Here is a 225,984-nt window from a genome sequence, read left to right on the forward strand (position 1 = left end):
ATGATGGAAAAATCACAGTTTGTGCCAGTATTGGTGCAGCATTGTACACTTCAGCACTGAAAAAAGCACAGTTCAGCTCAACAATATAGGCCCATAGGGCTTACAGCAGGTAAACTAGTCCCATGTCTGTAATCATCTTCGGAGGTGCTTTATGAATACCGTACTGGAATGCATTGTAAAGGATGTGGGAACAACCCAGACAGAGGACTGAAGGAGCCAGACCAGATTATAAACAATTTCATCTGCTCTCCACTTTCCATGCATGGGCCTACTTATATTTCAGCTTTTGTTCTGCTGCCTGTGCTGTGCCATGTTGTCTGTGCTATACAGAATGAGCTTAATGGGTAGCAAGAAACACAAAGATGGACTATAGTACTACTACCCTGGGGCATTTTGCTAGATGGGGAGGTAGAGTAGAATACTGAAACAAACGTTTTTCAACAGCTGCCAGACTCCAAGCCAACATCCGCTCAACCATATGGCGGGGTTGGACTAAACTAGAGATGCTGTTGCCTTTGTTCTTTTTGTCCAGTCTTTTTGATCTGAAAAGGTTTGAGCTCCCTGGACAGGTATAATGAATTCAAGCAATGCTGCAAATAGGGCCTAGGCAGACTGCATAATCACAAAATCCTCAGTGTTAATATAACTACTTAAACCCTATATACTGTACATAGTTGACCGGAGGCTCCCAGGGGTCTATACTAGGCCCCCTCCTTTTTCCCTCTACACTAAATTTCTTCAACAAAAATAGCCGATCTACAAGCTCACAATGGGCCATGTGTCGCAGCGCGTCACATGTCGCAATGCGAAACATTCTGAGCTTGTAGATCTGCTATTTTTGCTGAATGCTCGCCCCAAAATAGAAAGGCTTGGGTTCATGTGGTTAACTCTGACAGTGTAAAAATGTAACCAAATGGACGGGCCATTTGGTTACATTTGTATACTGGAGTTAAAATAGATAAATTAACCAGAGGATTTTACTGTGCAGGTATTGACTTGGCTGAAAAAAGAGTGTTCTCTGTGTGTGTGTGTGTGTGTGTGTGTGTGTGTGTGTGTGTGTGTGTGTGTGTGTGTGCGTGCGTGCGTGCGTGTGTGCGCGTGTGCGTGTGTGCGGATGTAAATAGCTTCTAGTTAAATGTTTACATGATATCATGTTCAATTGATTGAATTCTTGTACATGTACAGTATAATAATAAGTAAAATAAAGTGTGAGGGCGTGTCTTGTGTGTGCCTGTTTGATAATACTTGATAACATTGTAAACAAAACATGCTGACCCCAAAGTTGCTGTGAAGCCTGTTCTGTTCACACATGCCTTTGAGACCATCTGTGTGTGCAGCACAGAGGCCTTAGTTTGCAGCTCTATTTCAGAAACAGAGCAGTTGGTGGTCTTCAGAGTTGCAGACATGGTGGATTTGGCTGCCAATGACTGCCCATCCAAGCCGTCTGAGGAGCTTCACTGACCCCATGACGTCTAGCAGTAGACTGCTGAGAAAACACTGAAGACCCACTGCATAACCTTGCCTCACACAGAAGAGGTGGGGAGACAGAAGTGGTGTCCATTAATTGCCACACTGAATTATAATCAGAATAATTGAGATTATGTAGGCTGTGTGAAGCCATTTTATTCAATGTTATCAATAAGGTTATGTAAGTCTTTATATGTTTAATAATACTGGTTGTTTAAAAAAGCAGGTTGACAATGTCTTTGCTGCTTTAAAACATGTGTTTTATGAATAAAAAGTTGAAAAACGAGGTAAAATTGAATTAAAGCCAACTAAAAAAAACTGCATTTGCCAGAAAACACTTTGGCCTCGTGAGGGCGCTATAGACCTTTGAGTCCAGTTTATAGCCACAGTGCACTGTGTGGTCAGACCCCGGGGGACTCGAGGCGAATACAATTAATCCAGTTTATGTGTTGTGTAGTTTAATCTAGTGTAAATGCGCCGGGCTTGGATAATTTCGTACTTATTTCAGAGAGGTTAAAATATTTGATAAATTTGACCTTAGAGATTATTGTTATAAAAATAAAAAAAACATATAAGGAATGTAAAATTGGTATCGTAATTGTTTGTGGTTAATTAACGTGACCACAAAGAGACAAAGCAGTAACACAAAAGGCCTACATGTATTGTACATCCTTGGAGTCCTGTCCTTTCACACATAGGCGCGCAGGACGTATGGGAAAGGGGGGGGGGGTAGTTTAGTGTTGCCATGTCCGCTTATTATAAGCTATATTGGGCTTCTTTTTCTGTAAAGTTGCTTGTAAATATTGTTAGTTGCCGCCGTGGTTTTTTGGTAGTGTAGTTGCTTATTTGGGCTTGTTTCTGACTGTTGTTTAAACGAGTGGTTCTTAAACATTTTCATGGCAAGGACCCCCAAATTAATATATATTTGTCTGCGGACACCCCCGGACCCCCCCCCCCCCCCATCTGAAAATATTTTGTGCCAGCCTGCCAGCAGTGCCAGGGATTTGTGTTAAATTAACACAATTTTTTTTTTAGAAACATTAACACTGTTAATGTTTCTAAAATGTTCCAAAATTACCTTTTTCCCATTTTTTTTTTGGGGGGGTGGCATATCAACAAGCTCACGGTCACGACTATTTTCAAATAGCCGTAGCCTAATCGCTTATTTTGAGCTTGTTTTCATAGACCACCAGGTTGCTTATTTATCTCCCAAAATCTGGCAACACTGGTGTAGTTCCCAGCCTTGTGTGTGAGTTGATGGGCGTGCACGGCGCATGCATGGGGGGCAGTGGTGTAAAGTAACTGAGTACATTTACTCAAGTTAAGTACTGTACTTAAGGTACAATTTTGAGCTATTTTTTACTTTAAAAGTATTTCCAATTTTCAGTACTTTTACTTCTACTCCACTACATCTCAGAGGCAAATATTATACATTTACTACAATTATTTCAAAACTTTAGTTACCAGTTACTTTGTAGATTTTGATGGCCCTCAAAATTGATGGCCCATTTGAAATTAGTGGAGCTCACAAATGGGTCGCGATGCAACTTGTGAGCTTGTAGCTCTGCTAATTTCAATATATTTGCATACATTTCATACAAACTTATGAAATGTGACATTCTGCATAATGAGTACATTCTACTTTTGGTACTTTAAGTACATTTTTTTTTGTACTTTTACTCAAGATTTTTTTTAAATTCCGGACTCTAACTTGTAACAGAGTATTTCTACATTGCAGTATTGATACTTTTACTTAAGTAAAAAATGTGAGTACTTTTTCAACCACTGGTGGTTGGTTCCCGAGCCTTGTGTGTTTTGGGCCGGCGCTCCCTTCGCCTCCAATCCAGATGACCTCATGAAGTTTAGTCAGGAGAAGGAGAAGGAGGAGGAGCCCCGCATCGTCCAGCACCTTGGCTTCATCAAGGGATTCATGTGGAGATAAGCGTCAGGGAAAGTTTTAGTAACTTGGATATCCATGACATTTATCAGGTAAGAAGACGTTTACTTATATTCATTATTCACAATTGTATCGACATACACGTAGCCTCTGTCGTCTCTTATCTTCTTTTGGTCTCGTCCGCCCGGGTTCACGGTGTGTAAAAGTAGAGGAAACTCGTTAAAGAATCTCGCCGACATGCAGCGGTTCCCAAACTTTTAGCTCAAGAGCCAAAGGAGGTTTGCCAGGGTACCCAAACTAGTGAAAATGGCAGATCTACAAGCTTGTGATCTTGTAGATGGACTATTTTCACTACTTCCTAAATATTTGTTTTCTAATTGTAATTTCTTAGATGTTTTATTTATTTATTCATGACATTCATTGGAAAAATCATTGATTTATTTTTAAATTCATGAATAAATAAAACATGTTTTGACATTTACTCGTGGCCCATAAAAATGTGTCCGCGACCCACAAATGGTTCCTGACCCACTGTTTGGGAAACGGTGGTCTACAGAGAAGGGAGGAATGTTGAGACATGTCTATCGAGGAAGCGAAAATGACTGTCTGACAGCAGCATGACTGTTACTATTATGAACGTATGTCTGTATTGTAACGTAGGACTATTATTATAGCGAGTAGCGTCATCATCAGTTATACAAACTTGTCAACTTCCAGAAACTTTGCCCCAGTTGCTGTTAATTTAGCTCTGAGAGTGTACATTACAACTGTAACCAAAATGGGATTTACATTTGTACACTCTTGAGCAGGGGTCTTAAACGTTTTTCAGGCCAAGGACCCCCTAGTTGAGCGAGAGAGATGATGAAGCAGGGAGCCCCTCTATATTGTATAGAACTTGCTCTGCTCCTTTTCCCTCTACACCAGACCTCTTTGCCAAAAATAGCCGATCTTGTGAGCTTGTAGATCTGCTTTTTTTTTACTAAAGTTCTCCTCAGAAAAGGGATGCTAGCTAGGGTTCAAGTGGTTCATGTAAAAAAAAATTAAAGATCATATCACACAATGATTTGGAGCCCCCCCTGTAGTGACCCCCTGTGTGTAAGTTACACAGTAACATCATTAAGTGGCAATGTATCCATTTTTTTCTTGAGAGTTAAAAATGGATACATTGCCACTTCATGATGTTACTGTGTAGCTTATACAACAAGGAATGTGTTTCTTTTGTGATAAGCCACCATGCAGCCAAATAGTTGTTATAAAAGTTGTGGGAAGACTAGAGTAGACTGCATTGGTCTTCAAAATGTCCTTCTTCATTGGCCTCATAATAAATGTCTGCTTCCAGACTGCCAATCATCTGGGAGGCAGGGTGCTATACTGTATTGGGGGAGTCATGGTAGTGAAATGTTATCTCTGTATAAACATCCCATTATTGAATAGTCTACATGTGTTTGCTGCTTCCTTTTGAAGCATTCAAAACAATGAATAGGCTTCACTCAAGAACTTTGATGACAAATTCTGCTCCCACTGACCGTGGGGTAACATCCTGCTCCAGGAAGAAAAGTTTATTACACTTATAAACGATACAGTCTTTTTGAAGCCTAAACTAGGCTGTATTTTCAGATTAGATGTGGTGGTTTTGAAATCAGGCTGGGCCCTGGGTCCAGCCTAACCTACTATAATCATGTGCGCCCACAGGATTTAGTCATTGAAGTTTGACCAATGTTTACATAAGATGCTTTAATGCTACTTTCAGTTTTTGGTGTGTTTTTGCCGAAATTAACCTTTGGAAGCTGAACAGAGTTATATGGGGAGAAAAAGGGTAGGCTACATCATTATTTTTCTTTTGAGAAATGCTCATGATGCTGAAATGTGAATGCTGAAGATTTATGTCTGATCATCACAGGCAATTGAAATTATTGACCCAGTCAGTGGCATTCCTTGGCAGTGTTGTGACGGCTACATTAAAAGCCTCCCTACCCCTGGAAGTCTTACCTTCAAAGAAACTGTCACAAAGCGATGCAAAGCTCCCCCAATAGCTTGTCTGAGTCAGGAGGATACTGGCTGTCTTCATATTATGTTCACCTATGCTGTGTTTATATATTTGCAACCCGCTCTCAGCTTCAGATGGAACCTATTTTGCTGTGCAGACAAACATGAGTTTTTGGATGCTAGCAACATTCCTAACAAATATATACTGCTTATGGTACCATTATCCCGGATTAATGTGCTTATATGCCAAAGCATATGCCTACTTATACTTGTGTATCAGCTGCAATGATGTAAGTTGACATTGCTGAGCACTCATCCATTGAAGTGACATTGCAGGCATTCACCCGCAATGGTTCCCAGCCTTTTTTTTGTTGCCAGTTGGCCAGTAACAGGTGCTGCTGACTTGAGAGTCATATTGTTATGGCTGAAGAGAGAGTCTCATCGGAGCCAATGACCTGACAGACAGCCCTCACACAGTGTTGGTGATAGGTATGCTGTACATCTGATAGGGGATACTACTACTACTGTCACTCAAGGAAGACAGTAGCATGGAAGAGAGGTTAAAAAGATAAGTGTGTAGTTGAGTTTAGTATTGTCATCAGCATACATTGATGTAAATCAGGCTTTCATTTTGAAGGTACTAGTATTGTTTTCAAAGTACTGTGGTTGTGTGAAGACATCATGCCCTGATGGTGGTAACATAAGCTGACCATTTTGCAGAGGATCTTTTGGCTACCTGAAGATTACCAACCTCTGTTACTTGGAAGTAGAGAATTGGTGATGTCCAGCATAATACTCAACAATGCTGTTGGAAAAGGAGACCAAATGTATAATAAGTGGTTTTCCTGCATCATTGCTGAGCCATTTTTATGTCATCGTTGTCAGAGTGGTTTTAGGGCACTGTTGTGAAACGGTTTAATAACAGAAGCAGAAGTAATTGGCCCCCAGCTCTTGGAACTGGAAAAAAGCAATGACTTGTTATGCACTGTTATGACACACACACACACACACACACACACACACACACACACACACACACACACACACACACACACACACACACACACACACACACGCACACGCACACACAACTGCTGAAATAATAATCACAATAACCTGACATGGCATCAGTTGAAATAAAGGGAATATTTTAACCTTATCTGCTCTAGATTGTTACACTAACACGAGAGTGCTTATATCAGGAGAGAGGACATATTTGGAGCTCCCAAAACTCCAAAATGACTAGATGCTGCTCACCATGCCATACAATCATGTACTTTGCTTCTTAGCAGTGGGTGTTTTTGTTGCCAGATCATACACATTAACCAGTGTCTAGCCTGTTGGCTATGTGGCATTGTGTAATTGCATTAGCTCCGTTTTCTCAAGGGATCAAGACAGTCTCTGTATCAAAATACTTGCCTTACCATTTAATTGCCCTGGTTCCCCCCCAGGCCATCTATTAAAATGTAACAGAATGACAGCCATGCATATTGAGTTGCGTTTGTATTTGGGTGTGGATTTGAGCTACGTTTCGCATATGTGAGGAGCTTGAGCACAGACTGCAAAGTACAAACAAAGCTGCTATACCTGCTATACCCTGTGAAATGTAGAGCGGACCTTATTAGCTTCAATGAGAAAATAGAGTTTAGCAGCACTGCACTGCAGTTATTTTGACCTGCCAAAGATGTTTTATGATTACACAGTTTAATTAACCTATTCTCAGCCCAATGAGGCATTCCGCTGAACTGACACAGCAATACTTTATTCATGAAAGCCATTCCATTTAAAAACGGCAGTTTTTGCAACAATGTGTATACGTGTTTGAAGTGTGTGTGCTATGTTGCTTGCCCTTGTTTATGCATTTGACACATGTGTTTTAGAAATACCTTTTTCATAGCAGCTGCCGTTGATTAACATTTTGTGTTGGGCCTTTTGAGAGCCCCAGAGAGCTGCAGAGCTCTCGCTGGGTTATGACTATGCAATAGAAGGACTTTTCAACTCCCAGGGCCTCTGGTCTGGTCCATGAGAGAATGTCACTTTTTGGAACTGTCCCCGAGGTGATGACTAAAACTTGCACATGTGGAGGCTGGGCTCAAATGAAAAAAAGAAATAGAAACGCTAGCAGGATACACTTTAAAATTCTGAACGTTCATTTAACTTTGATGTACTCTTATGGGTCCATTTTTGCTCTGAGTTAAAGTGACACTCAGGATTTTGCAGTGTGTGCACTCATCCTCATTAGTTCTCATTGCAGCCACATTTTCTTCTTAGGTTGTCGATTAGACATATCTAAACAACATATCTATCTAAACAGGTTGTTTGTACTTTTTGTTAGCCTAGCCTTATTGTCGCTGCTGTCAAAACACTTTCTGTGAATGAATCCCATGTCTATAATGCAGTGGTTCCTAAACGTTTTGGGCTCAGGGCACTCCTATACATTATTATCTTCATCCTCAGCACCCCAAAATTGCATTGTTAGATTTCAGTCCAGCACCTTATATTTATGGAATAATTGACTACTTTGGCATTTAGCATCACAGTCTTATAGACTCTACTATACCTTTTTGTATAATTATAATGACTATTATTGTTGTTATTATTATAAGATGATGATGGTGACCACAACATTGACAAGCGTCACACTCCGAATGACAGGATCAAAGTTTATTTTATTTCTCCAATATGCCTTAACTTAAAGGAGAATTCCGGTCATTTTAAGTGTTATGTTTGATGTGTGTCAAATCACTTACCAACGTAGAAATGAAAATCGCGTAACTCCACAGAGCCCCCTATCGACCCCCACCGTTAGCATTATAGGAGGATATAGGATAGCCCAAATTCGCCTATTTTAACCAATGCAAAGTCTGTTTTTTTGCTTCTAGTACTCATTGTTGAGTCCCATGATAATGTAACAGGCGCTAAAACTCCCGACAAGCTAACGGCTAATAACAGAACGAGCTAATGCTGGTTGCTGGTTTCTCTCCCGACCTGGCAACCTGGGGCTGCCATGCAGAGAGATAAGCAGCCCCAGCGTTAGCTCGTTTGTTATTAGCCGTTAGCTTGTCGGGAGTTTTAGCGTCTGTTACATTATCATGGGACTCAACAATGAGTACTAGAAGCAAAAAAACAGACTTTGCATTGGTTAAAATAGGCGAATTTGGGCTATCCTATATCCTCCTATAATGCCAACGGTGGGGGTTGATAGGGGGCTCTGTGGAGTAACGCGATTTTCATTTATACGTTGGTAAGTGATTTGACACACATCAAACATAACACTTAAAATGACCGGATTTCTCCTTTAAGTTACAAACGTTTTGTCACTGAGGAAGGCTGGAAAGCCAAAATGTTTGTCAACAGACTGGGTAATTACACTAACTGGTATCCTTTTTGCAGGTTAGCTGATCACTTAGCTGTCTTGTGCATGTGCCTGTCCTATGAGTTTTCCATTGGCTGAAACTAAGCCAAACTAAGTACTGATCAAGTCTCCAGTGTTTGATAATGAGAGCTAGGCCAATAATAAACCTGTACCCTGGTGTTGAGTGGTGGTGAGGCCTTATCTGTAAACTGTCTGGACTGAACACCTGTGGAATGTTTACCGGCTAGAACCCCGGAGTGATTTACTGGTTATGCACATCTGCTTTGAAAAAAGTCAACGGGTTCAAGACCTCATGTTGCCGGAGTCCTATGATTTTATGACTTCACTTTTTTCTGTCTGTCTGTTTTCTCTTGTTAAGATACTCATTCAAAGACCCTGCCTTCTGACCTACAAATCCCAGTGTAAGAAAAACTGTTAGCAAGAACTTCCTGTAGACTTTGAACCATGCCTGTTAATGTTTTACCTCTAGTCAAATAGTAGGCTACTGGGCTGCAAAACATTGACTATTATTTTGTGTCCGAAATATGTGCAACAACATATTTAAAGATTCTATTACTTTATTTGTCACATACTCACTCATATGTGGATGAGCAGTATGCTATTATTATGCTATAGTATGTCCATGTTAATTATTCAAATATAGATTATGATTAACAGAATACTTGGCATAAGACATCAAAAACATTCAGTAAGCAGTAGGAGCAAATGATTGGACTACTCCCAATGAGTTGTTGTAGCTAACCTGTTGTCAAGGAGTCAGCCTGATGACGTCATAAATGAGAGGATGTAATTGTTGTCTCTAGTCTGGTAAAGGAGGATTATAAGACTCCTTAATTATCAAGGAAAGAAAATAATGTATTAATAGACTCAGACAAGTTGAGATGGAAAGAGGCTGGGGCTCCAGAGAATTTATAAGGCAGACCTACTGTGTATTTAAACTCATAACCTCACTTGATAATGGTGTTTTTCTCTGGAGCTAAATATATCAACACATGAGCTTGTGTCGCATGTTGATTTAATAGGTGTGAAATAGGCATGTGAGGTGTTTAATGGGTGAAGGATGAGCAATGTCTTGTCTGATTCCGACTTTCTCAGGGATAGACACTCATGTCAGTCACTTTCCACAGCCTCAGGTACAACTGTAAATTCAGAGTAATGGTTGTCTCTCTCAAACATGCCTCGACATTGAAAAGCTCTCGGGTAACCCTGGTGGAGTAAAAGACAATGTTGCTCACATCAGAACTGCTGAGCCAGCAACAGTGTTTAGCCTAATTTACATTTAATTTTCACTTGAAAATCAGTTATTTAAGTTGTATATATTACACGTTGCTCTTTTGGTGGCTAAAATAAAATCACGGCTAAGCTCCAGATTAAGTATGACATCTTTTTAAGAAATTGGGGCCCTGTAATAGGTTATTTTAATTTTCTGATACGAGAATGTGTATTTTTTTCCCTCTTCTTTTCCCCTTGCTTTTGATTGTAATGAGGGTGGTGTTAGGTTACTTTTACGTACAAACATATTTGCCAGTTAGTTCTTTCAGTTTGGTTATATTTGTGTATTTGCTGATCAAGCTGGCATTGTATATTTTATTGATGCAGAAAGACAAATGCATGTTTATGTAAAAAAAAGCTAAAGTAATTTAGAAATGAGGCTAAAGGCTGGAGTGATGTATCACTGTCAATATCGGTATGTTCTATGTATGTTGTCTTCATCATGGTTTGAGAAGGTAGACCTGTCTTTTGAATAGCAGTCATTCTCCCATGGTCACTCACTGTACTCACTGATTAGCAGCTCAGACTTATTATCCATTTAATTTCAAGCTGAGCCATGTGAATATTCAGCCTCAATCAGAAACTAGGTTACTTTGCCCCAAGTTAAGACTTTGAATCTACCTGGGATTGAATGACCTCATTTTGCCTCCAGGGTAAAGGTGAATAAGCACACAGGTCTAATATGTGAGAATGGCAACCTGTTTACCTAATCGTGGGCTGATCTGAGCTGATGTGAATACTGCTCACAGTTTTTTGTGTTGTAGATGCGCCCAAACTATGTGGATGAGCAATTAGTGGTGTTTATAATAGAGTTTATGATGAACCAATGCCACATCAGTCACCTGATTTTAATGAATACAGAATGGCATTAACACTCTCCCAGGATTAGGTGCCTGTGTCCACCCACATTAAGAATTAATTATGCAATCATGGCACTTTAATGTAGTTTGGGAAAAGAATGTCAGCCAAATGGAATATTCTAATTAAAGAAACTGGCCTGACGGGTAAAGCAGAATTTTGGCACGAAGAGGTGAATGCCATTGAACTGTAGAAATCCAGAGATATGTGTAATCTAACAGACTACTCACTTTCAATGGTCTGATGCGCACAGTTAGCTATAGTATTATAACAGAAAAGTAAAACATTGGCCTTACTACTGGAGGCTGGGAGAAAATCATTAAACACAAGAATTCAGCCTTTTTGCACAGTTAAACATTAGGGTCCGTGTCTAATATGGACGGTGGCTCAGAGTATAAAGATTGACTGGTCATAAAACAGTCTATTCATTGCCACTTCCTTTACATTTGTGAGCAACATGCGTGTTTACAATGGCTGAGACAGAGACTGTGCTGCCTGTAACTCCATACCTGCTCCTCCACTTCCTTCAAGGCTACAGCCGTGTTGTTCGCTAAATTCCCATTGTTTCATTGAGCTCTTAAATTCACAGTCATGGGCAGGCCTCTCTTATGAATGGACCACAAAAGAATGGATGTTATTAACCTGTCAAAGGTTCATGGGAGAAATCTTTTTCATCTTTGCCATCTCTTCAAATTAGAACTCATCAGGCATTCTTTGTGTGATTCTGGCTATGCTTATTAAACCAACTTGAAGGTCGGGCCCTGGCGTGAATCTCGATGTCGCTATGACAACAGTGTAGAAATTTGAGAGCAATCATTCATGCAGAATCGGTTGGTCGCCAGGGCTGTTACTAGGCAAGAGAGACAAGAAAGTAAGCGGGGGGGTGTGTGTAAGCGCTTCCCAGCTATTGCGGACAAGTGGGGAAGTCAGACGACGCTGAAGGTTGCTGTCCCTATTGTCTGCCATTCGACGGAGGACAAAGCAGCTTCTAAGTCTCCCAACCGCCAATGTGTGTATGTTTGTGTGTGAAACTCTTCACCGCCAGAGGCAATCAGGAAAAACAATCCCATTTCCGTTCTATATATAGTCAGGGTTCTCAGATGACGGCTGTATAGCTACATGGCCCCATTAACCACATGTCACATCCTGCATTGTGCAGGTGAGGCTCTTTTTTCTCTTCTCAATCTCAACCTGTATGTATTTGAACTCCATCAACTCATGGAAGACCCGTTGATAACCTGAGCAGCACCCCCCCCACCCCGTGTGATATCCAATTTCTCTCAGCTGAAAGAGCACTTTCACTTCTGGGTCACAGGTCATACTATCATAGACTGGGATAATCTCCTTTTTATTGTTACAGCAGAGGTAACGGTCATCATGGTTCTAAAGGTGAACACAGGTGACACAGGCCAAGTTGAACAACAAGGGGATGTGTCTGTCTTTGCCTATTGTGACCCATTTGTTCTATTGTGGTCTTTGGAACGCATCCCATTTCTTGAGTTCTTTTCTCTATTTTGAAGCATGAAGAGAGTGTGACCTGTTGCTCTTCTCCTCTGTGGAGGGAACACAATACTCTGCTGTTTCTCTGGGACTTATGCCTGCTTTGGGGCATCTCGCACAGAGCAAACGTGAATATTGAGTGTCTGCTCTCTCAGTCTATTCAACCAGTGTGTCCACAAAGCACTGTCAGCTTCACTGGGACTTTGGCTGCTCTGTTCCAATATGGAGAGGCCCCTCCTAAGGGGGACCTTGCATTGAAGCGAATACCCAAACTCAACTTAAATGCCATGGAATGGACATGATCTGGATCTTGATGCCTCTCCTGCCACATGCAATGCAGGCCATAACTTATCTCTGAAGAGATTTTCTTGCAAAGGTCACTATTATAAGCCCCTCCACGGCTTATCGCTGTTTGATGTTGATTTTGCTCCTTTCTTCTGGTAAGAGCCACACGTTGATTTCATTAGCCTAACTTCTTAGGATCAGATGTCCAGGGGGAGCTCGGAGGGTAAGGAATAGCCCCTGCTGCATGCCTCTCTCATCCACCTCCAACAGAAGTAGCCTGAAGCTCAGCCAGGATGCATCCAAATAGTTTGCCCATATGTGTTCTTCAAATATTTCAACCCTGCGTAAATAAAAGGCTTGATTGGGGAAACTCCAACTAAAATGTTAAGCCTGCACGGCAGGTGTGTGTGTGTGTGTGTGTGTGTGTGTGTGTGTGTGTGTGCATGTCTCTCTTTGACACGGTCTCAGGGTCTGTGATGAATGCCAATGTGGTACATTTTGCTCTTAAGTGTGCCGGCACAATACCATACAAAGGAATGTGTGGGCCACTGATTGTAAACACGTGCTGTTCGCTTTCCTAACAGAATAAGGCTGTTTGGTAGGAGTCGGACAAATAATTGATAAGACATTATTTAAAAATATTTTTAACTAACTACAGTAGACTAATTTTCAGCTACATTTAGATTGTTGGCATCAATACTTCTAACAGCATCACTCTTTTCTATGTGGTGCTTTAGGAAGATTGGATACAAGAGGAATAAGAGATATCAGTGTCTAGACTCAAGGTCCCAAATTACATGAAAGTTGAAACTTTAAAATGATCTTTAGAGTCAAGCTTGGCTGTCATCAATCATGACACCAATGCCTTCTTCCACTGTAATAGTGAAGTCGTATTATTATTGAAAATGGATAGGGATAAAAGAACTGAATTTCATTCAGATGTAGACCCTGGGCATACTCTAGAGATTGTGTGTGTGTGTGTGTGTGTGTGTGTGTGTGTGTGTGTGTGTGTGTGTGTGTGTGTGTGTGTGTGTGTGTGTGTGTGTGTGTGTGTGTGTGTGTGTGTGTGTGTGTGTGTGTGTGTGTGTGTGTGTGTGTGTGTGTGTGTGTGTGTGTGTGTGTGTGTGTGTGTGTGTGTGTGTGTGCGTGCGTGCGTGCGTGTGAGTGTGTGAGGGCAGGAATTTGTCATGTTGGCTTTTGGAATAATGGGTAAGGCGTTTCTCATTTCCTATGGGTTAACGCGGGCTGTGTTTATTGTTGCTGTGGTGATGAGCAGCCAGCTCCCACACAGCAGGCTAACTGGCCACACCATTACGTCTGACCAGGCCAATGCGCTACACTGGGTGGTTTTAGAAGACACTGTAGGATCCTCCTGTATGGCTAATAAGTTCATCCATTAAGATCGGGAACGCATCTGTGTCATTTTAAGATTTCTTTGGCTATTCAAAAATAGCAGATATACAAGCTCATAGCGTGGCACAGAGTTGAGCTTGTAGATCTGCTATTTTTTGAAAAATCGTGGAAAATGTGTGCAAATCTTTTAATATATATGTTTTAAAACGAATATTTTTAACTCCGGTCTGTTCTTCTGGGGGGTCCTGGAACAACATGTTTTGAGATGGGGGTCCACGGTCAAATACATATCATTTCCTTGACATGGAAAAGTTGGAGCACCACTGACTTGGCAACATACTGTTAGGATTTAGAAAACATTTTTAGATTATGTATTTGGCTGCGGACTCCCATCTCAAAATGTTTTATTCCACGAACCCCCAGAAGCAAAGATTTGAGTTACAAATGTTCAAAATATATATATTAAAAGATTTGCAAATCTACAAGCTCATAGCGTGGCACTCTGTGCCACGCTATGAGCTTGTAGATATGCTATTTTTGAATAGCCAAAGAAATCTAAAAATGATTCAATGCGTTCCTGGATTGAATGGGTTAATAGGCTACTTTGTTGAATGACCATGTCGTACGACAAAAACAATATATTTTCAACTGTAACTAGAAAGTATTGACGAGAATCACATTATAAATGAGCCTAAATGATAAATTAGTCTTAAGGACTGATGATGATTCCTGAGGAGGATTTACTCATGGCACATGATGACTGTTTGTCCTCATATGGTGTTTAGAACTAGTGTTTGCCCGATGATAAGTGTTATGCATCCTTCTTGTTATCTCTGAGCAGACCTAAACAAAACAAAAAAGAATCAAGTGAAAGTTGGTTTTGGAAATGCATTATTGAATATTATATGGACAATCTTCATTTACTGTCTATGGGAATGTTGTAACTCTCTCAATAGCTCTGGTTTCTACATGGCTTTATAGACTAATTGTTATCGCAGATTTACTTGTGATAGTTACACACACACACACACACACACACACACACACACACACACACACACACACACACACACACACCATTGTTTTACAATGTGGTCATAAGCAAGCTTAAAAGCTCTGAAACCAATTTTACAAACATACATTAAAAATACTCGACCCAAAGGACAATAGTTGTCATCACTGCCATATAGTACAAAAAGTAAAATGTATTTAAATTTGATCGTTAAAACATTTTGCAGATGCTTGCCTCATTTTTAGAATATAAATACTTAATCCCAGAGGGGAAATAAAAGAAAACTACAGCTGCTCTCATCAGCAAAGCATAACACATAGGACAGTAAGTAAAGTATAAGGTCTTGCACCGCCCCCACTGAGGCAGTTCATAATGCAGAATGATAGCTGTCAGGGCATCAAGGACTGCTATCAGAGAGGGATAGTAGCATTTTTGGGCAAACAGTCTTCTCACTGGAATAGCCTTCCTATTGAATTAAGGGACGGCACTAATTACCTAGTTTCTGTTACCACCGTGCTCAGACTCTTCTGGTGCGTTGTCCTCTTAAAACATCAACAAACATGGCAAGCAAAGGGTCGCACTCAAAATGACATGGTAAATGTTTTCTTTCATTTCTCCATATGCCTTAAGTAACATGACAAACGTTTCGGCTATCCAGCCTTCGTCACCGCACTGACGAATTGCGGGCCTTTGCTTGCCATTGTTCACTAATTACGTAACCATTAAAGTAAACATAAGCTTAAGAGATGCCTTTAAAGCAAACTAAACTTGCAATCATGAGTATTAATCACACCACCTCATCTCTGACACTGCCTTTACATACTCTCATTGTTACTTTTACAATTCACTAAAGGTAAGTAAATAAATCTTGCATAAAAAAGGCCTAATAATCGTGACTCGGCTCATTTTTTCATCATGTGGAGCTGATTCAAGGAGTGCTGTCGTCTATTGTTTTATTCTGAAGGAGCTATGTATGAATGTGTTCATAAGACAGAGAGTTGAAAGTGGATCCGTCAGCTAGAAATGTGATCCTTGGCTGGTATAATGGCCAGAGCTGTGCAGAGGAAGTGGTTTCTGTGCACCACTGCAGAGACGCATGGAAAGAGGGATGGGCCTGAGTTTGAAACAGTGCGACTGTACAAAGTGCTGAGCCGCATCAGGATGACTGTAGTCTATTGTGTTGAATACGCTCTGACCATAGCTCTAATCTGCTCTTTTGTGCTGTCATTAGCAGTCGTCTTCCTGTCTTGTGAAAGGGGGATTGAAATGCCACAGTGTTTACAATTGATGTTGTACATTGCAGAGGAGAGGACATGCCACGGGACAGAGTGGAATGCACTGTAAAGGAATGAGCGTGCTCTTTCCATTTGTCTGTCGATAGTCTTGGCTAGATTTAGGCTAAGTGTAATTCATTCTCTTAACCACTTTCAACCTGGTGTCCCCATTTTGTCCATGTAGGCGCAGACTTGCAAAAAAATAGCACATTACATGTTGTGAGCTTGTAGATCAGGCCCTATCATCTATGTGACTATTTAGAGAACCCTTTTAAATGAAATGAATTGAGCAGATGGTTGAGTTATCCTCGTGGCATGACACGGGAGAACCTTTTGTTGAGAAATTGCTTTGAGTACAGTAGTCTTGGTTATATTTACTCAAGCAAGCTCGCGATCTTGAGTCTACCTTCTCTTCCTCACCATCACAGGCTGGGTATCTGAGCTATAGATTCAATTGAATTAATTCAGGTCATGATTTATCATAGCCTTAAATTTTAATCATCGCCTGAGTTCAGCTCGGTAGAAGTGAGGTACTCTAAACTACTGGACTATTTTACCTTGGAATGGAGTCTGTGCCGCCGTGAGTCTCCTCACGTATATACATCATACATCATTCTTCTTAACGTCTGATTTCTGTGTTCAAGGCTATGTCGAAGGTGCACATATTCATCAGGGACATTCTTCACTTTTACTCCGGACCTACTACACCTGTAGTCTTTCAGTTGCTGCTTCACCGTGTTTCATATAAGAACACCAAGGACGTATCGATAGCCTCTCCCCCAGCCCCAGCAGTGAAGTCTAAATATTAAACTCGACTGTTGGTGCCAGAGGACTGTGTGGTTTTACGAGTGTTGTTAATGGGCACTGGCCTTCTTAACCGGAAGCCTGGTTTCTGGGGCCCAGGCCCCAGTGCATTGCTGTGTTTTGTTTGTGTGATGGGACTCCCTTATTTGGTCTTATCCATTCCCTCAGTTTCTATTATTGTGGTGCATTGCAACAACCTATTAGTGAGTTGAGGTGGTCTGAAATGGAAAAGTTCCAGGCAGGGTGCCTGGTGGCCCAGTCAGTTAGCGCACGGACCACAATGCTCCTTGTGAGTTGAGAGAACCTGAGTTTGAATTGAACTTGCATCATGTCTTGCATGTTAACCTGTCTCTGACCTCAGTTTGTCTTTATTCTGTACTATAAAGCAAACATTTACAAAACATATATATTTTTTCTATTATTACATTTTTATAGATTTTTCACATGGAGTCAAGTATGCATTTCAAGCAGTACAAAATAAACACCAGACAAAACATATTAAAAAAAACTGGTTCCAGACAATTCATTGTCTAGTACTATTTCTCTCTTACTTGAGGTGATGGCTCTGTTAGCCGAGTGGCTTTCATACTTAGTGTGACATAACATTACTAAGTAAACAGACGCAGGCAGGCAAAATTTGGCTTGCCTTTTAGAGTTTCACTTCACTGTTTAAGGTGTGTTGACCCTGAGGGTTCTGCCAGTGTAATGCCAGCTTTATAAGAAACTGAAAGAAGTGGTCAAAAATGTCCCAAGTTCAGCCTGTGGCATTAATTAGATGTGGAATTCAGGGAATCCGACAGAGTGTTTTCCTGCATAACAAGATAGCAGAACTTGTCGTTCTGTTTAAATATTGGCGCATTCTTTCCACGCCGCCCCTCCGCTGATGACCTGCAGGATTGGGAGCGCTGTGGGAAAACTCCCAGCCGGGTGCCAGGAGGGAAGAATGAAATGCAGGGGACATGTTGTCATCGACATGCAACCTTTCTGGGGATTCGGCCTGTCTCTGTCGTGTCCCTTTGAGGAGAAAATGACTGCTGTCTACTTATTTCTTTTCTTTTCCTTTCTTTTTTTCAGAGGGAGTTAGGGATAGGCCACTGTTATATTCGTATGAGCAGAAAAGCCGTGTCTGACTGAGTAACCTCCATGGTTGAACCCTGAGTGATGGTTTGATGGTTTCTCACTGTCTCTGCCTGGCTGTGAGTGATTGAAAATGTCTGTGTTTCTTGCAGGGGGGCTGGCGAGAGGATTCCAGGAATCTCACCATGTTCAAGGCTGTGCTGAAGAAGAACAGAGACGGAGGGAAGGGGAGCAAGAAGGAAGCAGGTATGTGAGAGAGGAGGAGAAAAACAAGTTCACTTTGGGGGCGCTGGGAAACAAAAAAAACACACATCACTCCTGGCCTAGACGCACAATACCTCACAGTGACACACAATGTTCTCAAATCCTTTCCTTTGTGTTTGTGTACATGAAAGCAAATAATGGGCTGCATGTTTATAATTTCTTTCTGACCTTTTTATATGTTCCACTAAGAACCTCTTGTGGACCCAGTCCTTTGTCAAGATAATGTGATGCGCGAAGTGAGTTGAAGTAAGCTAACGCTAGCTATAGCGAGACCTGGGATGAAAACGTACAAACTCTGCAACATCTGTCACGTTCACTTGGTAAACATGCCATCACCTAAGCCAACATTTGCGGCAAGAGGCCTGAACATATATGGTCAATAAACCTGTGTCAATGTCACTGTGCTTGACAAGTTTTCTCTTGGTGAGCAGTTTGTTTAGAGCCCAGAGTATTAAACTACACTAAATACACATGCACACAAAGTATAATGGGGTAATGCTGGTAACCACACCCTGGGGATAAAGTAAATATGACGTTTTAAGTTTTTCACCCTGTAAACAAGAAGAAGATGATGACAAACTAGATGGAATGGCACGTGCTAAGGAGAATAAATAGAAAAGAAAGGACACTAAATATTTTTTTTATAGGTCACTCAGTACCATCTTATCCCTTCATCTTTTTTCCTGAATGCATTCAGAAGCCGTATTAGTATCTAGCAGTGCAGAACCATCAACCTGACATCACAGAAGTTTGTTTTGGCCGTTTATAGCGGGCCCTCGGTAGGATTTTCCACCGTGACTTGATGTGAGTCATCCCCACCAGAAGATTGCTGACTTCTCTCCTTTGCATACAATGGCTTCCTCTGATAATCCGCCGTCCCATAAAAGACGGGATGATCTGTGCTAATTCTACGTCCACCGGCCTAAACTTGCCTTCCCACCTCAGGACTACTGGTAGCAGCAGGTAATCTGCTCTCAATCGGTGATCAGTACAGTTGTTGAACGTCTCACAGATCTGCTCTTGCCAGCTTTGTCCAGGGGCTGTTTCACAGAAAACTCCCTATTTTTTTTCTTTCCTTTTTTAAGATACCATTTCAATCAGGCCATGACTTGTTCACTCAGCAGTAGACAGGGTAGGTGCAAATAAAATTCAGAGGGAAAGAGGTCTGGCTTGCCTAGACATTGGGGAATCTGCAGTGCTAGCTTATCTCCCCCAACACACACACACACACACACACACACACACACACACACACACACACACACACACACACACACACACACACACACACACACACACACACACACACACACACACACACACACACACACACACACACACACACACACACACACACACACACACACACACACACACACACACACACACTACTGCTCTGGCTTTATGACAAGCCTCTGCTGACAGACCAGTAGCTCTGATCTCTATGAGGAATTTAACATCTTCTTTGACTTGTGATGTAATATTGAAATGAATCATAGATCAGCGGTCCCCTCACCCCTGACCACACACACACACACACACACACACACACACACACACACACACACACACACACACACACACACACACACACACACACACACACACACACACACACACACACACACACTAGGGGTGTGCCGATACACTAATTTCACGAAACGATACGATACGATATTTGGCTCACAACTTCGATACGATTTCGATACGATACGATACGCACTTTTTTTATTATGAAAATATATGGAGGAGAAAAAAAGAAAATGCAAACAAATAATTCTGTTTTTGCATTATTCAGACATGCAAACTTGTACTTTTTCAGCTACAATAGCCGTTTTGAATCCAAATAGTATGACACCTGACCCGAAAAAAAAAACATGTTGTCACTCTTTTCACTTCGGGGCCGTTTGCATGCCTGATTATTATGATTGTAAAAAAAAAAAAAAAAAAAAAAAAAAAAAAAAAATTCAAAAACGATATTTTTTTTCCCCAAAACTATACATATCGTCGCGAAAACGTATCGCGATATATCGCGGGACGATATATCGGCACACCCCTACCACACACACTAATATAACTCCAGCATATCTGTGTTGCTTTTGCAAAGCTGCCAGTGGGTATTGCAAGTTGGCTCTGCGTATTGTTCTCCATTGAGCTGTTGAAACCTGTCTAGCATGAATCACTCTGAGATCACACAGCATCACCGTGTAGTACGTTAGTCACCACCACATACTGTATGCTAGACAAACGTACACATGCAGGGTTTGCTGTGGGGTATGGCGGGGGGAATCCATACCCCTGCTTTTTATATTCCCCCGGTCATTCATTTTTTATCACCGGTGGGGATATGTTTTATCCAGTCTGTCTGATATGTTTGATAATATCACAATTTAACAATTTAATTACAAATATATGTTAACCACATTAACCCTGGCATCGCTATTTATGGATAAATCTATTGATTTTCCCCAAATTTCCTCTCTCTCTCTCTCTCCCCCCCCCCCCCCCCCCCAAGCTTACAATGCATAGCGTTACGACATATTGTGGCTATTTTAGCTATTTGTTGTACGACAAATTATAGGATACGTGGTTAAGAAAATGTATCCCCCTCTGTTTCTTTTTACAAATCCAACCCTGTACACATGACATGAGTCTCTCAGGAGGTTCGGCAAGCACCAGGGCTGTACATCAGGGAGTTTATGGTGGGCCACAACTCCTTGTTCCCAGCCCCTCACCCAGTTGGATCCCATCCATCAAGCCCAAGCAGGTCTTTCTCCCTTTCTCATGCTGGGACAATAAAACCCGGCCACTCCTCTCCGTCATTCAGGGAACTTTTGACAGATAAAATGCTCTAGAGATGGGTCGGCCATCGTCGGTGGTTGGTGACTATTGTTCCTAGAGAGTTGACAGGGGATTTGTATCTTTTATTCTCAGATGTGTAGATTTATTTGAGGGGGCAGAATTAACACATTTATTAGCCTACATTACATGTAGGCTAATAAATGAGTAACCTCTGGTCAACTGGTCAGCGATGAATCTTAAAAGGTATGAGTTCCATATCAAGGTCCAGGATTGTGTTAGATTGAGGTTGTTGTTGTTTAAAGTATTTGCCAAGTTAATTTGCACATACTCTGTAACTGGAATGTGTCCTCTGCCGTGAACCTATCCTAAGTATTAATTAACCACTTAAGCCCTGTTAAAACAAAATAGAGTAAATAGCTGATCTACAACCTCGCATCATAATGCGTGATGAGCTACTTCCACACACCCGCAGCTGCAGAGGAAGTGCTAAGTAGCCTATCATACCACCGTGAAATTTGTTGGCTGCTGTTTAATATTTCCTGGTTGTCCATTAAGAGGATTACTTGTTTGTAAACCCAGGTCTCTCCCAGGACCCAAAACGAGGTTAGTAACAGGAGAGACCTGCTGGGGAAAGGCCATGTTAATGAAACTGGGTACATCATAGTTAATGCTCCCTGAGAAAAGATGTGACCATATTGCACATAAAATATTCACTGCACCTTCTGTTGGTCCTGAATAAAGATTTCATTACACTCCCAAATGGTTTTGGATAGAAATGGGTGTTTAAATCAGCAATCTAGTTTGGCGTATTCTAGCTGTCCACTTCGTTTGATGCTATTCTCCTCCTGACATGCTGAAATTGAGGTAATGCGTTAAGATAAAGGTTTTATTTAGTCGATAACGCATCACTGTTATGCGTTTGAAATTATAAACAGCAGGGCGATAAGGCAATAATCTCCAGATGTCAGTGGTGGGTATTACTCGTTACTCTTTTCAACAGATTTAATCTTAGCATCGATTTATTAGATTTTTTTTTAATTCATCATTGGCAGATCCATGCATGCTTGCATTTATTTGCTAATTTAACTGTTTGTCAGTTATGCTTGTGTTTATGTGGGTCAGGGAGTACCAAACTCTTCAGGCATTCCCTGCTTCGAGAGAGAGAGAGAGAAAGAGCGCATAAAAGTCTAATTCATACAGATTTCCAAGCTAACAGGCCGATGCGACATTGGTTATTTTAGTCGAGCAACACCGCCGTGCAATGAAGTATAAATTACGCTTAAGGGATCAAGTCCTCATAAAATCTACTCGGCAATATGTAATGGAAATTGGTTAGAGGAAAGACCTTGATAATGGTATAATTGCATGATATCTCAGCATATGTTGCTCATAACATGGTGGCTATGAGCTGGAGGCAACTTTAAAGGAGACGGGGAAACTTGGCCCTCATGCCAGATACCACCACAGTCATTAGCTTGCCCCTGAGATCCCCACATCACCAAGACCCACAAACACACACCATTTGCTAATTTAGTCTTTCTCCATTCTCTGCCCCTAATTCCTCCTCCTCCACTCTGACTGTCTCCTCCTAGTCCAAATCTGTAAGGAATCTGTTTGGAAATGGCCCTTTTAATCCTTTTTAAGTACACTTTTTCTTTTTTAATAGCCCAGCATTCCGGAAGTGGGATACTAGTTTGCTTGAGACCTGCTGGCTTTGATGTGAACACTCTTAGAAAGGTCACATTGCCAGCAGGCTTCACTGATATTAATGGATTTGAGGCTCAAGGCACAGGGAGCTCAGAGGATTATATATAGTAAAAAAAAGAAAAGAAAAATAATAAACTAGTGTGGTGTAATTGGTATTCTCTTTGAGGATACGGCTTCCTCTGGTTTTATTGAGCGTTTCACCTATTAGCTCTTGTTAATTCTCAGCAATGTCTTGCTTGGAGCTCGCTTGCAAACATTTGAGACAGCAGACTGCTTTCATTACGTAGCAGGTCTGTCTTTGTATACTGTAGTTTATTTAGACTTGAGCTCCTTTTGAGGACACAACAAAGATCTGAGACAAAGTGCCCTTAAAATGTAAAGCACGTAAGAGTTCAGGGTAAGGTTTTACAGCCAGGATTTTTATATTTCATTTTAAAACATGTTGATATTTCACCTTTGCTACTGCTACCAAATATATTTTTCTCAATCATGGCATCCTTATCCTTTTGACAGCATGTGAAATACTGGCCCTCCCCTGCCTTTGTCATCAGTCACAGAAAAGAGGCCTTAGCTGCATCTTGGGATATATGTTAACGCATATATTTCCAAGGCCTGGCTCTGATGTATTGGAGATTTTTATGCATTTTATGAGTTGGAAATGGAGGGAGGCTAAACTATAGGCTTTATCTTGTCTCTCTGGTAGACTTGAAACAGATGACATGAGTCTAATGTTTTTTCTCGAAATTTAGCACTCTGTCTTTGGGGAGAGCTTCCCTTTGCCTTCCTTCCTCTTACTGCTATAGTTTTCTTCCCTTGCTGAATGGCCCTGGCAGCCTTCCTGTGATGTCTCTGTATCTAGCTGCGGCACCTACTTTTTCGGAGAAAAGTTTTTTACCTTTCACTCAGTGCAGCAGATGTCCTGGGAGCATCGCCAGCTTCTTAAAGCAGCAATGTCCTTGTGAAAACATCACACACAGGGCACAGGCGACTTGTGTGGCTGAGTGAGCTGTGTGGGCTGGCCGACACCTCCCGAAGCATTCTGACTCTTGCTAGCTACTCTGTTGGCCAGGCAGTCTGAGGCAGCTGCCAGACAAAGTTGTCCGTCTTTGTGGGCGACCCAGTGTTAATCACACTGACGTGGATTGCTTCTTAGGCGCTTAAGAGGCCAACAACAGCTTCAGCTGTTCACCCACCCTCCCGATCCCAAACAACCTCCACACACGCACAGTCGCACGTGCACACACACACACACACACACACACACACACACACACACACACACACACACACACACACACACACACACACACACACACACACACACACACACACACACACACACACACACACACACACACACACACACCACTGCTGCCAGTTGGCAGGGCTTCTCAGAACTTGTTTGGAGGTATGGAGACAGAAGCCATGCACCTGGTCAGACGGGAAGCATCAGTACTGTCGCTAGCCTGTCAACACTACGGGGGATCAGCTACACCATCCTGCTTTAAATACACAACGCATAACAATGAAGCCATTATGATAATACTTGGCCCAACGTGCAGTGACGACATTCATATTTCACATTTGCCACGAGTGTCTGTGACAAAGGAAGGAGGCGTAATCATTCCAGTATGAGAGGGACAAAAAGGAAGATGTCATCTTCCCACTGACAGGTTTAAATTATGTGGATGACTGGAGCTCATCTGATAACACTCGGGCCTGTGCACATGCAACCGCCCAGCCAGTGGCTTCCTCTGAAGTTACTGTGATCTCATCAAATACAGCATAGCATCCAAATGAAGAGTGAACACACAGCCACATTGCCCTTTCCATCAAATATCTTCCACAGCGGGGAATGGCTTTGCTCTTTGGACCAAAATCCCATCAATATAAACCACATTTAATTGAGAAACGGCTGAAGATAAGTAAACTCAGACAAGAATGCAGTGCTTTATTGTGTGTACTGCCCTGTAGAATTTTAATTCTCTAATCTTGAGTTTGATAAAAGATGCCCTCATTTTGTTTCAGAAAGTGCAAGACGAAAAGAATATTAACAACTTAGTGTGCATGTGTGTGTGTCAGAGAGAGGGAGAGTGAGAGTGAGAGCGAGGGAGAGAGTGTAAGACTGTTAAGGCCTACACTGTTGTCTCAGCTGTCCCAGGACGGCTGGTACATGCTGTCTCAACAATTTCTAAGTTTCTGGGTGTTGTGATATGAAACCTTGATTTGGTTCCAAGGATCAGACAACAGGTCATCGATTCAACGTTTCTTTTTGTACTGAAGATTGTCAAGTCACCGCCTGTCGTCAGGCTGGCCTGGGACTTTTGTTCTTCCTCTTGAACCTACCTGTGGATTATATCTGGGACAGTGACTTTGGACTTTTTGCTCTTCCTCATGGACCTACCTGTGGATTATACCAGTGTCATTTACCTTATGTGGATTATGTGGTCGACACACGCTGACAATCTGCACCTCAATCCCATGTACAACGTGCTGTTTTTGTATATTTCTCACACCTTAACTAACCAATCGTCCATAGCATATCATGTACAGTATATATCTGCTGCTATGCTCGCGCACCTTTTATGTCTTACCTCAGGTACTTGCCGCACCTTACAGTATGTCTTATCTCAGGTACATATTTACTACTATGTGTAAATATGTAGATAAATAGTTTGTATTGATCTCTCTCTCTCCCTCTTCCCCTTGCCCCCTTCTTCCCTTTCTCTTTTATGGAAATAACAAAAACGATGGAGCTTTCAGCTTGCACAAAAAACGAATTTCACCCACTGTTTTACACCTGTAAACCTGTGATGTGACAATAAAGTTGATTCTGATTCTGAAAAGCAGCAATAATTAAAACCAAGGATTGCAAAAAGCTCCCGGCAGGCGGCAGCTATCGTGGATGCCATCTTGAAAATGATGCCTTTCCAGCAGTTAGATTTTTCAAAAGTTTAGTACGCTTTTTAGCGTGCCCAATAGTAACAGAATCCATTAAAAAATATGTTCTATCAATTATTTAGGGTTTCAACCATACCGATCAAATATTGGAGTTATTGCAAACAGACCACTAGGGGGCCAGCCCAACTCGTTTGCGATGGTTTTTGGAAACCTTATGCGCATTCCTAACTCCATACCAAAAATCTGAAACTTGTCACCAAGAGCCAAATCTTTACGAGTTCCGTCCCAGCTTATATCTGCAGGGGTTTAACATGAGGATTTTTTACTGTTAGAGAAGACTTTCCTCAATAAACAGAAACAGCAGATGGTTTCACTATTGTTTGTCCAAACAAACCCCCCAAAATACTAATACATACATACACTGTTGATACGGTTCGTTATCCAAGCAAAAATGGGAAAAACAAAAGAAGAAGAAAAGGAGATGAAGATAGAGGAGCATTTGTTCCTTTAAAAAAAATAAGTTCTATTAAAGTCTTATCTCAAACGTGCCGGCAACTTTATGGGATTTCTGCTTTCTGACATTTATTGCAGCGGAAACACAAACGTGTCATCTTCGTCGCCCAGTGGGATTAATTCAACCACTTCTCATGGGCATAAATGAAAATCTTTGATCTTTGCTGAGCATTTGTTCAATATGTATATCCCATGCTGATTTTGAGGAAAGCACCATAATTGAACCAAACCACCCAGCAGGTTTGCTTTTCCCCTGAAAGTAAAGCGCTCCTCCCAACTCCTCAAACCCACAAGTCTTCTTCATGTGTGTTGACACTCTGGAGGTTCAGCAGGACGGCATTCCCTCCTGATTAGTTAATGAAGTGCCTGACGTTACTGATGTATGACATGAGTTTCTCTGAGGCATTTTATTTCAAGGATGAAGCATCGAGGTAGAGTGGCGGTGCCGATTACATTGATTGATTGATTGAAATTTTTATTAGGCAAAAAGAATGTAAAACAACACAGTTACATTTATAATGCTTTTGACTAAAAGGTCCGGCCAAAAAAGTCCTTGCGGGCTTGTTTCCATTGGGGTCCTTGAATTAATTTCATAGACATATATAGTAGCAACCAAACAGTTCAAAAAACAACATAAGAATACAGAGGGGAAAAAAATATATACCATTATGTACAAAAAAGGTCATGGGAAAATAAAGAAATATATACAAAACAAAGCATGATCAAAGTAAAAAAAAAAAAAAAAAGTGTGTACAAAAAAGGGGGGGGGGGGGTCGTCTGTCTACAGGGAAACTGGTACTAGCTCCTCTTTAGGCCTCCAGAAAGATGAGTTTTTAGGGCTGTTTTGAATGAGCCCAGCGAACTGCATTTTTTGAGGGATGGGGTTAGACTATTCCATTCCTTGGTGGCAGTGCTATAGAAGGAGAATTTGCCCATGTTTGTTTTATGGGTGGGTGTTACCAGATTGTTGTTTACGCTCCCTCTAGTTTTGTGACTGTGGGTGTCACTAACTTTTTCAAGGTACTTATACAGATATGCAGGTATAGGGGGCATTTCGGGCAAATCTGCATTTACAATTTTGAAGACCAGTCCCATTTTAAAGTATAACCCTGTCTTCCACCCTGAGCCAGCCTAGGCTGGCAAAGTGAGTGGGAGAGAGGTGGGTCATGGGCCCCAGTCCGAGAAGTAGTCGAATCAGTTTGTTTTGGGAGGTTTGAAGCTTAGTCTTCAGTGACACTGAGGTGTTGGAGTACCAAGAGGAGCTAGCATAGTCAAAAAGGGGCTGAATCAGGGCCCCTGAGAGGGTCCTGAGTGCCTGAGGGTTGACAAAAGAGGAAACTCTGCCCATAAATCTGGTTCTCTGGTTTACTCCTTTGAACACCTTTGTTGCCATGCTTTCACCTGTCAGGTGTTTGTCAAGAATACATCCCAAATAGGTAATCTCTTCTTTGCTAGTGATGATTGTGTCATCGACTTTGACCTTGAAGTCATTTACCTTCATTTTACTGAGGGAATGTTTGGTCCCAAATAGGATGGATTCGGTTTTCCCAAGGTGTAGTGACAGTTTGTTATCGGTAAGCCAGGTACAGATTTTTGAGAGTTCAGAGCTGAGAGCTTCCTCGACTTGCAACTTGTCCTCTCCCGAAATCAGGAGTGCCGAGTCATCAGCGAACAGGAACAGTTTGCAGTTACAGGCAGCATTCATGTCGTTAATGTATAGAAGAAACAGTAACGGCCCTAGAATGCTGCCTTGAGGAACCCCGCAGCTCACCGGGAGGGATGAGGACATGTGTTTGATTTTGAGGTATAACCTGAGGGATGAGGACATGTGTTTTGATTTTGAGGTATAACCTGAGGTATAACCTGATTTTCAGACACAGGGATGGATCTCGGATGGTGGTCTGTCTGAAGCTGTTACCTCAACATCATATCGTGATGATGTTGTATTGTGTTGATAATGTAATTTGTTTTCTTCATAACATTTTGAAAAAAGCAGATTGCAAGCTCAAAACTCCCCACATCGTTTTTTTCACTATTGTTAAACAATTTTGGAAGTATAAAAGAGAACATAAGTGATTAAAACCAGAAAAGACCAAAATTAGCCCTAATTGACCCATTGTCGGCATTCTGATTGGTCCTGATCGGTCAGACTGCACCTGATGTTCCTTTTTACTGACACCAAGTTTGAAATAAGAATTGAATACACAGAATATCAATACGAAGCAACTGAAAAACACGTTATTTCAATGGTAGTGGATGGAGAGAAAGGATATGTGTCCAACCAAGAAACGGCAACCAATGGGTTTGAAGAGGGGCACATCCCTGTGTGTGACTTGACAAAGGGTCAATTGAGAGGCTGTTGGACATCTTTCACAGTCTGCCCACAGGTACCATTCTAATGCTGTCAATGTCAGCGCAGTTTCTTTTCTGCGAACAGCTGTGTACCAGCCTACTCTCTAACCACCTCCACCACAGCCATTTTAAGAAGCATTCCCTCCTTCTCCGCGGCTTGTGAGGAAAGTTTGGGGAAAGCTCCTCCACAGTGCCCTCCCATGTTAGGAGGAGGTTACAGGGAACATTTTCATGTGTTAGTCAAATGTGTTTTTGGCTTGGGTTAGCGTTAGTTTAGTTATTATTAGTCTGTAGCCCCGGTTGAAACGGGTTTTGTGATATATTACAGACTAGACTTTTTTTGTATTTCTGATATTTGGGGTATTTGTTACTTATAGAAGTTAATTTTCACCACTGTATAACAATAAAAACACCTGACATAATATCAGAATTCAGAGTTATTTTCGCACAATTTTACACTGGGCGGCCATTAGCTGAGTTAGTGAGCCTAGGCCCTGGTTGTCGCAGGTTTGATTCCAGGCCAGGCCAGCAATGTGTCGATGTGTGTCCCTGAGCAAGACTCTTCACCCCTAATTGCTCACTACTGCTAGCGATTATAGGATGGGTAAATGCAGAGGACGAATTTCACGTATGTGCATATATATACACATATATATTTATATACTGTGACAAAAAACACCCCAAGGAGTGGGAACTAAATTATTATTATTATTAATTATAATTCAGAAGGGAAAGAAAACTTGCATATCAATAATCTTAAATTTTATTCAGTGGCAAAAATGGGCTTCCATAGTTATTAATGCCTGCTGTCTTGACGAATACCTGCACCATAGTAGCTCGATGTCTGGTAACAGTAGGGGAGGAGAACGAGGCCAGGTATGTTGGTGAAAGAGCATGCTTACTGTAGGTTCCCATAAAACCCTCATTCCTGGGATGGAAGAGGAGGAATTTGTAAACAAACCCAAGGTAAACTGTTCATTAATGTGGAAGTCACATAACTCAGAGAGCCACAGGATGTCTAGACCACAGACAACATACATGAACCACACACACACACACACACACACACACACACACACACACACACACACACACACACACACACACACACACACACACACACACGTACGTGCACGCACCTTGTGTACTGCACATGCACACATGTAGCCATGCATTGTCCTTTTGCACAATCTGTATATTTTGAAATTTGTTAACCATAATAAGTAGTTCTCAAGCCGTAACCACAGGCTTCTTTGACATTAGTTGAAGTATAAAAAAGAAAACTATAAATAAAAATGAAATGAACTCATCAAACTCAGATAGCCTTTTGGTTGGTCAATTTGAGCTAATAATTCAAATTATGTTGCTAGGAGTAGAAAGATTTTCAAACTCAATTCCTCTTAAACCCAAGCAGATTTAGGTCTATGTCATTGTTATTGCTACCCCCCCATTATGTCATTTTAAATGAAAAGAGGAAAATATTTTTCTGATGTTTTCGAAAGTATCCGTGGGTGGGTAGTTTGCTTGGTTGTTTATGTAGATTTTCAAGTCCAGACAGTGTCAGGGTTTAAAATGGTGGAAATAAAGAATGCACCTGATTCACAAAGGGGACCATTGAGTGCAGCTCAAGTCCTACACCAGTATCAAAGCACTTTGCAGCCAGAAGGCAACGATTAGCGGGGCGTAGCTCAAACCACATCTCTTGCAAACACCCGTACATAGACACCCACGCATATACACACAGCGCACACACGCTTACACAAACACATGAGCGCGCGCCCTCAAACCTCAGGTGCGTCCATATGAGACGCACCCTGTCTCTCCCCTCTCATCTGTTGAAAAGCAAAATATGGGCTCTTTTGGAAAGCAGTGAACCTGGTCAGCCAGTCTTGCTGTTTGTTAAAGCTCTAAAAACAACAACCCTTAGGCCAGAGCTCCGTTTCCCTTCACATCACATGGCCAAGGTTTCTGTAAGGAAAGACATTGAAGCTAACATAGTTTTGTTAATATATTTTAGCACTATTGAATTGACCCTTAGTTGGCACACTGACTGCCACCATGTGATTTTAAAAGTGTTATTTCTGCACAACTCATCTAGAGAGCTGGTTTTATATCACATAAGGTGATGTTGAGGTCATGCATGCTAGCAAATTCCTTGGATTCCCTTATTAAGAAGTTATGAGTATGTAAAATACAGTTTACAGTTCACCCGTTCCATATGGTTGTAATAGTACAGTACATTTATTTTCTGTGGCTGATTGAGAAATATTTTCGTATTTAATTACCATTGCCTGTAGGGATTTTGTTGTTGTTTCAATATCCATCATCATGAGATTGCCAAAACCAAAGATCTGTTCTACAATGAAATTTGTCACAAGAAGAATAATTTGATTCTCTAAATGTCCTTTTTAATGGTAAGTAAACGGAAACCTTATAATTTCTTCAGCTGACTGGGAGAAATGGGTCAAATGAGAGTAGAAGGACTGTCATTATTACCATTTCAGACTCCATAGGGGAGCTAAGCGAACTGTTGCCGGGTCAGATCCGACACTGTGCTTCCTGAACAGTGGCTCCTGGCAGGGAAGAATCTGGAGCAGTACCTCAGATGGTTCCCAAAGGCCTGCGATCTGCCAGAGAACCGGCTGGTGAACCATTCTTCACACTCTACCCCCCCACCAAAGCTGTTCATGACCTTGGAAGTGCTAGTGAAGGCATGGAAAATAAAATCCAAACAAATACATCACTACTGGCTGGGAACACACAGAGTGATGTCATCTGAAACAGAACTGGCAGCGTGGTTGGAGCGTTATCTGTCCCCCCGCCCCCCACCTCCGCAATCCCTCAGCCAGCCATGGGGCTGATGAATTCTTTTGATACTTCAAAGAGAAGTGAAAAGGACAGTCTATCAGTTAACAACCCTGGGTGTTTTTGGATGGCTTTTAAAAAGCGATAGTGGCTGTTATGGCAGTTCATTGGTGGAAGAGGTCAGCGGGCCACAGCCTTTTCTAATTACACCATGACCTTCCTGGGCAGGATGCATTCCTTCCGTCTGATTTCCATTTGGTTTTATACCTGTAATGTACTCCATGCACCTCTGCAGTGTCTGCAACTAATAGTTCCGTGCTCTGCCTGTGATCAGATTCACTGTTTCAAGGTTGACTTACGATTCTGTACATGTTTCTGTGACCCACGAGCCGCCTGGGTCCCAATGAACTTTTCTGGGTAGGCATTTTTTAGCGGCTGTGGTTGGTGGATTTCTTACTTAATCATCCAGGCACCCGCCCTAGATGTCACAGTGTTTGACTATTTAAAAAGCATGTGTGGGTGTTTATGGGGGAACCTCTGCTCACAGGCTTTGGCCTTGGGGCCCCTGCTCTCTCCACTTCCCTGGTTTGCTCATCCTTGCTCTGCTCCACGGCTCTGAAAGGCACACAGCATCTACAGATGAATGCCCTGCCATCCCTGGCTCAGTACGGCTTGAGACTGGGTGAACTAATGACCTCGGCTCCTTTGTGCCTGGCCTCAAAGGAAGAGGGGATAATGCTTTCTGCAAGGAGGAGCAACCCGCCTGCATGCTCCCTCTTCAAATTCACTTCTTCCTCACCCAAATGATGGCATTTCATACTATGTTTTATTTGATGGCCCTACTGATAGTTGTACACATCCCAGCTCTGCTGACATGAAGTATAAGGAAGCCAAGAGTGGTTGGGGCAGCATGGATGAATCCTCCATTAATCTCAAATCAATCAACATTGGTACACACACTGACCAATAACAATAAATCCCTTAGTGCCATTTAAGCCTAAAGTAACAACTGGAGCGACTTGGATTCATGCTGAAAGTCACAAGGGGTTTAATCATAACACAGATTTTCAAACATGACACAAAAGAACAAGATTTGCCCTGGCCGTTGTTGTTTGCTTATGGGATTAGGCTCTGTAGAAAGACTCGGATGGACGGCCTTTTTGCCACAACCTCTTCCATTTAACATCACTGAAAAGGCTGTCGGGCAATACTTCCAGTTGTCCAGCGGCTAGTGATGTTCTCATGACCTCACCTGGCCCCAGAAGAAGCTCTGCCTAATGGTCTGTACTAATGGCTAATCTAAATCTGTTGTTAAACCTATCTCCATGGCAACCCAAGACCACAGACCGCACTGCGTTGGGAGGTTTCACGCATGGAAAGCAACTCTCTCTTTTGGCTTGGAGCTTTCTATATGCATATGGTGAGCCACAGGAAGTTGCCAGTTTGGAAGCATGGGCGCCTTCTGAAGACGTTCCAAGGTTGACGGGGCAAGACCAGAACATGGGCGGTTGGAGAAGTCACGCCCGGTGCGACTCTCTTGTCCGCTCCTCAGGGAAGCTGAGTTGTGAACCCTGCCACCTCCAAGGCACACTGGCCTCAGGAGCACTGCTCACAGTCATGATTGATCACAGTATGGAAAACTGCTCAGGGTCATCCATCATCTATGTGTCCTCGGCTTGAACTGTACCAGCAGTGTCCATGGCAGGGAAGGTTGTACGAAAAAAAAACGATACTGTCTGGGATGGCAGTAGAGGACATTCATGCAGTGTGCCACAAGTAAACCCCATGCAAGCGATTTCATTGTTTTTCTAGCTATTTCTCTATAGCTCGCCATGGAAACTGCGTAATTGCACTTTTGATTCTAAACCATGATGGGGTGTAGTTCAGTTTAAGAATGTTAATGAAGCTCCCACCCTGGCACTCACACACATGCTAACTGGGCTAAAGATGTGTGCCCTCCCTTCTGGCCAATCAGTGTGTTGAGATACTCTTCTTTTAAGAGGGACCCTGTTTTTAATACAGAACTTTGCCATAATAGCCCTTCTTTAACTGGCCTCTCTGGCCTTTCTTGTGTCTAGTAGCCTACACATTAGAGTGTTTAGAGCATGGACTGTTTTGGTCAGGTTGTACAGTACTTCAGCTGAGGAGCTTCAAGCACACAGCATCTGACTCCACTGTCACCAATCAGTGGGCTCCGATTAGGATTAACTGTGTGAATGGTAATGAATGGGAGGTGAGAGGGTTGTGTTCCCCTTAGCGTGGGAGCGAATTGGTGTACCTCACTTGACCAGAGTCTGATACTGAAGAGGCCTGTGGAGAGGCATTCAGACTGGGAACATTAACACAATAGTGCCTGTATGAATATCAATAACATATTTTTGTTCCAGAAGTGGATCCACTGTAACACCAAAGCTTTCATTAAAGTACATTTTAGGCCTCATGATATGACATTTAATTAAATTAAACTCAGTTTGATCATAGTGGCAAATCACAACAAGTCATCTCAAGATATTTTACATATAGAGCAGAGACCCAACGTGTTACCCCCTGAGAGCAAGCATTTGGCGACAGTGACACCTGTGGCGATGGACAGGTACTTTACCCTTATGCCAATATGTACATTTGTAACTTCATGCCGTAACTAGGAAATCGCATATCTTTTGTCTTACAATCTGATTTAGCCTGTTATGGTTGAGATGTGGTAATACACCCTCTATCCTTCTGCCATTTCCTTTACTTCTGGTACAGTGAATGCATGATCACCTTAAGAACAATACATCTTATCAGCCATATCTTTGCATTGTCCTGCTGTCAATGTTTCTTCCTAAAGCCCAGGTGTTTTTTGAGTGATTGACTGAATACTTGTCAAAAAGCTCTGCTAAAAGGATCACACAAAAATCCCTGGGGGGATTGTACTCAATTCATCAATAAGATATACAATACATAATAATACATTACATATCAGTAACAACATCAATAGGAAGGATATTTTTACAGAAAAAAGAGGGATGGGGGGTGGAGGGCAGAGGATACCACTCCTATTAGGCTCTTTCCGTGGAGCTCGCTGAGGGAGTGTGTTGGTAAGGGGATAGAATTCTAAGTCCAATTGCACTTTGAGGACAGCCATGTTTAGGTCCGTTTTTAAGTTTGGATAAGGAATCGAGATCTTGAATGGTTGATGGTAGGGCATTCCACATTTTGGTGGCAGCATAGTACAATGCATTTTCCCCCATGTTTGAGCTGAATCTAGGGGTAACAACTGGTCAGGCGAGCTCCCTCTGGTGTTATGCCCATGTGCATCTCTCACTCAAGAGAAGTAGTCAGACGGGTACATGAGGACTTGCTGAGTTTATTTTTGGACCTTAAAAGAATGGATGGGTAGGTATAATGCAGGTATAATGACAGTTTGTTATCGGAAAGCCAAGTGCAGAATATTGCTGCAGCTCAATGCTCAGTGGGACTGCGGTGTCTTGAACACGCACAATTATACAGTACTGCAGCACTCCATTTTCATGATCGGTGGTGTTTCAGAGCACACCTGTGCTCCTTTGTGTAGGCTCTCCTTAGGTAGGGCAGATGCCTCATCAGTATTCACACATCTCCTCACATGGAAATGATGGTTTAATTAGCTTGCGTGGTATCAGGTGGCATATCACATCGTTCCCCATATCTGTATCCCCAATGCCCTTTTGTAATGCCTCCCTGTTAGGAAGCAGCCTGAAATAAAACATGTGGTAGAGCTATTGCTTTGCTCAGATATTTTTCCCATACCCACTTAAATTGGCCATTTATGAAGAGGAATGGGAAATGTCAGCTTCCCTGCCCAGTGCTACCCTCCTCCCTGAGCCCTTCTCCCAGAGACACACACACAAACCCCTCCCAATCTGTCTCCCTTCCCCTGGGGCCAGTGGTAAAGACATTCCAGGGCTCGGACCGCTGCGAAGCATTGCATTCGAGAAAAAAAGAAAGAAAAAAAGAACTGAGGCAGAGACAGAAGAAGGGAAGCCAGAGAGACGGAGAGAAATGGAAAGGAGAAGAAGAGAAAGAATATGGGAGCCAGTGTGAGATCAGACAGCTAGACAAGAGACTGAGAGAAAGAAACGTTAGTATGGGAATGCATGAGTTTTGGACACAGATGATTCTGCAGTCTTGCCATGCATGCATGCAGCAGCAGCTTAACTTTACGTTAAGCAGCTAATTTGCTCTCATTAGCCAGCGTGTATATATTTAAGCTGAGGCTTTCAGAGCTTCAGGAACCATCCTTGTTCTTCCTGACAAGTAAAAACTAAATGCCTGCCAGACTAGTGGTGGTTTTCTCTCCACAAGGACTACCAGCAGAGATGAGGGGGGGGGGGGGGGGGGGGGGCTGTTGTTCCAGCAAGGAAATTCTTCAAACATTTCATGGAATGTGATGTGTGATGAGCTTGTAACATTTCAGCTTTGAGAGTCTGTCCAGCCTTTTTTGTCATTTTTAATATACAGGAGAATGTAATAAAATAATGTAAGAAATATGAGGGCTTGTGTCAAAGAGGACAAAATATTGAACTGTGATCAAGGTTCAAGGTTGTGCTTTATTGTTACATCTTGTGTACAGGTACATAAGAGTAAAACTTATTTTGGTTTGGCTTCCTTCAGACTTTGCAGCATAGATAATATGCTGCATTGATAATAATAGAATAATGATAGAAATCGTAAAAAGATTTAAAGAAAGGAGAGTGCAAAAAAGAGAATAAAATAGAGCAACATCAAATGTACATGTGCATATAGTCTTGGTATATTGTATACACCACCCAAAAAAAAATCCCAGTAGCTGCCACCTAACTTTGTGCAAACAACTTCACAGTATATTCTATATACAGCAGTGATACAGTGATTGCATCTTTTTTTGGTCTGTCTTGACTCTTCAGCCGTGGCAAGAAATGAAGCCAGGTGGAAATTGATCTCACTGCACTGGCTCTTGATGTTATCACATTTATCTTTTATGAAGAAGACTCATACCGCAGCTGGCATGTTCTGCGGATTGTAACGCATGGAATTTCCCTCATATTATTTTAGTTACTTTAGTCTTTTTATGTCTTAAGTCTGACAGTATTTTATTTTGACTGTTCCTATGGCTACTGCTGATGAACCAAAGTGACCTCCATGGGCAAAACACTGATGACCCTAGCAGGAACCTTGCATTGGCTATTAGTCAGCGCTGAAGACGCGTTTGAACAATAATAATCAGCCTCATCTTAATTATTTCAAAGTCAAATAGCATTAGTATTTTATTGATAATGAAGACCCTCCCCCACTCTGTACTTGCTGTCTGGCTCTCTCTCTGCTCTCTCTGTGGGCTGCCTGTGTGTTAACCATGACAGCTTTTGTCAGGCTGTCACCCAAGTCTCGGAAGTACACAGGGAATTCACACTGGCACTCAGTCTAGCAGGAGAATTCCCCCTTTGGTGGATTGCTCTGTGGTCATGCAGCTTTGTGTGTTGACTAAAAGAATCTGCATTAATTATAGCCTTTCTTCACTCTCTCTGTGGTTCATCAAATTAACTAGAGAGAAGCTAATAGAGGGTGGTTGCTTACACACACACACACACACACACACACACACACACACACACACACACACACACACACACACACACACACACACACACACACACACACACACACACACACACACCTTGTCAGAAACTGAAAGGTGCACTCAAATATAAACATAATTATGTATGTGCACTGTACATACAGTACATACATACGTTTATATTTGAGTGCATCTTTCAGTGTGTGTATAGATATAGATAGATATATAGATAGATGTATGTGTATATATATATATAGATAGATATATAGATAGGTGTATGTGTGTGTGTGTGTGTGTGTGTGTGTGTATATTGAAGTCACAGAAAAACTCCTCTAAGCTCAGCTGATGCCCACATGGCTGGGTTCTATAGTTTTCAACTTTTGTGGCAAGTGCAGTAGCACAGTTTGAATACTAAGTGCCCCTTTGTTTGGCATAAGCTCATCCTACGTTGCTCAAGGACAAGGTTACATCCACTGGTGGAACGCTCGTGCTTCTTGTGGACCATAGAGGAAACTCTGCACTCGCTGGCAGTGGGGGTGGAGGGTTCTTTTTATTTTTTTACATTCTCTCACACAGAGTGACAGATCACATTCCACTGCTCAGATTTACTTGAGAGGCAGGCGACACAATCCAGAATTACACCGAGAAAAGCCATTTCGAAGCATTCAGCTGTGCTACCATCTCCTCACATACTAGCAGGGGCAAAATGGGACTCATAAACCATGCATGAAAAAATAAATGTGCTTAAATTCACTGTGGTTGACTTTTATTTGGAGAGGCTGGTCACTTTGCCAAATAGACCGAATAAAGGCCTTGAAGAACCAAAGTTTACATGTTGCTATATTCAAAAAGCAAGGAATTATGTATTTCATCATAATACTATTCATTTATTTATTTATTTGTTTGTTCATGTAAAGTCTCTTGCATTGAGATACCCCTCCTCAAATATTCTTATATTGTCCCTTGAAATACTTAAAGTAATACTTTGAATAAGTAGAGTGTTTAACTTAAAGCTCAAAGTCAAATGTTCCATCTCCATACTGTTACTGGCAGGGCTTGGAAAACGGGACATGGTGTTTGACTTAAGGATTTCAGTATGACTCAAACTGGCCTAGTCAGATAATCAATTTCCAATTTAATATTTATTTAGCTTAATCAATGTCTCAAAAATAATATTCAGCATTTTTATGGGCAGGGCATGTACTCGTGGGCCCTGGCCATTCTCTTTGATGAGGAAGAAAGAGCATGCAAGAGACTGTAATCATTTTTACATCATCTTGGGGCAGTGCTGTATAATTAGAAAGGGTTGATTTCCTTGACCACAGCAGGGGCTGAAATTGCAGGCCTTGCCCCAATCGGGAGTTTAGGAAAGCAACTGAAATAGCGCTGGCGAGTTTCCATCCTTGTGTCCCTCTGTGTTATATAGCATGGGTCAGATGGTAGTGCAGTTACTGTAAATGCTAACTTGTACTTCACAGAACAGCCTTTTCAGTAGATTCTGCATCGTTTTTGTCAGTTGATACTTGATACAACAAAGTATACATTTGCCCATAGTAACGCACTGCATCCTGTTCAGCTGTGCTTGGATGACCAGCTTTTATGTGGTGCATCTTGTTTTCAGAAGCATCACCCCTAATTACAACTTTGTCATAATCTCTTTAGCATGTATTATGGTCAAAAACTGTATCGGCCACGAGCTGGCATGGACACGGCACAAGAGCACTCCGAAGGCAGCTTTTATGATCTGATACTGGGTGTAGCCAATGGTATTTTGTTTTATGGGTTAAAGATATGGTGACAATGAGGATATATTGACACAGACAAAAAGTGTTTCTCTCTAATACCTGATTGCTCTATAATGGGCATGGTTGTCCATTTTGATGATGATTTCACTAGTGCTGTGATTCGTAAAAGGATAGTTTATTTCCTCTTTGCAACACAGAGAAAGCATAGCTGTGCAACACACAGCTGCTGCAAAGCTAAAGCAAGGATTCCTATTGAAACTGCTCAATATTAATTAAGTTAAGAGCCTCTGTTAACTTCAGAATACTATTTCTAACTACTAAAACTACTAAACTTGCTGTACTTCATCTGTTGTCAAAACAAAATCAAAGAAAGGTGACAGCAATTATGTTACCTCAGTTCACTGTTTACTTGTGGTTCACTTCACATACATTACTTTGACTTAATGGAGAGTAAGTCCTTTACCACATTAGTGGATGGAAAATATGCCTCTTTGGCAGGAGTAATTTAAACATCTTTGGCTAAGTAACTTGAAAGTCCAATAAGCACTATAACTCAATACCCTCCAAAGGAAGTAAGACTATAGTATAAGATTTCTGACCGGAAGATGATCCGATTATGTTAAACTTTTGGAAGCATAGAGAATTCCCATACATCTTTCGCATTAACTGCCTTTAGACTGCATCTGTTTTTGTCTTTATCTTTCTGAAATATTAAATTGGTGTTGTCAATTGATATTCCCTCATAAGTTGTTGAATTCTTAGTTTGTGAATTCCATCCAATATAACACAATATTCTGTTGTGCTGGACCTGCTGAATGTGGATACAGATCTCTTGCCAAAAGGTTACAGGTTCCACAGGTCATGGCCTTGGCTGAGTGACTGGCGGACCACTTCACAAGGTAGAAACCAATTGGGGGTATGCAGAGAGGTGCCGTTGTGACCTTGCCGCTTCCTGCCTCTGGCGTTCTTCTTTGTTTTGGAGCTCCTTTTAAAACACAGGACAGCTTTGTGTCCCCTGTGGCGAAGCAGAGACTGGACGAAAACATCTCTCTCTGTTTCTGATTAGCCCCGTGGCCAGCAGCACTCGGTTCCCCTGAGGAGAGGAGCAGAGCAGTAATAGTAGCCTACCACTTGCACTCCTGTCTTTTTTGCGATTGGTTCAAATCTCCAGCTGCAGACAGGCGTCGTTGCTAATCTGAACAAGTCTCCCCAACGAGAGACCCGTACAAGCATGGTCCTGAAAGCAGAACCAAAGCTAATTGTCATTACTGTGGTTTGCCACAGCTGCGATTATGATCTCGCTGGGCCTGGTGACGCAGAGGCTGTATTATTAGAGGTTGATAATTCATACATTTTAATTTGTGGCCATGATGAGTGGACAACTTTAATGCCACAGAATAGATTACCTCGCTCTGTGCTGGCTCCATGACTGGAATAGTCTTTCCATGCAGGATTGGCTCTCGGTGATGCGGGACCTGTGTTTTTTCCATCTAGAGCTAGGGTTCTGCGGAGCGACCTAGCAGCCAGGTGAAATCATTTGCAGGTCTCGGGCCAGGTCATCTAGAGAGCTCAGGGGAACTCTTACTAGGGGAAAAAAGGCCTGGAATGTGCAGACCATCAAACAAAGGAAGAGTGGACTTGATAGGACACAGAGAAGGAATGTAGGCATTATCCAGACCGAGGCTTGAACCTGATAGCCAGAGCAAAGAAATAATAGTCTTTCTGTCAAGACTGATAATTTGAGAGTACAGTGTGCATAGGAGAAACATTGCACAAATCTATCGGCTTGAATGTCAGACTGGATTAGATTCCACACCAGCACAACCAGCTCAGCAGGTTCCTGTGTTTTGAAATTCTTTGACGCTGCTGTACAGTTGCAAACTATAGCAGACTTTTCCATGGGAAATAGGAAACAGTGTTTACCCTTATTTTGCTATAGATTGGAAGCAGTGTAAAAATGTACTCTCCTGAACCTATCATCAGGTTTCATGTTTTATAGGTTACTGCTGTGAGCTTTTCTGATGGCTTATCGGGCCACTGCGCTCGTAGGAGAAGTGAGAGTGCACATTCCCATAGGTTAGGTTATCCGTTTTAAGCCGTAGCCTTGTGAGCACGTTGCTAGCAGGTTGTTGGAGAGATAAAGTTGGGTCTTTTTCCCTTGGCATCTCTAGTTTCACCACTTAGAACTCCAACCTAGAATATTTTATGACAAATTAGTTTAACCACTAACAACACAATAATGTGCTGCTCAGACTTTTTGCTCTTATAGTTAATAATTTTTTTGTTGTCTAAATGGTATTAGGAAAAAACACTTGGGTCATGTTTGGTGAATCAGTCTTTACAGTTTGGATGAGGGCCGCATGCCAGTGTGCAGAATGAGTCACAAAAATGTTATCTAAGCTCAAGTGGTCAATGATAGTGCTTTTATTTACTGTGCTAACTGTGTGTCCTTCCCCATGTGCCCCTGTGGCATGAGAGAAACTCACTGGCCCATGACCTTAGGTTTAAATACACACCATTTGACTGTACATTCTCATGAGTCTGTCTCCCCCCTCCCCCCCCACACACACACACACACACACACACACACACACACACACACACACACACACACACACACACACACACACACACACACACACACACACACACACACACACACACACACACACACACACACACACACACACACCACGTTCGACTCATTGAAAACAGGTATGTGTGTTTTCAATGTGTCGTGGTTAACATGGAATTTGAAATTGAATGGGCTTATATGTGGAAGAGGATGTGTCTGATCCAAATGAATATCAAATATCTAAATATTGTATCAAGCGACTTGTACACAAAAGCCAGAGTAGAAGTTAAAATTACCCCAGAAGTCTTTGAAAGTGAAATACCCCTTTAAGGAAAGCATAGTGAATTCCCATACCCACATAACATTTTCTCTTAGCTGGGTTTATCTCAGTGAAGCACAAAGAAGTAACAAGGAGTATATTTTTGAACATTTAATAATGAGTTCTATATAATCCAGTCTTAACTTTTCATTTTGGAGTCTTCATTTTCACAAGCCCTACAATGTCAGTGAAAAGTTGATTTGATATAATTGTAAGTGATATCACATCCTAAAAGTTCTCCTATTTCTCTTAAGCAGGTGAAGTCCACAGCCACTGTACCCAGAGGAAAGGCCCACCTGAAGGAATCCCTCAGCCCCATGAGCCTGGCAGTGTTCACCCTTTTGCCCAAGATGATGTGTTCAGGCTGAGTCTGGCGAAGGGGGTGTCCATGTCCCTGCCCTCCTCACCTCTCCTGCCACGACAGTCCTACATGATGCCCTTACGTGCTAGCAAAAGATCACCAGGTACCAGTCTTACGTCTTCCACCTTTCAATAACAAACTATACAATAGGTCATTCTCACGCAGAGAGTGGACGCAGTGTTTCTCAAGCGCCATCTCAAAAACTGTGAGTGAATGTGGCAACAGATGAGGCAGAGCAAGTGAAAAAGATTTGATATCCTTCATGACGTTTTGAATGATGACACCCACGTTCACTTTCTGATTGGGTTTAATCAGTCAAACAACGTGGCCTTCCCTGATTTGTTACATCCCTATCATATGACCCAGAGAAAACCAAGTTTGTATTTCCAGTGGTTAATTCAGCATGGATATTAAATTACAGGTGTTACTGACCTTGTTGTCTATGCTAGCAGTTGTTCTTCAGTACATGTTATAATGCTACTACTGCCTATATGTGCAGGAGGAAAACGTATTATGATGTCCACATGTGGAAGGAGCAACAACAAAAATGAGGCTAGTCCATCACCAGAAAGGGGAAACATTCTTTGAATGTTCAAGCGTTTGACTACAAGTTGCACTGATGTTGTGTGTGTTTGTTTTAAAATGAAAACACATTAGTGTGGATGTAGCCTCAGACTCCCTATCAACTGTTTTATATTTAACAAAACCCTCAAGTGAGAGATCCCAAGGTGCATTCTCTACAGCATAATTCAACAAACTCTTTAAGCTCTCAGAATGCAGAATGGATTTTCTATTCCACACCATAGACCCTGGATCTGCCATCAAGCTTAGAGTGCTGTTAGCACTTTGAGAACTACCGCTTTTTCAACACTAATCCCATAGTTACCGGGACTGTATCGGTCTCTGTGGACTTCCTGTTAAAGTGAAGTTTCCTGTCTACCTTCGGGTGCTATTGTGTCAGTTTTGAACATCTGACAGCATTCCACGATTGACAATCCCCTCTTAGCCCTAAAACACTGCCGCTTTCAGCCTATCGTTCTCAGACACATGTCAAACTGCTCTGGTTAGTTATCAGCCTTGGAAAATACAAAAGATACAGAGCTAGACAAAATAGAGTGAGAGACAAAATATAGAGTGACAATAAAGGACAGCGAGACCATCCTGTTTCCCTACAGATGGAATACTACATGTAAACACCATGTTCCAGGGGTTTTGTTTGTGTCTTATTTGATCAGCTTCCGTGAGGATGGTGGTCCGTACGACGGGTCCACTTTATTGGCTCCTAATGGGCTTGTGTTTACACTGTATCTAATTATCAGTCCTCCCTGGCTGCTTCTCTTCGCCATGTTGAGAATGTCGCTCATCAGCAGCTGTGGGGTGCTCCATCTTCAAAGCAAGAGGGCACGGTTGTATCTAGACTTGTTTCAACCTGAGCCTTTTGTATTCTGAATCTGAAGACTTAGCAAAGAGGGTAGAAATCTTTTAAGTGGTCACTCGGCTCCCTCTCACATCTGGGAGTCATCTGGGGGCTATCTTGCCTTTGTTTAGAGTGGCAGAGGCTTTGATCTGTCCTTTAGTGTAAGATGTGTTGAAGTGTAGGTTTAGGTCTTACACAGTGAAGCATCTGGTATGGTTTGGGATGTAGGCCTACTTACACTGTCCAAGTTCATGTTCATGTTATTTTGAGGTCCAACTTGAATTTGAGTTTATTTTGAATGAGGTTGCTAATGGAGAAGAAACCTGTTTCAATATTCAGCTACAGATTGGCATAAGGACATTTCCCCTATGTTTTCATTGGGGAAGTCTTAATTTTAATGCACTCCAAATAACTTTTAAAATCTAATGGACCTTGCAGGGTGAAATTGCAAAAGCAGCGCTGTGCAATATTTTGTTTGAAAGGTACAGTCTGTAATCGTAAATATGCTTACTCTGTACTTTATGGGGCTTAAAAGAAAATCAAAGGAAAAAGCTACACTATTTATAAAGTATAAAAGAAAACTGTCAAGTAGACAAATGTCGGATCCATATCTCAATGCCATTTGAGTTCACCTGCACAGTCAAGTTAAAAATATATTCACATACACATTCATCATTGTTATTTGCAATGACTGTTTAGAACATATCAAAGTGAACATTGATGAAATGCACATTTACTTTGATTGATTGATTGATTGATTGAATACGTTATTAACAGTTTGCAAAAAAAAGCACTAAAAGTACAGTTCTATACAAGGTCTGCTAAAAGGATTAAACCCAAGAAAGTACTGTGGCTTGTTTCCATTGGGGTCCATGTGTATTCAATTCATCGAAAACAGTGACAGTGACAGGGAGGGAAAGAGAATTGTGTATAGAGAGCGGGACTAAGTGAGGAGGAAAGAGTGTGTGAAGGTGAAAAGGCCCCTGGAGAGAAAAGAAGGAACACTCATTAAAGGCACATTCCCATGAGGGTGCACTCAGGCAGAGAAGAGGGGGAAAAATAGACTTGACAAGATAGGATGTCGGACGTACAGGGCAGGAAGGGGAGTCGAGGCTGGGGGGGTCGACTGTAGGCACTGTTCCACTGTCCTCACAGGTGAGTGTGAAAACCCGCAGGGAGAGAGATCACACCTCCGGTTAATAAACACATACTCCAGGAAATGTCTCAGCTCTCTGACGAAAACAACCTGGGTTGCAGTGCTGTATTTTGTCTCGCTCAGCCTTGCTGAAACCATAGAAGCAAGCAGACGTCACACTCCCCTTTACTGTAAAACGCATCACACCATGTGTGTTTGTGTGTTCATGCGCAGTTGCGCACACACATGCGCTTTTATCTTTCACCCTGGAATAAATGGTGTGACACAGCATCTTGTCACTGTTATCATTACTGTTTGGTTTGAAAGCGTATGCTTGATCCAAGCAGCTTAAATGCATCTAGACTCTACAGTCCTGTAGTGTAGAGAAAGGTCCCAGGGGATGACCACCACTTTGGACAACTAATACTACCAAACACCTTCTGGTGATTGGTTCATTTCTACTCACCAACCTATCTATCCTTATTACCCTCCTCCCCAGCCACCCCAGCACGGTCACACTGACAGGATGTGGTTTTCCGCGACTGTGAACGCATTTTGTGGCCCGGCCTTATTTCCTGACAGATTGGATAATGTACGGCGTTGTGGAAGGCCCCCCGACTTAATGGGTGTTCTTTTCATGAAAACTTCACAGGGGACAACAGAGAAACATTGAGTTAATTAGGAGCGTGACGGATGCCCAAGCCACACAGGCTTCGACGCTGTTGGCTGCCACAACTTTGATCAGCTAAGCCCAGAGCTTAACCATCAAACACAGCCCCCTGACATGTGTTGAACAGGACCCAGCCTTTACTGTTGAACACTTTAGGGGTCCACAAAAGGCCCAAAAAAGGAGGGGAGGATACTAGAGGAATGCTGTCTATAATTGTCCAAGATAACTCGCTCCATAGCATAGGTCAGGGGGTCAGTGTAGCTTGTCCAGGTTTGGAACCTCAATTATTGGTGGGGGAAACATCAGACTGGTCCCAAGTTGAGCTTTATGGAGCACCCTTCTCTGTGTCATTGGGATACAATGCTTCTGCTCCCCACATCTGTACTTCCAGCGTTGGTCTCTTGGGCAACTCCACAGTGACCCCCTCTGGTCATGATAGGTCACTGTGCTACCCAGTGGGATTAATAGCATCTGTCCTCCTCAAGGTCGCACTGCTATAAGCTCTGTGGTGTGCTTTTGTAATGACGGCTCCCCCGAGGCTGTTTGGTGATTGAACCACATTCAGAAAAGCCCATTTCCCCTTTACCATATTCATATTTACAATCACCCCGCCTGTCTATGAGATGAGACCCGTAACAGTGCTGCCTTCAGTTCTGTGCTCCATAAGTGTCTATGAATTTCCACTAAGTGAATGGACATGGGTGGATGCAGTGTTAACCACTTAAACCCTGTATACTTCGTTGTATCTTAAATAGCTAAAATAGCTGCTTTTCAAGGCTTGAAAAGCTTGTAGGTATGCTATTTTTGGCAAATATTTGCCTATTTTTGACAAATATTTAAACATTTAAACAATGTTAATTTTTTTGCTGAATGTTCTATTTTTGCCGAATGTTCACCTATTATGACATTCCCAGAATAGTGACACTATTATTTATATGTGGTTAATACATCCACCACTTGTGTGACCATTCTCAAGTCACGTGGGCAACCATTAGCCCCATATCCCTCCCTGTCTGCCTTCAAGGGAGCATAAAACGGCAGTTCATATAATATTTATTGCTACCATGGGCTGCTTGTCATTTTAATTGGTGTATATATGCCATGAGGCTTGGGGAAGATCAGGTCTCTGGTAGACCATTTCACGTGGAAATAATTTCAACTTTCATACTCTGATGGGGGGGGGGGGTTGGATAGAGGCTTCAGCTTCCTTTGGTTCAAAGACTGTTATATTTATCTATCACTCGAGCAGATGTGCACATCAGTGAAAGAGAACACAGTTCAGTGCTTTGGAATGATATCTCTGTCAGAGGATTTGGAAATGCCCCCCAAACTTCCTGTTGGCCATCCAGGCATGGAGGTGACCCTGCTGTTAATGCTATTAGACTGGATGCAATCCTGCTGTGGTGAAACACAGTGCGGATGCTTCCACTTAGTAAGTCATTCTCAACCTCAAGGAAATTCAGTGAACCTCCCCCGCCACCCCCCGCCAACTACACAGTCCTTGGCTAGCCGGAGCCAGCTGTGTTTGGAAGTTGGATCGGGTGGAATAATTTTTTGCTCACAATGGGTTGACACATAGATCTCCTTGTTGCTTATCTCTTCCTTATCTCTACTTTGTGGCTGGTGTCGCTGAGGAGCTCCACGGTTCAGTCAAAAGTTCCTTGGCTGGCATCCATGAGTGATGATGAACTACCTCCATTATCGGCCAGGATGAAGGGCCACCACATAGATGTCAGCTTGGCCTCCCCCAGAAACACCTCACATAGAAGGACTCTTAAGAGAGGTCACGAGGAAGATAGAAATGGAGAAAATCCATTTCTCTCTTGTATAACAAATAGCCCTATGGTCATTGGACACGTCCTTTTTGATCATTAAATGCATCAAGAAAAAAACATCTTGAGCCGTTCATGTTGATCACTGACCTTTTCCCATTTGATATGTCAGAGAGACACTTTTTCTAGAGCAAAATATCTTAGGCAATAATTGGATTTTTAATACAATAGCAGTGCCTGACGGGTTATTGATTTGGCGGAGCTAAGGGAATTCATGAATACCAAATATTGGCAATGTTTCTCTGAGCAAAGCTTGAAGACAGATATTAACACAATAGGCAGTGTGATAAAGATCCATATTCACATCAATGTAGAATCGTAGGAAAGTCATGTCACGGTTGATAGATCTTGATGAAGTACTAATGGTTTCACAACAGCTATGTATGTTTTTCAGCACACCTAATAATTAAAGTGCAGTCATTCATTAATGTAAATGTGATTTCCAAGGACAGTTTATACTTTAACTGAAGCAACCTCTTATATAAGACAGAGACTTATCACAGGAGTGATTGTGATAGGAATCTTTTCATCACTCTGGCTGTGACTCATTTCCATGCTCATTTCTCTAAGTAATAATATTACCTTTAATATGTCCCCGCTGAATAGTTTTTAATCTCCCTTTCAAATCACAGGTTTGGTCATTTAAAAGACAATGACAATCAGAGATTCATTAATTATGTTCCCATACATGCAAAGATGTAATTGTCATGAAACTGCCAGACAGATCTACGAAACACCTCACTGTTTAAACAAGAGAGAGTTGAGTCTCTCTTCAACCCCAGTGGCGTCACATTTTGATGTGCGTTCTGCCGCTCTCCCAAAGTCCCCTCTGGGGTATTGGCAGCAGAACCGCAACTCCCTGGTGGATATTGATGCCTCTCTGCAGTGCTGAGCTTTAAAAGGCCTTGTGATGCTGCAGAGGACCCATTTTAAAGGAGCCCTGATGGAGGTGCAGTGAAAAGTTCTATTCAATTCTTCACTTCAGTACACTCTGTGCATTGGCTTCTTAACACGTGCAATCCCCTTTCTCATCCTCTGTGAATCCCCAACTGGCCCTCCGCCTCAGTGACTATAGCTAACCGAAACGTTTGTTTTATTCTTAACCCAGTGCTCCCAGTAGAATCGGGACGCTATCGAGGTGGATTGTTAATTCTCTGGTGTTGTAGGAAGTGGAGCATCTACTGTAGCTTAATGTTAAGATGTTTGAGCTTGGGCTCATCTTTAGAAAATGCATGACCATGCTCTTATTAGAGATCAGTGAATAATTTATAGCTGCACATACAGAAGAACAGCATGTGTGAAACTACACACGGCTATCAAGCATGTAGTGTTGAAAGGATAATGAATCTCTCACAGTGGTACATTTCGGAAATTGCATGAGAAAACGGGATAATAAAGCGCAGTCTATGAATAGGCAATGAAATATAAATTTGCATTCATATGGTTAAGTTTACTCTCTGTCATGCCAATGTATGAGGCAACAATTAAGTATAATTAATACCATGTCTCAACTATTTTAGACATGTAATTAATAAAAGATGCATTTGTTTAAAAAGATGAGGTTTAGCTCATAATGAGAAGACAGGGTACTTTCATATTCCCCAAGAGACAGCCAGTGAATTACGTGTAACTGAAATTGTTACGTTGCACTCGATTCCGTTTCAGCATTCTTTTATGCCTGAATATATTACATTTCACTTTATAGATGTGGAATGACATTTGGGTGCATAAAGGAGGGTATTGTCAGAGGGCTTTCACTGTTGTTACTGCACAGAGGACACTCTGTCCCATTGACGAGTTGAAATGTGAAGAAGTCAAGAGTCCACGTGGAAGAATGTTGTAAGAACTCCTTGATCATCTCCCCGTACATGAACAATCCTCCTTCTTTCCCCAACATCTGTGTGATTGACATCAGCTGGACGTCATTAGCGGTTGTCCACAGGTATACAGCGTTTTGGTATTTGTGCACATGCGTGTGTGTGTGTGTGTGTGTGTGTGTCTGTCTGCTGGTTGACAGCTCAGTGGTCATGGCCTCCTGAGTATTGAACTGGCCAATATGCAGGGTGTCCTCAGCAGTCACATCTCGTCGACCTGCTTCTCCCCAGAGACCCTCTTCTCTCTCTCTCTCTCTCTCTCTGTCTCTCTGACTCTCTCTCTCTCTCTGTTCCCCATCACTCATGTCACTGTCTCACCTTTACCCGAGCCTTCTGAGCCTGGTGTACTTTCTTTTCTTTTCTTTTCTTTTCTAGCTAAATAAAAACCCTTTACTGTTTACTTGGACTTGTTTACTTTATAAGAACCCATGCTGAAATAATGCAGACAGATCAGTGGAATAGTAGAAACATTTCAGTTGGTATATCACAAGAATGGAGTGTGTCCTGCTGCCCATTGGATGAATAGAAACCTGGCTTATTTGTCCTCTGTTGTCAGTGACATAGTTTTGTTGTTTTTTCCAGCCCTCTTGTCTCGGTCTGTGCGTATTTCTCTCTCTCTCTTTCTCTTTCTCACTCTTTCTCTTTCTCTTTCTTTTCAATTAATGATAATTTTCAATCAGTATGCCAGCTTTTCCTAGCTTTGAGGAGCTCAAAGTTGCTTTTGGGAAGACGTCATGTTGTGATAATCCTTATTTGTCCTCTCTGTGTGGGGTATGTATAAAGAAAATACAATAAAAAAGCAGGGGCCTCGTGCATTTTAATTTGCTGTGATGGGCTCCTAGAGTCAATGTGATCTCTCTCCTGGCAATGTGACTACTAAACTGATAGTTGGGGGAACATCTGTCATGAAAAAAGAAGTTGTCTGAAAGAGAGAACGGGGTTGGGGGGGTCCATGATATATTGATGTGAGATTGTTGTTCATTCCAGAACAACATTTCTTTCCTCCTTCCCTCACCGTTCTTCAAGAGTCTTGGCTGAACTCAGGGAACCAATAAGGTGGAATGAGCGACTACTGAGCCCACTGCGCACACCAGCCAAGGTCTTTAATTGTAGGCAGAAGACATGATACGCACACAGAATGGATTTTATGTTCTTGATTATGCAGCCTGAAGTCTGAGAAAATGACGCGAGCATGTGCAACCTCTGCTCCCCTCCCTTTATCCGTCAGGTTTGTGACACAGTTGACACCCCTCGCTGCGCTGCAGGCTTTTTCATGCCTATTAAAGATTGTAATTTGGTGCTCGGGTGGTGCAGTGGTGCCTGCCCACCACCTCGGAGGTTGTGGGTTCAAATCCACCGTGGTGCATCCGGCTTCGTCGAGCGTCTATACAACACAATTGGCCCGTGTTCGAGGGAGGGAAGCTGGTGGGTGCCCGTGGGGAGTTTTCTTGTGGCCCTGCGGAACACATTCCATATTCCAATTTCTTTTTTAAATGTAGGTAGTCTATTTTGGTACTTTTGTGTGGCACTCTCATACAACAAAGTATAAAATAGGGTTTTAATTCTTTAAAACAAAAAACATAGAAAGATGAAATATGGAGATACAAGGTTTCTGCCCGACAGAGATGAATTTCTCACTCTGCAGGTCCGTACAGTAACCTGATACAGGGATTGGAGTAAACATCATGAAAGCCTGTTAAATTTACCAATCAAGGCTCAGACTTCAGTGCCACTTGAAAGACCTACAGTATTGATTCCAAACACTATCAGCCCTTAGAAACTCACGTTATTCCTAAGATAAACCTTTATTGATCCCCAGAGGGAAATTCAGGTAAATCTCTCCCTGATAACCAGCCATGTGTTTGTTATTGTATGTGTGTGTCCTGTGTGAATTCCTTTTTAGTGCCTTGTGTAAACCGAATCTGAACTTGAGCATATGGCTTAGATTACTCACACCACACGCCCTCTTGTTTTCAGATGAAGTACTTGCAGTCAAGTGAACATATTTGTCACTGTGCAATTGTTATGAGATGTTTACCTGGACTTAAGTGTGTCTTGCACACAGCCCTCTCTGTTCTCTGTAGTTGCACTATAATGGGGTCTGTATGACTCCTGGCTAATAGGTTGTGCCTGACTATCCGCAGATGAATGGAGGTTTTCAGCGCAAACTTATCTGTCCGTGTCTGCCAGACTACAGGCTGATTCGGCCGACTGGCTGGAGGCTGGGCTGGGTCCTCTAGTGCACGGACACCCATTCCTCCGCGGACAGACCGGGTTTAGAGTGGTCTTAAGATTCACTTGATAGGGATTCAGCTCTTGGACAAGGGTGTCGTTTTGTGTGTGTGTGTCTGCATTTCTTTTTTTACACTTAAGCACTTTCTAGTCTGGCACCCTATCCCCTTTCAATCCCTCTGATGGACTACTTTGCTCTTTGAAGCCATTTTTTGATCGTTGCATCTCACAGGTTTGCTCCAGGCTAGATAAGAAGAATTAGCTTTTAGAAGCACATATAGAAAGGTGGCATATGTGTGCAGGGGGACTTATATCAGGCTCATAAGAGAAACCAGCTTATGTGTGATCATCACATGTTTGTCATGGCATCATCAGGTCATGGAGAGCCACACCCATCACTATGCATTTCAACACCAATATCCATAGATGGCAGTGTGCATCAAGCTGAGCTTGACTCTCATGCCTGGCCTGTTGTGATGACACTTCCAGATCACTGGCTTTAACATGGCTGCTTTAAACAACACAGCTAACACCCGCCAAAACACCGCCACTCCACCCCCACTCCACCCCCAACCCCGTTCACTCTTCCACCCCTGTATCCTAATGGTATCTCGGGCCAAGATCACAGCTGTTGGGCTGAGGGATTGCTCCATCTCTGATTCGCTCCTCATGTGTGAGTGTGGAGCGGGGCTAGGGGCGGTTTGGTGCTGTGCTGTTATAGGATGTGGTAATGGGAAATGGCTATCTGTCCTCTCCCATCTAATCTTTATGTTATGGCTGGGGTTACACATTCAGCCATCTGATTACAGGAGACTGGAGGAGGAGACTTGGATTGGGTTACAGTAGGTCAGGGCCAGAGCAGAACAGAACAGAGGGGGGAGAGGCTCTGCTATCTGGACTTATGGAACTCGAGTCTTTATTCAACCTCCTATTTTTAGATTATTTTCCACTGTTTTGTATTGTTTCTTTGCCTTTTCAGAATGTGTTTTATTTATATTTTATGCCCGGAAACCATTAGGCTATCCCTCTGCTTTTGGGATAGGTTTGTAGAGGTTTTCCATCATTCTAAGAAAATGCTGTATTTACTATTTATCTATTTACTGTATTATCTAACTCATTTGGAATGCAGTTAAAAGTGCTCGCTTCAAAAATGTTATTGTGTCAGAGAGAGAATAGAGTATATTTTTGGAGTGGCGTGAATTAAGGTTTTGCTTTCAACACACTCCCAAAGAAAAGAAAGTGCAGTGAGCTATAGCATTCGTTGTAAAGCTTCAGGATCATTCTAATCCTGCAGTGCACTAGCCTTCGCTAACTGGCTGAAGAGAAATTCAGCCTCCAGAGGAGTCATCTCCTGTCCCAGATACATCACCTGACTCACTCTTGGACCTCAATTCATCCACAGCTCCTCTTCTCCTGGCAGCAGGAGGAGGATACACTTACAAGGCACCGCAATGCAAAGATTACAAAAGCTCTCTCTGTATTCACACACACACACACACACACACACACACACACACACACACACACACACACACACACACACACACACACACAGACGAACCCATGCACGCATGCATGCACACAGACATTTAAAGTTCGCTAAGAGGCTAATTGCTGTGGTTTCCTGCTGCAGTTTACATTCCCCAAGCTGGTTAGCAGTATTTTTTACTATGAGCCTCCATGCAGTCAGATGATTCTCTGGGCTATCAGACAAAGCAGAGCTGCTATCGGCACAGGGAGCTGCCTGGGAGTGTGTGTGTATTATGTGTGCATGCGTGCGCCACGGAGTGCCGCCAAAGCCTGTCCCACTAGGACGCTGCCGCTTCTCATCTCCAATCCCATCTGGAACACGTTAATCCAGCGAGAACTCTCTCTCTTTCTTTTTCTCTGCTCTCTCTCTCTTTCCCTCTCTCTCTCTCTCTCATTCTCGCTCACTTGTTCACACACTCTCTTGCTGTCTCTGTCTCTCTCATTCCCTCTGTATCTGTGGCTGGCACTGGCAGGACCCATAAGGAAGCCCAAGTATGTGGAGAGTCCTCGAGTTCCTTCCGATGCCATCGTCTCAGCGTTGAGGAAGGTTGCTGATAACAAGGATTCTTCCCATAATGGTGAGTTGGTTTACAGTACTTGTGTGTGTGTGTGTGTGTGTGTGTGTGTGTGTGTGTGTGTGAACTATGTCTTGTACGCTGGAATGCAACACTTCACCATCCTCCTGTGATCTGCTTCCACAGCTGCGTGCATATTTGTATGCGTTATAGAATGTGAGCTTTTGTATTTATGGGGTCAGGTGTAGGTGTGTGTTGTTACACAGAGTGTGCAGCCACAGTGTGAGTGGTCTATGCAAGTATCTTATGCCTATTGGAGTCGTGTTCAAGCATGCATGTCTGTCACGCAAACACTATTCTCCCTGTTTATGCTTAAGTGCATGTTTTGATTGAAGAGGAAACACTTTTCCAGAGCGTGAGATTGTATTGTCAGAACTGAGTGCTAGCTCGGTTTGCTCGGGAAATAGGATATGAGATGGAGAGAGGTTGAGCAGATTCCTTTAAAACAACACTTACTTTATTCATTCTGTGTGTGTGTGTGTGTGTGTGTGTGTGTGTGTGTGTGTGTGTGTGTGTGTGTGTGTGTGTGTGTGTGTGTGTGTGTGTGTGTGTGTGTGTGTGTGTGTGTGTGTGTGTGTGTGTGTGTGTGTGTGTGTGTGTGTGTGTGTGTGTATGAGCCAGTTGTCTTCATTGTTATTGTAGCCTATTCGCTCCCGTGTCGAGTCCCATGTGTTTGTGTGTGTAGGGGTAATGTTCCACTAAGTGCTCTGTTTTGATTTTCAGCAGAACAGGGCGGGGTTGAATTCCTCCCATAGGCTTAACTGAAGTTGTGGGTTGCGTTATCTTTAGCAAAACGGCAACTCGGCGAGAGGTGCCCCCTCATTGTATACACGGCTCATATAGCAGCCAGAGGTATCTCAGTGGTTTCAATCACGGCTGACTGTTACATACCAGAGCAGGAGGGCGCGTCCGACACTGAGCTGGCACAGAGCGGCGTCAAGGCTTAGAAGGGGGCTACCGGCGGAGAGCGGGCGCCAGCAAAACACTGCCCTGTGCCAGCCGGCGTCCTGACACTGCCACTGATAGCGAGCTGCGGCTATTATGAGCTAGCTCTCACACTAGCAAGCAAGGGGGCTGAATTCAGACAGGCTAACACTGGGTCGGCTCTGGCTTGTCAGGTTGCTCTGCATACACTGGGTTTCTGGACAGGATTATATCAACCCCCACACACCCCCGGTTGGAATTTGTCATGAAGAGCTAAAGATGGTTTCAGAAGAACGCATTACAAATCAAAATCTTTTGGAACGTGGGGAGAATGTGGGGACTGGGGTCAGTTCTGGGTGCAATGACATCAAGCAAGTCCTAAAATAAACCTTCCACAGTTTCAGCCCAAACCCTCTCTGACCCTCCTCTCTGTCTACATTTTCATCATACCTCACTACTCTGTCCACCACTTCCACCCCCCCCAGTTAGCCTCTCCCAGCAGGTCTCATGACCCCTGTGAAACATGTTTACACACACGCACAAGCCCACACGCACATTCACTTCATACACTGCGCCTTCATATGCATATCTGCCCGCATTATCCCCAGACACACATCGTATATCTGACGTGTGTTTACAGAAGAGCCCTCTCCACCACGGTTATTTTAACCCTGCCTGTTCCACGGAGTCTCCTCTAGGATTTCATCCTAGTCTAAAATTATGTCCCAGCTGATCGAGCAGACACACACATCTCATAAGCATTTGACAGAGCTAGTTGGGGGTAGCCTACACACATCACTTTGGAACAGCCCGCCCCAGACCCAGGGTAGCAAAGCCATCCGTATGCCTCGGTGCCAAGCACGCAGAGTACTGGAAATACAATTTACATTATGTTATTTTTATGATCTTGGAAATAGAGTCCTATAGCCAAGAACCTTTTTGATGATGCCATCAAGGGAACATCTCTGGATCCGCCGACTGTGGGGGCGAGCTTGACTGGGGGGATTCGGGGCCAGAAGCCATGGGTAATTTTAGGGCAGGTTTCCCAGTTCCAAATTGTTAGTGCTGAAATGAACGTCGGTCTCTAATTACAATTGCAACAATTTACAATTTAGGCATTTAGCAGATGCTCTTATCCAGAGAGACTTAGAGCTAGCAGCTAGTAATTGAGCAGCTAGGTGACGTCACAGATTAAAGCCTTGTTTTTCCGATTTCTTACGTGAGATTTGTGCATTAATATACTTTAGGTCATGCTCTGACAGAGTGATCACACATAGTATATGCCCGAAATAACCAATGCGAGTTCTGTTTTACGATTATTACGATAATACAACTTTATGAATATAGAATATTTCAGTTGGCCAAAAACAGTCGTGGCACACTTTTACGTGGCCTCATCATCATTTAATTAGCTTTAACAGTACTAAATCAGTACTCTGAATGCTATCTTGCCTCTTCTGGCCAGCTTTCTCCTCCACCACCCCTCGGTAAGAGCCGTTACGCTGGTGAAGTGTTCACTGCTGAGAAATAACGCTGGCGTGAGGCATTAGCCAACTTATTTCACTAATGGCATCAAATCACGTTTAATTAGGCGCTGCGTGAAAGAAAAAAAAAGCCTAAATGAAAGCTAATTGTTACAGCACAGCTGTCAGTAGTGTAAGACCCATGCATTTCGCTGGGTGTGGACCTTTTTAAACCTTAACACATACTTTAAATGCGCTCTCTCTCTCTCACTCTCTCTCAGAATCAGAATGAACTTTATTGTCACATCACAGTCTACTGGTGCAAAAAGTGGGTGGAATCAGTTTTTGTGCAAGCTCCCTCGTTTTTGTTACTTTCAGAGAAATAAAAGAAGAGGGGAGCAGGAGGACAAGGGAAAAATTAAATAAATCTAAAATATCTACATATACAGTACACATACTACACATACACATACTGTAGCATAGACCATCTCTCTCTCTCTCTCTCTCTCTCTCTCTCTCTCTCTCTCTCTCTCTCTCTCTCTCTCTCATATATATACTAGTACATTTATTACATACTGGAGCTGCATGCTAGCTACTTAAGATTTTTATGTAGGAGCATGTAGGTGTAATGGGTAAAAGACCCTTACATCAACAGGGCTCGTCAGTATGAATGAGGTGTCATGGGTCTCATGGTGACTACAAGGGTGTGTGTCCATTCCAGCATTCTTTTAGCAACAATGAGTGCCTTGGTGTTGCCCTCCCACTTGACCAAAAGAAAAATCCCCAGCACAGACGGGAGAGACGATTGTGACATTGGAGTGTGCACAACAAGGTCAGTGTCAGCATGGAATGTCGACACAACACCGGAATGCCACCAGGAATCTGAGTCCGAATACCGTATCCATTTGAAGCTCGCTGCATGAGAACCGGGTGACATTTAGGCCCCTGGCCACGTCAATTCTGAGGAGGGGTCCTGAAGAAGCGTCTTGTTCCATGCCTCTCCAAGGCCCTGCAAGGCAGGTTTCACGTCATTCACCACCGCGATAGATAGATAGAGCGAGAGATTGAGAGTGTTAACAATCTTGAGTGCAGCCAACAAGGCTTTTTGTTTGAGTGATGTCTGTCTGTACAGTTTACACACCTCAAAGTGTCTAAATCCCTCATTGTCAGTCCAAACATGGTCTCATGCTGTGTACTGCTTTTGTGCTTCATTTGACGGTCCCCAAACACATGGTTAGGGGCCCATTGTGGATGTCTAAATGTATTCAGTTGTTTCCCGTTAGCATTTTGGGTTGGGCCGTCAGCTTTCTAATGCTCTCTATTACTGAACACTCATGATGGGCTTGAGACTAAGAAAAGAAATGTGTTGGTGTGTTGGGGCCCAGAGCATCTCACTTTGCTCTGTCTTTGAAGAAGGATACAGTTTCCTGCATGCCAGCGGTTTGCATGTGTGTGCTTGCGTGTGTGTATGTATGCAGTGCATACTGTACATATATGTGTGTTAGTGCGGGAGCGTGTTTACGACAGACAGACAGCGTGGTCCAAGTTGTCTCAGCTGTGGTCGGTCTCTAAACTCTGTTTCTGTCAATCAGAGGGGAACCGTGGGTCTCTGTTCTCTTGCCGTCATATTGTTCTGTTCCCCCCTATGACACAGATCCAGTGTGCACTTCTTATCATAATGGTTTTCACATTGAAGCACTGGCTATTGTCGATTCAAATAGCTACAATCATGAAATTGATATTGGGTAATGTTTAGATACATACTGTAGCTAAAATACAAGCTGTCTAAACATTTTGCTATGAGCTAGGGTACTAGAAAGCATATACAGTACAATTCATTCTTCTCTATATATGACAATTGTCAACACATTTTTGGAGATACCTTGTCATTCATTACTAGAGACATGTGCATTCTGTAATGCTGAGAATTACATTGTTTCCTTTATTGTGGAAGGTGAGTGTGATTTTATTTGTGAGCTACCTAACAAAGTTACTAATTTAACGCTAGCTGATGTCTGCAGCTGTGAGAGGTGTGACATTTTTGTTTACATCTCTTAACATGACAGTTGTACTGTATTCCTATGAGGCCAAAATGTAACTCAGCTATTATTAGTGCACTCTCAGAATGCCTGATGAAGGTCTATGTGACTGAAACATTGTGTGAATAAGTGAATTAAAGTTAATTTAGTTAATTTTCAGGATATTGTTCCTTTTTGTAGATGTACTTCATTGTGTACTGTACCTAAACATAGTTGGGTTAGATGCACACCACATTCTTTCAAAGAGCCAGGCTTATATTATCAAAGTGTGTGTGGACATCTGTATGCGATTGGAGTGTTTTGTGTTAATTTAACCTCATCCATGACCCAGTTCTCATTTCCTGAGAGGCACATCTTCTCATTAGACAGAAGTAAGTGATCAGAATCAGGATTTCATGGCCACAGATCGGGCTCTGGAAAAAACACGGCCTTGACTGGAGCACTTTGCAACTGTTAAAGAGAGAATATATGACATTACTGGCTAAAATATGACATAACTGAGATCTGAAACTTTTAATTGGCCACAGCTACACCAAGACTAAGCAGTCATGAGTGAGATAAATGCAGGCTACAGTATCTCCATTAGCTTGTTTCAGTTTGCACACAGTAAAATACCACAAAACACTAGTCAAGCTGATATGCAAAGGAAACATTTGCACATCCACTTTGTTCAGATGCAGGTGCGTTGCACAGTGACAACTGAAGCAATCATGAAAAAAGTATTTCATGAACAAAAATCCTGCACACTGCTCTTGCTCAGCAGCATCAGTTTTTATTCAAATTGACAGATGTTTTGGTTCCTCTGGACCTTCATCAAGAGTGTCTTACTGTTTAGCAGATTGAAATATCCATTCTGTTCTCAGAAACTTAATTATTAACATATTCAATAAGCAGAGCATATTTGTCACCCAACAAACACTGCACCCACTGGGGTTGAAGGCACAAAGCAGCTTTAAAAAGAAGCAGCATTTTACTCTGATAATCAGGACTCGACACAATAGTGTAATCAAGCCCCACTGTAGAAAAAACGTGACTGCATGCAGGCAGCCTTCATTCACTGTCTGCTTTCCAAAAAGACAGAGATAGACAGGCTTTAATTATTGTTAGCTGTGGCAGTGTGATAGTTGAATCCCCAATGCATGGGATCTTGAGCCCCTTTGTTGCTGTCCTCTTTTAATCAACAGCAACAAGGCTGCCTCTTTGTGCACTTGTTTGTCTATCCTCTTGTTAAAAGGATGAGGCTTCATCAATCTATGCTGCTCATCTGCTGGGATCTTTACAACACGACTGCTGTGTCCCTGTCACAGGGCTGAACGACTCCATGAAGCATCTTTAGCTCTGCCAATTGCTCTAGCCATTCCGGAATTGCCATCTGTGGCAGCCGTAACAGCAACAATAATCATTACGTAGCAATTCCAGATATCAATCAAATGATGGCCGCCCTTTATTTTGCTCACAGGCTGTTGTTTCTATGACATGTGAATGTACTGCGTTCTGCCCACCTCCTACCTCCGCCTCCTTTTAGGTCTCCCTCCTGACAGTATTTAACTACCCAGCCTCTCGGCCGGTCTCACCCTCTCAATCTGTAAGACAACTCTTGTCTAGGTCTGTCCAGTAAAATAGTCTCTAGATGTTCCAGCTGTGGAATGTGTAATAAAAGCGCTCTGCGTGTTTCAGGGAGGCACGTCACCCCCGCACTCCTGAACTATTTCTTGATGGGATGGCTCTTCAAGCATTCATTAGACGCGCTCCAGCGTCGGGGTAATGGAAGTCCAGCTGCTAATGAGCACTGGCTGCATCATTTTCTCGGCATGGAAAGGGAGCAGACTGCTCCACAGGGCCAGCCTGCTCGCAACGCTGCTCTTGTCCTCCTCTCCCTACCTTCTTTCTTCTCCTCCTGTTTCTCCTCTTCCTGTTCCCCGCTTCCATTCCTCCGTCCGTTTCGCACCTGCTCGTAAACTTCCTGACGTTGTAGCTAATGATGTTTTTGTTTTGTTTATTAACTCCATTGCCTTCCACTATTATTAGAATAGCAAAGTGGTTCCAGCTCCAGTTACGTTCTATGTTTCCATATCTCCAGGCTAGTGTGAGATGTAGAGAACTAATCGGGTATGTAACAGCAGTGGGAACTAATTCTCCGTCTGGGATGTTCTACTTGAGATGTCCTGTAGCAAATTCTGGTTAATATTGTCTCCCAACCAGATACAGATCCTGTATACTGTACCACATAATACATTGTTCTTTCAAGTGTTTATTTTTTTGCTTGTATATCTGCCATTTTCACTATTTAAGTCAATTTTTTTAAATAATATATATTTTCATCACAATTATGATCTCAATATCAAGGTATTTGGTTAAAATATTGTGATATTTTGTCCACATCGCCCAGTCCTAATTGATGAGTGGCTACTTGGTCTCTCTCTCCATGACAGTAAACTATTCTGCTGATTGATAGGCTCATTTGTACAAGATATGAGTCTTTTCAACAAATGCAAATTGGTTAGGCAAAAGCCTACCGAATATGAGCTGAATTGTATAGACCCTTTGCTTACCAACACAACAAAATGGACAGGGCACCTTTTTAGACTGTGGGGGAGAATCTGTTTTTTGTGATTGATCCATAGATCACAAACGGCCAGGGAGTAACAATCTTGAAAAGGTTCACAGAGGTAGCCCTGTCCTTTGGTAGCTAGTGGTAGAATCTCACCTATCAGGTATGTTGTTTACAGGCTTTGCACTCTGCTTTGTAAGAACACCCAGGTACGAATCAACACCTATTTTACAGTATAGTTTAGTGTCACACAATTCGGATTCATTCAGAATTCATTGGTGGGTCCAGTAAGGTCAGCCATACCTCCACTTCTGTTAGTAATTTTATAGGACAGTTAAAGCACTTGTCTGGGGCCCGGCTTTTGGAGCTCATAACAGATTTCCACCCGGTGTCTTTATTTGCCAACTCCATCAGGCCTTTATCCCTTGGTAACTCTGTCTGCACCCAGCTGCCTGTACGAGAAACGTGAGAAACATTCCACCTCATACTGAGATTGTCAGCAGAGGCATAAACCTGACATTTAAAAAGGCATGGAGCAAGCATCTTTTTAAGTCTTTAAGGTGTTGAACCCCCAGGAAAATGATGAGGTGGACTGAACAAACAAAGAGTAGGCCATTCCTTTTAAAGAAATTCTCTCTGTATTGCAAGTCATGTTGATCTTATGGGTAGGGTGTTTTTCAACCTAATTTAGTATGACAGAGTATGCATACAGATGATTTCTGGATATGGTTCATTATTGTTATGGAATGTGGATGAGACTGCACACAGAAATTCATGACATTGAATAACAATTACACAATGAGCAAAAACTAAAATGTTCTCCGTTGGTTTTATTTCTGGCTCAGTAATGAGGGGGAGTGTCACTCTCTCCCGACTCCCGTGTCACTCTGATTAACTTTGATTAGTTGTCATAGAATTGATATAAGGACAGCGCACTTCATACTTAATGTGCATATTTGTTGTCATTACAGGTGCTTTACGGCTAATAAATGATACCAGCTGTCAGGCTGGCCTGGCAGCTGCATCATTATAACAGCCAGTGCTCGACACAGTGCGCCGACCCCAATTTCTTTCGGCACACAGAATATGTCATCCGCCCCAACTAACTGAACTCACACTTGTTTGCGAATGATAACAAGTTCCCATTTCCATTAGCAAAGGTCAATTAGCAGTTTGCATATGAACACAGTCCATGTCAAAATGTAATCTAAGCTTATTTCCTATTTGTGTCAAGAATGCTAAATTGACTTTACTGCTCAATTTATCAAAGTGGTTTATGAAATTATCTGAAATTAGCAGAGCAAGTGATGATGATTTGTTTTTGTCAATATTGTCAAGATTACAAGAGGATTGTGTCTGTGAGCTGGACATTGTTGTTATTACTGCAACATGCACCTGTACGGTAAAATCTAGAGTGTTATTTAATCTCTGCAAGTGTAAAAACTGATCGGTACACTTTAAGAGTTGAATTAGCACTGGATTACCTGGATGTACCTACCTAGTGTCTCTGCTCTGCTATCTACAGTATGGCGTATTAGCCTACAGTACCTACTGATAGAGTGTCAGGCTCTAATGTCTCCTCTTCCTGTTTACCAGTGATACTGTATACCTGTAAATCACATTAGAAAATTATATAGGCCTATTTGTACTTCTGGACACTAAACAGTAGTAATAGTTATTTTTCATATTACTCACTCAATGTCTCGGGCCCTCAGTCTGAGCAACAGTCGAGTAGTTTAACAGTGTGCGGGTGTACGCGTGTAGTTCACGTATCTCAAGAACCGCCCGACCAACCAACTTACTTCAAACTTAGCGCACGCGTTGCTTACAACCCAAGGGAGTGCAGTGCCCGGCATCGAGTCTGTTGGATAGGTGGTTGTTCAGAACCGCCGATCCAACTGATATGCCCATATGTGCGCATATGCTGATGACATCAGGGATCTCCATATGGCTTAAAGGGGATACTGGCAGATAGACAGACAGATACAGAAATGTCTATTTATGGGCGTAAAAGGGACACAGACAGACAGACAGATGGGTACAACAGGTATTGCATGACCGTGTGGTTCATGCATTCCAAACTTGCATCGTTCCAAATGCATAATTTTATGTATGCATACTGTTTATTTTCCACACTGACATATGAATGAATAACACCGTTCACTAATATTGTGTATTTGGAATTTTTATGTGACAGCTGTGACTGTTCCACCTCTGGCCTGTGGACAGCCCAGAGGCTTGGCTGGCTTTAATCACACACTCACACACACACACACACACACACACGCACACACACACACACACACACACACACACACACACACACACACACACACACACACACACACACACACACACACACACACACACACACACACACACACACACACAGTAGAGATAGAGAGACAGACCAGTGTCCTCACGCCCATTATTGTCCCCAATGAGGGCAGTGGTGGAGACGAACAATGAGTGGACTTGTCAGTTCAGCATTCCTCTGTGTGCGTGTGCGTGTGCGTGCGTGCGTGCGTATGTACATCTATGTGTGTTTGCTGTGCGTGCGTATGTACATCTGCTTGTTTGTGTGTATGAGTAACCTGCAGCGCCCCGGGTGAAAGAGCCAGTGAGCATTAGCACGGAGTGAGAGCAGACCCAATCTCTCGAGACCGTGGGGTAAGCCAGCAGGACCTGGCCGGCACTCAGTCCACCGTCACCTTATCTCAGGAGACAGGCAGACCAGTCCCAGTCAGGAGGAGCCCCACTGCTGATAACATTGTGAATCACCATACTGTAAGCAACCCTCTTTCATGACCATCGTATTCACGACTACAGAAAGGGCCGCATAAGACTACTGATAAAACCACTCATTGAATCCTATCTCAGGGATTCATGTGTCAGCTAGGCTAGGCTGAACCTCCCGGCCGGACTCGGAATACCTTTTGCCCTGCGGATGATGAGGTCATCGATGAGGGATGAGATACAGCAATGTGACTGTGTGACCGAGCACAGTGTCCCTGTCTAATGTGTTTGTGTGGCTGAAATTGAACAAACATCTGTGACAGAGGAGAGGCCTTTTACTGTAACCCAGGAATACAGTTCTTCCTCCATCGACTGTCTCTAGGATGGTTGTTTAATAGGCTTCTTACTGAATTCTACCAGTGATTTATACCAGCCAGAGGGCTCCATTCCCTTAAGTGTACCATGCAGCTGTTTTAAAAGTGGAGGTCATCTAATAAAAGGTCCTTGGTGACATTCATCTCCCTACTTTATTAGAAGAGAGACACAACACGCAATAGGAGACGTGCTCTGTTCAAAATCTGTAAGGACAGTGTTCGATTTGTAAAAACAAAAACAGGGACAAGCCCTATACTTATAGACAAATAGCGAAAATAAATAATCTACAAGCTCACAATGCGTCACATCACGACGCATTGCAAGCTTGTAGAGCTTCTATTTTCGAAAATAGCATAACTATTATTATTATTTTTTATTAAAATATATATATATATGATATTGTCAAACATCAGTCAACATTTCCCAAAAGGAAATGTTTTTGAAGGTATGTTTTAATGTTTTTAATTCAGTCTGACCAGATGAAGGGATAAAACGTATCCCCACTGATTGACCAGAGGGGAATATCAAACACAGAGGCATGGATCCACCCCACCCCCCTCAGTAAATCGAACCCTGTGTAAGGAAGGACAGGTGTAAAGCTAACAAGTTCCATAAATGTTTATTTTTGTTTTCAATGAGAATGACAATAATATACATAAGAATCCAGTGTCTTGTTTTCTGGGACATGGTAATAATGCTACCATTGTACATGCCATGCCATTATGTGCAATTGGGGTTAAAGGGATGATCTTTTTGTTCTGACTGTAGGACAAGATGACCTTGTAACGCTAAGTAATTGTCTGCGGGACTATGTTTTTCACCCTGTCCGTCCGTCCGTCCATCCCTCCGTGTGTCCGTTCGTTAGTTACGTAGTTATTTTTATTTTGGTCATGATTTTTTAAAACAAAACAGTTGAACATACAGTACAACCTTTTATTAAACAAAACAGTTGAACATACAGTACAACTTAGTCAACAACATGACTATTTGGCCGAAAAGGTATGGGCCGAAGCTTATTTTGCCCACCTTTATTATCTTTTTTTTTTTTTTTATCGTAGTAGCATAGAGAAAACGTAAGTGCAAACAAAAGAAAATGAACTAACACGAAGCTTCAAATATTACATTTCAGAACAGATGAAACAAAAAGAAACAACATTTTGGTTTACATTAGTTTTTCAGACGTAAACAATTTGTATACAGTATACCTTTTACTAATTATATTATAATAACAATATTTTCTATCACTAGTAGCATTTTTGCCATCACTATTTCGAATTATCATTACTGTTTTATTAACTTAATTTATAAAAAAAATAATACTATCCGTCCGTCTGTGAACAGCTTATCTCCGGCACCGTTTACCCGATCGACGTGAAACAGTGCACACACACTCCCTGGATGCCAGAGCAGAACCTCTGCCCCAAAGATTTCCCAGGAGGCCGATCTTTGCAAAACACATTTTGCTATATTACTCCTACAGATTTTGTCGCTTTTCACGCATATGACCTTTAATCACATTGTTGTTTTTTGAAACACATACTGTATACTGGTCAGTTAAAATAGAATTTCCACTGGCCAGGCTGGGTAGGAAGCCCTTCAACAATGTGCAATTGTGCTTTAGCAACTGACTGTGTGTGTGGGTTTGTGGGTGTGTCTGTGGACAGTACAGCTAATCTTGAACACTGCTGAACCTCCACCCCAAAATTGGCCTCATGGTGGCGCTATAACAGTCTGCTTGTCGATCGGCTATTTAAGAGATTTGGTGTAGAGGAGTATAGAACTCTGGGGAACTCCGGTCAACTTAGTTTTGGGTTTAACTGGTTAAGGTGGTTGTTTATAAATATTATTCAATAATGATAATAATAATAATTATATATTTTTTGTATTACGCACTTTACATTTGAAACAAATCTCAAAGTGCTTGGATGTATTCAATTCATAACTATACTGCCATAGCAAACCAGAGACACAAGATTATCTGGTGTTGATTCACACATTCAGATGTTGTTTCCATCGAAGGCGGTTTAAATTGTCAATCACCATCTCTTGGAAAAACAAACAAATTATTATATCTTTGGCAGATGTACCGTAGGCTTAGACAATTGTCCAATTAACACCGATTGATTCAGCCTTGCCTTAATGAATACAGATAATAGCATAATGAAAATGTATGAAGGCCCCCCCCAAAAAAAAATCCCTCCTCGTTTATGGACACATGCTTATTATTTTCCCCTTTTTCATATCTGAAGTATTTTAATAAGGCTTCTAGTATTTTGCACCTGCACATATTTTGCAGGCAGGTAAGGTCAGCAATTATGCCTAAACCCTTCCCCCTGAAAGTTCTATAGGATGGGTTAAGTAACTCCCTGAGTAACTGCTCATATGTGTGCGTGCGTGTGTGGATACATTCTTGTTTGTATGTGTGCTTGAGTGCACAGTATGTGTATTTGTATCCACACACGGAGCTTATCTATCTCAAGCCTTTTATTTATCTATAGTTGTGCATTTATCTTGGAGATCCTTGGCTGTCTTGCTGGAGATGGCTCCATCCCCAGCACAGAGCTACTGATTGCCCCTCAGAGCCAGGTGGGTTTAAGTGGTTTAGAGAGGACCCAGTGATGGAGTGACCCTGTCAGGACCTAGTAATAAAGACCAGTTTGATGGATCTAATCAGCTGTCCCTCCAAACCATCTCTCTGTTGGGCAGGTGACCGTGATGGGGGGGGGGGGGTTCTGTACATCATTTTACAGAACACACCAGGTAGGCCAATGGGAGTTTCAATCTTTGATAACTATAATACTTCCTTTTAACACCAGGAATCAATTGCTCAGTCAACCTTCCTTGGATGTAGGAATGTTATAAAAACATGTTCCATGATTCTAGACATAGACGACATATACTACATCATTTGCGAAATTCACGAGTATAATTGAGGTCCCCATCAGTTATCAAATCCTGTTTTCCCCCTATTTGATAGTCTACTTAAGTAAAAATGTTAACGATTGGGGTCATTTCATATGTGAGGATATAGTGATTCATTATGTTTTGAGCCGATGTCTTTATCACTGGCATGGATTAACTTTCCATCCTAAGCAGCAGTTTCCTTCTTTTCTTTTTTATTTACCATCACCAGTTTTGAGAAGCCTGTAGAACTTTCCAGTGTTTACTATAGCTTATCTAAATGACTTTTTGCCACACTTTTATTTGTAATCAGATAGACTAAGCCAGCTTCTAACATAAACAGCTTATTCTTAAAAGCTCTCGAAAATAAACAAAACTGTTGGAATTCTGATGTTGCTGATGTTGGTGGACACACTCATTGGGTCTACATGTATATGAAAACAAATGATTGCTTTATCTATGCAGTGCATAGCCCAGAATGGTGATTGTTAAATGTTGGCTGGGGCGATGAAAAGGCACCTGTTTAACTGCTCATGTGGAGTTTAACAGCTCATTGGATGTTAACAGCTCATGTGGATGTTAACACATTCACTGCAAGGTATTATTTAATTAATTATTTTGCTGCTGCCAGCGTTTTTCACCTTGTTTTTACGATCTGTGGAGCGCTGCAGAAGCCACTACGTGCATGCTGATGTAAATAAAAAGTGTCCGGAGGGTGGGGGAGGGTCTAATCTATCCACTGGAAAAACATTTTTTACCGCGATCGGCCATTTTGTCCCGGTCGGCAGTTGAATAACAGCCGTTTTCACAAAAAAAAGAGAAAAACGTTTTTCTAAAACTCATAAAGAAGGAGCGGACGGGAGTGTCATTTTTGGGATGATGTCACATCTGTCCATTTCTTCTGTCAGGGTCCTATTAGATCATTCCTAAGTTGCGTTAGAGCGCCCTCTTGTGGAATTTTCAAAAAAAGAGTGAGATCTACGTCAATGGCGGTCAACGGTTGGATTTGAAATGACGGAGATCTCCGTCAATGGCAGGGAATGTGTTAATAGCTCATGTGGATATTAAAGACAGAACTGGTCTCTGTTGATACGCTGGCTATTGGCAGCTTGTCTCAGAGGAGGAACCTCAACTACTGTAAGAATAGCCTCAAGGCCATTTTATGCATAGTTCTCCAAGGCTAATAACTACAGCCAGGATGGCAAGGACTAGGATTTCTGACTTGAGTGCAGGGTTATTATAGTTAAACTTGCAGTTCACACGTCCAAACTTGGTCAGAAATATAATGTTTGATCAATATGTCAAGTATTGTTCTCACCCCAAAAAATAATCATAATGTAGTTTTATAGCATCTCAAACTTGGCTCTGTCTTTGCCCTCATTTAGAATTGCAAGATCCATTAATTATGCCAGTATGCCACTAGGGGTGTGCCAAAATATCGAGATTAATTTGCCATTTATATATAAATAATCGATACACTGCCAGTAAATATTGTAGTACAAGTATTTTTAACTTGAAGGGTGCATACATTTGAATCCTCCACTCCTTTTAGAGGTCTTCACAGGTCCAAAATGATGGACCCGAACCCTAATGGACCCAGGAAATTTGTTCTGTGATCCAGTTGGATCCGACCTATATTTTTTTAAATGATGGATCCAAACTCTAATGGACCAGTAAAATCGTTAATGAGCTCAAATTGGTTCAAAGATAATACAGAACCAACTTGGTGCATGTATGAGAGGAGGGTGATCAGAGAGACCCGGGATCCAAGTTACTATAGGGACCCGACAAACCCAATTATTATAACTCAGCATGCAGATCAACGTTTTCCCCCTTTATTTCGTATATGGTATAATCTGATCCTAGGTCAGCCTAATCATCACGCAAGTTACACAGCACTTTGTGTGTTTCTCTCCTGAGCAATGCTGATCTTCTCTGACCACTCGGGTGTTACACATAATGATAAACAGAGTAGATCCGGGGCTTTTGATAACAGAATGGGACCCGACCCAGACCCAATACCATAATGAAACATCTGAACCGGTCTCAGGTATTGTCTCGGCTCGGGTCTTAAGTTTGGATGGACACATGAAGACCCCTACCTCCTTAGGGTCTATTGGTACCCTCATACATTTCATGTCTGTTGGGGCGGGGGAGCTGAAGATTGGTTCTTCTGTCAGCCACCAAACAGCATGACACTCTGATCATGACAATATATCAAGTATGCATATAATTATAAGGGTTGGAAGATGAATGCAAGTTGTGCACACCAGCTGTCTTATGAGTTGAATGACTAAACGTGGCCTGAGGCTCATAATTCCTGTGGATTCTATACTTCATTCATCCTCTTTAACCAGGCACCGTGGTCTTGTGAATGGAGGTGGGGACAGGCGGCATACAGTAGATCACTATTTAATGTGCAAATAGGACAGTAGGTCTTCGGAGAGGAGTGATGCCAGGCATACAACGGCATGGTGAAAGAACTGAAGAGAATATTTGTTGGCAAAAATGTAGTTGTAAGTGGTCTCTTGGTTAATTCTTTGAGGGAGTGGTGATTGAGAATAATGATGTATATAATCATCACCACCATACCTCCATCAACTCTGCTCCCGATCTGGCCCTATGGCCAGATATATCTTTCCTTTCCTATAAGTGTCATAGCCTATTGTGCCTGGTTGGAGAACCCCTTCAGGGAACAGCTAGCATTCCTTTGAAATTCACAGAAACTAACTACAGAGTAAGTGTTAAGGCTCCCAAAGGCGAACATACTGTAAGCCAATGTAATGTTGATGTCAGAGAGGTCCATGCTGCAATCCGTCTTAAATACACACCTTAGCATAGCCTTCGGCATCCAATCAAATCCAACACAGATTCAGGCTGCACCCATACATAAGTAGCTGGTTCTCAATTTAAATGTGCTTTTTGCATACAGCTGCACGCTGCCATCCCGAGTTATGAATTTTGTCTGTGTGTGTGTGTGTGTGTGTGTGTACGTGTGCGTGCGTGTGCGTGCGCACGTGCAGGCCTGTACGTTTGCGAGGTGGCTTAGTTTGGACCTCATTAGGGCTTGGCAGTACATTATGCCGCTGGACTGGTTTGTGTTTAATCAGATGGACTGCCAGCATTATTAATAACTGTGGAATAGAGAGAGTAAAGGATAGATGAGGGAAAGAGGAGTGCTGACAGAGAGCTACAGTATATAATAACTTATTGTATCCCAGACCTCTGCCCCCCCCCCTCTCTCTCTCTCTTGCTCTCTCTCGCTCTCTCTCTCTCCCTCTCTCTCTCACATATCCCCCTCTCTCTCTCATCCCTCGTTCTGTCTTGCTCCCTACACCCCTCCCCTTTGAATCTCTATATCCTGAGGGGATGTTGCCTCCCCCCAACTACACACACACTCCTTCACAATTGGGGTACACACTAACCCTCCTCAATTCCACCACTGTTGCAGACGCATCACTGCACAATGGTCCGAATGTAAGCTTGTCAAATGGGTAGCGTGGAGAAATAAACTGTATGCGGCTTCTTCGAAACTCTGCTGGCAGATGAGGCATTACAAATGTTATAAAAATACATAACAAAGTGGGCTTTGCCTTGTGGGTGACTCTCCAACCTTGAAAGCTGGGTCTAAACAAGCATCCAGGCTTCAGAGAGGATACAACAGATCGTCTGGTCTGGGCTGTAACGTCAGAAGTCCTCTCCTCTCCATCTCATTGATATTCAGAGGCTCTGTGAGTGAGAGATGTAAACAACCTCAAAGATCACCACACTAGACGTGTTGCACAAGTCTCTCTCTATCTCTCTCTCTATCTCTTTCTCTTTCTCTTTCTCTCTCTCTCTCACACACTAACACAGACTTTTTGGGTTCTTAATGAGGTTGGCTGCTGGACATAATACTATACACTTGCACTCAGACATTTGCGCACGAATGTGCACACACACGCACACGGACGTGCGCACACACACAGACACAAGCTTTAGCCCATGGCCCCCTTATCTTGTTTTCTCCCTCTAGTCTCTACGTCTCTGCCCCCCTCTAACACACACACACACACACACACACACACACACACACACACACACACACACACACACACACACACACACACACACACACACACACACACACACACACACACTCTCTCTCTCTCTCCGTCTTGTTCTCAATCTCTCTCACTCTCTCTCTCTCACCCTCTCAAGGTCTGCACAGCACCAGCAGTTGGCGAGTGCAGCATATCGTAGCAGAGAAGGGAAGGAAAGGGAAGGGCATGCAGAGTGGCCCCTGCGCAGGGCGTACGGTACGGTGGAATACAGGGGGGAATCGGTCTGCTCACGTTGAGTCGTTTCTCTCTACAGAGCTGCAAGCGGACAAACAGCCAAGCCCCTCCTCTCCCGCCACTCAGGAACTGATGACAAGGCTGGGCTTCTTACTGGGAGAAGGGATCCCGGGTACGGCTCGCATACCTATGGACGACAAGAATGAAAAGAAGGTATTTGATTTTTTTTTCTCTACCCCTCCCTCTCTGCCTCCCTCCCTCCCTCATTCCCCCATCCTCTCTTCGCACCACCAAACCCACAGCAGCTGCTGTCGCTACTGCAGCACGCGGATAGATACATAGATAGATAGATAGATAGATAGATGGACAAGGACAGAGAAGGGAGGGCATGAGAGGAGGGAGTTGAGAGAGTGTGGGAGAAAAAGAAGTGATGCGTTTTTGTTGCTTTTTTTTCATCATCCATAGCTTGACTCCAAACGAGGGGTAACTCTATCTCGCACTGCTGTTCCTGTCTAGATAAAGTGAACGAGGGGATGTTTGAAAACCATCCTGACTGTTGCATGGTTTGTATTCAGCGCCAGGTCTCCAGTATGACATGTAGCCACCCCCCCCCCCCCCCCCACCTCAGTAACTTGAGTGCTGTTCCTGGAGCTCTTGAATGTAACAAGAGTGTCGGAGCCCCCAGGTCCAGAAATAGTTATGTCAGAACTGAGCCTTCGTTTGTTTGCCTGTGCTAATTAATCTGGGGCTGTGTTGAGAGCAGAGCACAGCCAAGCTCACTTCGATTCCCTCATTCATCGTGTGTGCTTTGGACACATTTTGACACACAGCTGGTAATTTGAGGAACTCTTAAGAGGCTTACACAGTATTCTGTGAGTCGCGGTCATTAGGTGGGATGTCAAATGAGAACATGAATGGGAGCATGGTGGGCTGCATGATGTTAGTTAACTCTTATGGGTCTGTTTGTACACTCTTACAGTTAAATTGCCACCCAAGATTTTGCAGTGTAGCCCTCATGTTGGGTCTTCAGTACTCGCACGACGAAGAGTCATCTGCCAACGATTTCACTCATTCCTCCTCCATACTGCTGTTTTACAACACAGACGTAGTCTATTGCAGTTATTTAAACGCTAGAGTAAATTATTAAATGTCATTAAGATGTAATGCTATCAGCCTGGTATGTCAGGCTTCCATCTCCTGTCGTTTCTGAAACCGTTAGCGTCGCAGCCTAACACACTTTTCCTCCAAAGTGTAGCAACACGTGGGGGAGATGAAGAGTAAGAGTTGATTGGAAATGTTAGGCATAATTAGACTTTGGTGTCCACTAGCGTGGAGCTGTTTGCAAGTGTTGGTTCTCTATAGGGGCCGAGCCAAGTTCTCTAGCTATAATAGGATAGATAACCGCATACGTCCAGGAAGCACTCAACCTATTTACTGCCTGGCATCAGTGTACTGACGGGGGCAGGGGGTAAACTCACTTTAGTTTGTTTTTTTTATGGTTGTCATCTAGCTTAAAGGAAGATGCTGCCATTGTATGGCCGTCAGGAAAGCATGGTAATGCAACAAAGGTACAGAGAATATCTATTGTGCTTGGTACGGAGTTGAGAGTTTTCCTTGCCAGACTGTCTATAGTCTTGTTGTGGCCCTTCCAGATGTGAGTTTACAGTTTCGAAAGCCTTGCTTTAAACTACCCAGTGTATGCCTTTCAACTTGTGTGTCATGCTCACATGTGAAAGGCTAGTTTTATTTGTGAAGGAATTTGCATTGCTTTCACATGGTATGAGTCAGTTGTTTTGGGATAAAACAAGGCAAGTGGATTCAAATAATATTTTACGGCTCTCCTCCCAAATAAGGTGAAAAAATGCTGTTTGGACCGCATAGCAAAAGAATGTGCATACGAATGCCAGTTGTTGCTGAATGGGAGGACGATTTCTGATTTGGTTGAATTTGCACAACACGTTTCTAGTTGATGGTGGATGTAATTGATTATGGATGTCGTTGATTATCACTGAAAACTCTTCCTGTGACCCCAAACCCCACCGTCCCATCCAGTGCTCTGTGACCAGCCAGGGTATCAGTCCCTGCTCCACCCTAACCAGCAGCACGGCATCCCCCAGCACCGACAGCCCATGTTCCACACTGAACAGCACCACCAGCCGCCCCCCTCTCAGCCGTTCCAGTCCCTGTGGGACCATTACGAGCCCTAGCTCCACGCTTGAGAGCAAGGACAGTGGGATCATAGGTGAGTGAGTGATTGAGTGAGTGAAAAACACAACCCAAACCCCCCATTCCCCCTTTTGTAACCATCACATGTTTCTCAATTCACATAGGAACAGGCCTTCGTCCACATTTCTAATTTCCCATCTTGCAGTGTCTCATCACCAGTCTCAGAAACACTTCTCGTTTACGTCACGACTTTGCCAAAACAATCATGCCAGCGTCACATCGGCAGGTTCACAAGTTCACAGTTCGACTTCTTTGTGGGTGTTGAAAAGCATTCTGTGTCAGATGGTATTCATCCACAACAGCATGTCAGTGATGGTTCGCATTGAGCTGTTTCTGCTATCAGAGCGCACTGGGGTGACAGTTACAGTGGTACAAGGTTGTACTGTATCTCGAGTAATGGGCCAGTGAGATGGCTGGGGATTTACACAAGCTGACAGGAAGATGACTTAGCCTATTACTGCATTAATCCCTAGGCGATTCCTCCTCACAAAGCTTCCGATGACTGTGAACATTTTTTGAAATTCATTGTGACAATGGATTTTTAATGTTTTCTGTTGGGGATTCAATAGAGATTTGTAGCATGTTGTCGCTACCCAGGGTACCCAATTAGTCTCTTTTTGTCGGTTTCAGCTGCGTTACTCTGGACATTGGTTGATTTAAAAAATAAAAAAGTAGGGCAGGAAGTAGCTATTAACCTTTTCGTTTTCCCTGGGCAGTGTAACTAGGCCATCACAGTTTGTCCATGCTCATTCAGGTTAAATCGTTTGATGGCAAAAGAGAAATTGGGGGAAAGTTTGTGAAAATTGCTAATTATTTCACATAAATATTGAAGGCTTTAGTCCGGGTTTAGTCTGTGTGTGCAAAAGCCAGACCCGGCTCAACAATTTGCATTTCCCATAACGTGAATGCGATGCACTTGACATAGTTGATAACCATGACTCATATTCAGAGCCCCCAGAGCAGTATCATAGCTAGCTGCTCAATAATTTATGTAAGCCTTGATATAGTACCTGCCTGAGTAATTCATTGATGTCGCGCCATGCCCAGTGCCACCCTGGTTGAGACATACAGTCGTGTCGCTCTTGTCCCAGTCCAACAGCCCCCCCCCATGGGAAACAAGGGCCTATAGAACACTCCAGGTTGAGAGATGGGAGAGAGAATCTTCAAAAGTGCATAAAATTGGCCTGCATACACTTAACTTGGAACCACTCCTGGGTGGGAAGGCATAGCCTAAGAGCTGAAAACTTACAGTACATTTGCTTTCCAGGTGTGTTACCTCATAACCTGCCTGGAGGATGACCCTAATAGGCCTATAAAGAAGGTCACATTCAGATAGTCCTACTTGTGTTCAGGCACATCATAAGGGAGGTCAAATGAAATGTAGCCTGTACCCTGACCAGTGACACCAAGACGGTGTCCATCAAAGTGGTGGTTCAGTTTATGCTCCCAGCATTGGACTTAGTCTGAGTGTCATGAATGACTAAATATTTGCACTGGCAAACATCAGGGGGTAGGTTGCTGGGCCTTGGATGTTTTTTTTAAATGTTCGTATTAATGATGATGCAATGCACTGCAGCATTGTGAAATCCAGATCAGCATTGGTATACAATACGTGATGCAAGCCCAGACAGCCAGTCGGTCTCAGTCCTCTCTCTGGCTGTACTGATCTGACTCTGCATCCAGCACCCTGCCAGTGTGTGGCTTTGGACCTCTGCTCAGCTTTTAGCGTTGGCATGGCCAGGGTGGCCCGAGGACAGTATTAAGGGATTTGCTTTCATGTTAGCCAAAAAAACAATTGGAGGTCAGTTTTCCTCACTAGTCCTTCCTCTCCGACTCTACTCTTGGTTTTCTGGGATACATAGAACGTTTTATTTCGCAATACAGCATCCAAACACAAAGTGGTTACAATGAGCATATGCTTTATTCTATACTATACTGTATCCTCCAGTTGAAACGACCAGAAAAGAATGGGGTAATAAAAGATCGGACGAGGCTAGACTATGGAAATGAATGCCATACATCTATAGGTTACAAACGTAACCCCGGTTATTTAAGTATTACGAGCGAGATGTCTCGCTTATGGGAGTAATATGAAAAATAACTACCCCATCATAGCTGCCTAGTTCTCATTAGTGCAAGTTAAATGTAGCGAGTATGTATGAGATCAGTTGGCAGAAAGTGTTGATAAGGTCAGTGAGGGAAGAAAGGCAGTTTTGCGGCATTGGAACTTAAAGGCTCTCTGTTCATTATCAGCTCAGAAGCACTGCTTCTCATTCTAGAGATGAAGACAGAGAAATGGTCATAACAGAAATGACTCATCTTTGTCCGTCTCCCTCCCTCACTCGTTTCATTCATTATTTTCTCTCTTTTGTTCAATCTGCCCTCCCTCCTTCTTGGTTTCCGCTTACATTTGCAGCAACCATCACCAGTTCCTCTGAGAATGACGACCGCAGCGGCTCCAGCCTGGAATGGAGTAAGGATGGCAGTCTGAGGGGCAGTGGGCACCATGGCCTGGCAACCAGTGCGCGGGCCGACACCTGCTCTCCTGTGGCAGAGGAAGACTCCAGCGGTGCCGGTGTCCCGGCGGCTGATACCCCGTCCAGGACAGAGCAGCAGCCGAGCACATCAGCTGCAGCATCAGCAGGCGCAGCTGCATCACCGCAACCTCCGAGCCACCCGCCCGAGGGCCCCGTTCAATACCCCCCGCACACCACCTCGTCCCTTATGATGCCTCGGCCCAACTCCGTTGCAGGTAAGAGCTCTTTATGCTTGTCGATTCTGCAAAACAAATGGAGATGGAGAAGGTTAGCTTGGTCGAAGGCCTCTCTCCTGAGGACCTTCTCCCTCATGTAATATGATCTTAAGTTCCGTTTTCATAGACCAGCAAAACTTTTTTGCACTCTCCGCAAATTTGACTGTGATCCATTTTGAGCCCACCTGGCCTGTGGTTGGGCCTCAAAAAAGAATCGCTGCTCTGTTACGATTATGGCCCGTGACGGAGTCTGACAAGAAGTGTGTCCTCTCATTTCCCGGCTGAGCAAGTGAGAGAGGAAGATGGAGTGGTAGAGATCACGGGCAGACACATCCGTGACGTGCCAATTCAGCGAACTCGTTGAAGCTCACAGCACAGGCGGGAGAGTGGATGGAGAGTGAGCAGTAGATGGGGGGGGGTGGGGAGGTTAAATGAGAAAAGAGTTTTGTTATCGAGGGGCGAGGCTGCCGCCTTTTCCAAGGAGGAGTAGGGCGACGGTGGAGGAGGAGGGATTAGGCAGCTGTTGTGTGTTGTGGCTTGGCACTGTCACGTAAGACAAGAGGACAAGCCGCTGTCTGGCCAATCCGTTATGCATTCCTCTCCAGGAGCAGGGCCTGTTATGGCTCAGCTCGCTGTATCCACACAGCTGTCACATTGTTTGGTAGCCATCCTGAATGGGCTATATGCTTTTAGCACGAAGCTCCTGTTATATTTTTCATCCTGTGTTACCTGAAGTCTGGCTGGATAGCAACAAATGTCATTTAGTGCAAGCACGTTGGTCCCTATGAATCTCATTTTCTTGGCTTTGTTCTTGGTGAAATAAGTATTCATTTGCAGGTCTGTTGCCTCTAGATATTTGGATGCAATGTTTGCCAAAAATCTCACAGAACGTTTCTGTGAATGAGCCTGTAGCCCAGACATAACCACTGACATTTTCTTTTAGCCTGCTTTCAGCCTAATACTTGAAAATGGCAGGTAAATATGCCATTGTTTGCAGTGCACAAACCTGTCCACAGTGCATTTCACACACTGTTTACCTCTGGTGCACAAAACATTAATCTTTACAACCTGCTGATGAATCTACAGCTGTATTGTAAACCCTAAAGAAGTGCACACACTGCATTATGCTGAAGACTCCTGCTGGATTATTGAAAGTTAACTACCTGATTATTCCAATAGTCCATACCCTTTTTACATTCCCTCATTATTTTTTGCACTGACATGAGCTCTGGCAGTATGGAGCGAGACTGCCTCGTAAAGCTAACAGCCCAGGAAGTCTTTGACCGTGTTTAGTCGTGCATGTATGTGCGTTTATGTGTGCCTCTGTCTGAACCCAGTGTGTGCGGTATTCCATTCCATGTGTATACGGTCCAGGAGTTTATGGGCTGATGTCATAGCTCCACAGCGATGCCCTCTGGGGTCTGCAGGATTCACACCTCAGATTTTATGCTGGACAAAGTCGCCCCAGGAGAGGACAACAAGGACATGGAAAGACAACTTCATTTATGGCTCAGGCCAATATATGATCCTGTCACACCATGGGGCCAGGGACAGTGACTTCATAGTGGGGTGGGTGGTGTTGCATACAGCCGTGTGCATCCCAGCTCTCTGACCTTGGAATTTTATTCAATTCAATTCAGTTAGAAGCAAACAATTTAACCTTGAAGCAATTACTAGCATTACATTGCATTAAATTTACATAAATAAATGAGACAGATAAAGACGGCATGGGACAAAGTCAGGTACAAAGTACCTCAATAAGTAATTACTGCAGTCAATAAATGCAGGGTGTCCATTATTGGAATTTCCTTAATGGAAGTATTTATACCATCTCGTTCATGTTTAACTTTTCGTGCAATGCGGCATATTCGAGCACCAGATGAATGGGTTTTATTCCATCTGTAGAGGTAGGCAATTTTAAGCCACTTTTAAGTTTTTCCATAGTCATGAGGATCGGGGTGATTGATGCACAGATGTGTTGCCATGGACACACCTCCGTCTCCAGCCACACGCTGTCCCCTTTGCCCCAGCAAGTGCCTAATTACAGCCAGCCAAAGTCACACTGAGCCCTGAACTAGCTTCCATAGGAGGGACCGTGGCTTCTGTCATCATGTGATTGGCCCTCTCTCCTGTCCCTGTCACACGCTAATCAGTCAGAGCACAGCACAGGATCTCAGGCCCTCTGAATGTGCTAGACAGACGGAGGGAGATGGAGACAAAGTGTGTGAGAGAGAGAGAGACTATGTCGGAACGAGAGACAGGCAACTAGTATGGCAGAGTGTGGTACAGAGTAGTCTCGCTTAGCCAGACGATCGGAGATCTCCACCGACCAATATGTCTGGGGAAATCTAAATTCATTGTAGGGGCTAGAACAGCGGAGAAAACGGGTACAACAAACCTATGCCCACTGCTTTAACCAATCCTGATACGGACAACCTTAAAGCCTTAATATTGGTTCTACAATGCAGTTATTTTTTTATTGTTTCCACCCAGTTTTGAGCCCCTACATTGAATTTAGATGTCCCAGATGTATCTGTAGGCGGAGGTCTCTGATCGCTATGCAAGACTATGTACAGAGAGTCGGAGGGCCGGTGGTGAAGTTGGAGAGAGAGGGGACATATAATGAATATCTGCAGATGTCTAAACCTTCTAGCACCCATTGACACTTATTGTCCAACATGGTAAACCACATCTACCACTAAGTAGAATACGCTATTATGACTATGTTTGCTAACATCTAACTACAATTAACTGTAATAGATTTAGTGATAGTGGTATAAGGGGAGTGTCACATAAAGCTGCAGAGAGCGGAGGTACGGAAAAGGCCCCGTGTGGATTTTGTGCATCTGTCTATTGCCAATCAGCGACCGTATCTACGGTCCTATAGTATGTCTGCTATGCATTAGGAATGTCCACACATTGCTCAGAAGTGTCATTTGCACTGCCATAGCGATCACACACAGTGACTAGCTTGTCATCAGGCTGCTATGAGAACTCAAGCAGCGCTCCTTGGAGCCTGCATCTACTGTGGCTGCTTGCACAAATGTTAACATACACCACCTGTCTCACAGGACAGATCTGAATTCAAAGTCAGTCTCTCTCTCTCTCTCACTGTCCCCGTCTCTCTCTCTCTCTCTCTCTCTCTCTCTCTCTCTCTCTCTCTCTCTCTCTCTCTCTCTCTCTCTCTCTGTCTCTGTCTCTGTCTCTGCCTCTCCCTCTCTCTGTCTCTCGACTGTGCGTAATTATTTTATTACTTGATAGGAGATGTCTGAAGGAGCTGGTTTCTCTGGTTTTATCTGTTATGCATAGTAAATGTTTCAGCCACAGCTGAAATGCAGCATTGCAGTTATAAAGACGGCAATGTTGGAATGGTGCCATGCTGACTGCCATGGCACATTTGTTCCTTTTAAAAACCAGACAATACCGCCATGAGGTGGGAACTCCATTGACAATGAGATTGTTGAGTCAAAATGTGTTAAACACAGCATGTCTCCTCTTAACATGGATTCTTGCCCTAATCTGATAGCTGTCACACTCCGGCCACACATTGTTATGGCTAGAGAAGTAGAGTACTTTTATAGTATTGGAATCATCCATCTGTGCCAGGCTTGGCAACTTACAGTAGCATTACATGAAAGTTAAAACGAGCCAGTTGGCCACCTCGACAAGAAAAAATATGTCACCTAGCATGTTCTTTCAACAAGCAATCTGGTCGAGTTTAGCCTCCCTTGCTCTCCCCCCCCCCCAGAATACTTTGCTTCTCCTTGTAGCCCCAGTCAAAGGGCTTTTTACTGATGGTGTCAAACTTTTGGTGTCTCATGATTTGATTTCAATTCTCAGGGTCATGATTTGATTCAAAATAGATGAATGAAAAAGATTCCCAATTCAAAATCAGTTTTCAATTCAGTATGTAGGGGGATTTCAGGATCTATTCCAGTCCACCGTGAACTAACAAAGGCAGATAAAGTGTGCTTAAGATTATGTAGTTTTTTATATTTGAAAAGGTTTTATGAACTACTTGCTATAATGTAAACACACAAAGGCAAACTTAAGAAAACCTAACAAAACAAAATGTACTGTAACATTTATTAATTAATTAATGTTACACTTGTTACACTTGTTGCACAATTATTCTTTTAGTATTGCTTAATTCTCAGTGACTGAGAGAATAACAGGTTAAAGTAATCTCAAAATAAATATAATATAGCCCGTACATAAATAAAATTGGCTTAGGCTAGTTGCCAAGCTACAGAGTAAATTGAAGTAATTTGAAAAAAGATATATATATTGATTTTTGGAAGTTGTGAATCATTTCAGAATCATAGAAGATAAGAATTGCAATTCTTATATTAATCGATTCCACCCCTACATTTTCGCTTATATTGTACAACCTGTCTCCATGTAGTTGAGGCTGTGGTTGGGATCCTCGTAGTAGCAATACTGCCCAAACAGGGACTGAGCTGATGGAAGGTGGACAGCTTTTTCCGAGTGCAAACATCATCACAGGTGTCTTGACATATCAAACAGAAATTGCCTGTGACATGGGCCCAGTAACGATATATGCAAATGTTATTACTGTATGTAAAGTGGTGTCTGCCCAGAGGTGAATGAATACCAAATGAGATGACAGAAGAGCGAGAGACAGACACTGATGTTGACAGACGGCGAGCACCTTCCGTTTTGCTATCTGTACGTAGTCACTGAGAAGATGTACAGTATGTGTTTCGCACACTGTTTATCTTGGCTCTGATCTTAGTCATTCTGATTTCACTGAAATTTGACTAGTCGAGTCGACACCTTCATAGAATTTCAAGGTGGATTTCCTTCCACATCTGTTATAGATATAAGCCAACCATGACAAAATCTGTCTCCAAGTGTCTAGGTTCCTTTTGCCACTCTTTGCTAGGCTTAGATAATAAGAATTCTATTTTTAATTCATCTCAGTTAAGCTAAAGACTTATGGAGTCAAAGGGCCACATTAAGTCTGGCCACTAGAATTCCATGGTTTTGAAATCTTAGCTTGAGCTGCTTGTGGTCGGGCTCCTCAGACAGTGAGATTGAGTTAGGGTCACTCTGGCCGCTGAATGGTGCCACAGTGCACTGCTACCATTTTCTAGTCGACAGTGTTCAGGGTTAGACTTATGGTGTGTTTCAGCCCAATTCCAGCGCTTGTTTACACTCCAAACGCTTTCTGTTCCTTCTCCACATCACCCATATGCTCCATGAGAGGATCACTGAGGTTGTGTCCACGGTTATACTGGCTCTACATGTAAGTCTGTACCCTGCTGATGGACAGCTTCAAGGTTATAGTGCTTATTTGCCCAGGTCCCTGGTAGAATTATTACTGTACAAGTTAAGTTGGAGTCGAGGTTCAATCTGTGTCTCATTACAAAGGGTGATGTTATCTCCACCTGGTTCACATGTAGACATTTCTCTGTGGGCCCCCTAGCTGTTTCACAGGTTCACTTGGGTTACCCAGTAACTGTCTGAAATGATTACATCCTTCACACTGTGGTGAAGCAAGTGAGCATAACACGCCTGGCTTTCATCATTTACACTGTACTGTAAATTCATATTTTATTTGGTACATCATTTGATGATTTGGTCTGCTGAAATTACTGGCTCTCGTCAAGTCGGCATTTGGAGGGATGTCTGTAGATTGTTCAGTGTTGTGAGATGTCACTAGGACATCTCCACAGGAGAGTCACCTCTGCCCCTGGCCATGTGTAGACATTGACCGCCTCGGTTTGTAGACTGAATAGAACCAGTGATTGACAGCGATACACCTTCATGTCCTCGGGGCTCTCTGAAAAGGTCACAGTGACACCCGACAAAAAATGTCCATTCTCAGAATTGTCAATGCCTGAAGGTCACAGCAGGAGAGAGATAGAGATCCTTCTGAGGAATCGATCCGCTCCGATTTTGAAGGGCCACTTAACATTCAGCTCAGTGGAGCTCATTGACGGATCAGGAGCTGCTAAGATGCGGCTGAGTGCCAAGTCTGTAAAGCACAGTGTGCTAGCTATCTACTATCTGCAACCTCCAAGCCATCTGTCTTAGATTGATTGACAGTTCCCCACCAATGAGAATTGTGTTATAGCTCTTCAGGAGCTATAATGGCATGAACAGACCAACGCTGAACTCGGCATGTTGAATACATCAATAGAAATCTACAACGCTAATGACTTCTGGCTATTGTACACTGACCTTGCCTGATTCTAGTGGTCCCCAATCCGAGTCTCTGCAGGTTTACGCTCCAATCCAACACTAGGTCATTTCTCTAATTAGGACACCTCTAAGTACAGTAAGGAACTACTTAGAGAAGTCACCTGCACCTGAACCTGCACCCACTTGGCCCACTTGGGCATGAATGGGAAGGTCTGCCCTAATCTGACCCTTATTTTCTGGCACTCATCCGCTCTTTTTGCATGTCAGTCAGTCTTACTGTTTTCTTATTCATAGCTATTGTCATTGTCACGGTTTGTCTGCAACGAGACATAATTTTGCTTGTGGTTGAAGCTGTGTGTTGTACACAGCTCTTCTCTATAAAAGTCTGTTGTGAAGCTGAATGCATTCTGCCACGCCCGTTAGTGTCTGTCTGCAGCAGTCTGTGCGATAGTAGTGGGTTAGATGAGGACTATTAACTCATTGAGTGTCATTGATGTGTTTCACCGGTATGGCGCAACGTGCCAATGACGTGTTTGACGTGTTTTTGAAAAGAAATGTATTTTTTTTTTTTTTTGAACGTTCAGAACCCAAGATATCATCATTTGAAGATTTGCTGCTCCATCCACTCCTTGTTTAACTTATAACTGAAAAAGGCTGTATCTCGCTTCCTAAGCACTTTTTTTTTACTTTGAAAAAATAAATAAAAAAATATCCAGAAATAATTCTGGCACTCAGTGAGTTAAATAACTAAAGGTGTGGGCCATGGATCTCCTGGTTCCATTAGCACCACCAAATATTGTTTTCTTTATTTCATTTTGTGGTTTCTTGTCCATGCATGCCTCAGACTCACAATCACAGTTATTTTACTTAAATTGCCATTTTGTTTATTTAAGTATTTACATATTCTATTTTCCTTCTTTCTGTAGTACAGTATGAACACTGGTGGGCTGCATTTATAAGGATTGATTGATGAAATTACACTTTTTGATCAAACCACTACTATATATTTGTTCTCATCTATAGCTAACTAAGTTAGCTATAGATAGAAGTTAGTTACTTCCTGGTGTAAATTATGCTTTTTACCCCAGGTTTTAGCCCATTAAGACCGGGAAAGCCTATACGTTGTTATACCTTTTAAAACCGGGAAAGCATCTGTGTCATTTTAGATGTTGCTATGTATATAGCAACAGGATTTTGTATTTATTTTTTTGAATGAAAAATAGAAGATTTTCTGAAAACTTTGATTAGGATTTAGAAGGCGTTTTTAAAGTCGGCCTCAGGTCTAAATGGATTATGAATGCTCTGAAAGGTAGACACTATGCATAGTTAATCAATCTGTCAGACGGTAGCTTGCCAGGTACTTTTGAAAACTAGACTGTGCCTCCATTGTTGCTGGAGATGAATTCCAACACTGGATTTTTGTTAACTAATGGCCTTTTCACACACAGTACATTGTGTGCTCACACGCGCATGGTTTTCATATCGTCGTAAATATTCATTTTAGCCAAAATCATTGTTTTGTTTACTTTTTACTAAGTGTCAAGATGGCTTCAATATTAATAATACTATTAAATTAATATTAATAATTCCTCTTAACAATTGGGTGGATGTCAAACACTTGTATTTACACTATTGGAATCTATGTGTGTAATATTATTAATCCCTTAATTAATCTCAGTCTTAATTATCTCTGTCGACTGAGGGGTAGCCCCAGGGTGTCTATTGGCTCCAGGGCCCTGGGCTTGTGCCCACTTTGCCCGTGCGTTAATCCGTCATTGCATGGCTCCCTAATATCCCTAGTGAAAAGGGAGTTGATGGAGCTGGCAAAGCAAGCAAAGCACATTTGAAGGGATGCCATTACTGGTAAGAAGTGGAGGGGAGAAGAGTGTATAGACAAGAAACATATGTTGACAAGGAAGGCATGGCTTGAAGCTTAGCCCCCCTCCTGTTCTGTCCCGACAGACAGAGAACAGAGGGATTCAAAGGGCAGACCTGCCAGCGAGGGGATCAAAATAACCAGATTTTCATCAGAATACACCCCGACACATCTGTAGAGCTTCAAAGTTGCCGCTAGCTGTAGCGGACATGAGATAGCATATTCATGCACTATCAAGGAGGAGGGTACCGTAACTGCGAGAATAAGAACAGGTAGCGAGTGTGAGGGGTGAAAGGGAAACCGAAGCCGTAAGGAGAAAAGTGGAGGAGAGAATGATTGAACCCAGAGGGAAATTTGGGCCTTGAAAGAAAAGTGAAAACACGAAATTTGACTGAAAAATGTGTGTGTGTGTGGGGGTGGTCAAGAAGCATCATTAATGACAAACAAAAAGAAAACAATTGTTGTTCGCAATCGCATCTTTGTCTTTCCAGCAAGTCCAACGGACTAACACTTTTCATCTTTTGCTTATTTGGAGCTCTGCTACAAAATAATAGTCACTGTGTCTTTTTATTAAGACCCGAGGCCGAGATTTGTGAGAAAAAAAAATCAAAATGATTCAACATTTTTCAATACTTTCAAGATTTGTCAAAAAAATGGCAGATGTACAGGCACGAAGTGATGCGCTGCGAGCTTGTACATCTGCTATTTTTGAATAGCCAACGCTAAAATCTATTATGACACAGATGTTTTCCTGGTTTTAATTGGTTAAAATGTACTAATTTCATACAAGAAAGTCCAGGCAGGTGAGAGGGAGACAAAAAACAACAACAATGGAGCAGTCCACCAATGCAGATAGTTGGTTGAGTGATGCGCTATAGCCAGATTGCTGCATGGACTTTCAACTTGATTTCTCTCCCTCTCTCTTTCTTTCTCTCTCTCTCTCCCCTCTCTCTGTGGTGCCCTCCTCTTGCATGTCCTCTCTCACCAATCTCTCTCACTCTTACATCATGCCCCACTCTCTCTCCCTGATTTGCACTGTCCCTTATGCCGCTCTTGCTCTCTCTCTCTCTTTCTCTCTCTCCTCTCTCTCTTTCTCACTGTGTATGTGTATCTGTCAGAGAGGATCTTTGATTAATTTCTCTCCGGCTGCCCAGTGCAAACTATAATCAGCGCCGTTGGAGTCCAGATCGCTCTGCATTCATTTATTTTTCTCCTCTTTTACTTCCCCTTTTTTCTCTGTCTCACTCACTCTCTCTCTCTTGCTCGCTTGCCAAAACGTGCATGTGCGTGTCCTTGCGCGTGTGTATGTAGAGGGAAAGGCATGGGCAAGGGAGCGCGGCGGTGGAGACTGGAGAGCGGCGCTCTCCCGGAAAGCACTGCATTCATTTAGCGAGCGCCTAATGCTGTGGATGCTGTGACTGTGTGAGCCTCTAGTTAGCGGGCTGCCAAGCCCCTCTGGTTCACCAGTTGAATGCTGCCAGTGTGTCTGGATGGGAGCACTGGGGCGGAAGGATCACTTGGGTGCCCCCGGTGAGTTTGTCCACGGGGGGAGCATTCTTCCGAGCTTTTAGCTTTGGGCCTCCACTGTGCCTGCTTCCACTGTACACCTGCCTAGCTTGCTCCATGCTGTGCACCTGGCGAGGGCTTTTGGAACACCCTCTGTCCTGCCCCAACACCCTGGTCCCACTGCTGGATACACTGTAAGTAGCCGGTAAGCTCAGCTGGCATTTTCAGAAATGGATATATACTCGCGTGTTGGTTGCAGTTGTGGCTTTGTCTTGTGTTGTTTTAAATTTTTGCAGTTGTTTTTTTTTCACATCAAACCTAGCGCCCCTATTCTCATTCCGACCCATTGTGGACTTGTAGATCTGCTATTTTCGGCAAAGGGATTTGTTATAGAGTAGGAAAAAAGGAGAGGGCCTAGTATAGGCCCCCGGGCGCCTCTGGTCAATGAAGTATATAGAGTTTAAGTGGTTAAATGAACTAGGCCGTGTACATTTTTGTTCAAAGCACCGTTTATTACAGTGAAAGTGTCCAAGAGCGCTTCAGAGAGGTTTCTTTTATCCTTGTAAAAGTTGCATTGATGCTTGGGTCATTCAGTTGTCAACAGATGGGTTCTAATTAGTGGGACATTCCAGGGAGGAAGTTAGTGAGCGAATGAGGGAGGGAGCGAGGGGGAAGAATGGAAGAAGAGAGAATATATGTGACTGTCCCTTCCAGCTGAGTCTCTGATGGGCTAGAAAGCATTGGCTTTGATTCTCCTCTTCAGCAGGACTAAGAGAGCATAGGTCTCCATGGTGATGCTATTTGTTGTACGGGGAGCAGCAGTCCGGAGGAGAGCTTGTTGCACTAATGTACATCTCCCGTATGTTGACAGACGATGTATATGGAAGCCAGATTGCTTTGTGATCACTGGATCATTGTGTTGTAGCCTATTTGAGGAGTTTTACTGCAAAATGAGAGAGCTGCAATTTGAGGAAAATTGATATTCGAACAAACAAACACTTGCAGGATATATTTTTTGTTAATCTGCATTGACATCCAGATCTGATGTCCAGCTTGCAAAAAAAGGTTGTGGCACTGAGTAATGAGGCTGTGGCTGCCGTCCTGTAGTAATGAAATTGCAGTGTGTGTTTTTTGTATAGTATGCAACTTCCTGAGACCTCCAGGTTGTTGAGTGTATTATGCGTGCGTCTAGGTGTGTATAAAATGTGATCTTTCTGAGACATCCAACAGTCCAAGAGCCTTTATGTAGTTTTATCAGTTGTTTTGGTTGTTCACCCATAGTAGTGTCCACAGGGACAGACCTCTCACTGCCATACTCTGCCTAGCTGTCAGCTTGGATCAGTAGAATTAGTGTTTTTTTGGGGGGGAGAGATGCTGTTCTCCTATCTGCCCTACTCATACCTGCACAGAGACCACCTCCAGGGAACTACAAATGCCAGGTCATCCTGCTCCACCTCTCCTCCACTCTCCTCTGTTCAGTGATGGCAAATGCCACATCCAATCTGGCTTCCATCTTTCCCTTAACAGAAGTTTGTTCTAGCCCAAAATGCATCTAATACTTCCCTGTCTGACTTTATCACTCTCTGGTCTCTCTCCCTTTCTGTCTGCAGCCACCAGTTCCACCAAGCTAGAAGACTTGAGCTTTCTTGATGAACAGCGCAACACACCCTTGCGGACGTCCATTCGCCTACCCTGGCATAACACAGGAGGAAGGCCACCTCAGGACTCCAAAGGTAACAAGGCTATGTCTTCTATCTTTACAGATGGCATACTGGTTAAACACCCTGGAGAATAGGCTACTGCTGCACTTCTCCCCAGTTGTAGAGACACTTGCAAATAACATATTCTTTGATCAGCGATGAATCAAGTGTAAAACCTGTTTTGTATTTGAGTTAGCTTGTCACAATAGACTGCCAGAGCTCTGTAATGCATACAAAAGCAAAACAAGTCTGGAATCACAGGTTAGCTGTAGGCGATAAATCTCATACCAACTGCATGTTAGACCGTTGACAATTTACAAGGCATTTAGAAAACGCTCTTATGCAGAGCAACAGTTATGTGTCTATTCGCCAATGTACAACAGACCCATTACACTTTGCATTAAATGCATCTTGGATGATTAAGATTTAAAAGACTTAAAGCCCAGTCTAATTTAACCTTATTAGTAATAAAGTGCAAGTGCACTGCAGGTTAGTAATAAAGTGCAAGTGCACTGCAGGTTAAGCCACCGTGCTTTTATGAGCAATCCAGTTTAGAGGACCTTATTGTGAATTGTACTTCCATGTAATGTTTCCCTGTCTTTCTAAATAAAGTATTCAATCAATCAAACAAAAGTCATCTCCAGTGCACATACAACTTTTTGAAAGGAAACAATTGTGCACAAACCACAAAGTGCACCTGAAGTAAAAAGGTGACTGGTAATACAAATATTTAACGTTTTAACATATTGAAGATTACTTGGATGAGAGTTCAAATATAAAATTGAGCTTTTAATGGAATAGGAGGGACTGTTTTGGTTGTCCTTGTTTACCCCTTTGTTCACATCGAGAAATCCCACAGTTAATATTTGATTAGAACATGAATAATTTAACATCACACCATTAGATACTCTAACAATTTGACCCTCTTCTTAAGCCTCCACCAGCACAGCGCTGTTAGCAGTACATCAGTCGTTCAGTTTTCACATCCCTGAGGATGGATCAAGCACTGCTGTTGTTCATAAGTTCACAATTTATGCATGGCCTCCCAGACTGTGTTTTTTGTACTGTATGTATGCATAGGTCTTGCCACACACCTCTGTTGCTGCCTTTGGATAGACAAGCTGGATGCTGCATAATGTACTGGTCAGCAAGTCAACTCCAGGCTGTAGACCGTCTCTATAGTCTGCAGTGTTGATTTGAAGTGTGGTGCCCTTTTCTACTTTGCTACAGAAGAGGCAGTGTGGGCGAGAGCCCCCTCTGCTATAGCCTCTCTACTGCCTAACAATGTAGGCAGTTTTGTACTGGCAACATTTGACAAACTTTGCATGAAATCTTTAAATGTATGGGGCAGGGGGGGAATATATATATATCTGATATCTGCACTGAAAAGGTGTTTTCTATTTGCCTGGCCTTCTTCAACAACAATACTTTTTTACTGTAAAAACCAAGGGTTGGTCTGTTCTCAGAGTTTAGATACTGTCACACATATTGTAGTTGAACAGCTGCAAAGAGGTGCCTAACCCACTCTTTTTTTGTGGTATTGGTAGACAGTAAAATCCTGAGCATTAATTTAACTCTTACACTCAGAGTTGAATTAGTGCTCAGAATGTTAATGTTCTATTTAACCTTATTTTAACGGGTTGTGGGTGTTTTAGTGGCACAAATGGCATTAATATAATTTAACATCAGTTGATTAACTTGGGATTATTATATCATTGCTGTCGGGTGGAAACCTCATATTTCCAAAACTGTGATTATTATTATTTTAACTTTTCGATATTATACTATTTCGACTGATGATTGGTTTTGGTTTACCTATGATGCTAGATTGCTATTTCTACGCATTTAAGGTTTTACCTCGTGTATATCTTGCTTACTGTAAATAGCTCTGAATCTGCTAAATGTCTAAATTGAAAATTGTTCAGGATTCAAATTCAAGAAAGGCCAAAAACAGCAGATCTAGCTCAAAACGTTTGGAGCTGGTAGATTGGCTATTTTTGCTACTTTTGTGTGACACTGTTGTATGAAATAGGGCATTCAAATACGGAGGGAAAAAAACGTTAAAATAAGGAGATAAGAGGTTTCTGCCCGACAGCAGCAATATTCATTCAGCAGTGGACCGGTGTCAGTCTTTCGGTCTTACAGACTTGTCTATCTAACATGATAGTGCAGCTAGACAGAAAAAGACAATTACACGTCTTTTGAATCCACAGGAGTGCTGAATCAGTGTTAGAACAAAATTGCTGATCTAGCGGATAGTGTCACTTCATAGCACTCTTTGTGTCGTCTGTTTTGTCATTCTGACGAAATATATTTTCTACCTTTTGACAAAATGATATTTATAGATGTGACTAACTTGGAATGGAATCCTCTCAGCATACAGTAAATATCAAGTAAACCAGTATAATATTGAACAAATTAATCAGAATAATGCTGGAGATTCATTATGTGGTAATTAACATTCTACAGTATGTCACGGTGTAGCCTTTAAAACAGGTAAAATCTATGAGCAAGATGTCAAAACATAACATAAAAGATTGGGTTTATAAAGAATGAGGTTATGCCTTCAGTATTCTCTGTGTCATGATTCATGACAGTTTTGTTGGAATCAATCTTTTAACCATTGCCACGTGTGCCTTAGAACACATAAAATATGTTTTCCAGCTTCAGGCATCCATATCAAAGTGAAACAGACAAGCATGTGAAACAGACAAACATGTACAGTGAAGCACATCTGTGTGATTTTGGAGAGGTCCATTTGGGTGTACCTTCGACAACTAAAAGTGACAAAAATAGCACAAAGACGAGGGCGTCACCATACACTGTTTGACCTGGTCTAAACAGGTGGGCGGCAGACAGCGCAAATCATGTTTCATGTTGACACCAAATTAAGTGCATGCAGGCAAGGACAACAAAACACCACTGTGCTTCAGGAAATGTATTCATTATTTCAACAACAAAGCATAATAGAAGAAAATGTCCCCAGCACTTTTCCACCCAAAGTGACGCCCCTGCGTGCGCCTTCCTTAAATACATGGGCATGGCAAGTAGGCAGTGGTACACAGTAAAATCCTCCGTGTTCATTCTGAAAGTAATACAAATTTGTAATTCTCTTAAAAATGTATAAATTAACAGGTTTTACTGTGTAAAATATATAAATGAAGAAATTATTCCAGAGAGAAATGAATGCGGGTAGGCGAGAGCCGGCGTGGCTATCAGTAGTCAAGACTCAGCCTCAGGTTTTCCACCCTGAGAAATGTCGAATGTCAGATTTATTGCATCATTCATTTTGTTGAAGCCCCTTCCTACCAAGGAGGCAGAGGTGCAAACACATGAAAGGTGGGCATCGATTAATTCCGAACAGCGCGCTGAAGTGTCTTTATAAATAATGATTTGCCTGTGTGAATATTAAACTGTCCAGGTTCTGTAATCCAACATTGGAAAGTAATGATGCAACATGCAGTACATGCCTTCTATAAATGACTTGTTTCCTTTCCTCTCTCTCCTCCTCCAGCCCGTTTTGCACCCTACAAGCCCGTGGACATCATGCTCAAGCCTCTGTTGTTCGAGGTGCCCAGCATCACCACAGACTCAGTGTTCGTGGGCCGCGATTGGCTCTTTCAGCAACTGGAAGACGTCTTGAAGGCCAGCGAGTCTGCAGACAACCGCGGTGCCATTGTGGTGGGCAGTGTGGGCTTCGGCAAAACAGCCATCATCTCCCGGCTAGTAGCACTCAGTTGCCACGGTGGCCGCATGCGTCAGATCGCCTCCAACAGTCCTAGTGCCTCCCCTAAAAGTAATACTTTAATATGTCAGTGCTATTAATGACTCAGTGACTCTTTGTTTTTAGACTATAGCATTGTGATGCAATACCGTAATACTGTAATATTTTATTGTTGCAGTTTGACATACTTGCCAGATGTCTTTGTCAAATGCCTGTCAAAGCTCTGCAGGAACTGTTAATCTGTCCTCGACCTATGTGGGCTAATCTGCGTTATCCTCAATTCACTGATTCATGAGCAACATACGTATACAGTAAAATTAGTAAAAAATATAAGCTGATATGAGTTATATAAATCAGATTTGATTGTTGCATCATTTAAAATGAGGTCAAATCCATCTGAAATATTCACTTGAGTTGAGCTGGAGCAACAATACTCCATGTAAGCAAATTTTAGCAGTCAAATGTCATATATTTGCATTTATAAATATTAAATCAGTCTGTATAGGAAAGACTTTGTGATTGATTGAATTATTGCATGAGATGAAGTCATCACTACAAGTTGGTAAAATGGAATTGCACATTTATTCCTTTAAATTTACAATTGCATGTCAGGCTGATAATTAATATCAAGCGGTGAAATGTGTAAACATTTTGTTCATATTTATTCCGTTTTATAGTTGAGAAATTCAGCAAACAAACACTTTGTTGTCTTGGTAATCACTTTCTTGGCCAACAAACAGCAGCTGCAGTTTATTACTGTATATACTGGTTACACACAGTTTGTTTTTTGTATGTTTGAGGTATCACGATATGTGATATTAAAGGACACCTAGCAGCTAATCAGACACAAGACATTTCTGTGGCCATGGTATAATCCTGTTGTCATTATGGCCTCCTTATATTACAAGTTTTGATGTTTTGTGCACATGACTCATTGTTTTTCTGTATGTTTGCAAGGTGGAGGAGAACCAAACACAGAGCTCCCTCTAAGCCAGCCTCCACAGCCCACTCCACCACCCAGTGCCACTAATACCCTGAGGAACAGCAACAGCTGTCCTGGGACCCCTGAGATCCAGAGGCGAAGGGAGGAAGCCGTCAAGCGCCTGGCTGCCAAGGTAGAACATTATTCAACCCTATATAGCAGTGGTTTTCAAAACTATTTCATGTCAAGGACCCCCAAATTAATATGTATTTGGCCGTGGACCCCCATCTGAAAATATTGAAGTGGTTAAACCGATTTTGATGCTATATTACTCATTTAGCTGGGGACCCCCTGGAATTCCCTCAAGGACCCCTGGGGGTCCCCGGACCCCACTTTGACAACCACTGCCTTATGTACTTTGTTGACTGCGGTCCCCCAGGGCTCTATCCTTGGCCCACTCCTTTTTTCCTTCTCACCAAATGTCTTTTAAAAAATTGCAGATCTACAAGCTTGTAGATCGGCTATTTTCCCCAAAAAGTTTGACTCTCAATAGGGGCGCTAGGGTTCTTGTGATTAAGGACCCCCCCACACACACACACACACACACACACACACACACACACACACACACACACACACACACACACTTCCAAAAGCATTCTCAGAGGCACTGCTGAACATCTGACATTTTAATAGCCTTTAGTAGATCCTTGGGTTGTCCCTGTGTGTGATAAAAGTCAAAATATTGGCAGAATCTGCTTTGTTCGCATTCGTTTATGTGTGATTTTAACGCCTGTTTTGCCATACAAAGAAAGTGAATGGAATCACTACCTCTGGTTGCTTGCTCCCAGAGCACAAAAACAACAGATAAAAATGATCGACTATGAACCTCATTCTCTTTAACATTTTAGTCCAATTTGGGGCAATTACAATTTCAATCAATGTAAAAAATCTGTGTTTACAATACAAAGAGTACTGATTGATGAATTATAATATAGAATATAGATTGTTTGGGATGTTACAGACTCCTCGAGGGAAATCAAACAACCTTTTCAGGTTCTTACAAAACAATGAAAAAAGTTTAATTGGACTAGATATACTGTAGCAACACATTCATTATTGGAGGAGGCCAGGCTATCCAAAAGGATTGTACAGGAAAAATCATAATCTCTGTATTTTATGACTTACTGGGTATCTGGGTATGTACATTTTGGAGTCTTCCAATGTAAACAGACCAAATATTGGTAATGGTTAAAAGAGCTGTCTATGTTTGTCTTTGGAAAAGATCACTTACTCTATTAAGGGAAAACTTAATAGAGTTATTCCCTTTATGAGAGGGTCCCTTTATTAGCTATTTAGAAAGCACTGATTTGGAAAGGACACTGGGTCAGTAGAGTAACTTGAGAACTTACAAGCCTGTCTACTATGTACAGGAGGGACTGATATGCCTTGTGATATGTGGACTGTATGGTAGGACGAAGTCATTTGGAATTACTGACAGAAACATTTTTGATTTGATTGTTTGCTGTCTTAATTCATGCTGTTGATATTTGTCCTTTATATTGCCGTTTCATCTTGAGTCATTATGCGTTTATTGTGATTGTCTATTTTTTTTTTTATAATTGAAAAGGCCCATATAATACAAGGTGCAACGTCACTTTAAAAACACACATTAAAGCCTTTGTTTGTGCACCAACTGATTTAACCCATTAAGACCTGGAACTGTGTCATTTTTAGATTTGAGCTAAAAAGCATTATTTTACTCTTTGGGCTATTCAAAAATAGCAGATATACAAGCTCATAGCGCGGCACCAAGTGCCGCGCTACGAGCTTGTAGATCTGCTATTTTTGAAAAATCGTGAAAATGTGTGCAAATCTTTGAATATATATATTTTTAAAGCGAACATTTGTAACTCAAATCTTTGCTTCTGGGGGGTCCCTGGAACAAAATATTTTGATGGGGGTCCGCGGCCAAATACATATAATTTTGGGGGTCCTTGACATGAAAAAGACATACGTTTTTCAGAATACTGTTGGGATTTAGGAGACATGTAGAATCGGCTTCAGGTCTCAATGGGTTAATAACAAATCTGTATTATGTCTGATGAAATACAAGATATTTTGTGTTGTTTTTGCGGGAGTCAATCGGATATAGATTTGGGTGGTCCTGGTGTCCACATTACACTCAACATTTCCTTGGAGATGCGGTCCTTTTCTTCTCCCACAATATTTCTCCTGTCCTTCATCTCCTCCCTCCTGACTTGTTGAGTGATATTGTCCCCGGTGTTGCAGGCGTTGTACAGTGTTGCTTTTAGTATGTATGAGATGCATTGCAGACAGACATGACATGAGCCACACTCGGTTGATTTATGTTTGTTTGTATTCATTTTCGTTTCGATATGAAGCCGGTGAATTATAGACTTTCCGCGGGGATCTGCTGAGTTTATGAAAGACAATCCCCCCATCGGTCTTTGTTTAAGAGACTTTCATATCATGGGCTTGCTTGATTCGTGCAGCGGTGTGCTTAGTTAAACGGCAAATATCAAATGCTGCTGCATCAGCCGCAGAGTATAACGTGAGGGAGTGGTAATGATGAAATCCGCACCTAGCTCTTTAGCATGTCTTGTTCATTCACAGAGAGAGGCGAATCACATTGTGTAGACCAGACTCCCATAGTCTGCTTGTCAGTGTTGCCAAGGGAACACTAACTGTATGGTCATAACGTCTGGAGTCACACACCGTTCCTTTCATCCCTGGCCTGGCTGTTAGCTGTCATTTTAGGCTTAAATCTTATCATCGTTTACACCTGAGCAAGCAATTTTTAACTGTTCTTTATTCTTAGTCATCAACAACTTGACCCTGGCATTCCTATTTTGGACATGTAGTTAATAAGCAAAATGTTTCAAAACATAAAAATGTTTTGTTGAAGAATTTAAGATTTTCAAAAATAGCAGATCCACAGCTATTTCAGCTATTTGTCATGCGATTTAGTATATACAGTAGGATTAAACGGCACCACAGGTTTCAACAGTCAGAACACAGATGCACAGTAAAGAATACAAATCTTGTAATCAAACACAGTGTGATTAAATGTCAGTACATATCCAGCTACATAAACACATTTCACACCCAATTGGATTGGCAATATCCGTTTTATTATCAGCACAGCAGTGCTCCATCTTGGGTGTGTTGCGGTTGAAATTGCCATCGAGGTACCCTGCAGTCTTATTTTCACATCAGTACAACTTAACTGGCATCATATTTAGCGTTTCATTGTTTGTATACCATGAAGTTCCCTTGCTGTGGCATTTTGAATAATCATCTGCCATTCACTGCAGCACCTTGTTTATATCTATTCTCTTGTGCTGCTCAGCTCACTGTGTTAGCTTGCTAATGGGTTGCTAATGGGTTAACCTACAATAGCTGTATACCTTTTAGCAATAGCTTAAACTCTTGGGGCCATTTAATAACTTCAGGAATACCTCCTGATAACTGAATAGAGATTAAGTGAAATTCTGTAATTATAGAACTTCAGCAAGACAGCAACACTGGGCTTTCAAAGCTGGCGTTCAAAATTGCATTCATGTGATAGCCTCGTGTGGCTTTGGCATGGTGCTTCTAAATGGCAAACAATTGACTGCATTTATATAGTGTTTTTTTATAGTCTATACTCTATCCGAGCACTCTAATGTGCTTTACAATGTAATTCACATTAATCCACTAAGACCGGGAACTCATCTGTGTCATTTTAAGATTTCTTTGGCTATTCTAAAATAATCTACAAGTTCATAGCACGGCACCGAGTGCCACGCTATGAGCTTGTAGATCTGCTATTTCTTGAAAAATCTTGGAAAATCTGTGCAAATCTTTAAATATATATTTTTTATAAAGCGAACATTTGTAACTCAAATCTTTGCTTCCGGGGGTCCCTGGAACTAAATATTTTGAGATGGGGGTCCGCGGCCAAATACTATTTTGGGGGTCCTTGACATTAAAAAGTCTGAGCACCATTCAGAAACATTTCGAAGACATTTGTAGATGCGTTCCCGTATTGAATGGGTTAAGTGTCTTGCTCAAGGACAATTTGACAAGCAGCCAGGAGGAGTCAGAGAACCTTCCGTCTCCCAGACATTGGCCCCTTGAGCCACTGGAGCCTCAAGACATGACTCTAGAGATGACTAGATAATAAACCTTCCGTATAGTAAGATCATATGAAAAACTTGATGGATTTGTGCTCTTCATTACGTTTGAGTTGTTTCTGGGCATCCTATTCATTTTAAATATAACTAGACCATACCCGGTCGACGCATCCGTGGGGGGATATGCGCACATGATCTGGCAACCCGGGAGGCAGTTCGTCCCATAGCTGGGCAGCCCCGTAACCATGGCGACATTGTTTGACACATAAACGCTAATAAGAAGCTGAGATTTGATGAAATTGAAAAACGGGCTTCACAGTTAAGTTCAGATGGTAATGGTCAATGGCTGTGTGCAAAATCAGAGCAATTGGTCCAGCCACTGAGGAGAACCGGGTAGCTTCACCTACTTACTCACTCACTCACCACTACAAACGGACAGAGGTTACTAGAATTATAGTAGGATATTGCTGGTTCCTGCCATTTGCAGACGTTTTTATGCTCCTGTTTCATTCAGACTATGTACCCATCTACAGCTATTTTTTGTATCTTTCTTCCAATTAGTCATAAGTCCATACCCGCAATGCCGTCCATCCGGGTTATGGAACTGTGACCTCAACTACAGATCCCATTGCCTGTGACAAAAAAAAACAGCTTAAAATTGAGAAAAGTAAAAAATCTACTCTTTTGCATAATGCCAGTGCTCAGTGCCCATTTGCAAGCTCAGAGTGATTTGTCAACCCACTGAGGAGAAAAATGTAAGGACGGACTGATAGAAAGAGTTTTGATCATTTTATTGTAGGATGCCAATTCCCCCAATGTATATACTGTAGTCCCTGTCACTGCAAACCCCTTCTGTTTGGTCTTGTGGAGTGTGTAGACAACCATATGTCTACTCCGATACACATGGAGTCACCAGATGCTTCTTTTCAGCTGACAATGAGGAGTTTCACCGGGAGGAAGTAAAGTGTGCAGGGGAACATGCTGTCCCTCCCAGTTCTGCTCCCTGCTTAACAGGCACCTGAGCCTGACCAAACTGTAGGAGTCATTAGCGCAGCGACAGAGATCGCCCTCCCCTGCCGGCTTCCCACCTGCAAACACAGCAAATTTTGTTTGTTGGAGCGCCCGGTCAAGCCAGAGACACAAGGAATCGAACCCTAGTCTTCAACCGTGGTGGGCGGGTACTTCACCCCTATACCACCGGGATGCCCCAGCCACCCATCTTCATAATGTTTATGGTCTTGCCCCTACTACGGATCTGCCCTTAAACAGTGAAATGGTGCATGAGATGACTACGGCCAGACTACTGCTATACAGTAGTTTATGTGCCACTGCCAGACAGCTCGCTTTATGCCACTGAAGCACATCCAAACATTTCTGAAACCCAAGCAGCATCCCTGAAGCCAATTATTCTGTAAACTGCTTCCAACAAGCCCTCTCTTAGGAGCTCTGTTCCTGTGATGTGTGAATACTGATGCACAGAGCAGCTTCTGTCAAATGAAAAAGGAGGTGCTTCATTTTTTACAAATGGATGATTTGAAATTGCCCTCATAACTGGGGCAGTGAAGCACTTAAATGTTATGGTTTATTGCAAGTTCAATATCTCATTGATATTGCGGTGCCAGATTCGTAGGCATTGTTTTCTCAATGGCAACTTCATTGCAAGCACAGCAGGCGAGGAAGTGCTGTACTGCAGTTGCACTGCAGAATTTATTCCGTAAGGTGTCTTTCACCGAATACTTACAGCATGGCTCATTGATGAGGTAGTGGTCTGTATATAGGTCGGATCTGGAAGTAGCCTTTCACTGCAGTGCCTCTCTGATATCTCTCTCCTGAGAGACTACGTACTGTACTGTAAATACAAATGCAAAAACTTAATTTAATCCATCACTCTGCATGATGTCACAGCCCCACATCTGTTACCATTTTGCAGTAGACATTTTGCATCCTACCATCTGTATTGTGAAAGTATTCAATTCAAGGCCAATTCCGTTATTGACAGTGACCCTGTGATTTATAAAGGGAGCGTAGAAACCACCATAGATCCGAGCCCAGGTATCATCTCATGACGGGTGCACGTGTGTTTTATCAATCGATCGTATCCTGTCAATCACTTAGTAAGCATGGGCGGGTGCTGATCCCCGAGTTTTTTGATCTGAAGAAGCAGAAAACCCTTCTGGAGAAGAGAACCCCCACCAATCATCTCCGTGGATTCACACAGATATTTACATAGACAGCACAGAAGCCAAGCATATGCGAGGAATGGCACAGGCTTTTAGCATACCCAGGGCACAGACAGCAGTTTTGCGATACTTGATGCAGACATGGACTGGGACATGGACTGACAGATACAGAGATCTCCACAGGCATAAAAGGGACACAGGTAGACAGACAGAAACATACATCTCCATACAGTATATGGGCACAAAAGGGATACCGACAGACGGGTACAACGGGTACTCTGACAAAGCCCCTGACACTTTGACTCAGACATATGGCACACTATGGCTGTGGTTCTCAACCTGTGGGTCGATTTTTTGGGGGTCCCCAGGTGACAGGGAAGTGACAATTTTAAGATCTTTTAATACCTCAAAAAAAAGAAAGACCATGACTGCATCAAACAAACTATCTATAAAACACGTCTAACAATGGCCAAATTGTCAAATAATATAAGAAAAGGGCAAAAATGTATCTTTGGAACCGAATCAAACAAAATTTAATGCCTCAACTCCTAACGTCCAAGTGCTTGTCAGGGTGGGGGGTCCCCAGTTCAAATATGATTATTTTGGGGGGTCACGGCCTGAAAAGGTTGAGAACCACTGCACTATGGAACATGCCCTCCTTATTTGTGAGTGGGATTATCCTTTATATCGTGAGGGAATAATCTTTGTCAAACTTCACGAATCACACCATAACATATTTTATGATTGGAATACATTTTCAATATGAATTTCACATAGCACCTACTGTATGATATGACTATGTCCTCATCAGATGTATAATGAAAATCCTCTTGTAAGCACGCTTATAGCCCACTATAGGTCTTAATAGAACCAGATGTCGAAATATATGAATGACTGTTAATGCTTTAAGCTCCTGTTTACTGTCAATGGGTGACTGATTAAGCATCTAACCTAATATGATAGATTATTTTTAATACTTCGTTCTTAATTCTTGTGATAATGTCAACTGTAAATCCCGTAATTGCAATTGCGTAATTGGGGATACACAGGATTATGTTATGTGTTAGATGTTAGGTTACATCTTTTTAGGTGAATAGTGGCTGCTGCATTTGTTCAGATTGTCAATGCTGCACTGCACCTCTACAATGGAAAACAGTTGCTTACACAAGCTGAGGACCTGACATGAGATTTGAACATTGGCTGCGCTCACGTCAAATTGACTACAGGTTGATAAATGCCAACAGTTGTGTTGAGATCAGCGTATGCCCGTTCTTTGGTCTACCCGAGTGATAAATGAGGGCCAGTGTATCTTTTGTTTTTGCTGACAAATGTTTGACACGATTGGATGCAAAGCTCATTACGCCAGTAGGGCGATCACAAAGGAGAAGCATAACCAGTGTTATGCTGAATTCTGCATGCCTGCTGGGAAATGCATGCACCTCGTAGTTGTTTCAGTGCCTAAATCACCCCCGTGCCCCACATGGAAGTTTTAAACCACCACAAACAAGCACTGACTGTCTGCACTTCTATCCGCCTGTGAGCTCTCATTTTGGGCAGCCTGCAAAGCGTTGTGGATCAACAATTTTTTATCTGTGTAGCCGAGTCACACTAAATGTAATGCCTCAACTCCCACAATTCCAAGTGCTTGTCAGGGTGGGGGGGTCCCCAGTACAACTATGATAATTCGGGGGGCCTGAAAAGGTTCAGAACCACTGCTCTACGTCATGGTGTTTAGGGACCAGGCTGCAGTGTCCCAGCCAATTAGAAACGGTCGGCTGAGGCAACGGCTGGAGCCAGACAGTAGAGGATGCTGGTCACCTGCTCCATCTCCTCCTGCTGCCCCCGGGAAGTGTGTCGGCTCCTCCAGGTTGGACTGTAATTAGAACAAAGTCTCCTGTCCCCATGGGGCACCTCCTATTCCCCTCCTCTGTCTTCCCCATCTCCCTCCCTGCCCCCCTCAAAATCCTATGTCCGTGAAACTGCGCAGAGACCTGTTCAGCTGCTGTAGTTGCCGCTTTTGGAGCTTCATCTGGAACTCACGGGCTGCGTTGAGGCTATCTGAGGTGGCTAGGCATTGCTCGGCTAGTTCATCATCCCGTTCTGTGATGTGGGTGGAGGGTGGATCAAAGCCGGCTCAACCGGGCCAGAGGGAGACTGTGAGTTTATGGAGGTTGTGAATTATCAATGGTCACCACCAGACGAGGTCAAGCTGCAGCAGTCTCAGATCTACAGTATCCCTTTGCTGAACTGAGTTGCCATACAGTACATATATAGATTGCCATAGTAATGCTGCAATGGAATGAGGTTAGGCATGGCTTATTCCGTATACGAGGCTGCTGCTGTATTGCATGAAACGTCCGTCCGACAACAAGCCTATATTTACAAAATCTTTGATGCCGCAGCACCACAGACAGCTGTGCAGATTCTTTGTTGCTAAAGCCAATAATGAAGCAAACTCCACGGTCATCTTCACTACTACAGTATAACCCAAAAGGGTGGGTGTGTGTGTGTGTGTGTGTGTGTGTGTGTGTGTGTGTGTGTGTGTGTGTGTGTGTGTGTGTGTGTGTGTGTGTGTGTGTGTGTGTGTGTGTGTGTGTGTGTGTGTGTGTGTGTGTGTGTGTGTGTGTGTGTGTGTGTGTGTGTCCATTCTCACAGCAGACAGTTATCCATTTGTCTCCAACCTTGACACGAGAATTGGTCATGGGTCTGGCCTTTGAACTGCCTACTTTTGACTCTTTCTATTTTTGCACACTAATCATCATTCAAAAAATGGCCCCATATTTTGGCCACTGGGGCGCCTAGAGCCAATGAGATAGAGAAGAGTTGTGCCATCTCCATTCACTGTATCGACCCACAAACATAGCGTTTCTGACCCCTCCTTGACGCAATTCTTTTATCTCAATGTCCGTGGAATTGTATACATCGCTGCTGTTTATTTTCATTGATCTCCAACGTGCTTTGACATAATTTGTCTCTGACATTTTGTCATTTCTGGCAACAGACAGTGGACAAAGTGTGCGCTATTTCTCTCCATTAATTAATTGCCATGACACAGATGAGACGCTACAGTAGACTGTTAATTTTCTGATCGGGACAATACAGACCGACGGCATGTACGGAGGGGGATTATCCACAGCCAACCTCTCTTCAAAATATTACATGGTGCATTACTGACGGATTGAGGAAATAAAACTATATTATGAGTGTCAAGTTACACTGTTCTGTCTATAAGTCATTCATTCAAACACATGTTTGTAATAACTTTTGTTTATTGACTTGTCTATACAATATACAATACACTCAAAAATGATGTGGACAGTTGGGAGGCATTTAAACTTTTTTTTAACCTGGTGTCCCTATTGGTCCCCCTATTTTGGGCATTATAGGTGAAAATGTAAAAAAGGAAGAAAACAACAACACAAAAATATAATAAATACAACACGTCACATCATGAAGCTTTGTGTGCTTGTAGATCGGCTACTTTAGCTATTATAGCAACAAAGTATATCAGGCTTAAGTGGTTAAGGCTACACGTTCAACAAAATAATCTCAATTTTCTCCCTGCCCTTTGTCTCCCAGGTGGTGGCATATCACTATTGCCAGGCTGATAACACCTACACATGCCTGGTACCTGAGTTTGTGCACAGTATAGCTGCCCTGCTGTGCAGAGCACACCAGCTCGGCGCATACCGAGAGCTGCTACTGAAAGAGCCCCACCTACAGAGCATGCTCAGCCTTCGCTCCTGCGTCCAGGACCCAATGGCTGCCTTCCGGAGGGGCGTGCTTGAGCCACTGGCCAACCTCCGCAAAGGTACAACAGTGCTTTACAGCTTCCCAGGATTTTACCACTGTAGTTGTCTTTAGTACACTTAAAGGTGCTGTACGTGATATGTTTTGGTTAAAACAAAAGATGTTTTGTTAAAAGTTAACGCTCCATATTCGATTGTAATAATTACTGTGCTTGTTCAGTAACAGGGGTCCCCCTGTCCCTCCAGCTCTTTGGTAAACAGAAAATACATCTTTTTATTTTCCCCATCTCTTCCAATTTCACTGTATCTTTTCTGAGGTCTCTCTCATGATCGGATGAAATTGGTATCCCGACCTGAACATTTATTTTCTGTTGACTAAAGAGCTGGAGAGACCAGTTACACCGTTAACTGAACAAACTATAGCAATGAGTACTATCAGAATACAGAGCTATTTAACACTTATTTAACAAAACAAAAAAATAAATCACTCACAGCACCTTTCAATTCACAGATCACTTCACTGTGACATTTCTTTGAGCAGTGACATGCTACAGTACAGGAAAACACAGAATATATACAGTGTTCTTAGTGTAGCTGAGTTTTATTGTCATATATCTTTTTGATTTCTTGATTTCCTCAGAGGCCTTTTGTAAAACTGTAGAAGTTCCACAATCTAAGTGGAATCGGTACTTGTTGAAGTGACAATACTAACAAGAAGCACGGAGACGTTGTTGTTTACCGTTGAAGGCTACATACAGTTACGGTCACCCTACAAGTAATTTAGTGAGGCATTATTAGAGTTCCAATCCTACACAAAGAAAGTGGAATACAAAACCTCGGCTTGGCTGCGGTCACAGTGCCAAGGTAATTGCTTTGTGTTGAGGCGAGCAGTGTGGATTCCTTTTTTTTTTTGTACTGATTTTAATTGACAGTGCACATGAAAATGGAATGTGTTTGCTGTGCAGTTAGTTTCTCTCAAAGCTGAGCAAGGAGGGAACATGCAATTCAGGCAACTTGGGTGAACATCTCTCTAGAAAAGACGCATACAAGACGGGGCAACTACACAGTAAAATCCTGTTAATTTCTCCATTTGTAATTCCAATTGTGTAGAAATAGAACCAAGTGGACCCTTATGGTTCCATTTTTACACTCTCAGTGTTAAAGCAAAATACTGTACAGTATACTGTATATCTTAAGTTCACTGGGGGGTTTTGCAGAATCGTTTACCTCATCCACAAGAGTGACTATACATGTTTATATGAGTTATCAATGCAGTATAGGTTATATGTGTAGTGTGGACATGGGGCCTTGTTGTCATGGCCCACTAGGATGAAACATGATGGGTCCACATCCTCACCTCGCTCCCTCCACTGGGTGTGGCCTTCCCACCGTGCCAGCCCTGTTGCCTTATGTGATATGAATGGCCCCATGCATTTGTTTTAACCCATTAAGACCTGAGCTGAGGCCGATTCTACAAATATACTGTATCTGCTATTTTTGAATAGCCAACGCAAAAATCGCATATTCCCTATTTCTCTATATACTGTATAGGCATCCCTATTTTGGGCATGTCGTAGATGAAAATATATATTTTTTAAATAGAAACATTTGGAAAATAGCAGATCAATTATGCTCACAACATGTTGCAAGCTTTTAGATACCGGTAGGCTGTTTTCTCTGTGTGACGCCATTGTACGACGAATGATAAGATAGCGCTTAAGTGGTTAACATTTTCTTCTCTGCTGAACAAACCTTTAATGTGACATTCCAGCAGGCAGTTTGAGTTGTGTGTTGAAGCTGAGTGCTAGATCAGCCATAGGAAAGTCCCCTGCTGTAGTGTGCACGCTGTTAAACCTACGCACTGTACTTCTATGAGAGCAGAGCTTAGTTACTGCAGGGAAGCAGAGTAGAGCCCTGCTGTCTCCCTCCCCACATAACAGTTCAGCACAGCTAGGCTTGTGCAGCGCAGATTTAAAATCACTCCAGTCCAGGCATTTACTTAACCCATTAAATCCGGGAACGCATCTGTGTCATTTTAGATTTTAGCTATAGGCATTATTTTATGCTTTGGCTATCAAAAAATAGCAGATGTACAAGCTCATAGTGCGGCACCGAGTGCCGCACTATGAGCTTGTACATCTGCTATTTTTATGAATTTTCTTTCATGAAAAATCAAGAAAAGTTGCGCAAATCTTTGAATATATATTTTTTTTAATCGGACATTTGTAACTTAAATCTTTGCTTCTGGGGGTCCCTGGAACAAAATATTTTGAGATGGGGGTCCGTGACCAAATACATATAATTGTTTAGGTCCTTGACATGAAACAGTGTGAGAACCCCTGATATTATAGCAACATACGGTTTTCAGAAAACTGTTAGGATTTAGAAGACATTTGTAGATGCGTTCCCCGGATTGAATGGGTTAAAAGCAGACAATGAACCTGAAAACCCGAGTGACGCTGTTAACATTAAGCAGTGCTGTGAGCAAAATCTAGCCCACCTACAGTTATTAGTCAGTTTTGCATTGTGGGTAGAAGTCTAGGTTTAAACGTGTAGTGGTGGGGTGACTGGTGGCTCAGCCACTTAGTGCACTGCTCATTGTTATTCGTAAGGACCCGAGATCAAATACAACTCCCACAATGTCTTGCATGTGTCCCCCTCTCTCTGCCCTTGGTGTCTCTACACTATACCGTATGTAAATATAAAATGGAAATAAAAAATAAAACAATTCCTCTGTGGACATTTAACTAGTCTCTTTGTGCTTGGTAGTCTGTCATTACATGTCCACTTATTTGTGTGTGTGTGTGTGTGTGTGTGTCTCCAGAGAGGAAAATCCCAGAAGATGACCATATCATCTTGATAGATGGGTTGAACGAAGCCGAGTTCCACAAGCCAGACTACGGAGACACCATCGCCTCCTTCATCACCAAGATCATTGCCAAGTTCCCCTCCTGGCTCAAACTGGTGGTCACTGTCCGAGTCAACTTGCTGGTAAGGAACCAAAGAAACAAACATTTGGCTCCATTCTTGCTAGAAATTTACGTTGTGGAATATGTCTAAATTGATATTTATATCATCATTCAGATAAGTTAAACATTTCACTGGCCTCCGTTAAAGGAGTGTCAGGGGTCTGCACATGAGATTAGCTTGAATTGATGTTTCTCTCAATAAAGATGTAACACTGCATTTCCCAGACAGTGCCATGTGGATAAAGCTCAGTAACAAACCTCCAGTGGAATCTGGCATGAATCTTTGATATTCCCCTCATTGATTGACACCAGGCTGGGAAGATTCTGACACGTGTAAAAGTTGAAAGGGCTTCATGTGGCATCTGTGTTCTTGTCACAATTCGGCCCTCTGCAAAGTGTATTCCCTCAACAAAGTGTCATTTCTGAAAAGTATTGGAAATAAACAGCACAGTAGTAGGGTCAACCCGGTAAAACAAGACAGCTGACGATTTAGAGTAGAAGAGAAAAGTAACACCAGATCTAACCAGTCAAGGAGACGGAGGATGGGACCACATGGAGGACATGAGGACTGAGAATGTGGCAGCTTGGCTGACACAGACAACCAGAGTTCTGGTTATTAATGCCCATTCAGAAGCCAGGCCTTGGGCACTGCCCATCAGTATGCGCAAGACAAACGAGCCGACTCGCCGCCATAGATGGAGCAACAGCTAATTTGTTTATCCCACGACCGCAAGAGAGAATTGAAATTCTTTGTGGCAAGGTTCCGTGGATATGCTAAGCCGGGTCGTCGCAGTGGTTATCCCTATTTTACATTCAGGTTTTTTATATCCAGTTTCATTAATCCTCTCATAGTTGGGCCATGTCTGTCCTTCCTTTTCCCCTGTCTGTAGAGTGCAACACCCTGCAATGGAAAAGCAATGTCATAGGGCTAAATTGGAGAGCAACTACCCTCAAAACTAGTTAACCACATGAACCCTAGGGGATTCTGGGAATGTCATAATAGGCGAACATTTGCCAAAGATAGGTGAAGATTCATCGAAAATACTGTAGCAGATCTTCAAGCTCATAAAGTATGTTGTGAGCTTTTACTGTATAACTGTAGATTAGCTATTTTTGACAAAGAGATTTGGTGTAGCGGGGGAAAAGTATGGGGCCAAGTACTGACTCCTGGAGGACCCCATTCAACCAAATACAGTATATTATATTGTTTAAGTGGTTAAATGTGTTTTATATATCACAATGTCAGAATATCTGGAGGCTCACATGAACAGTAAGAAGGCTGAATCAGTCATGTAGTGGTGGTGGAAGCAGGGGCAACTTTGCTATACAGCAGTTTGTTATTTTTGAACATTACTCAATTCATAACCATACTTCTGCCCCAGCAAACCAGGGAGGCGAGGTGATCTGGTGTTGATTCACACATCCAGCAGATATATGCTCCCCAAGAGGTGGAAGGCTGATGGATGTTGCACATGGCCTAGACTAGAGACTAATACCTGTATCCTCTCTGAGGTGTTACTGACACCTTGGCCATCTTGTGGATTATGTGCCTGCATGTGCACATGTCTTCGCACGTGTGTCTCACCCTGGCCATCCCTTTTCACGATGATGACGAGGAGAAGGTGTTATCTCACTGTGGCAATGTTTCTCTAGCCTCCGACAGGCCAGGGATTGGAGGATTAAGGTGCATTGATTTTCCTGAACCCCAGGATGGAAATTGAAGTGTGGGGCTCAGGGCTCACGCTGCAGCCTGCCCACTCGTAGAGTCCCCGTTGCCCCCACACACGCACGCTTCCAACATGGCAGTGGGTGTCTGCAGTGGTTTGATAGCTCTCTGACTCAGTAGATGTTGGTGACCCTGCTGCTGACTGCCCTTCACCAGATAAGAATGGAAAACACACACAAGGTTCTTATTGAGCAGAGTGCTGACTGACTTTGAGAATCCAATTTTGTGCTGTGGTCAGAAGGGATACAATTTTCGATGGTTGCACAGGGGTTTAAAACATGCTCGTTGATATTCAGACATGAAGACATTAGCCGTTGATGAGCCTTGTGTATATTTTGCTGTGAGGAGAAGATTAAGCACAGCGTTGCTCCTCAAATGTAATTTCTGTTTATTTCTTCTCCCACAGGAGATCACCAGCCTCTTGCCTTTCTGTAAGATTTCCCTGGATGACTTCCCGGACAACAAAGAGATCAACAACGACCTCAACGCGTACATACAGTACAGGATCAACGGCGGCAAGGAAATATTGAACAACATCAGCCTCAATGGCAAGGCAGACCCCATCGTCGTGGGCAAGCTGAGCAGCCACCTGATCTCCCGCAGCCAGGGCTCATACCTGTACCTCAAGCTCACCTTAGACCTGTTCGAGAGAGGCCACCTGGTCATCAAGAGCGCAGGCTACAAGGTGGTGCCCGTCTCGCTGGCCGAGCTCTACCAGCTGCAGTGCAACATGAAGTTCATGAGCAACTCGGCCTTTGAGCGCTCACTGCCCATCCTCAACGTGGCGCTGGCCTCGCTGCACCCCATGACGGACGAGCAGCTCTTCCAGGCCGTCAACGCTGGCAGCATCTGTGGTGAGCTGCCGTGGGAGGACTTCCAGCAGCGGATGGAGCTCCTCTCCTGCTTCCTCATCAGGCGACGGGACAAGACGCGCATGTTCTGCCATCCCTCCTTCAGAGAGTGGCTGGTGTGGCGGGCCGACGGAGAGAGCACTGACTTCCTCTGTGACCCCAGGTCAGATCTCCCATTTTCACCTCGCAGCACTGCAGGCGATAACATTGTGTGATTTATTTTTTCTCTTTCAAGTTTTCTTTTATTATTTTGTTCACATACAGACCCTTCAGCAGTGTACAAATGTCACAGGACTGATTAACATTATGGTTAATCCATAAAACAAAAGCACTGACAAAACATAACATTGTACGATTGATCGGTTGTAGGTCTAGCAATAATTCGAAGGGTATCCAGTTCATCACAGGCACAAATAATTCAATACAAAAAAAAATGTATTGCAAATGTTGGCTTGAAGGAAAACATTGGTGATTTTCAACCTAAATCCCATTGTACTGATGAGAGCAGATCAATAAAATTGTGTGGCAAAAAATACTCTTTAGGATGAAAATTAGCAAAGCTTTCCTTAAACAATAAGATATAACGTTTACCTAAAGAATCCTAATAAGTCTATAATCATGTGGGATTGGTTTCTTTCTAAACTTGATGGAACTGAATTCAAAGTTGTCCATCTGTTGGAGAGTTGGTTGTGTGGATGGATGTTCTTACTGTAATCACGAAAAACTAAGCGGGGGCTCGCAACTCACTTTTGAATGCTCCAAATTTGTATTTGTGACAAACAGCAGATACAGAAAACAATAAAATGTCGGAGCATTCAAAAGTGAGTTGCGAGTCCCCGCTTAGTTTTTCATGATTCTGTTTTTGCAGTTTGGCTCAGCACCAAGAAACGGAGGATGTGCGTTGTTGTTATTATTATTATTATTTTTATTTGAATCTTGCTGTAATCACAACATTGTTATAGCAAATGGAGGCTGTGACGTATAGTGCTGTTCGAAACTGAGTGGAAAAGAAGCGTTGCCAGGGGATGCTTAGAAAAAAGAAAAAGGCATCGCAGATAGCACTCAGATGTTGATGAACAATATTCGCCTTGTTGGGTTGAAGATCTTGTGTTTTCGAGTAGTCCCGAATTCCAGTCACTGATCTCTAGGATGACTCACTTCTGCCACATTTTCAATTCAATTCAATTTTATTATAGTGCCAAATCACAAGAAGTTGTCTCAAGACACCCTGAGCAAGCGACAGTGGCAACGAAAAGCTCCCCCTTAACTGAAAGAAACGTCAGGCAGACCCAGGCTCTCTCTGTCTCTCCTTGAGAGACAGAGAGATAGAAGTAATAAGCAACAATGGCAGCAACACACAGATGATCCTGAGCCTCGCGAAGAAACTGAGAATCCATTCTTGTGTGCTGGGTGTTTGTTTGAAATATCAACTGCCATTTTTTTTACTCAATCACTTATTCCAATCTTCTGGTTTGTTACCAGCGCTGAACTTATAGCCTACAGGGACATTTGCTGCAAGCTGCATAACTGAATTTATGTTCCTGTCCAGGTGACATGTCATAATTCTTCCTTTGGTCCTAAGCTATGGGTATTTGTCACCAGCACAAGGAGTGCCATTGTACATCCTGGTACCTAAGTCTTGTCAGGTTAGCACCTTCTGGCTGGGTAACTACTGTATGATCTGGAGAGGCTGAACCCTGAAAATGAAAAAAATAATATGATTTAGTTTAATGTTAAATATAGTAATGGAAGTATGAATTGACAATTAGCAATTGGGCTACACTATAGGTTCTCCTTAGTCGTCGCAGTGGAGGTTTTTTTCAAGTAAGGAGAAAACTGACTCCACTGTTTTGAATAATTCAAGCACTCTACCCACGTGAAATATATATATTTCTTTAAAGATTTATTTTGGGGCTTTTTATGCCTTCATTGACAGGACAGTAGGCTGACAGGAAATGGGGAGAGAGAGAGATGGGGAGTGACATGCAGCAAAGGCCGTGGGCTCGGGACTCGAACCCGCGACACGCTAGCCTCGTGTAGCCAGACTATATCACTGCGTGGATATGAGTCTGGCGCATCCATGAGGACGTTTTTTTCCCCAAGGGGCGGGATCAAAACAATGGCCCTCAACGCAATTGGTTAGACCTACAACCAATTACAGTCTCCCATATTCGAATACTGGGCCCTGATTGGTCACCCACGTCTTCTGGAGCAGGAAATGGATTCTCTATGGAGCGGTGCCAGACCCAAATCGCAGAGTGCAATTTTTTTTTTGCACTCGCAGATTCGTCTGGTCCCAGGCTAGCGACAGTTTGCTAACTCTGAGCTGCAGCGCCAGGTTGTTGTCCTCCGCACCCTGCTGGACAGGCTACATAATGTGCTTTAGCAGCCTAATTGTGATTCTGGAGTCCTGTTACCCTCGTTAGCGACTGTCGTCATGTACACTCTGGATGATCTCACTACGGAATACGGATTGCATTTGTCCTCCCTGCTGTGTTGTAGTCTCACCTGAGTCACCACTCTAAATGACTCATCTCTCATCTCACGGCCATTCACATCATTAGGGAACAAAGGCTAAGAGTATGGAATCGGGTATGCTGAGGCGGAAAGAATAGCTGCCACATTGCCTTGTGATGTACCCGTTTTTTTTGTTTGTTTTTAGGCCAAGCGCTGCCGCATGCATGCACGCACACGCACACACACGCACACACGCACACGCACACGCTCGCTCACACACACACACACACACACACACACACACACACACACACACACACACACACACACACACACACACACACACACACACACACACACACACACACACACACACACACACACACACACACACACACACACACACACACACACATTATGTTTAGGCACTAATAGAGAGGACTTTAACCAAAGTGCAATCATGCGTGGGCTTTTAATGACGTTTTGTGTTAATTAACCACTTAAACACTGTACTTTGTTGACCGGGGTCCCCCAGGGGTCTATACTTACTTAGTCTACTGCTTTTTTCTCTCAACATCAAAACTCTTTCTCTCAACACCAAGCTCACAGCTTGTCGCAACATGATGCGTTGCCGTTCTGAGCTTGTCATTTTGCTATTTTTGCCGGATGTTAGCCTATTTTGGTTGAATGTTCGCCTATTACCATGCCCAGAATAGGGATGCTAGGTTTAACAGCAGAATGAGTCTCAGTAATGGAAAAGAAAACAATTGTATTCTCTGTCCAGGCAGGGCCCTTGATGTCTAGACGACAGTTGCAGACTAATCAGAACAGCATTCGGTGGAATAATGGCCCATAATTATGCCAAATTCCTCTTCACGCTCAAGAGTGGAACAAACATTTCAGTGAAAAGACTTTAATTTTGAGCGAGGCAGAAGAATTACAGTCAGCCCAGGAGCATGAGAGTGGGTCATGTGATATCACCAGTGTTAAAGTTACTTAAAACATTTAATATATCAAATGACATAATATGAATTAAAAGTAGTGTGACGTTAAGTTACTTAATGTATGTACAGTTGTGTTATTATATTTATTATTATTATTTATACTTTGATATTATATTTGATACACTAAAGCTTTTTGAACAAGTGGGTTATACAAAATAATGTCTGTTAACTGTCTGGAAGTAGAGTAGCTGGCAAGATTAAAATTTGTAGTCTTTGAAAGACTAGGTCAGTGCCTGGCCTACGATGCAAGTCAGGAACAATGCAAGTGATGAATTAAAAGAACTATGGCATAAATTGTGGGAAGGAATAGTCTCTATATTTCAGGATAATAACGTGAGTAACCTTTTGTGTTGTTTCCTGAGCAGAAGTGGCCATGCCCTCATGGCTTTCATGCTGTCCCGCCAAGAGGGGAAGCTAAACCGCCAACAAACCATGGAGCTGGGCCACCACATCCTCAAAGCACACATCTTCAAGGTACTGTACAACTAGCAGGCCCACAAACACACCTCATATCCATCTGGCCTTGAATTCAACTCCCTTCTAGGAATTTCACAGTGTGCGCTCTATGCGCATTTATAAATTATGGATACAGTGTTACCACAGGATAAGCCTTAGGATGGCGGGAGAAGCACTGAGAGCTTACACAGCTGTGGTTCTTGACACATACTACGTATGTGTTTTATTTTTTGTTTGTTTGTACACTGAAAAATCTTTCCTTTTTTTTTTACAGTTAAATTGACATTCAGGATTGATTGAATATTTTATTAGACAGAAATGTAAAACAGCACAAGTACAGTCAAACACTTAGGATAATACCAAACAGTCCATGCTGTCTTGTTTCCACTGGGGTCCTATGTAATTCTGCAGTTTATGTACAGTATGTGCATGAATGCGCTTGGGTGCATTGCGTTAACCTGCGTGTGTGTGTGTGTGTGTGTGTGTGTGTGGTTATTTGCAGGGCCTGAGTAAGAGAACAGGTGTGTCCTCCAGCGTGCTCCAGGCTCTGTGGATCAGCTGCAGTGCTGACGGCCTCTCGGCAGCCCTGGCCTCGCTGAGGAACCTGTACACGCCAAACGTCAAGGTGAAGCCCAATTTTTACTCTCTCAACAGTGTCGCTTGCCAAAAACAACTGACCTACAAGCTTAACAACAAGTTTCAAGCTTCTAGGTCAGTTCTTTTTGGCAAGCAACACCCTGTAGTGAGATTATCCTACCTGTGAATCAAATGTGCATCCTCAAAATAAGGCTTCTGACAAGGTATGTACTGGAGATTTGTAAAGGTAATGGTATTATTATTGCCTTCTCCTTTCATCTTGCCTGTCCCTTGCCGAAGGCTTTTTAATCCCGCTGATGGTTGTGGGCTGTGATAAGTATTATTATTATGTGTTGCTGGAAGCACTCACGGTAAAGCATGCGATCCTGGGATTGATGAACGCCACCACTGAGAGCCACATAGAGATACTCACTGGTTTCAAATGGATGCATCTTGCTCTGTTGCCATTAGCTTGATCCATGGCTCATCTCTGGTGCTCTCTACAGGGAGGATGAGGCTATTTTAGACTAGCAGTAATTTAATAAACAAATGCCACGTTAATGGTAGAGCTGGCAATTTGTTATTTCTTTTTTATGTTTAATTTTGCTGGCCTCATGTGTACCTTCCCACTTTGTTGCAGAGGGGAGAAAATCATTGGCCTTTCCAGGAAAAGCCATTATGTCGTAATGATGTATTCTGGCTTTAAGCGAAACGATGATATATTTTTCTTTGTCATTAACATTAGTATTACAGTGGGGCTCCATCAGCTGATGCCAACCCCACTCTCTCTGTGAGTTATGTTGGGTGCATGGAGCATCACTCACAGAACGGCCTTGTTTTGTCCTCGGGGAACACAAGGGAACAATTGTTAATTGTGCCACTGTAGTTCCACTAAATACAGCCAGTTGAATTTTCTGCTTCTAATGCTTAATTGACTCCACAGCTCTGCTTGATCAAGCAATTATTATTAATTTCCCAGTCAATAATACCCCACAGTTTACTGTATTCGATCGAATGTCACGCCTGTGTCACTGTGTGTGTATTAGCTTTGAACAGATTTCAAGATGCGTCACATTTTCCAAAGCTATTAGAGAATTCTTCTTCTTTTTTACTATTAGTGATACAGTTGGCGTATCAGTAATGGTCAGTTTTTCTTTCAACATCTGCATTTTAGCATCAAAAAGATGAAAAGAAACAAACAACATCTGTGTGTGTCTGTGTTGTTGTCGTCGCTGTCCTTCTGACAATCAGGTGAGCCGTCTGCTGATGTTGGGCGGCGCAAATGTGAATTATCGTACGGAGGTGCTGAACAACGCCCCGGTGCTTTGCGTCCAGTCCCACCTGGGCCACCAGGAGATGGCTGCCCTGCTGCTGGAGTTTGGAGCCAGCGTGGACGTGGTGTCTGAGAACGGCATGAGCCCTCTGTGCTTCTCGGCTGCCGCGGGACACCTGGGCCTGGTCAACCTGCTGTGCAAGAGGGGAGCCACGGTGAGACCTCAACGTGATGATTGGCTTTTATTGTTGCTGTCTGGTGGACATATATTTGAGTTTTTTTGTAAATGAATGCCCTATTAGTACTTTTGAAACATGTCTAAAGTGAAAGTGGTTAGTCTGCGGGTTTTATAAATATTTAACCAATGAAAAGTATTAACAAGAGCTTGTAAGTAAATAATAACGGCATTGGAGTCATTGGAACACAGGCAAAATGTCCTGAAAAGTAATTGGTTTTGGACATATGGGTTTCCACCCGACAACAACGTTATGTTTCACTGCCTCATACAATATGTATACGAGAATTGCATACACTAAAAAGAAAGGGAGTATTTACCGGTCCGGGAAAATTACTTTTACTGCTTCACCCTGCTGAGAGTGTACAAATGTAACCACAGCAATCCGTACTGGTCCCTTTGGTTACATTTGTATACTCTCAAAGTTACAAATGGATAGATTAACACAGAGGTTTTTACTGGGTAGGTAATTAAGCTAATTACAACGTTATTAAGACGCAAACACTGTCCCTCAATTCACTATTGTACAAACCTATTTAACCTGATTTGGATGACACCTGCTGGGTGGGAGTTACTGTGAAGTAAAGCCAATGGTATCATATATTTGGCCAGGTTGACCATGTGGACAAGAGTGGCCAGTGTGCGCTGGTCCACGCTGCTCTCCGAGGCCACCCAGAGATCATCGAGTACTTGTTGGAGCTAGAATGGAGCTCTGAGGGCCAGCAGCAGGACTGCAGTCTGAAGAACAAGGCCCTCCAACAGGCTTTGATAGCAGCCTCCAGCATGGGACACACACAGGTCAGAGTGACACATAATCATGCACACACAAGCTGGACAAGCTCAGTTGTGAGCTTGTAGATCGGCTATTTTCAAGCCTACAGTATGTATAAAATGCGGCTAAAGTGGTTAATGTATGTTTCATAAGATCATAATTTATATCTGAAAAGTAACTGGTAACTAAAGTTTTCAAATAATTGTAGTGGAGTAAAAGTACAATATTTGCCTCTGAGATGTAGTGGAATAGAAGTAAAAGTATTGGAAATTGTAAATACTCAATTAAAGTAGAAATACCTCAAAATTGTACTTAAGTACAGTACTAAGTAAATGTACTTAGTTACCTTCCACCACTGATGCTATGTTAAAGACTCAAGTTTCCGTCCCATGTGCCTTGTGTCTTGCATGGTGATACACGCTTGTTTTTGTACATATTTGTTGGATAAAAACAAGCTTTCTTTCGGCCCATGCAGGCATACTCTGCACTGACTGAGGCTACCAATTATATGGCATGTGCCTTTCTTCACAGCAGCAGTGCATCTCTCCTCTGTGCTTTCATAACAAACAAATAATTTCAAAGAAGAGGTTGTTTTCACTGTGATGTGTCACATACCATGCCATGCCTATTGAAAAGAATGGGGAAGAGATTGATATTAGCGTTACACCTTCCAAGCACCCAGGCAGGTACACTACAGGACTCATTAGCTGGGATTTGCGATCCCTAAGCCCTGGTCCTGTTCACCTCAGAATAACAGAACCGAGCTGAGCCATCGACCTACATACTGTACACGCCCACTGTGGCCAGAGTAAACGAGAGACCCTCCAAACGCTGAAGTATTAATCAGATTGGCCTTGGCTCACATGATGCAACAGAGTCTAGGAATCAGCAGTTCTGCAGTCTTTTGTGATTAATTTATCATCTGCTAGAGAAGCATAATTTGCCTGGGCAGCTCCGTATTGATCAGCTGAAGTTTTGTTTTCGGCTGCCCCCACATAATATTCGTTTTCTGTTATATAATCAGCTCAGCCCTACAACTTCTTCAAGGTTTATTTTATATATCATGCTGAAATCCTGCGCCATTAATCAAAGTTTCTTGTTTGGCAGGTTGTGAGTGGCTTGCTGACGTTGAATAATGAACACACCGTGCAAATTGATGGCCATGATACTCTGTGGGGAGAGACAGGTAGGTTTTCATCCATCTTTTGTATTATCACCTGCTGGTTTATCTTGCTGGACCGTGCCACTGTAATTTTGTGCTGCCAGAGAGCAGCGTCTATCTTTGTCCTTCACCATAATGTGCTCTGTGTGATGTACAGTAGTAGTGCACATTCGTTCTGAATATGTGGACATTTTTATTGGTACTCCCAATTTTGCCCTGCACTCTTCTTTCCTGCTAAAAGCATCCCATTATTATGATCAATTGTGGTTTTTACAGAGTTTTGTCAGTCCGTCCTTTCCTTACCACATATGGTTGCTGATTTTTAGCTATCATCTATGGTGCTACTGTGTCATTTGGCTGACCACTTTAGTCATTTGAATTATTTAAAGTCACTCTTCCTTCCCTTGTATGCATAGCCAGCTCCATTTCATGGACGAAGAACAATTGTAATGACACTATCACTAATGACTCAGAATCTTAGACTGGAGTCACTGTTAGAGGTTCCCACTCTATATGTAGAGGCAAAAAGCCAACAGAATTGATTTTTCCGAAAGGACTTTGGATGCAGAGTAAGTTTGGGGAGCCGTCTTGATAAAAGTATAGTGATGACAGAAAAGTGAGAGACAGGGAGAGCTTGCCAATTGGGAGCGGTTGGAGGAGACTTTGCTGTTTTAGATTGATTGTGGAAATGGTGCAGAAAGCCAAGTGGAGCAGCAGCAGGCAATATAAAGTGTAAAAGCACGAGCAAGCTGTCATTCCTTCCTTTGACTCACAAGGCTGGTTACATGAACGCTGAAAGAGAGACCAAGGTCTGTGGCCAGTAGTAGGAGTTTGACAGAGAATGCACAGCAGGCGTCAAGTTGAGGCAGTGCAACCTTCACAGACACACACAACCAGAGAGCTTGATAATTATTATTTCACTGTTGCACATTAGGCCTGTGGTAATATATTGTACATTATCACCATCATCTTTGTCTACCAAGGGAAATTATACAACTCATAAATACCACTTTACGAACAGAACACAGCCTGCTACATTTCATCTCAAATTGTTTTCTGACATCGCTAGGAAACCCCAGGAACTAGCAGAAAATCAAACTCCACCACTGTGCTTTGTTGTTCAGGGCGGTATAGTAGCATCTGGGTTATTTTAACAACTATCCAGTATATGAGACAGAATACCAGCTGCAGAGATGCAGATTGTGAGACATACATTACGGGTAAACACTGGAGCTCTGTCGTGAAATCTTCATAATGTTTTGAAACTGGCAGACTACTGTCACAGATGTTTATGGCAAACATTGAGAGCCTTTGCTGTAAGGCCTTCATGATTTAGAGCTTATGCACATTATGTAAATCACTAGTTCAGTTCCTATTATGGAAATGTTTGATGTATTGTTGTTAGAGCAAATGTGCCACAATAGGTACAAGATTTTAATAATGGTCTCTTTGTGTGTTCCTCAGTTCGGAGCAAGCTTGGATTTAACGCTAACAAATTGTCCAGGGATGTAGGTCAGCCTATTAATAAAGAAGTTGTTTACAAAGCAGCTAACTGGTACTTATGCAAAATGAATGTATTGCTGGGCGAAATTCATTACAACCCAGGCACCAGGAGTCCCTCTGTAATGTCCTCTCATCGGTGGGACACTCTACCTGCACTGTGAAAGTACAATATTGGTGAATAGGAATAACTTTGTTCCCCAATCCAAAACGTTTGCACTTCAAAGCCATGTCACTGAAAATGATTTGTCATGGTCATTTGTCCAAAGTCGCGTGCCATTGCGGTAAGCGTGATTTGCGCCATAGCTCTCAGTGCACGGCCCTTCAGACATAACCCATTATTATGAATAATAGTAGCAGTGCTCTCGTATGTCCTCAAAGTCAAATGAGCCACCTGTAGTCCAATATTTACCTCCCAGCTCAATTTACCTAGTGGATGTGAAATGACAGCCATGTCCCCCCTGGCATCCATTATCAACTAATGAAATGGCAGGTCACAGGTGGCAATAGGGAGGCACTGGGCTGCAACACCGCTGACCTGAAACAAACACCCTCTCCACATGAGTACATATTCAAATCTGATTCCGCCCACCTGGCACTAATTCAGAACAAGCTCAGCAGAGGCCATCTCTATTGGAGGAAGCGGCCATAATGATGATAGATGATGTTGTGCATCGAATCAACTTTGAAGCTTCTGTACTTCTCTGATGTGAAGAACAGAACTGATGGACACAAATTCTTGTTGAGGTGTCCCCTTGAAAACTGGCGTTGAGCATCTCCTCCAAAATAATTCCCTCGGTTAACAACCTGTCCCTGAGAAATATCACTTTGTATTTAAAATTCTGTGGAAAACAACATCCCTATGCAAATTGGCCCCTTGTGTTGTGTGTTTGAACAGTGGCAGATTGGACTGCACATCTGTGCGGTCTCCAGCTTTTAAAATCCCTATTAGAATGCAAGCAACACGCCTCTTGGGTGAAGAAATGCAATTTGACTCTGTATGATACAATAGGCTATGTTTTCCTAGGCATCTGTGAAGGAATACGACAGCACTACAAAGGATTTAGGGGAAAGATTAATAGATTCTTCCAGAGGTGCATAGGCCTAATCCTTTTGATATAGAAATACATCTCAGGTGCAGGACAGATTTTTTTTTCAGTAGAAAAGGAGAAGCTTTGTACATAATGCAAAATATTATCATACTCATCAGCAATGTAAAATATAGTGATCAACTGAAGTTTTATATAGCATAAGGATACATACACTTCTTATCACCGTGACAAATGAAGTAGCCAGAGGGTAGTTAAGTGTATATTGTTTTTGTCTACTGTAATTATGGTAAGAATCAATTTAAGTGTATATTGTTTTTGTCTACCGTAATTATGGTAAGAATCAATTTAAATGATAACATCTCCTTCCCTTTGGTAGGCTTAAGGTTTAATGAATGCGGTGTTTAGTGTTCTGTTTGGTTCTCTTCCATTATTCACAGTGTGGTGGTTGCTTTGCAGTGCTCTGGCATCAATCATTCATACCAGGGTGCTATTCTGTGGCAGGGAGGGTTTTGCACAGTAACTGCACCGTGTTGCTGAACACACCTACTGTAGTATGACACTGAAGCCAGCAGCATTCTGCCCGAGAGACAGGATTCATTGCTGCTGAGTGAAGCAGAGGGTGAAACAGTCATTCATGTGAAAGGGTTGGGAAAGCTACAGCATGTCCCCTTCATGTTTTTAGGATGGTGATGTCCTTCAGGCAGTAATCAGTTCAGTCACCACTTTGGTCCCAAACATCATCTTGATAACGGCAGGCTAGATTGCAATGGGATTTGCTGTGCACCTGTATGCTCCCTGGGGGGTGGACTGGTTTGATTTTGGTGACCTAATGGCCTTTCCGTTAGTGCCACCATTACTGTAGGTCAAAATCTGTGCACATAAGATATCTCAAAATCTAATGGGTGGATTGTCAGTGACACTTGTTGAATGCATTCATGCTCCCTGGAAACCATTTGACCTTTCCTCTAGCACCACCCTCAGGTCAAAATGTCAACTTTTCTCATGAAATTATGATTATGAAATATATGTGTGAGTCGGTTCAAACCATTTTTGTGTGGTTGGGTGTAAAGAGCGTCATGGCCTCAAGCTAGCAGGGCTTTTAGATTCTTGTGGCTTGTTGACTAACAAACCATTCTTGTCTTGAATTTCACATTTCCAAATTCCTAACCACTTGCCCTATATTTTAATTGAAACCAATCATCAACTCTGTTATCATACAGTATTATCTTTGTCTTGCATAGTGTAAATCAGTGGTTCCTAAACGGTGTGCTATGAGACGAGTCCAGGTGTGCCTTGAGATTTTGTGATAACCACACATTATTATTGCAATATAATAATACAAAAAAGTTACGAATGCACCACGGTATATTCGAACCCCTAGGCACCGGTGGTGGTCAGGTATTTTACCACCTGAGTGCGTGAATTATCTTTTTAACCCATTAAGACCTGGGACGCATCTGTGTCATTTTTAGATTTGAGCTAAAAAGCATTATTTTACACTTTGGCTATTCAAAAATAGCAGATATACAAGCTCATAGCGCGGCACCGAGTGCCGCGCTACGAGCTTGTAGATCTACTATTTTTGAAAAATCGTGAAAATGTGTGCAAATCTTTGAATATATTGTTTTAAAGCGAACATGTTTAACTCAAATCTTTGCTTCTGGGGGTCCCTGGAACAAAATATTTTGAGATGGGGGGTCGGCGGCCAAATCATATAATTTTGGGGGTCCTTGACATGAAAAGGTTTGAGCACCACTGATATAGAAACATACGTTTTTTCAGAATACTGTTGGGATTTAGAAGACATTTGTAGAATCGGCTTATTATATATACCAAGAGATCAGGCACTGTCTGTGACCCGTCTGTCGTGTTTGAATGACTGGTAGTTCAGTGACAGGACATTCTTAAATGTTTAGCTGGTGAATCTTGGTTATCACAGTGCTTCACAGAGTCTCCTCTTCAAGACAGTTTCAGTAAAGCTGTGTCGGTGGGCTTGAGATGTTGACAAGGGCTGACATATCGCTTACAAAAGAAACCAAGACGATATCAATCTGTCCTTCCCGTGAAGGGAGCCGACGGGAGGGAGAGAGCGATGGCAAGACACCGTAGTGTAAAGATAAATATTGAATAGATTAGGCTGACAAATCAAATTATAGCTCTGAGCAGCTAGGCCAAGTGGACTAAACAGGTAAAATGTGAACGGCAATGGGCCCGTAGAGCTTTCAAGTATGAAGGGGGATTTTGACCTCAACGCACAAATCACTTCTCAATCACAGGACCTGTCGATTAGTTTGTCCAACGTAACACCAGATAGTCCCAGCTGCTACTGTTCCCCAGAGCATACTGTGTAGATACAGGCTTAATTTATGGCCTGCTGTTAATTATTGGTCCCCTATTCTTATGTGTGGGGATAGTCACATTTTGGCAGAGCAGATGGAGGGAGGGGCTGTTTGGCTATGATGGCTGTGTTCCATCCAGATGGATGATGTCAGTCAGCCACAGAGGCTTGATGCCTTAAATCTCTGGGATTAGAGAGAGGAGTGAAGCTCGTTTTCACCGTGTGGATATCTCACTCTTCTTGGACACCGGGCATTCATCTTAAGACGGCTCCATCTGCTGCCATTGCTGATTAATTGTGAGCATTGAACGTTGGAACAGCAATTTTGAGGGGAATAGCTCACATAAGCATCATTTAGGAGATTTGGAAAATGAGAGCCAATTAATTATTGTAATTCCGAATTTTGTTAAACAGTATTGAATCCGGTTAATCGTCGCTGAAAAAAAGCATGTATGCAGGGATTGGTGTTCAGCATGAAAAAGTGGTCTGGCTTTGTTTTCTATTATCTCTGGTTATTATATCCAGCTGAATGCATAAAATGACTCCCACATTCAAATCTTTGAGCACAATGCACTGCTGAAGCTGTCTGACTTGAGGCAGGATGTTAATGAGTTTAATAAGCGTTACATAATCGTCTAGTTTTAAACTAATTCAGCACAAAACATTAAACTGCATTTCTCCACTTTGAAATTTAAACAGCATTTGCTTTGTAAAGACGAGGGTTGGAACTGTAAGCAGATGTCACCAGGTCACCAGGGTGTCGGTGGTCTGACGTCTTGTGCACTTCCAGACTATTGTGTTAACAATGATGGGGCCTATTCTTAGATCCCTCACCCCTGTATTGTATCCAGTGTTCCTTTCTAATCTTTTTACCATACTCAGCTATACTTAGCATACACTGTAAAATCCTTAGTGTGGATTTTACAGTGTACAAGTGATATTTTGTGAGACAGGGTTACTGTAAGTTCCAACCCTAGTTCACAACTAACTAAAGTCCTTGCATTCTTCTCTTCCTTTCTTGTACCATCTAATAAAAGTTGTAGGCACTCCACTCCGCATGATGCCTAACAACACCCTTAGCTGTTCTAAAGTCACTGTAAACTCTCTTGGGGCGTATTGCTATTATAAAATGGTTGCCAAATATGACAAACATGAAAATAAGACATACCGTATCCCAATTAAAAGAGTCTTTAATAACAATATCACCACAAGAATGATTTCTACAAGAAAGTAGTCCCTGACTATCTGCACAAACAAGGACGTTGCTACAGTATGAAAACTCGGTACATGCTTTCCAGGTGTGTGCTTGTAGAATATTTTTTACGACCAGACTCAGCCAATCAGTATTAAGCGCCAGGGCTATCCATTTTATAAAAATGTATAAACCACTGACGACGATGTGTTATGGTCCTTTTCCCTTCCTCAGCCTTGACAGCGGCAGCAGGCCGGGGAAAGATGGAGGTGTGTGGCTTCTTGCTGGAGCAGGGGGGTGTGGTACAGCAGGTCAACCGACGAGGGGTGTCCCCTCTGTTCTGTGCTGTGAGACAGGGACACTGGCAGGTGAGACATGCTGAATGACTGTTCTGGCTTACACAGTTTTTCTCTATCGACACTAGCCCAAACTACAGTACACAATTATACATTACCAAGAGGCATGTACAGTATTATTGACGGGAGTATCTGTGTACTGTTTGTTTGTACAGTGTTGTATATTATATTATCTGGGTGTGTCTTCTAATGTTTGTCTGTGTCTTACGGCAGATTGCAGAGCTGCTGTTGCAGCATGGTGCTGACGTGAACATAAGTGACAAGCAGGGCAGGACCCTACTCATGGTGGCTTCCTGCGAGGGCCACCTGAGCACTGTCGACTTCCTGCTCTCTAAAGGTAAGCTGACAGCTCGCCCACACTAATTTGTCTACACGATGATTACAAACCAGAGAACATTCATTAACTACACTATATTTGTTGTGGATTTGTTTTTTCATTTCTATACTTCTGCCCACAGGTGCTTCGTTAACTTCGATGGACAAGGAAGGACTGACGCCCCTGAGCTGGGCATGTTTGAAAGGACATAAGAATGTGGTGCATTTTCTGGTTGAGAAAGGTGCGGTCATCGACCACACAGACAAGAATGGACGGACTCCCCTGGACCTAGCTGCGTTCTACGGGGATGCAGAGATTGTATGTGATCATTAATTGAAATCTCATTTGACTGAAAGATGCTCATATAACCCAGATGAGAAGCATGGGCACACACAAACTGCTTACCAATCACCTAATCTACATGTGCAAATGCAGAGTCTTTGTCTCTCTCCCTCTCTCTCTCTCTCTCTCTCTCACACACACTCTCTCTCTCACACTCACACACTCTCTCTCTCTCTCTCTCTCTCACACACACACACACACACACACACACACACACACACACACACACACACACACACACACACACACACACACACACACACACCTACTTAGCCTTAACTGAAAGCATCACTCAGTAATTATTGAATGCATACTGCTTTGGATTAACCCAGCTCTCCACCACAGGAATGACATTTTATTTGAATGAGCTCTTGTCTCAACTGGCACTGCTCTGTTGTAGGTCCATTACTTGGTGGAAAAAGGAGCTGTGATAGAGCATGTGGACTACAGTGGGATGAGGCCTCTGGACCGGGCTATAGGCTGTCGGAACACCTCCGTGGTGGTGACTCTGCTGAAGAAGGGTGCTAAGCTAGGTAAGAACTCCGCACATCATTGCTAACACCGTGCTTGTATAGCCTACTGTAGATGCATGCATTACCTTTCTATAGAGCCTGCAGTACGCAGCAAAATCCTTAGTGTTGATTTAAGTCTTAGTTAAATTAACACTTGTGTATGCATGAATAGCCTACTGTATTCTCTGCACCCATGCTACTGTATACAGATACTGTAGGACATGTTTAGTCAACAAGTTTGTTGCTTAGTTCTGAATGCGCACAAAGACAGTCCCTTGAGGGTCACTGTTCCCCCAAGTTCTCTTGGTCTTGGAAGGATGGGATTGTTGCCTACATGAGTTACTAATGTAAGTGTAGTTCAAACTAAGATGAGAGTAATGTCAAGGAATGAGGTCATCAATCTTTGTTCCTTTCTACTCTTTCTTCTGTTAAATGTCAATAGTACAGAGCAGAGTATGTGTCCCTCCACTCCTCCCTGAGGTTTGCTGCTAGACTCATTTAAGAATGTGACTTATCACCTAAATGACATGCGCTGGCCTATCTGGGCCTGCAGCTTATCTGTAGTGCAGTCTGCCGTGTCACCAAATTGCTAATGGTATACATCTCTAATTTCTTTCAGAGCTCTGTTAACAGCGTATGCTGTGTGTGTAATGCTAGGAATATGTGGGGATTATTTCATAAATCCTTAAGTACACATACAGTAACTGCAAAATGGCCTCATTGTGTATGACACTTGAATATAATATTAATTCATTCATACAGTATATACATGTATGCATGGTCCTTGTGACACGTTCCCTTCTCTTTTACTGTGACTGAATACTCTTTGCATGCATTCCTTTTCAATCTCTTATCGCTTTCTTTCTCTTAACTGCTTTCAATAACACTAAGGCTACAGAACGTCACCTTATGATCGATCAGGTACAATCTTTAGGTAACTCTACTTCGTACCAATTTCCACTGAATATAGTCACGGTCATGGGAAGAGACACCCAATATAACACGGCCTCCCTGTGTCTCGTTGGACAGGGAATGCTGCGTGGGCCATGGCAACATCCAAACCTGACATCCTCATCATCCTCCTTCAGAAGCTCATGGAGGAAGGCAACCTGCTTTATAAGGTACTGTATGCCACTGAGTTCAAAGCTACTTTCAACCTGTTATGTCATTATAGGTGAAATATTTCCCCAAAAAATAATGTATTTTTAAAGATTTGCAGAAATAGTCAACCTAGATATTCCAAATGTTCAAAGGTGACTCCTGACATACAATGATGCGAGCAAGCAAGATAAATTAATTCAAAAGTGCTGCAAGCGACAGCACACAGTGCAGCGATGACGTCCACCCCTCAAATGTTGTTCGCTCTGTCCCACCACCAGCCTATTTTTATTGGTCGAGATGTGCACGTTGTTTAATGCCCATTTCTGGAATACAGCTATTTTGATTGTCAGAAGCTTTAGAGTGAAGGAAATTAGATGTTCAAATGGCAGTGGTGGACGGACAACACAGTAGCTTCTCTAGCTCACTTCATATTTATATTTCAGGATTGTTCAAACAGTTTAGTGAGACCTTCTAGTGGTTGTTTTTACAAAAAGGGACTTGGTCTCGCATACCGGTGCTGTCGGGCAGAAACCTTGTTTCTCCATGTTTTCAACTTTTTATGTTTTTTCATAAATTAATGCCCTACCTTGTTGTACAACAGTCTCACAAAAGTAGCAAAAATAGCCGATCTGCAAGCTCACAACGCGTCCAAAGGAGGCTGTGTGCACACGCACGTTCTGTTGATGAAACTGAGACATTCCTCTCCTCATTAGTTAGTCATAATAAGTTGTTTACAATTATGCCCCTAGTTATTTTGATTTGTTCAGACTAGTCTCATTATGACAGGCAACGCTACATATCAGGACAGTTTCGCGCACAATTCTGTCGTCTTCGCTCGCTGGCAGGCTGTCAGGAACCGGTGTATCCTGTTCCTGTGTACCATCACAAAGACTCAGTCAAACACTGTTAGGTGATGTAGCAAACATCAGTGTGGGCTGCTTATTCAAAACCAAAATGAAAAAGCACCGTAGTTTAATTCGGCACCAAAAGGAGAAAAAGTCTTATCTATATATTTTTTAGCGGCTCAATGGATGATGAATGGATGTGTGCGTCCTGCTCGGCTCGCACAAGGAGCCATGATTGATGGCTGACATTTAGCTGATGGAGTTTTGTGGCAGAAAGGGCTATCCAGTCAGGTGTGTGTGTGTGTGTGTGTGTGTGTGTGTGTGTGTGTGTGTGTGTGTGTGTGTGTGTGTGTGTGTGTGTGTGTGTGTGTGTGTGTGTGTGTGTGTGTGTGTGTGTGTGTGTGTGTGTGTGTGTGTGTGCGTGCGTGCGTGCGTGCGTGCGTGCGTGCGTGCGTGCGTGCGAGATGTTTTATTTAGGTGGTGTATATTTGTGTGATGGATGGGGAGGGAGGATTTGAGCTGAGGAGTAGCTCATCAAAGTATCTGGCAAGCGTCTTCGCCTCCATCCCCACCTTTGCCACCCTCCTATTGGTTGTAGCCTTTCCTCACTAGTTGCTTTGTCCTCCATGTGTCCTCCAGAAAGGGAAGATGAAAGAGGCGGCCCAGAGGTACCAGTACGCCCTGAGGAAGTTTCCTAGGGAAGGCTTTGGTGATGATCTGAAGGCATTTAAAGAGCTGAGGGTCTCCCTGTACCTCAACCTGTCTCGCTGTCGCAGGAAAACCAATGTAAGCCTCTCCGGATCCAGTCCACTACCATCTCTCCGGACTCATTTAGAGCTGTACTTCTTCTCCTACATGGTTTATCACTTGAACCCTAACGTCCCTATTCTCGGCATGTCATAATAGGCAAACATTGTGAAAATAGGTGATCTAAAAGCTCAACACGTTGCAATGCGTTGTGAGCTTGTCGATCAGCTTTTTTCGGTTAAGAGATTTGGTGTAGAGGGACAAAAGGAGGGGACCAATTAGGTCAACAAAGTACTGTATATAGGGTTTAAGTGGTTAGTCACTTCAAAAGTAAAAAGACATTCCACTGTCAAGAGTTTTTGATTTGTCTCACCAGTGTCATATGAATATCACGGGACAACAGTAAATAAGGAAAGCCTAGAATAGGCTATTTCACTGGATGTTTTGAAGTGTTGCACATAAACACATAGACCTCAGATGTAAACTATGTAAAATGGTTGAGCTGTGAGGGATTAAATGGGCTGGACAGTGGATTCTAAAGGTTATTCTGTACTCAGTTGCACAGCCCTTTTGACAAGTGCCACTTGAAAATAATGATGTAGTTTCAACCGTCTCAAGGACTGAGTAGAATAATTAAGAAACTCTGAGATGTGGTGCTGAATTGAAAATAAACTGTTTAGAGAGTAGAGGCAAAACACCACTCTGTGGTATTTGAAATATTGACTTTATTACGGAAAAAAGAATATGCTACAGTCTGGTCAGATCATCAGAAAAAAGTATTGCAATTTCTCATTTGTTTTTTCAGTTCAAACTCCATCATTATGTCAAGTGGTATGCAGCAGCTCTGGCCTACCAACTAAACAGATATACAGTAACACTTTACAATGCACTGGAAACCACCCCACGTATAAATGATTGATCAACTTTACGTACTGTAGGCTCTGTTATGTCAGAAAAAAACAGTTTTCAAGTCCCCACAATACAATTATAGGTTCATGTTAAAGATCGTAAAATCCCTTCCTATGAAATTCAAAGGAAATGCTGTTTTCACTTCACACCATTTTGAAAACTGCACTTTTAGGGAGTTATTCGCTAACCCTAACTCAAAATATAGCTATTGAGCCAATTGTTTGCTACTGTATTACTAACTGAAGCCTTGTAGAACGCCATGCTTTGAGCCAAAGGGGTAATTCATGCCTCATTCATTATTATTACAATAGACTTGCTTGAGAATTGGATGGGTAACTTTATGTAAGGGATAATTGTACACTGCCGTTCAGGATCATTAAACACCTCGGCTTTGCCTCTGTGTTTAAATCAACCTGTCGGGTGTTATTTCTCAACAACTATCGGCGCGGCAACAATTATCCCACTTATTACACGGCTACTTAATAAATTAATTAATAAATTGACCCAAAAGTAAGTCCAGCGCACACGGTCGCCTCGGAAAACAAGGAAGTGTTGATCAAATGGAATTACTTTTCGGTCTGTTTATCGCTTCAAATGTTTTCAAAAACATTATTGAGAGAAACGTTTAGTTGTAAATGACATTGTGTGTTTGTTTACGTGGCTGTCATATGGTTACAGCATAAAATTCAAGCTGCGCAGCAGGTGCTCTGAGTTTTTGATTAGACAGCGATCTGTTATAGAGCTCATCGATCATTATTCAGAAATAACACACCGCTGAATTCAGCAATTGACCAATCAGAATCAAGCATTCAACCAAGCCGTGTAATAATGTCATGTATTGATTGTGTTCTCCCTGCAGGATTTTGGCATGGCTGAGGAGTTTGCAACCAAGGCACTGGAGCTGAAACCCAAATCCTACGAGGCCTACTACGCCCGCGCCAGGGCCAAGAGGAGCAGCAGGTAAAGCCATCTAGCACAACCCCAGGGGTGCATACTATAGGGCTGGGCGATTATTTTTTGAGTTCTCTTCGTTCACCGTAAAGGAATGTTATACAAACAAATATTCTGCTTGTATTCAAGCCATCACGGGATAAATATTTTTGGGGGGTGAAGTACCACTTTAATACTAGGTCAGAGATTTGATGATGTAATTATTAGGCGACACTGAGTAACTACATATTACCAACGCAGTGCAATCATTCGCAGTTTGGCACGCGACACCTCCTTACACTCCAACTCAATTCCTCTTCCTTGTTTTAACAGTGGTTGGCAGTTAATTAAACTGAATTCAAAAACCATATTAGGCAATGATGTCTGTGCCAGTGATTGGATTTAAATGGCATAAGTTGACACATCTCGTTAAGGTGATGCTAAATTAACGCATGTATTGGAGAAATCATTAACTGACACCAGCAAGATTTAGTCGGTGAGAGGTTCTAAGGGCCTGCACGCCACCTTACCCCTTATGCCTAAACTTTTTAGGATTTATTTTGCTATAGTTCAATAGCAAAAATAGTTCAGTTAAAATGGTTCAAATAGCCGATTTGCAAGCTCACAACGTGTCGATGTAGATCAGCTATTTTCATTATTTGTAAAAAATGCCTAAAAAGTTCAGGCTGGCCTTACCAGCTCCAACAGCAAGATAGGGCCCTTAATGTCGGTTTCAATACATTTTCAGGTGATTGCCCAGCCCTAATAGAATGGATCGAACAGTGAATGTTATCGGTTTGAATTATATCCACAATGTTTGTTAACTCTTCTCCTCTTGCAGGCAGTTTACGGCGGCCTTGGCTGATCTGCATGAAGCGGCCAAGCTTTGCCCAAATAACCGGGAGATCCGTCGTCTGCTGGCACGAGTGGAAGAGGAATGCAAGCAGATGCAGCGCAGCCAGAGCAAACCTTTGCAACTAGGGGCTGCAGCTACCTCACACCAGGCCACAGGAGGCCATGACTCTGACCAGGAGCAGGAGGACGAGCAGGAGGAGTGCTCAGAGCACAGCCTGGCCAGGAGCCTGGATGGCCAAAGAGACATCTTGGAGGAGAGGGAGGAGGAGACCTCGCAGGCCTGTTGGTCACAGAATATCTACTCCCTCAACAGGGATCTGCCCTCTGACCCTCCTAGCGGCAGCAGCCAGGGTAATCAGAATCCAAGTCCCAGACCTGGCTCGCCGCCGGGCCCGAGCAGGCTGGCACTTCACCGTTACCCTCGGGAGCACAGAGAGGCGCTGGCCCAGCAGGGTCTTGTTCTACAACCCACCAAGCAAGCCCAGATAGTCAAGACGAATCAACATATGAGCTCCATGCAGGTCGGGGGAGGTGCGGGCCGCTCAGCAGGTGGGAAGTCTCAGTATGGTCCCTCAAGCCCGCTGCCCAGCAGACACATGTCCAGCATGCTTAAGGCTGGCCCGGGCATCGACATCAGCCCTTTACCCCCGACTGAAGAGCCTGTGTATGGGGACCGTATGTCACTGGCAGCTGCGTCCACTTCCATGGGTCACAACTGTGATGAGAGCTTACACTTGTCCCAGGCCTCCTACCCCTCCTTCAGCAGCTCTAAAGGTCAGGGGCAAGAGAGACTGTCTGCTCATTCTGCATCCTCCCTTGACGGGTTGGTCTGCACTGGCCCCGGGCCTCAAGGTAACCATATCGATCCGGGAAAGGAAGGTGGGTGTGGTGCGGCAGCAGGCAGCATCAGAGTGTCCAGCTCCACCAGCAGTCTGGCGTCCAGCAGCAGCTTGTCGGACAGTGGCAAGCTGGGCCCTGACGTCCGTACCAAGACTTCAGACAAGACCAAGCACAGCCAGCAGGCCAACTCCACTGCAGCAGAATTATACAAACCCAGACCCTTCATGGGCCTCAAGGACAAGACGGCACGTTTTCAGCCAGTCCAGCAGCTAGTCCAGCAGCACCAAGGGTTGCAGAGCCATCCGAGCCTGCAGGCCTCCGGCCGCAACTGGCAAAACCACTCCACAGAGGGACTGGTGTGTCATAACATGTCAAGCATGGGCCTGCAGCCGGTCAACTGTGAGCTGCCTTATGGCAAAATGGTGAGCGCTTACCAGGAGCAGCACAAACCTCCACCACCTCAGGGTGCTTTGGCCATGGGCAGCTTACAGAATGGAATGCATGTCAAGGAATTCACAGAGAAGTTCTGCCAAGCGGCCACATGTTACAAAGAATCCAAGCCAGCCATGGCGCACACATTTATGGACAGCAAGCCCAAGCAGCCTGGCCTGACCCGAGATAATCCCAACATCCACGTAACGTCAATGAAACCAAAGCGATCGTTTATAGAGTCCAATGTGTAGAGATGTTTATCCCATCTCACACACACTGCACACAATAGCAAAAACACATAACTGGAGGAAGTTTTTACCAGCCCTAGAAAGAATAATGTTTTAATTTGAAGCCTTTCAAAGAGAATGCAAACAACGTATGGTTTTCTTCTGGGACAAAGGCAGTGTGGTGATTGCTTTTCTCTCCTCCTCCAACTATCGCTTGTTGCTGTCTGCTTCTGTCACAAGACAGCATTCCCCCTCTCATTCAGCCAAGCTGGAGACATTGCACTGACGAGTGAAGACAGTCATACTCATAGACAAAACAGTGACAGCAAGCACTTTATACGCATTTAGGCCTTTCAAGTGCTTAAAACGTATTCGATTACAGCGTATTGTTATTATGAATCTATTAAGTGAGTTTAAGTGGGGTTTGAAAATGTTCCTTGTGCCCATGGTGCTGAGAGATGAGGAATAGAAGGTTTTCTGTTCACATGGGAGATGAATGGATGGGCATTCCTGTGTTCTTAGAAGGATGAAGATCCTCATGTTATGTACATTATATAAATATGTATTTTTTTCCCCTTCTTTTGAGTGAAGGTTTATGTCAAGTGTATTGACCAGTTCAAAATTCTGTGTATTTTGAGTTTTATTTTATGCACAAATTTGTTTTTCCGGATGTTGTTAAAGGTTAAAAAAATGTATTTGTTAAATATGTTTGTACATTCTATAAATCGGCCATATTAACAATGAAAACTAAATCCTCTCCGTACCTGCTTGTTGTTGCTGTCTAGTTTAATTTATTTACAGCGCCTATGGCTTGGTTAATTGTAAAAGCAATATATTTTATATAGTTATTTTTGCACAGCTACTAAGACATTTTAAGATCCTCTCAAAATATTGGTTTAAGTGCATGCTACAATTGCAGTTTTTAATAAAGAGTAAAGAAGAAAATTCTATTATATAAAAATGTTTTTGGCCGCTGTGCCATCAGCTCTATTTTAATAATGTATAACTTGCAATTGTTGCCCTGTTTTCGGTATTGTGAGCTGTATTAGCTGTGATCACATACTGTTATAGAACATTACTGCCACAGCCATCATTGGGGAAATAAAGACCCACAGAGGAAATAAACGGGACTGCTGGCTTTCATTCTAGCGTACTTGCACATAATTCAAATTAAGATCATTTTTAATGTTCGTTGAAGAATTTGTATTTATCATTATTCACAAAGGTAAACATGATATACTGTAGCTGTTTGGCTTCCTAATGAGTTACTGTACAGCCCACTGATCTTAAATTGTATTCATAGGAATGCTGTCAACTCATACCGACAATGTTTCTCTATGTAACTTTTTCATTATACATAGTCTAAACACAGTAGTAAACACAGACTGCTAGGTTAGTATCCATTGCATTGCCAACTTATAATTGCAATTTGTTTTCTTGTAGATTAAGTGCACTTGTTACAAATAAGAGGTGCCATGAATGCCAACAATGATTAATTAACATTTTCATATTTGTTCATAATGAAGGTGAATCATGAAGTTTTTTACATTTACTGACTGGATTTCCATCGTCTTATGGCTATCTTCAGGGACCTGTTAGGAGTGACCAGTGTGGTCTGCAGAGGTAAGTTGGTCATGGGACTCGAGCGGTTCTTGGCCTTGATCCAACTCTCGATGGCTTCTCTCTCATAGGAATAGCCATCTGTTGTTCAGGGAAAAAGTAGCACACATTAGATACAGTGGTGGACGAAGTAGTAATAGAGTAAAATATGACTCAAAGGTAGTGTAAGTGTTAAATAGCGCTATATTCTGATAGTAATCATTGCTATAGAGTGTTTGTTCAGTAACAGGAGTCTCCTCTTTATTAAACAGAAAATGCATTTTCAGGTAAGGATACGATAAAACAAGTGAAATTGGAAGTGATGACAAAAAGGAAGCTAATAAATAGGTATTCTCTCCTGTTTGGCTGAAAGTCTGTCACCTACCTGAAATTTAATTTTCTGTTCAGAGTTGGAGAGACCGGGGGACCCCTGTGACTAAACAAACACACTATAGCAATGATTACTATCAGAATATAGAGCTTTTAACAAAAAAAAACTTACCCTACCTTTAAAGGACAACAATTGGTCAAAAATTAAATAAAAAATAATTAATAAGCCAGCTATTTTTGTCTCCGCAAGGCCAAAGGCACAGAGGTCAGGGCACCTCTGCCCCGAAATTTTCACAGGTGTTGTTGAGGTGTGTTATGGGGAAAGATGTTATAATGAACGATGGATACTATCATACACTCAAAGGGCACTTAGACATGAAGAGAACAGTACCTGCGGCAATGACAGGGTCTTTCATCAGCTCTCTGGTGATGGGACACACAAACTCATCTGGAGCTTCTGAACCATTCTGTTCTGCCTTCAGGGCCTCAATCTTCCTCATGAGTCGACCACGCAAACCCACAGACTCTGCAAAGTAACACTCCAGTTAGTATTCATGGATGCTGAACTGAAGGGATCTTTAGCAATGACCTCGACCTATTTGGAATACTGCTGGGATTAGTATGCATCCGTCGTCAGGGGGCTTCGGCTCTCTCTCTCGTGTTGAAGATAGAGAAGCACCATAGGAAGCCAGCCACGCACGCAAAATAGACCCCATCCTCAATGAGACTTGCAGGATAGTGACTGGGTGCATTAAAACAAGCCCCGTACCCTGCCTTAACACCCTCTCTGGCATCGCTCCCCCTGACATCCGCAGAGCAGTCATCGCCAAAGCCGGGCGCACAAAGCAGGCCAATGACAACCGGCACTCACTCCATGAACACTCTGCCCCCCAGAAACGGCTCAGCTCCAGGAGTAGCTTCTTGGATGCCACTGCAGAACTGGAGACCACACCACCTGCTGCCAGGATTACAAAGTGGCACAACTAGTGGAACAGCCTGGGCAGCCAGACAACCCGATGGACAGAGAGAGGCATCACCCCAGATGAATGTCTCGCTACTGGCCATGAGCTGTCTGGAAAACACTGAACCGTCTGCGGGTCGGCGAAGGACGCTGCAAGGCATCCATGAAGAAATGGACATTAACATCTCCTGATGCATGTGTGTGCGGTGAACCACAAACCATGGTACACATCATGAGATGTAGCGACGCTCCACAATGTACTGGAGATGACCTGGCCGAGCCAAATTCTTTCGCACTCGCCTGTGCCAACCACTGGAAAGACATGATTTAGATGATGGCCGGACACGAGGAAGAAGACCATGGGAAGCACCATAGATGAGAGAGAAGCACAATAAAAAGCAGCATTGATGACAGGGAAGTATCATAGGAAGCATAGTCTGTCTTTCTAGAAATGTTCAAACTTACCTGGAGTTTATATGCAGAATAAAAAGTGATAATTTCCCCCTTATTTTGATGTTAAAATGTGTGGCAGCCAGCAACAAAAGTATTTGATATTTAGTAAGCCTACAGCCTATATGTTGGATGAATTCAACAGGATAAAGTTAATATTGCAGCTCAGTAAAGAAAGTTCAGCTGTCACTAGCCTATAGCGCACATTAAAACAGTGATTCCCATACCTATTAGAATGAAATGAAATGAAGAATGAACTGCCGATTGTCAGTTTGGAGGAAAAAAAGCAAAATATCCAAAAAAAAACTCTAACACTGCAAGAATTTCTTATGAGTATGAGCCTACAATATTTAATTATTGATACATTTACACGAGTAGTGGTTTATTTAGTAATTCAATGAAAACACGATGCACTGTATTTTGGTTTACTCCCTATTTTAGATCCTCTATAGAGTCTGGACCACTGTTCGATTGGAAGCGGGCCGAGTCCAGGCTTTCACTTGTTTGATCAGCACCAGGTTTTGAAATTCGAATGCGCGTTCACCTCTCCAAAACTAACCAAACCAAAGAAGTAAATGCGTTGTAGATGTAGATCTGTTCTTTTTGTACAACAGAGTATACAATAGGTATACTGTGCATTCTATAATACAACAAAATATTATGTAGCCTAAAACAGTCTCTTTTTATTTTAACTTTTATTTACTCTTATGTTCCAAAAACGTGTAGAAATATGCTATTTGGTATTTATTTATTAAGAACATTAACACATACATGTGTAAAATAAATGAGCCAGGTAATTGCCACGGCAGAACAGCAATAGTTTGCCCAGCGTTTTAATCCATTTTGGGGAATTTTGACATTTCTAACTTACAGTTACCGGGGTCCGTATAAGCCATATTGCTGTTCTGTTTTTCAATCACCGGTGGAGTTGCATTCTGAGAAATTTGCTGTGAGAAGTCTGCACAAGTTAGCTCTGATGCATCGGTAAAGTGGGCGGATCGAGTTCACATTCGGGTATTTGGACTGTACTTGGCCAGATGCGAATTTAGGATTGGAACAGTACCTGGGCAGTGACTGATGACGTTTCACAAGTTCGCGAGGACACTTACAAGGACACTTGTCTGTACAAAGTACGCATATTGAGCTTTTTATACAACTATGGTGTTTCCTTGGTGAGAGAGAAAAGGCAGAAAAGCCTCTGTGCATTTGATTTATTCAAAATCATTCTTGACAAAATTCCAAGTTACAAATACACGCAAGACCAAGCACTTGATGAATGGCGGGTTAACTGCCTGCCGGTACACAACACGACGACAATGGCACCAGGTTCTGATGACTTCAGCATCTTGATAAAATTACATAATCAATTAACCTGCACCTACATTCATGTGAAGAAGCCCTGTGAGCCTGCGTTGAGAGGATGTGAGAGATGTGATTGGATTAAAAATGCTGTGCAGATACAGCATTAAGTAAACAAATTGTTGAACTCCCAAAGGGAGATAAGGGAGTTTGGAGCTTAGCCAGAATGTCTTCTCAAAATCAAACTCATTAAAACTCATCAAGTCATTGAATTAACTAAACCTGTGTTGTGCTCCAATGCACTTTTTCCGTCTTTAGCTGCCACTTACCACATGTTCTTTTTTTTTTTATAGGAACAGTGGAGAGAAGCACAATCCTAAATACTACATTTGCATTTAGACTGATGCTTTAACGTGACATGAAAATAAAATTGCAGTAAAGGCAGGCTGAGGAGCCACAATCTGTTCTATTTCATGGCGAGAGGGGAAAAAAAACATGTCCAGAAAGGTAGCATTCAGAGTCAGACTAGGCATGGGGGTGTGATAGAGTACATAATGATTCTGCCTAAGTCTCTACAGAGATGCATTGAATTATGTCGCTGAAGAACTTTTTTTTCCCCTCACTTGAAGATTCATGAATATTTCATAAAGTAAAGCGGAATGGAATCTAATTTCCACTCTGCGTGCGCGTGTGTGACTGTGTGTGCATGCATGCATGCGTCTACACAAACAGCACACCTAGAATATGATGGTTTGTTAAGTGCAGAGAACAAAGGACAGCGGTCTCCTCAGCCCTGATTCACTGCTAATGATGAGAGCTGTCCTCCATACAAAAAGACACATGCTTTACCTTGGTCTGCATAACTGAGTCACATTCTGGTCACTACCAGCAGCGGTGTGGTACTTTAGGAGATGGGGACACTGTGATATCTCGCCATCCATTTTAAGCTAATTTTAATTGGATCGATGGCTGGATGCACTCCAACAGAAAGGGAAAATGGTGCAGAAGAGCGTGTATACAGAACCTGTGTATACCCTTCAGTAAATGGCTGGTGTAGTGTGTCAGTCCACAACAGATAACGGAACAGAAACGTGTCTATTTTGAGGTCATATCGTTGCTGTCGGGCAGAAACCTTGTATCTCCATATTTCAATTTTTCATGTTTTTTCTTCTACTCCCTCATACTAGTGTTACACAAAAGTAGCAAAAATAGCCAATCTACAAGCTCACGTGTCGCAATGCTATGTGTTGTGAGCTTGTACTGCAGATCGGATAGTCTTGCTACTAACTTTTTTTCAAGTGAAAGTAATTAAGTGTGTCTGTGGGTTTTATAAATATTGAACTAATGAAAAGTATTAAGAGTTTGTGATGCGAGTATTAACAAGAGCCTGTGACTAAATAATAAGTAATGGAGCCATTGGAACACAGATTCTTTTTTCCCCAATTCCTGAAAAGTAACACTTTTGGACATACAAGGTTTCCACCCGACAGCGGTGGAAATATGAGGATGAAAGGCAGGACCTTCGCCCAGCCCAAAGCCACTAATCTCATTTTCAGAAGGATTATGATTGTTGGTGACTTAAAGGTCATCTGGCAAGGTACTGTCCCTACAGTATGACTTTATAGGCAGGCAGTAAAGCTGTATCTCGGCAACCGGAAAAAATAAATATCACATTTAGGGAAGAGTTACGGCAAGATAAAAGAACAGATAAATGCCTGCAGCATACAGTACTTTCCATTAGAAACTCACAATAACACTGGGAGAAACAACCGAACCCCCAGGAAGAAAGCAATAAATCTGTGTGTGTGTGTGTGTGTGTGTGTGTGTGTGTGTGTGTGTGTGTGTGTGTGTGTGTGTGTGTGTGTGTGTGTGTGTGTGTGTGTGTGTGTGTGTGTGTGTGTGTGTGTGTGTGTGTGTGTGTGTGTGTGTGTGTGTGTGTGCGTGCGTGCGTGCGTGAGCGCACTCTATTGTAAGTGTTTGTATGTGTACTCATCCTTACCAATTCCCAGCTCAGAGGCCAGTATATCTTTGTTTAGCTGGCTCAGCTCTGGCCCATCTATGTTGTTCACTTTAAAGATGCTGACAAGCTCCTCCAGTCCTTCCTCATGCAGCCAAGTCCCCACGTCCTCCTCTGTCCAATCATCAAGCAGCAGCCTGCTGTGACCCGGTGGCTTCCTTCCTGCGGAACACATAACAGGAAGGGAGGAAGTGTTTTGCCGTAATACCCCCCCCTCCCCCCAACATCCTGAATTTGGGCTTATCTGATGCAAACAAACACTTCCCACACATTCCACACAAAAGGGCCACCCATAGAAAACTTGCGATAATCTTGTGCCCTTCCTTTCGTGTTTTATCTTTCTTCCTCCGTCTCTCTTTCGGTCATAACAAACACACATGAACACAGTCTATCAGTCCCAGTATTAAGAATCTGTGCTCATAGCACCATGGTCAGTACCATAGTCAGCACCATAGTCAGTACCATAGTCAGTACCATAGTCATGATGAACCATAGTCAGTACCATAGTCATGAACCATAGTCAGTACCATACTGTAGTTAGTAACCATAGTCAGTAACCATAGTCAGTACCATAGTCAGTAACCATAGTCATTAACCATAGTCAGTAACCATAGTCAGTAAAAGCAAAGTTTGTTGTTTACCCAGGGTGTCGGACTAAGCACGAAGCTTGTTTCCAGCCGGACCCTGCATGGAAGCCTTGCTCAAGGGCTATTCAGCGGTGATTCATGATTGATGTGATGAATTGGGGAATCGAACTAGGGACCTTCCGGTATCAAGGCCGCCCCTCTAACCACTAGGCCACCTCTGCCATACAGTAACATACAGTACTTGGTGTTTTACAATACAGTTGTGTTTCTTTACATATTTTAGAAATATACCTTCTTAGTTCTAGTTTTAATTTACACTTGTGTACCTTTTGTTTTGTAGTGATGTCTGAGTGTTTCCTGTTTGCTGCTACCTGTCTTGTCTCACCCTGTCATTTGCAAATGTTATTCACCTGTGTCTTGTTTAGCCCTAGCCAATCGTGTGTTGATTGTCCATACATATGCACCTGTGTCTCCAATGTGTTCTTGTTTGCCCTTCACTGCCAGTCTGTTTGTTGTATGTAGTAGTCTGTGAGTATCTTAGTGTTTGATCTAGTCTCCTTGATTCGGTGTATGTAGGCTATCTTCTTGTGCTTTTACAAGTGAAACTTGCAAGTGCCTTCCTAGTCCTTCTCGTGCTCCTTGTGTTCCCTGGTTTTTGTCATAATAAAAAAAAGAAAACTCCTTGTATCTGAACCAGTCTGCCTTGGTCTTTCTGTCCTGCACTCCCTCCTGACTCGCATAGTGACCGCAGTCTTCATTACTTTTGGAGTCTCTCATTCTCCCCTCGGCTTGTTTGTCTTTTGGTTTGCATCCATCATCCAACTCCTTTCTTCTAAGACATTTTAATTTCAATGACCCCCATATCTCTGAGAGTGTACAAATGGACCATTAGGGGTCCATTTGGTTCCATTTTGTACACTCTCGGGAGTTACAGAAATGTAAGGGGACATTTAGAACCCCCTCAAGAAACCATGAGGGTCCCCTGGACCCCACTTTGAAAACCACTGCTTTACACACATCCACTACAGATTCTGCAGACTAACTCACTCATAAACAATTAGTTAATTAGCCTTTGTCTTTATATTCATAATCAATTCTGTGTTTAAGTGTATTGCTCTTATTTTGTTTGAACTCTGAGCCAGGTTCACACATTAAAACTGATAGTTTTGGTCTTCTGAAATTGATAAATGACTTTAAGATATGACAATAACGAATATGTGTTTTGATAACATTAAACATCCCTCTGTTTGCTCTCCAACCATCCGTTGCATTTTTTTTTTCAACAGATGGTTTTTAACAATAAACTAAAACTCAAAAAAGGTTGTGTCATAATGAACCCTGATCATCAGTGAATCTAGTAGATTCAGTCATTCTGTCAGGGGGAGAGGTGTTTGCTGTAGACTTTCAACTTTTGACCTGCCACCTCTCCCTTAAACTTCAAATATTACCTCGAGTTTCTAATTAGTGTGAAAAGCCTGGTGGCGCAAGAGAAAAGGAGAGGCCTCGCAAGTGGAAGGTTGGGGGTTTGAATCTTGGTCCTGGTAAATCTCTATCTTTGCTCTTTTTAAGGCGAGGAGCGTGGAATCAGCCCGCCTCCCTCCTCACGCCCTCTTTTAGCTCAGGTAGGAGGGGGAGGAGCATGGGTAAAGCCCACCTCCAGTGGGAGGAGCTTAATAAATATGTACATACTAAGCAAAGCCATTTTTGTTGTATGTCATTGACATTATTAGTATTATAGCAGACTTATTTGTTATTTTTTTGACCACTGTTTTATGTTTTTTTTATTGAGGCACTTTGAAGTTTTGTATTGATTGTTGTTTTGGTTGTTTGAGATATTTTGTATTAGTTGTTGGAGTTGGTCTTTTGTATTAGGTGAGTTTTGAACCCTGAACCTTTGGTTTATAAACCTCTGATTCATCTATTGTGCCACGCTGGCATAGGAGATGTAATCGGGAATGTAATACTTAACTCACCTTTCACAATTTAGATGGAAAGTGAAAAATGCTCTTTGGGAGCTTCGAACCCAGAACCTTTGGATTATAAACCCCTGATTTATCATTTGAGCCATGCTAGCATGGAAGAAGCAATCGGGAATGTAATAGTTAACTCACCTTTCACAATTTAGATGGAAAGTGAAAAATGCTCATCGGGAGCTTTGAACCCAGAACCTTTGGCTGATAAACCCCTGATTTATCATTTGAGCCATGTTAGCATGGAAGAAGCAATCTGGAATGTAATAGTTAACTCACCTTTCACAATTTAGATGGAAAGTGAAAAATGCTCTTTGGGAGCTTTGAACCCAGAACCTTTGGATTATAAACCCCTGATTTATCATTTGAGCCATGCTAGCATGGAAGAAGCAATCGGGAATGTAATAGTTAACTCACCTTTCACAATTTAGATGGAAAGTGAAAAATGCTCATCGGGAGCTTTGAACCCAGAACCTTTGGCTGATAAACCCCTGATTTATCATTTGAGCCATGTTAGCATGGAAGAAGCAATCGGGAATGTAATAGTTAACTCACCTTTCACAATTTAGATGGAAAGTGAAAAATGCTCTTCAGGAGCTTTGAACCCAGAGCCTTTGGATTATAAACCCCTGATTTAACATTTGAGCCATGCTAGCATGGAAGAAGCAATCGGCATTGTAATAGTTAACTCACCTTTCACAATTTAGATGGAAAGTGAAAAATGCTCTTTGGGAGCTTTGAACCCAGAACCTTTGGATTATAAACCCCTGATTTATCATTTGAGCCATGGTTTTTACTCCTGACTGTTTTTTAAATCCGAAAAAATCACTAAGTGTGGAGGCCAAAATAGTCCCCCCAAAAACCTGTTAGGAGTACGTTTCAGGCAATTTAGAGTTGTTGGTAGTACTTTGTAGTGACTTTTTTTGGTCCCTAACATTCATCGAGCTCTGGACTTAGTAAAAAAAAAATCACCATTGTGTCACTACCGAAACAACTTTTTTTTGGCTCAAATGGTTTTTACTCCTGACTCATGTGCCATGCTAGCATGCATTATTAGTATTATAGCAGACTTATTTGTTATTTTTTTGACCACTGTTTTATGTTTTATTTATTGAGGCACTTTGAAGTTTTGTATTGATTGTTGTTTTGGTTGTTTGAGATATTTTGTATTAGTTGTTGGAGTTGATCTTTTGTATTAGGTGAGCTTTGAACCCTGAACCTTTGGTTTATAAACCTCTGATTCATCTATTGTGCCACGCTGGCATAGGAGATGTAATCGGGAATGTAATAGTTAACTCACCTTTTACAATTTAGATGGAAAGTGAAAAATGCTCTTTGGGAGCTTTGAACCCAGAACCTTTGGGTTATAAACCCCTGATTCATCATTTGAGCCATGCTAGCATGGAAGAAGCAATCGGGAATGTAATAGTTAACTCACCTTTCACAATTTAGATGGAAAGTGAAAAATGCTCATCGGGAGCTTTGAACCCAGAACCTTTGGCTGATAAACCCCTGATTTATCATTTGAGCCATGTTAGCATGGAAGAAGCAATCGGGAATGTAATAGTTAACTCACCTTTCACAATTTAGATGGAAAGTGAAAAATGCTCTTCAGGAGCTTTGAACCCAGAACCTTTGGATTATAAACCCCTGATTTAACATTTGAGCCATGCTAGCATGGAAGAAGCAATGGGGAATGTAATAGTTAACTCACCTTTCACAATTTAGATGGAAAGTGAAAAATGCTCTTTGGGAGCTTTGAACCCAGAACCTTTGGATTATAAACCCCTGATTTATCATTTGAGCCATGGTTTTTACTCCTGACTCATGTGCCCATGCTAGCATGCAACATGCAATTGAGAATGTAATGATTAACTGAGAATGTAATACTTCACCCACCTTTTAGAATTTAGATGGAGAGTGAAAACGTTCTTTAGGAGTTTTGAATCTTTAACCAAAGGGGGAGGAGCATGGGTAAAGCCCACCTCCAGTGGGAGGAGCTTAATAAATATGTACATACTAAGCAAAGCCATTTTTGTTGTATGTCATTGACATTATTAGTATTATAGCAGACTTATTTGTTATTTGTTTGACCACTGTTTTATGTTTTTTTATTGAGGCACTTTGAAGTGTTGTATTGATTGTTGTTTTGGTTGTTTGAGATATTTTGTATTAGTTGTTGGAGTTGGTCTTTTGTATTAGGTGAGTTTTGAACCCTGAACCTTTGGTTTATAAACCTCTGATTCATCTATTGTGCCACGCTGGCATAGGAGATATAATCGGGAATGTAATAGTTAACTCACCTTTTACAATTTAGATGGAAAGTGAAAAATGCTCTTTGGGAGCTTTGAACCCAGAACCTTTGAGTTATAACTCCCTGATTTATCATTTGAGCCATGCTAGCATGGAAGAAGCAATCGGGAATGTAATAGTTAACTCACCTTTCAAAATTTAGATGGAAAGTGAAAAATGCTCTTCGGGAGCTTTGAACCCAGAACCTTTGGATTATAAACCCCTGATTTATCATTTGAGCCATGCTAGCATGGAAGAAGCAATGGGGAATGTAATAGTTAACTCACCTTTCACAATTTAGATGGAAAGTGAAAAATGCTCTTTGGGAGCTTTGAACCCAGAACCTTTGGATTATAAACCCCTGATTTATCATTTGAGCCATGGTTTTTACTCCTGACTCATGTGCCATGCTAGCATGCAACATGCAATTGAGAATGTAATGATTAACTGAGAATGTAATACTTCACCCACCTTTTAGAATTTAGATGGAGAGTGAAAACGTTCTTTAGGAGTTTTGAATCTTTAACCAAAGGGGGAGGAGCATGGGTAAAGCCCACCTCCAGTGGGAGGAGCTTAATAAATATGTACATACTAAGCAAAGCCATTTTTGTTGTATGTCATTGACATTATTAGTATTATAGCAGACTTATTTGTTATTTTTTTGACCACTGTTTTATGTTTTTTTATTGAGGCACTTTGAAGTGTTGTATTGATTGTTTTTTGTTGTTTGAGATATTTTGTATTAGTTGTTGGAGTTGGTCTTTTGTATTAGGTGAGTTTTGAACCCTGAACCTTTGGTTTATAAACCTCTGATTCATCTATTGTGCCACGCTGGCATAGGAGATATAATCGGGAATGTAATAGTTAACTCACCTTTTACAATTTAGATGGAAAGTGAAAAATGCTCTTTGGGAGCTTTGAACCCAGAACCTTTGAGTTATAACTCCCTGATTTATCATTTGAGCCATGCTAGCATGGAAGAAGCAATCGGGAATGTAATAGTTAACTCACCTTTCAAAGTTTAGATGGAAAGTGAAAAATGCTCTTCGGGAGCTTTGAACCCAGAACCTTTGGATTATAAACCCCTGATTTATCATTTGAGCCATGCTAGCATGGAAGAAGCAATGGGGAATGTAATAGTTAACTCACCTTTCACAATTTAGATGGAAAGTGAAAAATGCTCTTTGGGAGCTTTGAACCCAGAACCTTTGGATTATAAACCCCTGATTTATCATTTGAGCCATGGTTTTTACTCCTGACTCATGTGCCATGCTAGCATGCAACATGCAATTGAGAATGTAATGATTAACTGAGAATGTAATACTTCACCCACCTTTTAGAATTTAGATGGAGAGTGAAAAAGTTCTTTAGGAGTTTTGAATCTTTAACCAACGATTTATAAATCACGGATTGATCTCACATGCTAGCTGGCATGGAAGATGCAATAGAGAATGTATTACTTCATCCACCTTTGAGAATTTAGACGGAGAGTGAATTTCTTTTCTTCTGGAGTTTTGACCCTTAAACTTTCTGTTTATAAACCACTGATTTAACGTTTGAGCCACACTGGCATTGAAGATGCAACCGAGAATGTAATATAACCCACCTTTTAGAATCTAGATAGAGTGATGATAATGTTCTTCATGAGGTTTGATCCCTGAACCTTTTATTTATAAAACCCTGAATAATACCTCGAGCCACACTAACATGGACAACTCACGTAAGAATGCAATACTTAACCAACCTCTTCGATTTTAGATTGAGAGTGAAAAATCATATTAAGGCGTTTCAAAGCCTAAACCTTCAGCTTATGAATCCCTGGTATATCTCCTGAGCCACACTGATATGGAAGATGCAACTCTATTTAATGACTATAAGATATGACAATAACGGATTTGTATTTTGATGACATTAAACATCCCTCTGTTTGCTCTCAACGAAAGAGTAAATCTGGGTGCAGAGAAAAATGTTCCAACAGATCCGTTTTTTAACAATAACTGTTGTGTTTTCTTGTTGTGTTCCTTGTTTCTTAGTTATACAGTAGTCAGCATTAGGGCTGGGTACGTTGATTTCGAAACCGGTTATCGAACAATACTTTTTTTTAAATAACTTTTTCTGAAAAGGAAAACTACATTACACATTTAAATTTCTATACAAATCATTATAGAAAATGAACCTAGTGTATTTAACTCGTCTGTAACTTAACTAACAAAAAATATTTGAGAACAAACACAGGAAATAAATGTGTGTGTATCTACATATATATATATATATATACATATATATATATATATATATATATATATATATATATATATATATACATATACATATATACATATATATATATATACATATATATATATATATATATATATATATATATATATATATATATATATATATATATATATATATATATATATATATATATATATATATATATTAAAATGTCTGTGCAAATGGTTTCGATATACCCCTTAGGTTTTGATGCTTTCATTTCAATGCCAAGAAAGAGAAAAAAAGAGAAGAAAATTAAAAATTCAACGCATGGTTGTTTTTTCAAATGCTGCCAGTATGCAACTCATCAACCTTGGCATCATGACACATGTGGCTAAAGTGGGCAGCTATAATTTATCATACGGGGCTGAGATAAACTGTCCCGTGGTGTGCTGGGCCCGCTAATGACACCTCCTCTGCACCCTCATGGCTTCCATCTCCCATCATTAGCCATGTGAATGATAACCCTGTGGATGGGGAGGTGGATCTCATTACCGCGCCGACTGCATGTTTGGATTCCCCTCACCTTTACCCTTCCCTCTCCTTGCCTTTTTTTTCTCCTTCGCCTGTCTGCAAAATAATCTTTCAATTTCCTCCAGAGATATATAGTTATCCCAAAGAATGATTACACCCTTAATTTACTAGTGAAACAATAGATGAATCAATCCGTGAATACATTTCAGAGTGTACACTAGATGAATTGTATTTATACTCGGTCACATGCCGAAAATAACTTATTTTCAAGCTAACAACACGCTATGAATATCAATTATTTTGGACACTGTTGTGCGACAGAGTATGTATGAGGTTTAACACTAAGCTCATTTCCAGCACTGCTGCAGTCAGTGGAGGTGTTCCAGAACACGGTGCAAAGCGATATCGTGCCTACATGGATACCGTGCAGAGTTGACGCCTCCTCTCTGTGAACCTGGATATCCCAGTCTAGCAGGCTGAGTCATGGAAAGGTTATGTTAACAGTGGTCAGTAGGGCCTTTCTTGCATATCCTAGTAACCAGGGTGGGGGTAGTGGAGGGGGTTCCTGCATCTGCTTTTGAAATCCCTCCTCTGGTCATTCATTTTGATCACCGGTACGGGATATGTTTTATCCTCGTTTCCGGTCAGACCGAATTAAATACATGCAAATCCTCATATATCCCTATTATGGGCAGATTTGTAAAAAAATATCAAAACGTTCCTTTATTTCCCCAAAATAGCTAAACAAGCAGATATACAAGCTCACAACACGTCACATCGCATTGCAAACTTGTAGATTGGCTATTTTTACGATTTGTCATACAAATTAAGTATACCGTAGGGCTCCGTCTGTTTTTTTTATAACAAATCGAACCCTGACAGTAACTGACCTATTTTTTCCTTTTTGTTTCATCACCCCTCTGTAATGTACCCATGTTTTGTGTATATGCAGTATTCATGTATGTGCCTGTATGTTCTCAAAGTGCATGTGTTGCGTGATATATAGTTGTTATAGTTTTTATACAATTATTTTGATATAGTTATTTTGACTGTATTTAATACAGCCCCCTTTAAAGCACTTGGTGCAAACTTGTTTTGTTCTTTATAAATAAATCTGAAATTAAATCTCAGACCAATAAAGCAATGTTGCATAGTTGTCCCATATCTATCTAGGCCTCGCTATCTTCTTCTCTTGCTCTACCAAGTGACTGTTAGTGAGCAGCATGTAGATGGGTGAATAAAGGCTGCCAAAGATTTTAGAATATATACGTAGATCAGAGGAACACACGATTTATTATAAAATAATGATTTACCTTTACATGTAGGCTGTTGCCGTGGTTCAGCAACTATACAATAAAGAAGAAAGTGGGTGTTAATTTTCTCAAAGTAAAAGACGGACAGAGAGGAAGACAAAAAGCAACAGAGACAAATTCATGGAGAGATGGAATTTGCTTTGTTAACATGAGTCTGAGTTCTGGCAGATTAAGCCTGATGAGGCCTCCTGACGTCTGAACGCTCAGCTGCATTATGGTCAAAAAAACATTTGTTTTATTTTTTAAGTATTGTCTTTCATGTTTGTATTAACTTTTTATTTTATTTTATAAAAAGGCAGAAGGTCTCAGGGGCCCCAGTTCCTCAACCCAGCTGGCCCAATAAACATCATTCACATATCGTTTCCAGGCAGCTTCTGTTTCTACTCTTTTTTTCGCTGGGGAATGGAGGGACTCAAACGTTTCCTAGTCCTGAGGAAGAAAAGAAAGTGTCTAGTAAATAATGACACCTATCCAAGTTCCAATTTCCTTGTTATGCTCACTAACCGATCGTGCTGGCTCCGTCCCCTGTCCTCCACACTTTAACAGTTTTGTCCATGGAACCGGTGGCAATCCAGGGCATGCTGGGGGACAGGGCTACAGCGGTCACATACCTGAGGGAGCGAGGGAGAAGGGGGGTGAAAGGTGCAATGGGTAGAACAGATTAAGGCCTGTTAATACACAGTCTGACAGGCTGCGCTTTAACCTGGTGTCCCTATTTTGTGCAAATCATTCACACTAAGCACTATCCATATAACAATAACTATTGTTCACCATTGTATTTGTTATAGTTGTGCTGTGGACATCCACTTGACTTGAGAGCAATGTTTAAAACTATATTTTTATAGTTATAGTGCTCGGTGTGAACGACCCTTTATAACCGAAAATAGCTGATCTACAAGTTCAAAACGCATAGCATCGCAACATGTTGTGAGCGTGTAGATCAGATATTTTTGTGTGACAATGTCATGCCATGAAGAATAAAATAAAATAGGGCTTAAGTGGTTAAAAGCCAAATTAATGTTTGTGGTGAAAAACATGGAAATAAAAAATAAACACCCACACATCCAACAAACCAAAAATCTCAAATTTTCAAAGAACTCTGCTGATGCTTGCCCATGGTGCCGTGCAAACAAATCTGTAACACTGCATCCAGACAGCACAGGGTAAAACTAATGGAGAATAAATCAGGTCATTTGATCTCAGACCGTGTGGTTTTACAACGGCTTGGGGGGGGGGTTAGGTAATGCTCAGGTTGTGTGTACCTGTCATGCTCGTTCAAAGTGTGGAGCAGAGCTCCCAGGTTCTGTGAAGGAAATCATAAACAAAACATTAACATTAGAAATGTTTACCATCACTGTTAACAGAGACGTACAGTGATGTAGCGATGAGAAGCATCGTATTTTACGCACCGCGTCATACACTGCGATGGTTTTGTCCACTGAGCTGTTGGATGACAAGAGAAAAAAGTATTGTTATTATTTACAGACATTAATGTGTATTAACAATGTAGAGCTCTCAATGTATCATGTAATTAATGAACGACAAAATTGCATGCAACTAAGTGCAAGACAATCCAGAGGCAAACATTTCTAAACTTAAGCATAAGAAAGAAGACTGTGACAGCAGGAGCCTGAAAATGGCAAGACACACTCCCCTAGTGACCAAATAGAGAAACAGCAGGATCAGCATGTGCTGCTTAAGGTAAAAGCGGTAATATTGATTTGGGGGAAATATTTGTCAGCGCTGATTAGATGCTGCGGCGATAAACAGAAAGGCTTTGTATGTCAAGAGACAGCCTGTGTTACCCTGAGACAACCATCTCTCCATCCCAGGAGAATGCACAGGAGAGGACCGGGGCTGATTGTCCAGTGAGAGTGTGTAGCAGCGTCATCTCACAGGCTGAGAATCAATAAGGCACACACACACACACACACACACACACACACACACACACACACACACACACACATGTGCACAGACACACACACATACGTGCGCAAACACACAAGTTAGTCAGACCTCAGATGGCACCATTGTCTGTCCACATTTGATCAGCTAGTACCTAGTACCCCATGCAATTTCTTCACAGCAAACTTCACACATGAATTCAGGTGCACGCACACCTCAGCACCCCACCTCCCCACCCACACAAACTCTGGCAGACTTCAGACCAAATCACTGTCAACCCCCTGCAATCCATTTACAGCAAACTTTTCTGTCAATAACTGCTGCTGAGTAGCTATCAACTGGGCTCCCCCACTGACTACTGCATCTGCAAAAGGTTAGAAGACTTCTTCTTTTTTTAAACACAAATATTGGCCAGAAATAGCAATGTATACAAACGTGTCCAGAATGCCTAGGATGAAGCAGTTCAGCATGAATGCCAAATACTGTAAAAGGTAGACAAGCACTGTTTTAAACAACACAATTCCTATCATTACAATTCCTATCAAAGATTGGTGGATGAAAAACTGTAAGGCAAAGGAATAGGTTAGAGAGCAAACTAAGAGTTTACAGGGTTATTTGCATGCGTGATTGAGAAACAGCCATGGTGAACAATCCTGAGATGTAACATCGAACCAGATAAGAGATGTTTTACAATGTACATTTATCGGTCAATGTTACATCAAATACAGTCAATACACTATTATGTACAACTAGCAACTTCCTCCACTTGTGATGATGTGTACCTTTATTTATTAACTTAATAATAACATAAAAAAACAGCTAATACTGTTGTCTAGATACACAGTAGACACTTTTAACTTTTCACCTATAATGACATGCCCAAAATTGGGACTCCAGGGTTAAAGTGGTTCAGGTAATCTCTTACACCCCCCCCCCCCCCCCCCCCCCCCGCTGTCTAATATCCTCACCTACTGACTTCCCATTGCAGTGGGTTCAACGGGGCAATGAAAGAGAGCAGCAAGGGAAAAAGACTACAGTGAGTGGGTAAGGCTGTAAAATGTTTTTTTTGTCTGTGTCCTATGTAGAGGTTGTGCAGACAGAAAGGCTCCCTGTGGACTTCCCAGTGGGTCACTGCGTGGCCTGCACATCACACATCCTCCCCAGAAACAGATGTTACCACGGCAACACATACAGCTCAGCCACTGGCAGCATTCTGAACCGTATCGAGATCAACGATGTAAGGACAGTATTGATTGTACAGAGAACTGTTAAGGCTGCTGATTGGTCGTAAAACTTCACATAAACCGGAAAATACATTCAGGCACATTATGTTCATTAACTGTTTCAGATGATTCATGAGGCATAAATGTCACAGCGGATGCATGTTAATATTTCCATGTGTGCAGGTGCGCGAACAGTCACACAAACACAGCAGGGGGTAGTAAGGCTGAGCGATATGGTATAAATATCACAATATATTTTGACCATATCACAATATTTTACCAAAAACCTCAATATGGATTGTTCCGATAATATCGGTATTGTGATAACAATAATTTATTAAAAAATATATATATTTTTTTTAAGTTGACAGTTTTTCGTATTTATTAGGCGTACGTGACTAAAACCAGGAAAAATCACTAGTGTCATATCATAATGATATTATGTATTATAATAAACATACTATTATGATATCCGAAATCCCAAACAATATCTAGTCTCATACAAAGATATCGATAACATATCGATATATTGCCCAGGCCTGACACACACACACACCTTCCTCTGCTGCATTCAAGCAGAATGTCTTAAAAGTGATGATCCATTATTAATGGGTCTCTTTCCCACTGATTTATTCCACACACTAGACCTAATGAAATTATTCTATTCTGTGGGGGGATTTCAAGGTTGACCCTCTCTCATAGGTGGTGGAGACTGGAGAGGGGAATGCAGGGGCCTACTGTACCTGTTCCTCCACGCTGGGAAACAATCCATATCTTCAGAAGGCTGTCTTGTCCACAGGAGGCCAATCGAAACTCCATGGAGCAACCATCTAGAGAACAAAAGCAGCACATTTCTCTCTCCATCAGTGTTATCATGTTGGCTGGGACACAATATCATACAAAGTGGGAAATCTTATCATCAACAAATAGCATATGTAAACTAGGAAGTTATGTGGATCTCAGGCTTCATGTGACTAGCCTGTGATAACAGTCATCTATATGATGTCAGGCATCTATGAATCTAAATTAGGGCAGGTTTTCAGCACGATAACAGCCCCATGGACCTTAAAAAGTGTTTTTCTTTTGTGGATGTACTTCTGTGGCCTGCCAGTAGCGTGCATACAAAGTTTGGCACAGGGCAAAACTAATCGGTCCATCGGTTTGTGCTTGTGTTAGCTCTAGGCAGGCAGGCAGACAGACAGACAGACAGACAGACAGACAGACAGACAGACAGACAATACACACACACCCTGTCATAGATGGCTAGCACTTGCAGAGCCAATAACACAGGATTGCACTGTTCTTATGCATTACTGTGTCTTTGAATGACACATGGATAAAATCTAACAAAAACTTAATTCATCAAAGCTAATTTAAATCAAGTACAGTATGAGTCTCACCACTTCCATACTGGTGAGCAAAGTTGCAGCAGGTTACTCCCAGGTCATGGGCATCCCTCTCAGAGTGGAGCAGGTCGGTGTGGACATCCCACAGTTTGATGGTACCATAGGTGCAGCCAGTCACAAACATCTGGCCACATGGCGTGAAGCAGCATGCAACCACACTGGCCTCACTTACAGCTAAACACCTATCAGACAAAACGAAAGCCTCTTTTTTAATAGGATATAACCTGCACACCGAGTTATGGTTGAGACTTCTTTAATTATTGTTCACAGAGGAGATTGTGTGCCTGTATTTAGGCCAGGTGCTGGAGTGGACATCAAGGCATCAAGGCAAGAATCAAGGAGAAGAAAAAACATCCACACTCTGTTTGAAGCTCCAAAAACGTAAACTTTATAAAAAAAAATAAAGTACGTTTTTAGCGCTTCAAACAGTGTGCGAATGTTTTATCTTCTCTTTGACTTCTTTAATTAAACATGTCGGGTCACTTAAAACACCTGTTCAGTCCGCTATATGAGTCACTCAAGAGTGGACGCACCTGTGTAACTCATCAGTCATTATTGTGGGCTTGTGTAGTGTAGGCCTACTTGGGTTTAAAAACAGAAAACCTAATTATATATAGGCTACAAAACAAAAAAATGCGATATAGCCTACATGCATATCGGATATCACTTGCACATATCCACTTTAAAAAAAACATATATCCACGGTCGTAGATTGCCTATTTTTACTGTGGGTTTTTGTATCAAAAGGGCCAATGATATGGATGTATCGATTTCACTGATTTAAACATTTACAGTGTAAACCGACTAAGATAGCCTACTAGCTACTAGTCTAAAATGAAGGAAACACTCAGAAAATAGCCACAATTATCCATGCCACTGTCGCAAAATTGCTTGCTCAGGGTGGGACAATGTAGGACAACTTGTTGTGATATGACACTTTAATAAAATTGAATTGAAAATAGGTTAAGTGTGATTATTCCATTTAAATTGTGCAATATTTGAGTAAAGCCATTAAAAAAACACATATTTGACACGTTCTTTTCGACAGTATATATTATATTTCATACCTGCTCAGTGTTTTATAGTTAAAGTCCCACAGCGCCACGGTTCCATCACAGGCCGCGGACAGGAGCAGGGTGCTGTCAGGCGCCAGTGCGCATGCTCTCACCGGGCTGCGGCCTGGGTGCTCCAGCGTCCCCAGCAGCTCACCTGTTGCAGTGGTGGAAAAAGTACTCACATATTGTAAAATCTATGTAAATTTAACTCTGAGAGACACAACACATTTTTTTACTTTAGTAAAAGTATCAATACTGCAATGTAGAAATATTCTGTTACAAGTAAAAGTCCGGAATTCAAAATGTACTTGAGTAAAAAAGTACACAAATATTGGTATCAAAATGTGCTTAAAGTACCAAAAGTATAAAGTAGGCTACTCATTATTAAGACCACCATTAAGTTTTCAAATGTATAAAATGTATACAAATCTTTGCCTGCATCAAGACACATTGTGAGCTTGTAGATCGGCTATTTTCAAATGGCTGAAATATAGTGCTGAAGTGGTTAATGTATGTTTTGTAATAATCAAAATCAACAAAGTAACTAGTAACTAAGTTTTCAAATAGTTGTTTTGCAGTAGACTAAAGTACAATATTTGCCTCTGAGAGTAAGAGTATAAAGTATAGAAAATTGGAAATACTCCAGTAAAGTACCTCAAATTGTACTTAACCCATTTAGTCCTGTGTCATTTTTAGATTTCTTTGGCTATTCAAAAATAGCAGATATACAAGTTCATAGCGCGGCACCGAGTGCCAGCACCATGAGCTCGTAGATCTGCTATTTATGTGTTTATCTTGAAAATGTGTGCACATCTTTAAATATATAATTAAAAGACTGGCCTCAGGTCTTAATTACTTGAGTAAATGTACTTGGTTACTTTACACCATTGGTTCTCAAAGTGGGGTCCGGGGACCCCCAGGGGTCCTTGAGGGAGTTCCAGGGGGTCCCCAGCTAAATGATAGATTAGGCACCAAATGGACCCCTATGGGTCAAATGGAACCAAATGGACCCTAACGGTTCCATTTGTACTCTCTCAGAGTTAAATTTACATAGATTTTACAATATAAATTGCGGTCCAAGTGATAGAAATGCCATTAAATGGGGGTCTGTAGCCCTAATGCATGTCAAACTGGGGGTCCTTGAAATGAAAATGGTTGAGAATCACTGCTGAGCCGTAAAAAAAAATCATCTCTTATGAGGGTCCCTGGCATATCTTTTGAAATGGGGGTCCGCGGGCTAATAAGTGTCAATTTGGGGGTCCTTGACATGAAAAAGTTTGAGAACCACTGCTTTACACTGGCTCACCTGTAGCTGAGCTCCAGATCATAATGGACGCGTCCGTGGAGCACGTGACCAGGTGGTCGCCACAGGAGCTGAAGCGGCAGCAGTGGACGCCGTATCCATGGCCCGAGAGAGGCGAGAACGGCAGCTCAGAGAAGCCATCGTTCGCGTCGTACAGGCGGATGGTTTTGTCGCCCGAACACGTGGCCAACAGTGTGGGGGAAAAGTCACAATCATTCACCTCGTCTCTGTGATGTTGGAGAGTGCACATTAATGACACCATTTTGTGATTGTTGTTTGTTTGAGGCGGGTCCTCCTGGTCCTGGATCTGCAAGTGAAACGGTTTACTCACAAGGTGGCGCAAAATACCCAATCATTCATTCAGCAGTGGTGTAAAGTAGCCGACATTTACTCTAGTAGCCTACTACTACTGTGCTGAAGTACGATTTTGAGTTACTTTTTTACTTTAATGAGTATTTCCAATTTGCAATACTTCTACTCCACATCTCAGAGGCAAATATTGTACTTTTACTCCACTACATTATATTATTATAAAACATACATTAACTACTTATGCCCTATTTTAGGCCATTTGAAAATAGCCGATATACAAGCTCATAGGTGACCTGTTGTAAGCTTGTAGATCTGCTATTTTCTAACATTTTAGTACTTTTACTTTTGGTAGGCTACTATTTAAGTATATTTTAATGCCAATACTTTTGTACTTTTACTCAAGTAACATTTTGAACACAGGCCTTTTACTTGTCACAGTGTATTTAAAACACACTGTAGCAATACCACAATATACAAATAACAGTATTTTTATATTGTGGTATTGCTACTTTTACAAGTAAAATATCTGAGTACTTCTTCCACCACTGCAAGCATTCATTCAGTAATGGCACTGGTCTGGGCTGGCACTGTCTGCCACTGAACAACAAACAATGAGACACTTACCTCTCACTATACAGCGTGTGTGTCGTTGCCCTTTATGTAGAACAGTTCAACACTACTTCGTTTTATTGTTCTGCCAACACAACACTCACCGTTTATCTGTCATGTGACGTTGACAGTGTGTACAAGGTCATTCCTTCTTTGTTAATAACGGCATTACTAACTAGCAGGCAAACATTTGACTGAAAAATGCTTGCAAAACACTGGGTGGGTAATCCAGTGTAAATGGTTTATTCAAATTTACAGAGTACTGTAGACTATACAGTGATTAAAGGTTAAATGGCATTTGTCTTTGGTAAGCCAAACTTTAAACACAATTATATTGTAATTTCAAGTTCTGCTCATTCATTAAAGGGCTTTAATGCATATTGAGCATGTTGCCATCCAATATCACAACAACCTAACCTTAGGACAACTTAGTACATGAATGAAAAGAGGAACAAAATAAGAAAAGTAACCTAGCCTCAAAGCAAGGCAAAGATATTTAAACTTTCAATGACTTTCAAATGGAGAAGTGTTGACATGGCATTAGCCCACAAGCCAATGTAAAATGACATTTCATTTCAGAAAGGATAACTTCGACATAATAGTGGGAGACGCGACTGGATGCATTCAAACTAATCCAATTAAAACAGGTACGACTGCTATGTTTAAAAACATGTTTTATTAGATCCGTGCCACACACCCACTAATTAAAAATAACAATCCTACAAAACTTGCTACCTTTTTTCCACAATATTTATAAATAAAATAACTTCAAGTACTCTGACCTGGTAAAAAAAGGGAAAAAAAAGAAGAAAACTGCTCTAGATGCCACCAGTGGAACATGACGGGCTACACGTTTGAATAGAGTGCTTTCAAATGTCCCGTGTTTTTCTGGCAAGGCATGCTGCAGGAAATACAAGGAGATGAAGCAAACTGCATCATATCAGTTATGCTCATGATATGAAGCTCAAAAGGACTTACGTTTTGTATGAGGGTCTCCTACACTCTACTGTGTAGTACAGACACAGGCTACAGTACACACTGTAAAACAAGTAGTTGCATTAATGTCCACCACACATTTCTTTTTCTTTTTTTTTTCAAGGGCAGGCACTACCAATACTGAGAATACCACAGTGTTCTTGGGTGGATATACAGTACAGGCAATGTGTATTACTTTAAGACAAATATGAAATGCTACAATCATTCTAAGGCATAAACAATATTTGTAACAAGACTGTACTGTATGTACATATTATACATATTACAAATAAGACTTGCAAATATTGACATAAATGAACACTATATACATATGTGTCAATGATGCTTCCCTGTGTTTTACAAGTAAGCAGTTGCAAACATTTATTCACAAATGCAGCTTAACAGTATTACCGTACAAGTCTACTGGCTCCCTAGAGGCACAGAGCTGTAAACATATTTTTTATCAACATGTTTCTTTTTTATTGGCTTGTTGAATGGTTGATAAAAAACATTATTTGTATTTATTTATTTTTAAACAGTTTTGCTACTTGGTACTTTTCTTCCTTTTCTTAGAAAACAAAGATTGGACCATTACAACATAAATATTGGACAAGAAATTAAATACATTCACTATAGTAATGATGGTAAAATAAAAAGTAAAAAGCCTATTACAGTGGGAATCGTCTCTTCCAAGTCACAACATTGATAATTATGGAGTCAGTGCATTTCAATACAAGAAACAGTATTGCACTTTGAGATGCTCGTCCACTGTTTGTTCATTCTTTATAGTTACAGAAGGTGCATTTCTCTGCTCACACTGGGTCAGTGTCAGAAATGTGTAGGATTACAATTGCGTATTCATTTAGTGTTGCCAAAGAAGAGAGGGTCTTCAACGCTGGAATTGGAGTTTAATGTGTAGACACCTGGTCTCTGTAAAAATGAGTCAAAGCTACTTCAAAATGTTTGCTTCAACAGTTCAGTCCATCGTTTTTCAAAGAATCTCCTCATGCTGTGGCCAGCCCGTCCGATATCAGAATTATCCTCATTAAACTTTTCGCAGTTGTCAAAAACCAGGTTGACGTCGATGATGAACGTCTCCAAATTTAGATATCTGAAATCAATAGAAATTGCATTAAGTTCTGACATCAATGTATTATACAATGTGTATGTAATGACTAAATGAGTAACCTTAAAAGACATTCAAAATGAAAAACATGTATGGTACACAGCAACCTCAGTGTTCATTTATCTCTGAGGGGGTCAAAATTGACCTGTAAGGATGTTTACACTGACTACAATGAACATACTGGCTGTTGACAAGCTTTTCTCTGATGGTGGAGAAGTCCATGGGCTTCTTGATGATTTTCTTGTAACCGGGGACAGCTTTGGGGTTGACGGGTGTGAGGAAGGGCCAGGCATCTTGATGGTCTTCAAGTTCAGCCAGCAGAACTCTGGGGAGAATAAACCTCAGGTCGAATTAATAGGTCTACAATACGGAATGCTTCTGATCTAAGGTCAGGAGTTAATACAAAAATGGCTTTTTACATAAGAATAATAATAGCAATAAATTATTCATTACTAATTTCAAAAGTTGAATTATTTCTTCAACTCCCTGGGAGCAGTAATTTGTAACACTACTCAAATTACTTTGTAATTCCAACACTAAAATTGGCAATTCCCCCTTCTCTTTGCTTAAAAAAGTAAAATCACATTGCCTCACCTGTATGGTTAGTATACTGTAAATGTTCAGGGTAACGCAACAATATTGACGTCCAATCAAAGCAGAAGGAATACAACCACCTCTCAAATATTCTGCCATTTCTCATTTATGTTAGCTAGCTTGACATGTGAATACAACAACTTATGAACTCATTATGATCTCAGGGGAAAGTGAGGTTGGGCATAATCGTTTGATGATTCAACTTGAATCCAATATTTAAAAGGTGTTTATCAAAATACTAAATGTTTGCTTTACAGGAAAGAGTCAAAAAAGCAAGGGCAGAGAGGAACCTACAGAACACAGATCTCAGCTTGATTTGAACAGATCAGATCAGCGGTGAACCCCAACAAAGTAAAGTACCTTTGTATTAGCGACTGCACAAATTCTTTAATAGTGATTTAATAGCATAATGTATATGCATTGATGAGAACAGTGATATAATTTCTGTAACACATCCCTGAATAAAATGAAGCAACCAAACAATCACCTGATGATGTTATGATGATAATAGGATACAACGTTTATTGTCCCTGTGAAGTGGGAATTTGTGTCTTGCTATGACAATACATAAAAGTATAAAAAAGAAACACTTAAAGCTACACTATGTAACTTTCATTTCCTACCAGGGATTCGAACCCGGGTCTCTTGTGCAAGTGCTGAAATGTTTTGCACTGAGCCACACACCTATTACACCTATATACACCTATGCTCAGCTATTGTGGTCAAACCGGACCACAGGATCTACATTTTTCAATGAAAGAGAAGGGAGACCAAATACAACCACGCACTCTACCATACAGATTGGTCAAGATAAAATTGTATTAACTAAAAAAGTCCCATTGTGTAGCTTCATAAAAATAAAAAGATAACATGATAGATAGCTAGAGCACTTGGAATGAAGCATTTTTGGTTGCCAATGGCTCCCAAATTATTTGTGTAGTTATTTTGATTCGTCTTACATGATTATGTCATGACACTTTAGGAGCTAAGCATCTTTTACCAGTATGCCATTTGATCAACCCATTTCAAAGTACCTTACATTACCATTAATTTGTACATTTTTATTTGTGACTCAACATGAGCCCCGTCAGTATGATTACCAGGCTCTACTAATGAGCTGTACAGCAGTACAGTAGGTGGATCCCAATGACTATTCACACAGCAGCCATTCTGCTCTAACTGTTACATCACACTCGAGGAATGGGAAACCCCACCCTGGGTTAGGTTTCCTATCCCCATGTGGATATTATGGTCAATGCAAGTGTCACGTCCGTGGACATTCAAACATACCTGCACATTGCCAGGTCTTTGGCATTGTTGTCTTTTGCCGTTTTAGCTTTTTTTGCACAAGGGACAGGGCTGGTCTGCTTGGGCGGGTTTGTAGATGGACTCTCCTCTGTGTCCATCTTTTTGGACTCCTTGCTGCCTTTCTTTGGCGTGCTGCCACCGCCGCCGCTGCTGCTGCTGCTACAGCTGCTGCTGGGACTGGCGGCCTCATCCTCACAGAGCTCTCCAACCACAGGCGGCTTCCTGTTCCGTTTTACATCGCTGCCCTTCTTAGCCCCTCCAGCTGCTCGACTCGGCTGCTTCTTGCTGTGGGGGGATTGGTCACTCGCCTGAAAGACAGGAGATCTGCTAAGAGGCACTGTCTGTACCATCACAAACGGACCATACTTGTCATTGTCAATTTAATTAACGCTATGCTTAATAGAACATTAGATTTTTCGACAAGTAAATTGAACAGAATAGACAGTTCTGAGACTGTGTCAAATAAATGTACTTAAAAGGAACCCTTACAAACCAAATAAAAGTATACCTTTGCTATGCAAGCAGGACAGAACCAGTCCCCCTCAGGTATTGTAGTGATCTTAGGTTTATGGCAGTATGTATGACAACCTTTATCACAGCCGTCACAAAGTAACAGCAGCTCCTCATTATCCCCCTTCTGACATAGCTGGCAGTACTGGAAACACACAAAAATAATGTGTCCTCTGAATATATATTGTTAATGGTATGCTTTTTTAATTTTACTATGCTGTTATTAGGCATTTCTGCAGTGTGGTATAACATATAAATGTGTGAACTGTAAAGAAGGAATCAACAGGAGAGGCTCTGCCAGTTACGGACCACTTTCATGATGGATCTCTCCCAAGCGATAGACTTCTGCAGCTGGTGAACACAGAGGGACAGTTGAGCGGCACTGCGGACCTCGGCGAGCGCTTTCCGCCAAAGTCTCATTCCTGGAGCCAGCTCCTCGTCAACTCTTAGAGGGCACAGAGAACAACAACAGTCAACCATAACCACAAAGCAGATCACGTCATCACAGAGAAACAACAGTGCCATCCACAGCGGTGCGGCGAGAGCAAAAGGAAGAGCAAGTGTGTGAGCAGCCGGATAAAAATAAAATCCATTATTGTACTGTAGCTTCCAGAGAGCGAATGATATCCCATGCCTCAAAGTGTAATATTCATTCTGGGAGCGTGTCAACAAGTTGCTGCACTTTTCTAATGACATACACCAATAGATTACACAGATTATAGTATATATTTATATCTATTACAATATTATAGCACATTTCTAAATAGATAATAGTATAAATTATAGTAGGAGAGTGTTTGCCATGTGACACATCATGCAGTTACACACCATTTTGATCAAGACACAAGCACAGTCACCTCAGGTGATGATTGAGGGGAAAAGGCACCTCGATCACAATGCACATATAGTGAAAGGGGTGCAGAACACTGTAGAGGCCCGTGGTGAAGCAGAGGAAGCGCTGAGAAAAGTTGTCTTAGGAATGAGCGTGAGATGACCTACCCTTCACCATCACCACTACAGGCTGGTGCAGGTGCGGGCACAGTGACCGTACCCACATGGTCCAGTCTGATCTGAATGGTGGTACTTAATGGACTCTTCAGGTACCTTCGCTCAATGTTCCTCTCCAGCTCTGACAGCCGAGTGACGGCGATATCTAGGGGGTTGTTTGGGCGGCGAGCAACGCCACCAGGACGCTCCTCCTGGCTGGCGCCTCGATCCCCCTCACTCAATGCATCCAGGGAGGAGAAGGGTTTATGTTCGTGATAGACGAGGTCCTCCCTCTCCGACTGGGGCTCGGGGTGCATCCATCCCTTGGAGGCAAGCAGAGACAGACTCCATATCAGTACTATGCAGTCATATTAATCAGGGATCTTCATATGCCCATATACAAGTATGGGCATATCAGTCTGACCGGCGGTTCTGGACAACTACCATTCTGACCGACCTTACACCGGGCACTGCACTTTCTCCTTGGCCTTGGCAATACGCACGGCGAGTTGAAGTGATCAGTCAGTTCTCGAGACATGCGGGCGACACACGGACGGACAGATAGATATGGGCATATATGGAGATCTCTGTATCTGTCTGTCGGTGTTCGTTTTTATGCCCATATAGGAGTACAAGTGCGTGTCAGCTATGCCCAAATATGGACATCATAGTGAAGACATCAGGGTACTCCATATATGGGGATTTGCGTATTTATCAATATTTTGGGGAGTACTGTTGATCCGACCAACTTCCCAGATACACGGGACACACACAGACGCATATAGGGATGAATTTATAGATGGATGACAATACTATTACCCATCTTTTATTTAAGAATTCACATTTTGGAGAAATGTTTGATTTGTGGTAGCAGAGCAGGACACCAGCGTACCTTGACTTGCAGGCTGGCAGAGGTGACTCTCCTCTCCAGCTCCTCCACCTGCTGCAGCAGGCCAATGTCCACCTCCATGGCCTGCTCCTCCACACACCAGCTCTCCACAGTCTCCTCGCTCACCTGCTGTTCCTCCAGCCGCGTCACATCAATCACGGCCACTGTGCAAAACATCATCAGACTGGGTCTAGGCAGGCTCAGCATTACAGTATATGATAACACAATCAGGAGGATTTATGTTTTATTTCTTGTCAAGTTTTAGGACTTGTTCAAGTCAGCATGCTTGGTATATGGGGTTTGTGTCAATCTGTCAATATTTTGTCTCATTTGAAAGGTTTGCTTAAAATTTTAATCATGTCAACATTGACTGACGTAATATATCAAAACCATTGAAGGACGTCACTTTTAATATTTCACTCCATTCACTACCATTTCTATGACACTGAGGTTGTGTGCACATCATAACAGGTTAGCCCATTGTGTTCCCCTGTCCACGGTGCCATGTCTTGTCAAAGTTGTCTGAATCCCCATCCCCAGAGGGGAGAGCAGAGTGGAAGAGTGCTCACCATCTTTGTTTTTGGCACAGGCCTGGGCCATGTACTCCATATGCTTCTGAATCTGTTTCTGCAAAGCTTTCTCTCTGATGCCTCGACTGTGAAGGGCCTTGACTAGAGTCTGAAGTTCCTCCATTTCTGACAATTTCCACCAGCCGCACAGCATCTCTGGACAGCACACACACAAGCACGCATGAACATGTAATTCACCATCTCTAACCATCAGTCTTTACAATATGTACACACCATCTGAGCATTGAATGTATTCAGCCTGTGTGTGTGAGCTGGCACTGTGCCATGCTTACCCTCAGGGATGGGCTGAGGACTTGTGTAGTCCTGGTTCTTGGCCGCCTCCACAGCAGCAGGAGACGGGGCAGAAGAGGGCTTGTCACTGGAGGGTTCTGGGGTCTCACTCTTGCTGGTGGAGACGCTGGGTGCCAGGAACTGGTTGCCACTTGCACTCCCATTCCCCTCGGCATGCTGGTAGGCCAGAGCCAGCATGGGGGAGAGAGGGCTGCCAGGGAAGGTCAGGTTGGCGCTTGTCACCCCGCTGGGCCAGCCACAAAACGGCAGTCCTGTCTGATGAGTGCCACACTTCACTTGCTGAAAATTGAGAATCCACAGTATGGTGAACTACATGCATACGTCAACATTGATCCACTGACAAATACATGATACCATAGATGTGACATAACTAAAGCACTAACATTTATCAGTTTGTTTTGTAATATGGTAAAGGCATTGGTCATGTAAGCCTGTCTGATGGATGATATACATCTCAGAGCTCCTTCAACAGCAGAACATAATCCTGAGCGATCGAGAATAAAATTGAGACGCCGTTACCAACCTGAACTGCGGACAATGGCAGGTTATTGATCCCGGCAGGGTTTCCGGAGCTGGCTGTGACTAAGGGATTAGGGGAGACAGACGAGGGGGACTTGGGCCTGGAAGAATAGGTGGCCTGGGGGGGTGGGGAGGAGGGGGCCGGAGGCGTGGGGCTGGAGGTGACCGAGGACTCGTCGCAGGGAGAGCGAGGCAGCAGGCTGAACCAGTGGCCAGACTTCTCGGTCAGCACCCTGAAGAGCTGGTCGTTGGGGAGTGGCGGCTGGGAGCTGCAGGTCATCTCCGGGCTGGTGTTGAGGTAGGAGGAGCAGAGGAGAGATGGACCCAGCTGGGAGGAGGAAGACGAAGCAGCGGTGGGCGGGGTGCTGCAGGGACGCATCGCCTCAGAGGCAGGGACGGCGGGAGGAAGCGTGGAGGCGTGGATCTTTGCAGGGTAACCACTATGATTGGTGTGACAGATGCTGTCCAACTCTGGGGACATCTTGGCCACCTCGAGAAGTTTGCTGAGCTTGGAGAAAGAGCCAGGCTTCTGGAGGAAGAGGTTGAGGCAGTCTCTCTGCCCCATTGTGGATGCGCCCTGCACTGTGAGGGGAAGCACTGGCTTCTCCTCTTCCTCCAGTTGCTCCTCTTTGATTTTTATCCCCTGAGTCCTCATCTGTTTCTCATGCTCCTTGTCCATCTCATAAGACCCTGCGAGACATAAACAGACGAAAATCAGTTATTTTAACCCCCCAAAAAAAATCGCACATTTTTGTTTAAATGTTCAGTTTTGTACAAAAGAAAGTATAAATGTTCTGGTTAAAGCGGTTTAAGGGTTACAATGCAGATACATATAAGCGGAGCGAATCTCCATCAACGCTAACTGTTTACCGCTGGTGGGCGTGTCACTAAAATGCAAGCCATGTTTAAATGTTTAATCCGCCTAGAAGCTCCAACGACGTTTCGAGTCAACACCTGTCACCGTGCTTTATTTGTTTTTTCTCTGTACCAATTCAGAGAGATTTGAGTGCTCCTGGTGGGTTTAAAACAAACAGCTTGTCATACAAAACGGAACAATGGAACTTTCTGACAGATGGGTAACCGGCGGCAGCTGAAGGTAATATTAATTGTGGGTATATTTCATACCAGCATGGCTGTTCATCTAACTTAATGCTGGCACACCGAAATACCTAAATGAAACATACCCACATTATGCTGTTTATCCATCTGTGAATAATATTCATGATAATCTTCGCTGGTAAGCTGGTGTCGTGTGTCAATCTGATTGGATGCCGGCCAGCAAAATGTGCTTCTCATTCGCATAAAGTTTAGACAATCTCAACTTTTTCTCCTCGCCTGCATCCGGCTGCCGTCGATACCACAATCTTTTGCGCGGAATTGATGCCTGCTTCCATACAATATCAGTGATACGTGACAACAAATCACCTCAATCTGCCTATTTGCACCGTCAGGGTCTCACCTTCACCGCTTTCCATGCCTTCGATGAAGACACCGCCGCACTGCGGCAGGACCCAGTAGCGCCTCTTGTAGCGGTCCTGACCATACACCATGGAGCGCAGAAGCTGAGAGGACTCAAACAGCTTGCGTCTGATCTGACTTTGTTGCTATGGAAACATAGGGCATGTCAACACAATAAGGGGGTGCCTCATTTAGCAGCGAGATGACACTGGAAAGAAAATAATAATAATTATTATTATTATTTCTCTCAACCTTATTAGGTGTAATTACCTTGGATGATTTCTCTATCTGCTTCTCCAGCTCCTCAACACTGGCTGTCTGGTCACTGTCGTCCTGGATGAAAAGATCTCATTAGTGTGAGGCCGGCGGTCAGGCTGACATTTACTACTAGAAAACAAACAACGCAGGGGTCACTACTCACTAACCTCTTCTTCACAGGCGTCTGCTTTCTTCCCTTTCTTTCCCCCGGCCTCTTCTTCATCTTCATCATCGTCCTCGTCGTCGCTGTCCTCGTCTTCGTCCTCATCCTCCTCGCTGTCCACATCTTTCCTCTTGCGCTTGCGTCCTGCGGTGGGTGTGCCGAGGGCCTGACTGTCCTCGCCACCTCCGCTGCTGTCCCTCTTCCCCGTCTTTTTGGCATAGACACTCCTCATTCTCAGAGACAAAAGCAAGATCAAAAATGAGAGTTGGACAATACCGTATAGAGGCACATTTTATTGAGTCTATTAAATAAAAGACTGGTTGTACAATTTCTTCCTACGTCGCCAACTAAAACAGATTATTTGAGAGACATCGACTAGTTTTGGCTGTCTTCAACTTAAATAAGATGAGAGCAGCTGACTGGTTAAGGCAAAAATAGTTATAAAGATATACTCACTTGCGAAGCTTGCCCTCGATGAACCATTTGTCTTTCCGTAAGTTGGTCATATGATCTATGTTTTTGTCAATCTCACTGAAAGAAAGGTCACATCCAATATGAATAATATGTAAATAAAAAGAGGCAAGAATGCTGAAACAGATGTCTCTATGACCTATGAGTGCATTATGTACATTATGGTTATTATTACGTCTTATGCAAGAAGATGCACCGCAGGTATCAGGAAGTTAATTCTAAGACTTTGAAAGACAATTTTAATGCCATTTTACCATATATATACAGCATCAGGCTTATGCGATGCTACTTTAAAGATGTTATTATTTGCTTTTCTCAAGGCATTTATCAATGAACTTGCATAGTTTGCTAGCTTGGCTATATATATTATATCACTTGGCAGAACTCAGTATAGTCAGATTGGGAATACATCATAGACCCAATGGAAAATAAATTACATAGTTTAATGCAATACAGTGAAATTGCCCATACAGTGAAATTGTCTATAAGAATATGACATACAGTATAATATTCCTTTTGATGTTTGTAGCACGTTATTAAAAATTCAAATCCCAATGAATAAAACACAACCAGTACTGTCCACTCAATCAGAAGACAAAGGTGCCCTTTGCTTGCATCGGGCATAATGAACGGCACTGGATAATATGCACAGGTCAGCAATCGTCAGGAAGCTTAAACATCACATAGGCCCCTCACCTAACTACAGCTTTACTGCAGCAGAGCTCATTGACCAGGAAGGCCAACATGGAGGCCTTCTGTGTGGGGGTGTGAGCCTGGAATGCCTTAGTCTTCAGGCTGAGGGCCAACTCAGCCAACTCTGTGTGCACACAATGTGCCTCCATGTAGATATGCAGGATCTCAGACACATTCTCTCGGGTGATCCCCACGTTAGTCAGGTGGTCTCCTAAGGCCGTCTTGGTCTGAGACAGAGAAAATACCTTCAAAATCATTTTTTCAAACACAGCTTCATCGTGTTTCAGTAGATTGGTTATTAAGCAAAACGATGTGTATAGGCCAACTGTAAGCCCTCAGATTAGAGGAGAGAATAACATTTAGAGGGGACGGGAGGAGCACCCTGTATTTTCCGAGGAGAATCCCTTTCTAAGTGCTGTACAGTACAGGGCTGCGTAATAAGAGGCAGTCAGTTGGGTTCCTTGAAGAAAATAATGGAAAGTCACATAATGGCGTGACTAAGCCCTACAGAAAAGCATGGAAAAATGGCTTTGGGGATGAATTAAAAATTCTGGTTTAAACTGTAGAGGCGTATTAAGAGCTCTAAACACTGATACCCTCCAATACAGATAAGCCTCTTCATTTAGCTAGAGAGATATTGATAACACCCTACTGCACACTGCAGTTCAGAGCACCCTAGAACCACTTTATATTGTGCCGGCACTTAAAGGGGAAATCCACCCATTTTCAATATTTAACTATGTCATTAATATAGCATAAAGGAGTTGTGTGGAAATAAGAAAAAAGTTCCCCAAAAAATGTTAAACCCAAAATCAAAAGATTGATTTTGGGTTTAACATTGCAAATTACAACATGATGACTCATCATGTTGTAATTTGCAATGTTAAACCCAAAATCAATCCTCCAGTTCAAGGCAACACAGAAAGGGGGGACCTTTTTTCTTATTTCCACACAACTCCTTTATGCTATATTAATGACATAGTTAAATATTGAAAATGGGTGGATTTCCCCTTTAACACAAAACATTGCTATCATGCATAAGATGTGATAGAATATGGTGGTGGGTGCATGACTGAATTGTTTGAACGATATCATGATCAGTGGAAGGGTTGACCCTTACCCTGAGTCCTGGGGGCAAACCTGGATCACACACAGCCTCAGACAGCATGCGCACCAGCAGGTCCTGCACCTGGCCCATGCAGTCCCCGATGTTGAGCAGACCCTCCTGCAGCACGCTCAGGTTGGGCACGTGGGCACTCACATCGAACCGGAGTACCTTGCCAAAGCTGCGTAGGAACTGCATCACCATCAGGCAGTCGGAGAAGGCAGCTCCCGGTAACACCAGGCCAGGAATACGGGACAACTCTGGCAGAGGCTAGAGAGGAACAAAGATTTAAGCACATCACAATAACTGCTGTGTCCTTTCAATTGTCTCTGCACCTATTGCTCACAAAGAAATAAACTATGTGGATCAATAGTAGAAGAGCCTAATATTTTGTGATGGACTGAACAGCCATTGAGGTTTATGGGTATGATAATATCATTGCCACTTTTTCTCACATATTATGTGAGAAAAAGTGGCAATCTCCAGGGATCCAATCTTAGTCTTAGAGAGCCTATTCTCCAGACAGGTTCACCCAAGTCATTCGTACCCTCATGTCAGCCATGTGACCTGTACAGTGTACTGTATGTAGAGTACAATTACTTACAATACTTTGGTTGGTGTCATGACATTATCAGCCACTTGATGGCACTCTTTTGACCTGTATTGACTTACCATTTCATTTTAAGTAAAGATGCATTTAATGTTAAGCACCAATTTTAGTCACAAAGCCATAAATTGTGCTGTTCACACACTTTCTTCAATATACCACGATGTTAGATTAAAAGTAAAAGATGCGTGCGCACACACACACACAATTCAATTCACATTTTAGTTCCAGGTGATGATAGTTGGAGAAAGCCATACTGTACATGGTGCACACATTTTACATTACAGATGTCAGATGGTACTGTATATCCTTCTCATTTCCATTTTTACAAATCTCCATAACAATGTGAATACCTTATGATCTGCTAAGCACATGTCTTCATTTGGCTTCTTCAGCTCCTTTGCAATTTCCAGCTCCAGCCTCCTAAGCTCCAATTTCCTCTCCTTATTTAACCGTTTCTCATCCTTCTTCTCCTGCTTCAGCCGCTCTCTCTCCTAGGGCCGAGTAACAGACCAGTTAACAGAGTGCACTATCGGCACCGTTGCAGACTATTGTGTTAAGGATTATGTCTTTACAATTCAGCCGAGCACTACGCCTTGCTTATGAATTGCTTAACTTTTACAGAAAATTGCCCGGGGGGCAATTCTTAGTTTTATTCACACTTCATATAGTTTAACCTCTCAAACCCTATACAGTATACTTGGTTGTACGTCAAATAGCGAAAACAGCAGATTTACGTTGTGAGCATTTTCACTGAATGTTCGCCTATTATGACATGCCCAGAATAGGGACGCTAGGTTTCATGTGGTTAAAAAAAAGGGGGGAAAGGGTAACAGTGGATAGGCAGAGGTAATGACCAGAGGCACATATGTATGTCTCTTTTCAATTACGAAGGGTAATCTTCCATAACCAGAAACCTTCCAGAAACCATGAAGTTAGAACTGCAAGACTCCCTCCCAATTTTCTACCGTAATCTGAAGACTCACCTCTTCAGTCTCCACCTTAGCCCGTAGAACTTGACCTAACCTTGACGATCATGTAGTCTTATGCAAAGATTAAAATGTAATTTAGATAGCATGTTATTGACAGATGCTAGGTTCATTTGTTGACCTGGCATCCTATAGTTTGTATTGTTTAAAGATATTTTTGGGGGCTTTTTGGGCTTTATTAATAGATTACAGTAAAGACAGACAGAAAACAGGGAGAGAGTTGGGGAGAGACATGCAGCAAAGATCGACGGGAATGGGACTCGAACTCGCAATGCGCTATCAGGTTACATTGGAGCCTAGGTGCCCGGACCGCTACGCCAGCGGTCCGGGCCTGAATAGTTTTCGTTTAAATGTACAGATTAGTATCTTTTTTTATATTATACTGTTTAGACTGATGCTAGGTTCTTGGTTTGATCCTAGATTACAGAGGCACAATACAGTCTCTATGCATTTTGATTGTATGTGTTTACCTTCCTTAAAGTAAGTCGCTTTGGATAAAGAGTGTCTGCTAAAGTACGTAAATGCCTAATTGTAAAAAAAAAAAAAAATGGGGGGGGGCTTTTATGCCTTTATTGATAGGATAGTAGTCTGCCAGGAAATGGGAAGAGAGATGGGGAGTGACATGCAGCAAAGGCCGTCAGGATCGGGACCCCGCGACACGCTGTCAGGCTACTTTGGAGCCTAGGTGCCTGGAACGCTACGCCAGCGATCCAGCCCTAAATTAAAGTTGTAAGATTCTTTTTTGTTTACGTTTCCTTTATAACCAGAACCACCCAATGGAGAGGGACGTTATAAAAGCTAAATTAATACAAAAAAGAAAATAGTCGATCTTCAACTTATTATGACTTATTATTAAGTATTCTTATAGTGGAAAAGAGCCAATAGTTTCATGGTGATATGGGGGAGTTGGAAGGTACACACCTCTGCTTTCTTACGGGCCTCCATGGCCTTCATCAGCATCATGTGTTGCCGGCGTCTCTCCCTCTCCTGACGGAGTCACACACACACAAACATATTCACACACTGTCTAACAGGAAGAGGACCATAGCTGTTAATGTGGAGACGACTCACAATGGCGTGCACAGGAGAAACAAAACGGACAGGAAGCCACAGTCACAAAGTTACAAAATCAAAGCTGTAAACATTACAGTGTGGTTAATGTTCAGAGGGTGGTACGATGGCAACCGAAAAGCAAGTGGCAAAGCATCATGTAGTAACAAGGGAAATGTCAAAACACACTAAGCACAAGTTCAAAGTTAGAGTAATCTGAGCATGTTGGTAATAAGCACAATGAAAGCTGGTACAGGCCAGAGAGTCTATAGCTGCTCCTAGAACTATTAGTTTTATAGATCATCAAGGTGTTACTGACATAAGCAAAAAGGGCAATCAATTGAATTGCCTCATATGAAAGCATCAATATTACTTAAGAAAATATAAACGTTTATTTTCAAATTAGCGTACTTCATTTAGTATGGGAATGTAATTATTTAAAGCCATCACTGTCTGTTTTTTGTTTTTCTATTAAGGGAAATGACTTAGCTATAACTATGAACCTCAAAATCTTAGGAAGTAAAATTTGAATGATGCGAGTCCCTTAAATCAGTGTTGGCATGAACAAAAACTGTATATTGATTATTGTCTGCATGTGTCTGCAGGGAAATCGGCTAACATATGGTATGTCTAATTGATTTGATCACTTAATATAATCAATCCAAAACAAACAAAAAACAATGCATGGATGGTAGGTGTTTTGGGCTATGAGAGTCTCTAGGCCTTTTTCTTTCTTTTTTTTAATCATTTCAGGCAGATAAAGGATGTGTTTTCTCTGAAAGACAAATGGAGCAGATGTATGCATTGCACTGTGCTGGAAAAGCCATGCAGAAGGATGTAGTGTGACTGCAGCCAACGCTACACTGGATGCGCTGCTATGATGACACAACCATTTATCACAACCAAGTTCACGATGCGGTGTTAGATGTACAGAAACAAACATACCCATACCATATCTAGTCTATGCCTCTCCAACTCCTGGTAAAGAGAGTTGTCAAAGTATTATGAAACAGAAAAAACAGAAGTAAGAAAATAAAAAAATCACACAAGAAAGCCAAGATTGTAAGAATTTGCCCACCCACACCTCTAGAACAAGCTGGAGCCATCAGAATCACAATACCCCCCAAAGAATAATTTGACAGTTCATTTGACAGGGAATAATGAAGTTGTTATTCAATTAGGCTACAACAGATTGTGGTCATTAGAACCCTTCTCCAAGAGATTAAAGAAGAATAGCATGTGAGAGTGGCTTCAGCATCATATACTGTACAGTTCTGGGGAGGAAAATGCCTACCTGGTGCTTGAATATAACAGCCTGCTGTCTGCGCATCTCCTTCTCCTTAAGGGAAGAGATTAACTCAATTAAAAACCCAAACATATTCACATCTCCATTATATAAAAAGCTGACACAAACGAATGGGCTCTCTCTACGTCTTCTACAACAGACAGCCAAAAATCCCACTAATCTGATTGACAGGCGCACAAGCCTGGGAAGGTATTGAGCTAATGTGAAAATGGAAATGCCCTCATCGTTTTCCAGAGACACGTAGAAGGCACGCGGAGGATGCAACCTCCTTTTTTTATGACACTGATTAACATGGAAAAGGTCTGCTCTAGGTGCCAGTGGAAATTCTCCTTAGCATTGAGAAGCAGTCCCCTGCAGCGATGAGCATTACTTTACATTCACCTAAATGAGGCAATGAGGGGCAGAGAAGGTGGGTGTGGGGGTTGGGTGGGTACAGACAGGTGCACAAGGGAGATTCATGGGAGTTGACTGGAAATGAGGAGTGGGCTTTGTTATGTTAGGTAGTGTATGGCTTGAGGCAACAGTGGGCCACAACACTCACGGTTAATTCTTAAAGCACATCTAAACTAACCTTGCTTCGTTTCTCAGCCTCCAATATTTTGGCATTGGCTGCTTCTTCCTTCTTTTTCCTTTTCGCCTGTGCATGCAAAACAGGTCTTCAGGTCATGCACCACAACCACATGACACATTTGACATGTCTCATTCAAAAACACAACACACCTGGGCATTCAAAAACCAGGCAACCCTTACAAAGAAATCCCTCGGAATACAGTACACGGTACCATAGTGAATGCAGTTATAGCTTCTTCAAAGTAATGTAGCCCATCTTCATACAAAAGGATTGCAATTAATTAATATTGAATTATTAATAATTTAAGCAATAATGATTAAAGTATTTGAGGTAATTTATTTGATTAAAATCCACACATGGAAAGAAAAACGTCTTTCTTTTTTAAATAAAAAAAGTTATAGAACAGAAGTTATATCTACCGCTTAGATAACTCTGATAGACTTTGCTGTCCATAAGACAATACCAATACTACATAGACGCTAAAATGAGCCAGTGGCTTATGCTTGTAATGTCAAACATAACATACTGCTATCTTGTTCAATGAGATAATTATTTCCTCCCATTAAATGCTAAAAAGACAAAATGGCTATGGTGCTTAGGAAATACCAGCAGGCAGTCAGAATAAATTAAACAATTTCTATCAGTAATTATAACCCCAATGAAATCCTGTTAAGAGGCACTTGCCAAGCGTGTCAACTGAAATTTGATTTATAAAAGCTAAAATACTTCAGAGCCTCTATTAGTGGGGGGAGAGAAAATAGCAATTTCACCTATCCATGGTAAATTCTCTGGCACCTTTGACTTAATGGTAATATTCTATGTTCGACACCATGGTCTGAGGAGCTTTTAATATTCAATGGCAGTTTCGTGGAAACCCAATTAAGCATTAGTCACATACAGTCGTCAGACATGACAAAAGTGCAACCACATAATTTAGGAATAGCCTTTGGTTGGTCTTTTTAAAAATCCTATCAACAGCAGAAAGGAAGTGTTTCAGAATGTTTCTGCAATAACTTTCAGGACCAACCTCAAGAATTTGCTGTGCACGGAGTTCTTTCTCCATACGAATTTGCTGAATGCGCTTGATCTTCTCCTGGTAAAAAGGATGAGAGCAAGATCAAATGAATTAACTTTTAAGTCATGCATGTTATAGAGAGGGGAGTGGTGGGGGGGAGGGGGGGGGTGAAGAAGCACAGTGGGTTCTATGCAGATCAGGAAGGTGCAGCATCTTGAAGGTTAGCATCTTCCCTTTAGAATTTCAAAGCAACTCGACCGTGCTTTAAATATTTTCACATCGGAGGGCACAAACCCTGAATAGCATTTGTTTGTCGATGCCACCAGATTAAAAAAAAATCTGTCAAAAAAGTAATGCTGGCAGTTTGGTCAGCAAAAACCTTACTTGCTGTTTGAAAACCTTCATCTGTTCCTTCTTTTTCCGCCTCTCTTCAGCAGCCATGATTGCTAGAAGACACAAATCAATTAAGCTTCTGTTATACAGAATGTGGTCAGGATCAGAGATAAGTGAAGGTCTGATTAGAAGCCAGAGGGCTAACCTTGTTGCCTTCTTGCCTCCTTTGCTGCTCGTGCCATGGCCTGCTTCTCTAGCTTTCTCAGCATTTTGATCTGAGCTGCTTGCCGGGCGATTTCTGCAAGACGAGGAGGACATGTTAGAAATGACTGGCTTAATGGAGGTAAAGACAACCCAGATGCACCCAGTGACCTTGCTAAAAGGTGATATGACCTTGAGCTTCCAGCTTACGAAGAAGCTTGGCCTCATTGGCATCATGGAGGTGAATTTCAGCGACATTAGGAGGATGTCCTTTCTTACTCCTGGCTCCAGTGCCATCAACTGCCTGTTGGTTCTCCGACTTGTTGTGACGGCTACGTCTCCCATCCATCCCTATGATACTGGGAACAATCTCCTCCTCAGTAAGCAAGCACCACTGTAAACCCTTAGTACATGGAAAGAGAAGAGACAGGTGGTTACAACCCCAAGATGCTAAGCATGGAATAATAATAATACAACAATAAGAAATAAATTAGTTAAGCATTTACCTGGGGCCCTTCTCTGGCTTCATAGAAGTCACCGACTTTAATCTTTGTACTAAAGCTGAAGTTGTCCCTGGAGATTTCAGTTATTCCGTTCCTGGATAAGTACTGCAGAGAACACAAAGAAGACCATCTAAATTCAGGCACACTTTTTCCAGGTACAGCAATTACTATCAAATTGGGCACTGTCATTTACTCATCTGAAGGTAATTAACTTTCACAAAACACTCTTCAGAACGTACAATCATTCAAAGCATACTGAAAAATAGTCCATACAGTTTACCTGTAACTCGCTATGGCCTTACCTTCATTACATCGGGATACTGGCGTAACTTCTTCCCACATGGGGCGTAGTAAGCTACCTCTCCTTGCAGACGGCCTCCCACGGTCCTGATACGGGTCTCTCTCTGCCACCTGAAATAAAGGAAAGTTCGAGTGTCTGTATTCAGCCATAAATATCTCCCACTTATTCATAGCTCCCCGCAGACAAGGAGGTGAACTACTCTAAATGAGCCATTTGCAGCTGCTCGCTGTGTGCTCAGTGGCCTGGGTACCCTCTGACTCTTTTTAGTAATCAGGCTTTCCTAGATGGCCATAAGCCAAGAAGCACACCACAGTTCCCATGAGCTCCGCTGGAGTGCAGCCACAGCGCACAGAAAAAGGCCTGTGGGGTCTTTGCACCGGGACAGCACGGCGGATAATATACTGTATAGGCTTGTCGCCTCTCCTTCCCCTGTGAACCTGCTGATGAAAAACATCCTCGGCAGATGAAAGACAACCCTGATTCTGAGGCTGTGGCATTTGTTGGGGAGGGAGCTGCTAATGTTGCATGTCTGTGTTGAGGCTGGATGTGATTAACCCCTTGTATCGGAGCTGCAGCGGCTCATTTCCTGCCCGCTGTGGCCCACGCTGGTCAAGTCTGGATTTGTGTAGGGCCCCTTTAGAGGAAGCCAGGGTTGTTTACTGTGGTCTACTTGTAACATCTTTACACAGAGAAAGTACGGTACTGGAAATTAAAGTTAAAGTGTTGTGGTTGGGTCATTTGGAATCTTTGGAAAGACTCTCTACCATGTACAGTACATGGTGAGAGGGCGGCCACACTGCGAGCAAATCTAACAATAGCTGGCTGTGTCAAGTCAATTAATTGGTATGACAATTGTGTACACACATAATGCTTTAATTATGCAAGTAGCTAGCTAACAGATTGGTGCTATGTTTGTAGTAGAACACAGTAAAATCCTCAATGTTCATTTATCCATTTGTAACTCAGAGAATGTAGAAATGGAACCAAATTGACGCGTTCCATTTGTACACTCTTGAGTTAAATGAACACTCAGGATTTTACAGTGTAGTGTGTGTGTGTGTGCATAATATGCACTGTATGCATGTGTGTATTTAGAGTGAGGTGTCTCACCCAAAATCAAGTGGTAATCGCAGCACTCGCTCATCCGTTACCCTCCTCCTCTTCCCTGATCCTAGGAAACAGGAGAAATGACTCATTGCTTCTGGCAGCTCCTCTGTGACCTGAGCAAATGCACACAACCTGCCATGTTTTGCAGAGGTGCCCTTTCCCCAAAATAAAAAAAGGTCTGTGTCATCTCATTTATCACAGGGGGGACTGTAAAAAAAAAATCCCCAGAAAGGAAGAGGCCATCATAGACAGTATCAGTCTGTTCTGGACAGTTGTTTTACATTGAAAAATGCAATGCTACACAGTTAAAAAAATCTTTCTTGGAAACCCAAGTGTCAAACCAAAAAACAATCACATTTTAAACAGATCTAAAAATCTATCTTAAACATTGCAAATAACGATTTAAAGGACAGGGGCTGGGAAGTCAGTGTTACTCCACAGATGAACTCAAAGGAACAAGAATTGAATGCTTTTCCCATAGGCAAGTGACAATCCAGCTTCACAAGTAATGTAATCTGCTCCATGAGTCAGCATGGATCAGGTTTATTAAACATCTGCCTGGCTGTTTTGTATAAAGCCAAATGCCTGTTGGATATCATCAAAACAATGACCAAAGCATTTCTGCCATTACGTTCACTTGGAACTGAAACTAAATGTACAACAATCTTTTCCTGCTGGAAAAGAATACTGGCTCTTTCTCCCAAACTGGATAATGTGACGAAGCAGAGAGGGGGAGAGGCGATAACAGTCTGGCCTGCCAACAATACAGAATTGCAGAAAAAGAAACGCGGTGCTGACTTTGGCCGTAGCGCTGTTTTGATATCTGAATGACCAAGACTTTCTTGACGTCGTGAACCACACGCTAATGATCTTTTGTGACCTGAAGGAATCTCATACTATTGTTGTGTTGTAACTCTAGCATTCGGCTTGTGTCATTCTATTGTGTGTTTAGGTGACTGAGACGCAGGGTGTCTTTGTTACCGGGTGATGTGGCGAGTAAGGAGGGGGACGAGGAGGGGCCGGTGTCATAGAAGGTCACAGCGCCAGGGACAGACAGGCCACAGGGCAGGCTGGGGGGCTTGATGACCTGAAGGTTGAGCGGGGAGCAGCTGGTTGAGAGGTTGGAGGACGAGCTGTGGAGGGAGGTCTTGCAAAGTTTCTGGGGGGTCCGCTCTGCATCCGTGTCTGTCTCATCGCGTTCCTTCACGTCTTCCTCAGAGCCGTCAGAATCGCTCTCCGGATTACTCTCAGACTCTGCAGGGGGGGGGGAATGCCAGCGTGAGACAAAGAGGGAAAAAGACAGGGAGAGATGATGATGAATAAACATATTCCAATTAACATTCCTCTCACATCCGAACCACAGGTGAGGTTGATAATCTTTTAGTTTTTTTAAAGAAACCTCTTTAGAACAGCTTTAATAATGCGCAGTATATTGGCGGCACAAAATCAAATTAAAGACCAAGCTATCTGACTGACCTGACAGGCTACCGTCAGAATCTACATCATCGTCATCGTCTTCATCATCATCATCGTCATCGTCATCATCGTCATCATCCCCCAGTGAGTCATCAGAGTCCTTGCTGCTGGGAATGTCAGACTCTGTGCCTTTGAACAGTTCTACGAGGGGCTGGGACATGGTTTTGGAGAGGCTCTTTCCCACATGTAGAGGCTTGGGAGCCTTGTTCTTCCTGGGTCTGTGGGTCAGGCCGGATGAGGTAGAGGCTTTGGATGGACCCACAATCGTAGCTGAGGGCTCCTTGGTGTCAGAGCTCAGGTTGACAGGCATGGGAACAGCAGGGCTGGTGGCTGCCAGTAGGGGCTTGCTGCTCTGGCAACGGGGCTTGGAGAGAAGGGCCAGCGGGGCGTCTTGAACAGGACTGTGGATGACCCCGTTAGGATGGTGGTTGAGGAACAGGTTGGTGTGGTTGCTGTGTGGGGGTGGGAGTATGCGGCAGCCGAGCATCTCTGGAGACAATTTAGGAGGCGGCAGCGTCGAGGTGGAGGAAGCCAACTTTTTGTGACTTTTGTACATGTCCTGGTTTTTCAGTGGCAGAGGGAACGTCTGTTTGAAGGAATCTTGGGGGAGGAAGGGCTATATGAAAGAGCAAAGCAATTTAATTATTTGCACAGCGTGCTACTCATTTCCATTACCATGGATGTGTGAATGGAGGTGAAGTATATAATGCAATGTTATTGTTTTGGGAGAGAAAAGACAATGAACAGAAGACTCTCTCCTGCCAACAGCGATAAAGCAAAGAAAGGCTGCTGAGCAAAAATATATTAAAAACCTTCCGCTTAGTGCAATCATGTGGGTTTAGCTGTCAACTTATGTTTGCTGGTTTTGTCATACCACAACGATCGACAGCTCACATGCATTATTATGGGATTGTCATATGAATAAAATAAAAAAAACTCGTCACAGATTGCCCCACTATCGCCGTTTCCCAGAGTAGTGACAATAATTGAATCCTTTAAAAGAGGCAGATTTATTTTTCTTGATAACAATGAGCATCCCAAAGCATTACAGAGTTAATTGCTTGTCAGCTTTAGTGAAGTATTTCCAATAAAACTAAATGCATTGTCACTTTCACACATGTGGAGGGCCAAGCCAGCATACAGTACAATCAAAGTGCTGATAACGGTGCTTAGACGTTTAATTTTCTGTTGAGAGGGAACCCAATGACCTTCTAAAAATCTGCATGTCAGAAACAATGATAGCCAAACGGATATTAAAACATCCACGAGCAAAATCCTATAAAAGAGCCATTACAAAAGAGGATGCAGAATGGAGCGCATCTGCTTTATAATAATTAACTTCAGCTGAGAGTTTTTGTTTTATTCAGTAACTGAGTAACAAACATATGAGATGAATAAAATCAGAAAAATAAACAGAAATCAGCCAAGATGTGATAAGTGTAAATAATCCACAAGATAACTCACCTGCTTCAACTTTAAACTGTGTGTGTGCAATGAGGCTTCATCTAGGAAGTTCCTGCTCCCCGCCTTTATGCTATCCATGATCCTCGTGTGCTTCGGAGACACTGTCAAAGACTTGGGTTTATGTGAGGGCGAGAGAGTTGGGGGTTTGGGCGAGGAGGACAGAGAAGGGGGTTTCGGGGATGAGGAGAGAGACAGGGGCTTGGGAGAGGAGCATAGAGAGAGGGGTTTGGGTGAGGAGCAGAGGGAGAGAGGCATAGGCGAGGAAGAGAAAGAGTTGTGCTTCGGCGAGGGAGAATGAGGGAAGTGCTTTGGCGACGCTGCGAGGGGGAAGTGTTTGGGCGAGGAGGAGGAGAAGTGCATCGGCGAGGAGGATGAGGAGGAGAGAGAGGAGAAGGGCTTGGGTGAGGACCTGGGGGGCAGAGGGGAGGAGACCTCCCGATGGTGGGACTGGGTGACCATCACCAGGGGCTTGGTGCCAGCCACCAATCCCGTGGCCTGGATGACGCTGGTATGCTTCTGGCCTTCCTCCACCCTGGGCTTGGAGCTCTGGAAGAGCGCAGCTGTGGACCGGAGCAGGGCGGTGTGGTGCGACGGGAGAAGGAGGTATGAGGAAGATGGAGGAACATCATCGCAATGCTTCTGAGAGGTAATGCTCAGACTTTCCCGTGCCTCACTTCCCTCGGCTATGGAAGGTCTCTTCCTTTTGCTCTCAGTAGGGCTCTGTGTCAGTTCCTGGGTTTACCCAGAAGGGGGATGAGGGGGATGAGGAAGAGGGAAGCAGGGGACAGTGTCAAGTCAGTGCGTACACGCCAAGTGTGTCACATTGCATTTGCTATTGACATTTTAAACTACTAGCAAACACACTAGCATTCAGTGCATTTGCACTCAGAAATACCTTTGTGTGTAAAAGAAAAATAGTACTGTAAAACCACTATTACAAAATTATTTTGATATATATATATTTTACCTTTTATTTAGATAATATATTGCTACAGAATTCACAATCTGAAATTCATTTGCTTATGCTATGTTGATTGAATACATAGGACCACAATGGAAACAAGTCCCCAAGACTTGTTTGTTTTATCCTTTTAGCCTTAATATCTTACTGTATCACGTGCCGTGTACATTTCTGACTAATAAAGTATTCAATCAAACAAAAAGTATTTCATTGTCTTCAGGTGTCCCGTTGTTCAGCACAATCAAGGCACACACAGAACTCCAAATAGATCTTCAAATAAAGATCTTTGATCGAACACGTGCCTTTTTAGCATATAAAAAGTGATATGAATTGTTATCGGCTCTTCTCGAGTTTTAGCATAAAACTGTACACATGAAATGGCAGTTCAAGTCAGCAGCACACCTTTAACTTCCTTTTCACACGACTCTCCTTCTCAGAGTCAGAGTCCTCGCTGTCATTGCTCTGATCTTCATCGTCGTCGTCATCCTCGTCCAGGTCATCTAAATCACTGCTGCTCTCCCCGCCACTGGAGCTGTCTGACGAGGAACCAGATTGGCTGCCGCTCATGCTGGACGTCTCCAGTGCCTTCTTGTTGAGCTTCTAGAACAAGACAATGGAGTCCGCATTTCTCAGTCAACACAGTGAAATCCTTCTCTGGAGAGTTAACACATATAACCAAATGGACTCGTGGATCCATTTGGTTACATGTTAAAGCTCTAATATTTTGTCCAATCTGTATGGTAGAAGTATTGTTAATACAACTTACTAGACCATACCAGTGGGGGGATATGCACACAGGATTTGGCAACCCGGGAGCCAGCGAACACAAAAACGCTAATAAACAGCTGACATTTGGGGAAAGCGAAAAACGGGCTTCGATGTTCCGTGCACATGGTAATGGTCAATGGCCGTGTGCAAATTCAGATCAATTGCTCCAGCCACGGAGGAGAACCGGGCAGAAGAGATTTTGGGCTCACTGCACAGACAGATATAACTTATGCAATTGGGGTGGTTGTATTTTGTCTCCCTTCTCTTCTATTGAGACATTTAGATCCTGTGTTTAAGTTGGACAGAACCTTTGACACAATCCTATTTCTGGTTTGACAAAAATTTTGACCTGAAGGTCTAAATTCAATTTCTCCCCAGAGCAAGCAGGTAGGCTCCATTAGCTCAGTGGTAAAAGAAAATTCAGCACTTGCGCAGGAGACCCAGGTAAAGTCAGCAATCAACAACAGTGTATCAAGTGTGCACTTTAGTAAAGATGATATCATATTTTAGTAAATATTGACCTTTTCTTTAGTACTCTTCTGTTGCACTTGGACCACATCCTGGCTGCCCTTGTGACTCCTTCCACTGCCATTGGCGGTCTTGGTTTTCTCCATGGTTCCCTTTGCTAGAAATGGAAGGGGGTTCCCAGCAGATATAGAGGAAGTGCTGCCACCATTCATGCTTCCGTTTACCCCTATAGAAACAAGCACATTGTGTGTCATAGTAGGTAACCATGCACGAAGACCTGCTTTAGTAGTGGAATGGACTGAAAATAAGGGAAGAGACAGAGATACCAACTTTAAAAAATATCAACTGCACTTCATAAGGAAAAGCTCATTATGTTAGAAGTATTTTACTATTGTAATATATGCATAGAGGGGCACCTTGCACCTGCTTACAAGCCGATGTATGAATTTGCATGTCTTGCTTTTGCCTCAGGGGTCAATTACTCGTATAGATATTGTACCTCAGCCCATAATTCTCTTATATAGAGTAATTCTGTGAATTACTGAGTTGCTTCAAACTGCCTGGCTGTGTACTGCACCTTTGGCAGCGCCTCGTCCATTCTTGCTGGGGGTCCTTGACTGAAAGTTAGCAGGATCATGGCTCTGGAAGGGGGTTGCAAAAATGGGAGGTAGACCCAGGAGAGGAGGGAAGAAGGCAGCTGCTCCTCTGATGTGTGCCTCAGAAGCCCTCCACCAGTCTGAATTAAGAGAGAAAAACACTGTCAGTCTTTAATGGCCAATCCTAAACCGTATATGAACTGAATGATATCTATGAGACCTGCGCTTACTGTAGGTGTTATCAAGGTGATGAGTGAGTTATCACTCCTATCACACAGCCTGTATTAAGTCGTATTTTTACCTTTGTACTGAGCTTCATACAGATGACCCATGCATTCCATGGGCTGTGATTACATTCCTTTATTCTTAACATGTTGAGGGTAGTAAATTCAAAACAGACTCCCATGAGTTCATCCTTGCAGGATAGAACTCCAGATTTGCAACCCTTCTGCTGGACATTTCACAGCTGCAACAACACAGCCTCCCAGGAGCAGCATTCCCTCTAAAATGGCATCTGCTTTCTAAAATGGAGTCCTTTGTGTTGTAATCATCACTCAGTTATCTCATTCAGAATGCATTGTGTCACACAGAGTTGTAAGAGAGAATCTAGGCAGTCATTATTTAAAAGATATAAGATGCAAATGCAACGGAATCCTAAAATCAACACCAGAAATGTAAATAAGTGTGCCCGAATCATTTCTATTTTAGGCCATGGTATTGCTGTGAACGGTCACAGTCGAGCTGTCTTGGGAACAGATAGGCCATATCATAAAAGTGATTCATGCCGTCATAGCAGGGACCTTTGTGGGCGTTGGGTAGGAACAGGAAAGGACACACACACACACACACACACACACACACACACACACACACACACACACACACACACACAGAGAAGTCTTTCTTCCTACACTTTGTTCATTTAAACAATTTCCTAAAAAGGAATTATCATGACGACTTCAGGAAAACAACACTGCCCCACAGAAGTAGACTCTGGTACATAAAATGACAGCTTCCTTACCTGGAAACGTACCAAGCTGAGAGTGAGCAGCCAAGGCAGCGGACACGCCCAGCGTCCCCAGGCCTCCAAACTCAGAGCGGCCCGAGCTTGTCGTGTACAGCCCAAACGCTGGATGGCTGACTAAAGGAAACGCACCGGAGATGCCAGACATGTTGAAATGTGAATCACCCGCCGTCCGGAACAAATGGCCTGGAGAACAAAGAAGACTACTTGAAGCATGTTGATGATTCAAATGAGAAAGAGAAAAAAAAGGTACCGTACTCGTCCATGGATTTGAAATACCATGTCTGAATTATTCATTTGTACAATCATTAATTCTTAATACTGTGACAAAGTCTCATTTAGGGATCTCTTTCAACACCAGTTAGTTGATGTTTTTATGCATTAACAATAAGAGACATTAGAGGATGTAAAGAAGCAGACTGGTTATGCTTGATCTGCTCAAACATGCTTAAGCAAATAGGAAACACAGCAGCCATGGGAGCCTGGGAATCTGTTCAGAGCGATGATCATGAATGTTTTAGGGTCTGGGGCACCCGCTCATGTTTGAATAATTAGAGAAGTTCAGGAAAATATTACAATGTAAACACTGCGTGATGTATAGGATAATCATTCCATAAGGGGAAAAAAACAAACACATGGAGAAAAGAAATCCCACATACACCATTAGGAGACTGTGTATTCTATGCTGTCAGTCTTTCTGTGACGGACATATCTGAATAGTGTATTTCAGCTTCAGTTTCCACCAGGACTTGAGAGTACAGAGCAGTGCTGACCAGCAAGAGCTGACCAGTAAGACCAGGTGAGCTCAATAGAATCCATATTCGCAACATATCACCAACTTTGTCCACTCACCTGGTGATATAGTGAAGCAATAGCAAACATATTTCATGGAAATGTCAAACACCGCACACAAACTGGGTGGAAAAAAACGAAACAAAAAAAAAAGCTTGTGTCGGCTTTTCTTATCTGATGCCTGCGTCAGGTGATACAGTAGGCATCAGAACCCATGTCTGGACGAATCCATCACAGCACTGTTTAGACCAAAGTATGAAAGAGCAAAGTCCTAAAATTGAATGCCTTCTTAAGTTACTTCAATGATGTGCAATATGCGAGGTAAAATGCTCCCTAGGTTACAGTAGCTTAATGTGCAGAAGTTATTTTCTAGCCACTGCATGACAACATCTATGACGTCACTAAGTTTAACACAAAATAGATGAAACTCTCATCAAAACAAATGGAATGCATTTTGCATGACATTACAGTAAACAGGTTTCAGGATACAGGACCGGGTGTGGGAACAGAGTAATGTGATCCATTACTGAGCAATCCCTCTCACGTTATATATTCTCGTTTAATCTATGTTATGGGTGTTTATTGTCTGGCATCTGGTTTGTGACTGGTCTATAAACCTATTCGGGGCAGCAGTAGGTCCTCAACAATGCTGGGTGACAATTTTATTTACAGCATAAAATCTCATCCCTAAAATCTTAGTCATTCGTCAAATAATGGTACAGTAAAATCCTCAGCATTAATCTATCCATAGAACTCTGAGAGTGTACAAATGTAACCAAATAAACACGGGTTCATTTGGTTACATTTGTACACTCCGAGTTAAATTAACACACATAATGTAAAAATGATGAGATTATATCCTTCTATAAATGCGCAAAAATATCTGTCCAATCATGTGTGTGTGTTTGTAGTTCATGCATCTCGAGAACCGTCCGTCCGACCGACTCTGAGGGACCTGAGGGAGCACCGTGCCCAGTGTCGAGTCAGGCGGATAGGCGGTTGTCCAGAACTGTCGATCCGCCCATATACATATATATACGCATATAGATAGACATATATACGCAGACAGACAGACAGACAGACAGCCCAACAGGCATGTGTCTATTTCTGTAAATGTGTACAAAATGTGAAACATTTGAGCAACTCTGATTAACAACAAGTGGCCATGATTACCATCTTATGCATGGACTTCCTTTACATCAAGCTTGCAGGCTTTCCTGCGGTCGGTCATGTCACTCAATCAATCAAATGACAAATGGGTGTACACGTGCAGCAAAAGGATAAGTTTCCCTTTTTATTTACCGGGAGAAACCTTCGGGGTATGATGATACCAAATATGATACCACTGCTATCTCCAGAGGGTTACTGGGGGGAGAAAAACAACAACTTTGAAGTGTTGTTTGCGCAGCTCGTTCTTGAGAGACTTTTGCTGCTCTTAACCTTGCAGCAGATCCTTCTCCACTAATACATTCTGGAGGGATTTGCAAACAACCCATATCGCCGTCAATTAAACCCCATTAACATAATACTTTTTAATTGCTTCCGTGACCTCATAACAAGATCAAGGTCATTGGTATTCCGAATGAGTCTCCCTTTGTCATTCAGATGTGGTCCAAGTCGAGAATCTATCAAGACACTAGCAATTCAATTTTTTTGTGTTTTGTCGTGTTTTTCCTTTTCTCCCCAAAATAGAGAAAAGTGCCGATCTACAAGCTCGCAAGACGTCACGATGAAACACCTTGCAGATTGGCTATTATTGCAGTGTATGAAATAGGGCTCTTTAAATGTGTAAAAAAAAACAATTCTTTCACAGATTTCAAAACAAGGGACGAGTGGTTAGGGAGCGTACCACATGGGCTCAATTGCCCATGTGACAGCAAGTCCCCGGTTCAATTCCCAGCCGGCTGGACCATTTGCTGCATGTCACTCTCCTACTCTCTCCGTATTTCCTGTCTCTCTCCACTGTATCCATCAAATAAAGGCTCAGAAAGCTAATAAGGGGGAAAAAAGATTTAAAAAGTCATCTCACCTAGGCCAAGATGGAATTAGTTTTCAAGCCATGACTACTGAATACACTAAGGAGGTACTGTAGAGGACATTCCTTACTTAGATAAATGAATCTAGCGAGTGTAGAGTAGTTAGTGATCTTACAAGTGTATGAAAGCTCCAGCGTAATTCAATCACTTAGACTGGCTGTTGCCAAAACTGGGCATGTGATATCTTTTCTCTGCTTTCCATGGGGGGATAAGAAATCGCTTAAAAAGAACTCAATTTACTTCCTCCTCATAACAGCAATGTGACTTCAGAGATGCCACTGTGCTTTCGGCATTTAATACGGTGTTCAGTCCCAAATAAATTATCTGGAAAATCTCAGTGCATGTTTAGTGTAGGGATGTGTGTGTGTGTGTGTGTGTGTGTGCCCGTGCGCGCACGGGGTGGGGGGTGTAATGAATAATTTATGAGAATGTCTCTAATGTGGTCTTCATTGTAACAGCATGACAAAAAACACTATTTTTTAGGGCATTTCTTATCATGAAAGAAAGGGGGGTGCAAATAATTTAAAAAAAGAAAATCACAAATCACAGTGTGAGAATTTGCATGTTATTTTCTGGTGAGGGGTAATCTGACAGCCTTATGCATCACCAATGCTCACTGCATAATGGCTTTGACCACAATTAGTATTCAGAGAAAACAAGAGGATGTTCGCGGCAGCACACGCACCCCATGTGAGGCTGACAGACACGTCAAAATCACATGGGCTAAACTGGAGCTAAAGGTTGTCAACAGACATCCGCAAGGGTGCGCACAGCTTTTTAATTGTTGGCATTCATTAATTCAATGGCTTTTCAGTTCCTACCCAAAACTGTCAGAAAAGTGAGACGGGCTGGCAGAAGATGCTTTCAGGTGGCTTAATGATGCACAATCATAATTACCTGTATGTAAAAGCGCTCCCAAAAATGTGTGCCGAATATTAAAATATAATGAGCTAGAAGTGAATAAGGCATCAAAACAAAAAGGTTAGATTTTGTGTGCAGCCTACAGTACATTCAATCTCCTGCATGGACAATGTGCAAATGTGGTGTCAAACAAAAAAATGTGGAGGTAGCTTTGATGTGAAATTCCTAAATAATTTAACTCTGGCTCTGTGTGTGTGTGTGTGTGTGTGTGTGTGTGTGTGTGTGTGTGTGTGTGTGTGTGTGTGTGTGTGTGTGTGTGTGTGTGTGTGTGTGTGTGTGTGTGTGTGTGTGTGTGTGTGTGTGTGTGTGTGTGTGTGTGTGTGTGTGTGTGTGTGTGTGTACGACTGCATATAGAAGATAGACGGGAGAGTGGCTGTACATACCACAGGTGGTGAGAGGGGAGCCGGCTGCCGGGCTGGGGGCCGGGCTGCACTTGGCAGAGGGTGACTGGGGCTGGGCCGGGGCAGGGCCCGGGGAGGAGCTGGTTGAAGAGGAGGCCATGTGCAGGGAGGACGGAGCCGGCGATGGGGAGGCCAGCCGCTCTCCAGACTCCATATCTGTCAAACGCAATCCAATCAACACTTTTACAATAGCATGGGAGGAAGAAAGAAAAAAAAAAAGAAGGAAAAAAAAGGAAAACCAACAACACTCATGCCACATACCCCACTGAGACTTTCTCTGACACACATCTGAATTGCCCTCACAACAATACTGGAGCTCGGGAGAAGCAAAAAGACCTCTGTGGCTCCAAGTCTATGAGCTGGCCTTTGTAAGGGCCTCATTGAAGCCTGCTGTTTCACTCACATTATCACAAAAGGCAAGAGGAAGTGCAGCGAGGCAATCGCGAAACACACTTTCAAAATAAGCACACGCGAACAGATAAAGGCCACATACACCAACATAGCACAAATGCACACACCCCTGCTGACAGATGTTCTGTGTACTGGGCTTTTCTCAGCTCTTTTATAAGCCATGCAAAAACTGCTGCTGTGCAAATGCGGTATCAATCTTTGGAGAATATTAGACGGCTAATGAAGCCCTCTGATAAAGCCGTGATACTGCACATTAAACAAGAGGAAAGTGCAACCCTTGATTTATTGGAAACACGTTGCGTTAAGAGTCTGCTCCACGATTTCAAATATTGGCTACTAGATTTACTAAGGCCTGTCATGGTCGTCACTGCCTCTCTTCTGTTGACCCTGGCCCCAGTTGCTCTGCCCATCGTCCAAATGAAGCCAGCGTGAGATTCTTTCCTACTAGTCCTTTCATCAGCACCACATCTCCTGGCTTTTCCATTATTTATGCCACTTCACATCCTGGTGATCCTGGTGAAAAGCCCACATCTGAAATCCTCTTTAACACAGCCTACCAGATTGTGTTCTACAGCCCGCCTTTGTTATTGTATTGTACATTACACAAACAATTTCTAGATCTCCCTGGTGACTCTCCTCTGCGGAGAGAGCAGGAGCGGGGTGATTAAATCGCGGAGACAAAGCTATCCTCTGAATATCAAGTATCATCCCTCGCCAGGAACAACACTGATGAGACGCAAATTACATGAAAGCAAGCGCCACGGTGCACGGGAAAGGCCATCGCTTCCTGTGGCTGTGTGTGTGTGTGCGCGTGTTTGCCGCTTTAATTTACAAAAAGGACAGAGGAGAAGTCGTCATTATAATCCCCTCTCGAAAAGAAAAGCATCTGCAGTTTGACGTCGACTTCATCACATGCTTCTGCACTCATGCTTCATGTGTGTGGATGCTGTGTGCTCATTCTAAGATCTTGTCTCAACTCTGCACACTAAACTGTTACACTAATGAAATTAAACGACCCAAAAAGAGTGGAAGTGATTTTCACCAGGGCGGAAGGAAAGACGGTGCCAAGATCCAAGCACAAGTGTTTGCGTGACTAATATGTGTGGTACACATTTAATCTTTCCTAATTATTTACCCACTTCTTCATTTTACTGTGAAATGTTGCAGAAATGATTTCCTCTTGGGCAATCACCATTTCTTTCTACAGCAAACGCAAACTGACATTTTCTGTCAATAGCAGACCTGAGGAATAATTTTAGAACAAAAACAGGTGTTTCCTCAACAAATGCTTCAAACTGGTTACAAGCTGACAACACATTTGAAACAGAACTGACACAACAAAAAACAAGAAGTATGACAAATCTACTGCACACAGGCACAAAGTATTGCTGCTGCAAAATAATAGAGCATTTGTAGAATTTAAAAAGCCAATCCTGCCTTCATTAGGAGAAATTAAAATGGGCTTACTGGGAGATTGTTTGATTTTATAGGTAATTAACACATCAGCACAGTGGCAGTCAGTATTCAGGTTGCTATATAACCCCCGAAACCAGCTAAATTAATATGACTGGCGTGTGTATCTGGTATCTGGCTTCTGACAGTGTATGAGACTCAGAACACACAATGCAGACGTTCCAAACAGCAGGGCTGCAGGTCCCATGAAAGCTCCATCTATGCTAATGTACCGCAGATGATTTATTGGAGAAATGGCTGTGGCTGGATCAAAGTCACGTCCACAGATATGACACCACACACACACACACACACACACACACACACACACACACACGCACACTTTGATTATAATACAATATAACTTAAACCCAGGATGACACATTAAAGCGTAATGAAACACTTTTCCAATGTGGTCCCATCCTGATGAAACAGTGCACAAATCATGCACACATGTAAGACGCCATTGATCACTTACACATAGATGGATTGTATATAAAATGATTCATTTTTTAATAGATAATTCCATTAAAACAGGGCAAAACTACTTTTCATCGGACTCAATCGTGAGACTCAAAACTAGCACAATGTAAACTATGTAAAATGTAACTAAAACGGTTTATATTACACTGCATTGTATCTCATATCACATGCAATTGATTTTTTTATCCGTGTAGAGAATTCAGTAGAGATACATAGAGATACATACCCCTACTTCATGTTCAAGTTGAAAATGAATGCATAATCTGGCCATATCTATCCTCCATCCAAACCGTTGTGCACGTGTCTGAATTATGTGTGTCTTATAGAGCCCAACCAATATATCGGCCACTATTTGACTGTTTGATGACATCGGTATCAGCAATTATGCAGCCACTGTGTCCCGATGTTGCAACGCATTGAGAGCTTGTAGATAGGCTTTTTTTTTAAGTGGTTAAAATGTTTATGGCTTATGTGTTTATTTTTTATCTATCAAAAAGGTCAAGATTTTGCATTAAAAAAAATGGTACTCTGTGGTCTAGGACTCTCCAAAATCGGGATCGGACCCAAAACTCTGGCATCGGTCGGGCTCTAGTTTCTTGTCCATATTATTTCCTTCCACGGTAACAGATGGCTGATGCTAGCAGTGATAATCCCACAACACAGTCATCAGCATGGATCAGCAATATTCAGACTGCGGACACAATGTCTTCACAGCTGATGGAAGGTGCCGGGGCAGGAAAAGGAGAAAAGAGAGAAGGGGGACACAGACACTATAATATACAGTACACTACCGTTTCTCAACCCGTGGTCCAGGACATAATTACAACTGGTCCATGAGGGGAAAAAAAATATATATATATATAAAAAAAGCTTGAAATCAAATATTGGCTGTTAAAGGCTTAATATACTTCATTGCACGCTGTGTTGTGCACAAATAGTGGATCTACAAGCCAACAAATGAGCTTGTAGATCGGCTATTTTCGGTGCACAACACCAGCGACTAAGAATAAAAATCAATAAAATAAAATCAATGTTAAATATTGATACAAATAAATACATTTGAAATACTGCTATGTCTTCTTACTATATACTAAATGTTGATACTGTTGTGGTGAAGTGCGGTGGGGTGGTTTCTTGAGTATTGTTCGAAATGATGCTAGTGGTCCAGAGCTCAAAATGCTTTAGCCACCATTCAACAACTCTGTTATGTCTGAGGGCTGCATCACTCGCTGGCCCCCCTATTCCTGGCCGGATCCTTTGTGTCCATTTAGCTCAGCCCACTCCCATCACAGCCTCACACTGACACATCACAGCATACAGTACACAGCTAAATCCTCGGTGCTATTCAACTCTGACAGTGTACAAATGTAACCAGTTGGACTTTTTTTTTTCTCAGCTCTCAAGAGTTAAATTAGCCTAACACTCAGGATTTTACAATGTACACAGCAAAATCCTCAGTGTTAAATGGCCCCATAAAAAGGGTACATTTTTACTCTCTCATAGTTAAATTAACAGAGGATTTTACTGTGTAGATGCTCATGCAGTATATACACACATTGTGTGTATGCACGCACACACAAATGAGTAAAATAAACAGCGAGTGACTGGATAACAAACTCATCCATAAATATGGTAAATAACTACCGTGAACGCTATTTATCGTCTGCGGCCTTAAACGTCTAATGATTAGCTGTAGACCACAGTGCCCCCCCGCCCCCCACCACCATCCCCCCACCCCTCCCTCCCTCCCTCCCAAGTCCATCTGCTGAAGCATGAGCATATTTTTCTCCCTGGTTGGCTCCTCCAACGCGGTTGCCTGGTGACACCAGCCTCCCCTATATACCTTCACAAATCACTGCTGGTGTCCGCCATCCCGCTAAAACGCAATTAAGGGAGACTTCTGCTACAGTGGACAAATAGCGGCGGGCCGCTCGCTGTTTAGCCGGAATGATTTGCTGGACGCGGAGAGGGGAAAAGAAAAGGGATGTCACGAGCAGGAAGAGGCTGCCACCACCTCCCCCAGTGGGCGACAACACCGAGAGGGATGTTAAGATTAAAAAAGCCTCTTACCGCCCACCCTGCCGTCATCGTGCGTGTGTGTGTATGTGCGCACGTGTGTCACGCAGGAGAAGGGCTCCCAGTGGGGCCCCGACTGCTACGGGGTGGAGGAGGATTGGCGGAAAATGGAGGTGTTTGAGGTCTGTGTGGCCAGGTGCGTCACCACTCGGAGTTCAGTGGTATACACCCACAGTTCAGCTGCAATGCCACGCTCCTCCGAGCTTCAAACAGCGGCGGTGCGTTCTATCCATGTCCACCCACCACTGAGTGACGAGCTGCCACTGCCCCGGGGCACTGGACGCCCACGTCACCTTAGACAGTGATGAAGTGTCCCTGTCTGGCGGCGGGGGCCCCAACCAACCCTCTAATGGAAGAAACTTCAGACTGACCCGCGTCCGGGGGCACGTCTGATGTAGAGCGCCACTCTGGTGTGGTCAAAGCAGCAGGGTGACTTAACCCATTGAGACCGGGAAAAGCGTCCGTGTCACTTTAAGGGCTATTCAAAAATAGCGGATCCACAAGCTCATAGCGTGGCATCGTAGATCTGCTATTTTTAGAAAAAATGACAATCTGTGCAAATCTTTGACTATATATATTTTTTTAAACATTTATAACTCAAATCTTTGCCTCTGGGGATTCTAAAAATGTCTTCTAAATCCTAACAGTTTTTTTTTTAAACAGTGGTGCTCCAACTCTTCCATGTCAAGGACCCCCAAAATTATATGTATTTGGCCGCGGACCCCCATCTCAAAAAATGTTTGCTTTAAGACATATATATCCAAAGAATTCCACACATTGTCCACGATTTTTCAAAAAATTGGAGATATACAAGCTCATAGTATGAGCTTGTATATCTGCTATTTTTTTAATAGCCAAAGAAATCTAAAATGACAGAAGATACTTTCCCGGTCTTAATGGGTTAAAGGGGCCACCCACACAGACTTTGTTGTGGTGTAAATGGCACAGTAGCTACACTGTACAATCAAAAAAATGTATGTTGATTTAGGGGTCCATTTGGTTACATGTGCACACTTTCAGAGATAACCACATGAACCCTAGCGTACCTATTCAGTGCATGTAATAATGGGCAAACTTTCCACTGAAAATAGCAGATCTACAAGCTCACAGCGCACTGCGATGCCATGTGTTGTGAGCTTGTAGATTTGTTTTTTTCAATGAAGAGATTTGGTGTACAGCGGAAAAAAGGAGGGAACCAAGTATAGACCCTGCCCTGGGGTTCCCCCCGCTCAAGTGGTTAAAATAAAACAGACTTTATACTGTGTAAAACGTTTGTCGGTTAAGAGATTTGGTGTAAAGGGGGAAAAAAGCGGTCCGAGTGAAGAGCCATCTGAGGTCCAATTTACTAAGTCTAGAGGGTTTAAGTTGTTAAAAACATTTCCCAAAACCTATGCTATGCCAGGAGCCCAATCAGATGTTAGTTATTAGTTTACATCTCATAGAATGTTTGATGATGAGGTAGTCGGGGGAGCATTTATGAGCATTCATTTAATACATTTTTGATGACATGGGAACATTTTCCATTATGGAAACTAATACACTGGGTGTGTATTAGGGCAATAAAAATGATAATGCAATCATCCGACAGAGCATAGCAGGCAAATTTGCGGGGTTTACAGCAAGCAGCATACCGTTTTTGGAGTAGATGTCTAAATAAAGTTACTGTACATCCAAACTCAGCTTTGCGTACAACAAGCCAATGCCTCAGCACAATCGACGAGGCTGTAATTACTTGTTCTGTCACCCTACATTAGTTAGCTCGCATTGGAGGCGCGCCTGCGGTCCTTCATTCAAGTTAGCAAAGCATCGGAATTTAAAAGAAGGTGTTAAACCAAAGTCACGTTTTACTTTGCAATCAACTAACAGTGACGATGCAATCGCAACTGTAGCCCAAAACAAGCAACTAAGATGTTTGTTTGGCTTTGGCTAAAACTGGCTTTTGAAGGCATTTACATGAAGTCTCTACTCAAGAAGGGGAGGGGGGTGTGAGCAGTATTTAAGTCTGCCGTTGTGAGAGCAGAGCTGTGCACACATGGATGCAACCAAAACATGTGGCATGTTGCTATACAATCAATGCTTTGCACATAAGGGGCCGGTAAAACCATTCATCCCAGACAGGCTTCTAGTGAGGGCCTCTTGTTTATGTCCCATACTGGGAAACAAATGGAACCATGTGCTTCTTTTGGAGGTTGTATTCATGAATGTGGGCAACACTGGCTGCAATCAGGAGGAGGTTGCGTTGCACTGAGCACACAGCAACATCCTCATTAATACCGTGGAGTCAACTCTGTTCTGAAGGACAAGGATTATACTCATGTATATATATTGAGACAAAAAAATACTAATGGATCGTTTAACTTATGGACTTGCCCCCATCGAGGCCTGGTGTTTAAACAAAAGCCAAAATGCAGTAAAAAAGGGGCCAGCCAAAACAACAACACCGTTTATTAAGAGTGTTGAGTGGCAGATGGCAGAGCAGTGTTGGTTACAATGGAAATGCCCCCCACCCCCCCCCCCCCAGTCAGTCAGACAGTGTGTGGCACTGCCATTGTGGGGGGTCAGGGCTTTGGGGGGTGTGCCACCACATTTCAAATATGATTTACCCAAATCCATGCAATGCTCTCGTCTTACAAAAAAATAAACGCCTCCCGTCCTCTATTCAACACGGTGCTATAGCCATATATATATAGTCCTGGTTATAATCACATCTTTGACCTAGTATGCTAGGGTGCGCACAGCACAGACCTCTCCACCTGTGTTCATAAGACCAGGGTAATAATCCTTTTTTTTTTTGCGGTTAAGAATTACCCACAAAACACAAAAGGGCAGACGCTCTGTCATCATCCCTCCACAGGGAACATACATCTTTTAGGGGGACCTTCACGCCAAAAAAGTAATTTCTGCTCGCATCGACTGCTTGTAACACATATCGAATGCTACTGTGAATAAAAAGGGAGGAGGTGGGGGTGGTGGTTTGGGAGGCAAATGTGAACTGATGAATGATGTGAGCTTTCAGTATGACAAATGTTTGAAGAAACACATTTGTCCTTCACAGCGGCATTAGCGGCGGGTTTTGAGAGTGTGCGACGCGCGGATCATTTCCATGAGGAGTGATCCGGGGGCGGAACGCCGGGGCCTGGAAAACAGGAATCCCACATGTTCCACGCGGACTGACATCCATCACGGACACATTCCTGGGGCTGCTGCCTTGCCTGGCCCGTCAACAGTGGGCATTAGCCATAAAATATGTAGTCCTGGGCCCTGCACATTTTAATTAGACACGAACAGAGAGAAAAGGAGGAGGCAGGGAGGAGGAGGTAGGAAGAACCAGGAGGGGGACAAGCCACTTCATTCATCCCCCAATCAACTGCAATTAATCTACTACTTCGGCTTTATAAAAAGCAGTGACCTCTTTTCTTCTTTATGTTAATGTGACTGCTTGCTGCATACAGCCAACATTTTTGAAACAAAAATTAACAGAGAGACAGAGAGACACAGAGAGAGAGAGACAGAGAGAGAGAGAGAGAGAGAGACAGACAGAGAGAGACAGACAGAGAGAGACAGAAAGACAGACAGACAGACACAGGGGTAGTTTTGGATGAGATGTTCATCATTCAATCCTTTTCAAGTCATTTCTCCCTCATCATACAGTACTATATCTATTCCATATAAATCTGTAACTGTGTAAAATGAGTACAATTGTTTTTGCAATGCTTCCAAAGGCAGACCAAGGCTGGCATGGCAAGCCAATGCTTGTTAGAGATAATCATGCTTTTACACCGTGTTATTACAACACATTACACAAATTCCCCATCTCAGCCTACTTGTTTACTCCTAGCCTACATCATTTTCTACTCCCTAATTTCCTGAAGGCATCATTACTGTGATTATTTGTTGCAGATAATGAAAATTGAGGAAATAATTTAGCTCATTGGGGCTTTAGTGTGATCAAGTGTATGTTCAATACTATTCTTGAAAGGAGAGGAATACAAAAATAAAAATGTGATGTCAACTACACTCTATTTGTGTCAAATCATCCTGTGAAACTCAGGGATGAATCTGATGAATGGAAAAATAAATTAGTGTGGGCCCTACTGCTGCATTCTGATTGGTTCCTTAACCATTAAGCCCTATATACGTCCTTGTATGATGAATAATGAAAATAGCCGATCGACAATAGCCAATCCATTTAAAGTTGTTGTTTTCTTTTGCCTATATTGACATACCCAAAATAGAGGATGCCAGGGTTAATGTGGTTAAGTTCTAACGACAGATAGATTCCATACATTTGCAACCTATAATTAGTAACAAGCTAGCTAACCCATCAACAGATTGATTGTAATCTAAGCAAAGAGAAAGATATTGCATGGGAGACAGGAGGGAAAGACTTGAATATGGGAGAGAAATGGGGGAATGGAGGGAATGTGAGAGAAAAACACAAAAAATGTCATCTTTGGTCTGATTGGAGCCCTTCTTGCTTATTATGCACAACGCATGTGACACGTATGTGAGGAGCAAGACAAAAACTAAATTGTTATTGCCTTCTGCAAAGAACAATGAAGGACTCTAAAAGCATCTACAAGCTTAACAAGATATTTAATTGTCATACAAGACACAGTGAAGAAATAATGGAGATAACAAGGTAGAATTCAGAGTCAAGACGAGGCAAAATGTGCACGAAAACATTCAATTTCCTTTTGTTGATTATTCAACAAAGGCGGTGACACCACCAACAGAGAGTCTATTTAATTAGATGACAAAAGACTTAAGCTAGTTCTTTAAAAATGTGGCACACTATTAAAAGCCTGACTGTAGCTGGAAAAATGTTGACTCAAACAGGCCTAACAAAAATGTTAACATGCTAGTCACAATAACGGAACAAACAACCAAAAAAAGGGTCTGTTATGTTTACCAAGTCCAGACTTCACACTTTCTCTTTGCAAACATAATATATTTTCAAGCTCCCACCAGACTTCACACTTCTCTTTGCTAAAATAACATATTTTGAAGCTCCCACCAAGTGTTAATGTGTGTGATAAATAAAAACGTCTCTTCTTAAGAAAACATCATTTGCATAGCTTTACCTTGCAATTTCAATTATCCACACAAAGCAAGGTGGTAACACAGCTGGACTGTGTGACTCAAAATGTGATATCAATTCAGCAATTGAAATACCCTGTTTAATACTAAGGGGGAGGGGGGAGGGTGTATTTGCATGTAAACATGAGAAACAGCTTGAATATAAATAGAATGCAATCACCTGACAGGAGACAGAGCCACAAAATGAGACTAGGCTGCTGGTGCAAAGGTTATCTGTCATTCCACACTGCTTAATAAAAGACATCACACCAAAGGGCACTTTCTACTATTTTGAATCCAACCGCAAAATGACATGAGACATCTTCCAAAATCATAGATACGACTTCTTTCCTCATGAGACAAACAAATACACAGAGGTAATTTACCTAGCTATGTTTCCGTTTAACGACTGCCTAAATTAAGCATGGCTCAGTTTGTGCGTGGCTGGAGTCGTCCAGACTACACTCATACAAAACGCATGCAGAGACATCGTTGTCCCGTGCGGTGAGGGGCGAGGTCAGCGTGTGACGGAGTGCCGATTCCTCCGGCTAATTATATCACACCAAAAACAATGGGGGTGCAAAGTCCAAGGGTGCTGCCAGTCATGACACTGTAATGTCAATGACCTTCACATGCTCCACAAGACCAAATAAACAATGTCTCTCCCTGCTATTTATGTAGAGGGAACGCTCTGGCCAAACAGGGCTTTTATCCCATTTCTCTCCCACTGTCAGCGTGAGGAATGAAATAAAAGGCAGCCAGGATCAAGGTAAACATCACTATGATGGCTTTCTCATTCCTGTAGAGGGCTCCTCTCTCTCTCTCTCTCGCCCGCCCCCCTCTCTCTCTCTCTCTCTCTCACAACATAAATCACATATCAGCAGCATTGGGAGTGGGACTGCAGTGAGCCGAATGAAGCAATAAAATAGATCCAGTCCCTGACAGAGCATTCGTTACACGCCGTCCATATGTCCACATCTACAGTGAAGGGGAGGATGGTGGTTACAACACACACACACACACACACACACACACACACACACACACACACACACACACACACACACACACACACACACACACACACACACGAAGACTTGACCACACCACACATAGACATACACACAATCAGTGTGGTTCACCACTCCAGAAAAAGGCTATTTAACAAAAAGGCTATGACAAGGATAATTAATAGATTAGAGACAAATAATGATAATAAAAATAAACGTAATTTAAAATAGAATTCTCCTGACTTCGACCTATTTAAAATATATCTCTTTGGCTATGGATAGGAAAGCATTTGTTCTTTGCAAAAATGGCATATTATCTAACAGATACAGGCAAATGCCATGCATTTGACTGCCCATGGGAAGCACGGTTTTCATCACCTCAAGATTTGCATACACTCCCTAATGGAGATGCCCGCTTCCCATCTCTTCCAACAGTCACTTTGGTGTGTGGAGAAAACCATGGCATTATGATCCCGGAACCTGGACACACATTTTTGTCCCACAAAGACTCTAGTGGGGCCCTTGACATTCCAGACAGGCCAGAACTGTTATGATTGAGATAACAACAGGGCAATGCTTTACTGGGGCAGAGGCATGAGACCATCCGGTTCCCTTGGCACATTCTTCAGAATGCCCAGGGACTAGTGGACCACTCAAAATGCAGGAATAAAAAACACAACATTATCAGAGCACAGAGCAGCTGCTACTGTTGCCCGTGGTCTGTGGAAGTTTGCTGAACTTTCGTTGCCCTATTCTCATGTGCCTCCCAAATTTGCTGCAGTCCAGCTGTGTCCAATTCTGTCGGAGACCATCACGGCTGGACAGTGATGTCTCCTGTGATGTTTAAGCCGTGCTGTGAGTGGTTGAACTTAGCTGAAAAAGGTCCACACTGGTAACGTGAGAGAGAGAGAGAGAAAGAGAGAGAGAGAGACGGAAGCTCAAACAGACAGACAGACATGGTGTGTGCATCTGCACAAAGGGAAGAAGAGGAGCTCTCCCTGGTCACAGCACATGACATCTCCCCCGGTTCATCTGCTACAGCACACCGCCTACGAGCCCAGCTATTCACCTTAATATGTCAATCAAACTCTCCTAGTTTTGCTGCCAGTATTATGTGGAAATGTGAACACACAGATAAAAGAAAAAAAAGAAAGAAAAATTACATTTAGCCTGAAGAAAAAAAGAGAGAAAATGTAAAATGAAATAATGAGGGAAACTTAAAGTACACTGCTTTCTTTGTTGTGCTTGTGGACTTTCTGTCACTAGTTGACAGTTTTCTCCTCAACAGTCATTTGGAAACCAGTCATTGTGGAAACAAACAAAAAAAGTCAAGGTGCATTCCAAGACAAAACAGTCTCCGGCGACAGCTGCGTTTCAATTCACAGTTTGTAATATATTACTACTATCATTAGCATATTCTAATACATTTTCCGAAATGACCTTTAAATACTAGTAACGCCGCCAATACAAATCAACCTCAATGACACATGTAGCCCACAATCTTACCAGATGTCAAAGTTTGGAGCTAGTAGATGGCTAAAAAGTAGCTTACTGAAAGTCTCCATGAAGGTTGGCAAGGTTCATTCTATTTTGAGTGGAACATATTGTCTAAATCTGAATCTCCTCGTTAGCTGTACATCACACAGGAATGCATGTCAACCTTGACAAAGGCATCCCTTCAACCGGTACACTGAACAAATTATACAGTACTACAGTACTGCTGTTACGTCTCATTCAAGAATCATTGTTGTATTTATTGTGGTTAGTGTGCTGAAACAGACAAATTATCTTAGAGCATATAACCTGGCGTAACCTTATACTACAAAAGCACATTTCGTTAATGTGAGGAATTTGCATTTATAATCAGCGGAGGAGGAAAACACTAGAGAAATGTCTGCATCACCAGCAAAAACTGAAAACTACCTAGTACAGGATTTTTTTTATTCCTGCTGCCTGGATGGAACAGCCTTAAAGAATACACACATCTGATGTGAAGAGCTTGATTAAAAACTGCAAGCATGTGCAAAACAAGTCACAAGGTCATTGCACCTTTGCTAGAAAACAGTTCTTTAGAAGATGAGAACATAGATCCAATTGGATCACAAAGGACTGTGTTCAGTATTACTAATCCTGTGTGAACACCTCTGGAATGGATGCCTTGAAAGTAGCAACATGCTCATAATAACCAGAGGTACACAGGCAACACATGTGAACGCTACAAGGTCTTTTGCAAAAGGTTTTAAATGTGTCGAAATAATTACCTATAATCAATGGAATATTTGACCCAGCATCACTTAGGCAGTGAATTTGGAGATCTGAAGGTCTGTTAAATACAATTGTGGTGTTCATTGGACAAGAACTGTACACAACGATATGTCATTTCTCATTTGGTATTAATTCAGTTTTGTTGGACATACAAACTGATATTTCCGTACGGGTTTAAATGATCAGGTAACACAATATGCCCTTAAGATATACTGTATGCAGGCAAATGTCACATAAAAGTAATTATCTTCGTATTTTGTTCAGATGTTAAGAATAAAGTAGAGAGACTCGCAATTGGCCTAATTTCCTCTGAGAGATACTTACCCAGAGCTCTGGTTTGCCATGAGCTGGCCAAGGGCAGGAAGCAAATGTCAATTTAGAAGCCATAAACGCAATTTGAAAAGATATCATAGCTTCACACTGAAAGCAAGCGGGGAGGGCCTGGCTGGGGTTAGGTGAGGTTGAATTATGATAATAATAGTGGCCTTTGTCTGGTGACTAGTGGAGAATCAAATAGCTTTAGTAGTCAGGTACTCCAAACGGTTAGAATAAGCAGGATCAACAGTGATCAATAATACTGAATAACACTCTGGTACAGTTTATTCAGGAAAGATTGGCAGCAATTGAAACAAATGTCATCAGTTCAATTAAATAATTTTGCTCATATAAAAAAGTAACTTGTCATTTCCTGATCTCTGCCATCACTTCACACATCACAGCACTAAATAAAGGGGAAGGACTCAAAATAAAAAACACTCCATTATCCAAGCTCAGACTCACACTGAACAAGAGCCACAGACTGAGTCATTTGGCACACAAGCAACCTCTGTCGACACTATGCCTGTTAGCCATTAAATCAAAGGTTATCACGGACAGAGGTGACAGAGGCAAATGTCTAACAGTGTTGTCATCTCAAGTCGTCCCCCATACTTAAACTGTGTTGTACACCAAGAGTTTTGCTCAAGTAACATTTGAAGGTTACAAAACTGAAGAGGCAGTGTCGTGAATCGATTGTTAGTTCTTGCGTGATGGAAATGAGGGACAGCAGCTTTGACATGAGAGGAGGAGAACCTATACAGTCTATGAGGAGAACAGAGTAATGGATTTAATCACATGAACCGCAGCAGCCCTATTATGGTTATGGGCATGTCATAATAGGCAAACACTCTGCAAAAATAGCAGATCTAAAACACGTTGTAGATCGGCTATTTGATGTAGAATATTTGTATTTGATGAAGAATATACTGGGTTTAAGTGGTTAACATTATTCAAAAAGAAGCACAAAAAAAAGACACCTGAAATTCATCGGAGAGTTCACACTACTAAGCGCATGGTGCATGCAGCTGTGGCTTCAATAGTGTGTGTTCGGGGCTGCGAGTCACTTGGGATACTCATCAGACTATTTTTATTTTGATGAATGTGCGGAGAAAATAACTAATTTCCTGTCTGCCTCTGAGCCCTCTTCACAAAAACAGAGCTCCATCTCCTATAGAAAATGAATATTTCCATCATGTCTGCTTGCTCTGTTCCTGAGTCGATGTAAAATTGCCATCATGGAGAACTAACACAGAGTATGTGGTGCAGAACACCACTGACCACTCACACACATTAGACAGCTATAAATGTCCACGTTAATAGGAAGTCATTTCATAGCAGTAAGATATTATTGCACCAGAGGCTATTGTGGTCACAGCCATAGCACATCAAGGCCTATTTGAAAAACACATCATTATCTCAAAGCAGTAGCTTTCAACTGTGCAGGGATGGGCTCGTTGTCACCGTGATTCTTTAAAGTGTGACAGCGTTGTATTAATTAGCCTGCGAATTTAAATTTAAACCCAACCCTTAACCCACCATCAAACAGTCCTTTTGAGTGTATGTATGCTGCCTTTACATGACGAGCCCATACGGTGCCAGTTTGGAAGGTAAATACCTGAAAGTGTGTTATAAACTTAGTGTTTATACTGTTAAGGGGTGCTCTTCTGCATGCTAAACCACTGTAGCGCTCCTCCACCACTTGTGGCCACATATGACCACATTGTTGGAATGGCACTCACACCAGGCGCTGCTTCACACTCCAACACAGTGTAAGCCTCATTCTGACCACAGACTGTCAGTACTCTCAATTTAGCTGCATATTACATCAGGCTGGAGCCATTTCAGTGTCAGGCCTGCATCAACAGGTTACAGTCACGTCTGACAACCAAAAAGTCAAGAAAATAACATTTAGCCTAGGTAAAATTATATATATATAAAGAAAAAACTTCAGACCACCTTCCTTTTTAAGTAACCCATTTAGATTTCGTCCTGTCCTAGGATGGGATATGCTTGGCTTCGAACAAGCCAATATGAACACATTTCCGATAAACTAGGCTACCACCTGTAAGCCCAATAAAGAGCAGGGTCTGTCCTTGTTATTGTTGTCATAGCAGGGGACGCTGTATGAAGATTGTGTGAAACAGAGCACCTCGCACACACAGAGTGCCTCGCTAATGGAAAATGCTCCACACAGCTCCTGTTACCGCACCTCGATGAGCACTACCCTCTGAAAGCTGTGTGCAGTCGGGCCTGAAACAGGGGAGGACAGGTGCCTGGCATGGCAGGGTAATATCACCCTCCACACAGAGAGGGGGGAAAGAACTGCTGTAACCCAGGTTTGGTTTCCTATATCACAACAGTCTCATATGTTTAGGAAGTAGGCTTACTCTTTGCGTTTAAAATGGTACTTGATGTACCACACAGGCGTAAGTATAACAGCTAATAACTGTCTGAATAGAAAGGACAACGCAAACATAATCAGTTGATTGAGGGAGTTTGCAAAAAAAAAGAAAAAAAAGTTTAAATTGTATAAAATTACTACCAGGTAATTAGTGTATTCATGCAGAGGACTCCTTTAGATTTAGCATTGAAGAAAGACCAGTGCTGTGTCATGGCTAAAGATGTCAATTGAATGCGACACGTATATGCACTTAAGACACAATTATTATTATGAGGCTTAAATTGATAGATTTGGAGGGCAAGACTTTTCTGCACTTAGAGCCATTATTGATTCCAATCCAATGATGGTAAAGGTTCCCTATAATATCCATTTCATGAGGCTGTTTTCGTGTTTCCTTACCTGACTAAAGTGATGCATTTATAAATGGCACCGTAAACATGATGAGACACTATGGCACGGTGGCAGGTTAATCACTCTGTAAAGTAGAGAGCTAGTACAACAGCATACTTAACAGCTTCATAAAATTGACCTCCATTGTCAGTGACCTAATGTTTTAGAGCTGGTGGTGACAATGTACACTTTGCTTTCACAAATATTTTGCCAATTGTTTTCTGTAAATCATCACACAAACACACAAATATATAGTATATAGGAAGGGAAATTAAAAGACACCTCATACTGTAACTGCCTGTATACTATTATATGCAAACCTAGTAGAATAGTGTAACCTGTACGAGAGATCAAAATGCTACCAACTTGCCACAGGTAAGCTGTAAAATACAATGTAGGGTTGATACAAGTGTATGGTTATAAGATTCTCCCTAGCTTCACCTGGAAACCCAAACCAACAAGGGAAATTAAACACTCTTCTTCAAATTATCCAACATCTGGAGGACATGACAATCGATACAATGGTATTAATTGTTCGTGGCATTGGGGGCAGGGAAGCAATACAGGCTTTTTTTTATTTATTTATGGAAAATGCCATCTAAATCCAAACATTTCCTCCTGAATATTCAGGCCATGTGAATACAATATTCATTTTGCTGCAGGAGAACAGTCGATGCATAACAATGAGATCCGCTAATGAAATCAACCATCAAGCTGAAGTACATACATATTAAACTGAGGTCCCGGTGTCATTTGCTTTTTGCATCGTTTGTTCTTTTTCCTCATTTCTTTCCCCTGACCTTTCAATATTTTCTCCTACCTTGAATTTGCTTCAAACAAGAATGATGATTGCATATCACAGCTTGATTCAGGGCATGCAGGCCTGAATAGCCCACATTTCTTACAGAATTTGGATTGTTTCTATAAACACATTTATCATACATTTTAAGCTGAGAACCTCATTCACATTACCAATCAAGTGGTGCAAATGGAAAGAGACTAAACTAAACATCAATGTGATACCATGCTATATAGCCAAGTCTGGAGAAGCCATTAGGAGTAATCCATTAAAAATGTTAATGATGTTAATGATCAGGTATAGGTTAGACAGGTAGAGGTTCAGTCAAATCAATTATAATAATTGTTTGACAAGGCAAAATGGATGGATGAAAGCTGTTTCCATGCAGTGGTTTTCCCATACATAAGTGAATACATTATATACTGCAGTTTAGTGTACATTTTATTCTCATGAACACCATAATGGTCACACAGGAGTCAACTACTAGGCTTATCTATCTAGCATTATTAACGTATGTTGGTTTAAAAAATGGGAACATTGGTACAGAAAATGATGTGTCTGAAAATCTGTGATACTGATTAACCTCAAATTAAATGCACAGTCAATGAGAAAATACAAATGCTAGGCCGCTGACCAATTTAATCAAAAGTGCACGGACACAGATCCTCCCTCAGTTGATGATGATAAAGTTCAGTTTAACCACCCACACTTGATCTCATCTTTCTGCACCAACAAAGGCTGCCTCATGACTGCGCAAACAACGTCTCCCCTAAAAATTGACATTTTAATCCTTTTCCACTTGCCTAGTAAACAATGGCAGTGGAGATAATTGATCAAAGTGCGCAGGGATCCCTGTGAGCGGCGGAAGGTCACCGCTCGCCAGCAGAGCTGATATGGGGAAAACAGCACTGATGTTCCCGAGATGCCATTTTTCTTTTCCTGACAAAGACTCCATCTGCCACCGAGACATTTGCAGCCTCCGAGTCAGAATATCAATGATTTCCAACCATTTGACATCTCTGCGTTCACCTTGGCGTCACCTCTACGTGCATCTGAGCGCTGACGGCACAGATCCTCTCTCAGTAGACACAGCAAGCTGCTGCCAGCATGATCCCTCATCCGGCTAAGTGGCATTTATGCAGCCCGAGGATGGAAAGCATTTTATTAGCATCGATATTATTTGAGCCCTTTCAGATCTGCGTTATGGGTAGGGGGGACGAGGCATTTCTTCTTCACTCTCACACAGTGGACAAGGAAGAGCTAAAACGAGGGGTGAGAAGAACATTGAGCAAATGGACATGACAAGCCTATCGGGGATAGATCTGTTCTTGGGCGAAATTCTTTCGGATATTTATTTTGTAGAACACAATATTCCTTGTGTATTGACTGATTTAGTCAGAGAGAGGAAAACAAAACCCTGGCCTCTGCTGGACTCTCGATGCCAGCAGTAAAAGGGAGTGAATGGCAGGCAGCTGGCCATAACTACGAAAAGATACTAAAGAAAATTCAATTTTCTTCCACGCCATCTGCACACCACACCACAGAGAAGCCCTTATGCCTTATGGGTCTGCAATCCTCCAACAATATCCTCCACGTAGAATGTGCCACAACAACTATCCCGGGGCCCAAGCCCACCATGACCTTTCACCCCTGTAAGGGGGAGGGGGGGTGCACATGATTAATTCTACTTTATTGACAACAAATTAGCCTCTGTGGCTGCAGCTGGCTGGAGCTCATCCCTCAGCTTTAAATACCAACTGTGTAATTAGTCGCCTATAAGATCACAGTCGGCCTAATTTGAGTTTGACAATGCAGCTGAAAAAGAAAGGGCCAAATCAAATCATCAGCTCAGACTCAAAAGGCAATAGAAATCCCACAACATGCCATTTAAAAAAAAAAAAATGAATTTCTTTTTACCATAATATTTATTCTCAAAGGGTCTCACGCGTGGGAATATACAGAATTGACTATATAGATATAGAAAGCTCAGTACATTTCCATTTGTAGCAATGCTGTGCCTCCACGTCAGACGGAGTAGAAGTAGTAATCAATCCACGGGGGCCTCCGTGACGCATTTGTTCGATATGAAGATGTGTTGGTTATGGTATCCATAACAAGCATCATCAGTTCCCCAGGAAAGTAAAGTGGCTGTGAACATGAAAGAAGGGCGCTTATGACCTATCTACACACGACGGCCGGGGCGGATGGAGGGCCAAATGCAACCGGCAACACATCAGATAGGATCTAAATGCTGCAGATGGCCATGTATCAAGTCAGCGTTAGCCGATCGCTCCAACCAGCAGCACTGAAATGGCACTCAGGAGAATAAGCGAGGGAGGAGGGGTGTGAGACGACAGCATCTCCTCCGAAAAGACATGTCTCTCTTCTTGACAAGGAGGTTTAACAGTGGGGTCAGTGAGGATCTATTCTATCTGGCTGGTGAGACAGCACTTAAGAGCGGAGGCCATGTGTGACCCTGGTGGTCCCCCTCAACCCCCAACCCTCCCCCAGGCTGATCCCCATTAACCCATTCAATCCCGGAACGCATCTGTGTCATTTTAGATTTGAGCTATAACCACTATTTTTGAAAAGTCTTGAACATTTGTGCAAATCTTTGAATACATGTTTTTTTGGAAACAACATTTTTAACTCAAATCTTTGCATCTGGGGGGTCCCTGGAACAAAATATTTAAGATATGGGGGAGTCCGTGGCCAAATACATATCATTTTTGGCGGTCCTTGACAAGAAAAAGTTTTAGAGCCACTGATATCAAATATTTTGTTCCAGGGACCACCAGAAGCAAAGATTTGAGTTACAAATGTTCGCATATACAAATTGTCACAATAAAAACAAAATAGCAGATCTAAAAGCTCATTTGGTGCCGTGCTATGAGCTTGTATATCTGCTATTTCTGAATAGCCAAAGTATAAAATAATGGTTATAGCTCAAATCTAAAATGACACAGATGCGTTGAATGGGTTAAGAGTAAGAGCCACCCTGACATAAGCTGCCCCACACAAAATAATCTTCGTAGATACCTCTGTGCTGTTCTTAAAGCAGTTCTATCGCCCCATACTTTTTAAAAAAAGGAGGTGGACACAGATGTTTTCAAATGTCCCTTGTTCAATTGGCTGGCTGCAGATGACCCACAATCATTTGGTGAAGTGCGACAGTGAAATAGTGTTAATTTCGTAGGCTAAAACTAGACTAATGTTTGTCAACTACGTTTTTTCACAGACAAAAACGAAATAAAAAATAACCTATGATGACTAAAAATAAATACAATGACAATTTCATCAACCAATAAAAACTAGATGAAAATGTTGGGGAGGGACTAGTGGAGAAGACATCCAGTAGAACTAAGACAAGTCATTTTATGCTTCGTTGTGCGTGGATGGATGTCACGCTCAGAAAATATTTTCAGCACACAACCAAGTATAAATCAGGCTTTACGACAACATCAAGGCCCGCCAAAATAAATGTTTAAATCAACTGTAGATTTAGTCAACTAAAACTAGACTAAAAGTAAAATATTTTAGATGACTAAAATATGACAAAAAATAAACGGACTATAACTAAAACGAAATCAAAAATTGCTGTCAAAATTAACACTGCAGTGAAGCCAGAGACTCATGGCACATGTTTCATTGAGCTGCATTATGTCTCTATACATTTGCTCTGCATTATGTCTCTATATATTTGCCCTTCAGAAGAGAGGGGAATTACCCTTCCTGTCAGTGCACAAATAAGCACAAGGCCTGACATGTGTGAGCCACAAGCAGAGGGGAAGAGGTTTAAGTCCTGAAAGTTTAAGCATTACACCGTTATACCAACATAATTTATTATTCTCATCCCTTTTCTTCAGGTTCTCTTTCCATTGTTTTATAATCATTACTTTTGCCATTTTACATTCATATTACTGCCACATAGCGTTTGTGCTTATACTGTCAGATCCCTGAGCCTTTTAAATCCAACCAAAGTAACTTATTCGTTTTTTTTACCCATTCATGTAATAAAGCTATATCACTTGCATTAGTTAATGATTGATCTCTGACAGAGTTCTTTTCATCACTTCAGGATCACTTTCTATTGCGCCCTCCATTTCTTTCAGCCCCCCCTCTACATACCGCTTTGCTCAGAGCACTGAGCAGCAGGAAGAGTGGGCTCCAGTATTTACTACCACCATCATATTGCACAGCCACAGCAATCTGTTAGCCATTCAGGGCCAGTCACAGAAAATAGCCTGCTCTTTGAAGCCACCACCGTTAACTGTAGGAGGTCATCAAATGTTTTTCTTTTTTTTGGGGGCAGTGGGGGGGTGTACTAGTCACACATACACACACACACACACACACACACACACACACACACACACACACACACACACACAAATCTCAGTAGAACGCAGCGGTCATAGAGCTTCTGCTTCTCTCTTTTTCCTCCGTTCCTTGGCTCACCAAGCTCAACGCGTTTCATCCTTGCAGCTCCACTACACTTCATGCCTTCACCACCCCAACAGTCATCTCCGTCAGTCCTCTCTTTTTTTTAATCACGTCTCAACTTTGTCACTTTTCAACACCCTTTTCTCCTCTCCTAATTTCATCTCTGCTTCACCAAACCTTTTCCCCTTTTCTCATCTTCTCTTGTTTTTCCACCACCAGCTGCCTCTTTGGTGGAAGTGTTGTGGGGTGGGGCCCATAGGTAAACTGGAGGTTACTGATAACAGCCGTAGTAAATCCTGGGAGGTTTCTATTACACCCACAGGACGCCCAGCTTCAGAGATGATAGGATTCCTCCAGCCCGGCTCATTTTCCCCATTGCCGTTCCAGCACAGTTAGTCGGCATTGAGTGACCTCTCTCCTGCCAGGGTCAGCCGCATAAACATTCTAATAGGCTTTTCCTGTGGATCAGGTGGTAGTTGTCTTCATGCCTCTACGGCGGAAGTTCAACATTGAGCAAGGCACGCGAACAATGTAATTATTTCACTTCGGAGTTTTTTCGCTCTCGACTCCGCCTGTGATTCTTCGGAGTTAAAGAGCGTGTCTGGTTTGCACTGTGTTGACTTTGTGCGCCAAGATTGTTCACATTTCTCAGAAGCACAATAAGCAGTCAAGTGGAAAGGGGAAGTCCAATAATAACACTGTCCTGCTACCCGTGAAATGTACTAGAGCCTACCTGACACCTGTGTCTGATGCCGGATTAAAAATCCACTTGGAGAAGAATAATTGACTTGTTTTATTTAGATTTAAATGTACAGTCAGCCACATGCATTGTTTCAACACAGCGGAAGTCTGGAGGACTGTACATTCTCAAAGTGTAAAAAATGTAAAAGACATGCATAGTACTAACAAATAACTCACACTATGTTGTAGTAATTGCAACAGTCAGAGGAGAGCTGTACAGTACTGTAAATCACACTTTCTGATAGGAGTGGAACTGAGGCTTAAAGATCCCTACTGACACTGTCAAGGGGGAAACAATACAATTTACAAAGGCAGCCAAGCAACAACTGTTCAAAGCTAGTGTATGCAGAGTGGCTCTTCAAATATTAAAACAAAAAAGGCAAAGAACTGTTCAAATCCCACCAATTATCCCATGTACGGACGACAGTAATTTATTTCAAAATAACCAAAAAGTCAAAACAAAAAACAAAAAAAGTTACTCAAATTAAATAGACAGACAGTAATTCTATGCAAGATGGGAACTAATTAGAAATTCACAAACTAAGAGCAATGTGTAATGTAGTGCAAACCAATTCCATTAAAGAGGGCCTTGTTAAATCTCAGCCTAATTGGAAAGTTCTAATCCTGTTCCTAAATAATACTTTAAATTGAAGAGTTCCGCTAAGTCTGGCCATTCCACTTCTTCCCTACAATATGTAATTTAACAAAGCAAACTGATTTTTGTAATGCAAAATGAGCAGAGCATCTTCAGAGAACAGAGTTAAACTGTTTATACTGGAGTAATGTATGACAGGTAGTTGAAGACCAGACAACTTACTGTGGGATACTGTAGTCAGTTCTGTGACATCACTGCTCTGCACCTGAAACACAAGACAACACTGTCAGCTTAATTGCTTGATTTTATTGATTTATTCATTCGGCATCATTCGGCTCTGAAAGCTCCATGAAAATAAAATAAAAATGCAAATTTGGAGGAGCCCAAGGCCCCAAGGGAAGATGACTTATCCATTCAGACATCAACGGCAACTCAAAGTACTGCAACACCAGGCCTTGTGAAACACCAAAAAGAGTAATTTGCATTGGACATGGTCAAAAACACTCCAGAGAAAATGTATACAGACTATTGAATGACAACTACAGCAGCATCTTGGCAGCTATGCAGACAAACATTTTAACCGAGGACTCCAGTAAGAGGCATGATAAAACAAAAGGTGTTCTCTACAGAACAGCTTATGTAGACATACGGGTAGTACTTAATTCTGTTTGGGGGTTTTTTCCTCCAGAAAATGCATCTCGAGCAATGCATTGCATCTTCAGCTGAAGCTTCTGTCTTGAAATTAGTCCAAGTACAGCCATACCACACTATAAGCCCTTTCTAACACACACCCTCTGCCAAAGCAACTATCATGCTCAGGAGATTTTATCACAAGAATGACAACACTTGTGTAAGCACAGCAAACATTTCTGACCAGCCAGCAAATTTCTACTATTTACGCATTTCCATCTGGGTTCATTTTGTTTGGAATGTGAAGGAAATGAAGTGCTGGGCCAGTTTTACACCAGTGTCAGCAACAGACGCTGTACACTGTGCGATTTCCAGCCTCAACGCATCACTCAAATATCTTTAGTCCGATCTGTCTTAAACATTGCAGACCTACAATGAGATGTTCCATATTGTAATGGATTGACAAATCTAGTTGGACTACTGATAATGCCAAAGATTATTGTAAATTAATCATGATGACGAGGGCTATCAATAATTCTTAGCCACTGGACATAAATATGTTTTGTAATTTATTTAACCTACCTTTTTTCCTTGATAAAGCTCTATGAATAATGCCTGCATATTACTACTGAGGAAGTCAAACGAGGTACCCCTCATGTTGTTCATGTGAGTTCAGGCTATTTGCCTTCATTTGTAGCAATCTGGCTTTGATTGCTGTAGGCATTTCCCTATATTCTCCTTTCAAAATGGCTTCAAGCCAATTAATGGAGTCTAAGGAATTAGTCCTCTTGTCTAACTGAAAGAAGGGGGTTTTATTCAGTGAAACACTCTGCCTGCTTTGCCTTTTTAATAAACCTATCCTGGATATCCGTAATCCTCTATTGATGTGGGACTCTTTCTTTCTGTGATCCAATCTCCCCCATCCCCACCCTGCAATTACACTACTGGCACAAACTCTCAGGTTACGTACAACACAGTAAAGTTTTACACAAGACAACCATGAGAGCAGGGATAGTTACTATCACATATTCCCTTGTGTTTTCCGCTGTGAAGTGAGACGTGTGGAAATGAAAACCATCTGAGGAAAACATGAGAGAACATATGTTAGGAAACACATAGATGCTAATGGAAATAATGTTTTAAAGTTGGATAAAGGACTGTTTACCACCCATCTTTACCAATAAGTCAGAAAATAAACTATTTCAATTCAAATAAACAAGCCTCATCTATGAATATATAGGTCTAGTGGCAACATTATTTATTTTTGATTTATTTTTTAAGTCTTTAAGGGTCCATAAAACTGCATATCATCACCAACATGGATATATTCTTTTCTTAAATTTCTATTTAAATTTGACTGTTTTGATACTGACAGCAACCATTTGCATTTTTTGCACTTGGAACAACAGTATTATATTTTTGAATTGCTGTCCCTATGGTACAGTAGTCCAGGCCTATACGCAAAAAAAAGAAAACTAATGTTGTTTGAAGACAGGCCTTGTTGAGTTTCCATAATCCGAACTTTGATCAGCCACAATAGTCCAGTGCCTATTCAAAATGACTGGACGTCTGTCCTGAAAGGAGATCTGAATGTAGTGTGAAATCCCTGCAGTACATCTGGCCCGCTTCATGTGCCATGTTTTAGGCTCAGTCCCGTTCAACTGATGAGGATGTTGTGTAAAGCCCAACTGATGCCAGATCCTAAACTGATCCTAAACTATGGACCTATTTTCTAATCTATTTGATTTTTTTCTAAAAGTTTTGCAAAGCTCTGCAACAATGCAACACATCGCATTATATTGCATTGAGCTTATAGATCTGCTTTATCTTAATAGAAATTTGAAACTTGCACCTGTAATGACATGCCCAAATTAGGGACACCAGATTTTAAGTGGTTACAAATTGGGACAGAAGTTAAATAACGAAGGCCCGACGGCCTTTGCTGCATGTCACTCCCCATCTCTCTCCCCATTTCCTGTCAGACTACTATCCTTTCAATAAAGGCATAAAAGCCCAAAAAAATAAATCTTAAAAAAAAAAGAATAATTCAATGACGGCCAATACACTGGTGGTGGGGCTCTAATGTTGTGTGAAAAGCGGGAGGATGCTGTGCCCCCCTCTTGCTATATCCTTTGTAAATCAGTTCCAAAATATTTGGATTACACATGGGAGCTTCTGCACATGCAGGATTTGTTGGAGCTGGGAAGAGTGGTTTCCATCCATAGACAACTGCGTTTGACTCAACATCAATGGCAACACTGTTGTGCACCTCACCTATTACAGGCTCTTCCTGCAACTCCCATCTGTGCCATTTTGTAGTGTGGAACATCAGTGGAAAGGAGAGATTAGTTTCTTTTATATTAGGATGTTTCATCCAGTGCTGAGAGCAAAAAAGGTCACTCCCCAACCTCAAATAAAGGTCTTTCCTGGTAACTCTTTGAACTGCAGCACAGCTGAGCCTCCTCATGTTACTGAGCTGTCTTTTCTGTGCCATCATTAAAAGAATAGACAATGACATGAGGCTGCCTAGAGAGAAAGCTGTGTGCAAAGTAATGAGTAATAAATAACAGTGTCCAGGTAGCAGGTTTCTTTCTCTGTCCTCTACTTCACAGCTGTGTTGGATTACAGACGTTACCGCTGGAAAGTCAGGAGGACGGGGTGAACATTTTGCACGTCATATTTTGTGTCTTCTTTGCATTCACAGACTCATACCTAAGCCACTCACCTTTAACTGATAGCCAGCCTTCTTTGCTTACACACACTTTATATGGCTTTGATGGACAGTTAACTTTATTTGAATGCAGCTTATACTACTCATTTCATTCATACACTTCGATGATGAATAGGCTAAACATAATGTATGATTTATAGATATACAGTAAGCACTATGTATACATATCTATATATACAGTGTACACACACACACACAGCTATCTATCTCACAACACTGCTGCGATAACAGGCCTTAGAATTAACAATAACACAATTTATACAACTGCAAAATAAACTCTGACTAATAATTGATGAGGTGAAAGCTGTGACATAATTCTTCAAACTTACACACAATGTCATTTGGTTATGTTCTACAAAATCTATCACTAAAATTGAAAAGTATTAGCAATAATCCTACAACAGGAAAAGCCTACACGTTGTCATGAGGCGCCTCTCTGCCCATACAGATTATTCCTGATAATCCACTCCATCCACGCTGTGGATCCTTTTAAACCACTCAGCTAAAACAGAGGGCTAGCACTTGGGAGCATTAATCCAATAAAAAAGAAGTTTGTTTACAGTGGCTGGCACAGCCTTTCAATCTTGCCTTACATCAGCGAGTAATTAACTTTGCACTGTTAGCAAGAAGTTTCTTTAAAACTAGAACATGTGAGAACGTTTATTTGTTCGGTGTGTGTGTGTGTGTGTGTGGGGGGGGGGGGGGGGGGGGCGGTAGAATTATGTGATGGCAAGGCCATCTCCTATGTGGAGAGAACGAGTAAGGAGCCTAGTCAATTAACTCAGTTGGATGCTAGCATTTTGGCCTCTGTGCTGACCCAAACATTTTTAAGGAATGAGTCCTCTACTTTCCCCAATTCCCTTATCATGCCACACAATGTTGAGCAAGAATTAAATATTCAAAAATGGGGCTGCAGTAAGCATGCCTAGCGCAGCTAAAATGGCCAGCATTTGTGGCAGCAGTGACCAGATTTTAAATGCAGAAAGATCAATAAATAAAAGGAGGCTGCTGAGGCACAATCTTGGTGTGTGAGTGGAATGGTTTATAATAGCCACTGAATGTCTCTGCTGCTCCTGCAACCAGCTGGTCCTGAATTATGAATATGGAGTCTATTCAACAAATCCCTGTCTCCTCACTGTCGCCAGCATCCCTGCAGTTTAAACTTGCGACAAGGCAGCAGTTCCAGCTCAGGGTGCACATAAATACAAAACAGACGAACAAATAAGCCCAAGCATTGACATTGCAAACATCAGCCCCATTAACACAGAGGGGAAGACTTCAATCACCGAAACATCCCTCGTTCAGCTAAAGCTTTATGACAAGCTTCACCAGGAGGAGAGGAAAATAGACTGAGTGGAAGATGAGTGAAAAAGAGTAATCTCCCTGACATATTCCTAATAATCCACCTCCCCTAATACCTCTCCCCCAAGCTCACCCAATCACAAAGTGTCAACCCTGACCTACAAAGGGACTCCCATCCAGCTTTAAATGTTTAAAAACATCAATCATATAAGACAAAGAGGGGACACTGAATTATACAGTATTAACCTCCAGGGTTTGCATACAAAGACCTTAGATTTATTTATGCTCATGTGTCAAGAGCCTCTGCACTGTTCTTTACAGCGAACTGGCTGCCACTCTGATGGACCTGCTCAGCCCTCAGCAGGAGTTCAGCGTCTTTGATTAATGAGTGCAAGCTTGTGGAAAAGGGTAAGAATTGGAGGGATGAACGGAGAAATGGGCAAAAATACACACTTATTATCAGTCCTCCGTCAAAATGGTTGCCGCAATTAGTGATGGGTTTAGTTCATCCTTGTCCACGACACAGGGCCTGCTTAACCCACTAAGAAACAGGCCTACGTAGCGTCTGGTTTCTGTAACCTTGGAAGTCACTATAGATGAAAAAGGCCAGAGCTCGCAATATGAATCTTCAATAGACAAAGCCAAATGATTAGGGCCCCCATCACATCCCTACTAAGATATGGAAAGGTAAGGAACCCACATTTTAATGACATCCCACTCAAAATTCAGATATAGTAGACAAAACAAAACAAAAACAAATTAAAAACACTAGTAGAGCTATTCCTCACACAGTCGTTCTTGACAAAAGTAACCTGAGAAAAGAGAAATTGGAGCTATTGACAGTAGAGGCTATTGCCCTCTGTGGTTTATATATCCTAAACACAATCATATGAAGTAATGTGTATTGCATAATATACCACATCTTGTCCTGCTTATCACAAGTCACTGTCAATCGTATCTCATGATCAGGTGAAATTATATTTAAGAATGTAAATGTATGCGTCCAATACTAGTACTAATAAGCAAATACTATGTAATTAAAGATGGCTTATTAGGCTTCTTGTAAGAAAAGGTCTGTAACAAAGTGGATGAATCTCTGAAAATAATGATTGAGCTGAAAGTGTATTTATCACACCGCTGGGGCTGCTAACATTTAAAAGTGCTGTTTCAAGCAATTTAGCAACCTTGAGCTATAGCTGAGACTTTCCATCCTTGAAGAACAATCCCTGCAATATTATAAACATTCAAATGCCATGTTGCTGAGGGATGTTTTCTATGCGTTTAAAACTCACATTAGAAGCCTGTGATTTGTCGCTCTGCAATATTGTTCACTGGGCCTGCAGCAGTTTCCAAGGACATGGGCTCTGAATAAATATGAGACAAATTTAGTGACCTTCTAGCTGTGTATCTGGTTATTGGTTGATTCATTGGCAGTAACTGGGTGCATGCATATCACATCAAGGCTGTAATCTGATTTATCTTGCTTCCTTGGCTACTGAAGCCATTTAAATGATGGACCTTAACAGGAATAATGTTTACTGCCATTTCACAGACTGTGTGTACAAAAGGGCCTGCACTAGTATCTCGTTATTATCAATTAATTGATAATTAAAATCTAAGGCTAGTCAAAGACAAAGAATATAGTTATAGTATGTGTAATCTGTACCAGGAACGAATACATAGGCTCTCTTGTTCAGAAATGACTGTGCACATAACAAAATACTGTATGAGGATCAAAACTGAGATGCACTGCATGGGGACTAATAGTTGTGGCCAAACCTGGAGTAACATTTCTTGAGAAAAAGACTTCTCAAATGATTATTAGATTACCTAGAATATACGTAGTTATAAGTGATTCAACATAGAAAATGTGTGGCATTATTCTTGCTCACAATGTAGCAAAAAGTAGCTTATCTTTCCTTTTGACTACTATTAAACAAACTATGAAATCCATATGCTATAAAGTGCATGTATGCTATGCATGCGTGTGTGTGTGTGTGTGTGTGTGTGTGTGTGTGTGTGTGTGTGTGTGTGTGTGTGTGTGTGTGTGTGTGTGTGTGTGTGTGTGTGTGTGTGTGTGTGTGTGTGTGTGTGTGTGTGTGTGTGTATGTCTGTCTCATCTGTGTGAACATTGATGATTTCTTTGCATCTTAAAACAGCAAATGAAACGGGTGCCAGACAAGTCTCGTCTAGTCTAAGAAGCCGTTTCCACACAGCCTACTGTATGAACTCCAGACAATGAATGTCCACAGAATCAGGAAGAGGGAGAAATGACAGCCAGGGATAAGTCAGTGTCACAACTTTGCCACAAAACAGCCATATCATTTGTTTTCCTAATCACTCTTGTCAGAGTGCTCCAATACTGGACCTGCTTACTTACTGGGAAATTAACCATGCTTGTCCCCCAGATTGACAAACAACAAGTCTCTATGGTTAAAATGAATAAATAAATTTGAGCCAGCCCTGAGAAAAACAAAACTAACACAAAAAAACACGAGTTATTTGAGAATAGCCTACTACATGCCAAACTAGATTACATATTTGAACACGCCCAGACAAATTTGCTTTGGAATATTATATCAAATCAACTGTCAAGACACATCAACCTGTCACATGACTGCAGTGACAACTTCAACAGTATGACAGAAAGTAAGACATTGCACACAATTTCAACACCGTAAAGCAAGGTCATCTCTCTTCCAGTTCTTCCTCCTTAAAGTTTCATAAACTTTATTATATAAAAGCACCATATACACAGATATTATAATATTGACATAAATACCCCAAGATGGCGAGTGGCTTGTTGTCTAGCTATAGAAGGGCAGAAAAATGGAGGATATTGTCATAAACACAAAGGGTAAATTTCAACCAAGACCGCAGCTGCAGCATTAGCTGCGCTCTCCTATAAGTAAAGCAACAAAAAGATAAGACTGGAGGAGAACCTCGACCCGGGGGCGGATCGTCCGTCTGGTCTGATATGCGAAACTAATCTTTTAAATGATAGCCAGGTTAAATCACCCAGAATGAAACCCATCATCCAAACACAGTTAAGATGTATTTATTGCATTATATTTCATGCCATAATAAACAAACGTCCGCAAACTCCTCGGCAGCCAGTCTCAGTCACCACTTCTGACTTCTTTTTTTATTTATTTTACAAAAGGAAGCACAGCTCAGTGAACTTGATATTAATATACAACCACGCCAACTTAAATCATTTTTGATTAAAAAGGCTGACAAGTCTCGCTACCCGTAGTAAGTGAACAGTGGATCCTCACAAACACAATGACAGGAACGGCGCTACAATGTAACGAAAAGAATGAACGGACACACTTAGCGCTGCCTGCGTTCACAAGTATACCGGCGGGGTCGGTTGTGTCTAGTTGCTCAACTCAAAGTGACAGAGAGCACTGTTATCTCTCGGTTATCTCTTTAACACTGCGACGGGACGTTTTTTCCCCTTTACAAAAAGTATAACACAGCAAGTTAAAGTACCACGACGACGTTCACAGCCGTGCTACGTTGATTTAAAGGCAACTTTTGCCACAGTAGCGCTATCAACCTGCTGAGCTCACACTAGATAGACTAGACAGGCTGAGCGTAGCAAGTGTCGAAGAAGAGGATGATGCTATTACAAGCAGCTAGCAGACCCTCACGTTAGCTTTAGCTGTTAGCCAATCCACAGCGTAGTGGAATCAGTGAAATGACAAAAAAAAAATCTGAAAAAAACAACACAGCCAAGCAAACTTAAACAAGGATAAACTCACCGTTGCTGTCGACGACAAAACCGTATTCCTGTGTCAGGTGTGAATTGGAAAATGTTCGGTGTTCATTTACTTCCCAGAAATGTGCTTTGTTTGAGGAGTGCGGTGGTGGCAGCAGATGAACAGAGAGAATTGGTCAGTAATTGAGTCGGGGTGAGAGAGTGGGACTGAATGTGGAACAAGCGGATTGAGACTCCTCTCTCTCTCTCTCTCTCTCGCTCTCTCTCTCACTCAAGGACTGCTCAGCTTCACTTCAAGGAACTCAAGTGACGTCAGTCACAGCTTCTACCACAAGGCAAACTTTTGTCCACGAGCAGTGAATGAATGGGACATTGAACATGTCAGCAAGTGCACAAAGTTTAGTCATGACAGCTGAGGTAGAACCAGTGGTGGGTAAAAAAAATGTTTTTACTTAAGTAAAAGTAGCAATACTGCGATGCAGACATAATACTCTGTTACAAGTGAAGGTCCGGAATTAAACATTTACTACATTTTAATAGTAAAAAGTACAAAAAGTATTGGTATCAAAATATATAAAGTACAAAAGTAAAAGTACTCATTATGCAGAATGTCCCATTTCACAAGTTTTCAAATGTATACAAATATTTTGAAAATAGCAGATCTACAAGCTCACAATGCTTCGCATGTACAATATTTGCCTCTGAGATCTCCACTACATCTCACTGAGATGTAGTGGAGTAAAAGTACTGAAAATTGGAAATACTCCAGTAAAGTAAAGATACTTGTACTTGAGTAAGTACAGTATTTGAGTAAATGTACTTAGTTTCTTTACAGTTTACACCACTGGGTAGAACAGAAACCATTTGATCTAGCAGAACTGAAGTATAGTAGGCTATTTATTATATAACAATACACTATGTTATTGGTTTTTGGACAGTTAACTGTGTTTGGTTGTTGCACCTTGTACAAATGTGTGTGTGCTACAGGGTTTCTCAAAGTGGCCCCCAGGGGTCCTTGAGGGGATTCCAGGGGGTCCCCAGAAAAATATGGAAATGTTTAAATGTTCACAAAAGGTTCACAAAACTTGTCAAATCTTCTATTATAAGGGGTCCCTGGCACAAACGCTTTTCAAATGGGGGTCCGCAGCCAAATACACATCAATTTGGGGGTCCTTGACATGAAAATGTTTGAGAACCAGTGTGTGTGTGTGTGTGTGTGTGTGTGTGTGTGTGTGTGTGTGTGTGTGTGTGTGTGTGTGTGTGTGTGTGTGTGTGTGTGTGTGTGTGTGTGTGTGTGTGTGTGTGCACGCGCAGAGAGAGACAAACTTTCAATTAACTACCAGTGGATTTCATAATATGGGTAGGCTGTTAAAGAACTGTTTTATTCGTTCCAAGACAGCTGTCTGTGCCTAATTGTATTGTATTTTAAATTGTATTTGAACTAACAGGCAGACAATCAGGAACTGGCTAAGCCAAGACCTTGTGTCCCATTCTGGGTTCAAATTATTACACCCAACAACACACATCCACAGAACTGCACAGAGATGCACAAGATGTGGGTAGCTTCTTTTTAAAATAGTAGCTATAGATCCATATATAGTCAAATAATAGTACTACCGGTACTTTTATTTCTACTGTAGCTGTAGCAACATATCAGTTGTAATCATAGATATAACATGCTTTAGTACAGTTCCTAATAAAGACATAGGCAGCTGCAGTTTGAATGTTCAGGCCGGGGTTTAGACTGTATCTTGACAATGGCACCTTTTACCTAAGCAATTTGTACACGAACCCAAAGTAATTGGATACAGTAATTAAGACACAAAGACACTCTTGAATTAAAGATGCCAGGGAAAAACCTTATTCAGCATTTGTAATTTAAAACAGTCTTATTTGCTTGTTCGCCATCCCCTTGTGTTCATTGATCCCTCCCCCTCTCCCTCTCCTTATAGTGGGTCAATTCAGACACTGCAGTCAGAGAGCTGCTGACTGGACTGGGTGAAGCACATGCATACTTGAATCGACAGACACGGTGGGAGAGGAACAAATGATTTGATGATTTTGTCACCCCAGCCAGGAGATGCCTGGATTTTTAATTGTATTGGAGAACCTTCATTAGGGAGAGAGAGAGAGAGAGAATGATGAAACAGATCAGAGTTGCATCATCATAAAAGCTTTTCCTGGCCCAGGCTTTTCACATGCAATCAAAATGTCAGCCTTACCTTGGTCATTTGTAACATAATAAGTGGCAGTCGAATGCAATGCAAGCAGCAATGTGGGGGGAGGGGCACGCACACAGTCTGTCCTCTTTAAGGGGATTTTTAAAGAGTCTTGATTAGAAAGTATAATGAGGTACCAAAGACACAGCAAAGATGATCTCTCAGGAGACTGATGGAAAACAAATTAAGGTGGTGATTTTGCCTTAATTATTATTTTTCTATCAATCCACAGCAAGCCCAGGATACCCATAAGGCACAAGAGTTGGGCTTGCCATCATTGATTTTGCCTGACATATTTAAAGAATACAGATTTTAATCATCTCGGTACACAATGCTCTGATCCCATTAAAACCAGAGCCTTCCAGCATCACACTTGCTTATGATTTAGAAAATGACACTTTTTCTCTCCAAGCTAGATACTGCATAAACACATCGCTAAAGTTTTATCTTGGGATATAAGCTACAATACCCACCCAGCCGTAGGCTCCAACACTGACAACAGCAAAACCCTGAGTTTCAATTTAACTTGTAAAAGTTGACGTTTACATGTCAATTTTCATATTCTGAGTTAAATGAACACTCAAGATTTTACTGTGTGCTGACAATCATTTTAGTTGACATAGACGTTCCTTAGTATGCCCATTCAGAGGACAGACATGTAAATGGTAGTCTTTGTTTTTGCTCTGTTAATTGGAGCATGTTCCAGGACACTGAATGGGGGGTATGACTTCTAGAACATGAGAAACAGATGCCACACACTTCTGTCTACATGCATTCCTGAAAAAGCTGGAAGGATAAAGAGACAATGAACTAAAAGAGCTGATTATCTAATCTTGATTAGAGAAATGTGGAATTGTGTTAAAACACCAGATGACCAAGAGAATATTGGTTTAGATGACACTGCTTTACAGCTATGGAAATTATGCAAAGTATACAGTAAATTAAACTTTATATTACAGTAGCAAATATGACAGACTAGGCCCACCACCTTTTTCTGGTGTTACTACTAACTAACTAACTACTAACTAAAATGATACAGGTGCGAGCTAAACCTGTGTGAAGTTCATTACTTCACGACATTGGTCTATATGAGCAATTTACCATGCTCAGAGGCTGTTGAGGTAAGTTTGTTAACATATTTGTTATGAGCTACAGCTTTCGTCCCTACATAACACAATCATTCACAGGCTTGGTAAACTGATGTCTTGTGAGCAGTAGCTCTCATTTTCATGCCCACTGTCATTCTGTGTCATATCTTATTCATGCATAGCACTGTCCATTTTAATTAGTTGTTTCAGGTCAGTGCAAACCCCTTCTGTCTCCAGGCAATAGCATGGCAGAAGTGTGAACAAAATGCATTCACTATTATTTGTGCGAAAATAGGCCATTATAGACTAATGATAAGACCACAGCTCCTCTATGGTGCATACTTTTAATAAACAATTCACTTGGCAGCCAGGAAACAGTACAATTTTGCAGATGCAACAGAAATATATGATGAACAACTAAAGCCAAGATCTTATTGGGGGGGGGGTTGAGCACTGTGCCACAAAAGGTCATTATATTCTAAGTAGAACTCATTATTTCCAAAATCCTCAAGCGAGGGGTTTCACGTGCATTAATGACACAATTAATTATTATAATCACCTCTGTGCGGGAAAATACACTGCACTGTACACATACATTTAAGGAAACTTGTTTTGTATTACCATATTTCTTTCTTTTGTTTAATTTTTTTTGTATCACTGAACCAAACATAATACAATACTATACAGTAATTCATGTCCATTACTGTGACAAACATTTGTTTATAGTATTACAGCCATGACAAATCTTTGTTAATATTGAGCATGTGTTCATGCTGCTATTGTGTCTCTAACCAATAAATTAGGCTTGGTAGCATTTTAATCATGCCTAATTGGAGGGACACTATCTATTCTGGGCATGTCATAATAGGCCAATATTCAGTGAAAATAGGCAAACATAAGGCAAAAATAGCAGATCTACAACCTCACATCAAAACAAATCTTGATTAATTGAATACATACTGTTGGACCACAATGGAAACAAGCCCTTAGGGCCTTTTAGCATCATTGTATAACCGTACCACTGTAGCAAACCGTTAATAAAGTATGTAATCAATCAAAAATGTTGAGAGCTTGTAGATCGGCTATTTTCGCCGAAGAGATTTAGTGTAAAGAGAAAAAAGGAGGGGACCATGGACAGACCCCTAGGGACGCAGGTCAAGGAAGTATAGGGTTTAAGTGGTTAACAGATGCATTGTCCAAAGTAAAGAAGGTGAATCAGAGTGCTGTCTTGGGGAAACTAGTGAAGTTGAGTTGAACAAGTACAGTAGATGTCACATAGCATTCCTCTGTGATTGCACATCTGCTAAACGGAACGGAATTATTTCCAAGTTCTGTTTAAGTAAGCCTCTTTTTAATGTGGTATTAAAAAGAGGCTTACTTAAACAGAACTTGGAAATAATTCCGTACCACTGGTAATGTTACATTCTACTGCGCTATAGTAGTTATTTGAAGATTGATAACATGAGTCTGATTCAGAGGGTCAAGATAATAATTAATTGCATTTTTATAAGATAAAATACAAATAAAAAACTCAAACTCAGTTTATGGACATTTATGGTATCTGGTTGTTCACCGCTTGCTATCTCTTCGTCCATTGAAACACGGTCAACCACCCCCGCCACAACCCACTTTGCATCAACTGGCCTTCTCTAGTATATTTTCACCTCCGCCTCTCTGTGGACATTGTCACCTCTATTAATTATAGGCTATACCATAATAGGGTGACATGGTCTCCTTGTAGCATGGAAGAGGACATTTACCAGGTAAGTCAGATTCATTCTCCAAAAGGTTAAGTGGATCTTGTATTTCATCAGACATCCATATTTGTCTTGCCGTTTCCTCACTGAATGGAATAACTTTAGACAATATTTGCACATTATAAAATACTCAAAAACCTTTTCTATGCCATTGTGCTGCCCCTGTGCAATGCAAACACAAAACATATTGACTTTGTTACAATTATCAAATCAATTCAGTAACTTGAACAGTTAAATGATAAAGTGCTTTATTAAAGAAAACACCACTGTATACTTGTTCATATTCAAAGCTACATCAAATGGATTACCACCCAGATTTCTGGGCATAACCTATTATTTGTGCAACACGGTTCTATACTCATAGTATTTAGGACCACCTAGTGGCTAAACACCTAAATTACAAGATATAGATCCTTCATTTGAAACCTGCCCCTTCGTAAATTATTCTTGGGTGAAATAAATGTTTGACAGATCAGATCCGTCTAAACACAGTTTTTTTTTTTGCATTCGATACATAATCCCACTTTCAAAAACAACTCAAGAATGTGATTAACACCCTGGGATGTTGATACTCAGCTGAAACAGGCTTCAGTTCCGATTCTGACCCAAGATTTCATAGGGGTTTATCAATCAATACATTTGTGGCGACTGAAAAAAAAGTGTTTGTAAGTGTGTGTGAATAAATAAATGACCTCATGGCTCACGGCTCACCTGTCCTTTGAAAACAACAGTGGTTAATTCAGGTGGGCATTAGGAAGGAATGGCATGTCTCATTCCTTTAGATGACAATGATTTAGATATCGTTTGAGAACTAATTAGACTGTCCTCAATTTGGTGTCCTAATTCATCTTTTTTCTATTAAATTATACATTGACAGATATATATTTAGCTGTAATGTACAGTAAGGACCACACAGAATGGAATGAAGTGCGTTGGCAGAGTAGTTATTTTCCTTTTACTTCATGTCGCTCATGAGCAACATTAAAGGAGACGTTTTTTATTTTATTTCCTGGCCTCATATCATTAGGGTATATACACCCTTGAGATTCATAGCTGTTCAGTACAGTCAAAGACAGATCCTTGACTCAAAAAACCTTAATTGTAATAAAGGGGCTCAGTGCAAGCAAAGAGAACGTCAGATATTGCACAGTGAACGTCAAATGTGTTTTCATGCTGTTGCAAACATGTAACAGAAAAATAATGATATTTTACACAACTGAACATAATAGCTAATAGCTTATTATCGTCCCGTTATTTCCAGCTATAAAGGATTTGTGGCAAGGCGACACAGAACTTGAATGATAAGCAAACACACGCCCCCAAATAAAAGACCAGCATATAAAAGAGGTGATATTAAACATGACCACCAACTACAATTAACATGTAGAAATAGCAGGACATTTTCATCAGTGTTACTATTTTAAGAATCTGTGGATTTAATATGTAATTGCAGAAAGCATATTTTTGTTAAAATCACAGTCATCAGTCATTATTTTCATCATGATTGTTAGAATTAATGCCATTAAAAAGCACACTGACCTACAGTAAGCTCGGAAGACTATTCAGACCCAGTGCAAGGGCACAGGACAAGACCTCTGACAGTATATAAACAGGGCTGGACATATCTCTGTTAGTCAGGGGCAACAATATTTTACCTGTTAAATCTGCCCTCCATGACAGTGTAACTCCACCTAGAGCTTTGCAATATATCAATATTATATTGTAATATTGTGATATAGCAAATGTGTCGTCTTTTCCTGGTTTTAATCACTAAAACCTTATCATATATTATAAAAAATGTCAAAAGTAGCTCACAATGAATTGCAATGTGACAGCTATTTTTGTCACAATATCGATATTGAGATATTTGGTCAAAGAATATCGTGTTATTTGACCTTGTCCACATCGCCCAGTCGTATTTACCTGTCAGATCTGCCCTTCATGACAGTGTAACTCCACCCTAATGAGAAGTTCCTGACACTCACACTGGCGGGACCGAGAGGAGCACCTCTTCTATGGCAAATCAGTTTCCTCAGCTTCCACCAAACAGGACTGGTCAGTGCCAGGGGCCCGGAATGGTGGGTGGTACTCAAATGCGGTGAAGACAAAGGAGCCAAGATTGTGCTTCTGGTGCAGAAACCAAATGACAGCTGAGATCCCCATTATGCCTACCACACTCAGTATGACCAGGGCGGAAAGCAGCGGACTAGCTTCTGAAAAGGACAAAAAAACAATGCATGGAAGGTTACTACAATAAACACGAACTCACTAAGGAATAAGTCATGATGAAACGGCAAACAAACTGAGTTCACTTACTTTGCTTGCCTTCCACTGCCTCTGAAAAACAAACAATTCAAGCAATACATTTAAAAGAAAGAAAAAACATTCATGATTGCATTGTGTGAACTTGCATGCATTCAACATCCTTTAAAATACTTGTAAAGTAATATACTGTATTATCATCCACATACTGAGGGTTATTTTTACAGAAAATAATGAACTTACTCTCTGGAGCCTCACAGACGACTCCATTCTCCAAATCCTCCTCACAGCTGACCTTCTCCCACTTCCTGGTTTCGGTGTGTAGTGTCGCACACGTATCCATGGGCGCCAGGTCGGACAGGCTGGAGCCGTCCTCCCAGTTACTGTAGGTCACAACTTGCTCACCAAGCCACCTCACGTCTTCACCTGATAGGACACACAATCAATACTACAGAGACCCCACAGGCAAACCCCTTCCTGAGGGAGGAATTGTTGTGGCTCTTTTGCCATGCCCTTTTTTCTCCTGTCTTTTGTGTTACCAAAGACTGTTCAGAATTCTGGTGTGAAACAGTTTGTAAACAACATAACCCTGTTTAAAAATGATTTACACAATGCATGATTCCATTTCTTTTGAGCTTTTCACAGATGTATGTGTACTATTAATAAGCTCCATAAACGCAGGATTTCCTGAACTCCAAAGAGGAACTGAGAACAAGTCTACCCTAAGGCACAAACAGTCATTGTATTGTAATAACTTAATGGTCACTGTAACTGTCATCACATGAACAATGTGGAACAAGCTCAGGAAATGTTGGAACTTGTTAGATGAGAAATGTCCTCGTGTTTAGAAACAACCTCTAAACCAACTTCAATGACAATGTTATTAACCAAGTAACTACACGTCCAACAAAATATCTGTATCATATACTGTAACAAGTGGTAATTTGACTTTCATCTCAGAACATTTCCGTAATCCTCCAGTCACACAGCACTTACTATTTGTGTCATAATACATGCCAAGCCATATACTGATGTTGCCTTTCCACACCTCTGGACTATAGTTTACGATGAAGTCATTCTCTTCAGCACTTTGGATGGTCACAAGTTCTACAAAAAACAAAGGAAAAAGTGTCCCCAGAAATCAAAACATGTATTAACCACTTAAACCAGAGTCCCCCCTAAGCCAAAAACTGTCAAAAACAGCCAATCTACAAGCTCAAAACGTTGTGAGCTAGTATTATCATTATTATTCATATTTTTTGCTCAACGCCCCAGAATAGGGACACTAGGGTTCAAAGTGTTAAAGAAGATATAGCTGATTAAAAATATAAAAACTTCGCTTTGAGGTAGCCTAATACTTCAAAACAATAATTCACATACCAAAGCCTTGGCAGAAAGACTTTGCTCTCTCAAATGTATAGCTTTTGATTTTGTCTTCTTCTCCATGGACAAAATGGTAGCATCTTTGTCCAAAGGGCACCCAGGTGCGTCCATCTGCAGGGCAATCTGAAGATAATAGGGATAGAATATACTTTATTATTCATCCTCTTGGGGACATGTGTCATCTGTTGACCCATTTCTAACTACTTAGGACAGGGTTCTTCAACAGGGGGTCCGGTACCCCTAGGAGGTCCTCAGAGATACTACAGGGGGTCCGCCAAATCTTTGTGTGATAGGAACTTATTTTTGAGGAAAACTTTAGCCAAAAATAGAAGATCTACAAGCACAGTAGCACAACGATGCCTTATGCTGCGAGGCGTAGTGAGCTTGTAGATCTTCTATTTTCGATGAGGGAAGAGGGGAGAAAAGAGCAGACCAAGCACAAAGTGAAAGGTCAAGTTTACCAAGTATAGAAGGTTTAAGTTATCAACTGTTTGAAAACACACATTAACATGAATGCAATCAACATTTTAAATAAAACATTAATTTACACAACACTGATTACAATGTTGTCAACAGCATTTTAAACAGTATGTAGTGGGGGGTCCCTGCTTCATCTATCTCTCAGTTAAGGGGTCTTGGCCTTAAAAACGTTGAAGACCCCTTACTTAGGAGCATTGGCCACAGTGCAGGACGAGGGACCAACTCCACTTGCCAGTAGCTTGCCAGCCAAGGGCAAAGGCAGGAGTATGAGACCCATGCATGTCTGTTGGTGTACTACCTACCAATGATTGTATAAAAAGTTACACATCTCCAATCTTTGTCAGATGAGCAAAGCAGGGGTTGTTTACTTTGATTGAAGCATTGCTTATTTACGCAATACAGGCAACAGGCAATCACTAATTAACAGGCTTACAAGACTTAAGCAACGCTTTGATGTGTGACTTCCACAAAACAATGTCAATGTAAACATCAAAAGGGTACAAATCAAATCAATGTGAAGATGACCTTATTGATACAGGGCCACAAAATGCATATTTACTAACCAGCGTGACCGACATTATTACCCGTAAACAAGGCTCAAATCTGCGATATCCTATGCGATTTAGTGTCAAACTATACTTACCACCAGCTAAAGATGAATGCAGATTAACATAAAACATAACTATACACCATAGGGATGAAAAACAGTGATATTTCCGAAGCGACTCCATGGTCTACGACCCCAAAAAAATAGAGTCGCACCAAAGTTTTCTGAGGAACTCTGCTATCTGTGTTGCCAGGTTTTAAGAGAGAAACAAGCAAACGGGTCTATGAAAACTAGCCCAAAAGAAGCGAGCCCTTCGCCCTTTTTTAAACATCTACATACATATTTACACATTTTCTTCCAATATATATATTTTTATTAGCCGATCTACGAGCTCACAATGCATCGTGATGCCACGTGTTGTGAGCTTGAAGATCTAAAAAACATATATATTGGATGAAAATGTTTAAATGTTGGAATATTTTTTAAACAACACAAATCTTGTATGGGGATCCACTCCCTGGCATAACATGTTTTCAGATGGGGGCAGACAAATACATATTAATTTGAAAATGTTTGAGAACCACTGGTTTAAACAACATAAGTAAACAAGCCCCAAATAAGCAACAACTGCACTCTAGAAACAAGCCAAAAAAAAAACACACACCCCACAAACTACCAATATTTACAAGCAACTTTACAGAAAGTCAAGCCCCAAAGTCGCTTATAATAAGCGGACATGGCAACACTGACTCTGCTACGTCAGCGTCACAGCGTGAGCGAATAACGAAGCCCCTCCCACAGGTCAATAGTAACACTAAGCAGAGCCTTGGTAAATAACAGGCCTTCAACCCTGGAGGCCAGAGGAGTGATTGCAAATATTGCTTCAAAGTCTGCAAAAACTCTGCATTGATTTGATCAGTGGTGGAAGAAGTACTCAGATATTGTACTGAAGTAAAAGTAGCAATACCACAATGTAGAAAGACTCTGTTGCAAGCAAAAGGCCTGTGTTCAATATGTTACTTGAGTAAAAGTACAGAAGTATTGGCAATGGCATCAAAATATACTTAAAGTACCAAAAGCAAAAATACTAAAATGTTTGAAAATAGCAGATCTACAAGCTCTTTGTGACGTGTTGTGAGCTTGTAGATCTGCTATTTTCAAATAGCCGATGTATAGAACAGGGCTAAAGTGGTTAATGTATGTTTTATAATGTAATAATGTATATCTGCAAAGTAACCAGTAACTCGTTTTCAAATAATTGTAGTGGAGTAACAGTACAATATTTGCCTCTGAGATGTAGTGGAGTAGAAGTAAAAGTATTGAAAATTAGAAGTACTCCAGTAAAATAAATAAATAAAACCTATCACAACAACTACGTACAAAACGTCTTCATGGCCTCCTGGAATAAGCTATGTCTCAGACAAACCTCTAGATGGTGCCATAGGCGCACTATTTGTTGTTAAACCACTCCATGCCATGTGCGTTTCATCCATAGCCTATTGCAGGGGTCTTCAACAGGGGGCCCGGGACCCCTAGGGGGTCCTCAGAGTTACTGCAGGGGGGCCGACAAATCTTTGTGAGATATGATATTTTTTACATTAACCACTTTTCTGAGGAGAACCAATAATAGCAGATCTATAAGCTCACAAGGCCTC

At 42.1% G+C, this 225,984-nt stretch overlaps 4 protein-coding genes across 20 annotated transcripts; 1 reads left to right on the plus strand and 3 right to left on the minus strand.

Annotated features, from left to right (window-relative positions):
* Window positions 1–3,348: 3,348 nt before the first annotated feature.
* tanc1b (tetratricopeptide repeat, ankyrin repeat and coiled-coil containing 1b) lies at window positions 3,349–131,016 on the plus strand (the record flags this gene model as incomplete). 8 transcript variants are annotated; one of them, XR_014602661.1, is made up of 27 exons in its annotated part: window positions 3,349–3,456; window positions 18,314–18,407; window positions 41,974–42,183; window positions 53,244–53,348; window positions 70,535–70,824; window positions 72,664–72,853; window positions 75,254–75,589; window positions 86,750–86,872; window positions 90,354–90,635; window positions 91,521–91,678; window positions 101,384–101,615; window positions 104,378–104,544; window positions 106,655–107,262; window positions 110,926–111,034; window positions 111,519–111,641; window positions 112,844–113,080; window positions 113,713–113,898; window positions 114,980–115,058; window positions 121,351–121,484; window positions 121,686–121,809; window positions 121,931–122,106; window positions 122,531–122,663; window positions 123,672–123,763; window positions 125,228–125,374; window positions 127,104–127,204; window positions 128,016–130,821; window positions 130,913–131,016. XR_014602661.1 is itself a non-coding variant. In XM_084083659.1 (26 exons), the coding sequence occupies exons 2-26, from the start codon at window positions 18,347–18,349 to the stop codon at window positions 129,550–129,552; spliced, it is 5,784 nt and encodes a 1,927-aa protein (XP_083939785.1). In that variant the 5' UTR covers window positions 3,349–3,456; window positions 18,314–18,346. The 8 variants fall into 8 exon arrangements, 4 of the variants coding, with proteins under 4 accessions (XP_083939785.1, XP_083939784.1, XP_083939786.1 ...); XM_084083659.1 differs by lacking the exon at window positions 130,913–131,016 and having other exon boundaries at window positions 70,691–70,824; window positions 128,016–130,607; XM_084083658.1 differs by lacking the exon at window positions 130,913–131,016 and having other exon boundaries at window positions 41,977–42,183; window positions 128,016–130,607.
* Window positions 129,727–152,257, minus strand: LOC311063994 (WD repeat, SAM and U-box domain-containing protein 1; the record flags this gene model as incomplete). Its single annotated transcript, XM_084083662.1, has 12 exons — window positions 129,727–131,229; window positions 131,849–131,983; window positions 136,167–136,346; window positions 145,101–145,133; window positions 145,605–145,711; window positions 146,363–146,403; window positions 146,510–146,543; window positions 146,906–146,999; window positions 148,975–149,061; window positions 149,632–149,819; window positions 150,705–150,846; window positions 151,999–152,257. 12 exons carry the CDS (start codon window positions 152,255–152,257, stop codon window positions 131,078–131,080), a joined length of 1,452 nt encoding a protein of 483 aa, XP_083939788.1. The 3' UTR covers window positions 129,727–131,077.
* Window positions 152,258–153,573: 1,316 nt separating this feature from the next.
* baz2bb (bromodomain adjacent to zinc finger domain, 2Bb) lies at window positions 153,574–214,862 on the minus strand. Of its 10 annotated transcripts, none has more exons than XM_084085080.1 (38): window positions 214,637–214,862; window positions 206,429–206,471; window positions 183,726–183,899; window positions 179,603–179,779; window positions 178,551–178,709; window positions 178,027–178,199; window positions 177,140–177,337; window positions 175,777–176,508; window positions 174,313–174,928; window positions 173,818–174,090; window positions 172,840–172,900; window positions 171,731–171,839; window positions 171,432–171,533; window positions 171,118–171,328; window positions 170,930–171,022; window positions 170,776–170,837; window positions 170,404–170,469; window positions 169,377–169,442; window positions 168,794–168,838; window positions 168,451–168,477; window positions 167,371–167,436; window positions 165,814–165,954; window positions 164,869–165,123; window positions 163,752–163,975; window positions 163,041–163,115; window positions 162,589–162,817; window positions 162,434–162,496; window positions 162,165–162,309; window positions 160,710–161,395; window positions 160,168–160,465; window positions 159,875–160,030; window positions 159,309–159,469; window positions 158,429–158,739; window positions 157,739–157,874; window positions 157,428–157,574; window positions 156,902–157,227; window positions 155,199–155,342; window positions 153,574–155,002 (listed from the first exon to the last, which is right to left on the minus strand). In XM_084085080.1, the coding sequence occupies exons 3-38, from the start codon at window positions 183,895–183,897 to the stop codon at window positions 154,846–154,848; spliced, it is 7,062 nt and encodes a 2,353-aa protein (XP_083941206.1). In that variant the 5' UTR covers window positions 183,898–183,899; window positions 206,429–206,471; window positions 214,637–214,862; the 3' UTR covers window positions 153,574–154,845. The 10 variants fall into 10 exon arrangements, with proteins under 10 accessions (XP_083941206.1, XP_083941210.1, XP_083941207.1 ...); XM_084085084.1 differs by having other exon boundaries at window positions 171,205–171,328; window positions 179,591–179,779; XM_084085081.1 differs by having other exon boundaries at window positions 171,136–171,328; window positions 179,591–179,779.
* A 5,772-nt stretch (window positions 214,863–220,634) lies between these two features.
* Window positions 220,635–224,570, minus strand: cd302 (CD302 molecule). Its single transcript, XM_084083788.1, has 6 exons — window positions 224,426–224,570; window positions 223,300–223,425; window positions 222,916–223,026; window positions 222,163–222,345; window positions 221,974–221,994; window positions 220,635–221,870 (listed from the first exon to the last, which is right to left on the minus strand). Exons 1-6 carry the CDS (start codon window positions 224,511–224,513, stop codon window positions 221,671–221,673), a joined length of 729 nt encoding a protein of 242 aa, XP_083939914.1. The 5' UTR covers window positions 224,514–224,570; the 3' UTR covers window positions 220,635–221,670.
* Between the last annotated feature and the right edge of the window lie 1,414 nt (window positions 224,571–225,984).

Source organism: Gymnoscopelus microlampas, assembly GCF_963454915.1.
Source record: "Gymnoscopelus microlampas genome assembly, chromosome: 17".
Lineage (NCBI taxonomy): Eukaryota > Metazoa > Chordata > Actinopteri > Myctophiformes > Myctophidae > Gymnoscopelus > Gymnoscopelus microlampas.

Excerpts from the sequence above, each read along its gene's own strand:
- baz2bb (XM_084085078.1), bottom strand. The coding sequence starts at position 183,897 with ATGGAGTCTGGAGAGCGGCTGGCCTCCCCATCGCCGGCTCCGTCCTCC. Across the intron at positions 171,329-171,431 it reads AAGCCAGAGAAGGGCCCCAG|GGTTTACAGTGGTGCTTGCT; the intron begins GTAAATGCTTAA and ends CCATGTACTAAG. Across the intron at positions 163,116-163,751 it reads TGCAGTAAAGCTGTAGTTAG|TGAGATTGACAAAAACATAG; the intron begins GTGAGGGGCCTA and ends CCTTTCTTTCAG.
- cd302 (XM_084083788.1), bottom strand. The coding sequence starts at position 224,513 with ATGGAGTCGCTTCGGAAATATCACTGTTTTTCATCCCTATGGTGTATA. Across the intron at positions 223,426-224,425 it reads GCATTCATCTTTAGCTGGTG|ATTGCCCTGCAGATGGACGC; the intron begins GTAAGTATAGTT and ends TATTATCTTCAG. Across the intron at positions 221,995-222,162 it reads CGTCTGTGAGGCTCCAGAGA|AGGCAGTGGAAGGCAAGCAA; the intron begins GTAAGTTCATTA and ends TTTGTTTTTCAG.